At 37.7% G+C, this 264,500-nt stretch overlaps 13 protein-coding genes and 1 long non-coding RNA gene across 35 annotated transcripts in view; 3 read left to right on the top strand and 11 right to left on the bottom strand.

Moving 5' to 3' along the window:
* agbl4 (AGBL carboxypeptidase 4) overlaps positions 1-20,003 on the top strand; it is a 334,149-nt gene extending 314,146 nt beyond the window's left edge. The window contains exons 12-13 of the mRNA XM_079897316.1: positions 17,637-17,733; positions 19,393-20,003. Of these exons, the coding sequence (XP_079753442.1) occupies positions 17,637-17,733; positions 19,393-19,489 (194 nt within the window). The 3' untranslated portion in view covers positions 19,490-20,003. The remainder of the gene's footprint in view (positions 1-17,636; positions 17,734-19,392) is intronic.
* Positions 20,004-23,188: 3,185 nt separating this feature from the next.
* Positions 23,189-39,316, top strand: spata6 (spermatogenesis associated 6). Of its 3 annotated transcripts, none has more exons than XM_079897318.1 (13): positions 23,189-23,320; positions 26,599-26,736; positions 26,845-26,893; positions 26,998-27,039; positions 27,496-27,620; positions 27,842-27,922; positions 30,341-30,589; positions 31,433-31,547; positions 34,860-34,900; positions 34,978-35,084; positions 36,877-36,973; positions 37,741-37,829; positions 39,094-39,316. In XM_079897318.1, exons 1-13 carry the CDS (start codon positions 23,231-23,233, stop codon positions 39,275-39,277), a joined length of 1,407 nt encoding a protein of 468 aa, XP_079753444.1. In that variant the 5' UTR covers positions 23,189-23,230; the 3' UTR covers positions 39,278-39,316. The 3 variants fall into 3 exon arrangements, with proteins under 3 accessions (XP_079753444.1, XP_079753443.1, XP_079753445.1); XM_079897317.1 differs by having other exon boundaries at positions 23,209-23,320; positions 34,975-35,084; XM_079897319.1 differs by lacking the exon at positions 39,094-39,316 and having other exon boundaries at positions 23,209-23,320; positions 34,975-35,084; positions 36,877-37,002; positions 37,741-37,815.
* Positions 39,317-39,450: 134 nt separating this feature from the next.
* Positions 39,451-46,233, bottom strand: dnttip2 (deoxynucleotidyltransferase, terminal, interacting protein 2). Of its 3 annotated transcripts, XM_079897282.1 has the most exons (8): positions 45,950-46,233; positions 43,509-45,053; positions 42,865-43,349; positions 42,108-42,246; positions 41,879-41,974; positions 40,323-40,487; positions 39,983-40,092; positions 39,451-39,857 (listed from the first exon to the last, which is right to left on the bottom strand). In XM_079897282.1, exons 1-8 carry the CDS (start codon positions 46,022-46,024, stop codon positions 39,752-39,754), a joined length of 2,721 nt encoding a protein of 906 aa, XP_079753408.1. In that variant the 5' UTR covers positions 46,025-46,233; the 3' UTR covers positions 39,451-39,751. The 3 variants fall into 3 exon arrangements, with proteins under 3 accessions (XP_079753408.1, XP_079753406.1, XP_079753407.1); XM_079897280.1 differs by having other exon boundaries at positions 42,865-45,053; XM_079897281.1 differs by having other exon boundaries at positions 42,865-45,050.
* A 1,059-nt stretch (positions 46,234-47,292) lies between these two features.
* Positions 47,293-52,136, bottom strand: gclm (glutamate-cysteine ligase, modifier subunit). Its single transcript, XM_079897355.1, has 7 exons — positions 51,821-52,136; positions 50,108-50,173; positions 49,471-49,555; positions 49,323-49,379; positions 47,768-47,970; positions 47,563-47,677; positions 47,293-47,468 (listed from the first exon to the last, which is right to left on the bottom strand). Exons 1-7 carry the CDS (start codon positions 51,941-51,943, stop codon positions 47,296-47,298), a joined length of 822 nt encoding a protein of 273 aa, XP_079753481.1. The 5' UTR covers positions 51,944-52,136; the 3' UTR covers positions 47,293-47,295.
* A 485-nt stretch (positions 52,137-52,621) lies between these two features.
* On the bottom strand, positions 52,622-58,651 carry slc5a9 (solute carrier family 5 member 9). 2 transcript variants are annotated; one of them, XM_079897305.1, is made up of 13 exons: positions 58,513-58,651; positions 58,346-58,417; positions 57,883-57,987; positions 57,552-57,716; positions 57,137-57,242; positions 56,967-57,047; positions 56,679-56,884; positions 56,423-56,558; positions 56,128-56,235; positions 55,216-55,366; positions 54,675-54,843; positions 54,324-54,539; positions 52,622-53,381 (listed from the first exon to the last, which is right to left on the bottom strand). In XM_079897305.1, the coding sequence occupies exons 1-13, from the start codon at positions 58,639-58,641 to the stop codon at positions 53,046-53,048; spliced, it is 1,980 nt and encodes a 659-aa protein (XP_079753431.1). In that variant the 5' UTR covers positions 58,642-58,651; the 3' UTR covers positions 52,622-53,045. The 2 variants fall into 2 exon arrangements, with proteins under 2 accessions (XP_079753431.1, XP_079753432.1); XM_079897306.1 differs by having other exon boundaries at positions 57,137-57,209.
* Positions 58,652-59,014: 363 nt separating this feature from the next.
* Positions 59,015-60,230, bottom strand: mrpl55 (mitochondrial ribosomal protein L55). The gene is made up of 3 exons (XM_079897359.1): positions 60,040-60,230; positions 59,438-59,639; positions 59,015-59,271 (listed from the first exon to the last, which is right to left on the bottom strand). The coding sequence occupies exons 1-3, from the start codon at positions 60,087-60,089 to the stop codon at positions 59,122-59,124; spliced, it is 402 nt and encodes a 133-aa protein (XP_079753485.1). The 5' UTR covers positions 60,090-60,230; the 3' UTR covers positions 59,015-59,121.
* Positions 60,231-60,373: 143 nt separating this feature from the next.
* Positions 60,374-64,058, bottom strand: paox1 (polyamine oxidase (exo-N4-amino) 1). The gene is made up of 8 exons (XM_079897315.1): positions 63,923-64,058; positions 63,577-63,727; positions 62,576-63,002; positions 62,253-62,485; positions 61,846-62,095; positions 61,377-61,489; positions 61,069-61,226; positions 60,374-60,852 (listed from the first exon to the last, which is right to left on the bottom strand). The coding sequence occupies exons 2-8, from the start codon at positions 63,725-63,727 to the stop codon at positions 60,691-60,693; spliced, it is 1,494 nt and encodes a 497-aa protein (XP_079753441.1). The 5' UTR covers positions 63,923-64,058; the 3' UTR covers positions 60,374-60,690.
* Positions 64,059-69,214: 5,156 nt separating this feature from the next.
* Positions 69,215-135,755, top strand: bcar3 (BCAR3 adaptor protein, NSP family member). Of its 4 annotated transcripts, XM_079897283.1 has the most exons (14): positions 69,215-69,373; positions 77,815-77,952; positions 81,562-81,676; positions 98,696-99,041; positions 106,296-106,335; positions 125,049-125,177; positions 129,137-129,576; positions 130,870-130,970; positions 131,435-132,141; positions 133,282-133,397; positions 133,551-133,722; positions 133,838-133,949; positions 134,033-134,239; positions 134,872-135,755. In XM_079897283.1, exons 2-14 carry the CDS (start codon positions 77,821-77,823, stop codon positions 135,045-135,047), a joined length of 2,793 nt encoding a protein of 930 aa, XP_079753409.1. In that variant the 5' UTR covers positions 69,215-69,373; positions 77,815-77,820; the 3' UTR covers positions 135,048-135,755. The 4 variants fall into 4 exon arrangements, with proteins under 4 accessions (XP_079753409.1, XP_079753410.1, XP_079753412.1 ...); XM_079897284.1 differs by lacking the exons at positions 69,215-69,373; positions 77,815-77,952; positions 81,562-81,676 and adding an exon at positions 89,532-89,780; XM_079897286.1 differs by lacking the exons at positions 69,215-69,373; positions 77,815-77,952; positions 81,562-81,676; positions 98,696-99,041 and adding an exon at positions 101,056-101,378.
* On the bottom strand, positions 106,571-110,302 carry LOC307173851. Its single transcript, XR_013823913.1, has 3 exons — positions 109,137-110,302; positions 108,472-108,550; positions 106,571-107,438 (listed from the first exon to the last, which is right to left on the bottom strand). It is a non-coding gene; the product is annotated as an uncharacterized lncRNA (long non-coding RNA).
* Positions 135,756-136,704: 949 nt separating the features above from the next.
* fnbp1l (formin binding protein 1-like) lies at positions 136,705-183,729 on the bottom strand. 4 transcript variants are annotated; one of them, XM_079897311.1, is made up of 16 exons: positions 183,537-183,729; positions 156,712-156,827; positions 153,220-153,270; positions 150,367-150,514; positions 150,217-150,279; positions 148,532-148,636; positions 148,209-148,337; positions 147,734-147,880; positions 143,539-143,742; positions 142,985-143,137; positions 141,163-141,272; positions 140,817-140,949; positions 140,496-140,590; positions 139,557-139,699; positions 139,079-139,237; positions 136,705-138,226 (listed from the first exon to the last, which is right to left on the bottom strand). In XM_079897311.1, exons 1-16 carry the CDS (start codon positions 183,558-183,560, stop codon positions 138,219-138,221), a joined length of 1,788 nt encoding a protein of 595 aa, XP_079753437.1. In that variant the 5' UTR covers positions 183,561-183,729; the 3' UTR covers positions 136,705-138,218. The 4 variants fall into 4 exon arrangements, with proteins under 4 accessions (XP_079753437.1, XP_079753439.1, XP_079753436.1 ...); XM_079897313.1 differs by lacking the exon at positions 142,985-143,137; XM_079897310.1 differs by lacking the exon at positions 136,705-138,226 and having other exon boundaries at positions 138,780-139,237.
* A 3,661-nt stretch (positions 183,730-187,390) lies between these two features.
* Positions 187,391-215,765, bottom strand: abl2 (c-abl oncogene 2, non-receptor tyrosine kinase). Of its 2 annotated transcripts, none has more exons than XM_079897258.1 (11): positions 215,089-215,765; positions 197,472-197,636; positions 195,177-195,472; positions 194,815-195,087; positions 194,278-194,362; positions 193,802-193,979; positions 193,473-193,657; positions 193,210-193,362; positions 191,879-191,968; positions 191,446-191,607; positions 187,391-190,148 (listed from the first exon to the last, which is right to left on the bottom strand). In XM_079897258.1, the coding sequence occupies exons 1-11, from the start codon at positions 215,303-215,305 to the stop codon at positions 188,434-188,436; spliced, it is 3,519 nt and encodes a 1,172-aa protein (XP_079753384.1). In that variant the 5' UTR covers positions 215,306-215,765; the 3' UTR covers positions 187,391-188,433. The 2 variants fall into 2 exon arrangements, with proteins under 2 accessions (XP_079753384.1, XP_079753385.1); XM_079897259.1 differs by lacking the exon at positions 215,089-215,765 and adding an exon at positions 198,457-198,661.
* A 2,465-nt stretch (positions 215,766-218,230) lies between these two features.
* On the bottom strand, positions 218,231-228,421 carry soat1 (sterol O-acyltransferase 1). 2 transcript variants are annotated; one of them, XM_079897336.1, is made up of 16 exons: positions 228,297-228,421; positions 227,344-227,474; positions 225,691-225,749; positions 223,109-223,254; positions 222,851-222,910; positions 222,462-222,569; positions 221,308-221,590; positions 221,036-221,114; positions 220,865-220,946; positions 220,570-220,615; positions 220,356-220,485; positions 220,104-220,201; positions 219,828-219,926; positions 219,388-219,523; positions 218,954-219,099; positions 218,231-218,851 (listed from the first exon to the last, which is right to left on the bottom strand). In XM_079897336.1, exons 2-16 carry the CDS (start codon positions 227,465-227,467, stop codon positions 218,774-218,776), a joined length of 1,674 nt encoding a protein of 557 aa, XP_079753462.1. In that variant the 5' UTR covers positions 227,468-227,474; positions 228,297-228,421; the 3' UTR covers positions 218,231-218,773. The 2 variants fall into 2 exon arrangements, with proteins under 2 accessions (XP_079753462.1, XP_079753461.1); XM_079897335.1 differs by lacking the exons at positions 225,691-225,749; positions 227,344-227,474; positions 228,297-228,421 and having other exon boundaries at positions 223,159-223,236.
* Positions 228,422-229,162: 741 nt separating this feature from the next.
* LOC307174405 (uncharacterized protein) lies at positions 229,163-250,950 on the bottom strand (the record flags this gene model as incomplete). The annotated part of the gene is made up of 64 exons (XM_079898188.1): positions 229,163-229,596; positions 229,762-229,971; positions 230,126-230,194; positions 230,967-231,073; positions 231,159-231,300; positions 231,470-231,541; positions 231,680-231,742; positions 232,457-232,474; positions 232,562-232,615; positions 232,848-232,901; positions 232,991-233,044; positions 233,633-233,686; positions 233,845-233,898; positions 233,972-234,025; positions 234,132-234,185; positions 234,453-234,506; positions 234,590-234,643; positions 234,767-234,820; positions 235,001-235,108; positions 235,262-235,315; positions 235,395-235,448; positions 235,680-235,733; positions 235,814-235,867; positions 235,954-236,061; positions 236,161-236,214; positions 236,303-236,410; positions 236,521-236,574; positions 237,369-237,422; positions 237,530-237,583; positions 237,673-237,780; positions 237,905-237,949; positions 238,038-238,082; positions 238,337-238,390; positions 238,584-238,637; positions 238,799-238,852; positions 238,942-238,995; positions 239,074-239,127; positions 239,298-239,342; positions 239,514-239,567; positions 240,401-240,445; positions 240,539-240,592; positions 240,689-240,742; positions 240,818-240,925; positions 241,094-241,147; positions 241,595-241,639; positions 241,769-241,822; positions 241,935-241,976; positions 242,277-242,330; positions 242,471-242,515; positions 242,729-242,782; positions 242,864-242,908; positions 243,000-243,053; positions 243,416-243,460; positions 243,537-243,599; positions 244,013-244,066; positions 244,190-244,297; positions 245,879-245,932; positions 246,212-246,265; positions 246,353-246,391; positions 246,577-246,696; positions 246,848-246,901; positions 247,988-248,058; positions 248,559-249,543; positions 250,861-250,950. The coding sequence occupies 64 exons, from the start codon at positions 250,948-250,950 to the stop codon at positions 229,447-229,449; spliced, it is 5,139 nt and encodes a 1,712-aa protein (XP_079754314.1). The 3' UTR covers positions 229,163-229,446.
* A 7,032-nt stretch (positions 250,951-257,982) lies between these two features.
* cacna1ea (calcium channel, voltage-dependent, R type, alpha 1E subunit a) overlaps positions 257,983-264,500 on the bottom strand; it is a 149,566-nt gene continuing 143,048 nt past the window's right edge. For 6 of the 9 annotated variants that reach the window (XM_079897246.1, XM_079897245.1, XM_079897253.1 and 3 more), the window contains 5 exons: positions 264,135-264,258; positions 262,440-262,568; positions 261,526-261,670; positions 261,151-261,326; positions 257,983-260,664 (listed from right to left, as the gene is read on the bottom strand). In XM_079897246.1, coding sequence (XP_079753372.1) covers positions 260,173-260,664; positions 261,151-261,326; positions 261,526-261,670; positions 262,440-262,568; positions 264,135-264,258 — 1,066 coding nt within the window. In that variant the 3' untranslated portion in view covers positions 257,983-260,172. The remainder of the gene's footprint in view (positions 260,665-261,150; positions 261,327-261,525; positions 261,671-262,439; positions 262,569-264,134; positions 264,259-264,500) is intronic. The other 3 variants (XM_079897248.1, XM_079897247.1, XM_079897249.1) reach the window with 2 other exon arrangements.

Below are 264,500 nucleotides of genomic sequence, written 5' to 3'. Positions count from 1 at the left end.
CTCTATTTTTGTCTCATCAGACCACATTCTCCCATTCCTCCTCTGGATCATCCAGATGGTCATTGGCAAACTTCAGACGGGCCTGGACATGCGCTGGCTTGAGCAGGGGGACCTTGTGTGCGCTGCAGGATTTTAATCCATGACGGCGTAGTGTGTTACTAATGGTTTTCTTTGAGACTGTGGTCCCAGCTCTCTTCAGGTCATTGACCAGGTCCTGCCGTGTAGTTCTGGGCTGATCCCTCACCTTCCTCATGATCATTGATGCCCCACGAGGTGAGATCTTGCATGGTGCCCCAGACCGAGGGAGATTGACCGTCATCTTGAACTTCTTCCTTTATCTAATAATTGCGCCAAAAGTTGTTGCCTTCTCACCAAGCTGCTTGCCTATTGTCCTGTAGCCCATCCCAGCCTTGTGCAGGTCAAAAATTGTATCCCTGATGTCCTTACACAGCTCTCTGGTCTTGGCCATTGTGGAGAGGTTGGAGTCTGTTTGATTGAGTGTATGGACAGGTGTCTTTTATACAGGTAATGAGTGGAGAACAGGAGGGCTTCTTAAAGAAAAACTAACAGGTCTGTGAGAGCCGGAATTCTTACTGGTTGGTAGGTGATCAAATACTTATGTCATGCAATAAAATGCAAATTAATTATTTAAAAATCATACAATGTGATTTTCTGGATTTTTGTTTTAGATTCCGTCTCTCACAGTTGAAGTGTACCTAAAATTACAGACCTCTACATGCTTTGTAAGTAGGAAAAGTAGGAAAGTAGCAAAATCGGCAGTATATCAAATACTTGTTCTCCCCACTATATATATATATATATATATATATATATATATATATATACGTTTAATTCAGTGTGTTACTTGAAATTTAATAGCAATTTCTGAGTGAAAATGGTTTCAAAGTAAATCCTACACTGTTTGTTTAGTGTACTATTACATTTTTTTTTAACTTTTAAACTTACTATTAATTAAAAAATCATTAAAAAAAAAAAAAGTATCATGGTTTCCACAAAAATAGTAAGCAGCAAAACTGTTTTCAACATTAATTATAAGAAATGTTTCTTGAGCGAGGTCTGCTACCTTTCACGTCACATCTCAAAATAGTCACTAGTGAAGGATTTGGGACAGTGTGCATTGAGATGAATGGGAACTCTAACAGATAGTTTTCTCCAGTTTTTATAGACTTTGCACACTTCTGTTTCTCTCTGTTCTCCTCAGGTATCTCTGACCCTGAAACCTCCTGCTGTCTGAAAGATAAAATGAACAGATGAAGGACGAACTTCTCATTTTGTTTTGCCTCTCCAAATTTGTTCTGTTTCATAGTGAACTGATCAGGTTTTGGGTCTTTAGATATAGGAACCACAGGTCGTTTTATTGACAGAGGTGTTGAAGAGGAACTGGATCCTGTTGGTTACAAGTTGTTTGTGAGTTGGTTTGTTCAGTGACAAACAAACACCTCACCTCACTACACTGTATCTTCCCTAAAGAGTCTTGATTCAACTAGAACGATCAAGAACTCCACTCTCATTGAATTTTCCCCTTCATGAGGAACATATGGCTGGTGTAAAGACCCGATTTTCTTGAATCGATGCTGCAGCTCCGTAGACAAAAGCCAATGACTTGTGCTGCCGTCTTACTTTCTGAAATTATCTCTCCAATGTTGGTGCACCGAGCGACATACTGGGTGGTGTCACGGTTCGATAATGAAGGCTGAGGTGATTATGTCACACTATTGAAGCTCGGCTCTCTTCCCTGCATTTAAGCTGCATGCCGGTCGTACAACTCCATCCCTTTATTTACCAAGAGCAATGCTTACTCATTGATCTCTTAATTATTCTGGGAATCATTATCAGAGAGCAAGGCTTTGACCCAGTTGGTTGTTAGACGTATGAGACGTCGACTGGCCAAGTCGTGTCGATGAGGATGTGGTGTGAGCGTGTCCATGTGAGTATCTGTGTGTTCATAAGAACATAATGCATATATTTCAGTGTGAAAATAAATTTCATCAACAATCAGGTTGATTTCTAAGGGTTAAGGTTTATCCTGCTTTAAAACCTACGTCTGAGCAAACACTACATGTAGCAGATGTACATTCTGTTTTTTTGATTAGGGGAAATTCTAGGACTTTAGTACCAGTTGGACTCATTTAGGGAATATTTTTTTCCTTTAATTGGAACACCTTAGCAATGCTCAGGACACCACCAAGAATACCCTATCAGTGCCTAGCAAGCTCATAGTAACTGCCATAGCAACCACCAAGAACACCTTGGCAACTGACTAGCTACTATTCTGAATACCCTAGCAACCACTCTGAACACCTTAGCAATTGCTTAGCAACCACCCAGACCACCTTAGCAATTGCCTAGAAACCATCCAAAAAATACCCTAGCAGACGCATAGCAACCACCCAGAACACCTTAACAAACAACTAGCAATACCCAAGCAACCACCTAGAATACTGCAGCAACTGCATAGCAATCATAACAACCAATGCCTAAGAAACCACCAAGAATACCCCAGCAACTGCATAGCAATCACCCCACAAACACATTAACAACCATTGCCTAAGAAACCACCAAGAATGCCCTAGCAACCACCCATAATACCCCTGCAACTGCATAGCAATCATCCAGAAGAACTTAACAACCAATGCCTAAGGAACCACCAAGAATTCCTTAGCAACACCCTAGCAACCACCCAGAATACCCTAGCAACCTCATAGTAGCTGCTTAGTAATGCCATAGCAACTACCCAGAACACTTTAGCGGCTAGCAACTGCACAGCAACCAGCACTGACCAGATGAAGGAATAATATTTAATGAGTACTTTCAACGAATGATTAGTGAAGGATTCACAGCTAAGTTAATAACAGAGGCTAAGATATTAACTATTAACTATAAGATATTGGCCTAAATAGCCATGCCTTTTTTTTTTAAGATAATACTTTCTACAGCAATACAGAACCAGAGAGCTTTTGGGAAATGGTGGGTGATTTTTCAGGGTGTTCTGTGCAGATTCATATCTGAATCTGAGGTTGAAAGCTGCTCTATATGAAGGAGTGAATTCCATGACTAAAAGGTCTCTTTGTGCAAACCCGAGATGTGTGTAGCTTAAGTGCCCTCTAGTGATAGGAAAAGGGTTCGCTGAACTTTACTATGAGCGTGTGTGTGTGTGTGTGTGTGTGTGTGTGTGTGTGCGCGCGGTCATATGTGTGAGCATTTCACCCCTGTATCACTCTGTCATGCACCCAGCTGCTAGACGCTCATATTTACAGGCCTCTCTTGCATGAATTTATTTATTTGTTGGGTGTTTATCTCAGAGCGAGCAGTAAAGCTGCTGACTGATGCCTCATCGCTTTCACTGTTTCTCTCCGCTTGCCTGCTGCCTCGCTGGGCTGTCATCTCCAAGGCCCAGCCGCTCTAGTCGCGGTAATAAGAAACCCATCCATGTAGAATTACTCCACAGCCCTGCAGATTATTTTCCCTTAGTGACAGAGAAAAGATAGAAACAACAAAAAAGTCATAACTTACCTGTGAGGCCTCTCTCCTTGAAACAGCATTTTTTTACCCATCACTTAAAACATCTGTGCCGTGAAGTAGCGACAGGTTAAAGCTGATTGTGGGCTGTGATGTTTATTAGGTGTATGCAAAACACAAGCTAACAAAAAACAAAATGGGAGATTTTCGGTACAAACCTGGAACCGTTTGCATGTTTTAGTGGGAGATCATTTGCACACTCTTTGTCGTACACATCTGGGCACACACACAGACATTTATGAATCTTTAATACTGTGAGAACCACTTTAAATGTTGTTCTCACAAGTCAGTTTTCGACATGTTTCAGTATAATGACAGTTTCTTAAACTTGACTTTCACATGTACAGCCATACACACAAACAGAGGAATATAGATTAGAATGATATTATTAAACATTACATATTATAATAATAATTATAATAATTTTATATGATTATCTATCAAATATATATATATATATATATATATATATATATATATATATATATATATACACACTCACCTAAAGGATTATTAGGAACACCATACTAATACTGTGTTTGACCCCCTTTCGCCTTCAGAACTGCCTTAATTCTACGTGGCATTGATTCAACAAGGTGCTGAAAGCATTCTTTAGAAATGTTGGCCCATATTGATAGGATAGCATCTTGCAGTTGATGGAGATTTGTGGGATGCACATCCAGGGCACGAAGCTCCCGTTCCACCACATCCCAAAGATGCTCTATTGGGTTGAGATCTGGTGACTGTGGGGGCCATTTTAGTACAGTGAACTCATTGTCATGTTCAAGAAACCAATTTGAAATGATTCGAGCTTTGTGACATGGTGCATTATCCTGCTGGAAGTAGCCATCAGAGGATGGGTACATGGTGGTCATAAAGGGATGGACATGGTCAGAAACAATGCTCAGGTAGGCCGTGGCATTTAAACGATGCCCAATTGGCACTAAGGGGCCTAAAGTGTGCCAAGAAAACATCCCCCACACCATTACACCACCACCACCAGCCTGCACAGTGGTAACAAGGCATGATGGATCCATGTTCTCATTCTGTTTACGCCAAATTCTGACTCTACCATCTGAATGTCTCAACAGAAATCGAGACTCATCAGACCAGGCAACATTTGTCCAGTCTTCAACTGTCCAATTTTGGTGAGCTCGTGCAAATTGTAGCCTCTTTTTCCTATTTGTAGTGGAGATGAGTGGTACCCGGTGGGGTCTTCTGTTGTTGTAGCCCATCCGCCTCAAGGTTGTGCGTGTTGTGGCTTCACAAATGCTTTGCTGCATACCTCGGTTGTAACGAGTGGTTATTTCAGTCAAAGTTGCTCTTCTATCAGCTTGAATCAGTCGGCCCATTCTCCTCTGACCTCTAGCATCAACAAGGCATTTTCGCCCACAGGACTGCCGCATACTGGATGTTTTTCCCTTTTCACACCATTCTTTGTAAACCCTAGAAATGGTTGTGTGTGAAAATCCCAGTAACTGAGCAGATTGTGAAATACTCAGACCGGCCCGTCTGGCACCAACAACCATGCCACGCTCAAAATTGCTTAAATCACCTTTCTTTCCCATTCTGACATTCAGTTTGGAGTTCAGGAGATTGTCTTGACCAGGACCACACCCCTAAATGCATTGAAGCAACTGCCATGTGATTGGTTGATTAGATAATTGCATTAATGAGAAATTGAACAGGTGTTCCTAATAATCCTTTAGGTGAGTGTATATATATATATATATATATATTTAAACTTGGAAGCAGGGCTACTGTAATCTTCATAAATTTCAGGTAAGAAATAATCCAATCCAATTTTTCAAACATTTACTGAATGTACCATTTTGATTTTGTGTTTACGATATTATTTGAGGAAGATGGATGTTTGAGGAAAATATCTTGCCACCAGGTAGTTCTGTCATGACAGATCCCTGAGTGTTTGGCATGTTAATGGATATGACAATGTTGATATGTTTGGTCTTGGCGGAATAGATCTGCTATGAAGCTGCTGCAAAGCAAGTCTGGGACTTGCTACTGCCAATACACAAACGATACGCTGCTATGAGCAAGTAAGACATGCTGCTGCTGTACAATATACAGTAGCATACATGAATTACCCATAGCAGATCTATACAGGTGGAGCTGCAGAAGCTGGGGGGTTTCTGAAAGCGTGCTGCAACTGCTACAGAAAATGCTAACCAAGTATTTGAAGGTTGAGCTGTGAGCTCATTGGCTACTCATACGTACAGCAGAAACCAATCAGTAGTGATGGCAATTTCGAAATACTGCTTCATGAAGCTTCGAAACCTTTAAGAATCTTTTGTTCCGCATCAATGGTTTGGAACGTGTATCAAACTGCCAGAGTCACGTGATTTCAATAAATGAGGCTTTATTACGTCATAACTTTTTCGAAACACTTTGAAATTTCAGTGGATCATCTCTGTCAATCCATGAATCATGAGGAGTCAATGAACAAGTGTCTGTGGGTTTTACCTGATCTCTGATCAGTTTTATACATTTGTAGATGTTTTAATTAAACATTAGTAAAATAATTAAATGTTAATAGTCTCTTAATGGCCTGTTTAGCTGAGCCATTCATAGAACAAACAGAACAAACCCTGACGATTGATAAAAGAACATATAGACACTTGATAATCTTATTAGATGATTAGATATTTTCATTTGAAAGATTTTACTTTCAATAAAAAATTTGCAATAGATTTGTAAAAGGTGTTTTTATGCATGTTTGGCCCGGGTTTTTGTTGCATTTACACTGTTCTGACCACTAGGGGTCACTGTAGAGACGGGTGTCGGATTGTTTCGAAGCCTCGACACAATACGGCACATTTGCTTCAACTGTTTCAGTGTTCCACGAAGCCTCGATTTGCCCACCTTTACCAATCAGCTGTGCCCTGTAGAGAATGATGTGATTGCAAGCATGTCGAGTTAAGGACCTGTCTGATTCTGAAGTATAGAGAGGACGTATCTGCGCCATCTAGAGTTTCATGACAGAACTTTGTATTTAAAGTCGGTTTTTAAACTGGGGTCTGCTGAATTTTTCAGAGATTTCAGAGAGACCATTACACTGTAAAAAGTGATTACTTGACTTAAAAGTGAGGAAACTATTTGCCTTAAAATGATTAAGTAAAAAAAATTGAAATTGTGTCAAGTTCACATAACTTCGCATTATTTCTTACGCATGGTTTATTACGGGTTTCCTCATTTTTTTAAGTAAAGTCAACTGATCAATTTTTACAGTGTATTTATTGTGAAAAGCACTATACAAAATATTTTTTTTTATTAAAAATTCATTTGAATTAATAATAATAATATTTTCCAGATAATATTTGAATAATTTCTTTTGGCTTTAGTAAAATGACAACTTCAATAAACTGCCTTTATTTTTTAAGAGGATCGTCATATTTGGGAGTCCTTGGCATTAAAAAGTTTGAAACCTCCTGCATGGTTTAAGATGTTAGTCTAGACTAGAATGGATTTTAGAGGCCAAACAATCGAGGAAAAACTGTACATGGTGTGACTTTTAAAAGGTTATTACGTTGTAGAACTGGGAGAGGGTGTGTGTTAGTTTGTGTGTGGGGCACGTGAGGGTTGAGGGTGTCTGCCTTCAGTAGTGGAAGGGTATTTGCCGTGGCATGTAGTGCAAAGATTGGGGGCAAAGAGGTTACCAGAATGTGACATGCCACTTTTTACAGGCCGGTTGGCAGGTCTATGGAGCGTGCAAATTATCAGCAGAGACCTTTACAGACATGACTTCACTCCCCGGTAAAAACGAAAACACTGACAACATTATAATTACCTGCAAAGGTATTAATTCACCTTTCCTAACCCCACTAAACAAACACGCACTCATACACACATGCATAATGTACTCCTAATGTTGACAGTGGCACCACCTGGATAGAGATCTCACCATGTACCATAATGCGGCATTCATGACAAAAGACATTGAAAGATCCTTCAGTCAAATGGCTCAATTTCTCACATTTTTTGCTTCACCTTTTTCTCATTATAGAATACTGAGCATATCGGGAATATTGAGCAGCGGCACTGAGGGAATAATTTTGCACATTTAACGATTTAACCACCTGTAATGTCGTGCGAAACTGAAGAAATTTATGATGGATGCCTGACTCGGTCGCTGTTAACCTGTAACCGATTTTTTTATCATCGTCACAGCATCCCCCAGGCGTTATAAGCTGGTTAATGCCTGTGGCGGCAAGGTACCTCTGTAAGAAACAGCTGCAGGTGGTTATGACTTCTTATGAATTTAGATTGACAGCATAGAGAGTGGTTTGAAATGACCTTTTAGTAAGACAAGCCCTGAATGAATATGTGTACATCTGCTATAGCACTATAAGGTCTTGTGTATTATCTAAACCAGTGGTCTCAAACTCAATTCCTGGAGGGCCACAGCTCTGCACAGTTTTGCTCCAACCCTAATCAAACACACCTGATCCAGCTAATCAAGTCTTCAGGATTACTAGAAACTTCCTTGCAGGTGTGAGTTGGAGCTGGTTGGAGCTAAACTGTGCAGAGCTGTGGCCCTCCAGAGTTTGAGACCACTGATCTAAACCAAGTTGTTACTTTACACTCATAATTTACTTGAATAGGCCTACCTTAGCGTTGAACTTGTGAAAATAAACATCATAAAAATTTGAAAATTAATATTTAATAATATACCTACTTATTATAGTTTGTATAATATGTACATTATTTAATTTATCAAAATTTTGTACATAATATATTTAAAGGGGTCATGAACTGGATTATTTTATTATTTTATAATGTTTCCTGGGGTGCCCTGTTAGTAATGTTAGTATGATTTTTACATACAATTTTTTCATAATTTAGAAATAAAAGGCATTTTTCCAAGCCTGATTTTAGCCTCTGATTTGAACGCTCTGTTTGAAGAGGCGTGTCTGCAGTGAGACTTCAGTGTAAACGCCCACTGCTGTGATTGGCTGGCATGTTTGCATATGAAATAGCTAGCATTACATGTGGAAATCTCTCAAATACTTTTACTATGTTTTTACTATTACAGCTATCGAGATTACCAAATCGTGAGAAGTTTTTAAAGTATTTAGATCTATTCCATCACATGAAAGTTTGCAGTGATGAGCATTGATCAGATGACAGTCTGTTGATCGCGTGAATGAAGAGATCTCATCATTGCAACGCAATTTCTGCACTCTCACGAATGCTTTCACCAAATAACAATGCAAACACGATGTAAATACTATAAGAGCTTCATTGTGCTGTGTAACAGCGTCATTGATTTCATAACGAGTTTTGGCAAGTGTCCAGATAAACTCGCACTGTGTGATTGACAGCTTGGGCGATTGGAAAGGGAGCATTCTTTGATCGCTTTCTGTGTATAATTTAATCACAGTTTAAATAAGATTATTTTCATCCTACTAAGAGAAACGACGTGAAGTCACTGATTTCATTTACTAATGCATAAACAGTATTGAACGATTTTGAGAGATAATCTGTCTGAACTTTAATAGTTATACATCAGAAATCACTGATCACAGATCAGGCAGTAGAATAAACATGATTACTTACATGTTTGTGGCGTTGCTGGCAGATCCATATCGTAAAAGTCTGTTTCCAAAGCCTGTGCTGAAACTACGAATTACCAAATAATCCACAGTGAAATGTACCGAATACAAACAAATAATGCATTGCTGAGACATTCACATAGTTGAAAAACAAACAAACACTATTCTAGAATTAGTATCCTTTGGAAGGTAATGGTATTGATCCTGTGTCGATCTTTACTTGTTCTCATGTAACTATTCACGAACGCTCCAGTGGGCGGCGCCAAAGACGCGGTGATGTAGACGTAGGCGTTGATTTTCTTCTGCAAAGGCGGTCTTTCGCTGCCCTGTGACGTCTCCACTTTTTAGATCCTGTCATTTTCTGGCCTTGGTTGCAGAGGTTTGAAACTTACAGGGTAATTTTATAGCATTAACAAACTCTTAACTGTCCAAAGATCATGGCAAATGTTATTCTCAGTTCATGACCCCTTTAAATTATTTTAATGTGACCCTAACATTTTTTTTGTTGTTAATTTATATTGTTTCTTAAAATCCAAAATATTTCTAAATTACTTCTGATTGGGAATCACTGAGCTATAGGACAGCCCGAACTGTTGTCAACCATCAGTTTAACGAAAGATATTTACTTTTGTTAGTAACCTCACTTTCCTCATTTTAACTGCAATCATTTTCACTTATCTCCAACCAAACAACTTAATTGATGAGGGATAATGGGATGCTTTTTGTCCAAGTCTTGCTGTTCCAATTTCATTTGAAAAAGTGGGAGAGAAGTTCTGATGACGTTTCATCATTAGAGTGTCGAAAGCAGGTGAGCGCCGAGTGAGTCTGGGATCTCGTTCAACACCCAGCTGGATGCTTTGATGGAGCGAGCTCACTCTGTGACTTTCAAATCACTTTGTACGGATGTCTCAGAGCTCACCGTCCTAAGAACTTCAGAAAATGCTGAGTAAAGTTTGGTTTGTTGAGTTTAGCAGACATCTGTGGTACAGACATGCTATGGCTGGTGTGCGCTGTCCGTGCTGGAATCCATTTTAATTGCCCTTTTCTGAAGATGTTTGTCATGGCATAATCAAAGTTTGCTTGGGGATTTATTAAAATTACAGTAGCAAGACCGTGTCATCTAATGGATGAAATTAAGGATTTTTTAGCTGTACACGTCATAAGCGAGAGGAAGACGGATATTGCGCCTTTGTGTGTACATATGTAATATGCTGTACGTAGTAAACTCATCAGTTTCACTTGTTTATTTTTAAAACTACTATTTTGAACCACTTGCATTGGTCTGAAAAACTAATAGTTTGTTGTTCAATGATTAATCAGTTAACTTTCTATGTGCCTAATTACGGTAAGCTATCTACCAGCAAGGGCTAACTTCTCATGTTAACCAGCCCAAACCTGACAAACTGATCAAAGTAACTGATAATTTCTCTCAGATAGTCTATATAGGAATGTTGTTCCAGGACCAACAAAGGATTATCCAAAAACATCTCCTATTGGCAAAATCACGTCTGTGTGAAAATTTCCATGACATAATCAAAGCTGTGCTTTAGAATTGCGATGGCATTTAAGGGTTTGGTGTTTGAACAAAACAACATGTTAAGATTAAAGCTTAGCTTTTAGGTAAAGATTAGCATTAGGCTTAATGCTAGACACCTGACATGGAGAATGTTTCAGAGAGACATTCACAATAATCTTGCCTCTGCCCTTTGCCGTCTGACAGGTTAACAAGTCTTCTACTTCTCGTCATCAATGAAAGGAGAGAGAAGGAGCGTGAGAGAGAAAAAACGCGCTGTGTTATGGCGACTGTGCCATTTTCTTTTGTCCTTTAGGCTACAGACGGCTACTGAGAGAGCTGTTATCCCTGGGCTAAGCTATAAAAGTCCCACTCAATCAAGCACCGCCCTTCAATGTCAGACGCTTCGGTTTGGACCCAGCAAGCTTAAATGTTGCAGTGCTGTCTTGAGAATGGCCCGTACATATGAAGTGATCCAGCACAATGTCAGATCAGACAGCTGCCTTAAACATCAGTCGTAGCCTGTTGATCCTCAAGTTAACTGCCAATGACTGACATGAGATCAGCCGAACAATAGCCTGATTGGCAGAAGTGCAGTAAAGAGAAGGGCTTATTCTGAATACCAAATAATAGCATTTCAAACGTCAGCTTCAGTGTAGTTGGCTACTTTTTGTTATCTTGTATTGAGAATTTTTTTTCATTTAAAAACTTGACTGTATTTAAATTACTTAAAAATGTGAGTAGCTAATAGCTTTCAAAGTTGCTTTCTCTCTGCAATGCACTTAATGCCTCATTAACTGTAGCATGTCTGCAGCAGTGATAAATTAAGATTTTAATTACTTACTATTATGAACACTCAAATGGACAGTTCACCCAAAAATAGAACTGTCATCATTAACTCATCATTTACCCACCTAAACCATCAGCCAAAAAGTATAAAACAATGATCTGACTGAAAACAGACAACTGATGTTCCTGATGCAACCGATGATTGCATTATAGCATCATTCCAAGCACTGAAACCAAAAATGAAATTTCTGTCATTGTTTACTCTCACTCATGTTGTTCCAAACCTGTATGACTGACGTCGTACATAAATCTTGAAAAAAAAAAATCATTTGTCCATACAACCACAATGCTTTTAGGACCCCATTGACTTTCATTGTATGGACAAATAACAGTTGAAAAGCTTTTCAAAATGATGTTACAGAAGAAAGAAAGTCATAGAACATCATGAGTAAGAGTAAACAATGACAGAAATTTCATTTTTGGTTTCAGTGTTTGGAAAAATGTTGTCTGTTTTCAGGCAGATCATTGTTTTTATACTTTTTGGCTGATGGTTTAGATGGGCTTAGATGGATTCAGTGTTTTCCAGTGTGAGTTAAGAAACTTCTAATGGTCATGAAGGAATGGATATGTTTCTCTCTCGCTCTCTATCTGTGGAGTAGATTGTCTTGAGAGGTCATCAGATATCGGAGCAGTGTTCTGGTCTTTGAGAGCTTTATGGCATGAAATGGATTTGATTGTGTGGGTGCAGATGGATCCGGCCTGTGGCTAATCCAGCCACTGAACCTCTGCATTGCTCTTAAAGCCAATACTTCATACTAGAGTGCTTATCTCAGCCCTTTAGCACCACTGCCCATGGTCATCTCCTCCCTATTAACACTACAACAGGGCCGTCTCTGATGGGAAAATGGCAGTGAGTGGTCTGCCAAGTTACATTGCGTATACCGCAGACTGTCTAGATGCATGTGTGTGTGAGACACATTGATGTATTTGATTAAATTCATAGATGCACTTGAAGTGTTGATGCACTTATGAAGCATTATTAAAATTTCCTGCTCGGATTCCTGCCAAATGAAATTCCAAAGCCTGTGTTTGTCCTCTACAGCAGTTAACTTCATTCTCGCCCTACAAAGGCCGGACAAAAGGTCCTTACTGGGAGTTTGAGCAGCGGGGAGACAATGCCTGCGTGCTTTATGTGCTCTTGTTTACCGTTTTAATTAGCATTGTTAATTGGCACTTTGTGACACCCTGGTGACAGGCCTGTCACTCCACTGTATTGATGCCACTCTTGTCCCTAATTTGTCTGCTTGTTAACACACGGCCGGCTCCAGACCAGGGTGCCTTGTTCCTTGTCATTGGGCCATCATTGTCCGTTTGTCTGTGTGAGAGCCTTTGCGTGCAGATACACAATCCGGTAAACAAATTATTTGTCAGGCCATGGAAACGTCCATCTCCTTCTCATCTCATCAGCCCCTTGGAGACCCGTCCTTGAGTCGCAACAAAGACGACAATCGATCCAAACATCCGAGTGTTTGGCGATGACATTAAAAACCTCACACGCACCAATGACACGGACTGCTTAACCCATTTAAGCCCACGGGAAACTGAAGTCGCAGAAGGCTCTATACCTCAATTTGTAAATACTTTTTTTAGCTGTCTTTAGGAAAAGCTTTTGAAAAGTTGTCATGCATGCAATATTGAAATCAAGAGCAAAACTAATCTCAATGCATATATCAGTTTCTGATGGAATTTCTATGTAGACTTCATTGAATTAGCCGTATTTTAATCAGGTTTACATGAAAAACACTTAAAAATTGCACAATATGCTGCACAGTATGAAGACATATCTGGGAAAAATCTGGGCATATTAATATGTTAACTGAAACCGCCAGACTTTTGCAACATGGTGTGAAGAGCCCTGCTGAGATTTTAGACTGTAAAGCCTTTTGAACTGTTGTATTTTTATTCATGCGTATAGTAAAAATATATAATCTGCTTTATATTTAATTATGCAGATGACAAAAACATAGGAAAATATGGCAGAGGTTATCAAATTTGGGGCGAGATTTTTTGTTTATGGTATTAAATGTTTTTAGCATATTTTTATAGCGACTCCCAGATATAAAATATGCAGCTTCTCTTAAAAAATGATGTGAAATGTAGGCTAAAACAGATACAATGGTGAACTCAGCCAGTGAATACGCAGAAGAATCACTGACTGAGTGCCCTAAAACAGCTTATTTATTTATTATCTTGATTGCATTAAGGCCAAATACGTTTCACGTTGGATGAGATGCGTGGAGATGTGGGTGACATGTTCTCTTTCAGATTTTTTAACTGAACGGCTTGTAACCTCTTGGAACCCCTGACAAAATAGTCAAATGTTAGTTTTCTTGAGAACGCATGTAATTTTTTATATACAAAATGACTGAAAACATGTGGTTATATGGTTATTTTCATTTTGTTAAACTGTTTACTTCCTCCCATTTATTATAATTCCTCTCACATCAGTGATTAATCGTGAAGCGTAATTCTGCCTTGTGATGTTTGCAGTCTGGCTTCTGTTTTGCAATCGTGACCACTTCACCACACGATGCCTAACCTTCATGCCTCATTATTATGCAACAGCTCTCGTCTACCGTCCAGGTGGAACGGTGAATTTAAAAAAAAAATTCCAGCCCTCCACAAGCCACATCCCACGTTCTGGCAGTACCTCGCATTTCCCCCTGCTTCCAAGTTGTTCTAGGCATTCTGGTTGCTGCTGGGATGTGGCCAACAGCCAATCAGAGCGCAGGAGAGTCCCGCTCACAGCTGTGATGCTGATGAAGTCTTCTCCTCTTCCTCATCACATATTTCCTTTTTAAAATGGGTATGATGTGACATCACAAGTGGAGAGGCCATCTGCACACGGCAGGGTCTCTGGCTATTTCTGTCAGGGCTCCACGTACGCACACAGGCTGGAAGAGTTTCTGTTTATAGAGGGGAAGCATGAAACTTTTCACGAGGTCAAAGCAAAGATGTCATGGTTGAGAGAGATTTGAGGCTTTGGCGTAAATGTTTAATACTTCTGCCAGACTTGGGTCGCAAACCAAAAATGGGTTTTGCTGGTCTGTTCTATTCTGATAAGTTCTAAAACAATGCTGTTATAAAAAAAAACAAAAAAACGATTGTTATTATTAGCATTATTATTTTAAAACAAACAACTTTTCATTTATCATAATAGTATCTTTGTTATTATTATTATTATTATTATTATTGTAATATTTCAAAAAAAATCTTTCATTTTGCACAGTATTATTGTAATTATTTATTACTATTATTATAATTTTCAATATTTCAACATTTTTCTTTAATTTTCTCATAATAATATTATTCAGATTATTTAAATTAATTTTTATTGTTATTTTAAAACAAACAACTTTTCATTTATCAATATTATCTGTCATTATTATTATTTTAATATTTAAAATAGATTTGTCTAATTTTGTCATGAAAATATTATTTTATTATTATTATTATTTTAAAACAAATCACTTTTAATAATACTTTTTAACAATAAGCGCATAACTCATATTATCTTTATTAGTACTAGTAGTATTAGTTTTATTTCAACATTGTTTTTAATTTTGCATCATAATATTATTGCATTGCTATTTTAAAACAAATGACTTCAATTTAGCTGAGTATTATCTTAATTTTAAATTTTTATTATTATATTTTTCAATATTTCAATTTTTTTTTTTACATTTTCTCAATAATATGATTTGAATTATTATTATTATTGTTATTTATTATTATAATAATTTATTATTATTATTCACATTTTGCATAAAAGGCAAAACCAGTTGAGCATTTTCTTGATATTTGTTATGCTATTTCTTAATCAATATGGTGCACTTTAGAAACATAACTGAAATGCCATGTCATGCCATGTCTTCTGTGTCATCCTTTCAAAGTGAACCGTGCCATCTTCCCTGCCTGGCATCCAAAAATAGCTGTTGTTTTTGGAGTGTTTGCAGCCCTGGCCAGATGGGGTGTGAAGACATGGGCTGGAGTCATGGAGAGAGTTCCCATCATCCCGCTGGGTGAGGGATGGAACCCAGAATGACTCCATACACTGCAGTGGCTGTCAAGGCCACAGAGAGCAGGGGGGTGATGAGCAAACGGCTGGATCCGAGAGCCCAAATGGAAGGTTTAAACACAGATGCTTTGACCTCTCTGCTAATCAAGGTCATGTTGAGCGCCTGTTTATTTCACTGACAAATGTTCATATTATATTTGGCGATTGATGCGGTTATGAATAACTCAGTAGTGCATAAGTAAATCAGTCTCGAATATGGACTGAATTGTCATTTAGGGTGCGAATATGTGCGTGTCATTTACATGCATGAGACATGACAAAGTCTTTAGGTGGGTGCGTTCCCATCAAAGAGGGATTGTTTATGAGTTAACAGCTTTGGATAATAGGATTCCAGCCATGGCCTCGGGATTTATGTGGCCAGGGAGATTTTTGACTGTTGGAAGAAATTGGAAAAATAAAAATAAAAAACGACTGAATCGCTTTGCACCTTGTTTTTCTTCCAGGGCTCTTGTTTCACTCCAACAGCCCTGACAGTCAGACATGTCATCTCAGAACATCGGTTAAAGGCTGACAGCCAAAGGTGAAAAATAACACCTCTCTGTTCATTCATCAACAGTGTCCGGCCCCAAAAGAGCAGACGGTTAACCACAACACACAGCTGGAGAAAACCTTCCTTATCAGATCATGATGGAACATCTATTCTGAGCCAGTGTCCCACAACACAGAGATCCATCACAGTCCATAACACACATCACACAATCACGCGTTTATTTGAAATCTTCAAATGCACAGTTTAAAGGCCTATAAAATGAAACTTCTGTCATTTGATCCAAACCAAATATAGATATTTAAAAAAAAAAAGTAATGGATTCTTAAAAAAAACATGCTAAAGCAAATGTATTTATATGACTCCTGCATTATATTTCCTATATTTTGTGAGCAACATACACAAATGTAAGCTATGATAATATTCAATGAGTCAGTGAGTCAAACTCGAAAACCTTATCAGTCCTAGTGAATCATTCAGACCACTTTTGTGGACAAGGACCTCCACAAAACAATAATTTGTTTAATTGGACATCATCACTTTTCATGTATTGCCAAAAAAAAAAAAAACCTATAAAGATGTTTGGTTCAGTCTGTTCTTTTATGGCATCAGAGGAGTCATATGAATTACTTTTGTGAAAGCTTCAGTCCGCATTATTTGTAGTTGCATGGAAAAAATGGCCACGCCAGTGCATTATTTGAAACTTCTTTTGTGTTCCATGGAAGAAAGAAAGTCTTGGTTTGGAACGACACAAAGGGGGAGTAAATGATGACAGAATTTTCATTTGTGGATGAACTATTCCTTTAGGTTAAAAGAAAATGATTTCCGTTTAACGTTCGCCTGGCTTGTGGTTGTTGGATTTAAACGGCTCCCACTCTTTCAGCTGCATTGTAAGTGCCCTCACAGCTCTTTGATGCAGTGCTTTTGGTAATTGATGTGCTCTGTAACGTGGGCACGGTGGAAAAAAAGGCTTGGGGTGGGGGGGGGGGGTGTTGTGGAGTAGATGCATGAATTTAAATAAAGCTTTGGATGTAAGTAACTGCAGGAATGAGATGCATTTTTTTTTTCTTTTTGGCTGACTTGACTGAGAGGCGTTTGATTTATCCTCACGAGGAGCTGAGCGCTGGCTCGCCTGTCCCGCTTATTTACTCTCCGCATTGCTCTGCTGGGTATTGGCCAGTTATTTACTGCAAATGGTCGCGTTGGTGCGAGATTGGAGAAAATCGGGCTCTTATTTATTTATTTATTTATTTTTCAATTAAAAGTGGCACGTCAGAACAGAGATTTAAAGGTTCCGAGGGATCCGACGCTCTAACCGTGCCGGGGCCTTGGAGGCATTCCAATATTGCTTTGTTGTCGACTGTCTCTTTAGGAATTCAGAGACAGGCTGCTGGAGTGGGATCAAGGTGTTTGACTCTAAAATTCCTGCACAGTTTTTACCAATGACTATAAAACTGTCAAAAGACTAATATCTATGCATATGAAGGTCACTTTATATTTAGTTTTTTCTAATCAAAAAAACAACTTGTGTAGTTTTGTAGATCTATCAGTGTTATCTGTGTAAAGTGTTCTGGAAGGCCCCTTAATTTCCTCTCACAGACATGAAGCTGGGTAGAAACGTGGCCCGGACGTTCCTAGATTACTACAAGCTGAACAACCTGACAGATGAGAGCAAGCAAACAGGACACATTAACTGGTGACTAATCTTTTGTTTGGTTTCCTTATTCATATGAACATCTCCTTTTAAATAGCTTCAATTGTTTGATACCAATTATGGCTAACTTTCATGATTTCCTTTAGTGTTCACATTATCTCTTATGAGAGCAACTAAACTGTTTTGCTTCTGAAAATTCTCCTACTTCAGTTTTCTTTATAAAAAAAAAAAAATATATATATATATAAAATTTTATTTTTATTTTTTTATCTCTCAAACCCCCTGCAGTTTCCTCATGAACAACCAGGGGTTCCTGCTTTAAATGATCATATAAATGGGATTCACTTGGGAAAAACATATTATTTTAAAACATATTACACTATATTCGCCACGCACAGTCCTTCACCGCATATTAATTAAATGATTGTCTCTTACTAGAAATCCTGTCACACACTTTATTTTGTGTATGGTTGTCTAGAACAGAAGTTCTCAACTCTGGCCCTCGAGGTCCACTTTACTGCATACTTTAGATCAAACTCGCCTGCTGTAAGCTTTCTAGTAATCCTGAAAACCATGATTATTTTGATAGTCCACTTTAGACAGTCCACTAACTATAAGTAACTTTGCAACTACATGTCAACTATACATGTCAACTAACTCTCATTTGAGTATAAGTTAAATGTTAAATTAGGGTTAGGGTTAGTAGAATAAGTTGACATGTACTTGCAAAGTTACTTATAGAATGTATTGGGGGACCATCAAAATAAAGTGTTAGCAGATATTAAACTCTTTCCCCGCCATTGATGTAATTTTCCGTCATTTAAAGGGGAACTATGCAGTTTTATTAGCTTAATTTGCAACTTTGTAGAGGCAACTTTGCACAGTAGAGAAATTACCGTATAGACAGGAGGAGAAGCTCGCGGGCAATCGGGGGGACGTGGAGGCATAAAGTCAGATAAATTCAAGAATACTTACCAAAAGTTGCTCCTGCTCCTAGCTCATGGACAGCTCCTACTCACACTCTCCGTCTCTGCAAGATTCGGAAGGGAATGATTCAGATTTCTCTTGGCACAGCTACTAGAAGACTTACAACTGTCAGACAGGTTGCTCACGTCACATCTACGTCATCAAGCTCAGTTTGAGTCTGCGCAGTACGCTCGGCCATCAGGAAGAGAGTGCTTCTAATTGACTTCACGGGTCTCCGTCGAAGTCTACGGGGTCGCAGTGTCCATTTCTTTTACTGTCTATGGCAACGCTTCCCTGGCATTGACAAAATGTTATGGTTATTTTCACTGTTATAAGGTAGGGGGTGGTGTTACACATCTTCTGAAAGAGTACAGAATCTCTAGATCCAAAAAAAAAGGAAAAATAGATGCAGAAACAAGCGATAGAAGCATTGCTTATGCACATGTAAGCTCACGTGATCATTAAACAGCATATAAATCAAAACTGTCTAACGTTACCGAAATGTCGAACCCAGGAAGTTTGTGAAGGTTCACAGGAAGGTTCACAGTCCCAGTCACAGTCACAGGATGGGACTGTGAAGCTTTGGGGGTGTTGATCTACTCCATCTGTTTTGACCATCGTTATGGATCTGATCCGGACGTAGTCTAAACAAAAATGAGATGAGAACCCAGATTTGAGTCTAGAAACAATTCTGATTCTGACAAAACTCTAATAAACATACTTTATGTCTTTCAGCACTTCCGATGGAACATCCACCAGTCATCAAGGAAACACTACTGGAAATGGGAAGGTGAAAGGGGACAGAAAGCCCCATGGAGTCAGGGATTACTAAACACACATGTGGGAACGGGATACGGTTCCTCGGTGAGACATTGTGAACAACAGTCCTCTTGCAAATTACATTTTCATATCAGCCCACAGCAATCTACCAGATATTTTTTTGTGTACGTTTTTATGTGATGATAGGACTCAACGACTGTGAATAAGTCTTCAGTATTAATTCTCACTTGTGAGATATTGCACAGAGAAAATATCAAATGTAAATTATCCCACCGGCTACATTTATTGCTTTTTCAGTGCTTTGTTGAATACCAACTATTTTCTTTGCCTTGCTCTTGGAGTTGCCTATTATAAGTGCAGAAATTGTTTTTCACTCAGCTGTACTCATTCTGATAAAGTGATTACTTTTATGAATTCTTTAATTGTCTAGATAGTCATCTTTAGTTGTTTGTTCAAATCTGAATGCTTGAAAATTGCTTAAATATAAAGCAATTGACCTGTAATGTTTTATTATATTCATGCTTTGTGTTCAGTAATTTGCATTTAATAAAGTGATAAAAAATGTTTATCTATTTATTTATTATTTCTTTTTTTGATAAAAATTGCTTTCCAGTGTCTTAAGTGCTTATATTGAGAACCAGCCGAAGTCATTTTGAAATGCTATTAAAAAACAATGCATTTTTAATCCTCTCATCATAGTCTCAAGGCGATAAGCATCAACATATTTTTCTGCTGTTCACCAAAGTTCTCTAATACGGAGTCTGTTAAGCCTGTACCAGTGTTTCCAAACAAAGTCTGATCTGTCCACACTCAACAAACGCTCACAACATAGTGTGAGGGGGCCAAAATACAGAATGGCTCAAGCTATCATTCAAGAAGTGTGAAAAGCAGCATGTATTTTTCAGGCCAGTCATTCGGAATAACTGAGGCAATCCGTCAGAAAAGGCAAAAACAAATTACTTGCATTTTAGATGGTAGAAGGGAAGATGGCGAGAGCTAATGTGAATGAGAAAACACATCCATCTACAGAATCTCAACAAACACACACACACAGGTAATGGCGCTGTCATACCTAAAAGCCTTTGTGCTTATGGAGAGTCTCACCTCCCCACTGCGCTGTCATTTTAACCAGAGCCTCGAACCATTAGTCCCTTATGCTTGGCTCACCTCACTGCCACAAACACATCCTAATTGCCCTCAGGCTGATGTGAATTGTTTGCATTTCCCTTCTTAAACATTGACATGGTCCATTCCTGTGCACAAGTTAACTGGCCTCAGTGATTCTCTGTGAGGTCTGTCTCTCAGCACTAGCGGTGGTATGGTTCACTTCGAGGGCAGATCCTTCACTGGACAGCATTATAAGCTGCTTAAAACTTAGAGTCTTAGTGAACTACTGTAATGTCCTCCACTTTTAGAAATTTCTAATTCTGTTCACCCTATACGTTTTGAGAAACAGTCATTACTTTTCAATAGTAATACTGAATGTGTCATCACTTGTCACTTTAAATGCAGCTGTTTTTAGGACCAAACACTGTTAACGCTGCATTTTCTTACCAACTCTTTAAAAGATTCACTTTTGTCAAAAGTTGGCACAAATCTTAGGCTGACCATTCAGCCCCAATGTTTGTCCTACTTAAAACTATTTTAAAACTGTTCTTTTATTATTATTAATAATAATAATAGTTACAATCATTATTATTAATAATACTAGTGCAAAAAATGCCCGTGCAAAATCAGTTTTTGTGTGTTTTTAGTAATTGTTGGTTTGGTGTGTTTGAGTGCTCATTGTTACAATTACACAGCAAAAGTTCAGTGACATTTTTTTTTTTTTGTGCATGGTAGAAAGCACACAGTGAACTCCGAGAAAACGCTGCGCTTGAGTAAACAGTTTGTGTATAGGCCACTACAAATGATGCCCGTGAAAGAGACTGTGAACGCATTGAATAGGATATGTTTAGTTGGTGAAAAGCATAGGCTACTATTACACAGTAGCGATAGCGTTAAGCGCACCAGAATGAAATATAATATTCAGAAATAAACAGCATAGCTGACTTACAGATTCAGTTAACATCCACAAATGAATAAGTGCCTCGATTCAGGGAGCAGTGTAAAATGCCCGTGCAAAATCAGTTTTTGTGTGTGTTTTTAGTAATTGTTGGTTTCTTGGTAAAGAAAACACATTTTTACTCAAATTAATCAAAATGGATTTATCACGTTTTGGATCCAAACTATAATATTCAGAAGTAAACAGTGTAGCTGACAGATTGTCAGAATGTTTATTTTTAAACCACAACCTTCTTGGGGCTTCTTTGACCGATACAACTCTCTAGTGTCAGAATGTTTATTTTTAAACCACAACCTTATAAAAATGATATATTTAACGATATCTTTAGCATTTCTCATCCAAACAACGTCAAACTTGGCACTGCACTTACTCGTGACCGTAGCGAGACACCTGTCAAGTTTGAAATCCATCGGACTAACGGTTCGAGAGATATGTGGTTAACAGACACACAGACAGACAGACACACACACAGACACACAGACAGACAGACACACACACAGACAGACAGACGTTTCTGTAATTTATAGAGAGACTAGTGCAAAAAATGCCCATGCAAAATCAGTTTTTGTGTGTGTTTTTAGTAATTGTTGGTTTGGTGTGTTTGAGTGCTCATTGTTACAATTACACAGCAAAAGTTCAGTGACATTTTTTTTTGTGCATGGTAGAAAGCACACAGTGAACTCCGAGAAAACGCTGCGCTTGAGTAAACAGTTTGTGTATAGGCCACTACAAATGATGCCCGTGAAAGAGACTGTGAACGCATTGAATAGGATATGTTTAGTTGGTGAATAGCATAGGCTACTATTACACAGTAGCGATAACGTTAAGCGCACCAGAATGAAATATAATATTCAGAAACAGCATAGCTGACATATAGATTCAGTTAACATCCACAAATGAATAAGCGTGTTGATTCAGGGAGCAGTGCAAAGTGCCCGTGCAAAATCAGTTTTTGTGTGTGTTTTTAGTAATTGTTGGTTTCTTGGTAAAGAAAACACATTTTTACTCCAATTAATCAAAATGGATTTATCACGTTTTGGAACCAAACTATAATATTCAGAAGTAAACAGTGTAGCTGACAGATTGTCAGAATGTTTATTTTTAAACCACAACCTTATAAAAATGATATATTTAACGATATCTTTAGCATTTCTCATCCAAACAACGTCAAACTTGGCACTGCACTTACTCGTGACCGTAGCGAGACACCTGTCAAGTTTGAAATCCATCGGACTAACGGTTCGAGAGATATGTGGTTAACAGACACACAGACAGACATACAGACACACACACAGACACACAGACAGACAGACGTTCCTGTAATTTATAGAGAGATGAAATGTAGGTTATGTTTTTACATAACCTTTTATATACATAACTGTTTATATGCATAAACACATTTATTTATTTATAACTGTTTTATGTTGTTATATATTTATTTTTATGTGAAGATGTTTTTCATGTTGGTTTTAAACATTAGGGTGAACAGTAAAAAAAAAAAAAAAAAATTAAAAACATCTCATCTTGTATTAAAAATATCTCATAACATACATGCTTACAAATCATTTTACAACTTGCATATTTTTCTACTTTGAAAAACTTTGTTGAAGTTCTGCCTAAAAGCAATGCTTTATTTCCCCCATATTTATTTTGTCACTTGATAGTGTCGTCATTTCCTCGCAGTTTGACGCGCTGTGTGTGTTGTCATAGCAACAAAGTTTAAAAAACATGGGTGGACTGACACCGCCCAAGAAGCCTTCAGCCTCACAAATGCGACAAAAAGCGCTAAAATGCACGGTCGAATTGGAAATCCAAGCTGTGAGTATATTAGCACGCGTCCCATTCTCAACAGAAACAAAAATATTCCAATTTGCATGTGTTATGATAGGAGTTTTCGTGTTAGCATACTGTTAGCAACAAGTTGCTATCACGGAGGACCAAGTCAGTCCATCAGACATCAATCAAAAGTTGCAACTAGCAGAAACATGTTAATAAACATGTTGCTGCATTCACTCCAGCCTCCGAAGTGTTCATTAAAAACAATGCACAAGCAAAGATCCTTGATTTTCAGCCAAGCTGTTAGCATCTTTTGGTTTTGTTTTGCATTACGTTATAGCGCATAATTTTGAGAGAAATTATCTTCTGCAGGATTTTTTTTATTCTGTAATCAAAACGATCACACGACAGACATTCATACTAAAACGTAACTAGGAATAGGAAGTGGTTGCTTTCGGAGAGAAGCAAGACAATGTAAAATGAAAACGAATTGATAATATTTAACGTTATCAGGTAAATCCTATAAAGTGGATATTCAAAACTGTTTATCTGCAGGCTTTATTGTGTATCTGGCAGACAAAAATAAAGAAAGATATAAGGATGTTGGCAAAAAAAAAAAAAAGATTAAAAAAGAATAATTATTTTAAAATGTAGTTGTTGTTGTTTTTTATTAACGTTGGTTTCATATACATTCCATACATTTTTAAAAGTATCACTTAAACCAGGGTTCACCAATCTCGGTCCTGGAGGGCCGCTGTCCTGCAGAGTTTAGCTCCAACCAGCTCCAACACACCTGTTTGAAAGTGTCTAGTATGCCTAGTGAGACCTTGATTATCTGGTTCAGGTGTGTTTAATTGGGGTTGGAGCTAAACTCTGCAGGACATCGGCCCTCCAGGACCGAGATTGGTGAACCCTGACTTAAAGGTAGAGATGGGACGACTGATACCGGGGCTCCGACCCAGACAGCAACATAGTTTCGGCCCACATCTGGGCCGTGTGGAATCTACGTGTACCAGATGTGGACCGGATCTGGGCCGACACTATGTTGCTGTCTGGGGATGCTCCGACGCAGTTTTCAAAGCACTATTGAATCACACACTGATGCCTTTATCGCAATGACAATACCACGTGATTGATGATGTTTAAGCTTCGAACAGTCATGCAGTATCGGAAGGTCGGGACAGCTGGTTTGAAAAAAATTGGCGCTTCGCGACCTCATCTGATGCATAAAAGGGAAATTATTATCGAAGAGGCATTATTTAAACGATTTAACACAACACTTACCTATAACATAATTTATATTTTTTTATAACAGAACACAAAATATTTTTGCAATTACAATTACTATATTTATGATCACATACTTTTATATTATTGATCAATATGTGAATCCGTTGTTGACCAGGCTACACATGACACGATTTGTGGTCTCATTGGCACAAATTAATTTAGATGAGATTAGATAGAACTGTATTGATCCCACTCTTGTATGTCACCAACTTCCGAAGCTTTGTTTGGTCACGTGCTTTGTCTGCTCTGTGGTGATTTGTTAAATATGGTGGAGAAAACAAGTGTGACCACAGGTGTCATTGTGTTAAAGCTTCCAGTAATGAACCTATTTTCGGCACAATTTGATGAAAGCCTCAGATGCTTCAGAAAGCCTCGGTTCCCATCACTACTTAAAGGGTTATTTCATTCAAAAATGAAAATTCTGTTATTAATTACTCACCCTCATGTTGTTCCAAACCCGTAAGATCTTCAGATTTTCGGAACACAAATTAATATTTTTTTTTTATGAAATTCGAGAGCTTTCTGTCCCTCCATTGACTGCAATGTCGTTGCAGCTTTCAAGGCCCAGGATGGTAGTAAAGACAGTCAAAATATTCCATGTGACTACAGTGGTTCAGATGTAAAGTTATGAAGAGACGAGAATACTTTTTGTGCGCAAAAATTACGTCTTTATTCAACAATTTCTTCTCTTCTGTGTCAGATCTCCTATTCATGTAGTAAACACAGTACAGCGCTTCTGGGTTCTACACCAGAATGCTGGCTCATTTTGGCAGATGCTGACACATGAGCCAATAATGAGCCACGTTCTGACGTAGAACCCAGAAGCGCTGTACTGTGTTTACTACATGAATAGTGTAAATTAAATTAAATTAACTCAAGGAGAAATATATATATATAAACCTGTGAGTTTAATTACTTCAAAACCAGCGATGTTACTCCTTTGTTGCTGAGAAATATAATGTAGCTATTTTATTAAAAGTCCCGGGGGAGCGGTGTGCGCTTCCATGAAAATAGAGCATGTGCGTATGTGTGTGTGCTTAAATGAAAGCAGCGCAATAATATAGAATGGTGATTAAACTGACTTGGAACTACCTATGCATTAAACGGTTTTATTGCACACCTTCCAGCCAATCACAATCGAGTATTCAGAAAGACCATGGTATAAATATATATACTTTCATCATCCATTACTTCACTCTTCAGTGTCACATGTTCCTTCAGAAATCATTCTAATATGCTGATTTGGTGCTCAAGAAACATTTCTTATTATTGATGTTGAAAACAGTAGTTCTGCTTAAAGTCGCAATGAAATCAATTCTTATTTTTTTACGTTCATTTTTGAAAAATTACGTTTTTAATAAGTAACTAGATAAGACAGTTTGGGGTGTAAGTGTGTGCAGTGTACGTTGTAGAACAAAACATCGAAATATCGTCAAGTAATATTTACCACAGGCTTTATTTTACACATAAATCGAAAAACCCCATTATAAAACCGCATAGGAAAATCTTGAAGGAACCAGCAGCGAATTACTCTTCCGGGGTTTGGCATCATACCTGCACCACTCTATATTGCAGTGCTTATTATAAATGATTTATCCATGTACATCATTATTTTGTGCCTGCGTAATCTTTAATCAAAAACGTTAACCTCCCCTTCCCGTAGAAACTAAATTCCCCTAAATATCCTCCACAACTGACTGCAAACTGGCATTCAATCTGCCTCCATTTAGTTAGTAAAGCCCAACTTCCTACGATGCAATCAATTCCCAAAAGATGAAATCAAGTCCCGTCCTACATTGTTTCTCATTCCAGAAGCTGTTTCACTCTGAAATACATCACAATAGAGATGACGATCGAACTTCTGTTTCATGCCGACTTTAATATTTTTGTGGACAAAGTAAAATGCTTAAATGTGCACAAAACTAGAAAATGAGTTGCGAAACCTGCAGATGACAAAATGTATGCCTCACATTCCATGAAAGATTATATAACGGTGTAAAATTAGGTATAAAATGTGTTTCCTCCTATAGATCACTTGTCCAGGGGTGGTGTTACCATCCCAAGAGGACATGTATGTTAGTGTTCGGATAATGGGCCAGTACCAGAAGTCCAAGTGTGTTCCTCCGGTTTTCCCTCTGCTGCTGCATGAAAAAATGGTGTTTGTGAAGGTGAGACTTTATCAGAATGACTTTAATTAATTTTAGCCTTTGACATATGCTATCTAACTAACTATTTGTCTTTCTTTGTTTTCTTTCCTCTCCCATTCTCTTCAACAGACCTTTGTGGGATTGGTTGACCCGGGTGCTGTAGCCGAGCATCTGGAGAGTAAGAATCCTTTGGGCTGTTTTCAGTTTGTCCTGTGTTCTTTCATAAGCCTCAGATCAATAAACTTATATACCTTTCCATCATGTTTGTTTCCTCCACTGCAGATGATACAACATCTTTAGAGCTCATTCAACTGGTTCCTCCAGGTAAGATCCCACATCCATTCCAGCTGTAACACTAACAGATATTTGAGTCTGTTGATTGAGTTCTCCACCATAGTGCTGTAAACAAAAAAACATTACATTTGAGCTCAGCTTTGACTGAAGGCTCCAGCTTTTGCAGTCGATGCAACGGCTGAATTCCCAAACCTGCTAGTACAATTTCAAAAATTAAACAGCATCAGCAAGGGAATACATACATTATTGGACCGAGCACTCCCATTACTGTATGCATAAATCATGCTGCTTTCGATGGAGGTCTCTTGGGCTGATATTTTTAGTTTGCACACAATCTGACACTCATTCGTTTCTGTTGCTGCGTTATTGCTTTAAAACGCAAAGAAACAGCTTTATTACCCTGAAACAACTTGAATACCCAGAGCTGTCAAGAAAAAGGACAGAATTCACCATTCCATCATGTATTTTTTTCATTTGATCGTGCAGAGGGTGAGATCCTGGCCACGTTTGAAGACGACACCCGGGAGTTTCTGTATCCAGGCCCTCGTTTGAGTCCCAGAAGCCCCGGCCCAGAGAGAGAGATTCTGATGAAGAGATCCATCTCCTTTCCCGTGCGTGTGTCTTCCTTTCAGCGTTTTTGTCATATCTCTGATGCATCTTAAAAGCCGGTCCCATTTTCACGATATTTGCTTGAAGACGTAGATTGTTTTGGTAAATTGATCTGCCAAGAGTGTTATTATCTGCATTTGCCCTCTGTCTTTTCATCATCCGTAAAGTTTTGTGATGCTTTTTTTTTTCTTTTCTTTTTCTGCTCTCTGTCTCGTTCCCCCAGGGAATCTCTCCCAAAGTGGAGTTCTCAACGACGTCTATTATTGAGGAGTGTGATGTGAAACATGGTCAGCCTGCCATGTCTGTAAGTCTCTGGGCTTTTGTTATTGCCATTACATTGCAGCTGGTATTAGCTCCGTTCCAAAAGCTAGCGTACTGCCTCGCCTGCCTACATAGGCAGCTGCCTTTTAAGGCTCCTGGCTTCTGGAACGGCCGCATGATGCTGCCGCTCGTTATGTTTTGGAACAGAGCAATTATCTGTGGTGCTAAATGAAAAGAAACGCTGAGGTTTAAACGAAAAGGATCAAATGACTTTCGCGTAACGAGGCTTTTCTTAGATGTATGTGGGAGTATGATGGGTCTCCCTGTCAATCAAACTGCCTGCTGCCATCTGTGCCACTTGTTCTGTTTGCTGCTGTCCTTCTAGTGGCCTCACACCCCCTTTCAGGATGTTCTTTTTACAATGCAGGTAATTACAGAGAATTGGCTCGTTTCTACCCGGATCGGCGCTGATCAGTTGGACTTGACCGGTCCAATTTGTTTCTTCCATTACATGCTCGCAGACCCCTCGTTCCATTTAGAATCGCTGATTGAGTCTGCATCCTTCATGTCAAGTTTCTCAGACCCTCGTTAGACCGCTTCTGCTGTTGACCGTCTCGTCGGGCCCGTTTCATGTGCGATTCAGTCGTCCCTTTGTGGATGTCTCTAGTTCGGACTTGACACGGCATTCTGTAAAGCGGGCTTTCTCGGCGCGATTTGCATGCATTTGAACGCCGCTTGTTTCTTGTTTAATAAGCTACTTGTGGTGCTGGCTTTGTTGTTTCAAGGACATCCGGCTTTATCTCCCATTACCAACACCAGCCGAGCCACTAATCACATCAGACAAGCGCGACTCCTGCTTTAAAACGGCCTCTTTGTCCCTCCGTCCAAAGAAAAGGGAAGAAGAGAGCGAGGGAGAGAAGAATAAAAGGAGAAAAAGCCACTTAGTTTAATTTCATTAAATCTCGACTCTTCAAACAGCAATCGCTATCAGGATTTACTTTTTTCTTTCTCTGTTTTTTAAAAATGACTTAATATGCCAGGATGTTCCAATTAGCATTTAAATTATCGTTGTTTTTTACATCCATGTAATGCCATTATCATATTAGGTTGAGGCCGGCCATCAAATGCAATTAACATTTTTAAAAACGTATTTACCCAGGCAGCGCCTGCAGGAACAGAGTTATTGGGGCTCAGAATTATGTTAGCTGAGATTAGAGTTATTGAAGTCATTTGCCTGCAAAAGGTAAGATTGGAACACTGAGGAAAGGTTTGCATCAGGTTACATGTGTACATAACAAGGAAATTAGTGGATTAGCGCCGTACGAACAGAAAGACGTTCGCAATATCCCTACAATAAAGCGTGACCTTATACTCGCTTCCTCTGGGATCTTCTTTTCTTTCGTTTATTTTAAAGGTGAAGAGTGTAATTTCTGTACCACTAGTGGCACCAGACAGAAAAATTATGATTGTTTCCAAAAATATGGGGGCCATGCAGTACTATTAAGTGATTTGAACAGACACCGAACGTATGGACGTGAATGATATCTCAGTGGTGTACTATTTCTTTTAATAATCAAATCAATGTTTTATTCCTGGCAGATGATAAAATGGGCAATAAAAAACATTTAGGGAAACACAATAATATATAAACAGGTATGGGTAGTCCTAGCAACTGCCTAGCCACTACTAAAAAACACCATAGCAACTGCATAGCAAATAAATATGCTAATAAACATGTGCTTAGCAACCATACAATCTTTTTTTTCACCTTTATGTCTTCTTCACAAAATGTAGTTATTTTTCTGTTTGTTTAGTCTTTGAGCTTCTGCATGTTTTAAAAATCATTTGATCTCACTATGCTTCATGTGCAACTGTCAGTGTGTCTTTATAGTATTTATTGATGTTTTGAATTGGCTTTTATTTTATAGAGTTTTATTTTAATTTACGTTTTAGTATTTTTATGTGCTTTTGACATCTTTATTAGATTTTTTCTTTACATTTCTATTTAGCTTTAAAGTCACCAATCATTCTTATTTTTTTTTTATGGAATATTGCTGTATTTATTATAAACGGTTTATCCGTGCAACATTTTTGCACTGGCATCTCTTATCTTCTCTGATGACGTGTTTACTAGTGTGAGGGCGGCACAACCTGTCACTCACATAACATCAAATGACAACATCCAATCATTTCCTAATGGACAAAATCAAGTCCCGCCTTACATTTATAGTTTCATGTCAACTTTAATTGTAATTTTATTACTTTAACATAAGCTAATTCCTAAATTTCATTTAAGTTTTTTAGCTTTAGTTTGAATTTTTCATCTAACATTTATATTTGATTTTATTTCAGCTTTATTTCAATTGCCAAAAATGATTTTTAATAGTTTAAGTTGAAATTTCTAGCAAATTATTGCAACTATTAATACAAATTAAGTGAATATGTCTTTATTCCTATCCAGTTAAGCAATCGTTCTTCTACTAAGCCCTGTCGTGTGAGAACTTGCCCTGCAAATGCAAAGAAGAAACCAGTCACAGCGCCATCCTGTGGATACGAAAAGCCAACGGTGGCATCCCAAAGCCGTGCTCCTTCACCCTACACCCACCGCAAGATGTGTCAGCTGTCCGAGGAGGCCAGACAACGACTCAGTCACATCAAACTGGGGCCCTACACATTTAAGAAAGAGACGGTCCCTCAGGCTCCATTCGTGGTGGGTGAAGTTGAATGTTAAAACGGAAGCAGTGTTTATTGAGTGCTCATGGGGATACAGAACATTAGCTCAGGTTAACTAACATGTATGTGGTTATATTTTTATTATAGTTTTATACCTGTCAAACTTTTATTATTTACAATATTTCCTCTGTGAAGGCGTTGATTACAGGAGACAGACAGCCGTGTCAAAATCTCCACCCGTTTTCTTGACTGAAGTAAAAACATCAATTCTCCCGCTTGTTTCTTTTCCCGTGTTTTCAAAAAACAACAGTACGTCCTGGGGTGCAAATATCAAAGCTGTCATTGTATAAAAGGCAGCTCTTGGATTTGTGTCTGATATCATCATGGCATTTTCTGTCACAGGCCTTTTAAAAATTGGGTAGCCTTTTCAAAGGAAATCCCCAGGCTACAATTAACCCAAGTAATTAAGAGTCAGGCCGTGATTAGCAAATTCTTCCCTCTTATTTCAGCAGATTAGCTCGCTCGGTTTATGTGTGTTTAAAGTCAGCACACTTGTTTTGCATGAAAACTTAATAGCTTGTTTCATTAACTTGCATGGTCACTTTACTATTTAGATGAAGTGCAAATGGACTAATTGAAGTCTGAGAGTTGAGTTTATACAGACACCTGAGTCTGAGTAACTTCCCTCTTAAGTTTCTACTCACTTTCACCTTCCAAGAGAAGTGATTAACTGTGAAATGAAAGTCAAATTCATTTGAATAATCAATGCTCTGTGTGTCAATGGAGTGTTGATGCATGTCGCTTCACCTGCTAAATCAGAGATGAGCGATTTATTTATCTTTTAATGGGCAACGTAGCTGATTGAATCTTCTGTTTGCAGGTGCCCCGAAGCCCAAACACGTCGCTGATGTCCCCCACGACATGTGGTCTTACATCTGCTACCAAAAAAAGCCCGCTACAACTGCGAACACAGAGCTACACAGCAAACCTCACAGGTCACTATGATACTGTTGATACTCACCCTCATGTCGCGCCAAACTTGTATGACTTTCTTCTGTGGAACACAGAAGATATTTTGAAAAATTTGTTGTTTTGGACCTTTACTGACTTTCATTGTGTATAGGGATAATAAAAAAAAAACTGTTATTTGGGTCAGAAAGATTTTAGCAAGGCATAAAAACCTTGCATTCAGTGTCAACTCAACCAGAGGTCCCCGGCTAAAAATTTTTGATTTTGATAATTATTTGTCTGGTGAAAAAAACATAAAAACATAGATGAAGAATAAAGCCAAAATATGAAATGTCATGAATGTATACTTACTGAATAATCCACTATTTTGTAGAGGGGGTCAAAATGACAATTCTAGGAAATCTGAGTTTCTTAGTAGGAAATATAATTTGAGAGGGAGTTAATGTCCAATTTAATGAGCAAAGGCAATACATTAATAATAATAATATGCTCATGAAATTGGACATGAAATCCTTCTCAAATCATATTTCCTACTAAGATACTCAGATTTGCCAGTAGGAAATTCAGATTTCCTAGTAGGAAAATATGAGTTTTCCTACTAGGAAATCTGAGTTTCCTACCAGGAAATCTGAGTTTCCTACCGGGAAATCTTTGTTTCCAACTGGGAAATTGGAAATTTCCTACTGATCTTTTCTACTGAGTTTTATACTAGGAAACCTGAATTTCCTACTGGGAAATCTGAATTACCAACTGGGAAATCTGAGTTTCCAACTGGGAAATCTGAGTTTCCAACAGGGAAATAGGATTTGAGAGGGAGTTCATGTCCAATTTCATGGAGCAAAGGCAATAAATTAGAATAATTTCCAACTAGGAAACTCGCATTTTCCTACTAGGAAATCTTAGTTTCCAACTGAGAAATTTGAGGTTCCAACAGGGAAATAGGATTTGAGAGGGAGTTAATGTCCAATTTCATGGAGCAAAGGCATTAAATTAGAATAATTTCCAACTAGGAAACTCTACTAGTAAATCTGAATTTTCTACTGGGAAATCCGAGTTCCTTGGTAGGAATATGATTTGAGAGGGAGTTCACGTCTAATTTCATGAGCAAAGGCAATAAATTATAATAATTTCCAACTAAATATCTTGTATTTTGCTAGTAGGAAACTCGTACTTTCCTACAAGGAAATCTGAGTTTCCTACTAGGAAATCATCATTTCCTACAGGGAATTCTGAGTTTTTTAGTAGGAAATATGATTTCAGTTCATGTCCAATTTCAATAGCAAAGGCAATAAATTATAATGATTTCATACTAGGGAACTTGTATTTTCCTACTGGGAAATCTGAGTTTCCTACTAGGAAATCTGAATTTCCAACTAGAAAATCTTAATTTCCTACAGGGAAATCTGAGTTCCTTAGTAGGAAATATGATTTGAGAGGGAGTTCATGAGCAAAGGCCATAAATTATAATAATTTCCTATTAGGAAACACGTATTTTCATACTTGGAAATCTGAGTTTCCTACTGGGAAATCCGAGTTCCTTGATAGGATATATGATTTGAGAGGGAGTTCATGTCCAATTTCATGAGCAAAGGCAATAAGTTATAATAATTTCCTACTAGGGAGCTCGTATTTTCCTAGTAGGAAACTCGTACTTTCTTACTAGGAAATCTGAGTTTCTTAGTGGGAAATCTGATTTGAGAGGGAGTTCATGTCCATTTCCATGAGCAAAGGCAATAAATTATAATAATTTCCTACTAGGGAGCTCGTATTTTCCTAGTAGGAAACTCATACTTTCCTACTAGGAAATCTGAGTTTCTTAGTAGGAAATATGATTTGAGAGGGAGTTCATGTCCATTTCCATGAGCAAAGGCAATAAATTATAATAATTTCCTGCTAGGAAATACGGGTTTCCTTGTTGGAAATTATTCTAATTTATTGCCTTTGCTCCATGAAATTGGAAATGAACTCCCTCTCAAATCCTATTTCCTACTAGAAAAGGAAATAAATTATAATAATTTCCTACTAGGAAATCTGAACAGTTGTGTTCTGTTCTATTTGCAGCGTGTTTCTGTATTTGGTTGTGTTGTGAGTATTTGGAGCACACATGTGATGTAAAATTGATTAAAGGAGCATTTCACCCGTGTGAATATTAATCTTTATTGAAAGTGAGTCTAAATGTAGTCAAAATGTAACATAAATTTCGAATTTGGTGCCTTCTTGACCCAGCTCGAGCCAGTCCGGGCTCCTCCTCCGCGACAGGCAGGTCTTCTGCGCAGCCGCAACAGCCACCTCCTGTTCCTCCATCAGCCTCAGCTGCTCTTCGTTATATTGCGGCTCGTAAAGATAGCCACGAACATCTGATTCGAGCATCAGACTTTTGAAATCCTCTTCTTCCATATCATATTGAGTACCTTCCGCCATTGTCGTAACTTCACATCTGGCTCCACAGCGCCTGGTAGCTTAGCTTCCAAACAAGATGGCGGATATTGCTTTTAGTTTCTGCAAGTGAAGTCCCACCCACTGATCTGTAATAGGTCTGTAGCGTGAGTGGGTCCCACCCCCTGGAAAAATGAGGAACGAGTGTTTGTAGTCTCAACCCCTCTACAAAGATATGGGACTTCCTGCTTAGAATGACGCAAAATGACGATTTTTACATCATTATAAGCAGGAACTGCAACACTGAAATCCGTATTTCTCCCGTCTCAGAGGAAAATGAGGGAATAATGCACGACCATTCAAAAATATGACTGGGTTTCAAACAATACAAAACTTAATGCAAATGGGTGAAGTATCCCTTTGAGATGTTTGTCTATTTGCATGTGTTTTCTTCAGTTGCAGCGCATTGAGCTCTCTCAGCCACCGTACTTTAAGTCATTTTTACCCCTCCCCTGTAATTTGGCTCCAGATCTCAGGTGAAAATTTTGATCCCCTTCACAGAATAGTGGATTACTTAATAAATATTCATCTATGACATTTAATATTTTGGCTTTCATCACTATTTATGGAATCCCCCACATGCCTTGCACCTTCTTTAAAATCTATATTTCATGACGATGACACACATTCTCGAACCTACAAACAGAAAAACTAAGAGCATTTGAGCAGAGGAAGTATCCGAAATTTGGTTGATTTGACACGGAAAGACCCAATAGCGTGGTTTCTTTTCTGTTCTGCGGGAAGAAAGTAAGTCATGGGTTGAAGCGACATATCAGTGACTAAATGATTTTCATTTTTGGGTGAGCTGTCCCTTTAAAACCTTTTCATCAAGTATTATAAGATGTTTTTTGATGTGTTGTGGAGGATGCATTTCACCATATTTTCCCACAAAACTTCTCTAGATCCCTCTCTCCTTGGAAGTTTTAGATCAAAGCCCTCACAGGTGAGTTACAAAGTGATTGGCTTGATCAGTAAGGTACTCCTTGCCTATTCTGATCCCGTTTTCTGTGCTACAAGCAGGCATCCAGAAGTTCCCCAAATAAATCCCCCAAAGAGCATTCCACACCTGTGTCCAGCACACTCAGAGACCAGAGTCCAGTCTTGAGCCGCTCTTCCCTGAGAGAACGGTTTGTTTAACACAAGTTTTGCTGCAGAGCAATTTAACCGTTTTTGTTCTTGTCATTCTGTTCGGATTCCTGTCATTGGATTGATTTGTTTTTTCATTAAAGACCAACATAGAGAAGCATTATACTTATTTATCCTTGCATGTGTTTATTATATGTCATGCTTGTGCCTTTCCTAAAATCCATATTTCATGATATGCATTCTCGAACCTGCAAACGTGCAACGAGCAAAACTAAAAGTGCTACCCCTTCGCCCATTTCCTATGAATTTCCAATTACATGATATTGACGGCTCATAAAAACAAAGCCCAGTAAACAGAACGTCCATTCCACAAATCTATATTGTGATCACACACAACAGACAAGATGAATTTACTGCCTCACCTTCAAATGACAGAATCTGATGTTTGGTCATGTTTGTTCATTACTTATGAGAAGGGAGGGGGGGAGCTGCTAAGTAAACAAGAGGAAATGCAATTGATTGTGTTTCAGTGAGATCTAATGCGTTTGACCCGACGCACAGTTTAATAAATTCTAAGAGACCCTTGTCATTGATCTGAACATCGGCTGTGAAACCGGCAAATGTTTGTTTGTTTGTTTGCTAGTCTCTCTCTACCGTCGGCTCCTTTTCCGCAGGGGCATGAGCAAACATTTAAAATCAATAGACAATCTAAGTCTTGAGAGTAAATAGTGGGAAATGTGTGATACTATTCTGTCAATTGAAAGCATGACCGGAGTCACAGGCCCGGAGATTAAGGCTCGCTCCGTAGATTCGCAGAATGAGAGATCAGGCACGTCTTTTTGAGCTGCTGATGGGGGGAGAGTTAAAGAAAACGACGGTTTCTAAAGTTCAGGCTGGCCCTCTCTGGCCTTCTTTTATGCTAATTCTAAAGACCATCTTACAGCCGGCCAGCGTTAAGGCCATTAAAGACCTTTCATACAGATCTGCTGGTCTCTTTACCTCTATATTCTTTTTAATATAGATTCTAATTAATTCTGTCCATTTATCTTTTTATACAAGCTCAGTGAGTTAGTATTATATTGCAAGTTTATTCACATGCAGGCTTTGATATTCTAAATCCAAGGACACAGCTCAAATGCCTGGGTAATTCCTCATCTGAGCTTCTCTTTCTCTCTTGTGGCATATTTAGATGCATAAAATGAAAATATCAGCATTTGCTACAGGGCTGGAGATAAATGTCTCTGTATATGTATTTGTGATTTAACTTCATGATTTAACTGGTCTGAAATTTACAAGTTGTAGTTCCCAAGATGACTGCGCTCCAATGTAAGGGCAACAGCACAGACTAGTGGTCAGAGCTGGTACTGTTAGGATTTATTTCAGTATACTATAGATGCTTTTTAAAAAAAAATTATTTTATAAATATTTAAACTACATATTTTATAAACAGTAGATGAAACATTATATATTCACAATATAATATTAATTTTATAAATATAAATTAATAAAAAAAAAAAAAAAGGAATCAGTGGGAGTGGTATGCTCAGTCCATCTTACCCATTATTTTATATTTGTGATTTTATCTATATATATATATATATATATATATATATATATATATATATATATATATATATATATATATGTACATATAGTTTATAAAATGACTTTTAAAAAAGTTTTTAAAAATAATTAATTATAGTTGGTGCCTCTAACCATTCATTTGTAATTGATTTTCCGGTGAAGTTCCAAGGCTTCATTGCTCATATTTATGTCAAGACTTTGGTGCCTTTGAGATGTATTTTCAGCCATGTTGTTTTCCATTTTCTACAGGTTCCAGAGTTCATCCAGTTCCTCACAGTCAAAGGAGATCCACAAACGAGTGCAGAGAATCCTCAGCAGCTCTGGTCCCCGCTGCAAGCTTTCTTTTGTACGTCACCCCTGAGATCGCAACCGCATGTAATGCTGTCATTCTATGCGCACGTTAACCCATGCAAAATGATTCTCCAAAACACTCATTACGGCACATGTCAGTGTTTCAAACGTCCTCCATTGATTCTGTCAGGCACTCTGTATTCTTCACATCCATTGTGTCAGGATGTGCTGCCACTGTCTTCCAGGAAGTGAACGAGGTAATCACCTTACGTGCTCATTCTTTCTGTTCGCTCGAGTCGTGGGCCGCTTAAACGCATCACCGCCCACGCCGTGTTTTGCTGGAACACCCTGACGAGAAAGAAAAGCGAAAGAGTTCTAATTACTCTAAAGCTTCCCCAAATCCTCCCTTAGAGGAAAAAAGGAGCGCATGTTCACTGGAAGGGAGGTCTACAGGCTGACGGCTGTCTTTACAGGCTCATCTTTTACAGACAGGAGAGAGAGAAGAGAGATGCCACAGTGGCAGTCGGGTGCCAAGCTCCGCGTGGCTGAAGCCCAGCTCGAGAAAGGAAATGTGTAATCCACTTCAGAGTTAAAAGTAGAGAAGGACTAGGATTAATTAATCAAGCAGTTCAAAGGATCTGCTTTTATTAGTTTCACTCTACGTTGCATTAGCAGATTTTGGAGAAATTTAATTAGTTTGGGATATTCAGCAACACTGCTTTGTGCTAACTTCATATTGTGATTAAACATTTTTTTGTGGTGTTTTTTTAGTGAATATTTTCCACAACTAAAGTGTGTGTGTGTGTGTGTGTGTGTTGTCAGGATGAAGAGAGTGAGGAGGAGGGAGTCAGACAGAGTTCATGTGCTTCCACCCACCATGATGTGATTGACAGCTGGCTGCTGCAGGACAGGTGAACAGCACCTCGTTTCAAATTTAAAGCTGCAGTCCGTAACTTTTTTGGGTTAAAAATGATCAAAAATAAATTTTTGAGCAAGTACAAAACTATCTGCATGCCGTAGCTCAATTCAAAACGGTAAGCTTGTAAATAATGTTTTTAAATCCAGTGGTACTGGTGGATTTCCGCGGTAAATTCGAGCATGTCTTTGAGACATTACGTCACATCTGTACACATAAATAAGGAGTCTCGGCTAGTAGGCTATTTTGCGTGTGAAGATGTTCGAGGTGGAGATTTATAGCCTTTTCTCGCAGCACTTGATATTAAACACTTCAATTTGATGGCGGATCCAGAAAGGTTCAAATGACAATCACCAGTGACAACTGGAGATTCACCTGTTGTAAAATGCAAAAGAAATGGCTACAGAAAAAAAAAAAAGAGACTGCAACCGGGCCCATGCGAAAACAAGGATATATATCGGAAGGGCTTTTTAAAGGTGGCGTGAACTCCGTGTTTTGAAGGGGTTCAAAACAAACGCAGAGACGGCTTTTTTTCTGCTGTACAGATAAGACATTTCAATGGTTCAATTATGTAACAGTAGCGCACTTGTTTGCTTAATTCTTATAGTTACGGAGTACTTAAGTACAAGTAGCCCTAATACTCATTAAATGTAGTCACACAATGCTGATGTTAACATTAACAATTTGAGAACAAAGTATAATTTGCACGGTTTGACATGAACTGATAAGTGATCGTTAGATTTAATCAGAGCGATTTACTGCAGTTTTTTTTTTCCTTAGTTGGTCAGAACAGTGGATGTTTACTTGTTCAGATGATTTTCCGGTGAAAATTCTTGTTGGTCATACTTCCAAAAAGTATAATCTGTGATTCCGAATGACAGTATCCACACCGGTGCGGTGACTGACAGCCGCACATTCTCCTCAAAACATTGGATTATCCACGCTGTGCCGTGCGAATAACTGCAATTGCAGATTTCGAACAGAGATGGCGAGAAAGAGGAGAAACTACGGACTGCAGCTTTAAAGAATCTTTCTTTAATGTGTAACTTAAAGAAAATTATAGTATATTACTATAATAATAAGTGTAATACTAAGTTTTGTACTGATATTCCTACATGTTACAAATAACATAAAAAAGTGCCTTCAAAAGTTATGGATAAATACTTGAAAATGTGAATTTGTTATAATTGAGTTTGCAATATACAGTTATAAATTTTAATTTGACTTTCAATAAATATTGTGCTCTGTCCATACTGCAGGCTAATTCCTGGAGAACCATCTGTTCATTTAGACAACGGCACATTTTGGACTAACAGAGCGGCCGTGCACACTGGGAAGCCCCACAGAGCTGTGTTTGAGGACAGTTTGAGCAAAATCTACAAGAACCTCTACAGAAACGCTTCACAGCCAGGACACAGTGGACAAAGCACCTGGAAACAATGACCAAAGACATGTTCAACTAGTCTTTTAATGCAGTGGTTTTCAATCATGGTCCTGGAAACCCACTTCTCTGAATATTTTGTGTATCGCCCTTATTTAAAGGGATAGGTTACCCAAAAATAAAATTCTGTTCAGGGGCTTTATATGTTATACACTTTTTAACTTTAATAATGATATTTAAAAAAAAAAACAGTAGTACGTTTGGTTTGAACCTGATTTATTGTGAATCCACAGTCAAAGAGGAGTAATCAGTCTTTCATTCAATCGCAATCCAATTAAGGAAAAACTTTAAAAACTATAAAATATTTTTTCTCTGTACAAGTTGCATGTTTCTTAACATGCAATGCAAATGATTAACACTAAAATAGCCTTTTCAATCTGCTGAATTTAGTTTCTGTGTATTTACAAAGGCCAACAAGTCCTGTGTAAAAAAAAAAAAAAACAGACATGAAAAAAAATCTGATTTGCCTTGTGAAATCATTTATTCATTTTCTTTTTATGGAACTTGTGCTTTTTGTTCATCTTGCCAGCAGACTGTGCCGCTTTTTCTGTCATGATCTCTTGATATTTCCTTTTGTTATAGCTAAAAGAGAAGAAAAGATGTTTTAGAACATGACAATTAATTTAAAACAATAAATAATAAAAGCCCATTGTTGAGAATATAAATAATTTATTACATTCTAATGAGCCACAGTTTCTTTAACTTACCTTCTAAACTCTGCATCAGCAAGAAGCTCCTCCACAATGGTTCTTTTCCTTTGTTTCTTGGGGATTCGTGAATTATAAAAGTCTACTGGGCTGTCAACCACTGTACCAACCTGAAAAAAAGAGCTAAACTTTACTCAAAAGAACAGAACAATATGGCATTGTCTGCTTTCTTTAAACAGGCATGCCTGTGGTTAATTGCAATGTCAGCATTTTGATAACACTACAATTCTCAATTTTTGTTTGTTTTTTGTTTTCACAAAGTTTTTTTGTCTCAGAAATAATGGCTTTTTGAAAAATTGTTTGAAGGGAAAAGTCTGCTGATAAAGACTCCCAAACCGACCTGAAAGTATTTGGGAAATCCTTCTCTATCGTTCTTCTTATAGAAGCGCTTTGGATCCATGGCTGAGCGCATCTGCTGTGCTTTCAGGTCATTTTTGAGCTCTTCTGTTAATTCAGGAGCTTTCATGTTGAACCAGCCATCGCCAGATGTCTTTTCTCTTTCCACCTGGATGAGACACAAGATATTGCTTGTAAACAATGTGATCAAAAGCATGGAAATTACAAACCTAAATTTTCAACACTATTGCTATAATGATCTGAGTGAAAACACAGACATCATATCCTGAGTATTAAAGGTTTAAAGTGGCATATAACAGTACTATTCAAAAGTTTGGAGTCTATCTGAAAGTCTCTTACATTCACCATGGCTGCCTTTACTATAAATAAATAAATATATATTTTTTTTTAATACACACAAAAAAACATCCAGTCTTCAGTGTCACATGATCCTTCAGCAATCATTCTAATATGCAGATTTGGTGCTCAAGAAACCGTCATGTTGCTTAACATTTTTGTGAAAAGAATTTTCAGGCTTCTTTGATGAATAGAAATAAAATGCAGTTTTAAATATAAATCTTTAGTAACATTATAACATATCTTTCACTTTTGATCAATTTAATAATTTATTCTTGCTGTATTAAAGTATTCATTGCTTCAGGAATTAATTTCTCCAAACTTTAGATTGGTAGAATGTAGAATTAAGTTTGGAGAAATTAATTCCTGAAGCAATGAATACTTTCAAGGAGATACAAAGGCTGCGTTTACACTTGGCAGTAACATTAACATTACCGTGATCCGATCAAGCAGATCGGATCATAAGCAAATCAGGACACGGTGCATTTATACCCGTCCACATCAAGTGGTTTCTGTATCTGGATAACAAATCGGATATCGCATTCTCGCGGGAAAAAAAAAAATGGCCCTGGTGCAAAGTCGACCTGAAGTGGTGGGTTTTCTTTTAAAAACAGTTTTCAGTCGGGGGACATTTTACAAATCTCCCATAATGGAAACGGTACAGAGAAATGTATGATGTGTGAACGTATGAATATGGTCTGAGAACGTTGCCAACTGTGGTGGGAAAAATGCGCGTTCTTTACAGAAGATGAATGGTTCTGCAACTTTTGGGTGTGAAGGCAAACATTTCAGTATATTTGAGATGTACTTCGCACTCGACTGCATCACAAAACCACACAGCTACGTGCAGCAATTCCTGGAGAGAGGAGGGGGAATGATGACAGTGGGTGTGACGTCCACCTGTGAATGCAGACACGATGGCTGGATTGCGTTTACATTACACTGAGAACCGATCACAACGCGTCCTTGACTACCTCCGAACCTGGACACGCTGATCGGATGACATTCCGTTCAGAAGCGCTTTACACTTGTCTTTTCAATGTGTATGAGGACAACATCTGGATCGCATGTTAATGCCAAGTGTAAATGCAGCCAAAATGTTAAAGGATTTGAATAACCTTTAACTAGATGGATTTATTAAGAATAGTCCTAACAAGCAGAACAGACAACAGGATCATCTATTTCAAGAACCGGTCTGCTCACCTTGCGCTTGTGTTTAGCAGCATGCTTTGATTCCTTGTAAGGTGGCACAGCATCTTTCTTCTCAAAATCCGGAACAATAACACTCTTCTTCAGCAACTACACAAAAAATACAACAATTTTCATGAACTTTAACTTCACTGAACAGTAAACATCTGCATAAAATGCTTTTAAATGTCAAATAAAGACTGTTTCATCCAGGATAATAAATGACAAAATAAATGGTAATTACCTCATCCTGATTGTTCGGGTTCTTGTGGGTTTGCGAACTGTTGAAAGGATTCTTCGGCTTGTTACCATCAAAACTGATGTACAAACCACCAAGTTCCTTCATTTTCAGACCTGGGTCAATGGAACTAGATAGTTGTATCCTAAGAGAGAGAGAGAGAGAGAAAACAATGATGTTTTCAGATTGAATATCATTTAAATATTACATTTAAATATTTAATGAAGAGCTCTAAATATTTAGAAAGAAAAAATGTAATGGGATAGTTCACTCAATTACTCACCCTCATGTCGTTCCAATCCAAACACAAAAGACTTTCATCTTCGGAACACAAATTAAGATTTTTTGATGAAATCCGAAAGCTTTCTGTCCCTCCATTGACAGCCCAAGCAACTGAAACTTTAACTTCAAAAAGTTCATAAAGAAATCTTAAAACTAATCCATATGAATTGTGTGGTTAACCCCAAATTTTCCAAACAGAAATTTAGGACTAAACAACTTATTTCATAGGAATTAGTTTTACGATCTATTTATGAACTTTTTGAAGCGTCAAAGTGTCAGTTGCGTAGCTGTCAATGGAGGGACACAAAGCTCTCAGATTTAATCAAAAAGATCTTCATTTGTGTTCCGAAGATAAACGAAAGTCTTACGGGTTTGGAACGATTAATGACAGAATTTTTATTTTTGTGTGAACTAACCCTTTAAGAGGTTTTAATATAAAGTCAATACTATCAATACAAAAGCAGCAATACAAAGAACTTACAGAGGATTTTTGGGAGCAAAGAGCACTTTTGAATCGTCGTCATCATAGTCATCTCCCTCTTCATCAACAAAATCATCCTCATCCTCTTCCTTAGTTTGCTTGTCATCAATATAGTACTGTTCTTCAGGCTGTAGTCCAGGTCTAGTGTCTATGACAAACAGTCCGTTACCATGAGCCTCTGCTTCTTCTGACATCTGGTTTCCCTCAGGGCACATCACATCTTCACTCTCCACATCTACAGCTTCCTGTGAACAAGCCTCCTCTGAAGACAGACCTTCATCAGCACTGTCTTCATCCTCACTGCTGTCGAGTAAACTGATCATTTCTTTCTGGGGAGGCAGGTCCTTAGAAGTTTTCTCTGTGGTGGTCAAATATGCTTGAGAATGTGAGCTTGTAGAAGGGCCTTCAAGGTCCTTCAATGTTACAGAGTCATCCTCAGTTGTCTTAGTGTCATTAGCTTCCTCACTAACTATTACACCTTTCTTCTCACACTCAGTCACGGCTTCAATAATCTTCTCAACCACAGCTGGTACAGGATCTTCTGCGGCTGCTTCTACCGTATCCTTCTCCACAAGCTCAATACATGTTTGATCCTCAATCTTCTCAACCACAGCTGGTACAGGATCTTCTGCGGCTGTTTCTACCGTATCCTCCGTCACAGGTTCAGAACATCTCTGATCCTCAATGATCTTCTCAACCACAGGTAGTACAGGATCTTCAGCAGCTGCTTCTACCGTATCCTTCTCCATTTGCTCAATACATGTTTGATCCACAAAAACATGGCTTGTTTCCACAAACTCTGGCTCATTATTTTCCATGGAAATATCTCCTGGTTCTTTATCTTCAATTAGTGTAGCAGGAGTTTCAGCCACTGGTTCTTCCTGAGGCATCAGAGTTTCGGTTTCACAGTCCTCCGCTGGCTTGATGTCTTGCATGCTGCTCTGAGGTTCTAGCATCTCGAAGGGCTCATCCTGATCAAGAACTACAGTGGTATCTTCAGCTTTCTCCTCAATCATGGTGCACTCTTGGGTTTCACTGGTGTCTGTAGTGATGGTGCTGTCCAGTTGATCTACTGTGTCTTCAGCCTTATCTCCATCAGGTACTGGTATACTTTCATGATGAAGTTCAAGTTGCTCACCCTCTTTCTGTTCCTCAGGCATGGCAGGAGCAGTGTCAACGGCATCAGAAGTCAATCTTGCTTTACTTCTTGTCCTGGTAACAGGAACCGCACGGGCACTACTGGAAGACCCGGTTCGGCTACTACAAGGAGTCCCTCTTCCTCTTTGAGGGCTTGGGCTCCCCTGAGAGGTGCAGACGTCAGTAGCTACTGATTCTGAATCTGATTCACCAACCAGAGTGCTGCGTTTGGGCTGACGCCTTGAGGCTCTCCAGGGACTCATGCTGGGACCGGACTTGCATGCATCAGAGTCGTATTCACCATCTTCAACTCCTGTTTTGCAACTACGACCTCTCAGCTTCCTGGGCATTGGAGAAGAAGGGGTGTCTGTGGTCTCGTCTAAACTCAAAGGGATCGGCTCGATCGGTTTTACCTTCTGGTTTCGTGCAGATCTGCGGACCACAGAGCCGCGAAGGCCGGAAACACTGGAGGAGCATGACTCCGCTTCAGATGGATCTGCTTCAGTGGTTGGGACAGCAGTCTTCCGATGGCTCCTCGTTATCCGACGAGTGTCAGTAACTTTTGTGAGGGATACAGCAGAACTACAGGATTCGGCCCCTGAGGGATCATCATCATCTTCCTTTTCAGCATCTTTTGAGGCCGTTGAAGTCAGAACACGTTTCCTCAGGCTGCGAGGGGCTCTACGAGAATTGGTCTCAGACACTGTGGACAAGCAGGATTCGGCTTCGGATAACTCATCCTGTGCAGTGCGCTTCTCCAGGACCACAGTACTCCGTCGGATTCTAGGTGTTGCTTGCACATCAGAAACTCCAGAGCAGCAAGATTCTGACTCGGACACATCAGCTTCATGGGTAGAGTCGGGTTGCTTTTTGTCAGCAAGGAGACGTATGGATTTTCTTGTGTCTCGCTTAGGTGGACTTGCTGCTAAGGAAGAGGCGGTACTGTCGTCCTTCGGCTCATCCGGCTGGGAGTCGCTTGTTAGTTCAGACTGGGACTGGTTTTCCTCCATTAGCGTTCTGCGCCGTGTTCTTCTAGTTGAAGGAGTAGGCTGCTGTGAGAACAAGAACATATGCTCCAGATTATTTGAGTATTTCTTTTCAGAATAGTGTAATATTTACATATACAAATGTTGATATGCACTAAAAGTCAAATATTTGGCAACATGGCTACACAACCAGTCAAAACTTTGGCTATACCTATCCATTCTTTATTACTACCATTTAGAAATTGTAGAATAATAGGCATGTATTATTAGTCAAAAATTATAATTATACCTGGATAATTAATACAATTAAAAGAAATAAAATAGCCACTGCTCAGTGAGGGATTGACAATTATCTTACAGGAGGGTGTCCATTTAAGGTTAGGTTTGATGTTTTATTAATCATCTTTAGAAATATTCACACAAAATGAAGGTTTTATTTTTTCTCACCAATGCTGAAAACCCTCAAAAAACTATTTTTCTTTTTATAGAAATAAGTGTATAGAACCTAATGACATGGCAAATATTGCAGCATTGAGTTTAAATAAATAAATAAATATAAATATATATATAAACACATACTATACTAATAGGGGATACTTATGAACTGTTTAACAAATATATAACAAGAACACCACACGTGGCGAGTTGATCCAATGTTGATCCAATCATGTCCCACCTCGAGTTCAAGGCTACAGATAGAGTATGACTGTGTATATAATTGTTTATTCGAGAAAGAACGCAAAACAGACTATACAAAATACGAACGGACAACATTTTATATTTGAATATGAACTAGATTCATGAGTATCGCAAGTTTTCTACAGCTGCTCAGACATATATGGACACATACGGCGATTGATTTTTGTATTAAAGTAAATAAAGCACTACAATTATAAACATAAGCTCATACTTCCGGGCAACATGTTAACTAAATGGATAAACTACGTAGGTACCCTACATACCGTGGCTCCAGACTTTTCATCGCTAGTATTTTTCAAAGGGGAGCCCACGCGTGTTCCTCTCCTGGTGGCCACCATCTTGCTAATGAAGCTGCGCCCTGCGCGCACTTCCGCCTGCGAGCCGAGTCCTCTGAATGCGCAGACCGGACTAATCGATGCAAGAATTGAGTGAGTTGCAAGTACTGATATGGATCTGTGTCTTGGTTTAACCTTCTAACCAAGTCCTATTGTGATCTTGATAGACACTATATCGAGATTCAAACACTATAATAAAAAAATCGAAATGTCACAACTTTTTAATTTTTTCGCTGTCTGAATCCAACATAAAACATTGAAATAAATGAAAACTCAATGCCAGTCCATGTTCATTTTCAATTTCCAAGTTTATAAACCAAATTCAATATGTTTAACACACAATATGGGATTATAGTCATTTGAAAATAGTAATTACATGATGTACGGTACATGAAAAAACTCTCTTATATGATTGGATCCAACAGGAATTGTAATTACAATGAATAAATAACACAAGTAAAAATATATATTCTGACTATCCGTTAGATACTGGAACTATAATCATTATTTTCCTTCAAGTGTGGAATTTTCCAGTGTTTTTATATACAATGAATTAATGCCGTCCATGCCATGCATGTTACCAGCATCCCATACAGTTACATATTTGAACATTTATTTTACCTCAAATAAGCAAAGCATTTAGTTACAAAGGGGTGCAAAAGAGAATCACCCATTGACAACAGGCAACATCTATTGAACATTCCATGCAAAGCACCAGTCAAAATAAATTATACAAACTTAAAATGGCAGCAAGATTAAAAATTTGACATTTAAAATTAAAGTAAAAAATCTAAAACTAAGTGGCCCACTCTTTAAAAAAAAATTGGGGTAAACATTTTTAAATAAAATGGAAAAATTCTCCAAGGTGTATCTCTTCTACAAATCTTTCTGAAAACAAGTGCCTCTGCCCATGTACGTACTTGTATAATAAACAAAAACAACCTTTTGGTATTTGAAGCTCCTTAATCTGCCATCCCATTGTTTTATATAAATGTTTTACCCTTTGGATAAATATTGGGAATTCAACCAGGCCAAGTCAGGAAAAAGAGGCACTTTTATCTACAAGAACAGATAGCCGTCTAAATATTCTTAATCATGAGGAAAAATCAGTTATGTGGGTGGGTGGAGTGAATGTTTGCTCCTTGGAAAATTCTAATTCGCTTTAGTGTGTTGAGAAAACACCCTTGTAAAATATGCATCAGTGCTTTAGTAGCTCCCTAAATTAAGTGGAATACATTTCAGGAAACCAAAAAAACCTGTTCAAACAGGACATGTTAATGGTCGCTGCTCTTTTTAGCATGAACAATGTAGCCCTTTGCTTTTATGATGCCTCTGCTCTTGACGATGATGGAGTACCGTAAGACCCACTCCAGCCTCCAGTCGGCCACCTGCAGGTCCTTACTGCTCCCTTGGACTGCTTCCTGGAAGCCTGCGGCACTGATTAGCTCTAGACACAAAAAGAAATGCCAATTCATGATAACAAGGCAGAACCAGTTCATGCATGCAGTCATTGGCTCAGTGACTCAGTACAAAATACACACCTTTGGGGTCATTGTGCGTTAGCAACTGAATGTCGAACTCTTTGGCAAATGCAGTGAGGTCTGGAGGCATCACACAGCACGAGGCCAGATTCACCTGATTACTGCTCGGCTTTATCTGCATACCATGAAAGAGTACAAATTTAAATTCAATACTTTTCAAATCCATTGTACATTGTTTATCACAAAATACACACTCATTGCAGACCTGAGCCCAGTTATAGAGCTGCTCTAGGAGGGTTTTGTCCAAGTCCGACGTGCCGATGGCAGCAATTTTCTGGCTTTGCACGAGACTCTCCAGCTCTTCCCACAGCGGCTGAAGGTGGGTCAGCGTCTGTGCCTCACCCTCAGGGAGAGAAGGTGGAGCAATGATCACAGAGTCCAGCTGAGATACGCCTAACGAAAGACAAGCTGAACATCACAGAGGTGGATTAGTCAAATTATCCGTTAACTGTTCAAAAGTTTGGACGCAGTAATTTTTTTAAATAATTTAATACTTTTATTCAGCATGGATTCATTAAATTAATCAAAAGTAACAGTAAAGACTAACATTGTTAAAAAGCTGTTCTTCTGAACTTATTAATCAAAGAATCTCGAGAAAAAAAAAATGTATCATGGTTTCCACAAAAATATTAAGCAGCACAGTTGTGTTCAACATGGATAATAATAATAAGAAATGTTTCTTGAGCAGCAAATCAGCATATTAGAATGATTTCTGACACCGAAGACTGGTGTAATGATGCTGAAAATGCAAGCAAAATATTCACAATATTACTGTATTTTTTATCAAATAAATGCAGCCTAAGTGTATATATTGAATAATGATCAAAAATACTGCAACTTAAGCACATTTGAATGAGATGCCACTTTTTAAAAAATGACTGGCATTATTGATCCATTTATTGCTAAACTTCTCAAATTAGTCTGATCATGAGGATGTTGCTGATTTTACATTCTAAGGGGGTGAACAATTTATTAGTTGAAAAAATTATTTAAAAAAGAATAATTCAAAAATAATGAGTCAAACTTTAATGAGTCTGACAACATTAATTATTAAATTAAAGTATAATCACAATTAAGGTTCAGACAGGGATCATAAAAACTAATTAAAGTAAATAATAATTTACCATGATTATAAGTGACCCCATTTAACTCATTGTTTGGAGACTGCTAATTTTCTCTTAAAGTGCCCCTATTAAGAGAAATAATAGGTTTTTAATAGCTTTTTTAAAGGTTTGTAATTTTGTTTTGGAGGGCTCCTACAATACGTTACATGCATCCAAGATCAAAAAACACTTTAATTTTCTCATAATATACATTGCACATCACCTCATTTCTCAAATATTCTGAAAACGGTTCATTTGAAGATTCAGTCTCTTTAAACCCCTGCTTTCCGAGAGCCTCTTCTGCTTTGATTGTTAGGGTTACGTAGGTATGCAACAGGAAGTGAGGCTGGAATTGCCGACTCCTCGTTTCAGCAGTTCAGAATCGATTCTTTCTTTTAGGAGACAATAATTGTATTTGTGGTGCACTTTGATCTTTAAAACTTTGCAGACCTTTCATTCACAAAACCCCCTATATATTACACACTGCATGAAAGGTAATATTCAAAAGAGCATAATAGGGGCACTCTACATTTTGAAATTTTCTTTCAAACGTCAGTTAGTTTCGGGTAAGAAACTCACCCTTATCCATAATCAGTTTTACCCATCAAACATATGAATAATAATAGTGTATAGCTCATCATATTTAGCAGAACTTACCCATGTCTACTGCACTTCTAATTGATGAGCAGTGCGACTCAGTGAGAAAAAGCTTGACTGTAAAGATAAACATAAACATAGTTTCAAACATGCACAAGCATGGCAACAGCGATACTGTCTGAACGCACTAAGGACCAGTAATCCTCACCAGACACCTTCAGCTCCTCTCTCTCCTCTGGGGTGATGGCCTCTGTGTTTTCTGGAATGGTGCAGTCCAGAACAATGGGAAGCTCCTGAGGAAGAAAAACAGCAGTTACTGAATTGCACAACCATGCTTTCACGGAAAGTATCCAGTCAGTAACTGGATTATTCATTATAGTTGCATAATTTTTGCACTCTTGCGTCTATGAAGCTCCCCTGGTCACTTTACTTTGCATGTGAGAACATTAGACACCTTGTTAATGGACTGCATGAAAGGAATGCGTCAATAATAAGCCTCAGCTTTTGTGTGCTAAGACCTTTACTCTCTACTCACTGAGCAGAATAAGCCAGAGCAGAGGCACACCGGCCCCATGCCATGAACAATCACCATAACAACTGTCTTTTCATCCCAGTGCCTATGTATGCTTTACTGGTGCAGTGAGACAGACGTTTCGCTTTCCCACAATCCACAGAGTGCTCAACTGTTTATGTTCAGTGAGTCTGACAACATTTTGGCTACTTCTTCATGCAACCAAACTCTTTAATATGTCAAAGATGACATATGTTTAGTTTAAAATGGCTTGTTTAAAAGTTCTCAAGGTTTCGTTTTTCACTTTCATAATAAGTGTCATGCAAGGTCTTACCGAGTCAAGTGATGACGGCAATGCGGCAAACCACTCGCTCAGTGTGCCTTGGATGCAGTCTTGAAGCTGTGGATTAAGTTAGACAACATTACAAAAAACAGAACAGGCAACAAACCAAATATTTTGAAACATAAACCCTAACCCTAACCTAACCCACAAAAAAAAAAAAACATCGTGGCAACTTCCCTTTCCGAATCATTTCTCAATTTTTGAGAAAAGACATTTACATTATCTGTAATACTAACTATTGGGTGTTTCTCCAAACACAGGTGTACATACTAAGTTTTGGCCCTGTAGGATTTTTGGCATAATATAAATTATTAGCTAATAGTAATATTTTATGATGGTTTTTCATATTCTAAAATAATAATATTTTTCAATATATTGTTTAAGTATGAAATCATTTAATTAATAAAAATGAAATGAAAACCATTAAATGTATATGATGCAAATGTATATTAAATGCAAAATTATAATAATTAAAAAAGTGTGTGTGTGTGTGTATATATATATATATATATATATATATATATATATATATATATATATATGTATATATATATATATATAAGAAGGAAGTCATATTTGCATCAACTCTTACATCAAGACATGAACTTATTTCCTACATATTTCATAAAAACACATTATCATATAGCTACATTACTAATCCACTTGCGTGGGCTTGATGAATAGGCCTAATTTTTATGATGGGATGTCAGAAAGGGTTTGGCCAGTATATAAAAATGCACAGTCATTTGTCTGTCAACTGTTGAGGTTAAAGGCATGAATCAATGTATACTTCATTCCAGCATGTCAGGTCATGTCACATACTGTACACTTTCTTTAATAGGTCTATGAATGGGCAGATGCATTGCTTGTGTGCACAACTACTACTCACGGCCACAATGGTTCTTTGAATTACATATAGAAATTCACAGCACCATTGTGGCCTTGAGTAGTATATATACACACACACACAAAGATTAACATTACATTAAGAGATGCCAGAACAAAGACATGATTATTTGAATTTTTATGCAACAACAGTGAGATGCATATGGCTTAAGCCACATTTTGCATAGTTTCATGTCATGAGCAGCACGAGGCAAACTAGTCAGTGACGTCATTAATGGAAGCAGGCCAAAGATCACATATTCTCGGCCAGGATTCGTTCTTGTGAGCCGATTCTTCTTTTATTAATAATTTGATCGAACCGATGCGCAAATATTTCCACTGTAGGTGGGTGTCATGTTGGAGCCATACACAAAGAAACATATCACCAGTTTTTTCGAGCAGGAATAAACATATAAGTCAAAGTCAAATTAGGTTAATCATGACAGAATCCAACAACAAAACAAATGTACACAAAATGATACCCATAATTTAGAATATATATTAAACATATACGTATTTAACCATATTTACTTTAAAAAATACTTCGTAAATGGCTGCCGTGTGAGTGTGAGGAACACACACTTAAATAAAATAAAATGAATCCGTGAACCGGTTCGGCAAACTGAACCGTTCGAAGGAGCCGATGCGCAAAAAAGAATCGGACTTCCAACAGCAACGACGACCTTATAAACATAAATAATGGGGGTGACCGTGGTTAAACTCATTGACCGAACAACATCATACTGCAAAACATGTCAGGCCTGTGCTGCCAAGGTGGACCAAGATGCACTATAAGCACTGCAAACCCATGTCACTTACCTCCTCACTAGGCGAAGACGGACATTTCTTCTTAAGTCGACTGCGGTTGACTAAATTTCCAGTGTGAAGCTTCAGGGTTGTTGCGTGGTTAAAAAGCCGTTTCGCGTTTACATGAGACTCCATTACTCAGTGAAAATCGGTGACTGGAAAATGTGTTGTCTGTATGAAACTATTAACTACAATAAAATACCCTCGGGACAGTGTTTCCTTCTCTCTTGCATACACTAAACAGTGTAGTATGACTTTGCACTTGTAGTTCATTCAAGTAGAGAGAGGAGGTTAGAGCAGAGAGACTCACGCCCACAATGAGAATATGGGAAACCCTGGCAAGGATCAACCGGAGGTGGATTGGAATATATAATATATAATTCATTTTACAGCAACTTTCAACCTTTTTGACTAAAAGGCCCCCCATTGTCCAACACAATATTCAAAGGATCCCATGTAACGTTAGGCTGAGATCTTTCCTCTGGCGCTTCTGCAGTAATGATAACAGTAATGATTCTTCATTAACAGAAACCAAAAGTGAAGCATGAATCCCGAATGGAGTCTCAAGTTTCTTTTCATTTCTACACTGCATGAGCGAACAAATTAAAATAAAAAATATATAATCTTTTTTTGTTGTCCTTTTTAAAAAAAATTGCATTATCTTAAGACTTATTTTGAATAATGATAATAAATAAGTATATAATTTAAAGTCATCTTACAGCCTGGTCATGCCCCACCCCCCTGGTTGAGATCTTGATGTAGTGAAATCTTACCCATGTTAAATTTTGTCATTATGACACAGCAGAAATTATTCAGGTCAAGCCAAGTCACTTTTATTTATATAGCAATGTATACAAAATAGATTGTTTCAAGCAGCTTTAAACAGGAAAATAACACAAACTTCATCAAATATGAGAAGTCATTTCCAGTTTTGTTCTCATCCAATAGTGTCAGTGCAAGCAAATCGATAAAATGAAGTGTCTTACAAACCCCAAATTATTATGTTATATATTTTTCTATACATCTAATTATAATTGTGCCATTAAACTGCTTTTAATAAACTTTTAAAATTAAAAATCTGAGTTAAATACTCTCTTTGAAACAAAATATAAGTTTAATTGTACATTAAAGTGAATAAAGACACTGTCAGGATATAAAATGAGAGCAAACATCTACATGTGTTTTAATTGCTGAGGTTCTTACAGAAAAAAATGCTATTCAGAACTTTACAGTATATTCAAGCAAAGTACCCCCAAAGAAAGACATTGACAGTGAGTAAAATGAGGGCATTGACATTGCAGACAGTCTTCCAGGTGTGGTCTTCTTCAATACTTGTGAGTTTCTTTTCCAGAGCCTGCCGTTCCTCCTGACTTATCTCTTGTTTAGCCACATGGGAGAGACCACACAGCCACATTCCAGCACGCTTCCACCATGCAGGCATGTCCTCATCCGACCCCTCTGACTCAGTAGTGCTGGGATCAGAGCCTGCTGGTTCAGAGCCTCTAGCCCAGGGGTCTTCCAGCTCTACACGCTCCTTCTTACTGTGTCTCGTCCACCAGGTCAAACGAACAAGCTGAAATGAAATATGAGTGTTATATTAGCTCATGTTCAGTGTGTGTTACTGATAAAATATCATCATAAATGATGTACATGTTGTGTATGTAAATATATAAATAAAAAATATACATGCTTTCTTTGCTTTTTATACTAATAAAGAAATTAAATAGTCTTGTCTTTATAAATTAATTTCCAAAATCGAGGTAGTCTTTGTTAGTGCACATGTTGCGTTGGTATAGCCTAGATAATTTGGGCTGTTTTGGGCAGCAGAACCTCCTTTTGTGGACATTAATAAATGCAAAATGCAAAATAATTAAATGCAAAATGTTCTTAGGTGTAGGATTAGTCTGTTATATGTAATTTTCTTAATTTTAAACCAATATAAAAACACGGAAATGCCCTTTTAGATAGGTAATGGTCTGGGTACATGCCCTTTATCTCCTTTTTGTAAGCGTCTTATACAAATGGATATGGAAGGGATAATGTACATCAATACTGATTTGAGTAGAAACCTTTTTAAAATCGTACCTCTTTCTAATCTATTAAGTGTACAAAACAATCATTCTAGCAACAAGACGAACACTTCGACAATATTACTGTAGACCTACTATTAATACTGATGCAGTATTGTTGCAGTATAAATAAATAAATAAAATAAAATATGTAGTTTCTAAGGGCCTTAGGGGGGGGGGGGGGTCTTGCGATTTCAACCAATGGAGATTGGAGTGGACACCTTGGTGGACACCGAGTGGGACCCGGAGCACAATTTCAACTGAAGGGGAAGAAAAAAGCGATTTCAAGGGGAGCCAGAGTAACAACCTGCAACCCTGATACCACAGCTACGGCCTTGGCGGTCATTATCAGGAAATAATGTTGCGACCGAACAATCAGAATTAATAATTTCAGAGAGCCGTGTAATAAAAATAAATATTTAAATGTTTTTGCAGTTGATAGTTACGTGTTGCTCTGGAATAGGTGCAGTGCAGAGGCTGACGGCTGTGATGATCAGAGCTGTCAGTGCAAGAAGGATTAGAGCAAAATACAGGTAGTGCACATCTTTCAGCAGGGCGGGACGCAGGTCTTTCTCTCCGCATGACGGGGTGCTATAGACAAATTCCATTACCATCCTCACTGTGCCAACTGCAAGTCCCACCATCAGACCCCAAAAAGCACCCTGTGCAAGATAAAAGAAAGCAGCTTCGCTTGGATGTTTTACAACCTTCTTAAAAGAAATGCATTGAATGTTATAAGATATTTACCTTTCACTTTATTGCATGAGCACAAATCAGCTAAAACATATTTAATTCACCTGTTCATTTACTCGCCCCCAGAAGATGGCCATAATAAACAAGGCGGTGATGGGAGGTGCCAGGTAGCTAGTGATGGCCTGAATGTAGTCAAACAGCTGTCCACTACTGGATGTTTGAATGATAGGAATCCACACAATGCTCAGGGCCACTAGGAATAAAATGAACACCCTGTAGATGTAAATAAACAGCAGCAATTAGTAAGACCGCAAATAAGTCAGGAGACTAAGGCTGTTCAGTTTATATTTTGGAAAAGGTTATACTTCATTACCTTCACTTTCAGTTTGCATACAAAGTATATCTAATTGATTTGAGCTGTGTTGTACATGTGCTGTGCCTTTATGACCCAAAAAACAGGTCAGCAAAACCTATACGATGTGGTTATCCACCTGGTGTGGTAAACCGCAGAGGAATGTTAACTTTCGTTAAACTAGTTTGCATGCATATAACGATAACATTCATTTCTTTTAGATACTTGTGTACAAATGTGTCCAAAATGAAAGTGTTCTAATGTTTTTCCACAAAGCATTTAACAGTAAGTACCTGCCCACTACCATGAGCTCTCTCTCAGAGGCCCGGAGCCGGATTCGTTGCCAAATGTCCATGGTGAACAGAGTGCTGCTACTGTTGAATATAGAGGTGAGAGAGGACATGAGCGCTGCCATCATTACTGCGATCATCAGACCTCTCATACCTACAAAACAATGACAGTGAAAGAAAGAATAGATAAGTATAACAAGAACAATAGGAATATCAGAGAAACAAGATGTTGTACAGCAACTTATCTGCTAAGTGATGCACTAATTTTTTGCAGGAGCATTATAGACTTAAGAATATATAATATTACTAAGTCTATTAAGAATATAGACTTTGAATATAAAAAGTAATTTCTGATTTCTGATTTAAAGTGCCACTCTGCCTCTGCTCATCAACATCATATCTAAAGATAAAAGATATGGGTAGGAAACAAGCATAAAATTGAGAAATTCTGGCAAAAGTAACATTAACATTTCTTTTCAAAATAGATAAAACGTAAATATAGAGGCTTAAATATTTACATTATAATATTATAATTTATGATAGATACATAATTTAAATATTTTATTATAATTATACACACACGTTTGTTTCACTATATTAGTGAGGACATTGCATAGACTTCCATTGATTTTATATCAGGTTAATGATATACCCCTAAACATACCTATCACAGAAACATGAGCAAATACACACACACACACACACACAGGGACTCGAACTGGGGATCTTCTTGTGAGACAACATTACTACCGTCTGAGCCGTACATTATATATATATATATAAAATTATGATACTATATAATCTATTAAAAAATAGAATTGTTAGTTTGTTAACATGTTAGCTTTTCATTTTTGACAAATGATCTTATATAGGTGACAAAGGAAAATTTCAACTAAATGAAAAAGATTGTCATACCCACTGGCATGAGCTCCACAACTAACTTTGGGTAAGCAATGTTAGAGCAGCCAACACGGGTCCCACAGATCTTCTGACACTCATCAGGATCCACACACCCTACTTCATCTAGAAAATACACAGACATCATCACATAAAACCAAGAAAACAGAGATTTCACAATCAACCAAATGAATGGTGGGGATAATTCATTAAAAGAACATAAACCCCTTTTCATTGGTTTAATAAATGTTCGTAACTTTTTAGAATCCAGACCATAAATCTATAGGGGAAATGCAAGAACGACTGAGCGTACTTGGGTAAAGAGCTCTGCTGATCATTCCTGGCATAACAACGAAGAACATAGGGAAGACCTTGAGGTAGCCACCGAGTACCGAACCACCTTTGGCATGGGACAAGTTTTTGGCAGACAGAGACCTTTGCACTATCACCTTCAAACAATAAATAGAAGCAATTGCTTGATGTAAAACAGTTTTTAAGCTTAAAGAGACCTATTTGTAATTTAAACTGTAAAGTCATAATGCACCAATAGTCTTCTAATTCTGTTTCACCTGGTCTGTGCACCACACCCATGTGGCAAGAACTGTGAGTCCAAAGATCAGGCCTGGCCAAGGAAGGTCTCCTGTCACTGGATCTCTGAAGATATGAAAGGCGTCAGACCGAGGAAGATGACAAGTGGTGTTGGGGACCGTGATAGCAGGTACAGCTTTCTCATACTGAACCAGCAGACCCTCGTACCATCCAACTTTGTCAAATGCTGCCGGGGAAAATTCATTTGAAATGACTTTCCCAGGAATAATTTATATAATTGTACCTTTTCAGGAAGAAGGGTTCTATACCTATAAACATGAGGACAAATGCTCCTATAACCATGATGACGGTCTGTATGGCATCAGTGTAGATTACTGCTGTCAGCCCACCTGCATTAAGACAAGCCACGAGTTGCTGCTTTTCAACTAGAATCACATTTAGACATTAGTTATCTAAAATATTAGTGTGGTTTTATTACCAGCTATAGTATAGAGTGCAGTGACGGCTAGCAGCAGAACGGTGGAGACATACAGGTCCCATCCAAGTGACACCTGGATGAATAAAGCCCCTGAAAAAATGTCTGTCTGAAAAGAACACAGTTGCTTATAATAAACTTGAATATATGTAGTGCATTTCTATGCAGCATTGCTGTTTACTCTTATTGAAGACCATATAGCATACTGTATTGCTGCTCCTTGGCGTAGTTATATCATCAAAAAACATGTTTTATGATAATATATTAGCAGTATTTTTTTTCTAATTATGTATCAGATTAGCATTCCTTCCAATGGTTTTTGTTTGTTTGTTTTAATGAATATATATATTTCATTAAATATATAACAAATATTTAATAATTACACATATATATTAATTTATTAAACAAGGAGTCTTACTGATATCTTGGTGAAAATGTAGAGGATGAGAGACAGCACACTCATGTAGATTCGGATGCGCTGACCCCCGAACCTCTTCCTCAGATACTCTGGCATCGTGACCACACCAGCAGAAATATACACAGGCACAAAAATCCAGCCCAAGGCAATAAGGACCCACACTGCCTACAGAACAATCACACTTGAGGTCTGACACGAGGTTTTGTTTCAGCATGTGATGCAATAAAGCGGTCAAACATTTGTTTAGCCCAAGACAACTGCAATGTGAAATCAGTAATTACTGAAACAACACTGAAAGCTTGCAAGATGAGGATTAATTTGTCTGCCGTACATTCAACTCAAATCCCCCGACTGCAAGTCCCCCCGCGGCTCCTGTCCCTGCTAATCCAATGAACAGGCCACTGCCTACGTTACTGGACATCAAAGAGGCACCAATCTGTTGAAACACAATACTGAAAAAACACTCTCAAAACTAAAGGAAAGTATGATAACTCACGCTGAAAGAAGCATGTCTTCACACTGACTAAACACAAAGTCAGCTGTCAAAATATTACTTATTAAAGTACAGTATGTGTAAGTGTTGTATATATGATTTCATTTAGTTTCAAACTTTACACATTCACTCAATATGTTTACACGTAATAAATTCTTTTATGAGACTGCAGAGATGTCATTTCCTTTTTCCTGGTTGTAATTCCAGACAAAGGCTTTGAAAATCTAAAGTCTTCCTTGTAGGCATGCACAAAATAAATATAATTTCCAGCTTTATTATAAAGAAAGACACAAAAACTCACTGGCCACCATGTCATGGACCGTCCTGCCAAGAAGTATCCTCCCACTGTCCCACGGTTGGCTCTGACTGAGGACTACAAATCAGAAATCTCTAGCATCAAAAATTATACATACCGAATTCTCTACATCAATGCAAATGTTGCCAGAGAGGCTGCAAACTTTCACTTACCCATATTCCAACTGCCAACACAAACACAAAGTAGACTACAACCACAGCAATATCAGCAGCCTCTAAAACAAACTTCACAGGCACCTCGGGCTCTGGGGTGCCCGTTACAAGCTCAGGTAAAGCTGGCATTTTCTACAATGCCTGGGGCCGAAGTGTGAACTTTGAAGCAGGTGCTGATTTCATTAATAATTAATCAGCCTGTTTCAGAGAATGCTGAGAATGCACGAGTTACACATTATATGACAGATACAAATCACCACATGATGACGCTGTAAACTAATTTACTTTTTATATTTGAAGACACACACATATACATAAATGAATTGGATATCTATATATCTATATATATATTCTATATAAATCTATCTATCTATCTATCTATATCTATATATATATATATATATATATATATATATATATATGGATTCTGGAGTTATTTTGCATATTAATCTAATCCTAAATGAATTAAATTCAATAAAAAGACACACTCACTACAAATATTGCAAGATTTTTTTTTTTAATTGCAGAGTGACTTATAAAAACAAAACTAATTTTGTACATGTGAGACATCATAAATACTCAATGTGACATTCAACTGCATCAGTCCATTCATTTCTTCTTCCAGAATTTGCTGTAATCATCAACTTTGAAATCATCCTCAAAATCCTCCAATTTCTGTTTAGCTGCCCTCTTCGGTTCCCTTTTCCGCATCCTGATTTTCCTCTCCTCCTCAGAGAGGGTGGTGATGTCCACGGGCATCTGGCAAAAGAGTAAAAGCTGTCAATGATAACTGACTCAAAACACACACAACGAAGGTACTTGTTCTTTTTGTACCTTTTTTTGTGTTTCAGAGAAAATAACAGCATAGCAACATAATTTTCAAGGCAGGATTTTCATTTTGCTTGGATATATATAAAACACTAACCTTCATTATTCTTTTGGGCTCTCTATATCTGATGTTGATGGTGGACCCGTCAGGTCTCACTAACAGAACTGGATACATCCTCTCATACTTCTGCCTCCCAAAGCGGACCACACAGGTTCTGTTGGAGTTTGACTGAAAGACTGTGGTGTGAAATGTGGATGTGGCTTGCAAACACCTGTGGGTGACAACAGCCTGAAGACACCTGTGCAAAACAATAAAAAGGACATTAAACATCTAAATATTTCTGAACATCAATGATTACGCTTCAAAAAGCTGCAGTATAATAGAAAAATAATGAAAACATTGTAGCTTCAGAACCCTACTCACTTGATGCCATCCATTTGCGAAGTCAGATAGATTCAGGTTTTAAGTTATTTATAAAGGGAAATAGTAAAGACACTAAAATCCTTCCACGAACAGGTATTTTGAATGGTATTTCAATGGTAATTGAATGGTAAATTAGTGTCTTGGCTTCGCATAAAACTTATGTTTGTTTAACCTATATGTATAAACCCGAAAATTCTTTGTAAATGCAATGACTAACGTTACAACACTATGTCAAAAGACGGGCGAACTCAAGGAGTAATCGGTTCACTACTTACCTAAATAAACTCTTGCAGGGCTGGCCAATTGCATTTAAAGCCATGATCATATTTGCAACCCTGGAAACGGCTATATAGTAAATGCCTTCATAAATGTGAGAAGAAAATAGCACAACTCTTCGAAATGAAGAAGGTCACCATCAACAAACAGCATGGATGTGTGTCAGAATCAAATGCTCCCCCTGGAAACTTGCACTGCAGCTTCCAATAGTTCCGCTGTCTGTTCTCTTTGGATTTTAGTTCACATTTAGAAATAAAACCTTTTTTTCTTATTGTGCATAAAATAGATTCACCAAAGCCAACTTCTTTCACAATTAATAATTAAACCACAATTTAGCATGCAATGTTTTATTAAATAATAATGTATGAAACACAGCCTGTCGTAAAAGCGTTTAGTTGATTTATACGTAGGTAGCTATATAATATAAAAAGGAACAGTATACATCAGTAAAAATCTAAAAGCCTCAGTCATTTTCTCATAAAAAGGTTCTGTAACAAAAGAAATATGATTAAAGTTGTTTTTATTACATGCAGCAGCCTCATGGGGGCAGGCTTGTTGAGATCACGCAATCATTATCATCACATCATCATTTCGGTAACTTCCCTGTTATTGGATGCTTGTCTAAATTTTAGATAATAGATTTTAACTCTCTAAACTTGTTTGTCCAATGAAGTAGTGGAAGTGGGAGCCGCTGTCTTCTTATAATGTGCTGCCAGTCTGTCTGCCTCTCTGTGTCCTGAGAGTAGAGCTCCTTGCACTGTGCCATAAAGAGTCTTCATCGTTGCCTCACCTGCAAACAAGACCTGAAGATCCTGAAATAAATGAAGTGAAAATCACTTTAATACTTCAGTGCTAAATGACAAAGAAAATCAAAATCAAAGGAGGGCCTCTTTTAAACATACTTCTAGTTTATGAAAACCTCCTCCTTATAGCCTATATCTCAATGCATATTTCAATAATTAAAATAATTAACCATTACTAATTTTAATTCAACATAATGGTAGGCAATAAAATAAAATATCACATACTTCACTAGGACACCGGCAACCCACTAGAGGTTGTGCCAAAGTGTCCATAACTTGCCCATCAACACCAACAGGGAGGAAAGCGTAAGTTCCCTTTACGAATTTGTTGCTGCGCCACTTAGTGCTAAGAATGGACTTTGGCTGAGGAATGTTTGAATGTCCTTGGGAATACAGAAAATATTACACGATGACAAAAAGTTTTTAAGTAAACTTTTTAAAAACTTAATTAATTTGAATTCCAGTAACTGACATATCATTAAAAAGTAATACAAGTAATGATATGGATATTTCTTTAGAGAGGATTTCTTTACCAAAGAACATTTTGAGATGATCAGTGACAGCAGCTGAGAGTTCGTCATCTGTCATGGTTTCAATCAGGTCAGCAATGTCTCCTGGACACCAACCAATTAAGATATTACCAAACCTAGAAAAGAGAAAATGAAAGATTAATAAACGTTAACAAGTAACAATGTAAAAGGAGTCATATTATATATTTTTCCTGAGGTACACGAATAATGTTACTAAACCATTTTGCCCCATAAACAGTCATAATAAAGGCTACCACTACTACATAATAATAATAATAATAATAATAATAATATGTTTTTTGAAGCACAGGCTTTGACTGATTTTTCTACATTTTACTATTAATAATAGTTCTGCTGTTTAGGACTAATAGTTCATATACAGATTTCTCATATGGCATTTATACTTGTAAACGTGCATGAATTAATTTAACATTAACATTTTAAAAAAATTGCCATTTAATGCAACATTAACCTTTCTTTGGGTCTCAGGACAGAAAAGCACTGCAAGTTCTTGAGCCACTGCATTTTATTGGTGGATACTGAGGCAGGCGTGTCATCCTCATAAATGAGGCTGATAGTACCAACTTCATTCTCCCAGAATGCCTCTTCATATTCCAGAAAGATCTTGGCAATACTGCCAAAGCACAGCTTATCGATGACCTCCATTTTCTCGCATGGGAGACAGGGGATGAAGAGGCTGGAAGCTTGAGCTTTTAGACAACCTTCAAACACACACACACACACACACACACACACACACACACACACACACACACACACACACACACACACACACACACACACACACACATAAATGTGCCAGTCTCACTTCAGACAGCATGATCATCCTCAAAATACTCAATCCTTATCAACACATACCCAGAGAAATGGTCACTATTACATGATCGGCTAGAATCTCTTCTCCATTCTCACAGACAATGCAAACTGGGTACTGACGGACTTTTTCATCAGAAGCAGCTTCAGTGTGAGCAGTCGGAGAGGGGGCTACAGAGAAGGTTCCATCCCATTTGATCTTACTAACTTCTCTTTTCAGCAGCAAACTATCCTTAGGGAAATCCTCCAGTAGTATATCTACAAGCTGAAACATTAAACTGACAGACATATAACAATTAACACTAAATGAATCATTTACTTAGCAATAATTGCAAATGAATGCAGATCATCTTCTCAACCCATCATACCCTGCAACATTGAGACTGTCACCCATGTTGGTATAATACTGCCAGGAGTCAAGAGAGATCCTGTGGAGGTCTGAAGCTCCAACGTCAATCAGCATGTCTTTGCCAACCAAAGCAAAAACACTCTGCATTCTCGTTTTTTTATCCTTGTCTTGCAAGCTGTCAATCACACCTTGGGTTTTTTCTGCATAGTGTTCACCTAAACTCTTTCCCGTGTTGAAGCCACGGTGTTGAATAATGCCCTCCCCAGCTTCATATGCACGTCTGGCGAAGTCTGCATCCACTTTGTGTCCCTTGTTACTGTAAAATGCTTCTGTGCCCATGTCAGGGACCTGGTTAAGAAGGCCAGACTTTTTTAGTAGACAGTAGACAGGGTTTTCTTCTGACGCCCCATGGATGTACTGAGCTCCAGTATCAACACATGCATTCCCTTTGACATGAAAAAAGAAAGACATTGACATATAGCCGACTGTTAGATATAAATTCAGCATATAATCTAAACACTTCTATATGGTTTCATTACAGGATCAGAACAGGCAAAAAAAAGAAAAAAGAAAATGTAAAGTGACAACAATTCCCCAGATATTTAAAATACGTAGGGTAAAATATCATATTTAAACTGGATTTAAAATCGTGTGATGCCTACATTCTTTTGACAGCAAAAAAAAGGACTATTTAATGGAAGCGAAACTAAGTCATGGGTCCACAGATTTCAGTTTCCTGAAACAGTTTCCTCTACTTTTAGCACACAACCCTACTTTTATTTATCATAAGTTAAAACAATGCTAAAATAATAAACATAATTAACGGTTATAATTATTATTATTAATAATACATAATAAATCATTTATTTCATTGTTATTATATTATTGCACTTATTAGCATAAACATTTTCTATATATTAACTTTTTACTATAATACTCTTATAATTTGTCAAGTGTTGAATTCGTGTTGGTATTCAAATGATAATGTATTGTATGCTATATGAGGTATAATGTATTCACCAAAAGTTGCAGAAGCTACTCTTCCTCCGACCTTCTCGGAGGCTTCCAGCACCGTGACGTCATTAAATCCGTATTCTTTCAGCTTCTTGGCTGCAGAGAGTCCTGCCACACCAGCACCAATCACCACGATACATGGGTTTCTGAGTGCCATCTATAATATTGAAGAAGGTATTACGTTAACCCTAACTACACAGCAGCTTTACTACAAACAAGATGCATTACTAGACAGTACATGGTATTCCTATCACAACCAGCTTTTTTAGCTTTCTGAATTAATTTGTTGGTTTAGACGAAATATGAAGTTAAAGTTAGACAATAGCTATAACGAAATCGTTAGGCTACTTACTTTGTAACGGAGCTAAATGCTGACTATCCACCTTTATTTAGTTGCATTGCTTAGTTCCACTTCCTCTTTTCCTGCCATGACTTCATATCGATTCAGAGGCGGTGTTTAGTTTGTTCTGACTCAGACTGTCTGAAGCAATGAAGAAACACGTCGTCATGGTTTTCTTCCCCTTCGGGTCGTTGTATACACAGTTGTCCAATAGAGGGCAGAAATTCCTAAGAAATTGATTCTAATTTTGAACACCTGGGATGGACTATATTTGTCTTATTATAATAAAAAAATTATCACTCTAAAAAATGCTGGGTTGTTTTAACCCAATTTTGGGTCAGATATGGACTAACCCAACGTTGGGTTAAAAATGTAATTTAAAAAATGGACAAATTGCATTGGTTACATTAAAAATGTAACCCAACGGCTGGGTTTGTCCATTTTTAAATTGCATTTTTAACCCAACGTTGGGTTAGTCCATATTTGACCCAAAATTGGGTTAAAACAACCCAGCATTTTTTTGTTTTTCTGAGTTGCTGAAACTCTAAACCCCTAAGTTGAATAAATCACTCTTTCTGTAAAACCTTAAACAAGTTCAGGCAGTTCAAGCATTTGAAAATCTCATGCACTCTTTTTGCAAAACTTTGTTCACACTTATTTCTAATGATGTGATCAAACCATCTGTTCAAAATAACAGTGCACAGGTGCACTGAATGTAGATATGAACAATAGAGGGAAACAATTTGAAAAGGAGAGGAGGAAGAGTATGTGTAAGAGATGGTGGATGAGAAAGAGCAAGGTGTGGACAGTGTTGTCAAGGCTGAATCCCGCACACTAGAGGATTTTTCTCTTTGCCTGGCAAGAGACGACATTGCCTGTGATGTGGACAAAGTCCTCAGGCTGGACCCGACATGAAGATGTGATGCTGAGGCAGAATGAATCTTTCACTGACTTTGATTTTGCAGTTTTACAACTGAGTGTACTGTAACATGCTTTTCATTTAGAGTTGTTTTAAAAAAAAAAAAACTTTTTGGCTTTTGTAGTTGGACTACAGTATTTTACAGTATGCAAGTACTGAATATACAGACATTCAGTAATATTCAGTACAACACTATACTTGCAATGTGAGACAGCAATATGTTGCGGTGTCCGAAACCATAGTGGACGCACATTGCACTGCAGTAACGACTAACGAGTGTACAACCGATGTACGCTCAACAGCTGTCCGAATTCGCCCACTCCTTTTCATTCACTCCTGTGTGAACAGTATTAGTGGACTAACATAGGGAATGAGGGTTTAGGGGGCGATTTCGGAAAGTGGGTAATGGTTTCGAGAAATGTGTTTTAGAATTCTGAAAAACTGTAAATAAACTTCAGCAGGATTGATCCATTCAAGTGACATAGAAAAACAAAAATGTAAAAGAAAAAGTGCACATGTTTTCATGATGGGGTTAAATAAGAGGTGCACTTCCTTTTCTTTAATGATAAAATGTCTTGCCCTTAGGCTTTCTCTTCTCAGACAATATTTTTTAAAACAAATGTATTGGAGCGCAGAAACACTTCATGCAAAACTATAGTAAGCCAGCCAAAATGCCCATTTTTAATCAGTGTCTTCTAAATTCATCTATCTGCACTTTCAGCTGCTTTCCAAAGCTGACACTTTTCAACACCCAGAGTCTGGCCAGTGGAGAACCAAGCCATTCACTTTTGTCACAAAACGAGCCGCCCTTTTGTTCAACCAGGCTCGGATGAATCAGTGACCTTATTGTGGCATTAATTCATCATCGGTGTAATTTATCATCTTTTGGCACTGTATGCAGCTTAGTTTTCAATAATCTGTGCTTTGTCTCAAAGCAGGGTTGAACAGATCTGATCCAGCGAGAAGCAGGTGAGGGGTGAAATCATGTCTTTTACACAAAAAGCTCAGTGAAAAGACTACACCAACAAACAACAGACGTCTTCTGCTGCACTCAGGGGGAGTGACACTGCCCTCCACTCTCATTGTTTATCTTTGTTTGGACGGCCAGTGACTGCATGTACGGACAATTATGATAGCTGTTTATCATTGTGACAGAAATGTGCCCCTGAAAAGATACTTTTCATGCTTTGCACACGCAACACACGGTTTAAGTGCTTTTATCTTTAAGAAATTATCATAAATCTGTTGTTGGTCACATAAATATGAGTGTTTTGGAAACATCAATGTGATCATATTTCTCAAGATGATTAGATGATGACTGAAGGATATTGTGGGATTTGGAGAATGTTTGGTTTGAGAAGGTATAAGTACTTTTTCCCATGGTGCCGTTTTCACTTTATAATGAAATAACTTGTCAGGGCAGGACAGTCCAGGGGCAATGGGCTGTATCATCTGTTTGTCGACAGACAGTCCCACCCCAAAAACCCAAAGCCCCCTAGACACAATGTATGCTATATCTGCAGTATATACAACTGTGCATGTGCATTGATAGTTTACACTTTCTAAGAAAATCTGTCCTGTCTTTTCTTATGAATTCCTTATATAGTGGCCCCAAAAATATTTGGGTACTTAAGACACAATGTAAATATCTTTGCATTACGTATCAAAACAATGGCATTTATTTTAAAGAAATGAAGCACAAGCACACTACAAAAAATGACAAAATGAAGTTTATGAAGTTTAGATCTGGGCCTGGTTTTACAGACCGAGCTTAGATTAAGCCAGAATTAGACCTTAGTTTAGGACACAAATGATCTTTTTAATAAAATCCGAGAGCTTTCTGACCCCACCACATAGACTGCAACATAATCACCACTCTCAAGGCCCAAAAAGGTAGTAAAGACATTGTTAAAATAGTCAATGTGACTACAGTGGTTCAACCTTAATTTTATGAAGCAATGAGAATACTTTTTACGCGCAAAAATAAAGTAGTTATTTTTTATAGGTTTTTTGCACACATAAAGTATTCTCATTGCTTCATAACATTAAGGTTGAACCGCTGTAGTCTCATGGACTATTTTAATGATGTCTTTACTACCTTTCTGGGCCTTGAAAGTGGCAATCACGTGTCAGTCTATGGGGGATCAAAGCTCTCGGATTTCATCAAAAATATCTTAATTTGTGTTCCGAAGATGAACGACATGAGGGTGAGTAATTAATGACAGAATTTTCATTTTTGGGTGAACTAACCCTTTAACTCATGTACTGTAGTTACCTTATATTACCAGCATTTTCTTGGATAAGTATACTGCAAGTACACGTACTGTAAAATAAAGTGTAACCAAAAAAAACATTACTGGTTTGCGTTCAGTTAAAACAGCTTTTTGATTTCAATTAAGGTTAATAGTTAGCAGTATCAATAGTTTTAGAAAATGGTTTAGGGAAAGTGAAGTTTGTTCTGAGAACTCTGTAGGCTATTATTGTTTGTTTGCAGATGCTGCTTGATTTTATATTTTGTTTCTAATCAAAGCAATACAATTCTGCCAATTTTTAAATGTGACTTAAGTGTCCATACTTTTTGGCCAATACGAACAATATTGAACATTGATTGAAATCTTTAGGTAAAGTAATTGTATGATAAAAAAGTATCTTTTCATATGCATTGATCATATACAAAAGGATGTAGTAGGTCTTTAAGTTGGTGTTATTATCGACCAAAGATGACAGAAGCTGCAGAGCTCTGTGTGGGTGCAACTTTCTCCCAGCACAGTAAACAGCAAAAAGTAACCCAAACAATACCACATTTGTTTTGCGCATCAGAGAGCCCATTGTGCGCCTGCTGGTGAGCTCTCCATCAGTTTCTCCTGGCACAATGGGTGAATGGTCCCCCAAGCCGCGCCTGTCCTGTCTTCTGATACAAGTGATGGGTATGTATGCCAGTCATGTCATCCGCTTATTTCAGAATCAGCCTGGCATGGCTGTATTTGTAAGACTAATGACAGCATGGCTGAGAGAAAAGCATGATTATGTTCACTCATGTAATCATTATGCCTCAATGCTCCTGTCTACCAGGGCAGGGGAATCAAAAGGAAATGTGAGACGGCAAGCCAAAAGCTCTCATCTTCTCACACAGGGGAAGGCCGTTAGACAGTGATAACAGGGCAACTCATCCCTTACATTTTTTTTAGAAACTCATCTCAATCTCAAAGGACTCCGTTATACATGCTTCACCATATTTAAACCATTCATTAACAGAATGGTTAAACTAAACGGCATACAATTTCGACCACCAAAGAATTTGCACTCTTTCTTACTATTAAGTGATACAAATTAAATGTTTATTTTTGTATATTTGCACATGATTTGTAAAACATTATTATGATTATGTTACCATTATAATACATAATACATACATTTAGGCCTGTGGAATATTAATTTAATAAGCAATGGAATAAATTGCTTGGTAAAATATTAAGTAAACAATCAGTTAATCAGATAGTGAATATATTTAATAAGGAATATAATAAATTTAATTATGGAGTTCAAGTAGGCTATTTAAAATATTTGGGTTATGCTAGCCTATAAGAAGGGTTCAGTAAGGACTGAAATGTTGATCATTTCATAGAGCCTTGACAGGCTCCATCATAAATGCAATTGTAAAACACAACTTCATCTTTAAATCTGAATCGGTCATCAGTCCATCAGCCGTGACTTAATATCTAAGCATAAAATATTTCTCTGTCTGGCAAGGAGCTTTATGATACAGGGGGAATGACAGCCTAAGGTCACATCTTCTGCAGAACAATATTCAGAGCTGAATAAGTGTTGGCCGACCGCCCAAAAGCAGACTAATATTTTAAGTGCTGCTGGTCCTAGTGTCCATGCTTCATATAGGTTTGGTCCAATTTCTCAAATGTTATAGGACAATTTAACAACGCATGCCTACAACAAACATCAGTCATTTTTAAAATGATTTTTTAATGACCCCAATTTCACAGATGGAAATGTTACACCGTGCGAGAAAAGTAGAGAAAGTAATTTCTGCACGGGGTCGTTTATCCAGTCCTTCTTCACAGCAATTCGCGCGCACGCACAATTTAAAGATTAACGGTCAACTTTGTTCCTACTCACTGAATCAAATCTGTTTTTCGGTCTTTCTACTATTGCTTATAGGTGTCATATTTAATATATACATCAGAGAGCTCAAACATGGGACTGTTTTGGGCTCAAACAACCGCATGAAATCACTCACAAGTCACAACAATATTACGCCGCGCGCGTGGAGTGCAGACCTGTCGACGCAGCATCTCGGCACGCATTCCAGTAAAAGCGCATTCACTTCAGGCGCGTAGTAATCGCATCCTTGCGGGATTTGTCTCCAGTGAGCATCATTACGCTTTTATCACAGGGGAGAGCAGTTACAGCAGGGACAATTCATGCAGAATGTGTGTTTGACATCTGAGCGTCTACTCTCTTGAGGAGTTGGTTAATTTGGACGGGAAAACATCTTTTACTTAAGTAAAAACGCCTGTGCGACCTTTAAGGTGAGTTTTGCTTACTTTTTTTAATAATAAATGTGACCAACAGATTTTGTGTAGCCTATAACAATTTATAAAGCCGTTTAGTAATTATGAGTATAGCAAAGTTACGACAATTTAACATGTTTTCGTTTGAACAATCTATCATTATGTTTCTTATCTCTTGTAAGTTTTTCATTAGTGACTTTATTCAGTTAGTCACTATAGGGTTAAGGCTAGTCACTATCCCCCTAAAAAGTAGGCTTACTATTTAGCCAATACTTGTCTTATTCAATGACTTGTCAGAATATCTTCTTTATATTATCTTATTAAGAGTAAACATGCATCTAATAATGATGTACTATTAAAGTTGGAATATTTACCAATAACTAAATAGCTTAACCTAACATACCTAATATACAGAATTCTCTGGTATATTCAGAGAATATTCAGGTTCTTGAGTTAAAACACTCTTAACCTTGAATCTTCTGACACTGACAAAATGCCTCACAGGTTTAGTGACGTGCTTTGAAACTAAATCATCTGTCCGCAGGGTTTGTCTGTCAATTAAGAGACTCTCTTAAAACTTTGTTGGATGAGTGCTTGCCCTCTATCAAAGGTATAACATTAGATGCAAATTGCATTTATGGCACGCAGCTTCAGCAAACTTCCATTAAAGAAATTGAAATATGTGTGTGCAATTTTACTGGAACCTAAAGTCCAAGTTATTTGGCTTCAGTATGACTCTTACCCTAGAGGTAAATGGAGGACAGAGAGAGTGAGAGAGAAAGAGTTTAAGAGCCCCTGATATTGTTTAGCTCCCAACCACACCACACACTACATGTGGCATGCTGAGAGCTTTCTTATGTGGTCATTCACATCCTGATAAATGCCACTGAAGGCATGCAGTGCATCTGGCATCTTAGTTTTTGCAGACAGTCTAGCAATGGAGTTTTCCATGCTTTAAAACAGGCTAGAACCCAGCATGCTCTGAACATGCAGTGGCTTGTGGGATGCTGAACTCTTGACCACAAGCAGCCAGGTGTGTGCAACTAAACAGAGATCATGTCTCTCAAATGAAAAAAGAAAAGTAAACACTTTTTACTCATGCTATGTGCTGTCACTAATGAATGCATACATTAAACAGCACAATAAATCATTTGATTCATCATTTTTTTATTAAAAGAGCTGATCGATATTGCATTAAAATAATAAAACTCAGCAAAGAGTGTTTTGTGTTTAACTTAGAAGCATAATGACTTCACGGCTTATTCATTTTTCATACTTTAAATTCAATTTGAGATATTGATGGACCTGTGCAGTTTAACTTTGAGCAAACAAATCAATACCATGGTTTTAAATGGTCTGTGGGCACAACGTGTTTGCTATTTTTATGAGTTTCCCACAACTGTCCCCAGAAAGTCTGTTTGAGGAGGAGATAGAACTCTGAATGAACTTTGGAGTTAGAAAGCTCCACTTGACCTCTGACCTCTGACCAAGTTACACTGTGTGTTTCCAATTTCTGCAAGACAATCTACACAATAAAATAAATCTATACAAGCAAGTATCTTAAAGGGATAGTTCACCCAAAAATGAAAATTCTGTCATTTTTTACTCATCCAAGTTGTTCCAAACCATTTCTGTCTTCTGCTGAACACAAAAGAGGATAGTTTGAAGAATATGGGGAACCAAATACTATGGAAGTCAATAGGCCCCATCAACTGTTTGGTTACCGACATTCTTCAAAATATCTTCTTTTGTGTTCAGCAGAAGACAGAAATTCATACAGGTTTGGAACAACTTGAGGGTGAGTAAAAGATGACAGCATTTTAATTTCTGGGTGTACTTTCCCTTTTAAAGTATATCAAACAGGAATGTGATGTGCAATGAAATTGGATATTTTGCATTTCATAAAGCTGAACAGAGTTAAGGCCAGTTCACACCATACGATAACTATTGTGATAACTATATGATATCGTTCTGTTTATTCCAAGCGTGTTGCAGTATAGTCGTCTGCTGCTTTAAAAGCTTGAGCTATTCAAAAAGGATGGATTCGGATTGCTTAAAGTGATTCCAGCAATGTTGTTTCTCTGTGCCTTTATCGTTATATTTGTGGTGTGGAGTGGACTCTGCTATACTTTTATATTTAAAACTATATCTATCTAGGCCAATATCTATTTTATTTTTAGAACTATATCTTTATCGTTATAGGTATTATCCTTGGTGTGAACGGGCCTTTATCAAAGACAGTTTACATTGACTTTACATCACAATTTTAAATGTTTAAAGCAGAAGCATTATAAAAAAGCATCATTAAATGCGATCCATACAGACTGCTATGAACAAGATTTCTCTCAACACCTTGAAGAAGAAGCCTCCAGTCACTGTTTACTGTATCCCAAACAGCTGTAATGGCAAAAGTATCTGGCAGATTGTCTGTGAGGATGAGTCAAGCCTTGCCAGGGAATGTTATTAGCCTAACTGTGGCGTGAGCTCAGGACTTCAGGCACGGCCGGAATGTTGTGAATCAGGGAGACCATCCTCCTCCCCAGGCAGAACTATGAAATGGAGCATGTTGGGGAATACAGGGGCAGTACAGAGGAAAGAGGCATTAGATAATCAAAACTAATCTCATAAGGAAGTAATAAGCAACTTTTCATAGATACACTGTAAACATTAGAGTTTGTTATTTGTATTTTGTGGTTATTGTTACTTGGTTTGCTTCATTTAAAACCCAATCATTAACATATTGACACAATATTTAGTTTGCATACTATTTTTTATATTAAAATCTGTGTTCATCTTGCAGAAGTTCAAATACAAGCATCTGATGTTTAAAAGAAATATGATTGTTGTTGCATTAGAATTCTTTAAATGTATTTTAGGTGAGCTGCCTCATGGTAAAAGCAGAGATTAGGAGGGTGGATGGGGAGAGAGTGGTGCCTGCCTCCTCTTAAACTCCCCACTATTAGACGTTAACACAAGATAGAGAGGACTAGCAGGACAGAACATTTTGTACAAAACATCTGCTCACACACTTCACTTGAACTGACAAAATGCCCACACTATCTTGACTGATTGCTAAAATGTTGGAACCCTGTGGAAAAGACCAGCATATGTAGTGTTTTGGATGAGGGTTTATAGGATGCTGGGATGTGCATGGGATGCTGAAAGCTACATCAGGTTTTTTAACTAGCAAGAGTTTCTTGGTCAAAGAGCTTCACACATGCAATCAGGTTGATTTAAAGAGTCAAAATTTGGCAAATACATTCCTGCATCTTCATCTCAGAGGGTGTTCTTGATCTGACAAAGCATATATCATCTCACACACACACTCATAAGTACACCCACATTTTCAAGTCACACAGGTCACATGTAATGATCTCAATCCTGCCTGTCACCACACACACATGCATGAGTCAAGATAATGCAACATAATAATAAATCAGTGCTGCGTGTGCTCTTGACTTGTGAGATCTCCCACATGTGTCGTTCTGGAATGCTTAACTCAGAACAATGATATCACTGATTCTGGGTTCACTCTCCTCTCTTATCCTGAAATCTGACAGTTCAATGCAGACGTCCAATCAAATCATGTCATTCTTAATCAGTGCTATCAAGATAAAAATAGCTTAAATAGCTCAGTTCATCTTATTTACTGCACTTTTTAGCTCTTCTCTGTGGCATGTTTGTTGGCATTCTACAGGCTTAACAGCTGTAAGTGTAGTATTTAGACTGGCAAATTTTGCGCATTTGTGTACTGTACCAGAAAACTATTTGAGCATTTTTTTTTACAAAGGGCTTTTCACAGTGCGGTCAACCCCAGGTTTTCATCGTTCTAAACCTCATTTTTATCCCTGGGTAAAAGAACGTTTCACATTTGTAATTCAGAAGTTTTACCCGGGGTTATGAAACCCTGCTCCAGAGGTTATCACCGGTGTGAACCCCGCATTGTGGTGCCAAATGTTTGCAGTGTGAAACAATGTGGTGTTAGAACGTTACGTTTAGATGCTTGGCAACTGACAACCAATCGTGTGCTTTGGGCGGTCTTGGAAACTGTGAGTTGTATAAACAGTTGTCAGCATTTGATAGGAAAAATGTCAAATGGTGACGGAAAACGTGAAAATTGGAGTGATGAAGAGACCAATCCATTCAGTTGGTCCAATCAGTGACACTGACACTGCAAATGTGAAGATAAGAACGTTAACCCAGGGTTTAGGAATGTAGCTACAGTGTGAAATGTCATTTTATGAATACCCAGGGCCAGGAATGGTTAACCCTTGGTAAATTATGAGCGGTGTAAAATATCAAGCAAGATAACCCAGGTTTAGTATAGATTATAAGTATATGTACACTTTATGGTTCTCAGATGTTAGTGGAACATGTCCATAGTGATTTTTACTCTGCAAGGATATCTGTGAACTGTGAGAACTGTGAAGCCAATTTTTGGCAGTCACTAGGACCAATTTTTTCAATACTTGGGTCACGTTTTTGCAAAACTCTTCACACAGCACAACAGCAGTCTATATGAGCTAAACTGAGGATCACTTATAATTGCTTTGGCACAAAATGCATTCTACATCTTTCATATTACATTAATTCTTTTCCACCGCAAAAAAATATATGTACCTACAGGCCAATTTGCAAGTTTACATACTCTTTTCAACTGATAAACTTAAGTTTAAAACCTAACATAATACAAAACTGAATAAGCCAGCAATTCTGTACATTTCTACAGCAATAACATATTGAAATACATTATGAATCTAAAAAATTAAATGCTATCAAAACAGTTAGAAGTAGCTGAACACCTTCACAGATGTTAGTATTTCAATGTCATTACCATCTATACAAAAGGGGAAAACTTATAATTTTGTACTGTAATGTAAACATGTTCTATAACATATACTGCAGTGAATTCTAAACGGCAGAGAGTGCTATTCTTGTTTTATAAAGAAATTTTACAAAATAAATCAATGTGTAATGCTTTTAGAACATGAGAGACAAAAGTATGTTTGTTGGTTGGCAACCTTATAGTGTTCTGGAAGAATGAGTTGATTTGAGACATGAATTAAGTGTTTTGGTAGTACTAGTGCATTTTGAATGTGAAATTAACTGCTGTGCCAAGCTGAGAGTTGGTTATGAGAACTGTGTAAAGAGTTTTGAGAAAATGACCTAAGTATTGAGAAATATGCCCTTAGTACATTCACTAAAATGGGACCATTCAAAAACAGTTTTTGGGCCCCTGAAGAATATGTGCATATAGCAGAATATATGTCTATACATATATTCTGCCTATACACCATAAAGATCTTCTTTACATGTTTTCACCGACTGCACTATTTTAGTCTAGTCACGTGTCTAAAAACGGATATCAATATTAAAGAAAATTCAGGAAATAAACAAACATAAAGGCAAAAATAAATAATAATAATAATAATTTTAACAGAAGTAAATTAAGAATTAATGGTCAAAGGCATTAGAGTGCAAAGGAGCCAGGCAGTCTCTTGTTTCTTTCCCTCCAAAACCATGAATCTGCAACCACAACAGAGGAAACAGGAAGGGGGCTTCTGTATCCCAAACAGGATGTTCAAAGCAACACAGTGTGTGACTTCACGTGTCTCCAGCCCACAGAGTGCAGTAATTAGTTCCTGTTGCATGCTTTAAAATCATCAGAGCTTTTTTCCACCCAGAATGTACAGTATATAGACCCCGCAGTAACAGTGAATGCTGTAGCACATTTGATGTCAGTCTAAAACATGCAGTAACGCTTGAAGAAGTGGATGAATCATATATTGAATATGATGAACATGATCTTGTTCAGCACACTATCAATGGTTAAGATTCACAATCATATATGACATTGATATGTGGGTGCATGTGCATACTAAACCCTAAATGTGATTAAGCCATGTCAGGATGTATCTGTGCAATGTGGCTTTTAAAGAGATTGGATCATGAGATGCTTGAGCCCACTGAATGAATAGCAGCCACACAACTGTGCCTCATCATCAGCATCCACCTTCAACTTCATCACATGAAGCAATAATATATATATACTTTTATAGTATATATACTTTTAGGAGCTTTTAGTCTGTTTACTGAATTAATTAATTATACAAATGCATACAAATTGGCAAATGCACTGGACTTGAAAACTAAACATCAAACTATGTGTATTGTACCTAATGGAATGAATATAATTTAAACTGTGAAGCTAATAGCTTGAATATCATTTAAACTGAATCAACTATCAGTTGATTAAAGAGAAAGGCACTTGTTTGATTTAAGTGCTGCAAGGGTGGTCAGCTTTCTCTTGTCACCCAAACAACCTGTCCTCCGATGTGTGAGCCCCACCGTATATCTCTCCATGTGGCCACAGGGGCATTGACATTCACGACAGGAACAAACCTCCCCGCAATTGTGTAAGCTACTCCTCTGATTGCTTCACCCCGGCTATACACTGACTGTGAGCACAGCTGGGCCTGCAACCCATATTGAATTAACTGCAACATTTTTTGCTGTATTGCCCCAGCAGTTTTATGAGCCATGTTCCACCTCTTCCACAGCTGCTTTTATTGCCCATTGTGTGAGAGTGGATGGGAGTTGATTGCTGGGAAAACAGGGACGTCAGGATCTTCCTGACTGGTGCATGTCTGCATTTGCAAAATGAAATACTGCAGGGCTCATAAAAACGAGATCAAGTTCAAGGGGTAGATGACAAATGAGTTAAGAAACTGAAACATGATTTAATGAAATATTTTCTTTCCACTCCAAAACCTGTTTTAATTTGGTGTCAAATTGTAGGCGCAGTAATTTAGGACTCATCAATGTAGAGAAACCATACAGAAAATGCTGCTTGCTAAAGAAAACATCACTATTTTTATGCCTCATACTTAAGTAATAATTCCAACAGTTAGTTCTGGTTCACATGGTGGAGATTTTTCAGTGACCACAAGTTACATTGATACAACAGTAGGCGGCGACAAATGTCTTTTTGAGTGAGTCACTGAATCATTCATTCAACCAATTCGTTCAATCACACTGAGTCATTCAGGGATGAGACAAGTGAATGAGTCATTGAATCATTCTCTTTGTGACACTGATTCATTCACGAACACCACTACTGTATGTTGCTCAGAGACGTGCAGGGATTAAATCTTTTGAAACTTTTTTCGTTGGTGGAGCAAAAACAGATAAAATAACTTAATAAAATGTGTCTAAAATGTAAGTTACTGATTATTTACCTTTTGTTTATTGAACTGCTGTATAAAAGCAATATCACAAGCTATCATACGATTGGTCTGAATCTACATCCCTGACATGATGAAACACTAAATAAAGCATGAGATGATGTTTAGGGCATGATTAGTTATGATTTGTGAAGTGGATTATTTTGTTGGCAGGAATAACCATTGACAAAGCACTTCTCTTAGGCAAGGTGACAGGGTCTTCTGCTCTCTAGTGGAGCCCATACAGTCTATAAATACACTCACACACACACACTCTCTCTCTCTCTCTCTCTCTCTCTCTCTCTCTCTCTCACACACACACACACACACACACACACACACACACACTAATAACTGTAATGGTCTTCCCTCTGGATGTTCTTTTAAATGATAGGACATATCTTGCCAAGATATAAAAAAAAAACACTGCCACCTCATCCAGCCTTTTTAATTAATTCAATTCCTCTGCATTTTTGTGTTGGAATCCAAATCTAAAAAGAAGACATACATCTTTCTGACCTGTGAATAACTGCCCCCACACAGAATGTCTTATGGAAGAGAAACTTCTAGGGATTTGTCCGATCATACTTTGAAGGAGAAAGGGAGTAGAAATGCTGCCCTCTCATAAATTAGCTATTAAACTGAGGGAAGCTGGATTGTATAGTACGCTAACACCATAAATCCATAGTGGGGTTTCACAGTCAGTTTGAGGGAGGATATCCAGAATCATGCACACACGCATCCAAACATGCACATACAGTATGCATGTATGCACATGTGCTCCACCCATCACACATGCACACACTCATGCACAACAGGGCATTGTGAATCACTTCTTAATCATAATGAAACTGTTCAAACCGCTTATTAGATTTCTTAGGAGTGAACATTAAGTACCATGTGCTTGCATTTTGCGGACCCTCAGGGCTCACAGAGAAAGAATCATGTGTAGACAGTATGTTGCAACCTCTGGATTGTGGGCTAATGTTTTTTGCTTCTATGAGCTGTCAAATATGAGGGCAGATGATTCTGTATAGTTTGCTTTATTTGTATCTGAAGACAAGGCTCATAAATGACTCAAATGTCATGTGTCAACAGTCAAATAACTCATGCCATGAATAGTTGATCATGAAAAAAGTTTAAATCTATCTATCCATCTAGTTTTTTTTAATTATTATTTAAAAAGGCTCAAATAATCACTTTATTAACGCAAATAATGCTTTGCTTTTCTCCTAGCCTTCCATGCGGAGAATCTTTGAGGCAACACTTGGATATATTTCTATCATGAAGCACATGTCCATCTCAAAATGGCTAAGTCAACTGGGCTTACCTCAGTACTGCACGCTATTCGATGAAGAATATGATGGAGTGGAGGTAAAGTCAGCACACACTGTGAGTTTAGACACACACATGCACACAGTGCTGCATACCACATACAGTATTTAAACTACCATGCAATTATTCAAACAGTCATTTGAAATTCCATGACTGCATGTGATTCTGTCTTATTTATAATCATAAACAACTGATGGAGCTCTTCAAAGTGAGCTTTGAAAATCAGTAAACATTGCAGAAAAGTGAAATCTAAACTTTGTGATTGAACTCAGGAAAGCATGCTGAGATTCCTTTCACAGCATCTTACTGAATGTAGACCAGCTGATCTGACATCTGTATTTTCAGCCATGTTTTTCTTGGCAGCACATTCCACCTGGAATGTAAGTTCGTCCAGGAACAGCAGCAAATTGGAGATTCTGAAAGCATTTTTGTGGTTTACAGATGCCAGTATGCACGCTTGACTCTGATCATAGCGCTAAACTTCAGCTACTGCCAACAAAAGAGCTTAATTACACGAATAATCCTAAACTTTAAACTTCACTCTACATTTACACAGAAATATTTGTTGGAACTTGGGCTATACAATTAACTGTGCCCAGTGTCTCAAGGAGTTTGTTTGATGTCTAAAAACTCAGAAGGAGAGCGAAAGAAATATGGTTAATGTCCAGCAAAGCATAATACTCCTAAATCGTACATCAAATCATTTTAGATATATTTTTTGTGCTTCCATTTACATTAGGGCTCTCCAATGCTGCTCCTGAGAACCACCTTCCTGTAGAGTTTAGCTCCACCTATAATTAATCAAACTGCACCAGATAATCAAGATCTTCAGGATTAGGCTACTATAACTTTAGGCAGGTGTTGGAGCAGGTTGCAGTTGAACTCTGCAGGAAGGTGGCCCTTCAGGAGCAGGATCGGACACCCATGCATTAATACATTTGCACATCAAAACAGTTTCCACTTGCATTCTAGTCTTAACCATTATAGTTGTATGTAATGGAAAACTACCTGTTTTGTTGCACACAAGATGAGCCCCAGGTGGCTCATTTTCAGTGCCCTATAAAGAAGTCCAGTTGCTCTGAAATTATTTATTGTACACACCATAAAAAACATTTGTAAAAGCAGTAAAAGTCACTGTCTTCCACACAATTATCCATTAACCAGGTCCCCATCCTTTGAAAGAGGGAAAAAAAATAGGAAAAGAGACACTCAACTGTCAAGAATGAAATGACCATAGCAATCAGAAACAACAGTAGTGTTGACACTGAGATGACCAAATGTCCATTATAGGCTTACTGATTACACTGTGTAATGCCCATTAATGCTGAATCGTATTTCACTGATTACATCTAATGGAGCGCAGGGTAAAGTCTGGATTAAGAACAGCACCAATAAAACCACTATTGAGAATCCATTTCCACTTAAACTGGTGATTAAAGAGATGTTTTCTCTTTATTTTACAACTGATTTGAGTGACTAATATCTTTGTCCCACACACATACAAAACAATCAGCGATTGAAATCTACAGCTGCCCACGCATATACTATGGTACCATGATAGTACCAGGTAAATTATCATAGTGCATGAATACTGTAATCGTTCAGACAGGGTTGGGAAAAATTCATCATTTAAAAATTATCTTCCTTGCAGGAAGTAGAATCTATTTTGAAAAATCAACTGGAATCATAGTATGACAGCATGCTCCACCAAATCTAAATACCATTGTGTTTGTGTGTGTGTGTAGAAAAAATGCCTATACATTTAAAAAAGAAAAAGAAAAACACTTTTTAAACGTAAGTCTTCATGAACTTGCCTTTTCCTTAAAATTACACTTATTGCACTCTCTTAATTCAGAATTTCTTTGGATCTATGTTCCTTTTCTGCTTCATTAAATTCAATTTAGAATTTCAATTCTGCGTCCTGTTTGCTATACCTTACTTCAAATCCAGGAATTTGATTAGAATTTAAAAAGTATTCTCAGTTCAATTCTGCAACCCTGCTTTCAGTACCACCACCACCACCACCACCACCATCATCATCAAAGTACCATATATGTGTCATCTGATACCATCACTGTACCATATCATTTTTTTTTTTTTTTTTTTTTGCACAAGTATATATGGGCACACATACACACAAACGCTTAAAGTACCCACCTCCTAGGACACTGGTGTAAGATCAACAAACCTACTGACAAAACAACAAAGTAGCACATCTCTTATATCTACCAGCCCACTCAAAGTGAGGTGTCTGAATAGCTCCTCAGTGACATGTTTTTGAAGTTTCAGCATGAGGGATTGATATGAGACCACACATGGTAAATGAAGAGTTTGAGGGAGCAGAGACTTTGCCATGGCTTGTTAGATTCATCTGTGGGTTGAAGGCAGTTGAACAATAGGCCCTTACCAGCATATGTTATCCCCTCTTTTTCCATCTCTTTGCCCTCTCTCTCTCTCTCTCTCTCTCTCTCTCTCTCCCACACTGTCATTCACTGACTCTCTTTGTGTCTACCATTCTGTCCATCCCTGTCCACCACCCTTTCTCTTTCCCCAAGCTAGCCTGTAAAAACAGAGACATGGCAGTGGGAAAGAGTGCTTGCTGCTGATGTATGGGATTCTGAATACATTGGATGAGGCAGATGAGATAAGACACACAAAGAGAGCAATGCAGCATGCATCTGTTTCTCCAGTGTTAGATCAACACGACTTCACCTCGCTGCACCAATTCAGTACAACAGATTTCACACTGAACCTTGAGTCACGCTTAACGAATGACTTGGTCAAGGCGGTTGGAATAAGAATGAATAGCACTTAGATTAACAGGACATGTTATAAAAAGTAGAATTTGCTTTATATTATATTTTTTTACTCTTTTATCTGAATAAAAAAACCCCCGATAGATTAAAACCAGTCATTTTAAATGCTATAAGGAAAAAGTGGGCATCACAACATTAGGATTTACAGTGAATACTAATTTTGAGATCAGCAGAAAATAACATGTAAAATAACTTTATGGTGAGGTTAAATAATTTTAAGTGCACATTAGATGGGGGAAATGAGCATGTACAATTAAATATGCAATCCACAGAAATAGCTAACATCTAAACAAATAGCTAACACACAAACACATTAAAATCTTGCATACTATTTCGAACAGATAATATTAAAATCGGGATGTAGCCACAAAAAACTGAGTGAACTCATTTTAGTTGTATTGACAAACTATGGGCAGTCCCAAATAACCCAATATGTTGTGGCAGTGCATGTTTGTTACTGTTTATTTAGGAAGGAATGCTTTGGCATGTGCGCTGTAAATGCTAAACAGCAGAAAATAGCACATAACCCTTAAATTAAACAGCTCTTCTTTTGTCCTGCCGGGAACAATGAAAGCAGAGATGCTTTCTAAAACATAGCCGTGTGTTTTTGTTGTGTCAGAAGCAGAAGGAATGTAATGTTGTGAAAGCCACACAAGGCCGGACTCTGAGGAGTGGTGAGGCATGGGGCCGTAATGACACAGTGTTAGCTTAAACCGTACACTTTTCTGATGTTTGTTTGCGTGTGTGAATGATAGATAGCAATTAGTTCTAGCCCTTGTCATTCTCACCACACATTAAACCACTTCTTCTCCATGTTTCTGTCTCTCTTTAGGACTTGTTGCACCTCACAGAGATGGATCTCTTGGGTTTGGGTGTCCAAAGCCGTCTTCATCGCATCCACATTCTCTCTAGCATCCAAGTGCTGCAAGAGCGTGAAGCAAAAAGAGGTTAGTCCTTCTTATTCTCACATGGGGCCTCATTTATAAAATGTGTGTATACACAGATTTGAACTTCCACTTGTCTTGTAAAGCCAGGTTTTTGACTATCAACCTGCTTAGATAGGAATAGTTCTTATATAAAGTGGCAAATCACTTAATTTTCATGTGACGTTTAGGGGCCAAGTAAATCTAAAAACTTTTGAAGCTGTGTAGATAGAAGCTGTACTTGTATGTCTATTAAAATCGGGATGCAGCCACATAGACCCATAGACAATAGCTGCCTATAGGGCATCACCAAGATGGCCACTGACTGAACTTACTGGCCTTCTGCTACTTTTATGGGCTTTTTAAAATACAAAAGGTGTAACAGAAACATCAAACTCAAGGACTAAACCAGTCATTAAAGTCTCCCTCTCTATGCAGTATGCACACACCTCCTCATGAACCAGTGGTGTAAAAACAGAAGCAGGAGCTTATCTCTTTATGGATGTTTTCTCTGGGCTGATTCTGCGGTTCCTGTCCTCTTGTCTCTGAAGCCCTGCTTGTACTGGACAGCCTGTGACTATGTCTGTCCATGCGTAGAGACCAGCACTGAAGAGCTTCATTAATCACAGCTAGCCTGCATGTGGGAGAAGAGTTCAGGACAAGGCCACAGGCACATTATGCTCAGGGACAAATACATATAGGGTCAAATCAACAGGGATTAGTTCACAAAACGAAGCATTGGAGTGCAGGACGGATCCCCCTGTCGAGTATTGTGTGTGTGTAATGGTAGTGTCTATATAAGCTTGACGCCAACTCAGCTTGGTGGCAAAGTTTTCATATGAGATAAACATAATTATGCTATCCTCAAGATCTCCGAGGAGTCACCTTGAAGCCTTGAAAGCAATACGCACCTTGTCGGTGTGCTGAAATTATAGAGATTACGGTTCATCAGAGAACACTCAGAAACATAAGAAGCATTTACTGTCAACACTGATAGTGAGTCACGAATGGACTTGTTTCCGCACACTCACACACAGACAACCTTCTGTCTGACTATACACCTCTCAGTGTTGCCATGTCTGCTTATATTAGGATGGACTTCAAAAACTAAACTAGGCCTAATCATTATCCTTACAGTTTAGACACTGTCTTACTAACAGACTGAAAACGGTATCACTAGCACAAGTACATTCAGTGTAAACATTTTTCCCCTCACCAGTGTCAATCATGTGTGGCTTTAGACATTAAGTCCAAATTTTCTGCAAAGCTGCTTTGAAAAAACATGGAATGTTAAGTTAAAATTAGTTATTATAAGTGACTCTGAATTTGGACTCTGGTCGCTTATATGAGCAGTTGCAGGCTGCATTCTTATGGGGTTTATTTACAAAATACTGTCACGTATTTGGTGTTGATAGTGCTTGCCCCACAATTATGAACGAACAATAATAGCCATCATGAGAAAATTCCCACCTGCCACTTGAGCCAAGTTTTACTTTGTGTCATTAATCGTATAGTTTGCTTCTCCTTTTCTTCCATGTTTCTGCCTTTCTCAGGCCCTCTTCTAACCCACTGATAAACAAATACAAAAAGATTTAATTAATTATTTCGTTGGCCCGTTGTATGCATTAAAACATTTTAATGAAAAAAAAAGAAAGAAATTTGCAGCATGATGCATTAAAAATAAGTCTTAACTCCAAGTTTATTCTATAATAAATAAGATTATCATGCGTCACCCACACGAGAGCACGAAAAAATGACTTGTCGCTTATTTTGGATGAGGCAGGTTGTTTATTCTGGGCTTGTTTTGTCATACCAATTTGCTTGTTTCTTTTTAGCAAAATCTGGCAACACTGCCACCCCTAACCTTCCATCAAACAGACACAGACGCGTGTCTATGTAGAGAAGGAGCAGACACACGCTGCTGTGTGCAGGAGCTGCCAGGTGATTATAAACTCTTTCGCCCATCCCGTAATCCCGGCAGTCAGAGTTGCTGTGGGGGCACCCCTCCACTGTGTGTAATTAAGTCCTTAAAAAGCATGTCAAGGCACACACACACACAAACACTGGGCTGACAGGCTGAGGCTCGTTTCCCAGGCATAACATACTACCTCGACTCCATTGCTATAGAGACTCTGACACTTTTGAAAATGGGCTGTTGAATTAGATATCTTGGATCAGCGAGCTTGCAAATAAAATGGTCTCCAAGCTTTGTAACGTTAAGGAATAGTTTTGAACAGCTTTTGAACAAATGCATGGATTATTTTATACTACAAATCAAGCAGTCTGTAACACAAACTTTTGTTTACAACACAGGCAATAGTTTTAAGTAGTCTACAAAACTTAGTATTCTGGTATAGTGAGTGGTTAAAAGATGTCTGGTCTCGACTGGCATGGTCCCGTGCTTGAGGACAATAACTATTGTTTTCCTAAAAAGTTTGGGCTGTTTGAGGACTCAATAGGTGGTCTGATTAAACCAGTTTCAACAACTTTAACAGCCTATTCTAGTAGTGTCTCCATTCAACCCCTGTAGTCCTCACTTCCTGTGAGAAATGCAAATGTTACACATGCAATTTCATAGACCACCATGCTCCGTGCAAAGAGGGGTACAAGTCTCCACTGCTGCGGCCTTGTGAGAGATCTTGATAGTTTCATGAGACAGCTAGCAAAATTATTGTACAGCTGTTTTCAAATTTTATACTACATTCAAAAAGTATATTTTTTTATTTCAGCTTTATTTATTTATTCATCAAAACACTACAATTTCCCATAAAAATCAGTTTACATGAACTATTTCAATGTCAATGTCCCAAGCATTTCTACCTGTAAAAGTGCATATTTAAAAAGCATTAAGAATCCAGTTGCCCCCAAAAATGGTCTGTCATTTATTTATGCCAAACCTGTGTCATCTGTTGAACACAGAGATGTTTAGTGTAAAAGACACTTCAGGCACTACTGTATTTTAGTTGGAGCCTTTTGTGTAGTTGAAAAATGTGTCAGTGCATAAACAGTACTCACATGTATTTGGAGCACGGCATTGCAGTGATGTTCAATGATGACAGGCTGCTCTTGTGTAGAAGGCTGGAGTATACTATTAAATAAAGCATGCTATTAAATGGGTGGTTGGCTCACTGCCTTCCCTGCTCTCAGTGCAGACTGCAGATTCATTCAAAGGGATGCCACCACATATAAAAAAGTCCATACATAAGCAGTTCTGAGCTACATAATAGCCAAGGTTAGCAATTAATCATTCTAGGTAGGTTTCATAATTGTATTTATTATTATTTTACTTATTATGTAATTCATTTTTTAGTTTTTTGCAGAAACTAAGATGAAGGCTACACATGAAAATGGTTAAATTACAGAGTATATATATGCTCAAATTAAATCCCAGTTATGCAGTTCTTTCATTAAGCACATTGGGTGTTTTGTAAAGCCTAATCCTGCATAAGCATTAGAAAAAAAGAAGCAGCAGAATCGTAAATATTTTGAGAGCCAGGGTTGATCCTGTGAGAAAACGTGAGAAAACTCATCACAGTCAGATGAAAGCCCAGGGTGTCTCTTGGATATATTCTGGGCGTTTCTAGGGCGTTTTGTGAGAAAACTCTTTCCTGTCCTTGTGCTCACACTGGGTGTGAGAGTAGAGCTGGCATTCTGCTCCTTCACCCTTCAGTCACATCCAGCTCAGTGCCAGCATTTCATAAATGTAAACACATTTCCCAGCCAGAAGGAACAGCTGGGCCCCCTCTTTAAAAAACTCTGTTTTGAAATTTAATACATGTCCAAAATAAATCATGACGGATGATACTGGGGCATAAAGTAGCCATTGCTGCTGCTCTGTGAAAAGCTTTTCAGATACCTGCATTAAGCTCTCTTGTCTGCTAGACAAATGTCACCTGTAGAAAGTGTTCATTACTCTTCTGAACAATGTTTAAATAGGTTTAGCAGGAGGGTTGTGTTGGCATTCTGCCAAGTTCGACAACATGCCCAAAGTCTCTAGTATAATATTGCTGACGCAATATTTGATTTAATGCAAAAACACAAATTGCATTATACATTATAAAATTATACTATAAAAGACATTATAAAATCAAAAATGACTGATTTCTTACTTTCTTAGTGCATGTTCCTGGTTTTACTGTGAATGATTTATCAATGCATGTTAGTCTGAAGACAAATTTAAAAAAAAGAGAGAAAAAAATCTTTGGATTATGTATAATTAAAACTCCACCTCAAATACACCTCTGACACAGCTTTTCTTGTTTAGCTGACATGGTCAAGACCTCTTAATTTTTAAGCTGTCCAACCACCTGTCATATAGAGATCACTTTTTACAATCCAGATGGATAAAATTAAGTTCGGCCTATTTTCTATTTTCTTTATTAAACATCCCATTTTACTATGGAAAACATCACATGGGATTACCTTTTTTTTAATATGTGGTATCAGTTGTTCCCCCAATGGAAAATTATAGAATCTTAATAAATGTCATTTTGACAAAATCTCTAGAAAGTCATGAAAATGATGTGAGCTTACCATATGAATTTGAAATATGTCGTCTACTTAGAATACACAGTCTATATGAAGTTTTTTTCTTAGTAAAGATAATTTTACTTTCACTCCATATTTATCCAGCGACCTGGAATAGAGTTACACTTATGCAAGTAAGAATGCAGGAACCGGACAACCAGCCACCAGTGGCCATTTAGTCCATCAGTATGACTCTGCTTGTCCATGTGTAAGTGGCAGCTAAACTCCCCCTGATGACAGCTAGACTGTAAACCGAGAGGTCAGATGTAGTGATGCTCATTGCTCACTGCTGATGGTGTCGGTGTTGGAAAATACCAGCCATGACAAGCAGATTCCACATTATGTTTATCTGAGGCACGATAAGATAAAGCTGATAAGACTGGAGCAAGTTGTTGCTCAGTTTTAACATGGGTTTTATCCAGTAACAGTTTAATAAGGCTTTATAGTTAGTCTCCCAGGGTATACAATGGAATTATGCATGCACCATTACCCTCTTAATGACTTTATAAAGATTCTTAAAAGTCTGAGCTTAGTGGTAAAGTTTGTAAAAGTCAGTGTATAAATAATGATTATCACATCACGTATACAGTCCACGGTTTTATGATTCAGAAAATCAGTCATGAGAGGAAATTAATATTTTCCTGTTGAAACGTGATTACATGTTGTGGAATTGGGCGAGACAGTTTACATTTCATACTCTGATAACTGTTCTTACCCTCAGCCTTGAGTGGAACCAGTAGAATGAAGACAAGCAACACGTTCCCTTTCACAAAAACAGAGATAAGAAGAAAACAATTAGACCAGCTCTATAGATCCCTTCTGAGCGACACTTCTGAGTGTCACTGAGTGTCCATCTTGAGGCATTCTGAAAGACATTTGGCAGCACAAAGTCAAAGATGTGTTTCCATCTTTCATATCTTTTATTTTTATGTACATATAAAAATAGTTCCACATGATTAAGAACTATTCACCAAGCTCCAAATAATAGAAAAATTAGCTTTGGTAAGTAAAAAACAGTTACTTACTAGTTTGCTTGTTTCTTTATTGGGAACTGCAACATAACACTTATAACAATCTCATATTTGATGCTGCGAGGAAAACAAAAATCGCAAAAATTCCATAGTCATGAGGACATACTTTCATTTTTTTTCTTAAAAAATAAAAAGTAAAAATAAAAAGCTAACATTGTAATAATTGATGTCAGATTACATCAGACACATGGTTACAAACAAAGCGCTATGTATCGTTGCTCTTTACTTGTGTCTTCTGTGACCATCCCTCCTCCTCCACTCGGAGCTGCTTTGCTCTGCTCTGCTGGGGGCTGAAGGTGGTCCGGCCAGGCAAGCTGACTCCATGTTAAGGTGCCTAAGGAGATGAGATCATCAGATTAAATCAAAGAATGTCTGCTCTCAATCATTGGCATTCGGGCTGGCCCTCATAAAGGTAAATGCCATGCAATAGTGGAAATGTGTCAAGCGCTAGAGATTTTGCAATTCTGACCACAGTAGAGATATTGACATCACAAGCAGCAGGCAGTTCTGCTTTATGTTACACGCATGAGTGACAAAGAAACATGGAGTAAGGAGAAAAAACAAGTCAAGTTGAAGAAGAACTTGTTATTATAGCGAGTTGTTTGTCAAGTTAAAACAGAGTTAATTACTGTTGTTAAGCAACATTGCAATTGCATTAATGTGAATTCAGTTGATGTGCGGCCACAGCTATTTTACCAGGACTTCAAATGTGGCTCATCCAATCCGAATTTACTTAATGTGAATGTGTTTTGCCAGACTTTGCCATTCATTTGTTACGGATATTGTTATCTTTGGTTGTGTCTACCGTATTTGAGGACACCAGGGCTGAACAAGCCAGACATGCTGACACACTCACCATAACTCTTCCCTTTTAGTGATCTATTGCCTGTGTCACATAATAAACGCTCAATTTCAAAGTGTGCATGTTTAATTGCACAGAGCCAAAGATTGATAATAGCACTTTGAGTGGTGTCTTTAATATATATTTGTATATATATATATATTTTTTTTATGACAATGTTTTGACACTTTGACAAATGGTATTCTAGGCAGGTGTGCTGTAACTTAAGGAGGCCTATTTCAATCCAGATGTCTCCTTTTCAGTGCTCACACTTTGTTAGTAGAGGGTTCATTTTGTGGCACTAGTGTTTATGCACTTTTGGTATGTAAATGTAACCCTACAACACTAGAATCTTTATTATAAAATGGATAGTTTTGGTTTCAGATACTGATTGGTCAGTAAAAAGTACCACTCATCCTAAAAAAACAATATAGACATGAAACATCTGTTCATTTAGCTAACTGTGTATATAACTGCACAGCACCCATAGAAGATAGCTATTGTTATGCATGTTATGTGTATCTATTGTTATGTGAGGATTTTGGAAGTGCATTGGCAGGTGTTCCAATGTTTTGCACAACATTCAGGTGGTAACTGAGTGACAAAACAAACCTTTGAATCACCTGCATGATCATCACGCTCTCCTTAGCCTTTAGTCAGATCACACCGCGCCCCATCTCTCTGCCTGAATCATTGGGGAAGGAACCCTGCCTTTGTCATTTGTTATCGTCCCACTGACAATGAAGAGGAATCCAAGGACAAAGAGACGGGAAATTCTGTTCCTCAGAGACAACAGAAAAAAAAAAACATTTAGCTATTCCGATTAGCCATTTCTGAAAAAGCATTTGGTAACACTTTTGCTGAGACCCAATTTGCCTACTTATACTATGCCCTAAAAGTATCCACAGTTAAAATCCTCCACATTCAATTTAATTTAATTTACAACCATATCTGAGAGAAATGTAGTAGCACGTTGAATACTTTGGAAAACTCACTTTAAAATACTACGATTTGGGACACATTAATTCTAATTTCGAAGACCATTTAGGACGGACAGTATGCAAATTGTGACGCAGCATTTTGATAGTCCACTTTAGACATAAGTAGCTGCATGTCAACCACCACTCATTAGAGTATTAGTTGACTGTCTGCTTAATATCTGCTACCACTTTATTTTGATGGTCCCCCAACACTCTACTGACTGTAAGTAAATTTGCAAGTACATGTCAACTTATTCTCCTAACCCTAACCTAACAGTCTACTAATACTCTGAGAGTTAGTTTACATGTAGAACAACAAAAAGTTAATTTGAACAAAAAGGGGCCAGTAATGTGCGGACTGGACACATGACAGAGGAGAGAGCTGCTGGGGGCAGGGGCTGGCTAGTCGGTTATGAGATGACTCCTCAAGTTCCGCCCATTGGAGAGGGTGTGTCTGGGAAATCCTAAATCACTCCCTTGGGGGCTGAACTTAGGAGAGAGAGAGAGAGAGTGTGAGAGAGAGAGACTTGGAGGAGATTGTAAGACTGCTTGAAAAACACCGGCACAGTTCATAGTGGGAGGTCAGTGGCAACATAACAGGATTGTCATTCACGCACGTCTTGTTGTCCATCAGTGTGAATCTGTGCACTAGATCGCTATGCTTGGTGTGAAACTGTGAAACTCTTACAGACTGCATAAGGAGAATATTCGGTTTTTACATACCTGGAGAAACCATAACCTTAAGCCAGGTAAGAAAAGTAACACTTTTTTTTTTTTGAATTATATATATATATATATATATATATATATATATATATATATATATATATATATAGTTAAGTATAACTTTGGCTCTTTGAACAACAAAAAATGCCATTTATGATTGTCTAAGCTTGTAAACTGTCTGTGACACTTCGTGTGTTAGATTCAGTAGCTGTTGTGAGGAGGGGTGTGTGTGTGTGTGTGTGTGTGTTTTATAAAGTTTCGCAGCAGCAGCAGCATCTATTGTCTTTGGAGTTGTTCATGTGGAAAACAGTAGCAGCCACTGCTGAGGACTTTAATACATTTGTGATTAACATGCCACAAATCTCACTAGTCGACTCACAGGCTGAATACAGCACTGCGGGTCACATCGGGTAGCAAGAGGGTTGAGGCTTGACATCTCCGCTCACCCCTTCCTGCTCAACAAAAGAAGGGTCCATTAAAGATTGACTATTGTGTGACTGTAGATGACTGTAAAAGAGAAAGCTATGAAATTAGTATTTTTGACTAGTCTCTAGTATTATTATTAGAAAATTAAATATTAAAAAATATTTAATCATTAAAAAATAAAATAATGTGTACATATAGAAATTGTTTCTGGTCTGGCCAAAATGTTCACAGAAATGCACATATCAAATAAGGACATTAAAACGCAGAAAAGGTGTTGATGTGACCATTCCTTGATAAAATCTTGTCATCTTATTTAGCATAATCAATGGATTGTGCATGTAAACACACTCAATAACTATTAAAAACTTGCATATTAAAAAATAAAATATACAGCAGAGGAACTGACACCCTTTTCTGTTTTGGTCTCATTCTGTCCTCCCTTCGTTACTCTTGCCGTTTGTTTGTGTGTAGTGTTTTCCTCTCAACATGCTCATTACAGTAATTAGGGAGCAGTCGTGTTGCATGTGATTGGAATGGTAGATCTTAAAGGATCTACTTTTAGCACATAGAGCTGAGAGAGACGGATGTGACCGCTGACTCCACGCCTTCAGTGAATGGGCGTGTGGTGTGTTCACAAGTCTGCATGGATTTCCACACTTCCTATTTTGATAAGCCTTAGCGATGGGACTGCGTAATGAACCACTCAGGCCTGATTTGTGGATGTTGACTACTGGTAAGGGAGTCCGAGTTGAAGTAGAAAGTGTTGTGTCTGTCATGGGGGGCGGAGGAGAGATGTTGATGTATTGTTGCCCATATGTTCCTCGCTCTGTGTGCAGCCGAGTGGTCCGCATTGAGGGAACTATGGTGCATTCTTGGTTGTTTTGTCTCCTTTTGCTTTACTGCTATTGTCAGTGACAATGGGACCCTCAATCAATGAGACAAACACAGTGATGTCATACAGGAAGTACTAGAACTCTCACTCTACAAAATCTAGACTAGTAGTTCTCAGATTGTTTTGCTTCAAGACCTACATTACCATTCAATAGTTTGGGGTCTGTAAAAATTGCAAAAATATTGTGAAATATTAATACAATTTAAAATGACTGTTTTATTTTTAAATATATATTTCAAAATGTAATTTATTCCTGTGATTGCATAGCTGAATGTTCGGCAGCCATAACCCCAGCCATCAGTGTCACATGATCCTTCAGAAATCATTCTAATAGGCTTGGTTATCAATGTTGAAAACAGTTGTTCTGCTTAATATTTTTGTGGATGTTGTGATGCATTTTTTTCAGGATTATATAATAACAATAACAATGTAAAAGTCATTAATGTCACTTTTAAACAATTTAATGCAACCTGAATAAACAAAGGTATTATTATGTTTTATTTTTTTACAAATCCTACTGACCCCAAACTTTTGAATTGTAATGTACATTTTACATAGGGATAGTTGATTCAAAAATCCAAATTCTGTCATTAATTACTCACCGTCATGTCGTTCTAAACCCGTAAGACTTTCGTTTATCTTTGGAAAACAAATGAAGATCTTTTTGGTGAAATCTTCAAACAGTTCATAAAGAGATCATAAAACTAATCTATATGAGTTGAGCGGTTTAGTCCAAAATTTCTAAAGACACGGTCGCTTTATATGATGAACAGATTGAATTTAGGCTTTTATATTCACATAGAAACATTCATCAACGCACACATCAGTTGTGGTAAACGGAATGTTCGCGTGACGTGCGAGAACCAATGAGGTTCATTCTTGTGTTACGCAGCACGTTTGAGCTTCCGCAAGAACCAATGAGGTTCATTCTCGTGTGTCAAGCAGGTTCGGTTGAGCTTCTGTTAATGTTCGCTGATCAATGTTTAAATGAATAAATAAGTGAATAAAAGCCTAAATTAAATATGTTCATCATATAAAGCGATCAAGTCTCTTCAGAAAATTTGGACTAAACTGCACAATTCATATTTTTACAATCTCTTTATGAGCTTTTTGAAGTGTCATCAAAAAGATCTTCATTTGTATTCCGAAGATGAACAAAAGTCTTACGGGTGTGAAACGACATGAGGGTGAGTAATTAATGACAGAATTTTCATTTTTGGGTGAACTATCCCTTTAAGTGGTAACCCAACAAAAGATCACAATCATTTAACATACAAAAGTAAACAAAAAACTTTTAAAAATGCTTAAAGGGTTAGTTCATCCAAAAATGAAAATTCTGTCATTAATTACTCACCCTCATGTCGTTCCAAACCTGTAAGACCTTTGTTCATCTTCGGAACACAAATTAAGATATTTTTGATGAAATCCGATGGCTCAGGAGGGGGCTCCATCGACAGCTATTTATTTAACAAAAATGAATAAAAAAAAAAAGGTAGGAAAGACATTGTTAAAATAGTCCATGTGACTACATTGGTTCATATACGACGAGAATCGTGCTCTCATGAACGAGCGCCGGAGACTGATACAGAAGAGAAGAAATTACTGAATAAAGTTGATATTTTGTTTTTTTGGCACACAAAAAGTATTCTCGTCGATTCATAAAATTAAGGTTGAACCACAGTATTTTTCCTACCTTTCTGGGCCTTCAAAGTGTTAATTAAATAGCTGTCAATGGAGCCAAAATGGCATACTAACCCTGTCTGTCCAAAGTCCAACTTTTGCCATGACCATTTAAAGTCGGCACACTTGGTAACTCTCACATAAACCACGCAGCAGGGATACCAGGAATGTGACCTATAGGACGTGACCACAGGAATTATGCCAGAATAACCAGATGGTGATCTCCCTATAATAATCACACCACTAAAAGGACAATTCAAACAACTTCACAGCATGAATAACTAAACAACTTTCTGTGGAAATCGACACCATGTCAAACATCTTAACTTGTAGTGAAGCTGCTCCATTCTTCTAACTTTGTTCCGCATGCACTTTGGTTCTGCAGTTCATTGGTTGATTCTATCGGAACTACAGAATGTGTTCTCCACTCCTTCAGGCCATCATGGTTGATGCATGGCTGTGTGTTAAGAGCTCTTTAAACCCTACACTTGCTCTCCTCTCACTCGGGTCTTTGTGTTCTGTAAGCAGGTTTGAATTAATTAAAGGAGAACTGCATTATTCACGAGACTCCCACCAACTCCTGTGGGGGATGGCTGGACGGTGAAAGGGCCAGGGTGAGAATAGTTGTCTTGTTGTTTTGAAATGCGCAGAGAATTCTCCTCCTTCATGTATTTAACCTTTTTGCTGTGAGAGTCTTGTTTGTATTACATGCACATTTTGAGTATGAAAAACACCCAGTGTGACCTTGTCTCTGATTGTTATTGTAACCAGTACAATTCTATACCCCTTTTCTATGCACTATTTTTAGTGCTATTAGTCTATTAGTCGGTAACCCCTGGTCGCCATCAATTTTCACTGTATTAAAAAGAGCAGCTCAGACATTGTGATAAACTTCTTTTTTTGGTGTTCCACAAGAGAAAGTATGTCATAGGGTTTTGGAACAACATGAGGGTGAATAAGTGGTGACAGAATACTTTTTCGGGGGCAAATTATCCCTGTAATCTGTGCATAAACCAGCCTAAAAAAAGAATAAGATATGCTTTCCTGGAAAACAAAGGCAATTCAACATTCTTAAACATGACATTGTATTAGCCAGAGGCAAACAAGTGTGTTTGATATAGGGGGTGATGTCAGCCAGAAACTAGCTGTGCTTTCAGGATTGAATGAGAGAGAGAATGGGCTACTGTGATTGACATTTTGAAGTGAGGTCATATGATGGCATGTCAGTCTAGAATAGAACAAGCACTTGAGAAAGAACTGGATAATCAATAGGGAGTCTACAGAGAAAATAAAAGAGCAAAGCATTGATTAAGAACCGTTTAATGAGCGTTTTGCATATTCATGATCTCTGGGGTGGAAGTGAAAGTAAACGGTTTAATTGTTTAGCATATATAATCCAGAGCCACAGGGGACCCGTTCTGCATATCTGCAGTGCTGACAGCTGTCTTTCTGCCTCACTGGGTGCTGAAATGTTGAAAATTACACCATGCAGAGCTCTTAGACACCAAGTTAGCTTACAGTGGCCTTTTGACCTGGGCTGAGAGCAGGAGCAGGGAAATCACTTGTGCTTAAGATTCCTATTACAAGGAGTAGTTTGTTTATGTAATATTTACAAGATATTTTACATTATAGTGTCCATGTTACACATATTACACATTGCTGCTATTAAAATATTGAACAATATTAGACAGTGCTCACCAACCATATAAACTTTTAAAACTTTTCAGCTTTCTTCTTTCAGTAGGGGTGTATAAAGTACAGAGAAAATATACTGAGGACTTTCAGAATTTGACTAAAATAAAACTTAAAGGATCTTGCCAAAAGTAGTTGAACCAAAGTAAAGCAAAAATCAATTGTTCTTAGTCGTTTAAAAGTAAAGAAATAGACTGATGAAATCAATAAGACTAGAGATTTTCTCAGTTTTGCCCGACTCAAGTTCATCGATCCTCAACGATGGGTATAATTAAAAAGCATTGATTTAAGTTTAAGACTGTAGTGGTCAATGATGAGACGTCTCTTCACACAAAAAAAAGTCCATAGCTGAAGCCAATTACATTTTACACCGAACATTGGCTGTTTAAATGCACATGAGTGTGATTTGATTGCCTTGTTACCTCAGTAAGGCCTTATTATTTATTAGAGGAAAGTCTTGCAGAAAAATTCACCCACACATTAAAATGGTCATCATTTACTCACTTTCATGTCATTCTAATCCCTGTATTTATTTCTTATGTTTCTTCTATACAGTAAATGTTTTTAAGATTGATTTCGTAAGACACGAGCGTGAATAAATGCTGAAGTAATTTAGTAGTTTTAGGTAAACCATCCCTTTAAATCACAATCACCTGTGAAATATGTACGCTGAAGAAAGATTTATAATCATACTTATATAAATGGCCTCCCTCAGGAACCTGGAGGGTCTGCCTCCTTTAAAATCTGATCCCTTAAAAAATCTGATATGAGCATGCCAGCTTTTTCAACTGTATTTTTATTTTTAGTAAGGTCACAGTTGCCCTCCTAAAATCACCAGTGTATGAGTATTATGACTCAGACCCCTCACTTCCCCTGACACAGGAAGTCCAGATCTGCCTTCTCAGAGGAGCATGACTATCCCTCACACTCTGAGACATGTGAGACAAACTAATCTGAAACCAAAAGGGGATTCCTGACTAGCCAGGATGATAACTCAGTAACACTGATCTGTGGATTTTAATGTCTCCTAGCCATTACACACCACATGAAAACAGCACCAGTGAATGGTGTCTCGTGTTTCAGGGCCCCAGGACAGCGCACAGGTGCTCCAGGTGCATAAATATACAGCTGAGGTATTCATAGAGGGATTTCATAACATTGCAAAGTGCCCTGATCAAACCATTAAAAACCCACTGTGTGTATCTAGTCATTATACACCAGAACACCCAGATTATGAAAAGAGTAAGAGTATTTACAGGTGTGTGACAGCTGTAGTCTGATTAAGCGCATATGTTTTCTTATTCTTTAAGAACAGAAGGACCAGCACAACTGTTATCTTAGGGTTTGTTAAATCTAAAATTATCCTGAAGAACAGCATTAAAAGAGCACAGTCACATGATAAACTGATTCAGGACGTTGGTGGTCATGGATAAGTGCATTTTTGGGGGGGCGGAGGTGACTGTGGTTAGTTTGCAGGTTCAAACACCCCGACAGGGCTTTACCAGGGAGTTTCCATGTCTTTCCATTCTCCACTGATGCACTCATGGACCAAAATTAACTCTGTCACACTGTGCACTGGTGGATAAATTGAGAAAACTTATGAATAATTTTTACTGACCATAAAACCGTAATTCCTATGGAAGCTGGTTCCGCTACGGAATAAAAAAGGTAATTTTGACTTTTTATCTCACAATTCTGATTTTTTTCCCTCACAATTGCATGTTTACTTTATTTCTAACAATTGCGAAATATAAACTTGCAGTTGTGAGTTATGAAGTCCGAATTGTGAGACAAACAAGCAACTGAGAAATAAAGTCAGAATATATAAACTTGGAAATCAGACTTTTTTCCCCCTTGCAATTAGGCTACAAGTTTATACAGTATCTCGCAACTGCTACAAAGTTATAAAATCCAAATTGTTAGATATGAGCTTGCAATTCTAAGAAAAACAAAAATCAGCTGACAATTTTGACATTTTCTCGCAATTGCGAGAGAGAAAAAAAGTCAGAATTATGAGATGTAAACTCACAATTGCGAGAAAAGGTTGGATTGTAGGATAAAAAGTCACAATTCCCCCCCCCCCCCCCATATATTATATATATATATATATATATACACATTGCATTTTCTTCATATTTAAAATATTTATTTTCTTTGTTTATATATGGCATTGTCTTTAGTCTATAGGCTACATATTTAATAATAAAAACATTTAATTGTTATTTTATGCTTCAGTAAATTAAGATACTTAACCTTTGCAGCAGATAACAAAATTTAAATAAATTATAATCAAGCAATGTGACAATATTATAACACTCCTATTATAATCACTATAATCAACTAAGTTGTCTACACTGCTGTCACATTAGGCTGCAGGGAAGCACACGACACAGGAGATTTGCTGAAATAAACTGAATTTAACAATACAATCACGGAGAATACTCAGTAGAACACAACCATAAAACATATATGAGACCGGACAAAGAACTAAGGAAAACTAAGGGTATATAAAGCAGGGAGATAATGAGTAGAACAGAAACAGGTGTGGGAACAAATAACAGCCAGAGAAACTAACCAGGGAAATCGGGAAACAAACAAACAGAGTGGAAACGAAACTAAAACAAGACATAACTGAGCATAACCGTTACAACTGCAAAATAAATCGTAAGCCTGTGTCTACGCCTTGTTGATCATGATGGGAGCAGCTCTGACTCATCAAATCCTAAACAGTCTGTAAAACCTCACACAAAAATAATAATATCACAATGAAGATATCACGAGTGTGCCGCTCATAATCTCAGGAATGCCGCCATATTAGGTTCTAGCGTTATATAATGCTAAAAGTAAGAGCCTTCTCTTAACATTCTCTCACGTAATCCATTCCTATAACAATTTGATTCACTTACATCAGATACATAAACAGTAAGGGACCAGGATAGACTATTGTTATGTTGGGCATCTTCTTTTTTTTTAAATAAAACAAGCAGTTTATTTACTCACCAAGGCCAAATTTCAGTCACAGCTCGGCGAGTGTTCATTTTTGACCCTGGAACACACAAACAATATGAACTGCAAACCCAGAACTAAATGAACAGTTATATGTAGCAGAGGAAGAACATTTGGGGAATGGTTGTGAACTTTGTGGAATGAATCTGAGTATGAAATCAGCTCCCCCTCTTTATGAAGAGAATGAGATCATGCCAGACCTTAAACAGAGGCGCTGTCAGGGTCCAAGATTGAGTTTCACTCATCACAAAAGGGACAAAAGATGGTGACGGCAACACCAGCTCTGCTGCGTGCATGTGCGCTTCGAATAATGGGGTCAACACTCACACACACTTATCCAGAGTCTGGGTCAGTGAACTCACACACCCACTGTTTATTTTCAATTGAACTATCCCTTTGAAAAAAAAAAGTGTGATACCTTCAAATGTATCTTATCCATTATTACATAAAATCTGTCTCCACTTTCACTGCACCAATTAGTGGTCTTCGTGTGGCAATGGAATGCTGAAGTAAACATGAGTTTGGAGACAACAAGGGAAGATCATAACATATCTGCACGTCTTGCGGTCAGACTGAACGGAGTTCCCTCTCTTTAAGAGAGATGTCTCTGTTTTTTTGTTTCTCTCTTTTGCTGCCAGGAGACAGGTCTATCAAAAGGTGATACGTTCCAATTTACCTGTGCCACAGGGCACACATGGCAGGAGGTTTCGTATAAACATTAGCTGTTGATACCACCTGAAAGAATGTCAGAAGAAATAACACCCAGTAACATTTCACCTTATCCGTGTGGTCAATAATAGGTATACACACAGACTACTGCCAGTATTATATATACCTTCCTGTTATGGAAATAGAGTAACACTATGCCCAGACAGACAAAAGTTTCCTTTTTTTTTTTAAAGAAAGAAAGAAATTAATACTTTAATTCAGCAAGGACACAACAAATTGATCCAAAATGACAGTTAAGACTATTATATTATTAGAAAATCATGCTATTTAAAATAAAAGCTGTTCTTTTAAAATGTTATCCTGAAAAATATGTATCACGATTTCCACAAAAATATGAAGTAGCTAAACTGTTTTCAACATTAATAAATCATAAGAAATGTTTCATAAGCATATCAGAATGATTTTTGAAGAATCATGTGACACTGAAGACTGAAGTTATGGCTGCTGAAAATTCAGTTTTGCCATCACAGGAATAATTACATTTAAATGTAATGTTTATTTTCTGTTTTACAGAGCTGAGGATGATGGCAGAAGGGAGGTTTTCCAGTCTGCCCAGGAACATGCATGTTGGGCGGCAGTGCCCGCTCGCATCTTCCATGGATCTGCTGAGCTCACGGGCTGCCGTAGCAGAGATGCCGGTCAGCGGCTACCAGGGCGTCTCCATCCATGGCACACTGCCTCGCAAAAAGAAGAACAGCATTGGTTCTCCCGTGAAGCAGCGGGAGATGAATGGAAACGTGGGATCATCAGCAGCCCCACACCCAGGCCGATATCGCCTGCCACCGTCACCGCTAATACACAACGTTATTGAAGAACACCATGCTTTCTACTCAAACAGGAACTGCAGTGTCACATCCAGGTAAACAGTATATCTATCTAGACACTTGTCACACCATTATATCCATCTATACACCTGTCCTCTCCCAATGATTCAAACACAACAAAACCCAGCAGCAAAAGCAAAAGCACCACAATCTTTGCAAAGAACTCAAAGCTACCCAGTTGTTGAGGTGTTGCTATTTTATGGACCAGTGTGAACGCCCCTTAAGATAAATGGGATGTCTTAACAGTAACATGGTTAAAAACACACTCCCAATTCATGAAATCATATACTCCTCTTTCCCTCAGCTAAGAGTAACATTACTATATTGAAATAGGCTTTCAAAGAATAAGGTCAAGATTAAGGTGAAGGTCAACACAGCAGCAAATTAACCTGCCTGCTCTTCACAGCCTAGGTTCTTTAACTAAAAATATCTTAAACCGAACAAATGATGAAAGACAGTGTGAGAATGAGCAAGCCAGTTTGGTCACTTTACTGACTATATAAAAGTACAATATGATCAAATCTTTTGTGACTCAGAATTGGCACTGCAAAATCACTACAACACATCTGGTACTGGGTGTGCACATAAATACATGTCATAACTCATTTTCAGATTGTCAGATTATAGAATAGGACTGTTTATGAAGCACTGATCACATTTTACATCGTACTATTGCACCGTGCCCTAATCGTTACAACGTAACAAGTGATAAAAACACTTTTGTTGCTGGAACCTTTTAGTGTTTTGCCCAGATAGGACACAGTGTTATAGGACATTACAAGTTCATTGATAATTTGTTTACCTTCAGGACAACATTTTCTGAATTAAACGTCATTTACAGTATCACAAGTTCTAAAATGTCATCTACGCTTATTTTTTGACTGTTTAACAGAGCAACTTTCGGGTTGTGACTCCACTAGTGGTTTAACATAACTGACAGAATGTTGGACGTCAGAGCAGTCGACACCAAGTCTTCAGCCTTACGTTACCCATCAAGCCTGTTAACTTTACTGTCTTACTTCAGAAAATAGGACATCTGAGATCATAATCACAAAATGCAAGCTGCTACTGGCTCAGTCTCATGTCCAGGACTGTCTCCATCTCTTTTTCTTACATCTTGTCTCTTTTTCCTCACTGTCTACCTGCGTCTCTTTGCAATAGCTCTAGGCCTTCTTGACTGTATCGTCCTTACTGACTTTCTGATCTTATCACAGCCTGCAACAAAGCAGTTTGTGTTTGTCCCTTATTTACGCAGACTGACTTAACAGGTAATATATCTCACCCTCAATAAAAGACCTGTCAGATATAGTAAAGTAATCTGCGTCTGGCTCTGTGGACAGTGTTACAGATTATAGAGGCCACTTTCCACAAACAGGACACAAAATAGGCCTGGAAATTCTTAAAGGAAAATTTATAATATATAAAATATATGTATTATTAATAAGAAAATGTTGATTGCCAACCTCAGGAGGTATAAAATATAAAAAATAATATTTAAATCTAAAAGTATTATTAAACCATGTTTTGGTAATTACTGATACATAAAATAATAATTCAATAGATAATATACAAAAATATGACATTATTTTGTGATTTAATTTATGGAAATCAATCTTAAAACAAGCTACTTTTCACAAAATGTTAATTTTGTTAGATAACAATTGATCTAACATCACAAAAATAAAATAAAAACTTTGTGTGGAAAGAGCCAGAGACAAAAAGAAATGCAATGCATTGAAACAGTGTACAGACCATAAGACAAAACATTGATAACCTGAAGTGTTGTTCACTTCTTCAGTAAGTACTTTCACCAAAAGCACCCCAGGAAAAGCAGTGGATAGACTAAATAGAGGCTTTTACATAAGTGAGACTGTGTGTGTTTGTGTGTCTTTGAAAGCGTAGGTGTGTGTTTGGGTTTCCGTAAAACTAGTGGGCCATATCTGTCCCTTGACATTTGAAGGTTACCTAATATTGGACTACTATTTCACAACCACAAAGCTCACTGAGAGATGGGAAGTGAAAAATGACCACGGCACACAAAAGAAGCTCCTCTGGGGTGGCAGCAGGGTTAGCAACGACCTCTCGTAGCGGCCCAGTCACCATAACAACACCTTATTGCGACTCTGCATGACACATGGAAAAAGAAATAGGTAGAACATAAAACTGTGCCTGAGAGAGACAGGAGAGAGAGGGGAACCTACAGCACAGAATAGGATTGTAATTTCCTAATGTGGACACCTACGTTAAATCAAGAAGCAATAACTAGCTTGCCCCAAGAGGACTTTGGAGACTCGAACGGCATTGTGATTAAATGTCAACCTCCTGAACGTCTGGCTGCAGAATGCTCCACCAGTTTGTGTGTCTGTCTGCAGGTGAGTAGACAGATGAGATCCAATGACTATGGGTTTTGTTGCTATAGGACTGAAACATTGATCTTTTATAAAACAAAGGATTTAAGCACTTTGAGTCTTACTACCTGCATGTGTGAGGCAGCTGTTCTAACACAGACATACACACACAGGGTCTTCACAGGTTAAAGTGAGGGTTGTAAATTTATAGCTTGACTGAAAGATGAAAGAATTTTTGAAGAGACAGATTGGCAGAGAGATTGAGAGCAACACACAAAGAAATAGAGAGAATGAGACAGATGAAAGAGATGATGGAGGAGCAACAGTGCCAATTGATTTACTTGTTAAAGCTGATTAAAGTGGTTCTAGTTGTCGACAGAACCCACTCAGCACCCTCATAACTACATGGCCACAATTATCTCACGTGTGCCACTATTATCTTTGTTCCTCAGTCTTGGTTCAATCTGCCAAACGATAGAAATGACACCTGGCAAACAAAAAAAAGTGTTTACATCGTTTTAAACGATTTCCTGGTGTTGTGCAATATATAAGGTAACAAGAACAGTAAATTACCAGTTTAATTGAAGTAATAATAATAATAATAGCATTTTTAATCGCAAAATACCTTACAGTGAGGCCACAATATAAAAACATTTCAGGATTTTTTCTTCACTGGGATATTTTGTCACCAGACAGTGCCACCTATCTATCATAATGTTCAACATCACAAGATATCAACTGTTTTATTTGTTATACTATTATCTATAAGGGGATAAATGTATTCACATGAGAACTTTTCACATTTATGTGTTTCTCAGAAGTCGAAGTCGTCGTAGTTGGGAAAACTTCTATAATGGTGAATGAGAGACTACATTAAATATATTTTTTGTGTTTCAATTTGCTCAAATAGCAAAAGAAAAACTCAACAATAGTGTTTTCACAACTTTCAAAAAGAGGAAAGAAATGGAGAGATTGATAACGGCAGTCAGAAGAGAGAAAGATGTTAAAGGGTTAGTTCACCCAAAAATGATATTTCTGTAATTAATTTCTCACCTTCACGTCATTCCAAACCCGTAAGACCTTTGTTCATTTTCTGAACACAAATTAAGATATTTTTGATAAAATCCAAGAGCTTTCTGTCCCTCAATTGACTGCAATGTTATTACCACTTTCAAGCCCCAGAAAGGTAGTAAAGTTAAAATATGTCATGTGACTACAGTGGTTCAAATGTAATGTTATGAAGCGGCGAGAATACTTTTTGTGTGCAAAAAACTGAACAAACTTTATTCACCAATTTATTCTCCTCCATGTCAGACTCCTACGCTGTTCATGTAGTAAACACAGTGCCGTGCTTCCAGGTTGTACGTCAGAACGCCAGCTCAGTATTGGCCGGCTCCTGCGTCAGCATCACACGCATGTGCTGTGGTGCTCACGTGAACAGCGTCGGCCAATAACGAGCTGGCGTTCTGATGTACAACCTGGAAGCGCTGCACTGCGTTTACGACGCGTGTAGCCTGACATGGAGGAGAAGAGATTGTTGAATAAAGTTGTCATTTTGGGGGGGGGGTTTGCGCAAAAAAATTATTCTTGTCGCTCCATAACATTAAAGGTATAGCGGAGGATTTTCTTTTTCCGGGTGGATCATCAAAACTATTGGTCCTCCTAAGTGTCAATCATTCTGGTGATATGTTTACGTAAGGCCGTCGTACGTGCTCGTGCACACGATTCACACGATGGCGTGCACTCAAAACACAGGTTGGGCTTCCCACTGATGTCTCAGTCGCGAAGTTTCTTGACAGGTAAAGTTTGGCATGCTATTTGGAGAAATCCATTTAAAATCACTGCTAGTAAAAGTTAATGTAAGCTATGATTAGCTCGTGCTTGCTCTCTCGTGCACACGTTTAATAGGCGTTCCCTCTCGGGAGCAGGTAGAGTGTTGCGCATGTGCATTTTTTCAAAAAGTGGAGAGGGCGGTTCTTTTCTAAAATTCGGGAAAATCCTCCGCTATACCTTTAAGGTTGAACCACTGTAGTCACATGGAATATTTTAACGATGTCGTTACTACCTTTCTGGGGCTTGAAAGTGGTAATAACATTGCAGACTATGGGGAGACAGAAAGCTCTCATATTTCATCAAAAATATCTTATCACTCCCACAGCCCAAACAACATTTCTAATACACAGCATTGAAAATAAATTGAAAATATAAAAAAACTTTTCAGGATTTACGATGTTGATGACCGTTAAAGCGTGTTGTCACAGTCTGTAAAAAGAGTCCCTTAACTAAGTTTTAAGTTAATTTTAAGTTAATTGGTCCTTAATGTTTTATTTTATTTAATATATTCCATGTAGTTAATCAATTAATTAAACCGGCATCCTGAATGTATTAGAAAAATCCACAAAATGCAGTTTAAAATAATTTTTGTATTTAATGTCAGCTACCAATTTATTGAAAATCTTTGCTGGTTAGTTGACATGAAATGCATAACAGTAATGATATTAATGCTCTACGTGTGACCCAGGTCTTTGTTGGGCCGTCCGGTATCAGTGTTATGTAACTTCGTTAGTGTTGCTAAGCTCTACGGAACCCAAACATTCTATCCAGTCTACTAGGTGGTCCAAAGGATTTCCTTCTGCCACAGTTCTGCTGATGTGACGTGAAACAGTTTTTTTTGGAGTCTCTTTTCTTTCACAAGCACATTTATATAAAACTATTTATAATTAATACAGACATCAACCCAAACCCACACCCTAACTAAAAGAAAAACTTTTGAATTTTCAATAAAAACACTTAAATACTACTTAAATAGTAAGTAAAGAGTAAGTAAACTCCATCACGCATAGGAAGGCAGGTTTAAACAGTATAGTCCATGGGTATAGTCTCCAACTGACAAACATTTGAAGATGTCCTGCTTATTATTTGAGAAACAGCTAGAAAGAGTTAAAGGAAGCCAGATAATATATATATATACATATATAAATGTTAAACATAAATGCAATGGAGAGTGGGTAGCTGTGCTGCCTTTAATTTATGTTATCCTCATCACTTTTCTGATGAACATATCAAACACAGGCAGCTGTACAGTATATGATGGGCCTTTTCTAAATATATAGTCATGTGACATAAAACGTGCACATCTCATTTAAGCACCAACACAGCTTAACTCTTACCTGTCTAATCAGAACCTAGTGAACCTGACTGGTATCAGTTCATGGAGTCGCATTGCCCCTGTCGTTTTGGCTGTGAACTGCCTTTATGTCATTCAATGTGTAGGTGAATTTTTGACTACAGCATATGGCAGATTTTTTGGGAGCATTGCATCTCAAATGTCCCATTTCTCTCCAGTGGTTTAAGCATTATGAATCTGCTTCTGGAAACCTAATAATAGCCTGTCCATCTCTCTAACTTGCCTTGTCCTCCCTCAGCTTTCTAATTCTGACTGGCGAGGCTTTGTGAGGTACAAATCACCACTTTGAGACACAATGCAGCTGTGGCTTGGCATAGAGCAAACCAGAGATGGAGATGGATGTTTTCTTGAGGCTGTGTCCTCACTTCATGCCCTCTCTTTGCGGATAAGACGGTATGTCCAGCCCAAACTCAAGTCACTCCTGGGTAGGCCCGTGGGAGTACTGACAGTGTTCTCTTATAGCACACTAATGTAAGCGTTCAGAAGATTTAAAGCGTGACCTCTCGTCTCTAGAGTTGCTTTCTTCTTAATGTTCAATGGGAATTTAAAACAGGAAATCAGCTACGCTTTTAAGTTCCATCAAATGCGAAGCAAACAAACAAGCCAAGAAATCTTAAACATTCTCATATTTCCAGTTATCTGACGCTTTTTATATATCTGAGCTCTCACCCCAGGTGCCACCTCCACACTGAATCTGAAAGCCACCCTTATTCCCCTAAGGGGGTGAGACAGTCCACCACACACCCTGGTGGTAAGAAAGGAAGAAAGAAAGAGTCATAAAGAAAAGTCAGGTTTTTGTGTAAGCTGAGATGAAAGGGACTGTCAGAAAGAGAGAGGGCGGAATGGTCTAAATGGAGAAAAAGCTGAGCCGTGCACCTCGACTGCACGTTCTTCTCCATGACTCCTTCACCACTGCACTTCCTGCGTTCCACGCTCCACATAGAGAATCTAAATAAAACAAAAATGCAGTGCTGACCATGGGCCATCTCTGCAGTTAGGGTAAGTCACATCTAGACCGCAACCTTAAAGCCGCTGGCAAGAATAGAGGTCATGTGAACAGTCGCTGCCTCCTGTCTGGTCCTACGTATTGCATATGTTCTGGATCCTACATATTGCATATGTTCTGTTACATTTGTGCTAAGTTTGTCTCTAACCCAAAGGTTGCACCGAAATGTTTATTTATGCTGTTTTTCAGCCCTGTGGGAAATTTAGACTCAAGGAATTAATTTCCCTTTTCCTGGCTATAATCCTTTATAATTTGGGTAAATCTTCACGTAAGCATAAATCCGGAGAGAGTCACAAGATTGTTTGTGTGTGAGACAGAGAAACACTAAAAGCCCCCAGACCTTAAACACCAGCTGTGACATGCTCATCTTTGACTGCCTAACCTTTTGTAAAGCCTGGATACGTTTTTATTTCATTCTTCTTGCACAGTATCTAAACTGATACTTGCTTTAATCAGCTGCACTTTGCACATTGGGGTTGATGTGGAAGTAATTGTGTGTGTGTGTGTGTGTGTGTTTGGGGGGGATGGGGGGTATATGTGTCCACATGTTGTGGCTGGTGTGGTCTATATTGTGGTGTAATGACCTCAGGCGAGCAGGGCTGGACTGGTAGGCACTTTACTGCAGTCCAACTTACAGCCTGCCCAGAGAAGGACCCACACACACACACACACTTACAGTTATACAGGCAGGCAGCTGAGCTAGAGAGTTGATGTGTTCGCTGAAGAGAGTTCTTTCTTTCTCCTGCAGGGACGGTGCAGGCATGGACCCTAACATGGAGTATGTCAAGGTAAGGCTTCACATTTTAAATTTATCGATATGTGCGTGTGGAGTTTTGAATGATTGCTCAATTATGGTAAAAAGCCAGTGGCAATGCATGATGGTATGGCGGGTGAGGGTTGTAGAAAACAGATGATCTTAGGGCAACCCTTAACCTTCTAAAATATTCAATACTATTCACCTCAAAGAGTTTTGTAAGTGTAGAGTCTTAAAGTGGGACAGGAATGTCAGCCATGCTGAATGTTGAGGATATGAAGGATTGTAGTTTATTGACAGTGAGTTGGGTAAATATACATGATACATCACATACTTGGATTTGCATCCGAGATAAATGTGTGCGTCAGTGTGAGTGATTCTCTGTTATATAAACATTTGCACTTCCTTCAATGTTATAACTCACGCCATGGATTTTTATCAAATATAAGCCCTCTCTCCTTGACCCGTTTAGGTAGTTGACTGCATTTGATTCTGCCAGGAATACAGTACATTGAATACATCAGACCTCAAACGTGTATAACTTTAAGCCAGAGCTGTTCATAAAACACAGGAAACTCTACAGCCAAAATTTTCGATAAAGATCTGACAATCTCTGCGTTTCCTACTGTGCGAGAGGCCCCTGTAGACACATCCTCAATTAAAATGGCACAATTACAAGGAGGAAATGAGCTGGTGATGTTTCAAGGGTCTGCAAGCAGCATACTGTATGTAGTTTAAATTATAGTATCAAGTTAGGAACAAATGAAAAATTTCACTTTGCCAGCAAAGGCAGAATCGTTCCCTGGCTTCCCTTATTTTGACCTGAGGCATCTAGCCATTATGAAAGCTCTTCATCACACAACACAACTGTATTACAACACCCATGACTCAGATCTGATGAGAGAGATATGGTGTGACATATATCTTGGGGGTGTCTCATTCGGTTAGCATTGACTGAATGAGATTTTCCACTGTGATCACCTGCAGCCTTGAGTGTGCTGACACCACACAGCCACCTCTGTCAGCCTGCTGAGAAACCATCCGTCACTCTCTCTGTCCTCCTCATACTCCGTAGCTCTGTGGTTTGCCTCATCTTGGGCTCTAGCAACTCTCTGCGAAGAACAAACTTCTCCTAGCCTTACCTCACACAAACAACAAACCAAAGCAAACAGCACAAACACACACAGTCAATACTAGCAACTACATTGTAGCAGTGCTCCAGTGCAGTTGAACATACAGTCATACAGTTACCATAACGAAACACAATTTCAAAAGATGTCATTACAGGGTGAATCTTACAGCCGGTCAAGATCACGTTTGTTTCACCCCAAATTATATAAATTATATAATGGATAAGCCAGTAGTTTATTCCATTATATTAAACACATTGTACACCCTCATGTGTGTATAATATATATATACTGTATATAATATATATACATATATGAAATTAAAGGTACTTACATTAAATTTATTTATTATTGAAATTAAAACTACTAATAAATATTGTATTAAATAAATTAGGAGAGAGAAATTAATAAATGTTAAGATTTTATTTTAACTTATTTTTACATTTTTATTTCCAATTCATTTAATTAAAAACATACTATTAAGAGTGAAAAATTAGAATTTTAATGAAATGTAATGTGTCCATATAAAACAATTTTCATTACAGTAAAGAAAATCACCACGGAGAATAATGAAATGGGGGAATGTGTTGATTTTCATGAAAATAAATAAATAAATAAAATATTTTTCTGAAATACGAGTGAAGTATGATCCAGACATTCGTGAGATGCACCCTCCAATCAGAGAGGCCTATAATAGAACTTGATAGGAGATGACATAATATATCCTCAGGGGAATAACATAGCCATGAAATGTTTCAATCAGATGAATTGCACACACTGGCTCTTTATACTCTATTTTATGCAGTTCAGAACTGTCTGCCTGTTTAATGTGTGGCCATCTGAAAGCATGCATCAATAGCTGCAGTGAATCCGCCATGTGAAGACAACAGTTTTTCTGTTTACAACCTTAAAAACTCATCTGAAAACAACTAAATCTAGACATTTGTGTGTCTGTGTCAAGGTTTGTAATGGTCAAAGGATCACATCTTCAGTAAATCATGCCCTTCCTCTCCCTCTGAATGAATGAAGGTGGATCTCACCTTGCCCTCTTCAGGTGGTGTTGAGTTTCCAGCTCTGTGTTTAGCAAACACCTGGGTCTGTACAGGTTCCCATTTATATCTGTGCACAAGTTTAATCCATCAGTCAGAAAACTACAGATGGGTTTGGTTTATCATCTAAACTAGCTCTGTAGCTCATTTAGTAGAATATACTAAAATGAAATGATGATATTACAATTATGAACAGAACCCTCATCTAGTCAAGTCTCCTTTATTTATATAGCACTTTATTCAATACAGTTGGTTTCAAAGCTATTGTTAAACAGTTAATTAATGATCATTGATGCAAACCGAATTGAATTCTGCTGTAAATCAGCTCTAGAAAGACATAAGTGTCATTGTTCAGTTGAAGTCAGTTCAATGTTGATTCAGTTCGGTTCAAAAATTAATCAATTATGGAATGAGATCAATTCATCTATAAAGTGATGTCATCACCCAGCTCAGTTCAGTTCTCATCCGATAGTGTCAGTGCAGTTACATCAATAACATTGCCAAATATTAAGTGTCCCTAATTAATAAGCATTAAGCCAAAAGGCGACAGTGGCAAGGAAATCTACAGACCTAGTATATTCTGTGAAGACACTATATTCAGTTTGAAATGAAAATGAGATTGTTTGGAAAGTAATACTTTCCTCGGTTACTGTTACCTGGATGTCAATTGTTGAGCCATGAAACAATGAAAATGCTCTAAAAGGAAAAAAAGAAAACATGGATTATGTTGTTATCTACCTTAAAACAGTACTTCTGTCTCTCACAGCCTTGTTTGTTATGTACGTTATGTATTAAATACGCTATCTACACAAGGTCTATAATCAATACAAAAGTATCCCTTTTCCATCAGGTTTATCTATGTCTCTCTTCATTTGACTGGCTAGTTTTCAGCTCAATTATGTTGGTTTTACAGTCTTGACCTATTTTTTTGACAACCTGTTAGTTGAGGAATGTTTTCTTCAAAGTTAACAGGAAGCCAGCCATCAAAAATATTGGATAATTAACTTCCAAGACCTCATATGCTGATATAACTTCCTGAAGTCAGATGACTTGAGTTTTAGCATTGTTAGTGAAAACTGTTTGTTTTTAGATGATATCAGATCAGATCAGGTAGTGGTTTCCATCATGGTTTGGGTGGTTTCCATCATGGTTTCCATCTGTAACCCCAGAACAATTCTGAAAAAAAGGAGAGAAAAACCTACAGTAAGTATAAGGAACTGAGGGCAAATCATCTATCTATATTTAATGTCAAGCACTGAAGACATGATTTATTCAATATCAAGCCTTTATTCTTCTCTGTCTCTCTCCTTGCGTGTGAAGCAGAGATTGGCAACAACGTGGTGCGAAATTGGAGCTATTATCGTCAAAGATGATCTGGAGGGTGGAAATTGTTTGGATGACGATGTTTAAAAACAAATTTTTTAAAGGGTGGGAATAAAATCTCTCTCATACGGGATCTGCAGATATGATGCATGAATCACAGACTTCTTGTTGTGAATCATAGATGGGAACGATTGGGATTGTGTCAGAGAGACATCAATGCCACATTTGGTTTAGTGTATCCATTATATGACCTTTCGGTCTCATTGTTTTAACACCACACTCTTTAACAAAGGATATTAACAAATATTCAAAATTGGGAATGGATGAAAAAAAATTGATCAGTTAAAAACTCCTGAAAAAAAAAAAACTATTTTAAAATAAAAGTTCCAAACAGGAACAAAAATGGTTTTACAGCCTGGCACCGCAGGAGAACCTCCACAAAGAAAAGCATCTACTGAAGCATTAAAAAACCCAGAAGCCTTATCTGATCTGAAAAGCTAATAATAAAGTATACAATCAAGAACTTTTTTAATCTCCAAAGAACCATATAGTTACTTACAATGTAAGTACATTTACATGAACGTCCAAGTAACAGTCGTAATATTTTGAGGAAAAAGTCAAAATTACGAGAACAAAGTTGTACTTGTAGCAATATGAGCTTTATATTATCAGCCTATATAAGATTCACAAAATATTACGACTACAATCTTTTATTGCTACATATTTAGCAATAAAATATGTAATCTCTTAATTTTTTTTTTTTTTTTTTTTGTAATATTACAACTTTGTCAATGTTATAATTTTTTCTAAAAAAACAAAACAAAAAACATTACAACCTCAATGTCATTTTGCTATGATTTTATTCTTGTAGTCTTGTTTTTAAGACTTTTATTTTTAAGAGTGAAACAACAGATTTCTTTTCTGGTCTCTCTCATACAAACATGCACCTGTACGTACTATATCTTTCTGTTCTTGATGGCCTGGCTGACTGTGAACACATATACTGTTGCTCAGTAAGCTGTTAAGCACTCATGAAAGGGCTTTACAGGAACAATGAGGCACTGTTCCCTCTGTGGGATCTGCTGCCCTGCGAGCCCACAGAAAGACCTCTTTAGCCGGTTTGAACCCTCTCTGAACACACAGACCAGCCAGAGACACAAGTACAGAAAGCCTGGTCTACAACAGAGAACATAGACTGACCCAGAACAAGTCAAAGAGTTTCCGGCTCTTAAACGATGAGAAAGAATGGAAGCATGAAGACTCGTATTGTTAGATTAAATCATAACATCATTGCTTGATATTTTATAAGGATAGGTAGACAATGAGAGTAATGGCTGTGAAAGGTACTGAAAATACAAATTACTTTAGGTCGGTTTGCACATACGAAAAGTGCTAAAGACGATGTCTTTAATTAACAAACATATAATGCCCAAAATATCGCTAATTGTGTGGATTCAAATTTAAATATACATGAAAATATTACATCATGCATGATATTTCTGACTATATATTAATGTCTGGTTAAGTATTTAATGTAATAATGCTTTAAGGGTTAGTTCAGGTGCCAAACGAAAGAGAAAGATCATCGGTGCATCTTGAGGTTTACCTGAATATTAGTGTTGATCTCCATTGAGAACTATGAGGAAAGCCATCTAAAACTAGCAGTGATTATTACTGCTGCACAGAGGCACAACACCCCCTGGTGTTCATATATGCGCACTGCAACACACTATGAAATAAGATTACATCTAGTTTTCATTGACGTCACATCACAATTTACTAAGAGCCTCAATAATCTTTTGAGACAGCAAAAGTCTATTGATTTGAGTGAAAAAGATTCCAATCACAGTTTCTGCAGCATAAAGTAATAAATTATTATTAAAATATACAATAATAAATGTATACAAAAAAGTATAATGTAATTTAATAAAAATATAATATTATAGAATCTCAACAAGAGTCTCAAGTTCCTCACATACAATTTGATCTTACATTTTCTAATATTTTTTATTTCTTCACTGACAATTATTTGTTTTCTTTCTTTTTTGCCGGCCCAGAAAAAAATTAGCAAAAAAGTACACATCAGGGGTGTCCTAGATTGCCCTAATTCAGTGTCTTAAAATAAAAACCTGCTATTCAGATAGAAATGGTCACATGCAAGTTCTTTAACCTTTGAACTACGCTATGTTGAAGGCAGGTCAGACATGTATTTAAGGTTTATTTTTTGCACTTATGTACAAAAACAATCACACTGACTCCTTTCTTTAGCAGACTGTGGAAAAGCAGATTTGCTCACAGGGCCATGGTGATTTTATTGAGTGTAATTAGGTATTTTAGGAGCTCACTCTCAGGGAGAACATTCCAGTGTTGGTCCGAAGGTGCCAGCCAGCCATAATGTCTTTGTTTGCCCCTTAAGAGCAATCTGGGAGAAACATAACAAATCTCATTTGATATACATCCAACTGTTTGCATCCAAAAATGTTCCTGGAAAATAGAACAAACAGCATACTGTACTGTTTTCCATGATGATGACCTGAAAACAGTTTACCGCTTGCATTTTTCTATTAATTTAATTTTGAAAAATATACAATGAGGTTCAAAAGTCCACAGTGAAATCTGTGATTCAAGATATTTAATACTCCCCACTATTTATGTATCATTAATGTCATTTGATCATGTGAACTCATTGTACAGACGAGTCAAATGTTCTTTTTACAAGATGCTCTATGGATCATTCTCAAATCATGCTGAAGAAAATGATCATCAGCTTTTACACAAACTTGTGGTGTTCACGCAGCTTGAACGTTGCTGCCATTAAAACAAAAGTGAAACAAAAATGTACATTTGGAAAGTATTTAATTTGTCTATTTAAATTTTCACTCATCCTGATAAAATAATTGATTTTTAAAAAAAACGGAAAAGGGCATTTTTACTGTGACTGTAAGCAGACTCCACAAAATTGCTGAAATGATTATGGAATCACGTTTAAAAGGGTGATGCCATACAGAGAGACTGTTATACAGGTTTGTCCTTTCACTAAATAGCCACACAATTTTAAACGGTGCAAATAACACATACACAGACTCACCTCACAAACACACTATGAGCTCTTGTTCAGTCAGGTGAAATGGTCTGGAAAACATGAATTCTCTTCTGTCTTCTAATCTTACGGGTTTCCAAACGCCTCTTTTACTCTGTGAGCCTTTTCTATGGGGTGGGGGTTCCGTCCCCTGAAAATGACAGAACTCGTAATGCTGTTAACAAACAGGCTAATCAAGAGAAAGCCCCCGCTAGCCCATCAACAAAAGACCCTCTAGTTAGCCAACTAGCCGCAATAACTCTAAGTGCTATTTGCGTGTGACTAAGAGACAGAGTAGTCTTGTTATTTAAACCCCAGTGGGAAAAGTGAGTGAATTTGGCCGTCTGGGATCCCTCAGGCTCAACCGGACTCTCTTCGCAGGGTCAGGATAGTCCCAGCTGGGTAAGAGAGCCCTACCTGCTAGGGGAATGCTCTTTTATATTAACCCCCTGCTGTTACTGAAACCCCGCTGGAGTTTAGAGTGATGTTGTGCTGATACTAAAAGACACAGCCCTGGTCCCTCGGTGCAGACTTGTCACACAGGATCACCACTGTCCCCGTCTGCCTGGAAAAACGCTTCTTAAAGTCCTCCACGGGAGATGCTCTCTCTTGTCTGGAAAGATTAAATTCAAATGTCATTAGTGATAAGCAATGCTTTTTCATGTCATTGAACTGCTTGATATCAGATTGTCTCTCAGCATGTTCTCGTTTACTTGCAATGTGTGTCAGTGTCTCTGTTTTGGTATAAAGTGATAATTTTCCTATTTTTAAAACCCTGCTAACCAGGCCCACATAGAAACTGAGCTTACACAATGCTGCAGATTTCTGTAAAATTCAGTGTTTGTTTATTATAAACAGTATTTTGGCTAAATTGATTATGCATTCAGCCCTTAACTCAATTAAACACATTTTACCATGTTTAAATCACAAAATCTCTCCACAAATCAGTGTAGAAAGTGAGAAAAGTCTATACAGGCCTGCTCATAATTGAAGATCAGTCAAAATGTAAGAAATACTTTTTTTATATGAATATGCTTGATTTTTATTAGCATTAGTGGCCAACCAGTGTGACTTTTTAAACGACTGATGCGGATATTTAGAGAGCAGGGCGGCTGACACACACACACACACACATATATATATATATATACGTGTGTGTGTGTGTGCGTGTGTGTGGCGCTAAATATATTCGCTCTATCACTAATTAGCATATGAATAAGGAAACGAGCTTTGAAATTTGGGAATTCTGAGAGAAAATTTAATATTTTTAGAAATATTACATCTCTAATCAGAGTACCTCATTCTATCCTGTTCCCTGTTCATGTATTTTTTGGCAAGCTGTTAGAGGATTTGAGGAAAAGGGGGTTGGTTTAGAGGCTGGCTGTGTGGTGCTCCTGCAGATGACTGAGTTCTGATAGGCTGGAGAGTCGAATCACATGGAGTTTATCACGGCTCCTTACATGGGCTGCCCGGGGGTGAGAGCAACAGCATGGAGCAGCATATGCACTGCTGAGCGCACAAACACACACACACACTCGCGCCGAGAGAGTTCACAGACAGTCACTGGGCAGCTAACATGCTCTCATTCATGAGAGATATAAAGCAGTGAATTTTGGAGATTAAAGAGTGTGAGAGTGTTTCCACTGATGAGTTGCACTGAAACAAGAGAGATGTCGGAGAGATGCAATATTTTAAGGACCATCACGGCAGCTTTGTGCTGTTTCTATCAGAAGAGCTCCGTTATTGGAGCCAAGGTGAGTGAAAGCTTCCTAAAACTACATGTCAAATTTATGCATTTTTAGTAGAATCTTATCCATGTGTAATATTTATTATATAGTTATATATACTATATTTTACTCTTTATATTTCAACAACTTTATATTTTACTGTTAATATACATAATATATGTAAAAATGTATGTAAACTAACAGTAAAGGATTTAAATATAAAGTGTGAAATATTGTAAATACATAGATGTACAGTAGCATTATAGAAAGACCGATTCAAAAAGAAGAGAAATTTAGATCAATAAAAAAAAAGAAAAAAAAAAAGAGAGAGAGGTGCCGTAAAAAGCATGTCTGTGTGTAGTTTTATTGTGGCAGTCTTTAGCCTGGGCTCTTCAGTATATGGCTTTTTTCATTATAGTAAGTGAAGGCGTCAGACACACATGCTCACTCACGAGTGTGTGTGTGTGTGTTTCTTCCCATTCACTTGTAATTGTTTAGTTGCACACCCTCCTCCTCGTCTTCAAAACCATTTAACCCGTATTGATTGAAATCTTTTATCTCTGTGGCGGCTTGCAAATGGATCGTAAGTGTGAACGCGTGTGATTTTGTTCACTCATCTAATGTGTCATGTGATAAGGACAGAGAGCTGCTCAGGTCAGGTTGAGTGAATTTATGGGGAGATATAAAATTGGTGGCCCTGCGTGTGGCTGTTACAGGTACATATGGAACCGATGTAGGAATGAAACAGAGCAGTCTGCAGGTCATACGACTATTCAAAATGTTTGGATTATCAATAGCAAGAATGTTCAAAGAGTTACATTACACCGAGACTACAGGGGGTTTTGGCCAACATGATGAAATGCATTACATTTTCTGAGTTTATTGAGTGGATTGAAATATTTCTGTCAGTCTCCACAGATGTGAATAATCCATTCTCCCTTGCTGCAATCCAATGGCACATGAACTATTGATCTATGGTCCATCAAAGCCTACAATAAAGCAGTGCATATCAGGAGAATCTGGAACAAACTAAAATGTCTGGAATTTTTTTTTTCTCATTTCCAAACTTTTATTTCTAATATACTTCAGACTGCAAACAGATATTCACAGATCAAGAATGTCAAGGAGCTCATTCAATAGTCTTGCATTTAATAGCAGTATTCCTGTAGCTGAACCAGTAGAGCACCAAGGTCATGGGTTCGATTCCCAGGGAATGCATGAACCAAAAGATGTGTAGCTTGAATGCAGTGCAAGTTGCATTGGATAAAAGTGTCAGCCAAATGCATAGATGTAATTTGCATGAAGACTGATGCCAGATTCCTGGCATGTTTATCGAAACAGTCTATATTTTCAAATTCTAAGGCTGAATTGGCCAGAAATAGCAGCATGTTTGTTATTTCTCAGCTCTGGCCAGCCAACTCAGCGGACCCTCGCTCTCAGGGTTTGAACGTCTGTTAAAAACATTCGGGTCTGGTCCACATTTTTTGGGCTTGTTTCTAAAAATAGTGCTAGGTTGTCATGGAGACTTCCGGTCTTTTCGATGGTGTTGGGGGTCAGTGGGAGTTAGAGGGACAGAGAGGGCAGTGTTGGTGCCTCTTGTATGGATTCTTTCTTTCGAGAGGAAATTTCTCACTGAACCTCCTTGATCATAGAAGGCTTCATCTGGCAGCGAATGATTTCTAAGTAAATGTGGTGGAAACAACTTGGGGGCTTTATTTTGGTCAGTGTGAGGGGCAGTTGTGGTGTGTACTGTACAGTACAGCTGTGAATCTCTTCTACCCCTGTAGAGGGCTGAAACCTAAACCGTGACAAGTCTGCCTTAAATAAGCAGGCTTACTTGTTTAGTAGAGGCGTAGATTAACACCTGACATGGACTCTAATGAATGTCGAATTAATCGTTCTTTTTAATGATTATGTGGTTGAACCAATTTCATGAAGTGTTCATGAGTCTAAGGCCCTGTCCCAAATGGAACCCTAAAGGCTGATTTATACTTCCGTGTCGAAGGGAGCACCCTTCTGAAACCTAAAATGACAAATGGGACACCCAATGGTCTTTTGTCTTTAACGGACACGCGCAATCTGTGGCCATTGTAAGTCCACAAGACCACAAGTGCACATAAAGTGTGCCATTTGGGACAGGGCCTAACTTTGTTTTGGACTAAAACTTTATGGCTTGTGTTTTTTGAGCATTCAACAAGCACTTTTAAGATGCGGTCAAGTTAAAAGTAGTCCAACTCTGAAACAGGTCTTAAGATCCTTGCATTTGGATCAATCTTTAAATGGCAGAAACAGGTGTTTTTAAAACCAGATTAATTATGTGTATCTTCATTTTTTGTGCTTCCTTGTTGTTTGTTCATCATCTTCACTTAATTTTTTCGTGAAGCATTATTGTGCTGCGTTTCTGCTACGATGCTTGCATTGCGTGTGTAACGGAGGCCAGCTAGTGAGAGTTGTGCAGGCTGATGACTGCTTGGGATTGCAGTGTTTACTGTTTAGTGTCCTTGTTAGTGCACTCGCCTAGCATGCTACGATGATGGTTTAAGACCAACTGCAGGGTGGTTAGGATTGGAGGGTGAGCTTTAGAGGCGGAGCAATGAAGAGAGGGGTGTGTTTGTTTGGGTTGATTTCAAATATCAACAATGTTCAGCAGCGACTTTGAGAAATAACATACTGCACCTTTCATTGAAAATATTGTTATAACGGCAGTATTTAACTAACGTTAAATGAGGCACATACTTTTGAGAATGCATTTGAGTGATGACTAAAACGAATCAGTGAATCATTTTTGGAACACCCAGACAAATTAACGAATTTTTCTCTAACACTTCCCACGCATTAGACATGCAACAGCGGTTCCCCCACACACTGACAGTGTAACACAGCAGAAGCATCATGGCTGTGGCAGAAATAGAAGCTCAGCAGAGCAGTGGGACAGCGGGAAGTCTCTCTGATTGACAGGCTGCTGGAGAGGTGCTGACACAGCCTGGCACAGTTCCATCAGTCAACAGCAAAAGTTTCACATCCTGTCATTGCTAAACAAAAGAATATGTTTTTGGATCAGGGATTAAATCATCATTCCACAAAGTTCTTAACGTGTTCAGTCTCCGCCAGAGTGACCAAGCGGCGGCTTCTTTAAAAAAAAAAAAAAACGTTTCAAAAATTATTTAATTCACTCTCAAGCCTGGACTGCATGAAAAAGGAAAAAAAAAAAAAAAATTGATGATTTTATCCATTGAAAAAGGGGTATTACATATCAAAACAGAGCAAAATTTAATGCGAGTAGTCAACTGTGGAGGACAACTACCCTCCTGAAACACCACTGGCACATGTTTGAAGCAGAAAATGAAAGATATTTTTGAGTCAGAGCAAGCTCTTACATTTTGATGAAAAATTACATTTAAAAAAAAATGTCTTGCAATAATGTGTACTGAATCATTCACGAGCAGAATAAGAACATGAACAATAACTTTTTAATTAAACATCTTTTTTGTCACTTTATCTCCTCTAATTCTACCTTCCTCGAGCATTCCATGCATAGGACTTAAAGGCATTTTCCAAGCTCAAGGCTTTCTTTTCTAACAGGATGGCTTTCAGCAATTTTGAGTCCCCAGGACAAGCGTGTCCCCTACTTTTCCATCTTTTCCCCTTTTTGCTGTACAACAAATTGAGCACGCTCGAGGAAACATTAAAAAGAGGCCATGTTCAAAGTGATCCAGCACAGCTGCCCCAGGCCCTAATCTCCCCCTCTGCCCTCCTTACAAAGCCAGGGCTGGGCCACGCTGATTGGGACAAAACTGGAATGGAATGAGGGGGCTGGGGATCACAGATTGAAATGGAGAGAATGTGATTAAATGAGAAAGAGTCCAAGAAGGGGGGGATCTAGCTTATTTCTAGACCTCAGTTGCCTACAGTCAATATATTAAAGCACTGGCATATTTTACCTAACAATACTGTATTGATATTCTCATAATATATTCTTGTATAATAAGTATATAACAAAAACACACACACACTTTATAGAACAAAAAATAAATATAGAAATTGGCGTGAGAATATTCATAATATTGTCAAGTAAAAAACTGATTTAGATGATAAATACATCAATGTTGAATCAGACATCAGTTTAACACAGTAATACAACAAATATGTAAATAATAATGAATGACAATATATACACACACTAAATAAATAAAAAAATTGTATAGTATAATATTGTTTAGCCAAGTCCATGCTGATTCCCATCCCTATTATGAGGACTGTATTCATACTTCAATACATCGAAACTCCACTAACAAAATATTTATTTGATATAACTTCAAAAGGACAATAAATCTTTCATGAGCATCTGTCACATCCCCAGTTCTTCCAACTGAAATGTGTGCTGCCCTGTCCAGGAACACATGAACATGGCAGACACCCCAGGGACCATCTAAATGGACAATGTGATGAGGGTGAGATAAGAGAGGAAGAGGTCCTGTGTTTAGAGTCCCAGGAGACTGATGGGACACGCTGATGGCCCTTTTTGTTTACTCTGGCTCAGGAAGGGTGTGACCCAACACCAAAGCCCAGACCAGGTCGATTGTCCTGCACATAAGAGGCCACTAATGACCCCCTGAAACCCTTGGGAATCTCAACCTACAGGGTTGAGACAGAGGGTCTCCATCCTTCAAGCCCCCATAGGAATCAGCAGGAAATAACAAGATTTCGACATTTTATGTTAAGATGTGTAATGCTTACCCAAAGACGGCGCCACAATTAGAGGATGGTTGAAAGTGCATTGCTTTGTGGTGCCAAGGTCTTCATTTTCATTTTAGCACATCGCTATGTGGTTTCTAGGATGTTCTGGGTGGTTACTACTGTAGTCTCTATGATATTCTAGTATCTAAGGATGACTAAGATACCTGTTTTCTTAAAGGGATAGTTCACCCAGAAATGAAAATTCTGTCATCCTTTACTCACCCTCAAGTTGTTCTAAACCTGCATGAAGTTCTTTCTTCTTTTGAACATAGGAAGATATTTAGAAGAATGCTAGTAAACCAACAGTTGCTGAACCCCACTGACTTCCCTAGTGTAAAAAAATATACTATGGAAGTCAGTAGGGACCAGAAATACTATAGAAGTCAATGGGGACCAGTTTGGTTACCAACATTCTTCAAAATATCTTCAAAAAAGGAAGAAATTAATACAGGTTTGGAACAACTTGAGGGTGAGTAAATGATGACAGAATTTTCATTTTTGGGTGAACTATACCTTTAAGGTCCTGTGAGTCTGTAATTTTTTACCTCTTTTAATGTCCATCTATAAGTCAGATTGCTTAGAAAAGTATTAGTCCTTTTCAACAAGCCACAGCATTAAAGATATTACTTATGTCTGTTCAAATCTCAAATCATTAGTCATGAGAATGACTAACTATCTGCCATTGGATTACTTGTCCTGCTGGTTTCCATCACAAGTCAGTCTGAACATATGTACATGATCTCCATCTTTAGCCGTGCACTTTGCCATAATCTGCACAATTTCCAAATCAAACATGGATTTTTAACCGTTCACTCACTAAGCTGCTGAACGGCCACTTGTGGAGCAAACTAAAGAGGATTAGACGTTCGATAATTAACAGGGGAATGTCATCTCATCCATAATAATTATCCAGAAGTGGCTTTCCAGATCAAATTCAGCCTTTGAGCTCATCATCTTAGACTGGAAAAGCCATGATCACAGTCTGTTCTGACATGTGCCAATATGATCTAATGTGCGCTTGGTTACTAAGCTATGCTTATGATGTCTTACAAACTACTACAGACAATTTTTAATACTGCAAAGTGTCTCGTATATGTCATTATGTTACCCATTCTGCTGTCGATATCTAACCTGTGCTCTGCACTTACCCAATGAGACCTTTGAACCCTCATTCAATACATCCAAATGTTCCATTATGATTCACGTTCAAAAAGCATGCCACTATTTAAAAAAGAACCTTAGCAATCAGCCCCTCATATGTGAAGATAAAAATTACAATATATAAATGGCTACAACTAAAAGCAGAGGTGATTGATCTGATGTACAAATATATCTGCTCTGCTGCTTGATGGAGGGATTATTCGTCATGGTGCTATCGAGCTGCTCGAGCAACTGAGCTTTGGCTATTTTTAAACATTTATAGCCTCAACGCACCTCTAAATGGATCCACGATGTCGTAGCGCTGAATGAATGCGACGGCCGTGCCAGATTACCACCACCTCAGCTGGCATGCAATCACAACAGTCATAAAACCAAAAACATGAACATCAAGTCCAAAAAATATTAGCATTCAGCACAACCTGAATAAAATCTCATGCTCATATGTTTTTATTAAAAGTTCTATTTCAGTTGTTTGTTTTAGTCATTGTATTGTGTAATACAGTTGAAAGACACTAAGCACAAACAAGTGCTTTGAAAGATTTTCCCAGTCAGGGTAAGACTATGTATCGTCTGGTCACTGTAATTTGTGGCTCGCGGGGTGTTGGCTTGGATCGCTGTTGTCTAAATGAAGTGGGTGTAACGCTCGTCCCTCACTACAATACCAGAGGCATCAGAGTGTATTTCAGTCCTTGCTGTGGCCTGGGTTTGTCAGTCTCTATACATAGTAAGGATCTTTGAAGCTTCTCCATATAAAGGGAAAAACGGCCCATTGACTCGGCATGACTTGAATATATTTGGTTTAATAAGCAAAGAGTTGCTAAAATATACTTTTATAGTTTGCTTTCAAAGAAATGCACCAGTCTTTAATTCAGTAGTTTGGTTACATCCTTTCAAATAATCATAACATCTGACCATCTAAAAAGTGTCCTTCAGTCCTCTGAAAACGATTGAATGATCTGTGACGAGTTGACATGAGGATCAATCGGACAGGATTATCCAATAACCTCTCAAACAAGGAAGTAATACGACTCTGCCATATGTTGGTGTGCGTGAGAGGTTTTCCATCACAAATCAGTTACTCAAAGACCAGAATTAAGAGATCTTATTGTAGAATTTATACAGTATCAATGTCCAGTATCTACAACATCTTTCGTTGACTATCATCCATAAATTCATCAATACATATTAGAGGATTTGTTCAGATAACTCAAAGATTAACATCATTTAAAAAATATCCAAACCAAAAGGCTATTCTAAACCTTACATATAAAATATTAAGTTGAAAAACACCAAACTAATCATTTAGACAGATCATATACTATCATATGATTTATGTTTACATTCGTCTCCCAAAATACACAGAGATATCCACATTTCCAGGGCTGTGTGCAGTGGTTTGTGGTGGACCACAGTGACAGATTGTGGTCAGTTAGATCCTAATAACTGCCTGACAGACAGACCACTGCTTGGGCTATGGGTCACTGGACAGAGAGAGAGAGAGAAACTGACAGCTAAGCATCTTATCAACATCACAGAAAACTGATGTAGCTTGTCTGCTGCTGTCAGGCCTGGAAAAACATGAAATGTATATTGAGTTTTTACATGACGAAAATGACATTTTCACATACTACTACACATATTTTTACTGTACTTTATATGGTAATACACACAATAATGTTGCTTGCATGCCTTGATAAATATCTTAGATGTAAAATAATATTATAAACACGGCCCAATAATGCAAAAGTCCTCAGTAGTGCACTAGGCTCTAGCTTCCTTTTGACAGCACAAATGTGATGACATCACTTGTTATGAGCATTGATGTCACTGTACACCGCCAGGGTTCTCAGCCATACTCCGATATCTTGGCAGGTTTAAGAAAACCCAAGTGAGTCATTCATCAAGCCATAAAAAGCCATGCAAAGCTACAGTGGCAAATTAAAATAGGACTTAATAAAATACACAACAACATCATCTGGCTCTGGGTCCATGTTTGAGTGATGCAGTCGATTTAATTAAATGTGTCAAACAGTGTCATATCAATTGAAGTTTCCACTACTGAGCACGCACACACAGACAGTTACCCATCCATTTTAATTACCTTTGCCCTTACATTGGTTTTATTTGACATATTACTCCATAGACCACAACTACAAAATTGAAATGTGGAGTCCTGCTGGGACTTTTCCCCCATACGCACAGATTTAGCTCGGGGTTATGCAGCAGTGCTGTGCTTGAGTACCCACTGTGTACAACTACCAGCTACAGCACAAAGGTACCACTTTAGGTCTCTGAGGTTGGGTACCACACATAGCTGCCATTCCAAGCACTTAAACAAAAAGGAAACACAAGAATACGCTTGAAATCCCCTATCTGATATATGTAACCTATACAAGTAACACAAGTGCAGAATGCAATTCACCCATTCACATTCAATAAAGCAATAAACCATTGTAGTAATTTTACCATGTTTAAAGAGTGTTTGGCACACCACAAAATCATCTTAGAAACACAGCATCTTTGTATGCATATAAATAAAAACAATAATAATGAATTATTTGGTCAAATAATAGCCTTAAGTAGACTGCTTATGGTTGACAAGCAAAGTACACTTTCGTTGTTAATTTGTAATTTTTATAAATGCTTTTGAAAGAAGTCTCTTATGCTCACCAAGTCTGCATTTATTTAATAAAAAATGACAAAGTAATATTGTCTAATATTATTACAATTTAGAAATAACTGTTTTATATGTTCATATTTTTAAAATGTAATTTATTAATGTAATTGCAAAGCATATTTTTTCCAGTCTTCAGTGTCACATGATGCTTCAGAAATCTAATAATCTAATATGCTTTCAGTTGCTTTAAATAAATATATAAAAAGATCAATTATAAAATTATTTATTCATTTATTTACAGAGTGCCCTTGTTATTTTTTAACAGGATTTTAAGAAATTTGCTTTGCATTGTGCCTATATATATATATATGTGTGTGTGTAACAATAGCTTTGAACATGTCTCATCCATTCAGATTTTAGAGCCTTAAAGGGTTAGTTCACCCAAAAATGAAAATGATGTCATTAATGACTCACCCTCATGCCGTTCCAAGCCCGTAAGACCTCCGTTCATCTTCGGAACACAGTTTAAGATATTTTACATTTAGTCCGAGAGCTTTCTGTCCCTCCATTGAAAATGTATGTACGGTATACTGTCCATGTCCAGAAAAGGTAATACAGACATCATCAAAGTAGTCCAAGTGACTACAGTGGCTCAATCTTAAGTTTATAAAGCGACGAGAATACTTTTTGTGCGCAAAAAAACAACAAAAATAACGACTTTATTCCACTATTCATTTCCTTCTCTGGGCCTCGAGTTAGTTCACGTAGTATAACTGCGTAGCGCTTCTGGGTTGTACGTCACACGCATCACACACATGACCAGCGTCGGCCAATAGTGAGCCTACGTGTGACGTACAACACAGATGCGCTACGCAGTTATACTACGTGAAAAAACTCATAATCATAACTAACTAATTTTTTGGCGGACATTACACAAGGCACCTTTAACATTAATGCATTAGGTTTCATAAACTAACAATAGATGTTCTACAGCTTTTATCAATATAGTAATATAGGTTATATCATATAATTTATAAATATACTAATATTGATTCATTGTTAATGTTAATTCATTGTACATTAGATGTGCAGTACATTAATATACCATTCCAAACACAGCCACAGTAATTTAGTCACAGGAGAGCATTAATACAACTCATACTTTGTTGATAAACAACAGTGGCATGTGATGTTTGTTAAGACACGAAGGAGTATTAAAATTGCATAATTGGTCTATGTTGTCGGTGCTTAGCTGGGAATCAATGTTGAAACACATGAGAGTATAAAGTGCTATTTGTGCCAATTGTTTTTAAATTCTATTACAATCAGGTCACATGACTGAGTTATGTTATTGAGACAGTGAAAGCAAGAATGAAACGACCTTGACTGGAAAGATAATGAACTATGCTTTACCGAGTAAGTAGATTTATGGCATTAGTGCAAACTATTAGTTCTAATCAAAGCTCATGTTTCACAGAAAATGACTAAACAGTCTATTTGTTAACCTATAATTATTTTTAAGCAGCTTAGTGAGAAGAACTATTCTCAAATTCCTAAATTGTGAAATCCACAGCTTTCCAACGAACCTGAAAAGTCCATGATGATTCAGAGCAGCGGGGGTGTGTTCGTGTGTGCAGGTAAAGGTACGGTATGCCCTGCGGATTCTGGAGGCGGAGACAGACAGGAAGAGGGAGGGAACTTGGGTGTCACAGTAAACAGATCAGCACAGGAAGCAAGGGATCCATCAGCCAGTCAGATACTGAGTCACATAGCAGAAAGTAGGGAGAGGGATACAAAAAAAAAGAAGAAGAGTGGAGACAAATAAAAGACTAACGCCATATACTTAAATCATAGAGACAAACATACCATCTACCATAGAGCCACCATGGCTCTAACATACTCTTCTGTTCCCATCTATGTGCAGTTTTCAAGGGACAAGTACATCATGGATGGACCACCGGAGAAGCTTCGAAGAGAACTAGAGGAAGAACTGAAACTAAGCAGTGAGGAACCACGGAGCCATGCCTGGTATCATGGAGCCATCCCTAGACAGGTACAGCTTTAAGAGGAGGGAGAGGGGTGGGTGATCATTAACAGATAATGTTTGTATTATGAGGCTCTCTGTGGTGAGTAGCTGTTTCTGTGATTTAATATATATATGTGTACAGTTACAATGTCTCTGAAATATTGTTTGGACGTGGAATCTGACTGACAGCAGTGATCTTTCTGCTGTCAGAAGCATAGCTGAAGTCACACTGAAGTCATGCCTGTATTTGGCACTCAAACATTCACTTTCTTTGTATAAAAAGATAATGAAATAAAGACATGTGGCCATGTTTGCTCCAGCTAGAGCCTAGAGTAAGACTTGATTAAGGGAAGAAATACACTGAGGATATGACTTGCATTAGATGTTCTTAATGCCAACCTGTTAAATTTACAAAAAGTACTGTGGAAGTACCACGGTACTGTGATGCAACATCTAGTATCATGATTCTTGGATATAAATCATGGTACTGAATGTTTACCATATGCATGTACTGTACCATGGTTTTATCATGGTATTTCAAAGAATAATTTAGTATTACCAGAATTAATGTCCAAAAACATGGTGTTATCAAATTACAATATTTAAGTCATGGTAATGCTACAGTACTTTTTTGTCACTTTTAATTATTGTACTTATTATAATGCTCTTGCTAAGGTCAAAAATTATCAAACATGTAGATACATAGTTACCTGATAGGCATGTTGTGCAAAATAATAACCTATAAATAGTGTCTGACCTTCTAAAATGTTTCTTTAACCTTTACGTGCAATTTTACTTGCTTGGCTTAAGCTTTCTAGCCATGTGAAATTGCATATTCATGATCCTTTTAAACAGATATATTTAAGGAATATATACAAATATACACTCAAAATGTATGCTTCTAACTTGTCTAAAAATGTGAAATGCTTTGACAAATCTGGAGCAGAGAGTCCATTGTCATCAGTAGTATAGCTGGTTGATCAATACTTGTTTTAAACTGGTTTAGATGTGCCAAACACAACACAGAACAGAACAGGAAAAGCCACATTCACACCCAGACTTGCACAAGATCAAGGAAAACAAAAGATTTCATTGAAACAAAACTCAAAATCTGAAGTCTGGACTGTATGCTAGAGTGTAGTCAGCTCCACAAGATCTTAGATTAGCTTGACAAACAGCAAATCTACCAATACCTCTAATGAAAGTACATTTCACAGTGCTTAAAGGGATAGGTCAACCAAAAATGAAAATGTTGTTATCATTTACTCATTTAAGTTTTTCCAACCCTGTACGGGTTTCTTTCTTCTGTTGAACACAAAAGAAGATATTTTAAAGAATGTTGATAATCAAACAGTTGACAGTACCCATTGGCTTCCATAGTAGGGGAAAAATATACTATGGAAGTCAATGGGTGCCGTTCAACTGTTTGATTATCAACATTCTTTAAAATATCTTCTTTTGTGTTCAACAGAAGAAACAAACTCATACAGGTTTGGAACAATTGAAGACAGAATTTTTAAGGTGAACTATCCTTTTAAACACTATATTTTGGACAGTTCATTAACATTTAGCTATATTCAAAAACAGCCATCAACAGTTTCTCATTGCGACAGACATCCCAGTGCTGACAGCTACAGATCCGCTCGTATGAAAAGCATGTACCCTGGCTCCTCTTTTCCATGCTCCTATGCAGGATATGTCCCTGAAACTGACAACCCATCCATCAACAATTGTTGCAGAGCAGAGTGGTTAATATAGTGATGAATCATGACTGCTATTTGACCTGAGGTGTATTTATTTAACGGCATCATATGATCAGAACTACCAGCGTCAGTCTACTGCTGCTTACACCACAAATATACCAGCCACAATGGAACATTCTCATTCATCATGGCTCAACAAACCTTATAAATGACCTTAGAATACAATTCATCGGGTTCACACAGAGAAAAAAATGATATGTAAATAAAATATATATAATAAATATGGATATTTAGGAAAAGGGGCCACTTAAAGAGACACTTTGAAATATATAATTGGATTAGACTGTCTAAATATTCATAAATATAACTACATGCATCACAAAAGGTGCCCCTAAAATATGATGCATGTTTGTGATGATTGATTGATTGTTAATTCATTCTCTACACTTACTGTACATTACCCATCACTGTTAACAGGAATCAGCAGTGAGTCTGTAGACATGTATTCATTTGTTCTTTTGAGTGGTCCTTGGATCACTACACACCCTGCGATCAAGCATTTCCCTCTGACAGCATGTGGGCTGCAGTGTCTTTCAGCGGGACGAGTCTGACCTGCTCGGCTGAAGTTAAACAAACAAACTACAGACAAGGGAAAAGGAAAGACACGCCAATGGTGTGAAATGGCCTGTGGTTGATTTCAAAATGTAATTTCCCGGCAGTGTTCTATGACTGTGGGGGGAAAACATGATGGATGGTAAAAGATGAAGACTGATTAATTATAGATGACAATGTAGGCAGCAACCTGTGAAACTAACACAATCAAATTAGTTTATTCTGCATACTTGAACAAACAAAATGCACAGCCATACCTATCTGAGCATGTCTGTCCAGTGAACTATAAACTTTTTAGCTGCTGTTTTATACCATAAGACAGGCCTGAGAAAAGTTGTTTAGTACAACCATGAAAACAGTCATAAACACTCAGCGATTCTAATCAGACTTAATGACTCTTTTCCTGGTGCCACTGCTGATCCATTGCTCCAAACACACATGCTAATATTGATTTATTAGTGTTTGATCTCCTCATGAACACATTCTGGGAAGTAATATGAACCAATGACATATAAACTTACATAAAACTAATCTAATCTTATATAAACTAATAAACTAAAGGCATAATGATATATTATAATGAATAAGGATGTGCGCACACACCCACCCACACACACACACTCTCTGGCAGGCCAAAAAAAAAAAAGAAAGTCATCACTGTTTGGCCTTAAATAAGCAAATGCTTAAGAGTCTATCATTATTGCTGTGATTATTACGTTTCTAGCATGTTACATGTTTGGCAACAGATCTTCTAACCCTAATTGAGTCAATTAGGCTTTTCATTTCTTAAACAACCATGTAGGAAGACACATCATGACCATTTTCCAGGATCACAATGTCAAGATGCATAACCTCAAATTGTGAAAAAACGGAGGGAGTTCAGCATGAAGAATAATTTTCACACATGAACTGGCACCTCTGAGTTCAGACCTTAAATTCATTAAAAAGCCTTTGGGATGTGCTGGAGGAGACTTTACAGAGTGCTGGACTCTTGCATTGTCAATACAAGATCTTGACAAAAAAAAATGATGTACCTCTTGATGGAAATAAATGTTGGTGTTATTTACATCACATCAATTTTTGGACATGATCTTGTCAATTAGGGTAAGAAGAACTGTTGCCAAACATACAACATGCTAGAAACATCATAATCACAGCAATAATGATCCAATGATAGACTCTTAAGCATTTGCCAATTTTAAATCCAAACAGCGACTTTTTTTTAATGGCCGGGAATTATTCTACACTGATTTTGATTAATTAATATTCCAAATGGCTTCCTAACGTTCAGTTTGGAGAGGTAGTCCATCACTCTAAACTGCTTGAATGCACCAGTGAACCACAAAACAAAGAAAGATCTAGGTCATGCCATGTATCACTGTCATAAAATGAGTTCTGTAATGTTTACTGAGGATGTATACATAATCTGATTAGACGGAATATCATAAGCACAAAGCTACACGAATTTATGAGAAGAAAAGCATCACTACCTTAAAAATGTTTTCTCCAATGTTTGAGCTTTTGCAGATTTAGCACCACAACCTAATGTTTAGGCCAAGATCCAACATGCAAAATACTTGAAACTAAGGGAGGCAGGAAAATACAGCATGAAAGAGAGAGAAAAAAGTTACAACAAAAACAATGAAAATTGTGTGTGTGTTTGAATTGAAGGTGGCTGAAAACCTGGTCCAGCGTGATGGAGACTTTCTGATCCGAGACTCGCTGTCCAGCCCGGGAAACTATGTCCTCACCTGCCAGTGGAAGAACACTCCTCAACACTTCAAAATCAACAAACGAGTAGTGGCCATGAATGAGGCCTACTCACGCATCCAGTACCTGTTTGAGAAGGAGGGATTTGACAGTGTCCCCGCGTTGGTGCGATACTATGTGGGCAACCGGGAGCCGGTATCTGAGGTTGTCGGAGCGATTATCTTTCAGCCAATCAACAGAGCTCTGCCTCTGAGATGCCTGGAGGAGAAATATGGAGTTGGATGTATACGTGTAGAGGCGGGATACTCCGAGAGAAAGAGCCTGACTTCGAAAAGGTTGAGTCTGAATATCATGAACGGACACACCCAGGATCACACCCTCAGCCGTGGGAACCTCCTCAGGTGAGAGAGACACAATCATATGGCCCTTTCCACTATTATTCATTGCCACACTTTACCGCCAAGAAGAAATACTCTGGAAGGCTTCTGAATCACAAACGTGAGGAAATAAGAGAGATTAATTCATTTTACTCATAGAATTTACTAACGATAGATTCTAGTTCTCAAACGGTTTGGTAGATTTGGCCTTTTCAGAATCTCTATTTAGGAAAAAAATCTAATTTGTAATGCGTGTAAATTAGCTGTCCAAAAAAAAAAGACCAATAATTAGTTCCATTCATATTTTCAACACTTGGCTAGAAAGTACAACATACATGTAGTGGTCCCATTAGTAAATGTTTAATATACTAGTAAATATTAGTAAAAAAAAAATTATTCATCTTTGTTAACGTTAGTTAATAAAAATATAACCGTTTATTTTTAGTTCATGTCAGCTCAGATTCATTAAATAGATTATATTAATTAATGTACAAGTAGATGTTGAAATTAGAAATTAGAATTATTTTAACTAATGTACTTAACTAATGTTAACCAATGGAACCTTATTGTAAAGTGTTACCAATTTAGCTCATGTGATTTAAATTTTGTTTCAATCTTTTTAAACAATTTCAGGTTAAAGGAAATTCTGTGGTTTGACTGCCCTCATCATGAATTACAAAAGAAATATATCACAAATAAACCATACTAGAAATACAATTTAATAATATTTGCATTATATAATTGGGGTCTACTCTGAAAAATGACAAGTCATGATTTTACAAATTCCCCTCAAATCTATATGATAAAATGTATATAATTTTGTCAGCAATTATTGGATCTTGTGGTATGATTAGCAAATTCCATTTCTTAATGGCAATCTCTTGGAAATCCTTGACAGTTTTTGCTCATAAGCACCCCAACAGGAAGTAAAAAAGGCATTATTTGTATTATTTATGTGGAAATATTCATATGTTCATTTATTCAGTCCTGCAGTGTGTGACATCTTCACATTAATTTAAAGAGATTTTAAGCATAAATAAGCATTAAATAAGTGAAAGTTTTACTTACTTGTGCAGATTCAGCATATGGGAGTCCTAACTTTTTGGAAACAATGTGTCAAAATAGCTTAAATTTGAGAATGGCATTAAAATGATTGTGCAGGTTGCATGAACTCACATTAATTCAGAGACTGCATGGAATTTGTACTTTAAAAATTCATATCACACCACAGAACCTTTAAAAACTCAATTAAAAGTGGTGTCAACTCTAAAAGATTGGTAGAGAAGACTTTAAGTGACCCGTCTTTCTCCTTCACAGCAACAAAGATAAATGTGGGAGTCAACCAGCATGTCTGAACCACGTTCAGGAGAGGAGACGGCCACTGAAGACCCATCAGTCGGAGAGCTTCCTCCCTATCGGTGAGTGCCTGTCAGCTCTCATCCCCGTTGATACCCCGTCACACCTCCAGCCCTCCGCTGATATGCACGTCTGACAGCCCTGAAAACCAGTCATCTTTCTCACATTTACTTTGTGCCAAAGAGAAAGTGATTCTCAAAGTCAAGCTGACATTCCCGCCTTTGAAATTCACTTTGTTACTGATCGTTAAATGTGTGAAATGAGACGTGGGATTGAAATGCAAAATAAAATGTTTTGTGGAGAAGAATGAAAGTGGAGATGGAGATAATTTATGCCTGTGTCAGTGGAATAAATATGGTTATGCGCAAAACGCAGCTTTGCTGTCCATGTCAGGATCCAGAGTGCTGAATATGCATAGCCGTGCAGAATGCCAAAAGAAAACGTACACAAACAAGTCCATCTGTCTATTTTAATAAAAAAAAAAAATTGTGATATTATGGATATGAATGAATTCCTTTGCTTTCAGGCTGTAGACCCCAGGCTCAGGTTCGGCATATGGAGCACCAGCCATGCCCCAAATCCCCAGTTTTCCGAACAGGAAGTGAGCCAGCTCTGAGCCCCACAGTGCCACGCAGAATGGACTTCGACACCCAGCCTGGCGAGGCCATTCGTGGATCTGACAGCCAGCTGTGTCCCAGACCGCCCCCTAAACCCAGCAAGGTTCCCACAATGAGAGTATCCTGCACCCCGGGCCTGAAGACCCTCACCCCACCAGTCCCCCCGGTAAAGCCCAACAAACAGCGACGGCAGCATTCGGGTAGCTCATCGAGTCCAGAAATAAGCTACTGTGAGCTGAGTCCATGCAGCTCTGCTGACTGGGAAAAGATGAATAACTCACATGCTAACAGCTATGTGGAGAGGTTAAAGACTGAGGAGGAGTTAAGGAGAAGTGATAGCAGCATTAAACTAGATCGTAGCTCCTACCATAACGCCATTGAGGCCCTGGAACACGACAGTGAGGAGGATGTGGATGAAGAAGAGAATGGCAAGAAAGGTTTCCAAAGACCTGTGTTTGAAACTGAATCAGCATTCAAACCTGGTGACGTCACCTTCCGGCTTCTACCAGTGGAGAACAAACCATTGGAGATGACAGTGCTGAAGAAAGCCAAAGAGTTGTTCATCAGTCAGGATCCAAAGACCATCGCCAAACACATCCTGAAAGCAGACTGCCAGGTAATATTAATTATGAGTCTTTGAAGTCGACATAAATCTAAATTAATATTTATTCTTTTCAATTCGTAAACATTAGTTAATGCATTAGATGTCCTGAATTACAAATGAAATAGCATTTATTAATCTAGATTGTTAATTTATAAAAATACTAGTAGTCAAATCGATTCACTGTGATTAATCGCATCTAACATAAGTTTGTTTAAATAATATATGTGTGCATGTATATACTGTATATGGATATATAATATGTACACACATATATTATATAAAAACATTTTTGTTAGATGCGATTAATCGATTTGACAGCACTAAAATACACATTGCTCATTATTAATTTATGTTTGTTCATAATACATTAATGTAAACGAATACAGCTTGAAACGTTAAAAATGTGTTAGTATATGTAGAAAATAACATAACCAACATTTACAAAGGTTTTAATTGTATAGTTCATGATACCTAATGGATTAACCAGTGTTAACAAATTTGACCTTAATTCGCAATAACCATGCATTGTTTTAGGAAACAATTACTGGTAATGCAACTTAAATGTCAAAATTTAAAACGGCAATTTAAAGTATTTAAATCTATCACAAATTGTTTATTTGATGGCTTTCGATTTCAAAAAAATTGGAGGGAGAGGAATAAAAAAAATGAAAACGAAACAACAACAAGGAGAAAATCAAGAAAGATGAAAACAGAATTAGGGATAGTCATCCACACCTACTTACTGAATACAATCATGACCGACAGGTCTGTAATTACGCTCTGGTTATGTGAGTCAGCCTATTCTTCAGGATGAAGACTGGTTCTTCCAGCCAACCAGAGGACAAGACCACAGTTGTGCCACACAGCCAGGGCTAAATGTAGATGAATCCAATTAAAACGCCTTTTATACATGTGACTCTCCACATATCTTACTGCTTCTGAAAGAGGCTCCAGATTGTTGTCTGTGTATTTGGGAATGAAATCTTAAACTGGAAGATTATGCCAGTCACAGGACCAATGTTATGGACGATAAAACATCCACCCACAACCCAAATTTAGAAACCCTTCACAATCACAGATTAGCTTCTGTGCAATACTTTCAACTCTGGATGTTACTACCTTTGATGCAAATGCTGTGTGTACATGCTGCAGGTTGCCAGGATCCTGAATGTTTCTGAGGAGCTGAAAGGTCAAATGAGCGTGACCTCTGGGCTGGAGCTGGTCACCCTTCCTCATGGGAAACAGCTGCGGCAGGACCTCATGGAAAGGTAAACGGATGCTGTTAACACGTGATCTATAAAGCAGATTTCTGATGATATATAAGGAGTACAACTCTTTCAGAGAAATATTAACTCTTTGAACGTCTTACATGCATATATAGGCCACACATTTAACATGCATGGCTGGTTCTTTTTAAAAAGGCATAACACCATGGCAATTGGAGTTGCTGTGGATATCCTGGGGTGTACAGGAAGTCTGGAGGAGCGAGCAGCCACCCTAAACAGGATCATTCTGGTCGCTCTAGAGCTCAAAGACTCGATGGGAGATCTTTATGCCTTTTCCTCCATAATGAAAGCACTGGACATGCCTCAGGTACCCAACAGCTCCTTCTATCTGCCACTTTCGGTTGACTTGCACTAGAGACTTTTTTCCCTCCGTGTATGCGGTCAACATGCTTTAATCTGTGTGATCTTTCTGTTATGAACAGATCACCAGACTGGATCATACGTGGACTAGCTTGCGGAGAAAATATACACAGACTGCCATTATTTATGAGAAATCTTTGAAACCATTCTACAAAGGACTCTATGAAGGAAGTGGTGAGTTTTTGACAATAAAGCATGTTTCATGCCCTTTATACAGTAGGTCACCTTTAACTAAGTTCTTGTCCTTGTCTTTCCAGCTGAAATCCCACTGAGCAATGCCAGTGTCCCGCTGCTAATGCCGCTGCTCACCTTGATGGAGAGGCCTGCAGTCACCTTCGAAGAGATGGACGTCTGGGAGAACAACGACCAAGGCTGCGAAATCATGTTCAGGCATCTGGAAGGAGCTCGTGCTGTTGCACGCAATGCGGACACCTACACCTGCAATGCACAGCGGATCCTCCAGGGTAAGACAAGGACATTAAAAGTCATTTCAGGAGAAACATGTGGTGCTTTACTTTGAGGGAATTGGTGAGCAAAACACATTGAGCTGTTCAGGTCGTCGAAAATTAGCATTTGCAAACTGCAAACCGTGGACACACACACTCGGAGCAGTGGGCAGCCATGTTTGCTGCGGTGCCCGGGGAGCGATTGGGGGTTAGGTGCCTTGCTCAAGGGAACCTCAGTCATTTCCTGCCGGTATTGAGACTCGAGACTCGACTTCAGGTTACCAGTCTGACTCTCTAACCATTAGGTCAAGACTAAAGTCCAACACACCTATATCCAAGAGAAATGGCTTCTGGATAGAAAAAAATATACATAGACTTGATTTCATCCTTGGGTATTGACTGGATCGTATGAAGTTGGGAGTTGCAGCAGATCTGAATGCCATTTGTGGAGGATATTTAGTGAGACACGTCATGAAGAGAACAGACATCATTTCCAGGGGAAAGGGAGGTTAACATTATTGATTAAAGATCAAAAGGGGATATGAATTAAAAAAAATAATGATAAATTTATAATAAACACTAAATTCTGTAAAAAAAATTGTTTTTGAATTCATGGCGACTTTAATAATGATATTTCATTTTCTCTCCAGACTTCCAACCTAATGATGACATGTTGGAGATCTTGAGGACTGATTTCCAGTTGCGTCTGCTCTGGGGCAGCAGGGGGGCGGCCGTGGACCAGACAGAGCGATACGACAAATTCAAACTCATCCTCACGGCCCTGTCCAGAAAACTTGAGCCTGCAGTCAAACACACAGAACTCTGAAAAATGAGGCACGCACTTTGTACAGTATATTAGACTCTCTGAGCAAGCAGAAACTGAGAAAGCAGAGCAAGGTCAAAGGTCGCCTGACTCTGTACCTAAAAAAGATGTTCTCTAACATAACGTGAGCTTCAGAAGATCACGTGCAGCTTGCAAGTTGGAAGCCATTCATGAGCACAAATGGCACTTGTCTATGGAGACCTACTTTCTTCCATATGCACCTTCCAGAGGTGTGTTGTGCTCCACACCTATGACTAGTGAAATGGACAGGTACCAGTTTTACCTTCAAGAAAAGAAGGAACGGTACGTAGAATATATCTAATGGCCAATACATTATCCACCCAAAGAACTAAAGATAAAGTTGGAGGCAAAGAGCACTTCATGAGGTGTATGTATGGGGTCAATCACTTGGCATATGAAGTGATGGATAAGAGAGGACTGGTATTACACCTTCAAGACACATTTTCAGCACTATGAAGGAACAGGATATAGTAAAGCTTGTACACTTTTAGAAATGTCATGAAACCCATCGGTCAAAGCAGTGTTGATCAGTTTAAAAATCCCACATGGAAAAGAATGTACATAATCATTAGTGAACGCATGTGAAGGCTAGTTTGTGTAATATATTGTATGAAGTAATATTGACCTGTAAATAATCACCTATAAATGAAATATTCTGAAAAATATTAAATAAATATCTAATGAATGGTTTTTAATTGTTACAGAAATGTTTTCATATACACGGGTCAGTGAGATTTCTTTTAAGCAAGGATGCATTAAATTGATCAAAAGTCACCATAAATATCTTTATAATTTATTTATTTTTTAATTAAAGATTTCCATTTTAAATAAACACTGTTCTTTTGAACTTTATATTCAAAGTTTCCGGGGAATTTTTTTTTTATCACAGTTTCCACACAAATATTAAACAGCACAACTGTTTTCAACACTGATAATAATAATAATAAAAAAATGTCTCTTGAGCATCAAATCAGCATATTAGAATGATTTCTGAAGGATCATGAAACACTGGAGAAATGATGCTGAAAATTCAGCTCTGCCATCACAGGAATAAATTACATTTATTAAAAAAGAAAAAGAGAAAAGAGATATATTTATATATATATATAAACTAGGGCTGTCAAACGATTAATCGCATCCAAAATAAAATTTTGTTTTTACATAATATATGTGTGTGTACGGTGTATAATTATTTTCTATATATAAATACACACACATGCATGCATATATTTAAGGAATATTTGCATGTATATACTGTGTATATATATTTATATTATATATAATTTATATTATATATAAATATTTTATATATAAACGCCACATTTTTCTTAAATATATATGCATGTGTGTGTATTTATATATAGAAAATAATTATACTCTATACACACACATATATTATGTAAACACAAACTTTTATTTTGGATGCGATTAATCGCGATTAATCGTTTGACAGCCCTAATATAAACTCATTATTATTATTATTACTATTATTATTATTATTATTATTATTATTATTATTATATACATACAAACATACATACCCACACACAAATTTCGAAATTGTTCACGATTTTTGAATAAATGCAGCCTTGGTGACCCTAAAATGTCTGGTTAAATTTTTTTTTTTTTTTTTTTTTTTAAACTTACTGACCCAAAACTTTTGAACGGTAATGTGTGTGTGTGTCTGTACAATACATGATGCACTGCATATACAGGTTAGAAACTTTGGCTCCTGATAAACAAATACCCAGCAATAGCGATGAAATACAATGTGAACTGTAGGAATGTAAACAAAATACAGCATACAGACTAAACTCAAAAGAGTGAAGAACTCCAATAAATGACAGGCAGGATGAACGAGACAAACAGACATAAGTATTTATTTCTCGGTTGCTCTTGCTCCAACACAAACCCCAGTATATAGTGGTCAACGTTGTCTTACTGTACAACACATTCACACAAAATCAAGCCTTCACATCTGACATCATTCACTCCCTAATAATCCAATTCAAATGCAACAGGGTAAAAAGTGCATCGGTTAAGACCAGGGTCCTACTGAGAACAGAGTTCAGACAAGAAGAAGAACTGGTTACAAAAAGAGTACGGCACGGTTCTTACAAGCAAAGCCTGGAAGTAATTTGTTAAAAAAAAAAAAAAAACCTTAGAAAAAAAGTCACAATAAAAACATTCATTCTGAAATAAAGATGTTAATACATACAGTTTAATGATAAAAACTAACTAGGTATATACATATGCATATATGCATACACAGTTTTTTATATGTAAGAATCACATTCACAAATACACGCACTTGAGATCGGATTCTGGAGACGTGTGGTCCTCGTTAGTTACAGTGAGCATGTTCTTGCACATGTGAAACCAGGAGCTGGACTAGAAATGGAGAAAGCACCACAAAGAGCTGGCAGCCCAAGAACAAGCAGTTTTTTGGGCATAGAGGATCAGATAGACCCCTATATGCTTTTAGTTTCCATACAGAGGCCCGTAATTAAGGCAGAGATGATGGGTTGGTGTTCATAGGTCCTCGCTGGCGTTTCCTCCGCTTGTTTTATATGGTGTTGGGTCCCCCTGCTGGCCAAATGCAGAACTGCACCAGGCTCCTTCCATCCAGCAGACTACGCAAAGGGGGCGGGGCCAGTGGGTGGATGTTGTGTGGGGACTGTTGCAATGGCTAATGTAGCACCATGCTTCCTTTACTCTGATTGGTCATGCTTTAGAGATTCATATCATGGTTAACGTGGAATGCATCAATGAAGAAACGCGGTCAAAAGAGAAACGGACACACAAACAAGACGTACGTAGTTGAGATAAGTGGTTAAATCTACTAAGGGCTCAATTTGTCAGCACGGAATGAGGAACGAAAGGCTGTGGATCATGCAGGTGCATGTTATGATGAACATGAAATGATGGTACAGGCAAAACATTCCCCTGAATATGTTAGTGCCAGGCAACGACTCTCTTTAGGTTCTCCAATATCCCTGGAATGTCTGCTGCAATGGAATTATGTTAATGGCCATGACAAACAGCATGCACACATGCAACCTGCCCCAACACAATCTCGGTCTTAAAATCGCCCCACCGCCCCACTAACAGCGAGTCCCGTCCACCAAACACCACAGAACCCCACTCATCCAATCAGGAACCTATAGCCACAGAGAGAAAAGAGAGGACAGAGTCATTGACAGGTCCACCGACAACAAAGTTTGACCAGCGAGAGAAAAAAAGATAGAGGGCGCTAGTGAGCCAGCCAAACTGAGTGCTGCTCTGAAGTTACACATTGTTCTTGGATTATTTTGATTAAATCCCAAATTAAAAAGGAAGTTGCGACACCACAAGTTTAACGAGAAGAGTAGCACTCGCAGAGAGAGTTGAAGTGAAACAGGTTTGGCGCTATGATGAGGGGAAATTTAGCTGCAAGGACATAACACTTCGAGGAAAGGTGGAAGAACTGGAAACTGCATGAACTGAAAGATCAGAAGTACATCAATGTATCCTCAAACTGAATAGAACAAATGATTGGACTGTAGTAACAATGCAGAGATGCTCCGAGTAGAGCGTACTTAAGTTTCAACATGTATAAAAAAAACACAGAAATCTTAACAATCAAGAGCTGATTAAAGTTTGACAAAGTTCTCTCACGAATATAATGAGGAACTCATCTCTCAGACAAACAGGCATTTGAAAAGGAGCCTATGCTTTTTGTTCAGTTTTGCTCCGATGATATAAAACTGATTAAAAACACTTATTAAAATGGAATAAAAAGCGATAAAAATCTCTACAAGTCTACAGATTGATCCGCTGCAGCAGTCGCAGTGTAGAGGGAATACAGTCACTTTCGACAGTGTGAGTGTGTTTGTCCTCGGGCTCACACAGTGAACAAAAGCATATGGCAGTCAGATGAGCTGCACTTGATGAGTCACGGTAAATCTGACCCATGTATGATGTCATAACTAGGTGGTGATGCCGTGGGTGATGTCATATGTAGGTGACCGCACCTTTGCTGTTTTTCTCCAGTGTGATCTCCACGTAGGACGTGGGCACGTAGCCCTCCACTCCGCTATTTTTCCGAACCCGCGTCCACCCGTCGCCTTTATCTTCCTCTATGACGTACAGCACCTCGTTCTCGTTCATAACCAAAGTGCCTTCGTTAGAGCCTGAGGAAAAAACATATTTTAAGGCCTTAACCAGTGTTCTGAGATGAGGAGGCCTCAAAGTTTTATTTAAATAAATCAAATGTAAATTATTTGTAATGTAATTAGTCTTACATTCATGCTTCCATTAACATAAAGCATAAATCTTAAGTGAATTATTTAGTAAAAATCTGTCATTTTGTTGTATAGTAATTCCTGTGGGCAGAATTGGTTGGTGAAACTGTTTTTTATGGATCTTTATACTCGACATTATGCCACTACGTTGTCAACAGCGCTTAACTGGTCCTAAACGAGGAACGTTTAAAGCAAGCTGTTTTTGTACCATCAAAAGAGTAGAGAGCTTTGCAGTGGCCGATGACTGGGAGAGGATCGTCATCGTCAAACTCGTCATCAAATTCGTGAGGGTCTGGCTGTGGTGGAGACCGATGCTCCTGACTGTGATCATCTGTGTAACTGCCTTCAGGGCTGAAAGACAGGAGAAAAACAACAGCCATTACGAGCCTTTACGTTCAGAGGCAGCGGTGTGACGTGTGGATCCACAAAGCACTGATGAAATGATGGTTTGGCATCTTGTGTTTTCAAATAAAGTGTTACATGAAGGGAAGCTGCTGTTGCACTGATACTAGTTGTATATCTTTTGGTTTACGTGCATCATGACTTAAATGAAAATAAAATAATATATATATATTTTTTAAAGTCTTTAATGCTCACTAAAGCTGCATTTATTTGATCAAAAATACAGTAATGGCGAAGCTGAATTTCAGCATTATTAAGTTTCACATTATTCAGGGTCACATGATCCTTCAGAAATCAATGCTGCTTAATATTTCAGGATTCTGTAATGAATAGAGTTTAAAGGAACAGAATTTATTTGCTAGTTTTAACATTGTAAACATATTTACTGTCTCTTTTATTGTGTCTTTGCTGAATAAAAGCATTCATTTATTTTAACAAAAATGTTTACTGACCTCAAACTTTTGAACAGTAGGGTATATTTCTATGGATTATCAGAAAATGGATGTTATCACACTGTAATTTAATATATATATTTCCATGTCGGGATATGATGATCTCATCAACCTCTTTAAATCGCTGCTGTGACTTTCTACTCATTTAGATCTAGAAAAACCGTGTAGAACAGCTCAATAACTCTTCTACGAGTGGGTTCAGGCACTTGTTAAAGGGATGACTGTACACAGGATATATACATTATAGTCTGTCTATATTGAGAATGCAGATAATGTAATCAGGAAATCCAGACCTCTCTCTGCCGTGGGGTGTGTGGTGGTTCACATCCGCACTGGGCCGCCGCTCACCACGGGATCCATGCTTCCCTTCAACCTCTGCCAGCCAACTCTGAGATGAAGAGAGACAGGTGAAGAGGGGTTCATGTCCAAATACATAGTCATTTTCAATCATTTCATGTGATGCAGCATCCGCATCAGGTCCATTCCTCCACTAGATGGCGGTGGCACACAGAGCAGCTCAGCTGTTTTATCTCAAATTTATCCAGATGTACATTCCCGGAGGCTGTGCTTCCTTATAAGACTGCAACAATAAGTCATTCCTCAGGGAAGGTTACCTCATTTTTATGGATCTCAGAGCGGAGTTTCTCCATGTTGCATATGGTCTCTGAAATCTTGGGCTGGAGACTTCCAGGATCTCCCATCTGAGGATTCTTCTCATAGACATCTTTCATTTTGTTAAGAGCATCTCTGTGACAAGGACAATTATGATTTTGAGATATTATTCTCTAGCTATTTAATAGGTTTGAAATAGTTTAAGCTGTTATCGTGCATGGATGCAAACAAACAGAAAATAATCAATAATAGCTATTCAAATTCAAATACATAATAATAAATTAATATTATTATGCTAAATTAAAAACGTTTTTAGTATGTAATAAAATTCTGGTCTTTATAATCTACCTTTGGTCCATTTCTTTCTGTAGTTCTTTATTTAGCTCATCGATCCTCTGTTGAAGTTTTTTGCGTCTCTGTTCAGGGGGAAGATGGCTGAGATCCTCTAGTGTTGGCGCCTGTACAAATATAGGTTATTCCAGACACAGTTGCAGTGCACGTGGTAAGACAGTCGCTCTAGAGAGAGATGTCCTTCCTAGAGCTTAATGGGCCTGTTAGCTTGCATACATTCCAATTTTGCAATTCATCTGAAAGTTTATAAACATTTAGCCACACTATAAGAAAGACATATTTAAGCTGTACAGCATGAGGAAGGAGGGGGTTTCAATGCAGTCATAGCATCCTAGAACTAAACACTCAAGTCTATTTTCAAACTTCATATCTATACTACAGCAGTCCAAAACACACATCACTTACCAGCTTTAAAGACCACTGAGAGGTTAAGGTTAGGTCACGCCATTTCAAAAAGAAACAAAGACAACAAATTGCTCATCAACATCAGTCAGTCGAATGCATTTTGACTGATGATTTTAGTCACGTTCACACAGAACGGCACCATCAGGATAAAGCAGGTCTTAATCGAGGTCTGACCTACTGCAGTTCCAGCGCAGTTCATGTTAGTCTAACATTGTTAATACCACAAAAGAGACATTTTGGAAGTCTGGTTAAAAACCTGAACCAGCCTGAAACCACAACCTCATCTTTGTTTTCAACATTTCCTTTTAAGCTAGGTTATAAAGTAGAAGCAAAAAGAAGAACAGGTAATAGAGTGGCATTTGGTTTTCGAATCAGTTATTCTGAACTACTAGGAAAAGGTAATCCATTATTATGGCCGTCGGCAGAGTGTTAGAGTTGCCGCCACAACAGATTATTTAACTAATGACAGCAATCATAACTTGATAAATTTGCAAATATTCAGTTGGTTTGTTGCACAATGATGTACCAGACCAAGAAAGTGTTAAGGAAACAAAGATGACGGTTGAGAGATTTCAGAATAGTTGTATCCGGATAGTTGAAAGACGTTCACAAATGTTAAACCTTGGCAAAAATCTCCTTGCGTCCTCATCAAACTGTACGTGAGCGGTCATCGCTCGCTCTGTTGTTTACAAAAGGATGGACTTGTATGGACGGGCACTTTTCTACAAAGAGATTTACAGCTGGATGTTAAACATTTTTGGTAAACAAAATCAGTTTGGTATTTATCCAAAAAGCTTTGTTCAGGATTTAAAAGATCGTTTTTCGAAAGCGTAAATATCCCAGACTATGCTCATGTAAATTCAGAAGAAAACCCCCTAATATTTGTAAATGTATTTCCCTTCTCATGTCTGTTTTACGGCGTGTTCACAATGACAGCGATTTACAGAGTTCAAGTAATTACAAGTCATCAATTTTCAATAAGAGAAATGAGCAACAGCAATCATCTCAATGTAAAAAAAGGTTTAGTTGCACACAAAGCAACTTGTAACATCAATGTCAGTGTGAACAGGTATACAGAAAAGAGCTACTGAGCTGTATTAAGTAATATGCAAACTTGCATGCGCTTTTAAAAATAAAGCAAGAAAGAAAGAAAAAAAAAAAAATTCACCCACCCAACACTTCCACCACCGTGTTCCACTGATTAACGCAACAAATCAAACTTTAAAAAAATGATGGGCACAGCTCTTTGGACCCAGATAAAGCCTTATTCCTTCACTCAAAAGAATCATATTTCGCTGTTTCCTCGCGTGCAGGAATTAGCTAAACCTTGGGTGAGAGAAACCGGCCCAAGCGCAAGCGGCAAGCGCTAATGTCATAATCACGGCAAACCCACACACACCAGGCCGACTCTTACCCCTCTTTTCACAGTTCGGAAGGATGGAATCATAGATTTTGCATTTCTCACTTCAGATTGATGGTTAGCCTTTCGCTCTTTTGTGAATTTAGGAGGCTGGATATTGCCAGAGGGGATACTTGGGCGGGAAGGAGGAGGGTTGGATGGGGGAAGCTGGGACAACAAAGATTTCAGGTGAACTAATAGCCAAACACAAACAAACGAACACGCAAATCTACAATCCCTAGTTAAATGACTGACTGAATGAAGTCTATCTGGTTAAATGTGTTAACTTTCATTACAATGAAGGGTTTTTAAAAACAAGAACTGCTTTTCAAGGGAAGGAAAAAATGTGAAATGTTCTTAAAAAAAGACAAAAGGGTCAGGAAGTTTATGTTGGTACTGACAGCGTAGGTCTGAAAGCAGAAGTTAAAGTTTTACCTAGCCATATAATCCTTTACTGTTCACACAAGCCAAAGCAGAGCGCCTGACGGTCATGTGGGCTTTTAATTTATTACCTATTCTTAGCAAATGAGCTTTACAATGGAACAGAAGTTGTTGAACAATGAAAATACCTTGGGTTTCTTCCCAAAAAGCCAGAGTTTGTTTTTGGTCCTGCTAATCGCGTGTTTGGGGTCCGGTTTGCCTCCCTCTGTTTTGGGGGTCCCGATGGTGCTATCTGATCCTGTTCGCTGGATGTTCTGACTGAAGTCTTCAAAAGGGAAATCAACCGGGGGTTCAAACCCCGACTTGAACGACTCCACTACAATCCCAGAATCCTGTGGGACAACAACAATATGCTTAGCATGCTTGATATGCTTTATTTAGAGCCAAGTGCAAGTATAATACACTACCTTTCAAAAGTTTTTTTTTTAAAGAAATTAATACTTTTATTTTTTGGGAACCAAATCAGCATATAAAAATAATTCTGAAGGATCATGTGATAATGAAGACTAGAGTAATGATGCTGAAAATACAGCAAGAATAAATATATACATTTTAGAATCTATTTGAATAGAAAACAGTTGTTTTACAGCATTTTGAACAAATAAATGTAGCCTCGGGGGACCATAAGATACTACTTTCAGAAACATAAATATCTTACAAGCCCTAAACTTTTGAATGCCAGAGTACATTTCATTTAAACGAAAGAAACACAGTTTCCTTGAACTCTGTCACCAGCATAACATATCTCTTTCTCGACTACTATTAAACCTTTATTTATTTGCCCTCTTGAACATCAATACTCAACTCAGTTACTAAGCTAACCTTAGAAACAGTAACGTGAGCATAATGGTGTAAGCTCATGGTTTGTTCATTTCAGGGACTGAACCAGCAACCTTCTGGTTATCAGTCCATACCTGTAGAAGTAATATTCTATAGAGGGAAAAAAAAGGAAAAAATGCACACAAAAAAAACAAAAAAAATATGAAGAAACAAAAAAAAGTGTGATTTAAGGCCATTGTATGAAGGAACAGTGAGTACTATAGTGTTTGTAAACTGTGAAAGTAGGCACAAGGAAAGATGGTTAGCTGGTCTGGAATGACTGTGTTTGACCAGGGTGTGGTAGCATTACAAAAGAGCTCTGGCTCCATGTCACCCGTTTAACAGCCTCTATGAGACTCTCTTGACCTCAGGATTCGAGCAGAGGGCATTAGGAAATCCCAAAACAACGTAAGCAAGCCCATAAATAAAACCGTGAACAGAATCAGGTCATAATCAGACCCAATTGGTTCGTCATTGGGCAGGTCAAGTACTGACCATTGGAGTCAGGAAGCAAGGGGAAAATAGGAAAAACAAGAGTGGCATGGTGTTAGGGGTGTTACCAAAGAAACTGATCATTTCTGAGTCTGAGGATATGAACAGCTCTGAGTAGAATCTTCAAGCTGCCACCTTAAAATTACAGTAATTAGTCAAAACGTAATCGCAGAATTGTTCCAAGAATAAAGAAAGAGTTGTGCATAAATTAGTTGGTTTAAGAGATCTGGAGGGGTCTCCTAACCTAGCTAGGAGTTGCTAAATAGTTTTGTTATATGTACAGATTGTTATATGTTCAACTAGATCTGGTCAGAAAGTTGGTAGGGCCATTAACTTAAATTGATTCGCACCCACTTGAGGCTGCGCATATAGTTGTTCATAAATAATAAGAGATTCTCTTGAAAACTAGCTAACAAATGGATAGTGGGAGGCCGGAAGTATCAGTATATAAGGCTTAGGCTACACTAAAAGTTACTTTTAGATTATTTATATAAAAAGCTCCAAGGTATTGAACACGCAAAGTTAAAAGTTATTTTTGCTAAGACTCCAAGTTAAAGCATTTCTTGGAAGTTCTAGTACAAAGTTTGGGGTCAGTAAGTTTTTCTTAGCAGCAATTTTGTATTAAAATGTATCAAAAATGACAACTTTTACACTGTTACAAAATATTTCTATTTCAAAATATATGCGGTTCTTTTAAAATTTCAAAGAATCCTGAAAAAAAAGTATCACTGTTTCCACAAAAAATATTAAACGGTACAACTGTTAAACATTGATATTAATAATAAATGTTTCTTGAGCACCAAATCAGCATATTAGAATGATTTTTGAAGGATCATGTGACACTAAAGACTGGAGTAATGATGCTGAAAATTCAGTCTTGCCATCACAGGAATAAAATTCATAAGGTGAACTTATTTTGTTCAATGAGTCAATATATCATCAATCTTTCTTACCCTGATCCACTATGGAAAGCCGATTGAAAGCGTTTACAATTTAGACCCAGCGGGATGATTTTCATGGGAAATTGCGTACATGCGTCACTCATCTGTGCGTGTCAAATCACATCCGGTAAATATAAAAAAGTTTCTCCAGCTACTTTGATGTGTGTATGGTGTGGGAGTGGCATAGGTTAGTTGTCACAACGAGTGAGAAAGGTTGACATGGAGCAGCTAAACCTTGAACCTCAGAGGAATCAGCCATTTAAAAAACACGCAGAACAGAGGAGAGTCTGCTGGCAAAAAGAGAACATGGCTGAGCTCGTAATAAAACAAGAATCAACATTGACTTGGCTTTTCGGAGATGGTGAAAGGAGAACTGAAGGATTTGAAATGTTGTAAAAGCGACAGAGATGGTGTTTTATTACTCAACAAGCGAGTAAGGTATTTTACTGAACAGATAAATTGCCATATGAAGCTCTTTAACAGTTTAGAGAATTCATTGTAAAGCATTATCTATTGTTAAGGGTCATATTCATCTGCACAGTCGCGCAGAGCCGTAGCACAACCAAAATAATGTTCTGCCACAAAATGCATGCCGTTTTGTTTAACTGCAAAAAAGTTATATGGTGTGCCTTTGAATTGTAATAATATTTCACATATTGCTGCTTTTACTGATCATAAAGGCAGCCTTGGTGAGCATAAGAAACATAAAAAAACCTTATCTACCCCAACCTGTTGAACAAGTCCAGGACAGAAAAAGAAAGAATGAGAGGGAGACTAAATGGGGCAGATAAAAATGTAATCAGCGGTTGCGGAGCCACACGCGACCTTTTCATAAGCATCAGCGCTGGCGACAGCACTAAGAAAATGAGCAACTTGATTCTCTCATCCTCCCATGCTCCCAATCATCCACTCCCTCACTTCCTCCCGCCTACTCGCCGTCTCCAATCCTCCCTTCTTTCTATCAGTGTAGTGGACTGGAGCTATCATCAAGATCGTAGGTACAAAATGACATCAGGGAGAACTGAACCAATGGATGAAGGGTGGTAATCAAAGCACGTTAGATGTTCAGAAGTTTAGAGATTTTTTGTTTGTTTTTGAAAGAAAGAAGCTCTTGTGCTCACCAAGGCTGCATTTATTTGATCAGAAATACAGTAAAATCAGTAATATTATAAAATATTAAAACAATACAAAATAACTGTTTACTATTTTTAAAATGTAATTTGTTCTTTTGATTGCAAAGCTGAATTTGCAATCAATGCCGATTTGTGGCTCAATAAACATTTCTTATTAACAATGTTAAAATGTCTTTACGGCAACTTATGTTGAAAAAAGTATTAAAGGAACCGTATGTAAGATTGTGGCCAAAACCGGTACTGCAATCACTTTCAAATTACTGTATAGCGGTGTATCCCCTCCTCCTCCCCCCTGACTCGAGGTTGCCAGTTAGGCTGCAGGATCCAGCAGGAACGTAGGCTGCTACAAGGAGCTTCCAATGGCAAGTGACGAGTCCTACACAGTAAGTTTTTTTTCTGTTAATTATGTTTATGCTTCATGAGAGATGTCACGACGTATTTCAGATCCATAACGAGGTCTTTTAGGTTTCGTAACGTTAGACATTTTTTATCCGACACGTTTGTAGCTGCAGCTGTGGTAAATAGAGCAGAGCTGGCAACCCGGATGCCGAAACACTACTGACTTCGTGATTGGTAGATATGTGGAGGGTGGGGCATCAGGCCAAAACACAACATGACAACATCAACATCAGTTGAGGGCTGCAACTTCACTTTTAAATGACAATATCCTGGCCAGACTACTGTTGTCAGTGATATAAGTATTTGAAATGAACATGATTTCTTAATGTCTAGTGACATATCAGGGCCATTTTATGATTAATTGAAATACATTTCTTACATACGGTTCCTTTAAATTCTTTTAAAAAAGCATTTACTGATTCCAAACTTTTGAACTTTTATATATTGCTAATATTTCATAATAAAACTTATAGATGTTTTACTAGTACTCAATTCCTTTTTGTAAGGCTCTTAAAAGTCTTAAGTGTTTCAGCACTTACCCTACGCTCATCCACATTTTTAGCAGCGGTCACCATGCCCTCCAGGCATTTTGAGACAATGGGAATGACTCTTCGTTCCACCTCGGCAAAACTCCGGTACGTCTCCCCAAGCTTGACCGTCCGCCGTTCATCCATGTCCTGCAGATTCTACAAGCACATGAACACAGAGGTTACAGAACTACATAAACAAAACTACAATGAGACGTTTTGATGGACACAAACCAAATACAGTCTATTACAGTGCTTTATTTGTTAACTAAACAGACAACCATTAAGGGAGGAGTTCACACAGAAAGCATGTTTGCTGTTAAAAACACGAGATGCAGGTCAGTAGATTGAAAAAAACGCACACAAGTAAAGATGTCCGTCTAGTGAACGTTTACATAGAAAAACAATAGAAAAGTTTAATAAACTTCAAGAACTCTAAAACATTTCAATTAAAATATCAGAAACTAAAGATCGGGGAAATCATCACCTTGAATATTTGAGGGATGGCCACGTTGAAATGTTTCCACTGTTCAGCATTAAAGTTCTGCAACTGGGCTGCATACTCGTTCTTGCTCTCCTCCGCCATGTGTTGTCTCAGATACAGCTGGGACTTCGCCTAAGACAGAATGAATGGTCATCTGTATTACTAATGCTTCAGGAATACAGCTCAGGCCTCAGGACGACTTCCAGTCTTAGGCCAGAAACTGCATTCAAGTGCTATTTTACAATGTTTTTACAAAATGGTTCAGACAACGTTCAGTCAATAATTATAAGAATTTATGTAGAGTATATCAGGATCACAGAAACTACCTTTTCCACCTCTGACTTTGTGGCGTTGATGTCATTGTCTAGCCTGTCGTAGATCATTTGTGATTTTTCTGCCTCTCTGCATTCCCGTTCAAACTTCTTTTTACTCTGTGAAATCCATACGGAAAAGGAGACACACAAGTTGATGGGCTCTCAAAACAGGCGTGAAACATTTCCTGCACTGCTATGTGAGCATTAGCAATCCTTCCTGCATAAAAACTGTCAGGATTTGATCTAGTAGCAACATAAATACAGATAATCTTAAAAACAAACATCCAAAACAGTACTGAGAGTGATAATGAAATTTGTGTAACTGCTTCCAGAGCATCTGTGTTTCATTTCGTGACAGTGCAAGAAAGAGGAATACCTATGTTATTACGACATGGTCATTCTCAATGCCAGATTCAGCTGTTGCTGGCCTTAAGCTGCAGCAACCTAAAAGCTGCAAAATACTCTATGAGACGCACTGACAGACAGGAAACGTACAGGATGCAGGAATGCAGTGCAGGGTATCAATTGGAGCGAGAGGGAGAATGGAAAGAAAGAGCTTGAGAAGATGAATGCGGCGCAGGAAGGTTTCCATTTGTGCACTGCCAACAGCCTTTGTCACTTCTTCTGTTTTATACTTGCATATAAACACACAGTCATCTGGATCTGTATAAATCTGGAGCCCAGGTCACAGCTGGAGGAGAGGTTGTGAATCGGTCACTTGCACTCAGACACAAACACAACTGTGCAACTAGCAGTACAAACACAATCAATCTTAAATAGGGCTGATGCTATTCCAAACTCTCTGTGTTTGATACCAGTACCTTGAATTCAATCAGTAGACTGAAAAAAGCGCACAGTTAAAGATGTCCGTCTAGTGCACGTTCACATTGGAAAACAATGGAAAAGTAGCACAGTCAAATGGAAAAGCAATTAATTGTTCATTGAAATAAAGCTGAAATAAAATATAATATAGATATTAGAAGAACAACTACAAAGAAAATTAGAAATGGCAACTAACTGGAATAAAATAAGTTTAAGTATTAAAATTACTCAAACTAAAACAAAGATAAATTAAAACTAAAAAAAGTTCTCCTTTCTTTTAAATTGTATTTAAAAAACAGCTAACAAAAACGACAAAAAGCACATCAAATTAAATTGAGAAAAGGAAAACTGAAAATAAGAAAATCAAAGTTAATTCAAAATATTAATGAAAACTACAATAGCTGATAACAGATGCTATTCCAAACTTTCTGTGGTTGATACCCATGCAAGTGAAATTTCATGCTTCTTGCTACCTATTTCCAATGTACAAAAAAAAAAAAAACATGCCATTGAATAATAAAACTTTGTAAAAATTGTCTCTAAATATTTATGTAAACACTGCATTTTTAAAAAAAAGAATAATTTCAAATAATTATTATAATTATTTATTAAAAGTAAAGTCACTAATTAAATTACAACAAATAACTAAAAAATAAAGATAAATTACATAAACATGTTTTGATGTCTCTGTAGTAGTATCAAGCAGTCAAATAAACATTAAATTAAACAAAAATGCCTGATTAACAAGGATGTATGGGCATATACATAACATAAGCCTATCATACAGACTGCACATAAGTCCAGATTGTGTACTCAGCAGCACTACTGATTTCTTTTTGAACCAGTACCAGTACCAGTACCAGTACATTACTTACATTGTCCATGTGTTTCCAGCACTGGTCTAGATACTGTTGGGTCTTCCGTCCCTCCTGGAGATGCTGTTGATCAGACACAACAAACAAATGTTTGAATACAACTTGTCTTGAACTGCACCAGTGTCTCAGGTGTATGTATTTGGCACTCACATGTTTCCTCTCAGCCTTCAGGTCCTGTGAGTACCTCATCAGCTCCCCATACACTTTGTGCCCCATCTCCTCGGCAACGACCTCTCGCTGACCTGCGTAGTCATTCAGCTCGTTCAGTATGGAGTAGAATGACAGACAGGATGTGAACCTGCCGGAGGAAAATATACAATGAAAAAAATACTACATATAATCTTGTTCATTTATTTTTAGTTCCATATCAGCATCAATGATTATTTCCATGGCAAAATCAAAATATTATTGACTTTTTTACTTATTAAATTGTTTTAGAGACAAAAAAAAAATAGAAAGACATGATACTTACAGCACTGCAATATAAACTATATGATCTTTCAATTTGATATTTGACAAAAATATCCAGTTCAATTTAATAAATCAAATTTTGCCATTAAAACAAATCAAATTTTGCAAGCTTATTTTGATTTGTTAAAATGACAAAATGAATATAGGCATTAGACGTCAACTGATATGTTTTTTTTTTTTTTCAAAGACCAAAGCAGGGTAGCTAATATAATGCTGACATAGACACAATTGAATTGTCAGTGTAAAACCCACTGCCATCACATTTAGATATATTAGAAAACTTTAAAAGACCTTAATGTGTATTTGTAGAACTTTTGAACCTCTTGCATCTGAACTAAAGGTTTACGCTCTGATATGGGACAATTTCTTGGACATTCAATGCCCTCATTAAAAATGAATTGCTTTTATCAGCAGTCGCACACAGCTTCTCCTCAGGTTGCTGCCATGGCCCCTGGGGGCCGGAAGTCTCTAGTCTATCTGTATGTTGATATTGACTAAGGGCCAGCCTGTAAGGCATGACTAGCTCACTATATTAAAAATCCCCCTTTACAAACACACAAAAAGATGTTCGTCTCTCCTCTTTAGGGATGCGTGTGTATTGCGAGGGCTGGACGGAGATGTTTTTGTCCAAAGCAAATGTCCCCCCCACCTCCAGGGTTGAGTTCTAATAAGCGGGCTGTCTGTACACTACATGAGGAATGTCCTGGGACAAAAACACAGGCTGGGAGAAATTATGCCTATCTAATGGAATTCATTACGGGATATGGGAGGGACTCGAGCTGACACCCATCGTATACTCCCCCGTTTCTGCTTTCAACCGTAATCTAGAGCCAACAGGGTAGAAACATGCTGGTTAGGAAAGCAACTACAGCCAAAATGTACAGTGAAATAATGCCATGAGCTAAAAGTAAGAATGTATAAAATGTTGTAGTGAAACAATTTCATTCTGTCATTGAATCCAACGGTAATGAATATATCTAACAGTTTGAGTGTGTTAGAATATCGAATTTTAGTATTACTCAATACTAAAATATTTTTTTATTAATATTTGAATTAGCTTTTAGTTTTATTTGTTTAGTTATAATTTTAAAGGTCCTTATGACATGCTGCTTTTTGGATGCTTTTATATAGGCCTTAGTGGTCCCCTAATACTGTATCTTAAGTCTCTTTCCCGAAATTCAGCCTTGGTGCAGAATTACAGCCACTATGAGCCAGTCCCACAATGAGCTTTCCTTAGGACGTGCCATTTCTGTGTCTGTAGCTTTAAATGCTAATGAGGAAGAGCGAGAGGCGGGGCAAGGCGGAGGGTGGGGGTGTGGCCTTGACCAGCTTGCAGCCATGGTACCATGCGCTAATGTTTACAGTGAGTGGATGTATCGCAATGGCTCGTAGACACACAGACGTTCAAGCATTCCGGTTTGGAGAAGCACCTGAAGAAGTTGCAACTCAGCGGCTACAGCAGGACGTCTCCGAATGGTTAGTTTAAAATATTGTGTCTGGATACGGTACTTTAGTTGGTCTGTTTATGCATGCTGTTACAGTTATTATCATGTAGCTAATGCTAGCCTACGTTGTTGGCTTTTCATGTTGCTCTGATTTGCTATCGTTCTAAAGCTATATTAGCATCTACATCAGTAATCTTTGTAGTTTAGAGAAGACTGTACTCTGACTCATTTTTAATGGCAAAGTTGTCCACGTATATTGAAGTCATATTACACATAACCCATGATTTACTCCTGATGTTCATTTGTACAGCCAAACACTGAGCAACTGCCATGGTTCGCTTGTTTGCAAGCCATAATGTCTCTCGAGGAAAAAACAATATCGCGCTCGCACGGTCGTAGCTCATTTTCTCATGGGCGGGCCAAATTCTCTGGGTGGGCAAAGCAGAGAAAGGGGAGGTAACCTTTCCCTGTATGACGACATATAGGGAAGATTCCAGATTGGCCCATCTGAGCTTTCATTTTCTCAAAGGTGAAGCAGGATACCCAGGGCTTGGTTTACACCTATCGCCATTTCTAGCCACTGGGGGACCATAGGCAGGCTAGGGGAACTTATATTAATGTTAAAATTTTCATGCCATGGGACCTTTGAGTTTTTTTGTTTTGTTTTTACCATGTGGGTTTAATTTATTTTGTCTTTCAGTTTTAGTTATTATTTCCAGTTTTTTCATATACTATTTATATTTTATTGTATTCAATTAACAATAATATTTGTATTAGTTTTAGACAGATATTGACTATCTATGAGGAAAGAGACTTCAGAATGATATGAGAGACACGAGACTAGCCTAGCTAAGTAGGAAATCAGTCTTGTTCTCGGGACAACGATCAATTAAACAGTTTGAATATTTGACCAAGATAATGCCTGGACTGACCAATCAGAATCAAGCATTCTAAAGATACATGTAACAGCCTATTATATGCTATATCCAAATCATGTTTTTGTTAGCTGCCATTAAAAACATAAATAGCAGTCAAAATAACCACTTAAAAATCTTTGGAGCAAGCAAATGTTTGCAATTTGACTCACCTGGGCTCATCCTCTTTGGAGCGCTTGGGGCAATATTTCTTAACCAGACTCCTGTTGGGCAACAAAAAGAACTTTTTAGAACTCTCAGAGAAAAACTGCTCATGTTCTGAATAGAGATCAAACAAAAGGCACTCATTGGGGATTAGAATATCCCTTAACATCAAAACTAAAGTTATTCACACAACCATGAAGAGAACAAGGAGTCTGTCTAGTGTGTTTACTTTATGCATCAGAGAATTAAAGTAGGCCACGGTAAACAGGCAAAACAAGTGATGGTATGCTAATCTGTCTTCCTTCTCCCCCCGTCCCACGCAATATAAACTCAAGGGAATGAACACAGAAACGAATCTTCAGCGGGAGCTCTAGAGAGAAGCTCTACTGCTGTGCTCCGGCATGGAATGGGGGATGGTGTGGGGGGTCCGTTGAGTGTGCTCAGGGAGGAAGACAACCCAGACCCCCATCGAGCTGAATTAATGATGTTTGGCACTTCCTTTATTAAAGCTTCCTCAAATCCACTTCATGAAACAGATCAAACAAAAACTCACTTCCCTTCTCTTTTAGTCTGGTTATGATAGGTTGTGTGCACTCAAGTGCCTCAGCATCCTTTTTCAGATGCAGCAAAAACACAAGCATCAAACTGATAATCAACAAAGAGTTACTTGTTTTGATGTGAAAAGAAACATACTGTATGTTATGTGCACTTCAAAGTGTAATGTTAAAACCCTTTTTTAACAGACAATAAATAGTAGAGGTGGGAATACAGTCCAATTTTTTTTTTTGTCAATGAGTGCATTTACATGCGTGTTCTTAAACCGATTATGCTTAATAAGCCAATAATGAGTGAGGGCACGTAAACGCGTTAAACCGTTTTCCTTTAACAGCATAAGGTCATGAACGGCTTAAGAATAAACTGATCGACACAGCTAGATTTCTGCCCCTAACCCCGATTTCGCCCAGCATGTAAACATCTTAACCTGTGTTCTGCCAGCTTATTGAAGTGCGCATGTGTGATATGTGTGACAGGAAAGCATCCTTATACAGCAGATTTAAGCACATCCAGTAAGTGTTTTGTGGTAGGGGAGGAGAAATATCGCAAACTCAGACTTTTTCTTGACCCAAGAAATGTATATAAAATGTGTTCTCATCTAATGCAGCCAAAGGACAGGTAGTACAGTTCAAATATGAGAGGAGAATGAGTCAAAGTTTCCCACTGAAATCGTGAAATACTCTGGGGTTTTGTAATTCTTTAGCTTATTTAAAATCACAACTTGCATAATAAATATAATACTCTCAGTGAAACACATGATGCTTACATTTTGACGTCACAACCGGGGAATAACCTGTTTTTTAATAGTCTTGTAAACATGGTCTACTTGCATCTCCAGGTTGTTGATTTGCATGTAAACCGATAAAGCTGATTTTTTTGTAGTTATCAGCGTATTGGTGTGCATGTAAACATGCTCATTGTATTAATAATTTTATATTATGGTGAATGCACACAATGGTATATTGCATTAAAAAAAGGTTTTGTTAATCTGGCTATTAGATAAACATATTAATTGAATTAATCTGTTAATCTGGCTATTAGATTAACAGATTAATTGCAATGAATGATTGCATTTGTAATAAATATGTAATAAATATATAAATATTTATAAGAATATATTTATTCTATATTAATTCTAAATATATTATTTGTTTTGATTGTATATATGGAAACAGATTATTATTATTATTATAGTTTAATTATTATTTGATTATTAATTATTATTTTTTTACTAATAAATGACATTAAAAATCAAACAAGGGTAATGTTCTTTGGCTCCATTCACCCCTCACTACGGAAATCCTTGAGAGAGAAAACCGTCATGGTGTTGCCATGTGTGACGGTCCGCGTCTCAGCGGGGGTTTTAGAGAGCATTGTGGGACCTGTCAGGTAGAATGAATGTGGTACTACACTAGAACCTACAATGAGATTTGAGAGGGGGGAAGAGAAGCGACTCTATAACCGTATCCAGGCAACAGCAAAACGTCCACAGGGACCAAGACATCCCGGGAGAGGAGAGGTGAGGATAGGAGAGGAGAGAAGGCCCCAGCTGCAGTCAATGCGTGTCCCTTTGGCGAAAACACAGCGTGTCTCTCATTCTCAGTTTGATCTCATATCAAATCTTACAACTTGGAGCCTGCAGGGATTTTTGACCCGATGTGTCTCTCACCCTCACGCTGAATCCCAAGGCAAAAAGCAATATTACCACATAAGGGAATGATGGAGGGGAAAAAAAAAAAAAATCAATAACATGGGTCAAGGCAGATGTGCTCATTAGGACAATTAAAGCCCTATTATAAAACGGATTGTTCCAACGTAAAAAACACCTGAGATTGCACACCAGTTGAACACTATAATAATGTGCAAAAAGTGGTTCAAAATGTACAGTTAGGCTGATGAACTACTGTATATTATGTTTTTGTTCTTACTAGCAATAACATTAATTTACTTAAAGGTAAGGTGGGCAATTTTAGAGCAGCTAGCAGTAGCAAGCTAGCTTTGAAATCATAAGATCCCACCCTCCCTTCAGAGCATCTCCAAAGCCACGCCTCCTCCAAAACACATGAACACTCCGCACAGCCAGAGCATAGTCTGCAAAGCGTCGAGAGACGGCATTACATTACCTCATGTCTCAAAGCAAATAACATGACAATAATAATGAACGTAAACAACTTAAAGAGCGCTGACTTGTACCACCTGACTGCTGCAGATTTATTTCGGCGTTGATAGTGTTGAAATAAAAAAGCATAAATCCGAGTCTCAGGACGTGCACCGCTCCGAGAAGAAAGTCATGGGTGGCCATCTCTTAATTATGGTGGTTATAGAGTGAACGCAGCATAAGCTTGTTGTTTTGGTTTAGGGGAAACTTTAAAAGGCGGCTGCTGTTTGTTTGCTGCGCTCTGTGACTTTCTGTCCACAACTCTGCATAGCCTCATGGAACGTGCTGATGACGTGCGATATGGAAATACATACATTGTCAGGCAGGTAAGACCATCCTATTATTACATTCGGGCAGAACGCAATGATTAGTCGAATATTTTTTGGTTTTAATGTGCAATTTTAAATAACAAACTGAACTTTGTGTGTGATTTCAATGAGCAAGCAGTTTTTTATGATAATCACAGATTAAGGGTAAGAAATTGTTAATAGATTGTTGCAATACCTGTAAACTTCAGGGATTGGTCACTATTAATTGACTAGTCAACCAAATTCATCATCATACTATACAGGGCTTCCTTGTGACCAATTAGTCAGCTAGTTGTTCAAGAAATTAACCCAGATGATTCTATAAGTATGTAGCCTAGTTGTGTGCACCTCTCGAAACATGGCAACAAAGATTAAATCTTAATCAGTGCTTCAGTACCACTCAATTAAATCATTAACTTTTTATTAGCCTATTTATTTCATGTTTTATTAACACAATAAAACCCCTATTAGATGCTCACCGTAGCTGCTTTGCATAGACCTGCTCGATCTCCAGACGCTCCTTGACGAACTTTGCATAGCGCTCTAGGAAGTCGATTCCCCACTGCGTGTGTTTGTCGAGATTCTCGAACTGGTCCTGATCAAGGAAGAAAGCGGAAAAGAGAGAGAGGTCCAGTGAGAGGGAGTTTGATCTGTCACTGGGCTGCTGGTGCCAGACAGGAAACATGAATATGGAAGGACTTGTTTGAAGAATATTAAACATTTGCAGGGTGAGTGCAGAATATAAATCAATGCTAAATAAACATCCACATAACAAACAAGGATTGTTTCATTGCTTTGAACTCATTTTCAACCAAGTCAAGATGAAAATCACTCTTCTCTTATAAGGCACATTTAAAGTCAAGTCAAAGTTTTGGGAAATACTCCTCTGCAGTTATGTATCCTGCTATAAAAAACATATTCCTTCATTAACCATTTCAGTCGTATCCAACTCTTGGTGATTCTACGGGCCATCTCTTGCCATACGCGAGAGACAGTCCATGAATTTTCTTGGTGATGATTTTCCAGGGCAGGTCACCAGGTCTTTCCGCAACCCTTCCCAAACACACACGCACTCAGAACTATGGACAATTTAGCATCTCCAATTCACATATACTGCATGTTTTTTGGATTGTGGGTGAAACCAAAGCACCCAGAGGAAATCCACATTGACAAAGAAAGGACTCCTGGCTCAGATGGGGCTCAAACCGGGGACCTTCCTGCTGTGAGGCAACAGCGCAACCCACTCAGCCGCCCATAGAAACATATACTGGGTTGTAAATGTAGGTACCAGCCTGCTTCACAAAATCTCACTGCTTTTATCTGTTATTTCAGACATGCTGAAAGATATCCGCCTTCTTCATACATACAGCCAGCTTGGATGAAGAATCGGATGAGCTGAAAAGACTGTTACATCACATTCCTCACCACCAACACGACAGCACAGACACGGTGGATCCAAACAGTCCATCTGGGTCCTGAGCAAAAAACAACTCTACGGAGGAGTAAGTGACATCTACAGCTTTACATTGTAGGACTATTTATGGTAAAGTCTCAGATGTAGCCAGACTGAGAGCGAGAACAAGAAGCACCTAAAATGAAACACTGAGTAGCTAAATAACTTTTTTGTTATAGAGGGATCACAATCACTTAAAATGTTTTAAAAATTCTGTAAAAATGTATATATTATATAAAAAATGTATGTTAAATTTAAAAAAAAGAAAAATTTTAATGCATTTTTTTTTATTATGTACTTATAATTTAGTTATATAATTACATATAATAATTATTTATTAAAACTATTTCTTTATTATTTACTTATTTTCTTCATTTTTTGTCACAAATGTGACCATTGCAGTTGAAGTCTGGAGCCCGGTGAGGTCTCAGACTGAAGACCTGTCTTTATGAACTGAATGTGAATGCCGCCACAAGCTGTATAGTCTCAGTCTGTCATGGGTCAGACGAGGCTTTATGATGATGATGATGATGATGATCTCTGAGAAGTAGAGAGAGACAGACAAGCTGTGAATTAGCCCGAGGCAGAGCCAGTCTGTTCACAGGAGGCACAAGACAGTATATCCACTGTTCACCAGGAGACGAGAGACGCAGTAATGCAGCTTCAAAGACTTGATCACAAAACCAAAACATCTAATATCAAACAAACCATGATGTAATATAAATCATTTCTTAATAAGCACACATGCATACATGCATGACTTCTCAACACTGGTCAAATATCATGACCTGAATGATGACATTTTAAGGTACATTACATGTGACTGATTATGTCCACAGTCCAACCTGGGGTTAAGACAGCTAGCAGGTTACGAACCTACAAGCTATTCCAGCTCAGATCTTAAACCACTACACCACATGCGTTCCCGCCAAGGGAGAAGAGGAGAGCTTTGTTCTGGAGTTGACAGGCCGCCAGCGTACTTCCTCCACTGGAGAACAATGAACAAACGCCATTACAGCACCTTACGGACAGCACAGATTACAAACTCATTTAATCAGCCTTCCCCTGAGGACTTCTGATGAACGTCATAAGGAATAGAACACACGACTGATGAGAAAAGCAGTGAAACCCATTAGTGAACCCAGCAAAAGATCCCTGACGACACCAAGAACATACACTACAGGACGGCAATGACACATTAACACACTGACCCTAACAAAATGTACACAGAGATAAACATTAGTCGCAAAAAACTGTTTCAGAGTTTTCTAGAAAGTTACTTGACCTCTGAGTTTTCTCTATGAATGAAAGGTCAAGCAGAGTCAGTGGTAACACTAACTAAGAATGTGCATTATTTAAGAATATTTACTGTATGAATCAATGTTCAATAAGGATGAGGATGCAGGATATTAAAATTCTGGTCAATATAAAATAGCCAATAATGATGTTAATGTAAAGCCAGATATTAAATTTGATACTCTTTTTTAATAGTATAATATAATATACTAAAATCTACAATTTAACATGCAAATTAGGCATGTCCAGCTCCAGATCAAGTTTTTTGTACCTCCAATCCGAGTCAGAAACTCAATATTCCAATATTGAGTATCTGCCCATACAGAGTGCCGATCCGACACTTCAAGAATATTTAAGTTATTAAAATCAATCCAAAGTATACAGGGGTGTGCAAAGTGTTTCTCAGTGGTTTAAATGTAAAAAAAGGTGCATTTATCACTAGTAACTGCAATATAACAATTACTACAATCATTTTATACAGTGGTAGACATTGTAAACAGACTGTGCGGTCACAATTATGAATATGGGACTAATGATATATAAACTTCTTGTATTTTGTATACAATAAGCAGAATAATTGCAACAGTGGATTTAAGGTTAGAAAGCATGAAGCTTGTGGTGTCAGAATGCCAATCTGTCAGTCAAATGACGTGCAAAGTGAGACGCTACCATAGCAATGAGTTATGGCAACTATGTTTCAGATAGTCTGATGCAAATAAAAAGAAATATAAAAGAAATCACTTTCAAATGATGTTACACAAGTGCGCCTTATTAAAATATATATCTTTTTGCTAAAATTAATATGGTCAACAATCAGATAACATCTCATAAATATAATCCAGCCCTAACACTAATAATCAACCTAACACTTTAATACTTCAGTCAAGCCAATACAAGAATATTGGCTTGACTGAGCTCATCTGTTCAGTGGCTTGTATTTTGAGCTGACTTGGATGTTTCTGTTATACTGACAGCATCTTATTTAACTAACGACTGCATCCCTAATTTATCAGAGAATGAAAGAAAGAATAGAGAGAGAGAGAGAGAGAGAGAGAGACAGTGGGGACGATAAAGTGCAATTAAGATAAAACTGGAATCTCGTCGCTCATGCTCTGTTTGCACACAATTTCAGTAGTTAATGATTATTCTGGGCTAGAAATGTCATGACAGACATTAGACAGAATCTTCAAAACACAGCGAGCCATTCAACGACAGCACCTGACAATCAAATCACATGGGGTGGGAGGTTTAAATCCAAATGAGCTCCCTAGAACTGATGAGAGCTGCATAAACAATGCAGACGTGTGTGGGTGTTTCTCCAGGCCGGGAGGGAGTATTACACACAGTCCGGTCGGTTCAATGCCGGGCGATGCTGAAATCGAGGAAATCACCTTAGCAGCACGCTGATGCTTCACTCAAGTGGAAAAACAGTATCCCCCCACCATCTGCCAGCCTTTAAGTGTCATTTAACACACACGCATACACAGCAGTTAAGGTAAAAATATACTGAGATGAATCATAACCACATACTAGGGACATTTTCAAAATGAACTAGTCATCTGAATGACTAGAAAACTAGCTTGTGATAAAGAAGCCGAGTAAATCAGGCTGGTTTAGAATCATAGCAACAACAAACTAATCAGGCACGTTTCTTAGGGACATCTGATTCTGGACACAATGCTATTGAGCACTACTTCTTTATTTAAAAAAAGGTTTTTTTTTTTTTTTAAATATGTAGGCCTAAATGTAATAAATGAATACATTTTTAAAGATGTAATGTAGTCTTTAGGTGTATCTATATTGCATGTTTTCCAAGCAATTATTCTTGTACTTTTGGCTTCGCCTTTACTCATTATTAAAGTACTAAAAATACTAGTATATGTCTTAAGCCCCTTTCACACAGCAATCGCGGTAAATTTACCACAAAATTACCAGAATGACTTTACCGGTAAATACACAAATATGCTGTTCACACAAGCAACGGCGTTCTGGCTTGAAACCAGTAAGAGACCATTGACACATCAGCACCAAAAGACTGGTAAATTCTCTTTAAAGGGGGGGGTACCATGGTGTTTCATGTATTCAGAGTTGTTTACAGTGTTAAAGAGATGGATTCTCATGTTAAACATGGGCAAAGTTTTAAAAAAATATTTTGGACGAATAACAGAGAATTTCTGTGCTGAAAATCTTACTTCCGGGTTGGTACAAGTTTCGGCTGGGTTTTTTTTTATCGTGGATCTAATGACGTAGATAAGAGTGGAACTCCTTATATGAGCATTTCTCTCGGAAAAGCGCGCCCGCGCGCACGTCGACCAAAGGAGAACGAGACCGCGCACATCAACGCGCTTCAACAGGAAATCATCGGCAGCCAGTGCTGCATAGGATTTGTTCAAGAATGTCTCCAAAAAAGTGTGTTTTTGGATGTGAGGGAAAGCTTACCGTGTCCAGCTTTCCAAAGAACCCAGTGTTACAGGAACAGTGGATGCCGTTTGTTTTTCCGGGGCAGCAACGGAGTGTAGGAAGTGCGGTTGTGTGTTCTGGCCATTTCAGTGACGAATGTTTTATTAACAAGGCTCAGGTCGACGCTGGATTTGCAAATCGTTTGCTATTAAAACGTGGAGTGGTCCCAGTGATAAAAGACCCCATTCATGTAAGTACAACTGGATCAGATTTCTGTCTTTTGCTGGAAATCAAGCACTACCGCTTGACTCTATAGCTCCGCCTCCAGGACCTCGGCTTTTTCCGGAGAGAATCGGAAAGCTGTATTTTTCTTTTATAAATTTAATAAAACTAAACACTTTTTTGAGATATTAAGGATGCACTACTACTCTATAGGTACTCAAGATTAACATGAGATTAGGTGAAACTGTGCATGTTATGTACCCTTTAAACACGGAGCCATTTGTCTTCATTCCCTCACATGAGGAAAAGGGCTTCAGTTTCACTATCTGTTCAATTTGACAACAAAATGTGATGTCTGAGTGACAGGCATAAGGGGGATGATCAAACAGAACAAATTTTTGCTCTTAAAAACACAAGACGCGCATACTATCCAACTGCAGAGGCGCTGATGAATGGAAAAAGGCAGGGACTCTGAAAAAAGCTGTGATATGTTCATATCTATGCAAAGGTCAAAGATGTCCATACAGCGCATATATTTACATACAAAAATTATTGAAAAGCAGCTGAGCTTAGTGTAAACAGCGCAGAATAATCACATAATCTCCATAAGAACTTAATGAATGGCCAAAAGCAGACTTTTCTCATCAGCGAGTTCTGACTTCTTACCCGCTCATACGGTAATCTTCATTCTGCTTTAAGAAAATTGGCATTATACTAATGCCCTAAATACTTAGGCATAGGAACAGCCCCCAGCCTTAAACTCTAAAGATTAACTAGATTAACCAGAAATGTGGTCTATGGTCAGTGTAAAGAGGGACTTTTATTGAAATAGGCATAAATCATATCACCAAATGAGCGAACAGATAAATAGAATGTTGCTACCAATCAGCACAGAGGGTTACCGGTTCCTGGAGTAGGTGTGGCTTAAAGTGATGCATAACAACTGGAGTGTCCTAGATTAATACTCACGCGTTCAACGTAAAGAGGAAAATGCTTTCTTTCAGTATCAGATGAAAAAAAAAAAATCTCTCATTTTTGTATAATTATGACTTGACTCAATTTTTAAAACACCATTTATAAACATTAATAAATAAAAATAAAATCCATCTATCTGTGGGGATACATTAACTGCTCCAGGAGGGGAAAATAGCAGCATTAAAAAGAAAAGATTAATAGCAGCATTGATAGCTCTAATATATAGTTTGTTCAGAGGGTTTTGAACTACACAAATGGCAGATTGGCCAACCAGCAGGTTCTCTCTAAATACACACAAACACACACCAAAACACACCTATGACATCCAACAAACAGCTTGAGCCATGGTTCTTGGTGGCATGTGTTCTCTGACTGGCCCGTATGCACTGACGATGAAAAGGAGATGGTGGTCTGTTAGCTTATTGTGAGGGTCTGTTCTTTTGGCTGGAGGGATTACGCAAGCTCATGACTATGGACGCTAAATTAAAATCGTTCACACATCTTTGCTCACACTCAAAACCCAGCCTGTTCATATATTATACAGTGTAAATGAAACAAAGGCAGCAGCCAAGTGCTGGCATAATACATCCAATTCTCTGGCTGGTGCCCGGTTACGGTTGGTGCCAGAGTTTGGCGAGCATGCTCAGTTTTTATCCTTACGTCACCTTCTCTTCCAAGCACTCATGAATAATTAATACCATGAGTTCCTCCAGGCTCCGCCTCCACAGACTGACTGGCAACTGCAGTTGCTAGGAGACAGAAAGAGGTGGGCCAATCTCAGTTTACAGAAACCTGATAGAGTTCCTAAAGTTAAGTCTCAAGGGAAGGAAACGTCCCAGACCCCCTGCAGAAGCAAGTATGCCCACTCGCTATAGTCACTTTTGATGCACATCAAATGAGAATTTTCTGAGAGAAAAAAAGATGCGCTTCCTGAGGATTTCATGTCGTGCTTGCAAAAGGAGATTGGATTTCCCTCCGCTGCCTCAAGATGAGGTCTCTAATGCAAGGTGATTCCAGCAATGCTACTTTAACATTTTTCCAGACTTTCCCATCTCACGATTCTTGTCTCTCCACTAGTTATTTTGTGTTTCTTTCCATTCCTCTCAGAAGACCCTGGTTGTTTTGTTCTAATGATCCTAAACAAGAATATCTGTGTTCATAATTTAAACATTCTCCAGCATGATCTTCAATATGCAGAACTCTTGCCACTTACATCTACTGTGGGAAAACACTAATAAATTTGAGCTTTCACAGATCACTGAACAACTATACACATGCATAATAGAGTCTTTATATAGTTTAATGAATAATGAATAATAATAAAAGACAAATTATAACTTTTGCAAAAGTTAAATAGATTTCTATATCTCTAGTGGTTGGTGTATGACAGTTATTTTTGGCAAAAAATATTCTGAAGAAAAACATTTTTATTTGGAATAACGTGCACTTTGGAACAATCATGCACAACAAAACCAGGAACGTACTAAGAAAGTCAAGTCAACAAACTGACCTTAAGTAAATGTCAGGCTGGACTGAACATTATTCTGAGAGGAGAACAGATAACAGAAAACATGGAACAGAAAAACACAAAATGAGTCGTTTATGTGGAAACTACAATTGTAACAGCCAGCAAGATTATCTATGAATCTAGACAGACTTATAACTATTAACAAACTTAGGACTAGTGAGATAATGGTAGCACTTGGAGTTACATCAAAACACCTCAACAAGAAAACAGTACACAGCACACTAAAAGAAAACTTTTAAAACATTTGTATTGTTTCATTGGTGGTCTCTAAAGGCCGATCCGAAGAGCTGATCAGGAGACGCAAAACTTGAGACGATTTTTTTATGCCCATGCAGCTAAAATTGCTTCACTACATTCACCGGTCTGACAGTTCTACCAAATGCCTGAAAAAGACAATAAATTGCAGAAACATTGCAACGACAGCAACCCTACAGCATTGACAGCAAGGAAGTATTTGGACCATTACAGTCAAATTTTACACAGCACTAGAATACAGTTGACGGTCTCATTTTGTGCTTAATTCGGCTGCGTTCACACAGCATTCTGCTTTTTACTAGCTGCCGTGGCTGCGAGGTGCGTGGCTCAAACGTACTCTCTGCAACCGGTTACTAAGTATTAAATACTGCTGTTGGTTATTTAAAATATCTAATGGATGAACTCATGGCTTGATTGGACTGAATGGACTCTTTCTGAATGGAATTTAACTATGCGCTATCAATCGTGGTGAAACTTCACCGTTTTATAGACACCGCCGCTATGGTTACTGCTATGGATATTATCAGGGCAGGCTTGATTTAAAAAAAAAAAATGTTTAAAGTTATTACTCCGAGTTGGAGTGGAACACGGACAAGCAAAGTATAATTTGGGCTTCGGGTTCGAGCCTAAATAGTGAAATACACACAGATATGTTAAAATGCTTGGCTTGGTGAGTATTTGCTTAAACACAGTCGGTTATGTTTTTAGTGAACATAAACAGTTGGGAAATAAATAGCATGTGTATGAGTATATTGGATCCATGCATTTGGTCTTAAAGTGACAGAAGCCTAATATTCTTGCTGCCGTCTGTGTCCTTGATGTTAATCAAACAGGAAAAGACAGAATTTCTCACTGCTATTTAGTAGGTTTAGTATCTATATTTGATTAATACAGAGAAGGCTTAAATAGAAGCCTTCAATTAGACCCACAGAGTCTATTTGAAGCCTTCTATTTATTCGCCGATCGGTATCGATGAACAGGAAAGCACGATCCTGCTTCCAGTGTTCGGCCTCAAAAGTCCTGATCGGAGCACCCTTACTAGTTTAATTGATCTGCTCTCTTCCATTTCTAACCATCCAATGCACCATGCACCATCCAAATACAGACTTAAACTCAGATTGCATGCAAAGCACAAAGATTTTAGAAACTCCCTAAAATAGAACAAAATGTTTTTTGAAAATCACAGACAAAACAAAAAATAAAAATCTGGGGGTCTTAAAGCACAATGGACGTCTCAGGAGAGGCATCTTCTAGAAGGCAAACATCCTGCGCTCAAATAATGACAGGAAGTGAGGTCAGTACGTGAACAATAACATGAAAATCTTACAGAGTTCTAGCATGGTGGAGCCGTAAATGCGCAACCCTGATCATTGCAATGGACATCTTGGATAAGGCTGGGATTGAGAACATAAAGAAATTCATGGATGCAAATTGTTCTTTGATGGCGCTTTGATATTTTTGTTGGATATTCCCATGTATGCCTAAAAGTTCAAAATTCAAATTGTCAGATAAAATCTTAGCCACACATGGAAAGAAATGCAAAAACACACACACACACGGCCATTTGGGGGGGGGGGGGGGGGGGGGGGGCAGGGAAACGCAGAAATGCCACCCTGTCTTCATTACTTGAATCAGAGAGTACAAGCCTCAGGCATTGTTTAATATCAGTCCTTCCAATTTATCCAAAATCTAGCTGAGAGACCCCAAAAAGATCTACAGCACTTTATCCAAATTTCATGAATTATACATGGAATACAAAAGAGACCCCCCTTTGGGGGTTTTCCCAAGTTGGAATCTTGAATTAGAACATCTGAATCCAATAATAATATAAACAATTATAATAACAGAAATAAACAGTATATTTTACATGTGATCTACAAAACATTTAGGGTTGAATTTCCAGCAATAAATATATGTTGTCATATATACGGTTACGTGATATAAAAATTACTCATACCATATGAGTCATACCACCCACTAATTACAGTACTTTCAGCCTGAATTTTAGGGTGTAACAGGGATTGTTAAATTCATGCCTTTTTTAAAAGCTTTCCATTGTTTTGGCTAATCCATATATTAGCATTCAAATAGTTTATCTCAAGGCGCTTCCAAAATTCTCTTCTGAATGTAGGATAGGGGGGAAGGGGGCTCTAAAATCTCACCACATCCTCACTACAACCTGCTGTGCTTAATGAAGTGCCCAAGGGCACCACCTCTTCCTCTCTTTCATCCTTCCTCTCTAGCAGCACAAGGGACAGGCCTAATTCAGCCTCCACATGGCAATTCTTTTGATGCTGCCCAAAAAAGGAGAATCAAAGTAAAAAGGCGAAAAATGTACCTTGTATTCAGTTGCCAGCAGCAGTGAAACATTTATAGCTGTGGTTAACTGATCCGTAGGTATTGTACTGGGGCAAAAGCTGACGGGCCCGAAAATGACAGTAGACCTGTGGTGGCAGAAATTTGAGTCTGTCTGCCCAACGAAAGGATCACATGAGGAGAAGATGCAAGGGGGAGGTGGAAGAGAAAGACAAAGGGAGACTGGAAGATCACTTTCAGCCTTTACAACTACAAACCTAGATTTTCATCCCAACGGCTTCTGTAAAACATCTGTTCAGAACGCTACAGGATATAAGTCCCTCATGCAAAGAGTTTTTTTTTTTTTGTTTTTTCAGTGTTGGAGAATAACACAAAGCATCATTACTAACTTATCTAAAACGTTTCAGTAGCATTTAAATCAGCGTCAGAATTCTTTAAGGGCAAATATTTGTGCCTTAAAATTAGATGCTTAAAATAAAAAACACAATGCCCATTAAATGCTTAATTTCATTCAATTTGAATTGTCAGTGTGAACAATAATGTCTTACAAAATCAAATCAACATCAAATAATCAAGCTCAGATCAAGCTAAATACATTTAAAAGAAATATTAAAAAGAAATAAAGTTAAATATAAAAAATGGAAATAAAAATGTCACTTGACAATCTTCCTCAACACTTTTCCATTCCCAATAAACACTCAGATGCCAATGGCCAGTGGTCTTAGCAGGATACGGCTTCCTTGAACCGATGACATGATCTCAGTGAAGATTCTTTGTCCTTTAAATGTTTGGGAGAACTGGCCAATGAATCATGGGCTTGAGACTGAAAGTGATCAGTCTGACTGCGGAGCCGGAAGAGGAAACCATATGGAAAAGGCCTCAGGAGAGGTCGTTACATAAACTATTACTTTATTATCCTACAGTCCAAGTTCCTGTCGGTGGCAATGGTCCATGAAAGCGAGGGAGATTGTGAGAAAGGGAGAAAAAGTGAAGGCTCACAAGAAGCACCCGGCAATCACATGCAAGTCATACCCAACTCTAAACACGAAAGTTAAACTTGCAATTTAATGTCAAACTAAAACCACAGATAAGTGTGACTCAGCCGTTTACAGAAAAGCAAGAAAGGCACATTAGTAGTGTTTCAGTCATCAAAAAGCCTTTTCAATTCCAGTTTACTTCAATGAACTGACTCGTAAGACTCAAGACCTTTGCCATTTTCAAAACCATCCCATGATTTATAACAAAAGAATGAACAAGAAATAATAACATAAATACTTTCACTGACTGCGTTATGAATGAAAGGGCAACATTCATAAAGAGGAAATGTTTTAGTGCCTGAATCATTATTAGGTCACGAGGCATGTTTGTAAAGCTACACATTACTGGGTTCATTAACTTGAGGGCCAATGAGGGTGGGAACAAATGTTGTTTTGTGGTGCTAAGGGCACTTGGACAGTTCATGTCCCCAGAATACTTACTCCAGCAACAAAAGACTGTCTGTAACATCTGATAAACCAGCCATCCGTTGAGTCAGGGGGAGCCACGTGTCAATTTTACTCATAAAAAGAAAACTCTCAACATAACCTCTAACCAATACGTACAGAACAAACTGGACATCATTGTTTGATTACTGAATAAGATCATTTTACAGACCAGATGTGTCAGAGCATAACCAGACGCCATGAATGGCTTGATGAGTGCAGTTGTATGCCGTTCAGTAACAGGGAGTTTGAGAGGGGTATATCGAAAGGATTGTCTATTAAAAAATGGTCATTCAACAAAATTGTGATCAGCTTTCCCAGTATAGAAAGAATGTAAATGCATGTATCTGTAGTACAGTGTCATATAAACAAAATTCAGGACTGTAAAGAAAGATCACTAGATCTTAATACAAAAGCATTTCTTATATTAGCAAAAGGCTGCTTTAAGGAGATGGTGAATACCGGATTATTCATTTTAAAGAGATGGAGGATGTCTCCCGTAAGCCCATAAATCAGATTTACTCACAGAAAACTAATTATAGTCACTAATCAAATGACATAGCTGACCTAGAGGCCATTAAATGCCCTATCCAGCTTAGTGAGGAGCAAGTATGGTAATACAGAAATAGAACATTCAGCTCCTTCATTACTGCAGTGGTACGAGTAATTGTTGGCGTACAGGACTGTGGAAACAGAAGGGAAATTGGGGAGGCTATATTTTTCAGACCTAAAACATTTCATTGGCAACGAAAAAGTAGCCAATAGCAGAGCGTGGATGACCTGTACACCATCTGGGCCCGAGTCGGTGAGGTCATCGCTGAGGTCATCGCTGAGGCCAAGCCAGAGAGTGACATTTCCTGTCTCCCTAAGGAGAACTACAGAGAAGAGCACTGCTCAGACAGATTACATTTGCACTCCACAGCCCAATGCAACAACAAACAAGCATATAAATTGTAAAATATGTTAAATAAACAATAAAAAAATGAGTTTGTTTGTTGTTTTTTACAAAAGAAATGCAGCAGTTTGGCCACAATTATCACTGCAGCTCCAGTCAACATAACATTAAGCAGTGCTGAAACTAGCTGTCAGTGTGGGAGGTGAAACTTTCAAAAGCCTTTGTGAACGTCTGGGTGAGTCTATGTTAAACCAGCCTAGAGGTCACCACATGCACAAGACATCTCTATGGCACTTCACTAAATTCTAAAAGGAACAAACTTAAATGCATAATTTAGCAATTGTGGTTGCATCATGTTGTATACTATTATTAAACAGTATGCATTCACGCATAAACCACTGTTCAGGAATAAACTATAATTTAAAAAAACAACAACAAATGGGCACTCTTTAGAATAACTTCCTGAATAAGTCCTCAATAAACATAATAAAATGCATTTTAAGAGATAGTTCTGGTATATTTCAACGAACTGAAGTATCAATACATTTACCAACAATACAAATCAAGTTTCTGTTGTGACAGTACCAAATATTCCCTATAATTGCTGTTGTCATGGTATACAGTATTGAATCACATTAAAAAATATTTGTAAACTATTTCAAATAAAAAAAAAAACACTGAAAAATGAAATACAATAAAACAATATACAATTCAAGGGTATAAAGTAAATATAATTTTGATATATCTAAATTTATATATAAAAATATATCATTTTTGATATTATATAGCCTAGTTTTGAAACATTTATTTTTAAAACCGATTGAAGTGCAAAAGAATAACTATAGTAAACTATTATAAAGGATCAAAACATTTTTAAACAATAGCTGGCTGACTGGAAAGCAGCAAAGATGCATTTTTGCGAAATTTAAATTGGGATAATATGGTATCTAGAATTATTCACAGTATTTTGAAGTACCCACGATAACAATGTAATGTAATGTAAACTGTTATGTACAGTGCACATATTAATCGAATACCAGCATGTCTTGTTCCTGTAAATGGAGCTCCTGAGAAATCTTTAAATCTTTAAACAGAAACGCACAAAAAAAGTTACAATTCTTAGTTCAAACTGCAAGCCTTAGTGCTCAGATCCTTTTTTGTGGGCTTTTCACATTATCTTTAAATGTGGCCAATATCAAATTCCAGTGTGAACAGGTCACAATCCTGAACTGACCCACATGTGCAAAAGAAGGATAATTAAAGACGACATGCAGCACGCTGTAATACAGAAGTAAACACACAGGTTACTGAAGTCAGCATTTACACGTTCATTTATAAGGCTATGTGCCATTAGCCTGACTTCGTCATACTCATATTCTAGTCAGAATGTGAGTCTGATACTGCTCCATAGAGATTTGATTATGGGGCGTGTCTCAACCGAACCAGGAAAAAAAAAACCCTCTGCACTCAATTGGATAGACCTACAACCAATCAGAGCAACGGAGTAAATGACGCATGTTCTTCATTCATATTTTCAACCAACAAAATGTCGCGGCTCTCTGTTCCTCTTTTAAAATGAATGCGCTGTGGATATCTTCTATAACAGACGCGATGGCGGAATCTACACATGATGTTTCATAAACAAAGTTCGGGAGAAGCACGTACAAATAATCAATCCAATATCAACTTGTCATCAAACAATACCATGTCTAACGTTACCCTATCTATCAGCATGAGGAAGCATATTCACTCTGTCAACTTACCTAACACTCCTTGACAGTTTTTCAGCATCCCTCCACCACCCCGAATCCTCACTCTTGTCTTGTTCTCTCACAACCAGGAACACGGGGGAGTATGGCTACCGAGCCCACAGCCCTCGGACAGCACGTCATATACGCATTTATTCTATCTGACTTATTTGTAAATGTGAACTCGTGAAATCTCAATTCTCCAGCTGCACTCGTCTTTGTTGTAAACTAATTCAAATCAAGCACTCTTTGGTGACGTAGGTGATTACGTTACCGTTGCTCATCTGTCCATCATCGTATAAAGCCCGCCCTGACAATTTGATTGGTCCGAACAATTTTTGTTCGGGCATAATAGCTCCTCAACGGAGCGAGTCCAGACCGAACTTCCCGACCAAAAAATATTGTGGGCGGGGTTCGGGCTGGCACCCAGGCTAATGTGCCATGGAAGCCAACGAATTTGCGCACAGGCGATAAGGAGGACGCAGATGAGGAAGAGGAGAAAGAGAACAATGTTTGTCACATACAGTTTTTCCTGAAGTTTTGATTCTATTGAGCCGTCGTATGAGTATAACAGCTCACTGTCCTTCCATCAGCTTCTCTGCTGTCTTCCATATTCATAGAAACTACATGTACGTAAACTCAATGGAGCGACTCACATTAGCGCAGAATTGTGATGAATGTTGGCGTAAAAGTCACATGAATTCCAATTTGACTGTTCAGCCTGAAAATATCAGACCTGTATATGATTTAGGACAACATATGGAAGTGGCCCAAATCAGAATCGAAAGATCAGATTCCATGTAGTTTGTGCAGTTCACACGGTTCTAAAAAAAAATCTGATTTTTTTGGGCCACTTTTGCCCAATTAGTTAACTAAATTCGAATAAAAATTTGCACGAAAAACTGATTTGTAATTACGTTTTCTGTTACATAAACAATAGCTTGAGCAAACCATGCAGGGTACAGGAGGGGGCTGGATGATAACAACAGGAGATGTGTGTACTAATTATGACTTTGTGTTCAGTACCCAGCTACCCACCCCCTAAAAAAACAAACAAGACCACAACAAGAACATCAAAACAAACATGGCTCAGGTTTCGAAAAACGAACCTGTCTGAGAAGAACCCGTGTCCTTTCCATACAGTATGTATAGCAATAGTTCACTCCCAATTTCCCAAACAAAAAATGCCATCATACTGTACTAAATCAAAACTTTAGCCACCAACCTCTCCTGCTGTGTAGACGATACACTCAGGAAGTGAGTAAGATTGCCATGCTACGGATTCCAGGGATATTAGGATTTAGTAGCTCACCTTAATGTAGATTATATCTGCAGTGCATTTTCAAGTATTGGAAACTTGCCTGGAGCTATACAGAAGGCATGCTGACACTGACAGCAACTTAGTAGACAGTTTTTGCAAGAAAACAGAGAGACTTCTTATAAATAAATTAGGGACACATGATATATCGGCCACCATATCAGTATCGGCCGATATGAGTTCATTTTAAATGTTCATCTCCAGTCAATTCCTTCTATCAAATATCACATTTGAGAATGACTAAATCATCACCTGTGTTTGTTGTAACTTCTGTATATGTACAAGGAGGGACACAATATTATATCTTATCATAGTCATCATCAAGCAGTAGATAAAAGGACTCACTCATATTTTCCCACAATGAGTCAAAGGGCCTCCTCACAAGGCAATATAATTTGTGCTCTCTGTGTGTCAGAGCCACATGCTGTTTTGGTCCGTTCCCAAAAGGAAATTGCCAACAAAAAAACAAGAGTACTTCATGTAATGTACGTCTGTCCGAGCCATAATTTCAGCCAGATGTGTCTAAGCACCTGACATGGAATGCAGAACATTAGTACGTCATCATGCTGAAGTGATGGAAGTGAATAGGAATGAAATTCCTGTAGGAAACACTCCCTCTACAACTCATTTTCTAGATATGCCTGTCATATCTCATATTTCTCAACACTTTCGATTCACACTCTTCCTGTAGCTGTCAGCGGGAGCGCCTCACGTCCCAGACAGTCTCTTTCATCTCGCTGCTTCTGAAGAATTGCTAACATGTGCCCAAAACCACCTACAACCCTTCTAACATGGTCACATCCCTCTGTACCCCGAGGAGAAACTCAGTTAATGTCTGGTGTTCAAGATTAAAGGCCTTTAAAGGTATACCAGTCTGAGGAGACACGGGTGTGTGTGTGTGTGTGTAAAAAGGGAGTTGGTTCACTGCCTTGTGACTTAAGGCTGACACACACTTTTAAAACCATTACAGCATGTTCTGACACTGATTATCCTTTCCAGAGGGACACTTCATTTTCTGTCTTGCTACAAAACTGCCCACTGAGCAGTGAACAACAGCAGAATCATTGCTCTACAGCTAAATAGCTCTAGAGAAAAAACATGATTTCCTATATTCAATGCTTTTATTGTAGTACAATTGCTCAGTATTTTTTTTATTTATTAATCTTTAAAGGTGATGTGTGCATTCTTCCCGTGCTTTCTATAACAGTTTTATATGCACAGAAAGATAATTATCCAGTATAAACAGTAATCGTGCCATGAAAACTTTACCTTTTTTGAGCATCCCAATCAGCTCAGCATAACAACATGGGCTCTACCAATGGCATGAGATTGGGGTGGGAGAACAATTCTGACCAATGACAGGAGAATATTTAGGAGCAGTAGAAATAGCTGTCAAATACATATCCATTATTGTGTTAATAATTTTTATGTATGAAATAATGAAATATGGAATTGCTAACAAGTTTGCGACACTTTCTGCCGAATGATAGATCTCAAGTACGCATACATTTTCCATGGTTGTAAAGTTTGCATTTGCATGTGGTTTGGAACTGAATGCACTACATTGAATGTGCTAAAGAAGTGTGTCTGGAGATGGCACTTCACAGTTCACACCCTACATCCCGGACAGATGTGTCAGCCATGGCATGTTATAACCACCACACAGAGCAGTTAACTCATACAAACTTAACTTAATTCTAAAGGCTGCTGTTACAGATCCTCTTCCGTGAGCACCAGGAAACAAAAAAAGAGCTCCAAACATCCGCAATCACTTAAACCTCCAGCACGCTGGGTGAGGCATGGAACGGCTTCCTTCCTTCAATGAAGACAAGGATAAGGACACATAATGGACAACATGGAAAACTTTTCCTGTAATCTTTAATAATTAAGAACACCACTATCGCTTAATCTCCATTTAAAGGTACGTTGTGTCACTTCTGCGATGTTAGTGCTAAACAATCTTCTCAAACACTAACACCCACATATCCCGCTCACCCCATCTTTCATTGTTCAAATCAAAAGGTAGTCCCGAAACTCAGGCAGAAGCTCAAACAGCAGAGCTGCATGGCGCTAGCAACACCAAGGTTATGGTTTCGATTCCCATGAATGCTATTAAGAATTTGTATCCTCAAATGCAATGTAAGGCGCTTTGGATAAAAACCTCTCCCAAATGCATAAATGTAAGTGTTGGATGGTTCAAACAAACAGAGCAATATTTTGAAAGCATCACAGTGTTTACATCCTTCCGGGAAGTTTACTTACGGCGGTCCCTGCATAGTATTTCGACAGTCAAAACTGACTTGCATTATCTTAAAAAATGGTTTGGCAGCCAATCAGAAAATACACTTCTTTAAACTACGCAGAAAAAAGCTCAGTTGACATAATTCATAATGTCATACAATCTTAAATCAAACCAAGTGATTCACACCGCCACATCCGGCACCCATTTTAACCTCAACCATGAGTAAACTCATAGTATTTGAATAGGCTGGTTCCCCTGAATATGCCTCCTGTAGAAGAACAGGATATAGCAGGCCACATAACCACCAACACCACACAGTCAGACCGCAGTCACCAGGTCGAAGCCAGCAGAATGGATCCACCAGACTGTGAGGAGCTTCACATGGAAGTCTGGGTTTGTCATGAAATAGTGTTAAACCACCAAAGTCGCACCGATGTCTGACTGAAGCGGGACTTTGTTTTGCCCCTTGTTAACTCTTTACACTGGATTTGAGAGATAAAAAGAAAGGGCAACATTTACCCACCCCCCTTCAAGCATACAGTGTTAGCACCTGTCAAATAAACTGTACTTGCATTGAAGAGAAGCTTTGAAAGGGATATGCATTTCTGTAGTCATGTTTTAACATGTCAGCAATGCATTCCTGTTATTCTGCATTGGACAGTTTCAGCTGCAGGTGGCTTTAGCACTAGCATGCTGCTAGCAAAGCAAGAGCACTCCAGGATATTCAGGCCTCCTGCCCGACTAAATTTAGTCTGTCTCTAAACATAATATGCAAAACTTTGAGGTGAATTCAATGTGACCTCCTTTAAACCACGTATCCGACTCAGCAAACGAAAGAATGGAAAAATGGCACTTTTCTTGCCCCTAACCAACAAAATGAAAAATACTGGCTGCTTGACTCTAATAGCCTAAGACCTTTGAAACATCACAATTCGACAATTTAAAAAAAAAAAGGTACAAAATAGGGCTTAAACCTCAGTTAAATTCAAAATCAAGGGATGCAAAAAACATTTTGAATAATTAGTCTCTTATGCTCTTACAACTGTTCTTCTATTTTAAAACAAATTAATTCCTGTGATGGCAAAGCTAAATTTTCAACAGCCTTTACTCCAGTCTTCAGATCCTTTCAGAAATCATTCTAATATGCTGATTTAGTGCTGAAGAAACATTCCTTACAAACAGATTTTAAGAACATTTAACAATTGTTCTGCTTAATAGTTTTGCAGAAATCGTGATTCAGTGATTCGGGATTCGACAGAACGTAATGTGAGTCAATGTAAAAAATAGTTGGATTCAATTTTCAGTTACAGTGCAGGGCTGTAGTGTCGCATGGGGAGATCATTTGGAAATCATTAGCAGCCATGTTTGAGTGCATCATTGTGATTTAGAAACTTCTGGAGGGTCTTGGAGACAAAGACATTTCACAAAGAGCATGAGTGCTATCATGTGCTAGCCTAAGAATTAAGACCCCCCCATCCCCCAAACGTCTGTCTGTCTTCCTGTACTGAATTGACCCCGATTACACAGATAAAAGCACGCATACCACAGCTAAAAACGCAAATATACAGCCCTCCAGCTTAATGCAATGGCCTTGTTCCAACACCTAGTGAGATGCTTGCTGTCTACTGCATATCCTAACTAGATCCTCCCAGAATTTGCATATGCGCAGAACTCTGCATCTTTCCACAGAATTGGAATGTCCCTTTGTTAGTGGCCACTGACAAAGTTCTACAAATTTCAAGCGGGATACATTTGTTAATCAAATATTTAAGCTAATTTCATTTGTCACACAAATCACGCAACTCATGTGAAGTCTCTGCCTTTAGCTAATAATACTATAATCTAAGCCTAAAATAAATTGCACGAATACATTACGGATTACAATCAAATTCCATATTTTTCAATATTGAATGAACTCTTGCTACATCTGCCATCTTGGAATTACTTTTTTTTTTTTTACTAAGCTTGTTTCAATACATTGTTGAACTGGATTCTACCCAAAAGATAAATGCGATGTAGCTTTACAATTCGGCCAAAAGAAGGTATCTCAAAAGTAAATCTTTAGTGCCCACCTTTAGCGAGTATGAATGACAGGATGACAGAATGCTATTTAACAATGAAAAGCATGTAGATCAAAAACGGGACAAAAAGATCTATTATGTTAAATTGTCATATTTAACCTGGGAAGCCCAAGATATACATGTTCTGCTAAAGCCTTCTTGCTTACCATGCATAATCTATCAGGGAAGGGCTTTAACTACCAGAGTTGCTCATATACCTAATTTTAATGATTAACTTCTCTTATTACTGTGCCATGTTCTATGTAAAATTCGCTCTGTCTCATGCTGTTTGCACTGTCTACTCCGGTATGCACACATGTAGTCTTGTCTCCTCGAGATGATAGGCACTTCCATTACGCCACGTTTGTCCAGACTGTTTAATAGTGTGTGAGTTTAATCCAAGCTTAACACATTGAGCCAAGATTTTCAGTCAGGTTAAAGCACACAGATTAATGAGTTGCTACCTGACTTGCATAACTAGATAAAAACAAAAGACACTTGAGCTGTGTATTTCAGCAGACTCGACTTAGCGTACTGTGCTGGGAGACGCATACATTGCATTGGATTACCCTGGAAACTGCTTCTCTCCCATGCAAATCCACAATTCCCTCTTTCAAACAAGAAACAATCTCAAGCTGTTTTGATACAGCATGGTATCCCGTGAGAAAAAAACTGTAAAACTGTCCCTACCGTACTAATGCAAGTGAATAAATGTACATTTCCAGGGAATTCTGACCATTCCAAGCAACATTCTCCACAGGTCATAAAAACGCAACGCATGTCATCCAACAAAAGGTGGGAGACGACAAAACGACCAGTCTGGTTCCCTGTGTTTCCTCTCTCTCTTTCTGTAAACAGGCTTGTGTGATTTGTCAGGAGACTAAGGGGCCCTGTAAATGTGAAAGAAGCTGAAGCTGAACAATGTAACAACTTAGTTACCCTCAACACAGTTTCAGGCCAATTCCCATCGAGCTTGCCTGTGAAAAACCTGAATTCAGTTTCCATTCAACTGCTGCAAACAATTAATTCCAAATTCTTAGATATTGAGTTTACGAATTATTAAAGAAATATGTGCAGGGCTTGCATCCTCTGAGGTGGCTTGTTTTGAAGTCCTCTTCATTCTTCAGGTTATGTAACAGAGCTATAATGTGATGGATTATTGCAGAATTTAAGACATTTATGACACATTCTTCCTAGAATCATAAACAAACCCTTTAAAAAAGTGGATAAATGTAGTGGTACATGATGGGCGTTTATGCTAGTTTCTTGGTATCTCCATTTTAAAATTCAGGTTTTGGTCCAGAGACCATCAGGGGAAAAAGTTCAGCGGAAAAAAACTTTAAAAGAAAGAATAAATACAATTTTCTAAATTTCACAGATGATCTTTTGCACTTTTGCATGAGAAGATTCCTTAAAAAAAAAAAAATCTCCATTTGTGTTCCATGGAAACATGACAGCATACAGATTTGGAACAACATGAGGGTGGCTAAAATTATTCTTCTAAAGGAAGTGAGTAAGAGGGTTTTAAAACATCAAAAGAGAACATTGCCTACTTATCCTGTAAACTTGGCATTGATGCCTCAGACATCATGTGACAAATGACTATTGAAAATTCCCAGGCCAAAACGATGACTATGTCCAGTTAGTCTTAAAGTAAAGAAACAGCAATGCTTCATGGTTCAGGCCCAATGATTCAAGTATGGGACCATAAAGTGGCCCTGTTTAGTGTTTACCCAAAACAGTGGAGACTAGTGGCACCACAGATATTCAACATTGGTTTAAAACCTGGGCTAATTGCTTCTGATAAGGCCACCAAAGCTATGCCAGAAGACAAAGGAGAGCTTCAGAGTACAGCTATTTGGGACCTCCATCATGTAGGGGTTTGGTTGAGAAGATCACAGGACGTTCCGCCAGTTTCTTCCAGGCCAAGGAGCATAGAACTTGTTTGTGTGAGTCGTGCTCCATAAATATTGGCTGTGTGAAAAAAAATTGGTTGTAAGCCAAGATTTGATGGTCCAATTAGTCGATTCCAGCAGAAAAATAAGCTACGTACCCTTGGTTATGATAACATTGACCTCAAAACTAAATTAATCTTTGTTGTGTGATATAGACGAACATTTGCACCCAGCTGTTGGTCTTTCAGAGAGTGCCAAGGGCCGAAGAGAGAGCCAAGAGCAAGCTTTACATGCTACAAAGATCTGATTGTCTGCAAATATTCACTCTCCAACCAAACATAGCTAAGAGCTTGTGTTTAAGCAGGATACTGTGAAACGTTTTAAAGATTTTTGTTCTGATCAGAGCAGGGATGACAGAACATAATCTGTATAAAACTCCAATTCTAATGTCGGGGAAAGGAGCCAGAAGCAACTATCAAACGGTTAAAACATCCAAGACATGCAAAGTATCTCCTTAAGGAACTATAACAACACATAAATTATAAAACAAAATTGACCACCCTAAGAATGGCAGAGAAACAGAGAGAGTTATCAGTTCATGATCAGCATTTATTCTGCTGAAAATGGGTCAGTGGCAATGAGAGCACAAACTGGTTCTCCCACCAGAGATACATGTAAGCGAAACATTACTCACACATGCCAATAAACATAGGAAAGCACTGGAATGACATACTAAATGCCGGGGGTCAAAGGTTCAAACAAATTGTTTCCTGACCTACTCTTTCCCACGACTATGTTCTGAGCGTGTGTTTATGTCTATAGCTCCTCTGGCACATTGGCAGCGACAGCAGTCTTGGCACGCAGACATAATGACCTGGCAGAGTCTCACCTGACTGAACTCCAGGTATCCCAGATTACCAGCTCTCAGCAATCTGTACACCTCAACTGTGAAGTCTACATTCATCCCGATACATTTGAATATGACATTTTAGGTTCAAAACGCTCTCCATCCACACTATCATTTTCAAGCCTTTTGCAAAAGTTTCCAAAGATACTTAAATCATCTGCGCATGTGTAAAACATTAAAAGCTCACTGAAATGATACTGGGAGACCAGACATAATAAAATTCTCACGCTATTCTTCAGGCATGATCACTTTATTAGCAAAAATCTCACCACTTGCTGGTATGTTTAAATCACACTCAGTCGCTACTCTATGTATGGTCTAAAATGAAATTGCCTTTCATTTTAAAATTTTAAGGTTAGATAATACAAATTACATGTGCTTCCTTGAGAGAGCATATTTGAAATGCACAATTGTCTGATTTTAGCACTCAAATTCTGCACCTAACAGGACTAATGTGGTTGTTTTGTAGCTATTTGTAAAACACACAGATGGTTGTCAAAAGCCTGACCAGTCAAAAACAGAAAGAATATCCTTCAACTGAACTATCTTGACAGGAGCCTCCTACATCTGCCTTTGTCTTGAGTCACTGCAGCAGGGGTTGAAGACAGAAGTCGCTTTTTAGGCTGATGTATAACAAGCTTTTCAGTCAAATCTTGACATGACTGTCACAAGATAAGTGCATGATCTTAGATCAGGTGCAAAGGGCAACTTCGTTCTGCAGATTTCCTCAAGATCTCTATACATTTTAAACAATGACTCTTTAAATTACCGTATAAAATCTTATGATATGTGCATTTACATTCTCAAATGATTATGCATCATAGCCACAATGTATAAGTTCATGTAAATGACTTAAGGAAAGTTTTAAATCTGTCAGTTTATTCAAGACTTGAGAAAAATCTGACCATTTAAAAAATCTCAAGTAAATGCATCTTTTATGCATCTGGATCTTAATGAGAAAACCTTATAGTTATCGATATTTTATTATACACATACTGTTCAAATATTTGAAGTCAGAAAGACTTTTTTGAGCAAAGAGGATGCATCAAATTGATTAAAGTGACAGTAAAGACATTTAAAAAAGGAATGCACGATATATCGGCCACCATATGGGTATCTGCTGATATAGTATACCGGTACCGATAAAAAAAATGTGGCCTATATATTAAAGCCGATAAATAATGGATTATTTTCCTTCAGCAGAGACAGTTAAGATGTGCGCTGTTTGCTGTTTGGTTTTGAATTGCTTAAAATATAATTAGAATCAATACAAGAAAGGAAAATATAGTTCAGTGCAACATGTGCAGTGCAAGTCTGTCATATAGGCTACATAAAATTATAATGAGTAAATTACAATTGTGTGCTTGGGACATGGCTTTTAATAGTGAGACTTGTTTTTGTAATTAGAATCTCAAATTATATAAAAATTTGGTATTAGATTTATCTGCTATCGGCATCCCTAATTTGTAAAAGTTATGATAAATTTATATACTTATATATATATATATATATAAAATAAAATCAGCATATTAAATGATTTCTATAATATAATATTTTTTCATAGAAAAGTTCATAGAAAAAGAAAGTCTTTTCATCTACTTGTTGGTTGACATTGGCTAATTCAATTCATTTATGAAACCCAAAACACTACAACACACTAAACTATGAAATAAACAATTACTATCCAAGCCTTGCGAGCACTGTAACAGGTCTAACCAGTTTGCTCTACAAAAGACTGAATCACCACATCGAAGCCCTGTTAACAATTCTTTTAACAGCACATACAGAGTTCAGTTCATGCGCTTCATATGGTCGTACAGTTGTGTACAACTTACAAAACAGACCTGTGCAGCGGCTCCCCTGAAATCATCATACAGGCTTCAAACAAATAACTTTAGGAGATGTAAAAAAAAAACACAAGGAAACTGTTTTAATAATAGCAAGGGTTTAAATGTCAGTTTCCTGTACTCAGTTGAGCATTGTGTGATTAAGTTTCAATCAGGCTCTTTGTCCTTCCTTACATTGATTAAAGTACACACAATCCCTCACAGCTCAAGTCGAACCACAGGATCTACGTTCATATTGCTTTGCACTAATAAAAGCACTGGACAGCAAAAATGTCACACAAATATCCTCCATGATACTCAGAACTAACAAGTTGTCTTATGCGCTAGGCGTTTTCTTTGTTATGTCTTACAATTGGGCAATTCTGAAAGGTGTAAACTGATCACACCCAAGGCGTCACGCCACTACTTTAATAACCAAAATCAACACTTGACGAATAAAGAGTGACATTAAAAACATTAATTGAGTTTTAATGTCTCTAAATAGAGCACACGTGGATCTAGCGCAAAGTGCATTTGAGGAGAGCCATGATGAAAAGTGCACAAGCATTTAAGGGATTGAATGGCATTTCATTTATCAGAGCCAAGGCTAAGGATGGAAAAACGTCCACATTTTATGACTAAAAAGACATATACCATGAGACCATGAAGCACACAACTTGATTATTCAGCATGTTCCATGTACAAAGGGATTTGCCACAGGATTACAGATGAATGCAATCTACAAAAGACCATTTCTAATGAGGAGGATATGCCATATTTCACAACATAGGGGATTTACGGTATGAGAAATTGAGACAGCCAATTCAAGCCAAATTTAGGGCAAACAGACAGTATCGGATGTCCAACACCAAACATCCAGCGACACGTAAAAGCTCTGCAATATGTCCAATCTAACAAGTCCAATGTCCATTGGACAGTATAATTAGTCAAACTGCTAGTAATTCATTTATTTATCAAAGTTTACAGCACTCATGTTCATGATCTTGTTAAAAACAACACAATGAACACCACTCACTGCTACAGTTCTCGCATTCTTGAACGACTTGCTTGAAAGTCTTTTGCATTTCTTTATTGATGTCTTAATTACACAACTGCCCTTGTTTGTAAGAATAAATGAGTTATGAAAGTCACACACACACAAAAAAAACTGGATTTTCCAGCATAACATGGTAGTTGTGTTTTGAAACAGCATTTGGATTCTAGATGCTCTTCAGATTGTTGAAGCAGGCAGACCTTCTTGCAGCAGTTACCAGCTGGTCAGAAGATCTTAAGGTGGTCAAACTGTTTTTGGACGCATTAATTATCAGCCAGCAAATGATCAGCTTGGACCAGTTCGAAACCAGCTATTTTGTAACCAACAGGTCAGGAACCCAGAGAATATTCAAATAAAAACAGAATCTTTACCAAAACCTTTTAGTTAAATCTGTTAATTACTCAGTTAACTTTAGTATAAAGGCTAAAATAAACCAATACACTAGTATGAGCCAAGTTACACTGTCATAAGAACACCTAAACTTATATTCACTCACTTACTCACACACAAACACAGCAACAACAAAACAATTATTAATCTGGATGATCAATCACAAATAGGCAATTCCGTGCATAGTAAGTAAAGTTGTAACTAAAACATAGCTTAAACCACCGTTTACACCTATTATCCTCAAAAATCCTTGATGATACATGTGATATTTCTAGCAATGCCTCACACATCCTCTGCTTTTTGTCCAGTAGCCCAATCTGAAGGGCAACACCCCTGTAACAGACCCACACACACTCGACGGGCTTTATTGTCTCCCAATAGTTCAGCTTATGCCGAAACGATGCATTTTTATTATTATTTAAAAGGCCAGTGTGCCATTGGAACATGGCAGACATGAAGCCCAGACAATAAAATGTGGCATCAAACTGCAAACGTGGTGCCAATGGTCAACCCGTAGATCTAAACACATTAGAAGATTCATTTCAAGCTATTCTTTAACAGCACATCATCTTCAGCATTCTCCCTGTCACCAATAAGCAACAATGGAAACAGATCGTGGAGACTGCTGGGAGAAACTGTTGTTTATATTAAAATAATAATACATATATGATATATTATCTCTGTTATACGCGAAAAAAACGAGTTAATAGAGGTTGATCCTCTGCCCAGCTCTTAGTCATCGAAACTGGGTGTGAAACCTTTACATTAGGTTTGATTTGGAATGTCAGTAGAATTATATGAAACGTCACGCGTGATACATTTAAAACTTGGTACATTCGAAAAGCGAAATGTTACAATGTATCAAACTCTCGCATTATTTCTGGCGGTAAAGGTGTACTGACACAGTAAACCCAACAGGACAGACCGAGAATACACAGACAGCTTGACTAGGACACCTTTCCTGAAGTCATGCCAAAACCCGAGTTGTTTTGTGAGTGAACAAAAGGCCACAAGGAACGGACAATGGGGAAAAGTGCGCTTACCCAAAGATCCGTTCCCCAGCTCATAGCGAAAAACTCCAAGAACTAACGTCTCCTCCGCATAAAACTCCAGGGTTGCTTGTTCTTCCCTCTCTTTGCCGTCGTGTAACTCTCTATACTCCAGTGAAGCCAGCAGCGACAACCTCACGGCTCAGGGTTTTCCCATTTCCGACCAACAATGCGTCTCTGCCGCGGGGAAATGGAGGGATGTGATTGTCCAATAGCGCCTCTTACCCGTCAGAGCTTGCAAGTGGAGAGGTAGAGTAACTACACATAACTACTGGAGCACAGGAAAAACGATTCTGCCATTTAGATTTTAAATCACTGTTAAGAGTTTGATGAGAATGTGATAAGAAATTGTATTGTATTGTTACATTCATTTAATATATCAAATATTTAATATGACAGAAAAGTCCATAATGTCCTGTTGAAGATACAACTTGACAAATGTCAGTTAAGGTACAGTGGGTTGCTTCAAGTCTTAAAGGGATAGTACCCCCCAAAATTTAAATTCTGTCATTTATTACTCACCCTCATTCTAAACCCATAAGACTTTCGTTCATCTTTGGAACACAAATGAAGATATTTTTGATGAAATCTGAGACCTTTCTGTCCCTCCGTTGACAGCTACACTGACACTTTGACGCTTCAAAAAGTTCATGAAGAGATCGTAAATATGAATCAGCCTGTACCATGATGGTAGTTGAACAAACTCCGGGTTACAGGATTAGTAGATTAGTATCCAACCAGGCTTTGTTGGTACCATGATGCTGATCATCAACCTTCTCTGTCAACTCAGGCTTTGATCCTGAGTTTAGGAGTGACATCAGCAGCGAACAGCCAATCACACGGTGACAAAGAGAGAAACTGCGATTCATTTCTCGCGCGAGAAGCAACGCGATTCACTTCTCTCTTCTGCAGAATATTACGAGATTTAAAAAAATATATATTAAGAATTTAAACAAATTTACACAGCAAGAAGAAAATAGCTGTCTATGAAAGAGGACAACTAAAAGAAAAAGTCTTGCTATATCAGTGCAAGTAAAAATTGTGAAGTTAATTTATAGTTGATAAAGGTATATTGAACATTTAAGCTCACATGTAGTCACTATTGATTCTAAAGCATATTCATAAATCCTTCATGTATTTATTCATTAAAATTGTGCGTAATAATTGATAAACTAAAATTGAATGTGTGATCGATTAAGGGTATATCTAATATCTAAATCATACAAAATTATAATTCTAAATAAGCGTAATATTTAATAGTAAAAGCCAGATGATTTTGTCTTTAAAAATCATTTGCTTTGTAGTGACCTTTAATTTGGAGTAGAAACAGGTGGAGTGACTTTATCCTTTGCTCACAGCTGATTGGTCCAAGTTCGGTTTGGAACCTTACCTGGAACATAACCTGCCCCCGGTTAGCTGTGGAGCGTAAGTTACTATGGCGATGAACACTGCTAAAAGCCAAACCACTTTAATAGTGCCTAAAACCCAGGGTTGGCGCAAACTAAACTGAAACATAGCTGGCTAGCCTCCTAAACCGGCTTCATGGTATAAGCCCCAGTTGTGGCAAACGGAATCTCAAGCATGTTCGCTTGACGTGCGAGAACCAATGAGATTCATTCTCATGTGTTATGCAGCACGGTTGAGCTTCTGTTTTATGTTCGCTGATCAATGTTTATATGTGAATAAAAGCCTAAAGTAAATCTGTTCATCATATAAAGTGATCAAGTCTCTTCAGCAAATTTTGAAGAAATCGCTTACTAAACTAAACTAACGGTAACTAAAAACTAGGGTAATTGACAAATAACCATGTACTTGATCTTTTTCTGAATGTACTGTTTTCTGGATGAAATGTTTTGTTTTATGAAATGTTTTAAAAACAGTCTCAGATGCATGTCACAGTACTTATTAATAAAAAAATGATAATACAAACTCCCAAACCAATGTTTCAACAGTTTCTTTATTCATTATTTACATCAAGTGTAACACTGAGGAAGGACTTCACAGTAATATACTATTAAAAGTGAGCTTTAAATTAGAATCACACAAAATATACTTTTTACAAAACAGAAAAAAAATACTGTTGATCTGTCAACCTCTGCCTTTTTAATCCCTGTTAAATTCACATATTCAAAATTAAGAGTGTTTTATTTTCATTGCACTTGAAGGACTAGAGAGGTGGCCTTTGGTATATAAATTTCTTCAGCACTTAAAATCTGACCTTACAAAAAGACAGTCTCCAAAGAATGTGAGTTCCAGGATTCAACATAAAAAGTAGATCAATAAATAAACCAAAAATAAATAAAAGTGACAAACAAAAATGTAAAATAAAAAAAATGCACAATCTTGGGTAATTAAAATGAAACTGAAAAAGACTGAATTCTGATGACTATGTTTGTGAGACAAACGGCTTTGCACCCGAGACCGTGTGTGGCTCATAAAGCATAAACTATTGGACAAGATAGTTCTCTCTGAAGTGTTCCTAAATACATGATACAATCAAATATTGTTTCATGTACAAACTTTCAGAGGTTTGGCAATTTACTAAAATAAAATTGACTGGCAATGAAAGAAAAAGAACCGGCTGTTTTAATAAAATGTTTAAAAGGCAAAACGCTCCCTGACAATCATGTAAAACTGACATACGAAACAGTCACTCTTTTCCCCCTCAGTTGTTTGGTAATGAAACATTTTCAGACATAATAAATGGAATAGACAACCTGCATGTGTTTGAAAGAGAACTGCTAAATCACACATGGAAAATATTTTCTGTGATTACAAGAGAGGTATTCCTGACAAAGCAAAAGATATTGATGAGCTCTCTCAGTAAAATAAGACCAGACTTCAAGCACTGTCTTTTTCTTGTTAAAGGACAGATCATTGCACTTTTTCCTATTCAAGTTGGACACCTCACATCCCCAGATGTCTAAACAGGGCAGCTTGAATGATAATAAAGGCTTCAAAATTCCCATTTGCCACCTTAAAATTGATATTGAATATTTGAGAGCAAAATATATTTACATAAACATATCTTTAACATGACCTTGCAGTGCACAAAACATTAAATCTCTCACAAAAGGCACCATGTAATATCAGGAAACATTGCCCAGCATGGCAGGAAAAAAAATGGCAAAACAAGCTATGTTAGTGTAGGCAAATTATGCTGTGATCTAGAGTAACAAAAAGTGTTCTGAACAAACAACTTGTATGTATTTCTGCAGCAGAGGAACTGAAATGTCATGGAGATGTATGGCAAAACAATTTCGCCTTCCAAATCATCCATATTACATACCCTAGATAGTGAATTAAGGCAAGGCAATTAACACTTATATTTTAAAAATGTGCTCCAGTGTAATCGGTACAAATCAGCTTCATTGCATTTTAATTATGACATTGCAGGGTACCCACAAAAATCTCATTTATGCAAATTCTAATAGAAATCTATCATTTCATGAATACAGACTCAGAAAACACATGTAACCGTTTGTGTCCTGAAGAAAATGCTTCTTTTAATAATGTTTCTTTTTTAATAAAGGTTGAACGATGTGAAGGGAGACTATGGAAAAACACACACACACGCACACGCGCACACACACACACTTGTTTTTTAACAAATGAATACATTCATAATGTAGATGCACAGATGGAGACCGAGACCCTCACACCAAAACCTCACCACAAGGACACAAGTCAGTATGACCTTTCACGCCTGTTTGTGGGTATAAAATAATAAGCAATATCTACAATATCATAAAAATGCCTGTGCTTTTAATAGAAAATAACTTAAAATTCAAGTTTACAAATGGCGACATTCTAAAGTGAAATCGAAATAAAGTTACAAATCAATGTGCTAAAGAAAATGCAGTTTGTGTTAAAAGACTTGGCAATACTTGTATTTGTAGTGTTGCTGCTTCTGTTTTGGCAATATGACATAGTCATCAAATAAATTCAGACTATCCACAAATCAAATAATTTCCCCATTGCAAATCAATAAAATCTAGAAATATATTGAGAACTCTAGAGTATGAATGTAGTTCTGTGCCATCTTGCTACTGGGGGAATTATCTAAAGGCCACAGATATAAAAGGCCAAACATGATCCATGTGGTGACAGATCCAACATCATTTCAACTATGCCACAGCAAACCACTACTAATAACTATAATGCATGGACCATATCCAAATAAAGACTAATGGTCATCAAATGCTGTAGTGTTTAACAAATGTGGTCAAATTAAAAATGACAGTATGGGATGTAGACAGAAGTCATTTTAGTGTGTAAAATGAAACTGAACAAATGTGTATAGAGCTGACTGTGTTTGCAATCCACATTCATTTCTACTGTATGTTCTAAACAAGCAATGTTGTTTAAGCAAAATTGATTTATGTTTTAAATGGCATTTCCAAGTTTGCATTGACATGCAAATATCCAGTTACTGTGAATCAAATGCAAATTAAAGAACCAAAAAAGTGAATGGAAAACTTTATCTAAATACAAAATGGACGATAAGTGGACCAGTTAGCGTGTAGTCGGCTCACCTTAACCTGTGCAACCCCTGTCTATTTGTGAAAATTCATTCTTTCATACCAAGATAAAACTGTAAATATTAATTACAAAGTAAATTTGTCAAAAGCAAAACCATGTGTATTCTGGTAGTGACAAAAAGCTTATATACAAAGAACTCTGTTCCCAACTGGCAATTTCAATGAGAAAGTCACCTGTAAACAATAAAGATAGAGAGAGTGTGTGTATGTGTTTGTATTCATTTTCTGAGGTACTTTTTAGAGAATAATCTCTGTCCCCCAAAATTTAAATAAAACTAGATTGATTCTGGAGCAAAAAGTTTCAAGGGGTACAGGAGGAGGAGTTTTGGAAGGTGTAGCAGACACAGTGGCTACCTTTGCACTACATCACTGATCTCTTTAATGCACGTGTGCAAGTTGTCAAGAGCCGGGCTGGTCCCAGGTGCCCCTAGTGCCGCTCCCCCACCCGCAGAGGAAGCACGCAGCTCCTGTAGACTCAACTCCAGTTTACCCACTGCCTCGCGAAAGGCAAACTTATTACGCGTCTGTGGGATGCAATCGACATACCCCGAGCAGTAGTCCAAAAGTTGGTGTCCCACATCCAGGACCTGGCTGCTGGAAGAAAGCTCGGTGTTGCCTTGAAGAGCACTACTCAAGCATTCAGCACATTCCAAAAGAGCCTCCTTGCTGATCTTCTCCAGGGGGATCCGTTCTGTCTGCTGCCGAGTCCTTCTAAGGGTGGGTTTAGCGGAAGTAGGGCCAGGTCCGCCACTGGAAGAACCATTGGCCATCTTAGTCTGGGTGGTGGTGTTGCTAGTGTGGACTATGGGAGCTGGAGGCACTTGTGGTGGTGGTATTGATGGACGCGCCCCTCTGGCTTCTCTCCCTGACCTTTTGACGCCATCTCCATTGACCTCCATGTTCCCACTGACTGCTTCATCGGCTGCATCGGCACTGTAGGTGTGTTGGAGGGAGCGGAGCATGGGCGGTGGAGGAGGTGCACATTTTGGCTTTACCAGTCGTGGTCGGTCACGATCCCCACTGTCAGACAGCAGTTTGAAGCGGTTGCCCTGAGAGTCCACGCCAACTAGGCCGTCGGCCGAGCTGTGCTTTAGGGTCGGCGAGATCAGAACTGGAACTTTGTGGTTGTGCAGATTGACTGAACCAAGAGTGGAGGTTTTCGATGGAGATGACCAGCCTTGCCTGTCATCTTGCCCATCTTTTCCCCGTGTATTTGAGTCCGAATCAGCCTCTCCCCCTACACCTGGTGCCCTTACTCCACCTGCCACCCCTCGTGGCAAGAGTTTGGCTTTGGGACGATCCCGTATCTGAGCCGTACCTTCGTCAAGCTTCCTCAGGATTGCATCCGAAGGTCGTGCTGCCCCGTTTTCCGGCTGTGAGGTGGTGGAAGCGGTGCGCTCTAGTGGGGGTTTGCTACGGTTTCTTGGTAATGTCAATGCCATGCGCTCTAAGTCTGGCAACCCAGCAGACATAGAGGAAGTTGAATTGGAACGAGGGAACGGCTTGGTTCCACTCCCTTCGTCTATCCCGGAAGGCTTACCAGTCCGCAATCCCAGGGTCTTTTTGATAAGGCGAGGGGTGAAGAAGCCTGCTAGGCTTCCCCAGCTACTGCTGCCTCCCACTTGACCAGAGGTTGCTCCAGAGTTTGAACATGAGGGCTTCTGCCCAAACGTGGCCCCACAACAGCGGGACTGCACATGGTTCCCCTCACCATGAGATGGAGAGAAACTCAACCCATCAGTTTGGGGCAAAGGAGGAGGGCCAGCAAACCCAGCCGTGGGCTCATACTTTTTATGGGGCTGGGTCTCCATCTCCCGGAAAGAGCTGCTCCTCTTGGGTGGCATTGGGAGATTCTGCTGCTGCTGAGGTGAGGACGAAGTAGAAGATGAGGACATGGACTTCTTCTTCATGAAAGAACTGAAGAAGCCAGCTTTGCGGTCACGGGTGAAGGTGGTGTCCTGGGAGTCCTCCAGCAGGCTAGAGGGAGACTTATCCCTCTGTTTACGTGGTAGGGCCGGAGAGCTGCTGAAGCGTCCATCACCAACAAAAAGGGATGCTGCAAGACCTGAACACAATGGGACAACAGAACCAAAGGTCAAAGAGCAGCAACATAAGAGGTAGTAGTTGACATGCAAACTTAATACTTATGCGCTTTCATATTTAAATGGCTTGTGTCACCATGGAACACTTGCTTACATGATTCAGTGCACAGATTTCTTATTGTCACATTGTGATTGCTTGACTATAAATTTACTATTTAATTCATTACATTGTTGCCAATAGTTTTGCCTCAAGCAAATGTATCAAAGATAAACTTAAGAGTAACACAGTGTAAATGAAGGCTGTGGAGTGGTATTTGAAATCACTGCAACATTCAATCCTTTGCACTATTGCTCTGCCTATGACCAAAATTGTAATTTATATAACCTAACCTTGCATATTCTTTTATACAAGAAACTGTGTAGTGTGCCAATGAGATGCTTGCTCTCATAATTCAAATAAGAGGACCTGACACTATGCCAGGGCTGTCTCTTTAATTCATGGGGTAAAATGTTTCATAAGTGGGCCAAGATATGTTTAATGTATTTGTCATAGGTCCTGTGACAAACAGGGTGTCTAAATATTTGCAATATAGAGAGTGTATCACTTGATATGTAGGGGACAGTAAGATTGTCCAAAAGATAGGACAATAATTACAGAAATGGGAATACAAAATATGTTTAAATGTTTAAAAAAAAAAAAAAAAACCTTTTAGCATCCTTAAAAGTTTTGAGAACATGACAAAAAGAGGCAGCTTTACCAAACATTTTTTTTTTATAAAACAATCCCACCTTAAAAGTTTATTTTGCATAAACTTTGTAATTTCAATAAATAAGACATAAATAGTTGAGTAGAAAAACAATATTGCACAATACATAAAATTCTTTAATTGTGAGTAAGGTTAAACAGATTTGAATCATAATATAGGTACACATGCAGTTGGTGAAGTGCTTTTGTGCATACTTGTGGTTTAGTGACATGCAGAAAATGGGAACAAACCAGCAATAGAATGAAATCAGATGTATTTACAGAAAAATGATCAAAACATGAGAGTGAAAATCTGTTATGAATGTTTATGAACATGTCAGTCATCTGTTCATGATACATTTTGAACATATTTAAAATGAATGTAAATAAAAGGGATATACAGGATATAACATTTTTTATTTATATATTTATTTTTTAAACTTTTTTAATATTCCTATGTTTGTGAATATACGTAGGGTTATATACTGTATAGCTCTGTTAATCGATAAGGAACACCACTCCCATTCTCTTGAGTTTCTTTCTGAGCCGACTGAGCCGGAGTTGGGTCTGTATACCTGCAGGGCCATGGGGTCCTGCGTCTTCCATATTCTCTTTGTTCTCAGAGTGTTTCTTCTGGCTACGAGACTTTGAGGGCAAGAGTGGCATATCGTGGCCGAAGGTGTGTGCGAGCCCACATTGCCCACCAGATGCGGTTTTACATAGTTCTTCGGCTACCTCTGGAGAAGAGTTAGCAGAGAGAAGGTGCATGTTAATATTGTGTTTTACATGAAAGTAGGGTCAAATCTTTTTAAAATGTCAACCTCAACTTTATTTCAGTCACTTTTCAATGGTAAAGTCAATACAAACTGCACCAAAGTAATTTATCGTTTAAGACTGTTTATTGTGCATTGAGTTTTCTCTGCTTAATCGTCAAGTGTATAAGATCTGCATGAAGTCTGCTCAGTCTACAGCTTCATCTGGCACTCACAACAGATGATGTAATAATACCTTCTGAGATGCTTGAGTCATGGAACATGGTCTCAAACGCCTGGTGAATCTCAGCAAATGAGGGTCTATCCAGTGGACTCCACTGCCAACCTGCCAACACACAACAAAATATGAATTTACATAATGACCAAAACCTTCACTAAAGTTCAAAGGCTTGGGGTCTGTATTTTTTACTTTATATATTTAAAAAGAAAAAAACATATGAAGTATTCTGAATTTCAACATGACCTCATGGTACGGTAACCTGAGTGATAAAAATAGATAAGTTAAATAAAAAAGTTGTCCAAGATTTTTAATGAAGCCAGTAAGGTACTAGGCCAGATGCAGAGACATTTGTATGATTTAAATGTATTTAAAGCCATGCAAAATGACTCAATGATAATGCAGGATGTGTCTCATGCCCTTCATGGTGAGGTCCAACTGCTGCCATCGGGGAGGCAACCACGGGAAATGAAAGGACTGATACAGGATAAAGTGTATCAGTTATCCTTTATGCCTAACGCTGTTAAAATTTTAAATGTGAGAGATGACTATTTTAAGAAATTATACAAATTATTTTGTTAATGTGTATGCTATTTATGTATGTATTGTCATTTATGTATTGTACAGTGAAGCCGGAGAAACATTTCCATCACATGGATAATAAAGTTGCTGAACTGAACTAAAGTTAATACTTAAATTTAATGTAACCTTTCTGAATATATCAAAAGTGACAGTAAAGACAATTTCAAATAAACACTGTTCTTTTGAACTTTCTGTTCATCAAAAAATACTGAAAACCAATGTCATGGTTTCCACAAAATATTAAGCAGTACAACTGTTGTCAACATTGAAAATAATAATAAATGTTTCTTGAGCACCAAATCAGCATATTAGAATGATTTCTGAAGGGTCATGTGACACTGAAGACTGGAGTAATGATACTGAAAATTCAGCTTTGCCACTGTAATAAATTATATTTAAAAATATATTAAATAGAAAACAGTTATTTTAAATTGTAATAATATTTCACAACATTACTGTCTACTGTATTTTTGATCAAATAATTGCAGCCTTTGTGAGCATAAGAGATGTTTTTTCAAAAAAAAAACAAAAAAAAAAACTCTGATCCCAAACCTTTGAATGATAGTGTAGTTACCATGGGTTACCATATTTGGCACATCACTTGACATCATGTCACTTTCACTTTAGTTAGTGTCATTCATATATATATATATGACACTTCACATTATTTGAATATACACTAATGATGTTATACTTTAAATATTCTTTTATGTTATTAAGTGAAAGCTATAAATAAAGAGTCGAAATTCACTATCGTTGATACTCACAGGCTCTCATGAGCTCGTAAACTTTAGGGGGACAGCCCTCGGGCTGCTCCATGCGGTAGCCCTTCTCCAGCAGGTCGTACACCTGAGACAGGTCGATTCCTGGGTATGGAGACATGCCGTACGTCGCAATCTCCCAAAGCAAAACTCCAAATGCTGGGGAGTTTGAAGTAAATAAGTGAGTCAGTCTGCAACACATAACTCTTTATAGCGTAAAAGAACTTCCAACACACAATACTCGTGACAAAATGAAATAAGAAACTGACCCCACACATCTGATTTGATGGAGAAGGTGTTGTAGGCCAGACTCTCTGGTGCTGTCCATTTGATGGGGAATTTGGCACCTGCATGAGCGGTGTAAGTGTCGCCTGTCATCAGACGGCTCAGTCCGAAATCAGCCACCTTGACCACGTGATTCTCTCCAACCAGACAATTACGAGCTGCCAAGTCCCTGAGAAAGAGATTGACAAGCTATAGTGAGATCTCTCAATAAGATTTAAGAAAAGTTAAAACAATGTAATCAATGAGAAAAAGGGAACTTAAATGACATCTTCAGCGCCCTAAAGTCCAGTGAAGTCTGAAGAACTGCGCTCACCTGTGGATGAAGTTCTTCTTCTCCAGATACTCCATGGCGGAGGAGATCTGAGTGGCCATGTAGAGCAGCACCACAGCGTTCACCTGTTCTCTGTCACACTCACGCAGGTAGTCCAGCAGGTTCCCGTGGGGCATGTACTCCGTCACTATGTAGAATGGAGGCTCCAGTGTACACACACCTAGAAGGGGGCATCAGAACTAACCAATTAAGCACAAGTATATATGTATATTATAATATATATATAATCAAATCAGACTTTTGTCACAAAATGACAGATTTTTTATGAAGATACATTTATATCTGATACCGTTTTATGTACGTTTTTAGATGTGATACCATTTTGTTTTTACCCAGTTTTTATGACAGAACTTCAGTACTAAGAACTAAAACGTGACAACCATGCATGAAAATGTATGAATGTATATCTGTATTAAAGGGAATTATGGGCTGGTTTTGCACATTCCTAGTATACTCACCCAGTAATTGTACTAGATTGGGATGTTTCACCTCCTTCATGACTGCAGCCTCCTTCAGAAACTCCTCAACTTCCATGGTGTCCTCCTTTATAAGTGATATAACAGCATAAATATGTATAGAATAACAAGCGATACAAAAATCTATATAAAATACAATACAAAAACTCCTAAAACAGGAATCCATGAGTGCAATATAATCAACATCCTCTTGGTGGCACACAACACCACATAAACGGTTTCTGTGTATCGTTTTAAAACAAGGTTTCATTTCATAGTTAACATGAACTAACAATAAAAAAATACTTCTAACTCATTTATTAGTCTTGGTTAATGTTAATTTTATTTTAACCTTTACTAACAATTAACAGTTATATTTTTTATTAACTAACGTTAAAAAATATGACTAAAGTAATAAATGTTATGCTCATTTTTAGTTTATATAAGCTGATGCATTTACCCATGTTAACTAATGGGACCATATTGTAAAATAGTTACTGTTACCTATAATGAAAAACAATGATCTAACAAAACACACACCTTTAGTGTTTTTACAGCTACAGTGAGGTTGTACTTTTTCCAAACTCCGACGTACACCTCTCCATACTGGCCACCGCCCAATTTGTGCTTCATGGTGATGTCGGTGCGCTCCATCTCCCACTTGTCGTGGATGGGAGAGACGCCGTAGACGGTTGGCTTGTTGCATTTTGGAGCGGGATAGTGTAGTGTGGTTACCAGACCATCCGCCACTGTGGAATGATGATGAACCAGCTCAGCTAACGTGCTAAAACGACTCTCGGCTGTTACGTAGACCTGAGACAGAAGAGAAGAGTGAATTTAATTAGTCAATTATTTAAAGCAAAAGGAGCTTTGCTTTCAAAGTAAAGTGAAAGCAGCCCTACCTTTCCGTCAGAGGCGGTGTTGATCCGGTAGTGATAGACCCGTCCCTCGTAGCGAAGCGAGATGGAGAGCTGGCCAGGACTGCTCTCGCTCTCCCTCACCAGGAAGCTGCCGTTGATCAGACTGCTGAGCAGGTACTCAGCGGCGCTGCGGGACACGGGCCCATGATACCAGCTGTGCTTCTCCAGACTGTTCACGGGGGTGATGTAGTTACTGGGCACCCAACCCTGGCCGTTCTTCGAACGGACTTCACTCCACTCTCCATTCTGATTGTACCCCAACACTCGCAGCTTCTCTCCTGAAATATAAAAAAATGAGCAAGAGTGAGACAGATACAATACTGATTTATGAGAAATATACCACAATGTTTTACTAATGTTTCAGCAATGTAAAGTCCTGTTGTTCAGAATGGAATGTAAAGAGAGATTAGTCAATACAAGCCACAACAGGTCCATCGTTCAGCTATAAAAACATTCACATCTGTTTTGCCCCATAAGCTCAGACCAAGAAGAAGAACAGTGTCTTATTCCGTAAGTATTTCAAATATTTTGAGATCTGAACAAATCCTGAGGGCACCTGGGAGTGGCGGCAGCGAAGTGACAATTATGACATAAGATAAATCAATCTAGTATTTGATGTACTGCACTGTTTTTTAATGACCCCAAATACATGTGCCTTAGACGGACATGTTTGGTTGCATCACACGCCATGTCACATTTTTAAGATGCACAAGTTAAAAATAGTATTTTTACAAGATATGCCTTGAAAAGCACTTTTGAAAACATCTCAAGAGTCCTGTGTTCTGTTCCATTAAGCTGTGCTTCATCTAGCTGTTTGAAGAAGAAAAAAAATCCTCTCCAGAGTGTTGAATCACTGCGTTTACGCTGTCAAAGTGCTGTTGAAAAATATGCCATAACCAAATTAAAAAGGAGGCCCTTTATAGCATGTTTGAGTATTTATGCTGCCGAATTTCGATAAAAAAAAAAGTAAATTAAATAATATAAAAGATTATACATCATTTTTTATAATAAAATTATATAAAAATATTTTTATATTCATATACACTACTGTTCAAAAGTTTGGGGCCGGTTTTGATTTTGTTTTATGTTTTTGAAAGAAGTCACTTATGCTCATCAAGGCTGCATTTATATGATAAAAAATACAGTAATATAGTTGAATATTATTATTCACTATTTTCTATTTTAACATTTTAAAATCTAATTTATTTCTGTGATGACAAAACTGAATTTTCAGCATCATTACTCCAGTCTTCAGTGTCACATGATCCTTCAGAAATCATTCTAATATGCTGATTTGCTTTATCAATGTTGAAAACAGCTGTGCAGCGCAATATTTTTGTAGAAATCGTGAAATATTTTGTAGCACTATGAATGTCGTATAGTGTCACTTTTGATCAATTTAATGCATCCTTTTATCATTAATATTAGATAAAATACACACTTTTTAAATTTTATCTATGCTGTCCTGCTGTTCCTTCACCTTGTCACGATCCCATCAAGCATTGGTCCAGTAGAGGGCGCTCTCATTATGTCAGGGAAACAGAGTTCAGGCCCACTAGCTTTCAGACAGCAAGTGGTTTTTTGCTAATCCTAAACTGACACTGGCGCGGCAACAAGGCCCTCACGACAAGACAAGAGACTGGCGCACTGGTGCCAACCAGACGAAATTACATTACTAGCCATTAGCGGCTACTTCAGAGAGAAATAGCAAGCCGCTAACTCCCTCTCTCTGAACTAGCTTCTCTTGGCTAGTCTGTGTTTACCCACCTGCTTTTCACCCAGCTGACGGGATTACACTTTAAAACAGACATTAGCATTAGCAGTGGCCGTTCAGCATGGAGCATCTGAGACTCATGTTCCAAAGTCTATTACAACACGCTGGAAAGAGTTGTGGGCGTTAGTGCCCATGTGTTCATGCTCCTCAGCTGAATAAAACACAAACTTTAGCCTCCGTTTTCATTTTTAGCCTGGTTCTTTGTGCTTTGATCCTACAAAGTGCTGCTGGGGAGAGGAACAACAAAGATCTGAAGTAAAGAGGAAGGAGAACGATGGAAGGAAGAGGAAGGATAATAGCATGGTGTCCTTGTTATAAAGAGGGAGGAAGTTATCAATAATGGTTGTGAAAACACTCTCCGGCCTTGTTTATTCCAGGTATTTACATTTGGTCCAGGGTCACATTTGAGTTTACACTACCAATGCAATGTGGTTTTTCATTTGTGTACAAAGTGAACAATGAAACCAAGCACAACCACACTCGTCCCCTTTTGATGATCGTACCTTTCGTGATGCTCAGCGTGTTGTCACCACTGGCAACAAAGTCGTAAAGAGCAACGAAGAGGTTAGGGTCACTCTCTGCAGCACCCAACAGATTCTCCTTCGAGCTCCAGCGCACCGCTTCAGTCAGTGCCGTCGAGTCCAGTCCAAACGGCCTGTGCAGGGCCTCTGTCAGGAAGAAAGAGACATAAAGACGACGCTAGATGAGTAACAGGAAACATAAGTGACATCTCAAATGAGACAAAGCCTCTGGGAAGGGCAAAATGAAGCAATATAAGAGAGGTGACCAACAAGTGAACATCAAGGTGGAGAGGGAGCAGCGAAGTGAAGAAACAGCAACCAATATGACGCAGAATGAAAACAAGGAATGTGATTCAAAGAGGCATCACTGCTCCTTACGTCAAACCTGACTTAAGAACAATGATCGCTTTTTCAAAATCATTGGTGCAAACAATACACGAAGGCTACACAAAACAGCAATGAATCATTATACATAGGCTATATTAGATAAGGTTGATTGACATTAATTTAATGAATGTTTAATGATTTAAAGTATTATTGGAGAATGTGTTGTATTTGTATTTTTAAATAGATAGGGTGAATTCAGGGTGATTGGGACACTTTTTGCCATTGAGTTGACTTGGAAAAAGTGTCCCAATCAACCTGAATTCAGTAAAATATACTTGGTAACATTTTACATAAAAACTTGCATTAATTATATATGGCTATATTTAAATAAGCTACACTTGCCACATCCATTTTGCCATGTTAACATTAAGTATTGATCTATTAGAAACACTCCAAACACAGTTGTGAAAAGCAGATGAAAGAGAAAATAATTTGACCGAGTAAAAGCTTCCACATTGACCATACCAAAAAATACAAATAAAAAATACAAATAATACACATCCCTCGACCTGAAATCCTTCATAAAACTCACTGACACTCAGCACTGTCTATGAGACCTGCCAGTTAAAAAAAGGGCTACCTGCGGAGCAATAGTGGCCCACATCCTGAAGGCTGGACTGGTTGGTCAGCCTGGCCCTCTCTTCCTCAAAACTGCTGCTGGACAGCAGGGTCTTCAATGACATAATCTAGCAGCACTAGATTAATATATAATCTCACATGGAATACAACACAGACCTGATTTGGTGAGGGTTCTGATATTATCTGAAAGGGTTTGACTCTTAAGCAAGATTTTAAGATGGGGAGGAGCATAAAACTGCTTTGAGGTTGGAAAAATGGTGTGGGAGAGTCTCCACGCCTTCAGCATGTCTGCATATGCTGGTCTTCCTTTACAGCTGTCAACCAGCCACAAACACACACACACACACAGCATGTCTGGGCAGCTGCCCCTTTCCTTAGGGAAAAGAGTGGCAAGACAAAACTTGGGAAGGATAGAGGAGAAAATACTTCTGAAGCTCGCTTTACTAATCATTAGAGAACAAATTTTGCCTGCAAGATTTGGCTTGATTAGGTTTACCTTTCCAAAACTAATGTGGTGTTACCATGGTACAGGGCAGGGGTGGTATCAAAAAGCAATACCACGGAATCTCATATAATATGATTGCCATATTCCCAAGGTACTCACATTTAACATACCAACTTCATACGCTGAATGCCTGGCAAGAGCAACAGCCAAATTATTAATCCCCAGCTTGCATCACAAAATCAACAGCAACAGCAAGTCCATCATGATAAATACAATGGATGGTTTCACAATGGTCACTAGTCCTTCAGCAACCAACTAGATGGACTAATCTTTAAATTCTGGCTGATATCAATAAAGTATTAATTATTTTAATGTTATGACCGTTAACCGATAAATGGCAAAAATTATAAAAAAAAATCTATAATGACTACCATTCAAAAGTTTTATTTCAATTTCAAATATATTTCTTTCCCTTTAAACTTTCCATTCATCAAAGAATTCTGGGTGAAAAAAATCTATCATGGTTTACACACAAATATTAAACAGCACCAGGACTGGGAGGCACCAAATCAGCATATTAGACTGATTTCTGAAGGATCATGGGCCACTGAAGACTGGAATAATGGCTGCTAAAAAAGCAGCGAATTCATCATAGAAATAAATCTATAAAATATTTTAAAAGAGAAAAGCATTTATTTTAAATTTTAGTAATATTTCACAATATTACTGTTTTACAGTTTTACAATATAACTAATTATACTACTATATTAATCAAATAAATGCAGCCTTGGTAACTATAAAATAATTCTTTCAAAAACGTTTTAAAAATCCTTAAAGGGGTGGCTAATTATGATTTCACTTTTCTAACTTTAGTCTCATGTTGCTATTTGAGCATAAACAATATCTGCAAAGTTACAACGCTCAAAGTTCAAAGCAAAGGAAGATATTTGCTTTTAAAGAAATCGTTTTTAAGGACTTCAACAAACGGCTGGTAGGGACTACACAACATTCCTCCCGGGTTAGTGACATCACTAACCCTAAATTTACATAAACCCCGCCCCCGGGAACACTCAGTCCATGTTGAGAAGAGGAAGAGTTGTTGTAGTCGAGCACATTTGTGAGTATGCTCAAGCTGTCGTATCCGTCTTTGCACATGCAATACAGTACGTAATAAAAATGCATTGCATGTCACTCTGTAGGCATCTTACAACAGTTCCCACACAAGCGATTTTATAGATTATCATGACAGAATATGCTAACCAATGTCTTGAAGATAGTTAACTCCACATCAGCAACATAAATTCATCAACCATTCAGAAACGTCCTGTGCTTTTAGTCTTGTTTAGTGTCCCTTTTAGTCTCTTTTAGTTTATTGATTTTAGTGCTTGTCTACATGAGGTAATCAGAGCTGCTAACACACACACACCAGCTCTTGAAGCTCCGCCCTCCGTGCCGGGAGCAGCAGCTCATTTGCATTTAAAGGGACACACACACAAAACAAAACCTTTTGCTCACCCTCAAAAAGGGACAATTTTAAAATGCTGTAAAAAATAATCTGTGAGGTATTTTGAGCTAAACCTTCACATACACACTCTGGGGACATCAGAGACTTATTTTACATCTTGTGAAAAGGGGCATTATAGGCTACCACCCCTTTAACTTGTGAACAATATGGTATATGCTAAGAATAATATATTTCAGTTGTAATGTTGTGATTCTTAGCATATACAGTACAACCTAAAACCAGGCTAACAGCACAGAGCTACCAGTTAAACTAGTTGTTTGAGCAGCACATCAATAGGTCGATTTTATGTAGTTTTGGACATCACTAATAAAGACCCACAAACTCGTACTGTCAATACGAAGCATAAACAATACCTAAAGAAACAAGCACATACTGGATTAGACAGGTGAACCAATAACCCTAAAAATGTATAATAGTTCAACAATAACAATAGTTCAACAAGATAATAAATTTAACTCAAAACAATCATTATCTTGCATAAAAGACACAAGCCAAGCCAACACAAAGGGTGGTCTTCTGCCAGGTCTTACACAACGCAATAAACAAGCAAGAACACGCAGCTGAGACAGTCAAGGCCTGTATGGCAAACCCAACTTCGCCACACACAGGCACATGCACACAGATACTTGTAGCCCTACCTTTATTCCTAACTAGCATGCAGTGCTTCCCAGTCCTGGTCAGCTGACTGATCCACAGTTCCCAGTACATGATCCCAGTTCCAGTACAAGGGCTGATGGCAAAACACTTTAGCCCCCAATCCTCAGGTTCTGGGTTTAATTCACACAAGACAGCGAGCTGAAAATCTGACACGCTCCTCTTGGTTGAATCATTTCAGAGTTGCTGGTGCGGCTCCGAACTCAGAGTTTCCAACCCCGCAGCCGGAATGCCAGTCCGACTTGATTGTGGGCCTCCATGCCAACTGCCTTAAGTAAGAAATGCCCACATGTGCTTGTGTGAGATATGGGAAGATTGAAGTTCTGAGGGTAGTTTTATTGGACGTCTTGCGAGGGGAGGCGTGTGTGTGTGTGTGTGGGGGGGGGGTGTTGGTTTCAGAAGGGGGTTGAGGAATGAGCAGATGGTTCCATTTCTACACCATGTGTGCTGCCTACCCAACATCCCTCATGGGAGAGGCTGGAAAAGCATGGAGGTGCAGAATTAAACATACCCCAGAGTTTCAGAGCAACATGTAAAATGTATTAAGACAGGATGCTCATTGCTGAATTATTCAGATACACCAAAAAACATCTCAACATTCAGGGAAAAAAAATTGTCAGCACACAAGGCATCAATAGACTAGACCAGTGTTTCTCAACTCTAGTCCTCAGGACAAGGTTGAATCAGGTGTTTAAAAAAAAAAAATCTGGTAGGTGGAGTTTAGAAACACTGGAGTATATGACGTCTGCTTGGAAAAATAAAAAGGCGTATGTAAATATAATAAAAGAAATAAAACAGATTCAAGTCTTAATGTTTAGACTACAGAGGCCAGCTACTGACTAATCTAGTCTAATGGACAAGACCATCAAGTCATGTCAAAAAGATAACATTTCATGAGACAAGAACACATGAATGCCAGACAATGTCTTACCAATTACCAACAGTCATAGAGCCACACACTGAAGTCGGGGGCGTGTCAATCAAATAATAATGGTTGAAGGTTACAGGTATTGAACATGATACCGAAAGTGGCGCATTCCATGGACGAGAATCCATGAACCGCATTATTAGACAGCCTTATTAGACAGCTAAGGCTACATTATGTATTAAGACCATTTAAAAATCATAATATAGCATAGTGCTATTGTGAAATCACAAATGCTGCGATTCAATTAAATGAATAAATACGCTGTGTATTTCCGAGTTAAGGACGGCACTTTATTCTATAGGTTATGTTTCTTCCAGTGTCTCAGAGCAGCTCCGTTCACAGTAAATGCTGCTCCACTCGAACTCAGTCTCAGCATGTGCTGTTTGTTTGGGTTTCCAATAACGTGCATTTGGAAAGCATTTCATAGCGAAGTGTTGTTATTTACATGCATGGAGCGCATCTCAGCCGCTCGGTTAACAAACACCATCTCTGCATATGCTTTGAGTTTGGGTCGCTAAAGCTAAATTTCAAGCAAAAGGTTTGCACAGGATAAAAAAAAACAATTTCTCTGTGGCAGCACAGGAATAAATAAAATACCTGGAACAAAGCATCGATTACACACCTGATCCAATGTGTATCGATAAAAGACAGACCGACCGACCGACCGACGAATATATAGAAATGACAAGCCCTGTACATTCACAAACTTTGCTCACCCTCATGCAACACTTCTGATTGATCTAGCAATTGACCCACGTAGGGCACGTCGCGTGGCTGCATGTGTTTGTCCTGCGTGTGCTCCTCAGCACACGTGCGGTTTCTGTGTGTGTCTTTGTGTGCAGAAGCTTTGCTGTGAGACAGCTGGGGGAGTGCTGTGTGTGCCGTGTGAATGGGCATACTGAACGGACTGACCTGTATGGCCTTGTCCTGATGGGAGTCTAGCGCAGCTGTTGTGCTGGGCTTTAGCCAGGCTTATAGCAGCTGCACCAGCACCTCTGTACTCGGACTGGAGCTGCTCTCAACTAACACAGCTTATGGACAGAACATCCTGATCTCAACATCTATTCCTTTACAATCAATATAACTTCAAAGTGCACTTTGGTGCTTCATTAGTAAGTTCAGGCTAACAAAAGCCCAGGTACCATGGAAACCTAGTAGAAAGCAAAGGCAGCACCACAAATGTTTAAAGTGGAGATGCACCAATATTAACATTCTGGCTGATATTTCAAACTATACTATTTTGTTTGAGAAATCAAAAATAAAACTAAATTTTAAACACTGCAAGCGGATTGTTCCAAACCTCTATGCTGCTATTTTTCTATGGAAAGCAAAAGGAAAAATCTTAAAATGAAAGTTCATTCAAAAACTAAATTAATTAAAAAATAATGGACTATATAAAATTCTATGCTATTTTGTCAAATCTATGCTATTTTAACATTAAATCTAATGTCATTTTTAAATGCTGCAAGTACATTTAGATATATTTAAATGTCACAACATTATGATGTACAGTATGAAAAGATGCTAAATTACATATAAGAGTGTTATTAAATTAGTTTTTAAATGTTAAAATAAAATAAAAACATACCATTAACAATTAAATATCCAATCTTAACCATTACCAAAAAATAAAAATAAAAATACTGGCATATAACCAATATTATGCATCCCTACCCTAGTTACACAGTTAACCATTACACTTAAACATTACATGTATTTGCATGACACTTCAAGACAAACACACTGGAAAAATACATCACTTCAGCCCATTTAAGAATATTTATGCCACTTCATGAGCATATTTTACTTAAAAATCACACCAGTCATGGGATGTTCTGAAAGCCTGTCAAAGAAAGTGACAGTAACCGAGAGGGGGCGGGGTTTATCAATCGGTCAATTGTCTCAACTCCTCCCCAACATCCGATAAATCAGACACCTCAACTGTCCGTCACCAGCTCTGGTCCCAAGGCACAGAACAGCCCCCTAACATTTCACTGGAATGTGACAAGTACATCTGTCATGCAGGAAATTGTGAGCAACATTCTCAAACGCAAGAGCAGCTCGCAGGAGGAACGGACAAACACATTCCCGAATCCCGATACTGCAGGGTTTTTCGGCAGCAGAGTAGAGCATATGTAAGTCGACAGGTCGACACACTGCTGCCAGGTCTCCCGTCGCGGTGCTAATTGCATGCGTTCATAGCCTGTGTGCGGATGGACAGAAAATGGACCTTTTCCCAAACAGAATAGCGGTTATTCCTTCCAAACAAATTAACTAAATTATGAGTCACCAAAAAGAATAAATACTAATATAGTAATGACATTTTCTGAACAGGATTCACCAAACTTCTATCCCTTCTGCCATTGGTCACCAAACAGTCCTGCTCCAAACTCATGCTAATGTTGCTGTTCTGCACTGGTGCTCAAACTAACAGAGAAACGTTTTGAGTGCCACAGTGTTCAGAGTTTTTGTGGGAATCAATCTACGAATGGCTTACTCTAAAGCAGTGGTTCTCAATCTGGGGGCCCACCAGGGGGCAATAAGTCTTAAATTCTTTAAATTATGTTAATACAACTAAATCTTAATAAAAATGCTTAAGGAAAGAAAACTCAAAGATGAACAAATTAAAATGAATTATAATTAATTTATTACAACAGGAGTACCAAAGATGCAGCTTAAGATAAGACAGATAAGAGGGCCTTTGAATATTATCTTGGAGTCAAAAGGTTGAGAACCACAGCTCTAAAAGAAGTTAACATAAAATAATCATTCTGTCACTATTTACTTACCCTCATGTAGTTTTGAATGAGAACGCAGGCTAAACAACACCTTTTGGGCAAGATTATCAGTGAACAATGGCATAAATTTAGTCAGTTCTTCAAAAAAAACTATTACAAACCTTTTACAAAATTGGAAAATAGCACAGAAGTTGTATGAACTACTTTTCCGTTTTCTTTTTGGAGCTTGACATCATCTAATCAGGTTGTACAAAAAGAGCTGTGCTATGATTCTTTAAAATTTACTAGCATACAAAAACCATAACAGCATACAAGTTTTGAACAATATGAGGGTAAAAATAGTCAGACTTCAATTTTCTTGGTGAACTATGCCTTTACAGGAGAAAGTATTTCAAAATTGAACAAATGCCACGTCATCTTTTGTGCTTGAGAGATGCGAGGCAAGAATCACCATTACACCTCAAGAGTGCTGGTGAAGTGTTGCACTAGTGAATGACAGCACAAGCTCACCTGTTTATCTGAAAGCGCTCAGCACATCACAGCAAAAGCCACATGGTGCAAGACAAGGCCTATTTTTAGATCCAGCACAAAACAAAACTATCTTGCCATAAATACTCCCAGGATAATCATGCTGTGTACATGCACAGAGGAACTGCCGAACAATGATTCCTCAAACAATGGGCCCATATAAACTGAACACTATGAAGGACAGATCCTGTTCATTCACAATAATGAGGACAAGAGCTCTCTGCAACAAAGAATGCACAGTTGTCCCCCCTCTCACTCAGTCTCTTCCTCTATTCCAGTAAATGGCTCTCCAGTTGAAAAGACTAGTGCAGTATTACAAGACAACAGACAATCTGATGAATACAAGTGTCAAAAAGGGAAATTCATTTACCACATAGCCTACAATTAACCAAATGTGTCAACGATAGGGATGGGAATCGTAATGAATTTAAAGGGTTAGTTCACCTAAAAACCTGTCATCATTTACTCACCCTCAAGTGGTTCCTATTTTGAAGAATGTTGGAAAGCAAACAGATCACAGTAGCCACTGTCTGCCACAGTATTTTTTCCATACTATGGAAGTCAATAACCACCGTCAACTGTTTGGTTACCGACATTCTTCAAAATATCTTCTTTTGTGTTCAAAGAAAGTCATACAGGTTAAGAACAACTTGAGGGTGAGTAAATGACAGAATTTAAATTTTTTGGATCAACTATGCTTTTAACAATTCCCATTCGGCTTTTTAATAGCCTATGAATGATTATTTTAGCCACTTTAAGGAAGAAATCTCTGGTAAAGAATGCAATTCTGGTGCCGAATTATGAGATGATTTCAATAATGGATACATAAGAAAAACAATTATTGCAAAATGTCTGTTCACACACTTTTTAAAGGCAGCTTAAATGCAATCCAATAACGGTTTATATTAAACAACTAATAAAATAAATTAATAATTACTAAAAATATCTATATTAAAAGATACAACATTGTATTATAAAAAACAAACCACAAAAAAACTAAACTATTTTTCACATATTTTTTTTTATAAAATACTACTGACAGAACTCAAATAAAGTCACTTTAATAAAGTGTTTCAGTGCCTCCAAATTTGACAAATCAGAACTCAAAAGGGACAAAAAAGGATGGCATTATAAAACATTTATGCCTATATTTACAACAGTTCTATCAAACTTCCATAAAGAGTTTTAGAGTTTGCTGAAATCCTCAATAAAATGTAAAAAAAAAGAAAGATTACAGACATACTGTGCAGCAGACAGAATTTCAACAGTTCACACGCTCTATTAACACAACAAGATACATAACTGCTTTTCAAATGTTATTCAGTCAAGACATGAGTATGTGTTATGTGTTCTGATTTTTATCTTACAGAACCCTTATGTCACAGATTACGATTCAAATGTTTGAGGTCGGTGAAATGTTTCTGAAAGAAGCATCAGTCTCACCAAGGCTCCATTTATTTGATCAAAAACAAAGTAAAACAGTAATATTGTGAAATATTATTGCCAATGAAATACGTAAAATGTAATTTGTTCCTGTTATGGCAAAGCTGAATTTTCAGCATCATTCCCCCGGTCTTCTCTTCTCTTTGTACAAGCATGCACAAGCATGAAAATCACACACGCCCAACAGCTTAAAGGTATTAAGAGTTTATGCAACACAACACGGACTCAAGACACTTAAATGCCCAACCAGAATGAAATTATATGTTCTTCTTTTTATATTTATATAATTCCGAATCATCTTTTGTCAACTACAGTCAACAATAACAGTGACAATAGCAAAAGTGTTAAGATTGTATGAGTTAGCAATGTGATGCAATGCAACCATATGGTGAGAAATGAAAAAGATTTTTCACACTTAATCAGACAATCAGCAATCTCTGTCCATCCTTTCCCTCTTTCTCTCTCTTTGCTTTGAGTCATTTTTGGGCTGTGTGCAGGACGCATCCAGACCTGTGGCTCCTCCCTCTGAATAACATCTACCTGATGCACCACTGCTACCTGTGGTTGCCACAACAGAGTGGGCAGAACAGAGATCATCAGACTGCTCACATCCTCCATATCTGATGACATTTTCCCACCAGCAGCATCCACGGCTTCTTAACAGATAAACACATCCACTTCCTCATAACTTAGTCCATTACTTAATTTTACTTTATCTGTTAAAAGCTCTCCAAATAATACAATTAAATAAATAAGGGAAATGCTGAAAATGAAATATAATCATTTAATGAAAAGGTTTGTGATTTATACATTACGGTTCCTGTTTGAGGTCAGTAAGGTTTTTTTTAAAAGAAATTAATACTTATATTTAGCAAGCCCAATTTAAGACACAAGCGGAGCAGCATCACATCAGGAATATTAGGCTGCTGTCACTTAAAGTATGGATCTAATATACTGCTACACTAATTGATACAATAAAAACTAAGAGACTAATTTATGTAAACATTGACGAGTCGTTCCAGCCAAGTCACTCAATAGGGAAAGATGCTTTTTGTCCCCATAATGGTGTAATAAACTCACTAAATTGACCAGACAGTTTCTGGATAACTAATCAACCATTCTGTTGACCCATCACATTGAAACGCTGTTCCTAAAAGCATCTCCATTAACTCTTTCCCTTCCATTGACAGAATTTTTTGGGCTTTCACTGTTATTCGGCAGGGGGCGCTATTACTTCTGAAAGAGTACAGAATCTCCGTATCAAAACACAGGCGAAGAAGAAGCAGAAACAAGCGATAGCATATGTAAGCAGATGCATATGCAAAATAACGCGATCATCAACATTGAACCGCATATAAATCAAAAATGACTAATGTTAGCCTATTGAATGAAATGTCGACCCAGGAAGTGGTATAGGCGTAAGGGTGCAAGCTTTGGGGGTGTTGATGGAAGTGATCTATTCCATTTATGTTTTGATCATCGTTCTGAATACGATCTGCAATTGAGATTTTTTTTTTTTTTTTTTAAGTCCAACTGAAATCAAAATTGACCCTATTTACTTTGTTAGCGCATATTACTAGTCTTGTAGTGAAAAATTAATCCGTGCAAGTTAATACACAGAAAAAAATTGTTTGCCGTCGTAATCTTTAATCAAAGTCTGAAAAGTTACTTCCGGTCTGGAATGGCGTTCCTTCTCTGATGATGTAGGTTTGACGGCTTGGGTTGGGAAACGCTTAACCACTCCCCTCAAACCGTTAGTCTGCTATGAGTGAGAGATAGAGAGGATGAGCGCTAGAGTAAAACCCTGCCCTCTGTTCAATATTCCTTTTCACTGGGAAATACGTCACAACACTGGAGAAAAGTCGTTTGCAACTTCCGGTTCACGCGGACTTTAAATGAAAGTTGCATGCTCAGATATTCATACATCAAAATATTATGGGGGCCATGAAACTGGCTGGCAACTTTTTTCAAAAATGCTGGCAGGGAAAGAGTTAAGTATACAAGCGTTGCACCTCTTTGTGCAGGTCTTAAAAGAGCCTGCTTAACCCAAGAAACAACTACAGGGCCTGCATTTCTTTTGGAGGCGAGAACGGTATTTGAAGACATTTTGATGAAGGCTTTAAGAGACATTCTCTAAGGAAATTACCAACCATGGTGGTTAAGACAACCACGTCACCAGATGAGGGCGAACGCATTAGCCCGGTCTCAGAGATAAGACAGCATAAGCCTTCGGTATTTAATGAGCCTGGTGGGCCAGACACATTACGAATGGAAATGGATGGATTGAGTCAGCCAAGTGGTCTTGCGAACAGGAAGTGTTGGCAGGCTGTGGAGGACCTGTCTGAACACGCATCATGACCTCAATAGCGCCAATGAGGAGTCGTCGTTCATTTAACTACAGTGGATGTTGCGTGTCGACATCCCTTCTAGAGAAGACAGATCATAACATGCTTGATTCAAGCGTTCATTATCAATAGAAAATGAGCTGTACTACAGCTCAAGGGTGTGACGAGAAGTGTTATCTAACGCAGTGAATGCATTAGTGAAACGGAACAATCTGTTTCAGAAAGTGAAGGTGACGCCTCAAATAAATAAGAACACCAAAACATTCACAACATAAAACGCACAAAGGCTGGGAAAGGGAATGGCAATGACACAAACTAAGCAGATGCTAGGATACGTCTGATGAGAATGCAGATATCCTGGCTTTAACCCTAATCTCTCCTCTGTCCCATCTGATTTCACTACTGAATTGTGGGATTATTCACTCAGCGTTCCAAGACATATCGTAACGCTCAGACAGGCCATTCTTTGCGGATGGGATTCAACTGGGATTCATTAGAACTACTTTGATGTGTATATGACCAAAAATGAAAGGCCAAACAGGGTTTTTATTGGGTCTTTTATTTATTTATTTTTTTAGTGGTTTTTTAACCATACGTAGTCATACACACATGCAAAGTTGCATTACAGAACTCCTAATAAAGGCAAAGACACAATCATTTTTGGGTGAAAAAAATCTAAATAAATAAAATAAACAATAAATATTATACAACATAATATTATAAACTTTGCTTTGACAGCCAAAAAATGTTCAATGCAGGAAAAAAAAACCCATCAAAATGTAACTTGTTGTAGAGCAAGGTTATATAATTGCAAAGTTCAATTTAATCTCTGTGCGGTTCCTTCAAACTGTCCATTTCAATGAATCAGTTCAAAACACTAATTCAATTATTTATTTGCATCATCACACATCGAACAAAGGCCAAAAACAGCAGAAAAAGCTAACAGATACAGAACAATGACACCTTATTCCTGGTCTGAAGAGAAAAACATGGAAAACCACTGATCTGCAGAGAAAGAGTTGAACTGAAAAAGTCCAATATCTCCATCACTGCCCCAACATAGAAGAATTACTCCAGTGTGTCATCTAATCCAGACCTTAATAAGGACGCAATGAGAGGATGGAACCGGATAAGGCTGTTAAAATGAAGCAGGATTAGCAGATGTCTAGGAGAGCACAGGCACCCACTATCTCACCAATGAGACAAAGATGAGTATCCAATTCACAAGTGTGTTACCAACTAGACATGTTAAAAAATATACATATCCAATCAACGTTGATACTTTGAGCCTAGTGAAAACAAATTGCAGTGTTCTATTGACCTCTAGTGGTGCAACAACCAAATCGAACCATGGGCCAAGAGAGTCCCATCAGGTCTTCACAATGAGACAGAGAGAAGTTTGAGACTACTTTATAAAACTTCTCCTCAGCTGTTTTGCTTCAAATCTATCTCACATATCAAAAAATGGATTGCTTAATCTAATTTAGCCCTTAATTCCTATCCTCTTACATCCTGGGAAGCTCACACGTGTCAGTGCTGTCTACTCAATCCTTTAGAACAAACTGAGATGAAAGAGATATTTATGTAACGTAGCCTAATTACTAACTCAATTACAGCAGCATTATGCTTGCTTACCAGAAACAACTAGAGCTCCAAAACCATAACTTCACCAAATCATCTACGATATTCTCTCATATTTCTTAAACGGACAGTTCTGACTCTCAATTTTGCTTGGATGAGTCTTATTTGAAGCTGCTGCCAAATGCCAACATTATATCATTAAGTTAACACATGTGCACAAAATCACTCTATCGGACAGCCTCATGGCTTTCCGCTTTCCCAAACTTTGGAAATGCATGATGCATAAACTGATGGAACAACAAACACAAACAAAAAGGAAACTTTCGAGAGTTCGTCTGTACATTTTATCTTCTAATCGTGTGCCAACTAAAGCTCTGCACTGTTCTGAGCTCTAAAAATCAATCGTTTCGGGTACTTTGGACTGCATTAAGTTCAGGGCAGCACTTTGCACCACCCTACTGAAATAATAAAAGCCTGCTGGTAAAGGACAGAGTTGATAAATAAATAAAAAGAGTGTGGAACTGGCCCCGTGACCTCAGAGCGGCGACGGGCTGACTCATTGGCTGACTGCAGGGGACGGGAGGACGCAGACGGGACCACTCTTTTATCCCTCCGTCTGACGGCGTGGTCAAATTAAGCACAGTTCATCACGGTCGTATCTGATGGAATTCCACTAGTTAATGAAAGAGATGAATATTCTCCTGGATCTGATGGAATTCTGCTTTGAGCGTTGGATGAGTCACCTGTCGATGTCCTGATTGCACTATGGGCAGAAAAGCTTTGGGAAATGGAGTAGTCCACTATTCTCTTGTGTAGTCATCAGACTCTGAGTGATGATGACCGCACTGCAGAGTTTCAAAATGAAACAGTGAAGAAGCTTCCTGTTGATGTTGTATAAAGAGAATGTTAATGACAGTACTATAGTGCACCCTCCAGCTATTAACTCTTTCCCCGCCATTGACTGGATTTTTCCGTCATTTATAGCAATCCATGTTTTCCACCTATATAGTAGGGGGCGCTATTACGCATCTTCTGAAAGAGTATAGAATCTCTGGATCCAAAAATAAGTGAAGAAGCAGAAACAATTGATAGAAGCATTGCTTACGTAAGCTAACGCGATCATTAAACAGCATAGAAATCAAAACTGCCAAACCTTACTGAATGAAAAGCCAAAAAAACACAAGAAGAGGTATGTGTGAGATTGAATTTGAAGTTTTGTGAAAATGATCAAAAATGCTGGTGCTGGCTGGCAACTTTTTTTTTTAAACGCCGGTGGGGAAAAAGTTAAAAGAAACATGATTGGTATGATTCTTTAGGGTCTTAGTGTAAGCTGTCAAATGTTGCAATTAATTTTGTATTTATTTTACAAAAATGTTAAGCAGCAAAACTGTTTCAAAAATGATAATAATAAAAATCCTTACAATTGCAATAGGGTCTCTACGTGAAAATAATAATAAATGTTTCCTGACCATCAAATCAGCATATTAGAATGATTTCTGAAGGAGTAATGATGCTGAAAATTCTGCTTTACCATCACAGGAATATATTACATTTCAAAATGTGTTAAAATAAAAAACAAATACATTTAATGTTGAATGTAATGTTTGCAAACTTTTGACAGGTACTGTACAGTACCTTTTATAATTAAAAATTATTAGGCAATAATAAGGTCTCATTTGTTAACATCAGTTAATGCATTAGCTAAAATGAACTAACAATAAGCAATATGTGTTTTCCATAGCATTCATGTCAGCAAAGCATTAATGTTAACAAATTAGACCTTATTGTAAAGTGTTACCGGAAAAACTCAGAGCTTTAGGTCGAGTAACCAACGACATATTTTCCGTTTTAGGGTGAGCTATCGCTTTAAACTTACAGATGAGGCTCTAACACTCTGAGACAGAGCGAATTTACAGATAAAACAACAAAATGTGACCAAGGCCATATGATTGGAGATCAGAAATAAGATGTTCTAGCCTCCAGTGTTTGATATAAGGTGTGTCTGATGAAGTTTATCATGGCAGCTAGTCACCACTGGTATGACAGTCAGGCCTGTAACCATACAATTATTATCCAGATTATTCAGATGACTTTCAGCCACTGCTATACATTTGGCTATAAGGGATGAGAGTAAAAATAACTCATCTGCAACCCTCACATGTCAGTGTTTCCAGCCGAAGGGTTCACTGTCAAGATGTGACAAGCTCCTCTTTGGCATTGGCTGGGCACGAGCCTCCAAGGAGACCCAACGCAGCTCATGGGAAATGGATAACAGACATCACTGTTCATCTAACACCACCCAAATAGTGCTAAAGATAATGTCTCAAGGGGTGGGAATTGAGAATCGTACGAAAGTCTCGTATGAGTTTTCTTAAGCTTGAACGTACAAATACACACAAAATTATGTCAAAATATGTCACAGTCAGTTTTGTCTTAGGTGAACGTAAACAGTTGAGAAAGAAAACGCATGTGTAACAGTTAGGGATGAATTTTCAGCCACTGGTTTTCGGATTTGGGACAAAATGGTTTTGGAGGGGCGAAATCAAGGATCAGAGATGCAATGGTAAGGACATTTTCCCACCGGTTAATTGATAAATGTTTGATATAAATGTTTTTACCATACTGGAATCGAAACTGGGAATCTAAAAGAATCAGAATCCGTAAGCAGAATTGCAATCGGAAACGCTCAAATTTAAACGAAAGATCCCCAACCCTATTCTCGACTCCCTTGCAGAGCAAACCACACATCTAATGAAATCCCAACCATTGTGTCACAGTTAGGGCTGTCAAACGATTAATCGCGATTAATCGCATCCAAAATAAAAGTTTGTGTTTACATAATATATGTGTGTGTATGGAGTATAATTATTTTCTATATATAAATACACACACATGCATGTATATTTAAGAAAAATGTGTTATTTATATATAAAATATTTATATATATAATATAAATTATATATAAAATAAATATATATACACAGTATATACATGCAAATATTTCTTAAATATATACATGCATGTGTGTGTATTTATATATAGAAAATAATTATACAACGTACACACACATATATTATGTAAAAACAAACTTTTATTTTGGATGCGATTAATCGCGATTAATCGTTTGACAGCCCTAGTCACAGTCACAATAAACAACACCTGATGTATGAGATTCAAGAAATGATAAATCTGTGTGACACACAGACAGTATTATGATAAAATATGTGCTTTGTGTTACTGCCTGAAACAAATGAGTCAGTGAAATCGAGCGAGTGAAATCCGAGAAAGCAGCGGCTTCCCCAGCAGCTTTCCCACCAGCAAGTGCTTCATAAGAGACAATAAATGCCAGCCCTATCAAATAACAGTCATCGCATTTCTACAGTTAGGATAGTATGGTGTCTGAACTTCCCCTTCTCAGTTGAGTTACTGCCCTTAAAAAAACACAATCCTCAACATCAAATTTACACAGTTAAGGTGGCACAGAAGCGCTTCTGAAGTGGCATTTATACAGACTGTGTAATGTTGCTCAGAGATAGCATAAATGCAATTGTAAGAGAGTACACTTTTATACTAGGGTGTGTAAGGTGGGTCAGAGCAGGCAGAAGTCAGTCTGGCTGTAATGCAGCATTATGCCGTTTTGAGCAGGCATGGAGCAGCCTTAAATCGGCAACCGTGTTTACATGCAATATAAATATTCTGTGAATAAGAAGCAGAATCTGCTCATATTACATATTTCTGCAGGAATAGCTCAATAGCTGTGGAGAATATAAACAATTTTTACAAGAAAATAAAGAAAGTTTTAACCATAACATGAATCCTAAAAAGATGATGCATTGAAACATTGTCAATAACACTGATACATCTCAAAAGCATGGGTCATTATAAGTGACAGTAAACAAACTTGTCATTTACCTGATGCTTTTATCCAATCAGAGCCTCACAATACTCATTTCAGTGACACTCCACCTGGAATGGGCACAATGGTGGATCGACAACAACACTTCATATTCTTCAAAGAAATGTTCTAATGGAAGATGACCAGACACTGACCATGCTTAACCACTTACAAAACACATGTTGAACTCACTCAATTATGCTCTGCTGTGTGTGTAGATAGAATGAATAAGTTTTAAAGGGTACATTTTAGGGTGATTTGCTTTAGCAGTCTAACACTGCATGTCCATGTCATTGTTCAAGACATAGTTACGGACATGGTTTCTACGAAGTGTTTGGACGCATTCATGGTGTTAAGATAACGCTGTCTACACAGGCAACACACTAGATTTTGCAACACAGCCCGAGTCATGGAGTATTTCCGCTTATCCCAACGGGTCTATCTCAACTTCTCAACGGAGAGCAGCTCCGCATTTTACCGACAATGATTTGCATGTTGCCAGTGACTCAAAGGGAGAACCCTGCGAAATGACCAGCTGAATGGGCTCGTACCTGAGTGCAGGGTGAAAACATTGATCCCTGGATCCGGCATGATGTTCGCTGCAGCGGCGGCAGTTCTGCCCGGTGGCGTCCCTGTGATGTTGCTGTCTCGGGGTCTCCTCCCGGAGCTGCTGGCCCGGTTCGATCTGCCCTGCTGCTGTTGCCCCTGCGGTGGGGTCTGAATCCCTGCGGAAGCCCCTTCTCCCACGCGGCCTACCTGTTGTCCCATCCTGCGAGTGTTCTGGGTGGGAAAATAACACAGATCTGTGGAAAGACCCGCCGTCCGTTTGGACCGCTCACATCCCACAACGAACGAACGAACCGCGGGACGACGGCCTGTTCTTCAAGGGATGATTGTCTTCCCTTTCTTGGTCACCCCTCCTCCTCCTCTTCCTTCTCCTCTACCGGACCGGACCGAGCTCTGTTAGCTTAGCTTAGCAATCTCTCTCTCTCTGTGTGTGTGTGTGTGTGTGTGTGTGTGTATGGGAGAGAGAGCGAGAGAACCCACCCAACACCTAACACCTAACAACACACTGTCTAATCGTTCGATTCTACTAAACCGGATAAGCGGCTCTGTTAAACGGGAATGTAGGATTCTCCTGCCCCCCAGCACCGTTTCTCTTAAAACGAACCCGTCTGGGGTCGTTCCGTTCTGCTCCAGCCGCTGCGCGCCCCCTCCGCCGCCGCCATCTTTACCGCAGGATCAGTGGCGTGCGCTGCACGAGCCAATGACGGAGAGCGCGCAGCACATCATCATCGCAGTGATGCAAAACATCTCTCTTTTTAATCTATGAATATTAATATTGACATAAGCGTAACCAATATTTGTTCATTCACAATGTACAGTGACTATCATGTTACCGATAATAAATGAATAATGTAAACAGTAGGCCTACAGGATAACAAAAAATAAATAATAAGGTTTTATGAAAGTGTCTTATTTACACAACATAAAGAAAATTATGCTACTTCACTAAGGCTATATATCAACATCATATTTTATAATAATATTAAATGCTCTAATAATAGGCTATACGTTTTGCTCTTAATGCCAGACACTGCATATTGTTTATTAATATATAATTTGTAAAATATTATGATTTGGAGATTTTTTAATAATATTGCTAATTGTATAATGTTTTTTTTTATCTATTTTATCTCTTTAAAACATAATTATTTTGCTTCCACGTTCTAAATAACCTTCTCCTGTAATCCAAAACATATGTGTGTGTGTGTGTGTGTGTGTGTGTGTGTAATATATATATATATATATATATATATATATATATATATATATATATATATATATATATATATATATATAGTTTCTGGTCAAAAGTTTGAAAACATTACTATTTTTAATGTTTTTGAAAGAAGTCTTCTTATGCTCACCACGTCTGCATTTATTTTCTGCATGAAAATACAGAGAAAACAGTAATATTGTGAATTTATTTCTGTGATGGAGAAGCTGAATTTTCATCACCCATGCAGTCTTCAATGTCACATGATCCTTCAGAAATCATTCTAATACGCTGATTTGATACTCAGTTATCATCAATGTTGGAGACAGTTTTTTTTGGGGGGGGGGGGGGTACCTGTGATACCTTTTTTTTTTCAGGATTCATTGATGAATCAAAAGTTAAAAAGAAAAGCATTTATTCAAAATGGAAATCCTTTCTAACAATATAAATCTTTACTATCACTTTTTTTTATCAATTTAACACATCCTAGCTGAATAAAAGTATTAATTTCTTTAAAAAACAAAATTACAAACTTTTTACGGCAGTGTATTTTGTTAAAAAAGGTTTCTGTTTTAAATAAATGCTGATCTTTTTTAACTTTTTAATCCTGAAAAACAGTTTTAAAAAAAACTTTATCACAGGTTATAAAAAATATTAAGCTGTTTCCAACATTGATAGTAAGTCAGCATATAAGAATGATTTCTGAAGGATCATGTGACACTGTATATTAAAATATTAAACCATTTATGATTTTAAATGGTAATAATATTTCACAATTTATTCTATATTTTTTCACATATATATATATATATATATATATATATACATATATATAGCATACACACACACACACACTAATAATCTTAATTTTCTTCAACATAATCTCACCTGGAAAAAAATATTTTAATTCACTATTAATTTTATGTGGTCAAGTCTCATGAAACATACCTATTAGACCCAATATAACATAGCTCAACATATGGCTCAATACACAAAGTACATACAAGCAAACTACACTTAAGTGAAACTGTTTATTTGTCCATTACAGATCATGCTGGGACAGGCTACACACTGAACATTTCACAAAATAAATTATGATGAATATTAGTTTAAAAATATGGGATCGGTTTTAATTATTACAAAACATTGATCACTTGTTTGTTATGATAATTACATTCATCAACTATTCTGGAAATTACAAATCATTTACATTGGCAGGTGTCAAAAAGAAAACAAATCTGAAATGCCTTGTGCAGACATACAGTAGTCCTAAGATTCAACTCTCCACCCCCACCTGCTGGTCATAACAGTTATTGCAGATACATTTTAAATAACAATTTACTCAATAATAGAGACATTTCATTTTTTGCACTGATAAATGACATTCAAAATGTCTTAGAGGAGTTTTTAAAATAAATCCCAGTAGTGTACCCAACAATAATTTATAACTAATAAAGGGATTGTGCTTGAGATAACAATATATAATGTTGGTAATAACACAATGATCACATGAGTGCAGCCAGCTGCAACACCTCAACACTTCCAAACAACTGATACCCCATTTTGTGATAAATAAGTCTGAAATCATAGCTTTGTAATCAGTATCCAATTAATTCAGCTCTAGGAACAAAAAAAAAAAAAAAAAAAAACAGTAACTAAAGTAAATAAAATTGGCAGAATGGAGAATTTCCCCCATTTTAATTTTAGTAATTTTACTTTAAACTCTAAGGCCCGGTTTCGCAGACAGAGCTTAGATTAAGCCAGGATTAGGCCTTAGTTCAACTACGGCATTTAAGTAGCTTTTATAAACGTGCCTTAGAAAAACTGACATATTTGAAGATATTTCAGTTAAAACAGCTCAAATATGCATTTTAGTCTGGAACTATCTTAGGCCTTGTCTGTGAAACCGTGGGTATGAGTGAAAGGTAAGAAGTAAACAATTGTGTTTCACAGCAATATGGCACATAAATTAAATCCACTGAGGTTTTAGCATTCGCAACCCTGCTTGTAAACATTCTAGAATTTGAGGTCCAGGAAAAAAACTGGTCAAAATGTCCAGTACTGGAATAACACCACAATATCTAAGAAATGGCAGTACACAAAACACATTTATAATCGGATCTCAACTTTATGACATCACAAAGGCTTCTAAAAATAGAATCTCTTTAGCCAGATCAGACATAACCTAATATAGATTGTCAAATGCTAAGTCGCTTAGAAATTTGAAAGGAAATATTTGTAATGCACATTATAAATATTCTACATTCTGTTACAGATGTTATTCATAAATATTAAGATCTCAACAAATAAAATATTCAAGGCCTCTTTGTAAAACATTGTCTTCATGAATATAGAGTACTTTTCACTTCGTTTGGTCATAGTGCAATACCTATAGAATGCTAAAGTCCTGTGTTTTCCCTCCAGTATGAATGGCATGTGGCAGCTGGAGGTGTGGCTTAGTGAGCGTCCACAGCAGTGATAGTCTGTGGATTACAAGTCCAAGATCGAGGCTTCAGCAAGTCTATGAAAGAGGGCTGAGGAAACAAAAAGGAAAGCAGCAATATATGAATAAATCCACATTAAACTACATTCACAGATGAATATATACACAAGGAAGGCGCCAGCACTTTGTTTACCTCTTCAACGGAGCAGTAGCGCTGAGCGTACCACTCCTGAGAGTACAGGCAGATGAGAACCCCCTGTCCCAAGAACAGCATAGTCCACATGATCACGTTCCAGATCGGCCCTTTTCTTCGGTCATGAAGTACGAAGTTAAACCCCACTAAGAGAAATTTGAGTGGATTACATACATTAAGGCTCTGTCATGTTAATCAGCCACGGAAAAACAGAGTCATTGTAACTGAAGCTAAAACCAATTTCTAGGTGGTGATCTGGCATCCCAGCCTGGCCAAGCTGGTTAAATTGGTCTGTCTGGATGGTTTTTGGTAGAACAGCTGCTGACCAAATAAACAGCAGCTTGGTCAGCTGTAAGACCAACTTAAACCTGCTGAGACTCTCAGTGTTTCAGCAGGGATATTTACCATGCTTATGTAGTAAATGAGGTTCTTACTTCCAAAGCACATGAAGAGGCAGAACAGGACGGGGTAGAAGAAGCCAAAGCAGATGGCCAGAACATACTCGTGCACCACAGCAGACACAGTAAACACAACGAACATGGCCGCCGCACGGAATCGCTTCTGTGTCATCTGTAGAAGTGGATGATCAAACTTGGTTTGGCTTGATTCAAATTAGAATGAATGGCTCCATTCAAATCAGACAAAAACAGATTTAAAAAAAAAAAACACAGTTCAACACAAGGCCACCAATGGGGTCCAACCTGAAACACTTCTGTGACTTTTCCAGTCGTTTGTGATTACCACAATTATATATAAATAAATTATAATACAAATATTTAAATAAAAATTATAATAAAATTACATATTTACTTATGTAATAGTAATTTAGAAGTAATTCATAATATAAAAAAAATTATATGCGTGTATGACTTACCCACAAGAAGTCCCTGTACACATAATAATAAAGCCAATCGTGTACTACAACATTCCATGTGCGGTAATAGTTAGCAAATGAAGTGGAGTTCCACCAGTCCTAGAGAAAAAGCACATTATTCAAAGAACAAAACGCACATTAGGAACACAAAAAAAGATGAAATGCTAAACTAAGCAGATCTGATCATGTGGAACTCTACAACAAAGTGTATAAGGTATAAGGGTCTATATTTGTGAAATTAAACACTTTCTCGAGTCTTTTGGTGCTGTTTGTTACCTTATAAAACATTCTGTCTCCAAATCGTAGCATTTCAGCAAATGCGTTAAGCCAGCAATGCAGAAAGGCAAAGAACGCCAAGAAAAGCACCAGCACTCCTATGTATATGGGACAATATCATCACACAAAATGCATTTGAGCACGTTTTTACTACATTTGTGACCCACTGTGTACTCTTTACTACAATTCTTTTCTCAACATTTTATCAGTATAAAGGAATGAGAAGATATATTGGCCCTGCTGACATGATACCTGGCAGTATAGAGTTGAAGACACACAACACCATGGCCCTCAGGTCAAAGAGCTGCATACTGATACTGCGGAACTGAGGGATACACAGCCGCACAAATATGTAATACGCATAAAACAAACTCCCCAGCACCTGGAACGACACAGAAAAACATTACATTCAAATAAATGTTTATAAAAATCACAACACAAACATGCACTCTTTCAAAGAACCCACCTGTGAAAACTTTGTAGCCACATAACCCCACCGAATACAAGGATTTCTACAGAGACAAAGCAACAGAAGTGCTCAGAGCAAACAGAAAATCAAAACTGACAAAACATACTCTCTTAATATATATTAAGACCATAATATATATATTTTTTTTTCTAATTTTTAAATAAATGTATTCATTATTTACATAAATACAATTTTAATTAATTAGCATTTATATATATGTTATGAATTTTTAAATTAGAATTATATATATATATAAAAAATCTTCCTTTAAACCAATAGCAGTCAGTCTTACCGTGGATAATTGTCTCTGTATATTAGGGTGGGTGCAAAGAGAAAGTAAATGTACTGGGTGAACTGAGGAACAGCAACTGAATCTGAAAAATAAATCAAAAAGACGACGACAAAATAAACCAGAAGTGGTTTTTTTGTTGTTTTTTTATGTCAACCTAAGTGAAGATCTTACTCGTTTTGTTTCGTTCTAAGGATCGTACTCTTGGCACATTTTCCCTGATGAAAGAGTGAGTTTTCATCATCAGCCGCACCTGTTTACAACAAAAACCAAAGCAACAACTAGATTCAGCAGTAAAAGAAAAACAAAACTTACATTTAAAATCTACCTTCATACATGATTAGATTTCTACCTAGCAACACGTTCAAAATACACACAAAGGCAGAAAATAGAGCAATGGAGTGATATAAAAAGAATCCCGTTGCTATGGTTACGGAGTAGCCTACCTGTTCTAGAATAAGTATGAAGCATGAAGCAGGGGGAAGGCCGTTCTTCAGCACCACATATGTGGGCATGAAACCCAAACACAGCCCCTGGTACAGCAGCAAGAGAGAACCGGCCAGCGCTGTCCATAAGGCCCGATAGTTTGACGTGGGGTAGACGCCGGCCCAGACACTGAGCAGTACATACGGAACCACAAGAGAGGACAGGAACATACACATCCACGTGACAACCACAAGGGGGAACTGGCCAAACGCGTACACCAGCAGGTCAAACTCAAGCACCAGTCTAGAGAAAGTGCACGAAAGAAAGGTTTTTACACTTTACACAAATTAGTGCATCTTCTTCTATTGTTTCACTTTATTGCAAAGATAGATATATAAACAGACAGACAGATAGGAGTGACAGAACAATAGATAGAGCGACAGAATGATAGATCGATAGATAGAGAGCAACTGAATGATAGAGCAACAGATAGAGTGACAAATCAAAAGAAAGATAAAGCAACTGAATGATATAGAGTGAGAGCACGATAGACAGAGCGACAGAATAATAGAACGATAGAGCGGTGGAACGACAGATAGAGCGACAGATATATAGACAGACAGAACAGATGGAATGACAGAACAATAGATCAATAGATAAAGCAACTAAATGATAGAGTGATAGCACGATAGACAGAGCGACAGAATGATAGATAGAGCGACAGAACAATAGAGCGACAGATAGAGCGACAGAACGACATATAGATAGATAGAAGAATACATTAATAAAGGTTAAAAAGAATAAAAGTACATTTAAAAATAAATACAGAAAAGAAGGAAAAAGTCATCCAAAAATAAATTCAGTATTAAATGTAATTAAAAATGAATTATATTTGTTCTTATACATCTATCTATCGAATTGTATTTATTTTTAATAGGTTTGGGCCTCTATAAGCCAGGAGAAGTATCTACTGAATATAGGAGACCTTGCAAACATTGTGCTTGTAAAGACAAAATATGTCTCTTCATACCTTAGCAAAAACAAAAACATTATGAATTTATGAAACCACACTGTTGGCAAGGTCAGAACTTGAACATTTCAAACAAGGTCGCCGTCTCAAAAAACTGAAGCAAACTGGATTCCAAAAGTGTTGATGAATAGTGAGCGTCCTAACCTGCCCTCGTCGATGAAGTCCACGACGAGTGTGCTGAAGATGAAGAGGATGAGGAGAGCGATGAACATGTGATAGATGGTGCGGATGTGGTTCACCTCAAAGAGATCACTGCAGAAAAATCATTTCATAAGCACTATTACTTCAAATATATTCAGTACAACCATGTGTTTCTGGTCACTTGAATGGCCACTGTTTTCGCCATTAAACACTAAATACATGAAATTGTATTGTAATTTGTGATATAATAAAAAAAAGTTTATTTAGGTCAGCTAATCAAATTAAAGCCATATCTCATCTTAATCTCACCACAGACGGAAACAAATCTCAGATTTCACACATTTCAGAACAGGTTTCAGCAAGATCTCAGAGAAAATACACCCATGACTCACTCTAACAGGGATCGACGAATCACAAACTGCTTGCTTTGGGCTTGGGAAGGTTGTGTATGCCTACAGGAGCAGAGAGGAAGATGAAAAGGTAGACAACGGGGAAAGATGTGAGATAAAAGCACTATGCTGATGTGCCAAGAACATGCCATGGAAAAGAAATCACAGATGCAGTGAATTCATGAGAGTAAATGAGAACAATGAAGTGTACTAGCCAGCCATGGCACTCATTGCAATGCTGTTTATGCGTGATTTCAGTACCTGAGTTTGCTTTTCTCCTTATCTGAGAGAGACTGAAAGACTGTGCTCACATGGGAGGAACCCAGACTGGCAGACTCCTCTATCAGGCTGTCCATGAACTCATTCACTTGAGTGTCAAACTGCCTCATCAGGTCTGCTTTCAAATGCTGAAAAAAACAGTGAAAACACAGAACAGCTAGTCTCTTATATATCCAAGGAGGGTCTTATGAACAAGAACAGAAGGTTTGCAGAAGGTGAAGCTGAAAACATCACATCCACAAGATAACAGTTGGAGTCGGAGAATCTGGTCTCATGTGACACCTCAAGCTGTCACGCTCATTTTGTTTGAACTGTGGCTGATCTTAATGGAGACAAATGAAGGTCTTTGTATGTCTAAGACACTTTAAGACACAGACAAAAAAACAGGGAGATTGAACTGTTGACGCGACACATTGGAGGTCTGTGATTCAAATTAATTCTAAAGTTTAATCCTTTGGCTGTACTTGATAATTCCCACCGTGTTTCTGAATAACCTCACTGTCCCTGGCTGACAACCACATCCTTCCTTATTCTATCTACACTTCCTGTAACCTTTACAAGCAGTGGGAAACAGTCTAAAACAGTTGATCCTAATACAGAAAACAAATTATTATTTTGCTTAAAATCAATATTCAGTCTGAAAAATGTGATGCGCATTTGATTATTTTTGTCTGAATCTTTTTAATTCAATAATTCAACAACACCTAAAAAAGCAATTCAGAAAATGATTCGAGAAATTTAAAACTTATTGTATATTCAATTACAATACCATTAGATTTTTTTGTGGGATTTTTAAATAGGGGTGTGCCGGTTTCAGAATTGGTGATGACGGTTATGACATGAGTCAAATGTGACGGTTAGTAACATAACCGGGGGGGGGGGGGGGGGGGGGTTGCGACGTTCTGTTATAGGACAACTTAGTTTGAATAAAATTAATATTTGTGTAGTGTTCAATGTTGTTATCAATAGAGATATGTGGATGGGGTATTAGTTCATCCGCAGTCACATAACTCATCATCCTCACCAACGTTTTTTGACCAGATTTCAAAGCCGCACCCGCCCGCCATCCACTGATTGTTTTGCGGTCTATGGACGATGCAATGCTCTGCTGATGCGAGCCGCAAAAAAGCCTTTGTCTGTTCTAGAAAGGATGCAGCAAAGATATTTAATGCTAATGTATGAGGCATAGGCCTATACGCTGAGTTTCATTCATTTACGATGAGATGCGCTCTAGACTCTAGTTCAACTTCACAATGCAATGCAAGTGAACGCGGCGCATCGGAGCCTCCGTGTCACAATTATTATATTGTCTCCTATATTTGCTTTTTATTTATTAAATACATGCAATTGGTTGATGAAACATTTATTAAAATTAAGATACAATTTGTACAAAACGAAATTCGCTTTAAAGAATGGTTTTCTACAAAGCAAAACTCAATGAAGTGGTAAAATTCATGTCTGACGATTTACAAAACAAAACTTCATTAAGTGGTAAAAACCATGTCTCCCGATTGCAAATGTTCATTGCTAATGTTTATTGTTGCAAATGTTTTTCATTTGTTTAATAAATCTCATAATGATGGCACATCACTATATCATAGCTTTTATTTCTATCTCAAATGATTGGCGGTCGGTCAAGGGGTACTTGGCAAAGAATCAAATACAGTTGGAAACGACGTAGACCATTAATAACACATACTGTTAACAATTGTTTTTAATTAGTATTTAAACATTCTCTATGATAAAAAATGTTTGTAAAAAATATTTTAATAACACGGTTTTGGCGGTTATAGAGTTTAATGACGGTGTTCAACTATAACCGTCACACCCCTAGATTTAAACCTGTTGTCATGTGACGAGAAATTAATAAAACAGTCAAGTGATGTCTGATACTCTGAAGATACACTGAAGTGAATTGATAATTATGATTCAAAAATACTTTAAAAATACTCATAAATATGTTAAAAAATATAATGATTAAGATGTGTAAACTCATGTGCATTCAAGAAAAATATTTTATTACTTTACTCGATTGATGGGTATGGCTCTATTTCCAAAACATTCAAATGGTATAAACAATTTTCAGAAGTGCATTAAACCAAAAATATGATTTGGCATTGGCATGTAAACATATTTAAATAGTTCATCCAGAACAAACATACTTATTTGTCACTGAACCACTAGCAGAAATACTCTACTAGACTTTTTAAAAATTAACTAGAGACTGTGCTTTATAGAGAGCAAAACTTCCTGCCTGACAAAGAGCTTGATAAACAAGAACAAATATCTGGAGCTGCTAAACTAAATCACAAAAGCTCAGTCAGATTTACACAGATCAAAAGCACAAGAATAAGGATATAGTCAAAGCAAAGGTCACATTAGAACGTTTAGGATCTGATAATGTATGACGTAAAAGTTATTATCAGTATTATCACAGATTATCTGTATAGTCACTCTGCAACAATACAGTGATAAAGTACAAGATTCGCACAGTTGCTCACAGTTTTGATATCTGACAAGATACAGTTCTGAAAGCCACTGATTCACTGGGATTGACATCTTACCTCCGCTTTCTTCTTTAGCTGTAGTTTTGCGCTGATAATGTGCTCCACTTCCACTGTTCCTGAAATGAGACATCAATACAGATCTCTCATGAATGCCCACATTTACATACAGATGGACGCAGGTGATTCAGTGGCACTTGTGGGCACCGTATCCTGGTTACCATAAAGTAATCTTTAACTAATTCCACATCATGCAAACAGAAAACCTGCATCCGTTTGAGTGAGAGCAAACAGAAGAAAGAGATGATTCATACAACACTTTTAAAAAGATTCTACATAACCTATACAGACAGTGACATCACAAAATTGCTCGAAAAGGCACTGAAAACTCACTTTATATTGATAAAGTGAGTTTTCAGTGCTTTTCTTTTTTTAAAGTAATTTGAAGTATACATTTTTTTATTTAAAAAAAATTTTTTTTTTTTTTAAGAGATAATACTTTTATTTAGCAAGGACGCATTGCATTCCTCAAAAGTGACAGTAAAGACTGTAAAGAATGTTACAAAAGATTTCTATTTCAAATAAATGCTGATTGTTTGTTGATAAATTTATCATTGAATTCCACAAAAATATGAAGCAGCTCAACTCTTTTCAACATTGATAATAAGAAACGTTTCTTGATCATTAAATCAGCATTATAATTAAAATGATTTCTGAAGGATCATGTGACACTGAAAAAGTAATGATGCTAAAAATTCACCTTTGCTTCACAAGAATAAATTACAGTTTAAAATATATTCACTTAGAAAACAGCCATTTTAAATATTTCACAACATTACTGTTTTACGGTTTGTTTGATCAAATAAATGCAGCCCTGGTGGGCATAAGAGACTTCTTTCAAAAACCTTTAAAAATGTACTGACCCCAAACTTTTGCAAATACAAGCATAAATGTATTTGCCAGTGCGGTTGCACAATAAAACACTACACTAGCATTTTCAGTGTCATCGTGTCAGAGTTAATGGGAATGACTGCATCATTGATAACAGTACTGGGCAGGACATGGCAATTTCTCAATCAGGTCACACGGCAAATCACATGGAAGTCTGTTCATTCGCAGAATTAAGCTTGATGATTTCACTAACGTAACATGAATGTGTAATGGCTATTGTTTCCTCATTTTGTTTTAACCCATATATGATTACACTGCTCAATCAAGCTGCTGTAAGAACAGGCTGAAAATTATAAGCAAATCATACCACAGCATATTTATAGCGATCATGGAGTTATATTATAACTGTAGGCTATAATTTATTGCTATTATTGTAAAAGCCTTTCACTTTTCACAAGCAGCATTTTCTAGTACACAAAAAAAATTATTGATATTTTTTCTTTTCTGTGAACTGAACTAAGCACATCAAGGGAAATAAATCTCTTGATAAATAATTTCAAAGATTGACAGTGTCATACAAATGATGGGTTGTACAAATTGTGCAAGCATGTAACGTAAATAGTTGGGAAACTAAGTGAAACATGTTGCAACTGATTCCAATGGGTCAGAGTTGAATGACCTACATTAGAACTAACAAAAGAGAAACTCTTTTGTCTCTTCGTAAGAATTTTAATGCGACTGTTTTGCCTCTGCTCAATTTGAATAGTCTACATTTGCAGGACCAGGTCAAGGTTTTTTGTTAAGTGTTTAAGTGAGTCTCACCATTACTTGGGAAGGGCACCTCTCCTGTGGCTCTTTCGGCTCCTGTCCCATCCTGGTCTGATGACGGAACAGCCTTATGGGACCCCCTACGATTGCGTGGGGTGCCAGCACCCTCATTCACCATCCTGATGCTGAAAACACAACACAAACCAGCAGCATGAACAATGTGAATCTTATGAACTGTTTAACAGGTATATCATTGAAATCAAGGAAATAAATGACACAATTCAGAAAATATTGATCTTGATTACATCAATTAGATAAATTTTTTTATCTAGTAGGCTAAATGTCATTGAAATTTTTTTAAAAAGTCATTCTGATTAGTCATTACATATGACAAAGAAAAACCCAACTCTAACTAGTGAGATCAGACATTTTTATTAGTTTATTATTACAAGTAACTACAAAAATAAGTAAGGATGTCTAATTGTTACTTGTAAAACTAGAACTGGTACCAGCATAATTAGTACACATACAGTAATAATCAGATTAAGCCACAGATATTTGAATCACAGATTCCCATAATATTCAATGACAAAAATGCGCTACTTATTGTCAGTAGCGATGAAATAATTACTTGTCACGAAAGCAAAGTAACTTACTAGTGACTTAATTTAATACTAGTCTCCGATGGAACAGTACTAGTACTACTACTGTTCCATCGGAGACTAGTAGCACATCTAATAATTACTAGCGAAATGAATTAAACTAAATACAAAGATACTAATTACTAATGGAATACTGAATTAAGTTGTATTCTACGCTAAATTAGATGGCTGTGTTGGTGCTCGTCTGTGCTCATTTAACTCACACTAGCTGCTAAATAAGAACGATAACGTTACTCGATACAGTGATTGTAAACACAGAAGACGTTCAATAGCCAGGTAATGTTTGATGTCTATTATATTGGCTCCGTTTAACGAAAGACGGAAAACAACCTTTAGATCACTTACTTGTGCTTTTTCCCCCAAATACACACGTCCTTAATAATCAATTCGGCTTCTGAGGACAAACTCCGAGTGTTTGACTGAGATGAGTGTGACAGCAGAGCAGCATCAGGCCTGTCGAAATCAACTGAAACAACAGGCGCTCGTTCTCTACCGGGGGCGGAGTCTGCACTTAAACGCCATCTGATTGGTTGAACTGTTTCGACTGTGTACATTTATCTTAAACGTACAGTAACAATACCAATACGTTGCAGCGTTGCCGGTTATATTACCTTTCTCAAATATGTAACGTTGGATCATAGACTGTAAAAAATAGCGTGGGATACATATATGAATTTTAAAACGTTTCAAGAATATGCCTTGGTCATATTTCACCCCAAAAGAAAAAAAAGTCTTAAAAGAAATGAAGCAAGTCGTTTATTAGCCAAATCTGTGGAATCAGTAGGTGCAGTTTGGGACTGTTAATAATTATAATTACTATGGGGTTTACAAATTTATAGTTCTATTTTGAGTTAATTATTTGTCTTTTGTTAAATTAAGGTGTTAAATTTAATGTTCCCATTGTGGAGATTATATATAGGCCTATATAATTCATTAATGAGTGTGGAATGTTGACTAGTTTTAAAGTACAGTTAAAAAAAAACAAAAACAAAAAACAGTATTAGTAATCCAGGATTTGTTTATTGTAACATTAGGAATATTGCAAAAATAAAGGGCATTTCATGACACATTTCTAGAAAGAACATAATATTTTTTGCAATATATAGAAACTAGGAATGCCCTATTGTTTTTAATTTTTAATATCAGTTAGTAAAACATAAAGGTACTGAATACAAATTCTAACACCTTACATAAATAAATTATTATCATAAATACTCACAACCCACTGACACACAAGTCTAAATAAACTCACATGCTCACTACACACACGCAAACAATTATTGCACCACTTTCCGTCTACAGGAAATCTGAATAATATAAACCCAGAGAGGCAGCAAATTCAGCGATGCTGGAAATCACTGATCATAAAGTATCTTACATAATGTAAGGTAACATTATAATACAATACTCAAAGTCTCATTATAATGTACTGTCAGCTGGGAACATTGCATTCCTTCCAGGAGCTCTGTGAATACCATCTATTTTTGGAAAGAGACTATAAGAAGCACAAATGTCCAAGGACGATGATCGCATCTCCTTCCCAGCTCTCCCCTCCGCTCTCTAAATAAACGTCTCTTATGGGAAGTAGTTGCACGTCTCCTCCGTGGAGCTCTGAATTCCCCAGAACCCTCACCTGTGCTGTTACCTGCAATATAAGGCAGGGAAAACACTTATTATGCTCTTGTCATATGCAATAGCTTTAATTTACCTGACACGGTTTGGCTGCGTGTCATTTTTTTTGGAAACTTCTCATTTAGCAAAGCTGTTGTCTTGTCATAGACTAATTTCATTTCCAGAGATTACTTCTAACCTCACAACCATGCTGTGATATGATGACATGGGATGGATGGATTTCTTCATTAAAGTCTCCTCGTAAGTGTAGTACCCTCTTGGTGGTCTCATTGTGCTTAGCAGCGGGGCTGGGTTTTTTGGGACATTTTAGGCTGATGCTTTGTGTGGCAGAGTTACTGTGCAACCGTAAGAATCGCAGTTGGACAACATCGAGACCTCTGTACTCAAACTGTGGAGTGTGAAAATCAGCAAATTACATTCATTTAGACACCTGTCATTCTTAATAGAAATAATGATATTCATGCCACTGTTTCCATATAAACAAAAAACACCAAACAATACATTTCATCAGCTTATGAAATTTAGTAAGTGCAGTGATTTACCTTGAAGCCTCTGTGAAGCTCACTAAACCACTTTTTAGATCTGTCCACTGATGGCCATATTCCTAAAATCTTACAAAATCATGACCACAAACATGGTATTATTTCAATATAACAGAATATCTACACACAGCAACTCTTCTTCTGTACATGTGTCCATATGTTATTATATTATTCTGTGTCTAGCTGGTACATTTCTTTGAGAAATGAAAATTTAAATTTGTTGTGTGTCAGAATAATGGGTAACAAATCTCTTTCAGATTTTGGGCATCTCAGAGTAACAAAAAAAAAAACATCAGTTTACGTGCAGTGTTTCCAACTATTTTCAATGGAAAGTAGCTAAAGCCTGCTCGAAAAGTCGCTAAATGTCACTAGATGACGTCATGTGGCAATTGTAGGCATTTTTTCACATCTGTTTTCTCTCTTAATCCATACTCGCATACTGTATTTTACAAAAAAAATACAGCCGAATGTCCAATAAAGCTGTTCAATTACATATTTTCTGTCAGACAACAGAATGAGCATGAGCGACTGACCACTACATGTTAAAGGTACACTATGTAACTTTTGAGCCTGTAGCAGAAAATCATCCCGCTAGGTCTAAAATATAAACATGTTTTGGAAGAAGGATTGATGATGTATAGATGTATTGAAAATTTGTTAATTTTTAACAAAAAAAGTTACATAGTGTACCTTTAACCAGCAGTCCAAAAAGTCACTTGATTTGTCTCTAGTTGCTTTTTTTTTAAGTCACTAAAGGCGTCTAAAAGTCGCTAAATTGGCAACACTGTTTATGTGTTTTAGAGTCATCAAAGAAGATTGATAAACTGTGAAATCCTCTTACTTTAGACTGGACAGGAGACACACAAGTTAGACCACCAGCAGTGAAGTTACAGAAAACACGGAGAGCATCAAATGGACATCCGTGGTTAGGATCAACGTAGTAGTGCCCTGTGAACACAAGACCACAGTTAAATAAAAATGTCCTTCTCAGTGATTTTTCTTTTAAAACAAGAGCCACATTTTCTGGTCTCACCGTCTCTGAGGTGAGGCTGGATGAGACTCAGCTCTCTGCAGGTGGTTGCTGGGCTCTCTTTGGTGCCCTGTGAGTGGCTATTTTCCTCAATCCCATCTTCAGGGTCATCAAATCGAGACTTTCGTGATAATAACCTTGCTTTCTAAACAGAAAGACACTAGTACAATCAATATATTAAAAGCTTCATCTTGGGTCAAGTCTTTCTGCTTCCCGACCCCACCTTTTCCTCTACTGTACCTTGCTGTATTTGACAATAAAAGTGTGTTTCAGTGCTTAACAAACCAAGGTTGACTGCTTGAGTTTGTACTAACATTTAGTGAGGCTCTTCTCTGAGCATGAGTGTGAAGCCCTGGTGTCAGCTTGCTGGGAATACCTGGTTTTCCCTTGTAAGAAAATGAGATTAAGTCAGAATATAATAGATTAAGTAATCATAATCTCTTAAAAAGGAATGAAATAAGTATGAAATGAAAGTGTTGACATTATTATCATGCAGTTACATACAGGAAAAATGTACAACTTACAGGTGGTCCTCTCCGACCTTTCACACCTTTTTGTCCAGATATTCCCTGAACTCCTTTCATACCCTGTTGATATGAACAATATTTTAAAATGCACATTTAACCCTCTTAAGCTTTTTTTGGGGGTGGGAAGGGTCACACCTCGGCTCTTCGTGGTAGGTGGGAGTGAATCTTTTGCACTATGGAAGGTCATTGTGGTTGATATAAAGATTTTATTTAACACACATAAAAAATATGACCACTTTTTTGTTTGTTCAGATTCCATATCTATAACACAATAAAAAAATCTGATATGAATCACTCAAATTGAGAGAACCATTTCATTAAACAATTTTTTTTTTTTATTGGTCAAAAAGTACTGAAAAGGGTTCAGAAAAGTTGTTGAAAGAAGTCTCTTATGATCACCAAAGCTTCACTTATTTGATCAAAATACAGTAAACGGTTATATTGTGAAATACATTCTGTCAGTTTTCTATTTGAATAATTTTTAAAGTAATTTATTCCTGTGAATTTCTTATTTTTACACCATAACTTTTCTTTTCTTTACAATTTTCATAAACTTAAAATGCAATATATTTTGAGGTTTAAATAATATTTTTAATCCCATATTTTCAACGTTTCGATGTGTTGTGTGCAATGTTGTCTGAGTCATTGCCAGGGCACTACAGGTCATCCTGACAGTAAGATCTGTATCTGTACTGTACCTACCTGGTTCAGGTACAGCGTAATGATAAGCAGAGCTATATAAATTACAATCACACCTGCAATTTCAGTACACACCTTCCTTCCAGGTGGACCCTGTAGAGCAAAACAAGAATCTGTCAGAATCTGTGCCATTGTTCTAAAGCAAATAAAGCTGGTCAATGAGTTTACAAAGAGACATACAGTTGAACCAGGAAATCCTTTGCCACCAGGAGGCCCACGAGCACCAGCTTCACCCTGCAACACAAATCATACTTATCTGATGGATATTTTCTTGGTACTTGCTGTAAATCTGTTTTACCATGTTTTGAACTACAAAAAAGTTCATTAAACATTTATTTGGAAAACAAAAAACGTTAAGAAGACTGTCAATTAGCACTGCAAAAAAAAAAAAAAAAAAAAAAAAAACATACTTATGAATAAAGAAACAAAAGGTCACAGTAAATATGTGCACAATATAAACTGCTACCTGTATGCCTTTTGGCCCAGGCCGCCCCTTGTACCCTGGAGCAGCTTGTTTTCCCTGCAAGGTGCAAAGAAGAAGGAAAACATTTATGTGAAACTAGTGAAAAAAGCCTCTGATTGTTTTTGGTGTGTTTCGTCTGAACTTACCTTTTCTCCTGGTGGTCCAATGGGCCCTTGCAATCCTCTAATTCCAACATGGCCCTGTAAATTGTGTTAATGACCATGTTAACACTATAAAGCCATAAGAAAACCCTATTGTATAATATTTGATACACAATTTCTAAGGCTTCTAAATTTTCAACAGTTTAGACATTTTTAGCAAAATACCTTTTAGTATAATTCTAAAAATATCTCCCTTCAGGTCATGGTAGGGTTTTTTTTTTTTTTTTTTGCTGCAAAATTCTTACAGTTTTAAAAAGAAAACATTAGAATAACTTTTATATTGTTAGTAATTTTTCAAGATTAACACTAACTGGACTAAAGCAACTTTTAATCTAAGTAGACTACTACACTGTTATAAACATTTCATTGATTTCCAAACTTCGGAAAATTGTAAAATTCCATTTTAATTTTTTGCCATATAAATATAAGTAACAGCACCAAATTTGAAATGTTTTCCCCTCAGTTTGGGGCTGGGAGTTTTTCCCCTCAAGTGCTATTTATGGCTACTATGAGCCATAAACCCCTGCTGTATCAAGTATGATACTCAACAACAACAAAAAACATATATGCAAACCGGTTTTATCTATTTTTTCATTTTGTCTAAATTTTCAATAAATTGTTCAGTACCTTAGGTCCTTTCTGTCCAACATCTCCCTTTTCACCTTGAAGTCCTGGAATCCCCTAATTAAAGAATGAAATAATGAATGAATGAATGATTGATTGATTGAATGAATGAATGAATGAATGAATGAATGAATGAATGATTGAATGAATGAATGAATGAATGAATAATAACTTGTGGATTGTAGAAGGCAAAACAATGACTTTAATTAAAATACCTTCGGTCCTATCAGCCCAGTGGGCCCTGGTTTCCCTTTCAGTCCTATCGAGCCCTGTGATGAAGAGGCTGGTAAACTGATTGTAGTAGGAAACATTTATTTATTTATGAGTCAGAACAGAAATGACCTTTGGTCCAGATAGTCCTTGACTCCCTTGCAATCCTGATATTCCTTGGGCGCCCTATGAATGTGTATTTGAAACCATATGTACAAATCATGACCATATTCTATGACTGAGATACTTTATAATGAATCATTCAAACATTGTATAAAACAAGCTTACTTACAGCACTACCTGGAGGACCTGGTCTCCCTGGAGGTCCCCTGAATCCAATGTCACCCTGGAAGTTAATATAAACATTCACTCAGCAGCACCTGTACAATGAGGTAGTAAATGCTCACATTTGTGCTAAATCTGTCATTTGATATAAAGCTATTCTACTCTAGGAATATTACATTTCTAAGCAATCTAACTGATCTTGGGCAAGACATCTCAGCAACAACTCAGAAAACCGCCAGCAACACCCTTGCATTGTGGCAGTTAGTTTTGCATGGGCAAGCAATCACCTCTATTAAATGTGAATAGTGAATAAAGCCAAGCTACTCACTGGGTCACCCTCAGTGCCTATAACTCCCAGCAGTCCATCTGTTCCACTACGACCCTTAAATGGAGTTAATGTAAAAGACAATCATATTTGGCACAAACAATAAACAGTTAAGAAGGATTTGTCCTAGGGATACTTGCTGGCTTTCCAGGGAGACCAGGATTGCCATGTTTCCCTTTTGGTCCTTGAGGTCCCTAGAGAACAACAAAATATATGCATGAACTTTTTATTTGTTTGTGTTAGAAAAATCCAAAATAATACCAGTAAAGCTGCTGATTATCAAGACCATAACTGTCAGAAAACAATCTAGAACCCACTGGCTTTCCTGCAACACCTTTACTGCCTCTCCTTCCAGGAGAACCGTTCACTCCCTGTGTGAAAGAATCACATTTACACTTGTTCTGGGAGGGCTTGTTTTAATGTTTTGTTGTCCAAAATCAACTATTTAACATGTTGGCAGACATTAAAATTTGAGTAACATTCTAGTTACAAAACTTGCAGTTATTTTGAGCAGATTAAATAATACATCAGTAAAATATCGACCCACTGACTTTTGGCCCTATTTGACCCTTGACTCCTTTTTCCCCTGGAGTTCCCGAAGATCCTGGTTTTCCTTTCAGACCGCGAGGACCCACAGCTCCTGGCTGACCCACTAGACCCTAAACAGGGGCATAGATCATTCAAATATGTTAACACTGTACACTTTAACATACTGTATGCCAGTACAAAATGCCTTTGTCTTGTTTTTAATGACAAATGCTTCTCATTTTGTTCAGTTTGCAAACCAATCTGGGTGTAGAGTGTTATCTCACCATTTTGCCTCTTGTTCCAGGCTCTCCTTTCTTCTCACTTGGACCTTGAACACCCTGTGAACATTCAGGTCAATAAGGCAAGGCCAGACATCTTTTTTTAATAATGTTTACATCTTCAAAAGTAAAAACCTACAATTGATCCTATCTTCCCAGGGCTCCCTGAATCCCCTTTAAGTCCAGGTTCTCCCTACAGGAGACAAAAACAAAAGCAGATGCACTCACTCATATGATAGTGTTACAGAGCATCTGTTTTATTTAATCCTACCACACAAACAACCAGGGAACATGGGTGAATAACTTGATAAGACCACATTAGGTCAATTGACAGTGACTGTCTAATGTATTTCAAGCTGAATTAATTAGATAATGTAGGTAAATATGGCATCAGAAGACATCAGTAAAAAAAATATAAACATACTTTCAGCCCATGCTTTCCACTTTGTCCAACAAATCCTTCTTTTCCAGGCAAACCCTACATTTGAATGAAATACACAAATGTTGAATATATGTCCCAAAATATACTATACATCAAATATATCAAACCTAACTTACCAGTAACCCAACAGCACCCTTTGGACCTGGAGGCCCATTTGTTCCTGTCTCACCCTTTAATATCCAAAGAACATTGAAATAAATTAAATGAATATATATTTCTGCATAAGCTACACTGTAGAGGAGGAAGTGGAACCCACAAGAAGTCCACGTAGACCTTTGTCGCCTTTATCACCAGCTTCTCCTATGTTCCCCCCAGGACCGTACTTCCCCACCAAGCCAGACTGACCTCTTACACCTGGCTGACCCTATGAATTCATAAAAACAGAGAAAACATAATAACAATCAGAATATGACAATGCATTTGACTATTTCATCCACCAGTGCAAACTTCATCAAAAACTCACTTTTTCACCAGGGGATCCAAGATCTCCCTTCTGCCCTGGAGCACCACTCAACCCCTTATAAAAAACAAACACAACATCTCTTTTATTCATTTATAGTATTACGTACTTGAGAAATAATCAAAAACCAGATAAATAATCTCACATCTCTTCCTATTGGTCCTTTCGCTCCAGGTGGTCCTCGATTTCCACTCTCACCTGGGATTCCTTTTAGGCCACGATCACCAAGAAACCCTTTTTTACCCTTCTCACCCTACAACCGACAGTTCTGTCCTGTGTATCATTTACATAAAACACCATAACACAATGTACACGAATGAAATGGAGATGGCAAAAATACAGCATCAGAGGATTCGTACTCACAGGCAATCCTTTACTTCCTGCTGGTCCGACTGGTCCAGTTTCACCCACTGGGCCCTAAAGCAAAGCATCACTCATCTATTTAATACAATTATACTACTATTAAAAAGTTTTTTAAGAAGATTAACATATTTTTTGAAAGCCTCACCTACTATAGGCAGCATTTATTTATTCAAAAATACAGTTAAAAACAGTTGTGTAATATTATTGCAATTTAAAATGACTGTTTCCTATTTCAATACATTTTAATAGTAATCTGTTCCTGTGATGGCAAAGCTTAATTTCCAGCATCAATACTCCAGTCTTCAGTGTCACGTGATCCTTCAGAAATCATTCAAATATGCTGATTTGGTGCTCAAGAAATATTTCTTTTTATTATCAATGTTGAAAAGTTGTGCTGCTTAATATATCTGTAGAAACCATGATCAATTTTTTTCAAGTTCAAAAGAACAACAATGTAAATGTTTTTACTGTTACTTTTGATGAATTTAATGCATACTTGCTATAAAATTATTATATTAATTATCTTTGCATTAAGGGGATAGTTCACCCAAAAATGCAAACCTGTATGAGTTTCTTTCTTCTTTCTGTTGAACACAAAAGAAGATATTTTGAAGAATGTCAGTAACCAGTCAATTGATGGTAGCCAGTGACTATGAAACAATACTATGGAAGTGAATGACAATTTTGTCAATTTTGCCACAAATATCTTCTTTTGTGTTCAACAGAAGAAAGAAACGCATACAGGTTTGGAACAACTTGAGGGTGAGCAAATGATGACAGGATTTTAATTTTTGGGTGAACTATCCCTTTAAGTGTAACTACATAATCAAAATTTATAACCAATCTACCTCCTCACCATCGATACCGGCAACTCCCTTCAGTCCACTGGCTCCTCTCAGTCCCTTTGGCCAAAACATTTATGAACAAAAGATCTCATACTAGGTCACAATGGGGAGAAACAATAGATTTTACATATATAATAAAGATAAAACTAGAAAAAATATCCCACCTTATTGCCTTTTTCTCCTGGAGGTCCGAGGGGTCCATGTGGTCCATCTTTACCCTGAAATAGAAAGAATACAATAAGGGATTAGAGCTGAAACCTTCCCACAGTCCTCACAACAATAAACCAAATAAACCAAAAACACATACTGGGTACCCAGCCACTCCATTCGGCCCAGGAGGTCCTCGGGGCCCTTGATTTCCTACTGGCCCCTGCAGGCCTATCTCACCCCACTGGCCTATGTTTCCTTGTGGTCCCTTTAAGATTGTATTTACAAATGTTTCACACATATCACAAATCATTTCAACATTGAATAAACACTTACTACTACTGTATCACTGGCAAAAAGACTGCAAAATGTATGTTAAATGTATGTCTTACAGGCGGTCCTATGTAGCCCTTCTCTCCTGGTATGCCTCGAGGACCCTAGATAGTGAAATTGATAGATTTCAATCAAAGTTTCAGAGCCTAGTTTAATGACACTTAAATAAGATATATATTATAAGGCACTTACTGGCTGACCAGGCTTTCCTTTTGGCCCCTCAGGGCCATTTTTCCCCTAATATCAAATGAAAAGATTGTAAAATGTATTTTATGAATTATAAGAAGAGAATAGTCAGATGAACATATGGCTTGTAAATGAAAGGAGGTTTGATTTAAATGCGAGAATGAAAGAAAACGTTCTACTTCTGCTGCTGATTACTGTTAAACGTGGCTAATAATGTTTTCAGCTTTTTGTTGCATTTAGTTTTTGTCAACATATGTATTGATGCGTCACATGATGTGACTTCTACATTTTACAAAACCACTAACCTTTTCCCCAGGACTGCCATGAAAACCTCTTGAACCCTCTCTGCCTTTGACACTCTGAGAAAAACAAACCATTACAAAATGTATCATTTAAAAACCTATCAAGACTGAACTAGCCACATAAAATTCATCGCCAATTGCAATAAAATAGCACAGAAAAAATATCCAAATTTGGACAAAGTCTATGCTGGAGAACTGGGTGTCATGTAAAATAAAAAGGTGGTTGGAATTTTATGAAATCATTACTTACTCTGATTCCAGGCTTTCCAGGTTTGCCAGCGAGACCTCGGCTCCCTGGTTCCCCCTTTAAAAAGTGTTTTAATAGCATTGTGCTGCAGGTCATATTCTTAGACAGTAATGTCAGAATTGGCAAATTATAACATTTTTTAACTGCTAAATATACCACAAGATGAGGCCACAAGATTTTGGAAACCCTGTCAATCAGTAAAGGAAAATAAAACTCACAGTTTTTCCAATAGGACCTTGAATTCCTGGTGCACCAGGTTTTCCCTGTATACCCTGTTCAGACATCAGATTTAATCAGTTATGTTTTCCATATCAGCATAAATATGTTTAACAAAGCATAAAGAAATGAGAAGAGGTCTTACCCGTGGTCCTGTAGGTCCTCTATCTCCATCTGATCCCGGTGGTCCAATCGATCCCTGTAACACAAATTACTCTTAGTGTGTAATGAGGCTAACAGGGCATGCTTTATCAAAATGTGTACGTGTGGCTCTTACAGGTGCACCATGAGTGCCATCCTGTCCTCTACTCCCCGAAACACCCTGCAGTCCCTAAATGATGATAAACATCATGACTTAGCTAATATAACTTGATGCATGACGGCGCATGCTAATCCATATCAGTCTATGCTATAGTTAATCAATGCTATGCTAAGTTTGTTGTGACATTCAGTGTTGGAGTATGACATGCATTTGACCAATCATTAGGGAACTCAATTTACCTTTTGACCTTTAAATCCAGTTCCTCCAGGGACCCCTTGTCTACCCTGTCCCATTAAAAAAAAAAAAATGCTTTTGGCCATGTTGTGACTGAAATAATTCTGACCAAAGGAATTAGAAAATCATGAGCAGACCTTACTTAATAATGCACGACATGGAGTTGTTAAAAGACACATTTTAATATATTTAAAAAGTAATGATCTGATGTACACGGGAACCTTAATACCAGGCTCTCCTTCAGGTCCTTGTTCTCCTGATTTTCCCATCTCCCCCTATAAAACAAGCATTTAGAAATAGTTGTATTATATCTATAATGGACCCTAGTAGCCTAGTAAAAATATATACAATATATATTTTTTAAAATGCAAATAGTTTATTATTGTATGTGAATATAATGTAAATGTGTTTACAGCGCCACCTACATGTCAAGGCTATTAGTTGTTTTAGGTAATAGTAATAAGTAATGAAAAATGATCTACAGATTTTCCTATAATTACCACTGGGGGTGCTATGATCAAATTAATCTACTCAAATTTACATTGTTTAAACACTTGGCCCCGTTTTAACAGACTAAAATGCATGTTTGAGCTGTTTTAAATGAAAGCAACTTGTACTGGCATATCTTAAACATGTCAGTGACATTGTTTTGTCTCAAGATTCACACCAGTAATGTTTTTTAGCGCAATTTTCCTACGGACAAAATTGCGATTGTTAACTCATGATTTCTGTTCTGTCTGTGCGCACCAATCTTGCACTTCTATCTCCTCCTCAACCAGACCACCTAGAGACTTCGGGTTTTCGGCATTATGTTAAGGAAGGTCTAATCTCGGGAACGCACACAAAAAAATAAAAAAATAAAATAAAAACCATAAAAAGATTTACTATCTCTTAGTGTTGTGATCCCATGACGTCAGAAAATTGCGCTAAAACACTCACTGAGTTTTTATTACTTGTTTTTCTAAGGCATGTTTATAAAAGCTACATAAATGTCCTAACTGAATTAAGGTCTAATCCTATCTTAATTTAAGCCATGTCTGTGAAACCAGGCCTTGGTATACTTGCCCTCCTAATTATGACTATATTAAATAAATTATAGCCTACTTACCAAAGGTCCTGGAAAACCATAAAATCCCCCTTGGCCAGTTCGACCCTTTTGAAGTTAAATCATGTTGTTTTATTGCAATTGTATATGAATGTGATATTTAAAGTATAACATCTTTAAAAAATAGTAATGATCAATCACCTTGTCACCCCGTGGTCCATGAACACCTTGGATACCCAGAGGACCTCTCTCTCCCTGAAGATGCCATTTATATACGATAACTGTGTTATTCTGCGATAGCACACTATGTTAGATTCGTTTGACAAACAGAGAACTAGAATTCTACTGTACCTTAAGTCCATCTTTTCCCTGTCTCCCCGGATCTCCAATAGGTCCATCATAGCCCTGAAGAAAAAGCATAATAAGTGGTTGACTTTCAATGAGTCAGTTTTTAACCAGTTAAATGTAGCTGCCGCTCACCGTGGCCCCTGGTAAACCAGCAGGTCCAGGTGGTCCTATCTCTCCCTGTACACCAGACTGCCCTCCTCTGCCTCTGAATCCCTGTTTACCTGGCAGCCCCGGTAGACCCTGACAAAGAGAAACCACAGATAAGAAAAGATAGATTATTTCAATTTTTTTCAACATTTACTCCCTCAGGTTTTTTTTTTTTTTTTTAAGTCTGAGAACAGTGTTTCTGGCATTCAATAAGTGTTGTTTACTTGGCCAGAGTTTTTATAAATATTTTAGTGAACTCACTTGATCTCCCTTTTGGCCAGAATCTCCTTTCATTCCACGCTGGGATTTCAAACCCTGAAGTTGACAGACAGACAAGGACAACAAACACAACTTTCCCAAAACTATTATATCATTCTGTCTAGCTGCGCAATTTGATGAAAAAATACATATTTCGATTATTGTGACAAACACTATTTTGCGATTTGAACTGTTATACGATAATCATTGAACTTATCTACTGCTTCATGGATTTCAAGCATTAAAGAACAAAAACAGCATTAAATTACATAGAAAGATAAAATAGAGTGGCATGCTCACTTTCACAACACACTGAAAGTTTTGGTTGTATATTAAAGTATTTAAATTGAAATTACATTTTTTAAATTGAAGCTTTAATAACTTCAAATAATTGTGTAGCTCTACTATTGCTCTACAAAATAAACCTCAGTCTCAATCATAGTAAAAGTGTCTCACAGCAATCAGACATTTAAAATATTAAGGAGTTGTTTGAAGTAATCTTACTGGATCACCTGAGGGTCCATGTTTTCCTGCTTTTCCTTTGGCACCCTAAAGCAAGAAAATTGCTTATATATATTGTTGCATTATCACAGAAGCACATTGGTGTGACAAAGGAATATGAGATATATCTAAAGAGATATACTATATTTCTTCATGAAGAGTGAACCGCAGGCTTACTTTTATACCCGGTGGTCCTGGATCTCCAATGCTTCCTTCAATTCCTGCATTTCCCTGTTTGAATAAGACATACATAGGCTTCAGATAAATGTAGGAAAATCAAAATGAGACTTTAAATGTGTCTGTAATTTCAAAGCTTTTATCAAATAACATGAGATGCACATACAGGGTCTCCTTTTTGACCTGATGGTCCATCTCCTGGTTTTCCCTGAAAAGATCATGTAGGGTAGTCAGTCAAGTCAGGTGAACACAAGTTGTAGCAGTTTGAGAAGGGAGAGAGAAGAGACAAGAACAGACTCAATGATCATGATCACATAAACAATTTGATTGATTCTAATATAGGAACTTCGTCATATTCCACATTTTTAGCATGATTACAATCTTCATTTATAACTGCATGTATCCAAATGGATCCTAAATGCACAATAATGTGCATGTAAGTGTGGTAAGCAAGAGGACATGGATACACGATATAAAGGAGAAAGATAAAATGTATAGTTCACAGCACCTGTGGTCCAGGAACACCAGGACTACCAACAATACCATCAGGCCCTTCCTCTCCCTGTAATACATAATGACTCATTTCTTCATAAGATATTTGACTCTCTACTTGTGGTTTGGTCAAAACATAATGAAATATTATTATCTTAAATATTATAATGTACCTTTTTTTAGGAAATTAAATATCTTTTTTTAACTAACCTGCTTGCCAGGTGGTCCCCTTGGCCCTATATCACCAAGCTGGCCCTTATAAGAGAGAATGAGCATTATGTTATATTAAAATTCCAAATTCACATTTAAATGGAATTATTTAGCCAATATATATTTTTTGAGCTGAGCAAAAGTATAAAAATGCATATTCACAATATTCACAAGTTTACATGGGTTTTCCATGATTATTGTGAACCCGATAATTAGAACTACTAGATTTGAGCTTGTAAAAAGCACAGTGTTTCTTACAGGGGGTCCGTTGACGCCCGGAACTCCCTTTAACCCTCTCGGTCCTGTACGTCCCTATAAAGAGAGGTAAAAAGTAGAGTTATGAACATATAAGAATTAAGAGATGATAAAGAATAATTAAGTTTTGTAACATACTGGTGCTCCTGGTGATCCAGTGAACCCAAGCCCTCCTGTCTGTCCCTGTGACAGAGATCATTACAAAAAATAAATGGCCAGTTTGCTCATTTTATTTGTATGTTAGAGCCAAATAAATTAATATTTTAGCACATACAGGTGGACCAGTCGGCCCCATGAATCCCCGTGGTCCTCTGGGACCAGGTGGCCCCTGTGTATGGAAAATATATTAGTTGTTAAAGAATGTAATAGAACTGTTTTGACTTTGTAATATACAGTATATATTCACATTTTTGGGGTCAGCAATATGTTTTTTTTAAAGAAATTAATACTTGTATTATTAATAATAAGATATGTTTCTTGACCAGCATAATTGATTGATTTATGACAAATATGACACTGAAGCTTTGCCATCACAGGAATAAATTACATTTTAAAATATATTAAAACAGAAATAAATGCATTTTACAGACCCCAAACTTTTGAATGATAGTGTACATACACAGTATAAACACAGGCAGAATAACTGCACACAAATAAATGACACACAACCAGAAGTACACTGATACTCACAATATATCCTATTACCCCGGCTAGACCCTTCTCTCCCTTTTTTCCCTAAAGAAACAGAGTTTGCTGGTAAGTGCTATGATCATATCTAGTGAAAGTCTGGATAGCAAGAGGGGCATCTTACCTTCTCTCCTTTCTTTCCTTTGATTCCCTGAGGCCCCTGTTCCCCAAGGTCACCCTGAACACATCAGACACACTTTCTTTAAATGCAAAGATGTCAAATATAGGGATGGGTGAATGGGAATCAATTACTGTTTTTTTTAATAGCAGAAATGACAAAAACACACTGAGAGGACAGTTTTGGACTCTTATTTTGGTCTTGGATGTTTAGATTATGTTAAGCCTAGGCATATATGGAATTTGCAGACTTCTGCAGAACGGATTAAAATGTGTTTAGCAATTGAGAGTACTCTTATCGGTAGTTGAAAGCATAGTCAAATTAGTCAAAAAAAAATTGGCACATAAAAGGGGCAGAGAGTTTAATGCATGATGTAAGGTCCAATTCTGTGGAAAACTGTGTTTTCACTGGAGTTTTGCAGACACAGATTCCATGACTGCCTAGCTATGGTATTATCCACAAAAAACCCTGGTCATTCTTACCCACTCACCCAGCTCCCCTTTACTGCCCTTCTCTCCCTCATAACCTTTTGGGCCCTACAGAAAAACACACACACACACAAATCTATGCAGACTTGTACAATATATTTCACATAAAACACAACTTGATAAACCACTGCATAGATGCATATTAAGCATTTTGATTCTCATAAGACTTACATCCTCCCCAGGTGCTCCAGGTTGGCCTGTCTCCCCATTCTTCCCAGCTGTGCCCTCTGGTCCTGATCTCCCAGGTAGTCCTGGCATTCCAACGGGTCCTGATCTTCCCTAGTACAAGACAAAAGCAGGACGTACACAGTATAGCACATGCTTCAGTATTTGATAGATACTGGAGTGTTTCATTTTAGTTAGTCTATTTGTCAAGTTCTATCATTTTAGCTCTTTTTTTTTTTTTACAATAGCTCTTTTACTTGGAATCTTCCTGCAAATAAATGATCTCATAAACTCTCAGAGTGAACCATTTGTGCCATATAGACCAACTCTGTTAAATAAAGCAATCACATAAGAGGGAAATACAAATAAACTCATCAGGTCTCAGATAAGATTAACCACATCTATCAACCAGTTGAAGTGAAGTGAAGTGAAGTGAAGTGAAGTGAAGTGAAGTGAAGTGAAGTTAAGTTAAGTTAAGTTAAGTTAAGTTAAGTTAAGTTAAGTGAAATTAAGTTAAATATAGGATGCAACTGGGTATAGGCGACATGGCCAAAATCTTATATCACGATATGAGTCAATTTATTTCACTTTCACAATAACGATATGTATCACAATATAGTCATTTTTGCTTTAAATAAGGTTTTTATTATATCAACATTTTTTATATTTCGATAGATATTTCATAATTCTTGTTACTAATGTCAATATCACAAAAAAACTAATTAGCCTAAAAACAAAAAACCTCAATCTTACTGAAGACATGAAAACAGTCAGTGATAAAATAAGAACAAATAAACTAATTAGAAGCAATAGGACAAAAAATAAATAAAAATACAATAGAACAAAGACACAACAAAAATAGACCTACCTGAAAAACTTCAATCAATAAAATGTATATATAAAAAACACTGCGTGGTCTTCACTGTGTAAATGAAATATACATTTGTCCTTATTAAACTTACAAAAAGTGATTTAGTCAAGAGCAGTGAGTGATTTTCTCTCTTGTTGTTTGATTGACATTAATGAAAGCAGGAAAATTAGGTTGGTGTCACTTTAAGAGCTGCACGGATCCAATTTACTGTTACACATAGGTTCCATCCTTTCTCAACTGTTAACATTCACTTAAAGCATTAATGACTGTGTTTACTAGGATACTTGCAAAAAAAGGCATTCTGACACATACAAGTGTGTGTATTTAACCGTTCAACTGAGATATATTCACTTTAACTTTGATTAAAAAATAGAAGCTTATTAGAGGATTATTTAAGATTTATAAAACATGTTAAATAATCCTTTCACTTACAAAAGCGTAAAAGCTTGTAAATCTGTGATCATGCATGAGGAGGCAGCCAAAAGAAGTTCAGATGAATGTCATCTTGGGAATGTCACATTTCCATTGATGTCAAAGATTAAACTGAAACTGCTCTTATGATTTGAATGGCAACAAGACTACATGAGTCTTTGCTTTTGAATCAGCTGAAGTCTGAACAATGTGACTCTTGTTGACTTCATGCTTGTTGATGCTTGTTGACCTACTGAGGTTATCAAATTCTTTCTGAACCGTAACGTGTCTCCACATGGTTTGATCACACTTTTATGAAGATGCCCACCATGTTTCTCTATGTAACAGTGAGCTTGCATTTATCTGTTGCCATAGACGATTGTGTGATGAAGAGAGGAGACAGAGATACCTACAGGTTTCCCTCGCTCTCCCTTCCTCCCCTGTTTGCCTGGAACTCCAGGGGGGCCCTAAAATAGATAGATAAACTTTTTTCTTTTTTTTTTAAAGTCCTAATATCATATACAGCATATGAATAGGTTTTTACACTGGGGTCAGAAAAAAATTCAAATAAAAAATAAGTAAAAAAGTAGGAATTTGGTCCCATTGCATGTGGATCATTATATTTGGGGGTCATCAGTAAGTTAGAAAATGTCTCTCACTGACAGTCTATGAACATTACATGGAAATAATAAGTAGTCAAATATTATATTTATTATTTATTAATATTATATTATATTTTTACTTACGGGTGGTCCGGGATCTCCAAGTGGTCCCAAAGGTCCGGGTAATCCCTTCACTCTCTAAAGAAAATGGGGGGGGTTCAATCTGCAGTGAGGTCATGTAATTCAATAGAGCTCTCAGTTGGGGTCAAACGCAGACTAACTTACCGGCCACAATGACACTAGTTTTTTGTAGAATTTCTTATTCTGAAAGCAAAATGAAAAGTCTAAATAAGATCCTCTATCCAACCACACAGAGTTTTCGTAGAATGTAAGAATGCAGGCAGCATTTAAATTTCAACTATTCACAGAATCAACTGTTTCTTTGTTTTCAGACTAAATGGCAGAAAAACCTAAAATGATCTAAAATGAGTAAAAACATTGTTCTGCACCTTGAACACTCGCCACTCCTCTTCTGACGTGTACCAGACTATGATAGCCGGCATCCCGGGGGGTCCGATCGGTCCTCTGTACCCTGTCCGGCCCGTACGGCCCATCACTCCTGCGTAGCCCTGAGTGACACGCAAACACCCATTAAAGCATTAGTTCGACTGAAAAATTAATATGACATGATTTGATTTCATAATAAAGATTTATTTTAAAAAATGTGATTACAATTTATGTAATATTATGATTATTATATTATTATTGGTTAATACATACTTTGTCTCCTTTTTCACCTGGAGGGCCTGGTAAGCCAGGTGGGCCTGGATACCCCTAAAAACATCATTGTAATAATATAATATAATATAATATAATATAATATGTTTATTGTTTAATGTCAATCTATCTGCAGTATCTATCTATCTATAAAAACACCTCAGCACTAGCACTCCGACTAATGGCCCAAAACACCTTAGCAATCACTTGGAATGAACCCTCAAAATCACTTATCAAACTGCTTAAGCACATAATTAAATAACCTCTTTCAAACAAGAAATTATCATGGCAACAATTAAAGCTTTTTTATTGCTAATTTTGTTATTTACTACCTTAAAAGACCGCAGTACTCAACAGACACACGTCTACCACAGGAGGGCGCAAGTGCTCAACTAATGGCCTCTGCATCGCTTCTATACTGCAACTATAATCTGTCAGTAATGAACTGTAAAGGATTACATTGCTAAAGCCTTCTAGAATTTACATAACATAGATGCATGAAATAACAGGTTAACAGTACACTAAAATGGTTCCGAAATGGTATGTAGTGTCAGTCCTACTCTTTTTCTTTTTCTCTCTCTAGCACTGGCATTATTAAATAAATTCTGCAATCCTGTTCCTCTTTTTAGGATAATATTTCTCTCTCAATGTCATACAGTGAGTCAGTTCTTGTTCATAAGATCCATTCAGTGGAGGTAAATGACCCCTCTTCTCCTCTATTCCACACTTAATTGAATAATGCCTCTGCAAACTCAATTTCCTACAAAGGCCAGCAATGGGCCTGAGATGACCATGTGGGTGAGAATCACAGTATTAGAGCAAGGAGAAAAGGACCATCTCACTGTATTCATATATTGCATTCAAAGTTAAAATATGATAGAATCTATTCATATCTGTAAGATTGTAATGATTTTCTTGAACCTTCTATGAAATGCAGCATTTCTCTCTCATTTAAAATGGAACAGATATGTTAAGTTATCAGTTTATTAGCTTGAAACTTGCAAACACCATTAGCATTTCAGAGTAGTATGTAAACCGCACTGAACTATCAAAACATGTAAAGCCTTTCATTTTAATGAGAAAAATTAATGTAAAGATAATGGAATGTTAATTAATTATAAGAGAGATAAGAGTGTTTCTTACCCTTGGCCCTCTGAAACCTGGTGTGCATACTAGACTTCCTTCTCTGTTTATGTTTCTGTGCATCTGATTGGCTTAGACAAAAAAAAAAAAAAAAAGACCAAAAAAAAGCCAATTAGTGAGACATTATTTTTATATTGTTTTTCTGCATTTCTTAGACATTGTTTATCATTTCTAAAATGAAGTATCAGATATAATGAGGAAAAAAATTATGTGCAGAAGTCTGAACTTTCTAGAGGCACAACAAAATAAAGAAATAATAACAACAACATGTAAACATAACAACAATAGTATAATAATAATACTAATAAAAATAACTGTGCTGTTATATTATTATAATTTTTTCATCATGTATTATTGTATTCTTTCTTTACATTTATTTTGTGAAAGTAAGTTTTCACAGTGATTTAATTTAATTTAATTAAAAAATGAAAAACTGTTTAATTGAATAAATGGCTTACACACATATTAATTTAGGGTAGGAGAAAAACATTTAGCATTGAAAATGTGCACACTTCAGCTTCCAAAAAATTACTCTTTTCTTTGTTTTTTTTATTTTGTTTTTTTTACTTACAGTGGGTCTCTGTTGTTGTACTTGGTGCAGTGGTAGGACGTCCTGGACAGGCAGCAATATCATCAGTTTCTGGTTCTCTGTTCACAGATGCTTTTTGTTCACGTCTAATCTGTGAAGTCTCATCTGTATCTTTTATCTTTTCTTGCTCTCTCTCTCTCAGTGCAGTTCTAGTTTCCCCAGGGTTGAAAGTCACTCTGATTTCTTTATTCTTCTCTTGTGACTTTACTTTACTGACAGAGGTGCTGCCAGTGCTGGTTTCTGTTACATTGGTCAGGTTTTGAGGTGAACCACTTGCCGCTTTGATTGAATCCTCAATGGATTTTGTCCGTGACTTGTCATGGGCTGTATCTAAAATATCAGTCAGAGGGACATTTGTGGCTGTGTTCATTGAAACGGCTGTACTGTTCTTCAGAGTTGAAACAGATAACTGTGGTGCCAGCAAGGGCTCCTTCTTGGTTTGACCTTTGACCTCTGATTTGATTTCAGTGCTCATCTTAAAAGACTCCTCAGATTGTGGAACATATCCACCTGCTGTTGAATTAATATTTCTCACTCTCATGGTCCGAGGTTGAGACTTGCGTTCAGGGTCAAGCACCCCTGTAGTCTCTGGAAAAAGAAAAGATTGAGTTGTTTTGATGGGCTGGACTGTGAGAGAGGAAATGAAAGCCTCCTTCTTGTCTATCCCACCTTCAATTGCCTTTTCTTGGTAAAAACCAGATGATTCAGTCCATTCAGATAGCGTTTCATTTGTAGAATCAGCTAGGCACCTCAATGTTACCATCTCTAGGTTAGGTAATCTTTCCAAAGATCCACTTGCTAGAGTCTGATAATCTGAAATTGCCCTTGGTACACTTAAATCATCAGGTGACGAAGGAAATGACATCATTTGTTGGCTCACTTTTTTATTTTTATCCTCAATTTCCACCATGGCAACAGAAGCAGAACCAGAGATGGCAACATTTGCTCCTTTTCCCACGTCTTTTTCCTTGAAATAGCATTGAACAGAAACATACATATTTTAATATAGTTCAGGTTCAGAATATAGATGATGTACACCAATCCTAAAATCAACTCATGTTTAATATATCTGTAATATCTGTCTGGATTTTAAATGAAACACTAAGAGATTTCCAGACAGCAGTGATCATACACAGAGAAGCGCTGCGTCTCTTGAGTGACACTTTTATGTCCAAAGTAAACTGAATTTTATCAGCTCATAAAGTTAGCACAGTGATGTCGACTGATTCATGGCCCCCAGATCTACATAACAGAAAAACACATACAGCCACATCAGACATTTCAAACAGATTTGGAGTGATTCTATTGCAGTGATCAAACAATGTACCATTGATATCTTCAGTGTTGGGGGTAACACAGGCATTACAAGTCACGCTAGTTACATAATCAGATTACCTTTTCAAGTAACTAGCAAAGTAACATTTGAGTTACATTTTTAAATAAGTAAAGCAAGTTATTTTGTTTGCCCATTTATTGACTGACACCTCTCCTGTTCCCATGTTGAGAGAAATCAGGAGTTAGTGCAGAGCTGTTGTGTGCTCTGTGTAAATATGATTAAATATGTAATATCTTATGTAAGATACCAATACATTCTCACTCTCAACTCGTCATATATTGACGCTTGTTCGGGACACCTTGGCCTCACTTTTTAACACACAGGATACCCCTTTAACATTTTCAATGCAGGGTACATCATTGCTTTTAGTCGCTTGCCTTGTGCTTCAGATCAAGACCCACCCTGACCAGGTGTAACTGATGTAGGCGAGTAAGAGCTGTGCTATAAACCTCACTCCCCTGATCTCAAGAGGTGCTCTAGTGGCTGACGCTAGAGAGTTTGCTCTTTATCCTCCTTGTTAGAGCACCCGCCGAGACCATGGTTTGAATCCTGCTCGGAGCAGGTTGAGTAGAACCGGTTAGATTTGGTGCCGTGACCCGGATGGGAGTGAGGTTTATGGGGATGAGTGTAACTGTCATAGGACAGTAAGAACTGTGCATGTAAACCTCATTCCCCTGATCTCAAGAGGTGCTAGTGACTGATGCTAGAGGCATCTCTTTGTTACAGCGTCTGCTTCCCACTCCACAGACCACAGTTCGAATCCCGCTCCGAACGGGTCGAGTAGAACCGGTTACATAACCGTCAATATGTGATGAGTTGGGAGTGAGAACGTGTTGAAGATACACAAAAACATGGTTTCATAAATACTTTGAGATTGTTCCTCCTAAAAAGAACAAAGGTAATGTTAGTGAAGAGAAAGGTAAAAGGGAAATGAAGATTCGTTTTTACCTGTGACTCATGGACACAGTGGAATTTGTGTTCAGGACAGTTGAGGTCATCTTGAGTGGGGTCACCCAATACTAAGGTCATTTGCTGCATGATACCCTGTAAGGGATGACAACCATATCTAGTCTACAGATAATGACTTTTGACTATCAATCAATCAATCAATCCATCAATCCATCTATCAATCTATCTATCTATCTATCTATATGTGTGTGTGTATATAGAAACTAAATTATATACAGTAATGTATCAACCACAAAGTGAAGATGAGGTCCTGCTTAGGAAAAATATGGTAAGATAAACAATAAACAATGACAAACATTCACGTAAGAATAGCTCCAATTACGCAGAAAATAGACTAAAATAGTTAAGAGTGTAAAGTACTACATTTGTTATTTGCTGTTGACCTTTCAATTGATTTATCAGCAACAATTATGGTATGTGAGCCATAGTTGCCATGACAATGTCTCATAGCCTTGTTATGAGAGCACAGATGTGGAGATTTTCTATAATTTTTCCATTCTCCTTAACATTGTGTCAGTTTGTGATGTACTGCAAACCTGTAGACCTTTTGCTATACTGATATGCTGTTTGCATTACTTAATGGCACAAGTCAGAAACATCCTACATGGCAACTAAAGTTTGGTTCAGAAGAGGAGTATTTATATAGGTTTGAATTTGACATGCAGTATGGGAATTGTCTCGCCTCAATAAACCCAGTGTTTGAATGCTTTCTCCCATGCGGCCATCGAGCTGAAGGCAATCCTTTGACTGCTTAACAACCTGTTTGCTTTTCTCACATGGGTTCCAGAGCTCTCTGAACTTCACTTCAATTTCATACAGCCTGTGGTGTTGTTGGGGCTTGCTAGTTTGCATTGCAAAGAGAATTAGCTGTTTTGTGCTAGTGCTCCAGGTGCCATTGCACTTGGGCTGTGTTGTTGTCAGGGGCAACAGTATCAAATGAAAGTATCAATGATCTAATAAACTATAGAGAGTGCACTGTATGCAACTACTTAGTTGCTTTATTCTCAGTATATTATCAAAGACACATGACATTTCATTGGTATGTAGTTCTTCGTCTGCTGTTCGCATGGGAACAAACTCAATTGTGTTCTCAATAATTAAAGCTGTATTATATTTTCTGTATATATTTGATAGTTTTCACGTGATGTTCTATCATTTTATTCATTGGTTTGTTAAATAAACACAGTATCACAGTGTTATTACTGCATTACAGTATGTTTAATACAGTATCTCTTCAGTTACAACCAAAAAAAACCAAAGACATCTGAAAATCTCTTTAAAAGAAAATAACATCTTGTTTTTCATGCCCTGAGTGTGATGAAAAACAAGAAAAAAATCCTGAATGACATTATCATAATTCATGCATGAAAGGGTTAACCGAGATCAAAGATTTAAAGGCATTCCCAAATATTTTAGAATTACTAACATATCTTGAGTCAGAGTTAATGTACATCTTACAATACACTTCACATAGAATATGGTATTATATTGTCACTTATCCCAATCTAAAACATTATGTACTGTATGTAACTTGTTTACCCAACAGCTATTGCAAAATATGACTGGCATTTTATTTTGCATTTGTGTAAATCAACTTTTGACTCAAAACCTTAAAGTTACTGAGATATATAGTATATATGTATATAATTTTGTGGTCTCTTATGCTGCTTTTATTTGATCAAAATCCATTACAAACAGTCATATTGTGAAATATTATTACAATTTAAATTCTAAATTTTTAAATGTAATTTATTTCTGTGATGGCAAAGCTGAATATTAAGCATCATTACTCCAGTCTTCAGGGTCACATGATCCTTCAGAAATCATTTTAATATGCTGATTTGATGCTCAAGAAACATTTCTTATTATTGATGATAATTTCTTTTCAGGATTTTTTTTTTTTTTTTTTTTGAATTTCATTTAAAATAAATGACTTCAGAATCCATGCTGAATAAAAGTTTTCTTTAAAAAAAACCCAGTAGTGACCAATTGTGATGTCTGGCCTGGGAGAATTTACATCTTCACCCTTCAAATATAATAAAAAGTCTGTTTGTAAACATATTGCGTAATCGTGTTTAGAGTCAATTGTTTTATTTGTGATTATGCAATGAAATGACAATTTTGGCCATGCTGTCATAACAAAGAAATTATGAACAAATGCAAAAACAAGAGAGAACCAACAAAATATTAATAACTGATTTGGTCGTAGTCAATATATGCTTTTTCCTGTGAGCTTTTTGTTTTTCCATGAATAAAATAAAACCTGTAGCTGTAGTGTGACTTTTTTTTGCCAAATAATTGTGTCAGATAAATACCTTAACCAAGTAAGTGTTTTGTTCTTCCCTCATATTGAAAGTAATGAAAAATTTGGTTTAATCGAACTTGTAGGTCGGACATCACATTTGGCCACTATGAATAAATTATTATAAAATGTTTTCCAAAAGCACCCTCAGATTAGACCACAATTTCTTTTGTTGTTGTCTATAACTAGTATTGAATTGAGTTTAGTCTAAAAAGAAAGACAAGCAAGAGTGTGATATTCTCTCTTCCTGTCCTCGTCACGAGGGCCTCAGGCCTGGTCTGCAGAGGTGGACGAAGTACACAACTTCCTTACTTGAGTGAAAGTATAGATACTACTGGTCAAATATTACTCTGTTACAAGTAAAAGTTGTAAAGACCTATTTTTACTTAAGTAAAAGTACAGAAGTACTCGTTTTTAAAAATACTTAAGTATCAAAAGTAAAAAGTAAATGTCAATGCATTGTTTTATTATTGTTGCATTGTTGTATGTAATACTTAAAGTACCGTATGCCTCTGAATCTATGCCTGCCTACCCTCATATCAATATCACATTTATTTCTAGAACACAGTTCCAGTAGTGGGATTGAATGTGAGATTGAATAAGTGCACTCAATAACGTCCACAATGGTTTCGGACACCCAAATGGCTGTTCCCTCAAATATTGCCCTATTTAAAGTTTTTGGGCTTTTAGTATGAATATGTTAGCCTTACTGTTATCTATAAGCTAGTGTGCTCCAAAAAAGTGACAAAAGTCAACATTTAGAAGACCAAACCCAACGTTGACAATGAAAAACAGGTTTATGTCAGAATCCAATGTCAGATTGACGTTAATCTCCAATGTTGGACAGACGTTGTATTGTGGTTGAAAATGAAAATCGGGTTGACATCAGAAACCAACATCAGTCGGGTTCTGACGTCAACCCGACTTTTATTTTCAATCAGTATCCAACGTCAATCTGACGTCGGGTTCTGATGTCAATCAGATGCAGGGTTCTGACGTCAACCCGACTTTCATTTCCAACCAAAATGCAACCCCTGCAACCAAAATCATCCCCTGACTGATGTTACTTTCTACTCAAGGACCTTGACAGAATTGTAGTTGAGTAAAAAGTACGATATTTGTCTTTCAAATGTAGTGAAGTTAAAGTAAAAAGTTTCCAGAAAAAATAATACTCAAGTAAAGTACAGATACTCAGAAAGTGTGCTTAAGTACAGTACTCAAGTAAATGTAATTTGTTACTGTCCACCTCTGCTGGTCTGGGTCGATCAAACACACAGAACGCACAGCGTGCTCAAACCACATCAAAATACAGATGGAGAGACTCGTTCACCTGTGCTTGCCGAGACAAAAGTACTAAGACCAAGAGCCTGATTTTGTGTGCCAATGCAGAAATAAAACAACTATTCTACAAACAATAAAAAGAAGATCTACTAAATGAATAAATGTAAATTTACTTTCAAGCATTGGATAAGACGATAAGAAGAAACACTTACTACGCAGTAGAGAAGTTTAAGCAGAGTTTCGGATTCCTGCATGGCTTCGAGGAGGCAGGCCGGTCTGTGAGCGCTTCAGAAGGAGGTATGGTCAGTTTTTGACCCCTGGACAGCACTAAAACAGATCTGGACCTGGAGAAATGCCAGATATGGGCTGTGCCATATACACACTCACTCCATGGCACAGCTTTATGCATAAGCAATGTAGATCCCACTGCAGAAACTTGAGGAAACGAGTTCAGACCCTAACTATGCCCCTGATGAAGAGGGATCATAACACCTCCCACATGAACCAAAAGTAAGGAAGGGTCACCACCAGTGCGTCCTGAAGCACTTCTCTACAGGATCTTTTAACAGGATCAAATGCCACATTGATGAGCATTAGATTACAGATCCTTCGTTAAAACACTGTTTATTCACCAGTGCTTTATAATGATCTTAGTGATTTATTGTTTAGTTCTGTTAGATCCAAAGCATGCAACTAATATTTGATCTCCACAGTGCGCATTGAACCATATTCCATGGTCTCATCACTATAGTTCTTTTTCCTAAGCATATGTGTGCGTGTCTGGTCTATTCACACTATATGATCCCAGTGAGGAATGTGACAAGGTGTTTATAGAAGTGTCTAACTTACGGTAAAGGGTGTGAGGCATGGCTGTTTGGCTCCTCTCAGCGGTGTGATTGGTCTAGAAAACATTCTCTACTCAGTATTAATCAGTCAGGTCCTGTCCAGATGCGACACCGCTGAAAATATGAACACAAATATGTGGTTCAAGAACAATTTTACATCTCTAGAGAATTGTAGAGCTGGTGGTTAAACAGTAGCCTGCATTTCATATCATCACATTCTAGTCAATATGACTGTTGCAAATGTTGTGTCAAATTAACCCCACACTGAGAGGATTTTCAGTGGAAATATCCTTTTAATGAACACTAGAATGCAAATGTGAATTTAAGTGGTTGTAAAAAAAAAAAAAACATCACAGTAGAAACATAAAAAAGCAATATAAAATAAAAAATAATAGAAAAAATGAAATACTCTAGCCTTTATTATCTGTTGTTTACACATGTATGCCCATAAAAATGTTACTATGTTGATGATAAATTGGTGCTATTATTATGGGATACAGCATTTATAAAATAAATAAAATAAAATACTGGATCCATCATTATCTGTCTTTCACGTGTGCATGTCTATAACAGTGGTACATTGGTGCTATGAATTATGAGATACAAAAATTCTAGTCTGGAATGAATTATAATGATAATGAACAATAATAGAGATAAAAATATTTACTTTGGTAGTGTGTCTTTATGTCTCATACTGTATGTATCAACAGATCCAGGTGGCGATGAAAGTAAGCTGCACCTGCACTTCTCAAACTCCTACGGATAGATAAACTGTTACCTCATCAGAGAACCTGGTTCACACTTACACAACACACACACACACACTCAGTTGGGCTCATGCACCCACAAAATTCCAATGCACATAAGAAAAACTTAAGTATTGGGGCTGTGCGCAACCGATTCTTACAAATAACACACAGCCTCTCCCTAAATATAGCAGAGGCATTTCATCAGTCTGCGTCAGTACAGAAGATCACTTTTAGATCTGTGATGAATAAAAGTACTGCTGTTATATACACAGAGAGATGCTTTCCCTACCCAGCTTCAGCTCACATACTAATGTTAGGTTTACCACAGAACTGAAAAGTACATTCAGTAAAAGAAAGTCACTGGAAAAAAAAAGTCTAACTTTCTTGTCAAATCCAAACAAACAGAATTTTCATCTTCAATAACAAAAAAAAAATAGACCGTAATATCGGTAAGTAAAAATACACCATTTAATTCATAGGTCGTCTGTCACCAAGGATATTGTTTAGAAAGACTCACTGTGAAGCATGAAAGTAGCCTTCTTCCAATGCTGATATTTATGGATTTTTGACTGCTACTTCGGCAAAAAGAAAAATGTTTACCATGATGTTGTCATGAATGTGACAGCTCCTATATACAAACAAACAGACATGTGTGTATGTATTGGTATAGTGATTTTATCAGCAGATGGTCTGTCTCGCCTCAGCTCCCCCACATATGCTGACCTGATGTAACAGACAGATTGGCAGCACCTGGAACAGGTTCAGCTCTATATAGCGTTCTTGGCTTCGCTCATCCATGAGCATCAAAGGCAGAACGCTTCACCTGCTAGTGAGATATCTCTATATGGACTCTTGTCAAACCCTGGTACAATATTTCCATCTGATCTCCCGAGTCTATCTCCACCCACGAGCAGCAGGGGGGTCAGTTGGGTCAGTAACAGTTTAGAGTCAAGGCTGTTTTAATGTACTATTGCAGTGGGAGAGGAGCATTCATGTTGGATAGAAACTGAGGTCATAAGAAAAAGTCAGGTTGGAAAATATATGAGCGGTCTATCTATCTATCTATCCATCCATCCATCTATCAGTAATTCTATCTATCCATCCATCCATCTATCTATCAGTAATTCTATCTATCCATCCATCCATCCATCCATCCATAATTCTATCTATCCATCCATCTATCTATCCATCCATCCATCTATCAGTAATTCTATCTATCTATCCATCCATCCATCCATAATTCTATCTATCCATCCATCCATCTATCCATCCATCCATATATCAGTAATTCTATCCATCCATCCATCCATCCATCCATCATCTATCTATCCATCCATCCATCCATCATCCATCCATCCATCCATCTATCCATCCATCCATCTATATATCAGTAATTCTATCTATCCATCCATCCATCATCTATCTATCTATCCATCTATCTATCAGTAATTCTATCTATTTACCTATCTATCTATCTATCTATCTATCTATCTATCTATCTATCTATCTATCGTGGGATCACCGGTATCTTTTTCCTCAGAAATGTTTCTAAAATTATCCTTACAGTCTAAGACTATATATTTTGCACGTCGTGGGCATTCTCACTTTTTGTTTCTACAGAAAAACAGATGGTTGGGCTTCCACGAAAGTGGGACAGGCCAAATATAGACAGCAGCAGTAAATCATCATCCACAACAGGCTGCTGAAGCGCTATAGAGAATCTCACAGTTTGAAATTGAGTTTATAAATAAACGTGATACTGCCAATGGAGCCATAAAGAAGAAAAAGTTTTCAACTCCCTTAGAGCAATATGCTAGAGCAGAGAATCAACTCTAACCACTGACACATGGCATAGCATCATATGCAAACTGTTAAACAAACCACACAGAACATCGAGATTTAGGAAGAAGAGATTCTGGTGCGACAGGTTTTTTTTTTATTTATTTCATATAATTCACAAGGCAGCGACCCCCAGTAGGTCAGGTAGAACAAGTATCAAATACTCTCTATTCACATTCAGGAACATGTCAAGAAAACAAATTACAACACAACACATGATACAGAAATTCTCTTGAGGGGCAACTGATCTTAAAATGTTTTTTTATTAAGATGCTGGATATGCAGAAACTAACCAAAGATGTTTTTTTGAAATAAAAATGCTATGTAATTATCTTTGCTTTTTTCTTTGCAGTTTTTGAGGGGAATTGAGAGAGAAGGCCGGCCTGAAGTGGCATGTTGGGTGACCAATACAATTGCTCCATATTTCTACTACAATACTCTAAAGAATAATTTTACACGTTATGCCCGTTTCCTACAGCTACATTTCAATCGCTACTCACCCACATTCGGCCTAAACGTCCATTTCGAATTTCTACAAATGCATTCATAAGAGCAGCATTTCTGCTAGGCCAAGCACGTAAGAGGGAGTTGATGCTTGCCATCAATTTAAACTACAGGACTCGTTCAGTTTCTAAGCCAAACTATAAATGGAAATTCACAGTAAACATTACAAATGAACCCAGAGGCAACAAATGCTCATTGTAATTGAAGCATTCTGTTAATAGTGCTTGAGGGGTGAATCACACTAAAACATGTTCAGGTCAAATTATACCCAACATTTTGTTGTTTTTTGAAATGATAATTTGCATAGGAAGCAAGGAAATCTATTTTTGTACAATTAGGATTATTTGCATTGACATTTAATTTCATGACAATTTTCCTCCAATTTATCATTACTGCAATGCATCCAGAACTTTAGAGATTTTGTAGTTTTATAATTGATAATATTATTCTCATAAGATTTTACAACATAAATACTTCACAACTAAATGTGTTTTTTCATTTTGAAGCAACCCATTTTACTTTTGTATTGTATTTACTGTACACAACATGATATGTTACAATGCAAATATTCGTAATGGTATTAAAATAGGGATTATATGCTAAATATAATTGCTTATTTTTTTCCTCTTGGTTTTGGGGTGAAATAATGACCCAGACAGGCTTTGTGAGATTCACCAAAAGAGAGACTTTTAAGAGATTTCTTAAGGGCCAAGAAAAATCAGCTGGTTAAAAATGAAATGATAAGTCTAATCAAACATAACTTGGAGTGTGTGAACCATGTCCATTTCAAATAGTTTGCATTACAAGTATAAAGGACATGGATTGGTCATCGTGTCACAAAAGATAACATCTTTAAGACAATTTAGGTTCTTTACAGAAAACATGGCTTGAAGACTTCTCAGTACATATACCGGATTTGTAATATTTACATATGGTACACGAGTCCTCCACATAGACTCTATTGTTAAAGGCCAGGATGTCACCTGGATCCACTTGCATTAAACGTCATGCACAATTCATCAGGTCCTTCAAGTCCCTGTTACCTTCACGGAATGTCAGTCATTATTACGATATGTAGTTAAAGGGGTATTTACCTCTCGCCATGGACAGACTGAACATCACTGCATGCGCTCTGAGTGTGTGTACTGAAATGTATGTGTGTGTGTACCCCTAAATGAACCAGTGACACAGGTAGCAGAACAATCAGGATGTCAAAGCCCTGGTTACGCATCTGTTCTCTGCCCATCAGCCTCTAGAAATGAAAAAGAAGTGGCATACACATGTATGTTGCTGTATACCATGCTGGGAAAGGACTATGTAAACGCTGTGTTTGAACACACTGTCCTTATTGGCATTATACAGGTATTCTGCTGATGGGACGTCTCAAAATGTTTAGTCAGGTTTGGAAACCTGAGTGCGTTCGGGCATGGCCCGAATCCTAATAACGAGTTTGGATTCATCTGCATTAGCCTGTGCTTGATCTGCGAGGTGGGTCCAGAGAAAGTGTTAGGGCACAAACCTGTTCTTTAACCTCAGTGTGCTCATGCTAGGACTGCTGATCATTTCAGAATGTTTCCATTTAATCACAAGCAGGCTGTGATCTTCAGGTCTTTTGTATGGTTCTTCTGAGAGGATTACACAACTCTGATCAGACTCCACATTCACAGATACACAAATAAACACACACAGGCATATTTTTCCTTGGATTGAGGCACAAAGTCCAGAGGCATCAATCCACCCCGTAAGGTGACACAGAATCTTCTACACATCCCTAACACCGGTCATCCTCATCAGTGTCACTGAGAAGCTCACAGCCTGACGTCCCAGGCGTGGCTTGTCCTAGTCGTTTACGGAAATGTCCATTAGGCACCTGCCAGGTGTGACGTAGTTGTGGGGCAGAACTGATGGTGTTGGAGCGGCCCAGGCTGGTTGCTATGGCAGCCTCGAAAGTGAGAGTCTCTTCCACACCGGTTGAGTCCGGACTGTTAACGTCCTCCTGCAGTGTCAGGTATGGCTCCGAAATGTATCGGTGAGGGGTGGAGTGGGCCATGGCTGTGCCAGGACCAGTCCCAGTTGGCTCCTCCCCTTCCTCTGCGGGCTTGGCCCTTGACTGAGCCTCTCCCAGGTCGGGATTGGCACGGCACACTAAAGGAGAGTAGGAGATGTGGGGCCGAGGACGAGAAGGTGTCTTTGGGAGTTGCCGACGCCCTCGAGGCGTCCCTGAATCAGAAGTGGAGGGAATTGGGCTGCTTGAACTATTTCCCTATAGGATTGTAGGTAAATAGACATACAGAAAGAAAAAGAAACAAATTAGGTGATGAAGGGATGAAATAAATGCATAATTAGAAGTCCTTCAATGTACACTGGAATTCAAAGTTTGGGGTTGTTAGATTTTTTTATGTTTTTGAAAGAAGTACCTTATGATCACCAAGACTGCAAAAATACAGTAAAAATAGTAAAACTGTGAAATATTATTACAATTTAAAATAACTGTTTTCTATTTTAATATATTTTAAAATATAATTTATTCCTGTGATGGCAAGGGAGAATTTTCAGCAGCAATTACTCTAGTCTTCAGTGTCACATGATCCTTTAGAAATCATTCCAATGTGCTGATTTGGTGATTTTTTTGTGAAAAAAACAACAACAACTTACCGACCACAGATTTTGCATTAGTAATATGTTTGCTTACCCTAGAAAACACTAAATATTCTGCTGGGTAAAAGTGCACATGTGTTTGTGTCCTCACCTGTCTGAGGGTTGTGTGCTTCCTGCCCTCACTGGGTGACCGAGAGTGGCGTCTCTCCTGGGACTGACTCCTTTCCTCTGAGTTACATCGAGACACGTCTGGAGACAGCAGGTGTCTTCGCTCTTTAGACCGTCCTCTCTCCTTGTCCACTGGCTCCCGCAGGTTTGATCTGACAGCTGCACATGCACAAACATAAGCATATGTTGAGACATGTGCAGCCACAAAACACATATAAATGTGGCCTTGACCTGGAAATCGTCACAGAGTACACAAGTCCGATATCATCGAAAGACTTGTATCATTACGTTTTTTCAGTTTTAGTATTGACATGGTATTTTAGTACCCACGCTTCTGACAGCCCTACTGCAAACTCACCTCTGAAGCTTCTTTGTCTGGGTCTCTCCAGTCGGTCAGGGCTCACCCTCTCCAGAGAGAACTCTTCCTGCCAGTCACCATTCACACACTGATCACCAATCGTGGAGAATGAACGCTTCATCAGTTTGCTCTCTGAAGATACCTGCTGTACATGTGCGAAACACAAAAACACACAGACCACACATACAAACCCCAAGAGCACACACGCATCAACAAACGGCCAAACACAGACACAAAAAACAAAACAAAGTCATGTTATGGTTTAATATTTACACACTCTCTCTCTTTGAAACCGTGCATAGTGACATAACACTAAACAATGTAAATGAAATGAGTTTCTGAACTGAGTTCTAACAAAGGCAACCACCACCTCCTAACATTCCCTGCAGAAAAAAACAGGTTGGTCAAGCTGATTAAATTGATTGGTTTCTAGTAGCTGGTTACACCATTGGTTCCCACTAAATTAAACCACCAGTTCTATCCAGGTTGACCTTTAGCACACCATTTAATCAACCGTTAACGGTTTACCATATTTTACCATATTTAAAGCATATATAACATTAACACTTTTTATTTTTTTATTTTATACATTAATATTATACCCATAACATTTATATTACTTTAATATTTATATAAATTATTTCAATATTAATATAACAATATTAGAATTGCAATTATTTTACCATAACTCATATTTTAAACACTATGATTTCATATTAATATTTTCAGAGGCATGACTACATAAACATGTTACCACTCAAATCAGAATTTTTAGACTTTCCAACAGGGTGAGCCATTACAGTCCCATCAAATCACAAACTACACCTTTCTACCCATTTCTTCCATTCCCTCTTTGGGACCAATGCCAACACTGATGCTAACCACAGTGCAGACTAGGCTAACACAGGTAGTACCTGTGGCTCTACCTCCAGGCGAGGCATGGAAGAGGCTCGGATAGAGATGCCTCTCCCTGGCACTTGCAGAGGATCGGCCTGCATGCTACTGGGGCACATCACACTGCTAAATTCTTTGTGCTCTGGCACCTACGCAGTTAGAGAGAGAAAAAACGGGGAGGAGGAAGAGACATTCAATCCTTACTAAAAAAAAAGATATACTTAGCATTGCACCAAATGCCCATTCGTTCTATTCACCATCAGAAGTGGACAATGTAATAATCTTAATGTAACAACCTGGCTAATGTTATACTCTTTTAGAAGCAAAGTGTTCATTTAAAGTTTATATTCAAAAAGATAGAGTAGAGGAAAAGTAAAGTGGCAAGAGTGAAGCACCATAAGCACAACATAGAGCCATTACGAATAAGCAACTCATAGGGGGTGTAGAGAGTTTCAAAGCAAAAGCCACACATACTGGGCGTACTCACAAGCGCTCTTGCACAAAAGAGTTTCAAACATAAACCAACTTAAAATCCCTTGATACATCTAGCATTATATCACAGTTCATGGAAGAGAGGCAAAGAAAAAGCTACCAAGAGGGGAAGCAAATAAGAGTACAGATAAGAGCACAGAAAGACTGTATAACTGATCACTGGTTATATAAGTGATGGATGTTATCTTGACCTAGCAGTCTAACCTTGAGAAACCACATCAATACACCCTTCTGAACCTTAAAAAAACAACTCTCTAAAATCTCTTCCTTTACAAGGCCAGAAGGCAAATAATAAAGGGATGGCAATAAAGCTGCAAAATGTGAAAAAAAAATGAGTCAGGAAATGTAGAAGTATCATGCAAGGTTGTGAACCAGAGAGGTGATGTCCATGCAGATGACTTCATGATAGATTAGACGTCAGTCCAATATGTATCTCATTATTAAGATTTACCAAAGCATGATTTTTTTTCTTATGCTGGGGAAAATTACTTCTATATGCTTTAGAGTGGCAGCCACTCAATTAATGAAGTAATTTACATATAGCGTGGCCTTTTGATAAAATCTGGACAGTGTTGATTATATCTCTTGCTGTGAACATTTTTATAATAGCTTAAACGAATCTACTCGCTTTTGAAAATCTGACAAACCATTGCCAGACAAAAAGATATGAAAGTTGGAGTTTTGTGACTTTTAGTCCAAGTTCACAAAATAAACTTTTAGCACATAACTGACAATGGACATTTGAATTAGCAATTTAACAACCCAGAGTCAATTATTTTGCTTGCACTGTTGTTGTTTTTTTAGTTGCCTACATAAGCATACACACTACCCACAGTCTCAGACACAGTCTCAATTAAAGTCTGTGCTTTGCCAATCACATCTCAAAATAGATTCAGAATATTTTGTTCCACCTTTATATTCCTAAAACTTTCACAAATGGATCAGTGTCTTTGGCCTATTATCTTTTGTAACTGTTTTATAACCTGAATTATTCATAAACCGTCATGGAATAAAAAATTGAGCATGAGCGTGAATTCACATACTGTTTGAGAATTTTAAATAGATAGTGAATTTGAATGTTTCACAAAACAAAGCAGCTATCAGCTATTTCATGCACATATGTAAAACAATGAATAAAATGCAAGACAAGTCAAGGCTTACTGTGCCAATATGTCTGAGATGAAATGCATTTCATTGTGTGTTTAGGATTTAGTTTCTCCTACCATGCTCTGGAGGTGATAGTGGTGTTGGTATTCCTCCCTCTCCTCCATGGTGTCTTGGCCCAAGGGCTGCATGAAGAGATCTTGAGGGGAGATGGGACTCAGTGCCACAAACCCACCTCTAGTGCTGAATAAACAACAGATAAACTTATCAATTATGCTCATGATGGTATGCACCACAAATGTGTCACCAAACAAGGTTTGTTTTGGGGGATCAGAAATGAGTAGATAATTAAAAATGCCAATCAGTTCAACAGTTTATGTCACGTTGTTGGATAAAATAAAAAATATCAAGACCTTCATGCTAGGTTAATTGTGTTATGTAAAAAAATGTCAATCTTTATCACAAAATAAATAAAAAATTGTGCC

Source organism: Squalius cephalus, assembly GCF_949319135.1.
Source record: "Squalius cephalus genome assembly, chromosome: 16".
Taxonomy (NCBI): domain Eukaryota; kingdom Metazoa; phylum Chordata; class Actinopteri; order Cypriniformes; family Leuciscidae; genus Squalius; species Squalius cephalus.
This window is presented reverse-complemented; position numbering and strand designations above follow the sequence as displayed.

Coding starts and splice junctions, on each gene's coding strand:
- spata6 (XM_079897317.1), top strand. CDS start 23,231: ATGGGTGGACTGACACCGCCCAAGAAGCCTTCAGCCTCACAAATGCGA. Junction 27,923..30,340: donor ATGGTCAGCCTGCCATGTCT/GTAAGTCTCTGG, acceptor ATTCCTATCCAG/TTAAGCAATCGTTCTTCTAC. Junction 31,548..34,859: donor CTACACAGCAAACCTCACAG/GTCACTATGATA, acceptor AAACTTCTCTAG/ATCCCTCTCTCCTTGGAAGT.
- dnttip2 (XM_079897280.1), bottom strand. CDS start 46,024: ATGGTGGCCACCAGGAGAGGAACACGCGTGGGCTCCCCTTTGAAAAAT. Junction 40,488..41,878: donor CTGCTAAACACAAGCGCAAG/GTGAGCAGACCG, acceptor TGTCTCATCCAG/GTGGAAAGAGAAAAGACATC. Junction 40,093..40,322: donor GATTTCCCAAATACTTTCAG/GTCGGTTTGGGA, acceptor TCTTTTTTTCAG/GTTGGTACAGTGGTTGACAG.
- gclm (XM_079897355.1), bottom strand. CDS start 51,943: ATGGAGTCTCATGTAAACGCGAAACGGCTTTTTAACCACGCAACAACC. Junction 47,678..47,767: donor AGCTCTATAACTGGGCTCAG/GTCTGCAATGAG, acceptor CATGGTATGCAG/ATAAAGCCGAGCAGTAATCA. Junction 47,469..47,562: donor AACGCACAATGACCCCAAAG/GTGTGTATTTTG, acceptor TTTTGTGTCTAG/AGCTAATCAGTGCCGCAGGC.
- slc5a9 (XM_079897305.1), bottom strand. CDS start 58,641: ATGCCAGCTTTACCTGAGCTTGTAACGGGCACCCCAGAGCCCGAGGTG. Junction 54,540..54,674: donor GGGGGCGAGTAAATGAACAG/GTGAATTAAATA, acceptor TATCTTGCACAG/GGTGCTTTTTGGGGTCTGAT. Junction 53,382..54,323: donor CACCTATTCCAGAGCAACAC/GTAACTATCAAC, acceptor ATTTCATTTCAG/CTTGTTCGTTTGACCTGGTG.
- mrpl55 (XM_079897359.1), bottom strand. CDS start 60,089: ATGATCATGGCTTTAAATGCAATTGGCCAGCCCTGCAAGAGTTTATTT. Junction 59,640..60,039: donor CCCTGCAAGAGTTTATTTAG/GTAAGTAGTGAA, acceptor TGTTTTGCACAG/GTGTCTTCAGGCTGTTGTCA. Junction 59,272..59,437: donor AGCCCAAAAGAATAATGAAG/GTTAGTGTTTTA, acceptor CTCTTTTGCCAG/ATGCCCGTGGACATCACCAC.
- paox1 (XM_079897315.1), bottom strand. CDS start 63,727: ATGGCACTCAGAAACCCATGTATCGTGGTGATTGGTGCTGGTGTGGCA. Junction 61,490..61,845: donor GTCCTGAGACCCAAAGAAAG/GTTAATGTTGCA, acceptor TCTCTTTTCTAG/GTTTGGTAATATCTTAATTG. Junction 60,853..61,068: donor GTTGCCGGTGTCCTAGTGAA/GTATGTGATATT, acceptor CATTTATTTCAG/GATCTTCAGGTCTTGTTTGC.
- bcar3 (XM_079897283.1), top strand. CDS start 77,821: ATGCGGAGAATCTTTGAGGCAACACTTGGATATATTTCTATCATGAAG. Junction 77,953..81,561: donor AAGAATATGATGGAGTGGAG/GTAAAGTCAGCA, acceptor GTCTCTCTTTAG/GACTTGTTGCACCTCACAGA. Junction 81,677..98,695: donor AGAGCGTGAAGCAAAAAGAG/GTTAGTCCTTCT, acceptor TCTGTTTTACAG/AGCTGAGGATGATGGCAGAA.
- fnbp1l (XM_079897310.1), bottom strand. CDS start 183,560: ATGAGCTGGGGAACGGATCTTTGG. Junction 148,338..148,531: donor CAAAGTCAGAGGTGGAAAAG/GTAGTTTCTGTG, acceptor ATTCTGTCTTAG/GCGAAGTCCCAGCTGTATCT. Junction 140,591..140,816: donor CTGAGATCCATAAAAATGAG/GTAACCTTCCCT, acceptor TCTTCATCTCAG/AGTTGGCTGGCAGAGGTTGA.
- abl2 (XM_079897258.1), bottom strand. CDS start 215,305: ATGGGACAACAGGTAGGCCGCGTGGGAGAAGGGGCTTCCGCAGGGATT. Junction 197,637..215,088: donor TGTTTTCACCCTGCACTCAG/GTACGAGCCCAT, acceptor TCTTCCTGACAG/AGGCCCTGCACAGGCCGTTT. Junction 195,473..197,471: donor CACGCTGAGCATCACGAAAG/GTACGATCATCA, acceptor TTTATATTTCAG/GAGAGAAGCTGCGAGTGTTG.
- soat1 (XM_079897336.1), bottom strand. CDS start 227,467: ATGGTGAATGAGGGTGCTGGCACCCCACGCAATCGTAGGGGGTCCCAT. Junction 221,115..221,307: donor TCATACTTATTCTAGAACAG/GTAGGCTACTCC, acceptor TGTTGTAAACAG/GTGCGGCTGATGATGAAAAC. Junction 220,202..220,355: donor CTTCAACTCTATACTGCCAG/GTATCATGTCAG, acceptor CCATATACATAG/GAGTGCTGGTGCTTTTCTTG.